Here is a 261,154-nt window from a genome sequence, read left to right on the forward strand (position 1 = left end):
AGCATTGCAATAAACTACTGTAGTTAGCCTATCAATTTGTTAAACTAAATTAAAAATGCCATACTCTCCACACTGCAATTTATCCATCATTTTTTTACTGAATTTGATGTCCGAAAGTAGCGTAGACTTTTTTTAACCTTAGGGTCTTAGGGCTGTAAAATCAGCTGTTTGTTAAGTTTAAAACTTCAATGTAAATACTGTATGTCATAAGTTATAATACAACCAACAAATTACGTAATTTTCGGCATTTGTTACGAAATACGCTGTGACAGTTGTTTTCTTTCTTTTCTTTGCAGACAGAAGTTGGGCCGGAAGTGTTCGACGCACTATTTGTGTTAAACAAGGTCGTCGATGAGGCACGAATCAACAAGGAAAAGCAATCAAAGATAACAGATTTTTTCAATTAATCATTAGAAATTAATGTTCTTTAAGTTTTGTTAGTTTGCCGTATGACATTGTGTGATTAATAAAAAAACTCTTGGTAATTCGAATAGTTTTCGTTTCCTCTCAATAAATCGAAACTCTTGGTAATTCAAAACTCTCACTAATTCGAATTTTTTTGCATGTCCCGCCAATTTCGAATTATCGAAAGTCGACTGTATTGTCTTAAACCATTTCACTCAAAATAATATCCCCATAGCAAAATAAACATAAAAACTATGTTAAACCTCACTTGCCACTTACATTATTGGACTCCGCTCTTGAAAACAATGTAAAAATATTAACTCCACCAAAATGTTAGTCATGTTAAAATGACATTGGAAAATGCCTTAACAACATCCAATGAAGCCATTTTGATTTTGCTTCCCAAAAAATAAAATTTGCAGTCTTCACCAAATTATATTAATATTCACCCGAAATTAAAAAAAAACATGCTTAATATTTTATTGAAATAGTTGTCAAATAGATTTATAAAGATAGTCAGCAATTTAGAATTATCCAACTATACTATTTATTTTTCATAATAAATGGAAATAGTGCTGTTGAGACCCCACCTGCAGTAGAATATACACCTAAAAAGTCTGTGTGTAACACCAGTGAAGTACTATATCATAAACGTTTAAGACTGCCAAGGGAGGTTAATGTGATTATGACATGCTCCAGAGGACATATATTGGCCACAACCTATTTACAATACTAGACTTACAAGTGCACTTCCTGTAATAGATGTGTTAATCTGCTAGGACAGGATGTGATAGATGGCCAAGTGTCATTGTAGTTACAGAAGGAATTTCATTTCCTCTGGTTACACCATCAGTACCTCTTTCACAATTTTGCTTATATATCTCCCGTATAACCTTTGGTTTTGTGTGTATTCCAATCACTTATCTCCACAACTATCTCTATCATCCATGAAATCTTTAACTGATACAACACATTTGCGAACCAAACCACAAATACCTCTACTACCAGTAACAATCACCAATAACAGAACTAGCACAAGGAATTCTAGTACTTGACACTCCATTAATATGGCAGTATGATGTTGGATATTTAGCGAGAAGTTGTGTCAAAGAAAGACCTCTAAAACCATCAGACAAAGGACAGGACGTAACTGCAGCCTTTTTTGTGTGACACCTATCACACTAATCACCGTAGTTAGTTTCTGAATTACTGCTTCAATAATTGCTTCATGATGATCAGTACAGGAACGATCTCAGTAAGCTGCTGATTAAGAAATTTAACACCTTCTTGAGTACCAATTGTTTTCTCCTTAGATATAGGACCTTTTTAGGCGCAAATGTTCAAATTCACCTTAACGCAATCTGTTTTTTGCTGATGAACATCTCGGCCAATCCTGGTAGTAATAGGTGTCTGTTAAAGCATTAACATATAGTAACTATATGAACATGAAGGGAATCAGGTAAGGGTGGGATTAAAATCGTCAGGATGATGTCTAAAGATTGGTACTGTATTTCTCTAAACTACACAATGGATCATTTTGATAAAAGTTAGCATTTTTTTAGTATAGATACAGATTATGGAAAATTTGTAGTTAATACACTAGTTGTCAATGTATTGTTATGAAGATAGTTGAGACTAGTAAGAATACAATTTGCTTATCTCAACGCATTATGGTTTGAATGATATTAAGATGATTTTGACATGCCCTCACTGACTTCAGCACAGTCCATTCCATTCTTGTAATACTGTTTGTGTGGTAACAGCTGCAGAAGTAGGAGGAAAGCCTGCAAATGTTTGTAAATGCTAGACATTTAACGTTACAAAGAACTTTGCTTTGCAGCAATGCAAGCGGAGGAATTTTGAACATTTCTCATAGTCATTATTCCATTTTCCTTATTTTTCAATATGATGAGTTTTTTGTTTGTAAATAAGCAGAAAATAAAATTTTATTTATGTAGCTTTGCGCTTTCCTGCACAAATCATTTTCCAGAAACTTGCAGGCTACAAGTGTATAACAACTTCTAAATTTTCCCAAAATTGGAACATTGATGACAATAAGTTTCCGATAATTTTCACATTTGTAACCTTAATCACCCTGAAAAATGCAGTACTTTTATCGCCCTGTTAAGAGCCTTAGTGACAACACGACCTGGCAAGTTACTGCTCAGCCATAGCCTTCTGTGTTGGCCTACATTCCCTTTTGTAACTAAACCAAACTATTTCATTTTTTTTTTAAACTAATATTCATGGAATTGATAGAATTAGTTTATAGAATTATGTAGATACCAGCCATCAGAGCTAAACTAGTTTATACCTGCAGTATCATGTAATGGAAATAATAAGTATTATATAATTTACTAGCTGTTTCCCACGTCTTCGCACGCTTTTCGTAAGCTTTGCCCGTGTATGTGTACTTGTTTCAAGTGACTCATATTATTTCCAACACCGACGTACAGTTTGCCTTGAGAAAACAAAAATACTTGCCTATTTTTTTAAACCTTTTACTGATGGAAAATAACACTGTTCTTGGAAATTGTAAAAAAGATATCAAATCACGTTTATCAAAAATTTGACATTTGTGACACGTTGTAAATGTCAAAAAATGTTTGTTTACATAGAAACGTCAAAAATATTTATGTTTACTTAGTTACTGTCAAAAATAACAACAATTTTTTGTCGCATTATATATGTTTACAAAGAACAGCTGATTAAAAATTTGAAAAGACTCTTTCACTTAATAACATATGTTTGCTGCAATGCATTTCTTACGGGTATTTCTGTAACCAGTGGGGCGGAATCCTGAATCGGGAAAGGGATAAAAAGTATCCTATAACCTTCTACAGATCAAGATGAACAAATTTTAAAAAAAATTAGGCGAATCCGTCCAGCCGTTTGTGAGTGATGCTGTTACACACGAACAGTTTCATTTTTATATATATAGATTGATACTTTTGTTGAATTACTATCGGTTTTATAGCATTTTATCAATTATTGCCATTTCTAAAGCATTCTTCGCTTGTTATTTATGAGAAGGAAAAATCAAAATGTGTTAGAGTAAATGATACACTTCTTTTATCAATATGAACTTTGTACAAGAACATTTTTTGTTGGATAGGCACCACTAGGTCTTCTTTTTAATGATTCTTTGAATATTTGCACCCTACGTAGAGTTTGAGCCAGCCGAACTGATGTAGTGCTCTTGTACGACTCCAAGTTATAGAATCCACCCCTCGTTTTGTTTCCCTCCAAGTGATTCCTATCAGTGATTTCTTTCACCTGTAACACAAAATATGATTTTAGAAAAACTTGTATACAAAAAAATTATTTGAATTGTAAGATATTCAAACCTCATGTATATCGTTTATGCACAACTAGGAAATGTTGGCATTGACGCTGTAGGCCTACTGTTGAGAGTCAGCCATTATTTGGCCATCTCTCACTAGCAACTGTCCTAGAGCCGATATAATATTGCAGTGAAAATCTCTTTTAGCAGTTGTTTCATTAAGCGATGCCAACCTGCAGCCTAGTGTAACATCAGCTTTAGGGAAATTTGAAGACCTATTTGTAAGTGACATCTTGTATGAGCATTACATTATTGTACAAAGTGTAACAATATTTGGTCATCAGTGGATTCAGCAGAGACCAGTTCAGTCAGACAAAATGTTAAAAAATTATCAGTGATGGACTGCATTTGGTGCAATTTTGTTATACATTGGTACATATCCTTCAGCTGTCATTAAAAGCACCAATAGATGATCTTAGTGAATATAAGTGGTCAGACGAGAAATTTTATCACATTGACTACCAAATGATACAGATGCTAATGTTATGATATACAATGTAACCTGTGGCAACGAGCATGTTAATTCTTGCCTTAATTAAATTGGAGCGCTTAATGGTTGTTAGTTACTGTTGAGTACTGTTATAATATTGACAATTACATGAATTATACATAGTTTCATGTATACGTAAAAGTTTCTTTAAAACCTATTTTTTACTCAGGTAGTCCCAAAATCCTTGAGAGCAAAATTGATTTTTTGGATCATCATTACATCTTATGTGTATGTAGAAGAGAATATAAACAAATTATTATGTTTATAAACAAAATATGTTAATGTTTACAGTAAATTTTCAAATTGATTTTGAGTTACAAAAGCTTTTAGAAAATGATAAAATTATGTATTCTAAAAAGCAGACTGACTGGTATTATTGTAATTATATAAACAGTCCATACCATAGTAATTATCAATACAGTATTAAAATAGTGACTAATCTGCCAAAAAATATGATATACCTCATTAAATCTTGTTAATATCTCTTTTATTTCCTCTTCCTTGTTCTTTAGCAAAATTTCAGTATGTTCCAAATCTTCTTTTGGTGTGTTTTGATCTGCAAGCATCTCTTCGTATTTTCTGCAATGCAAAATTACTAATTATAGTAACTATCATTATTTTCTATCAAGAAAATGTATAAATTTTTCCAACAAAAAATTATAAGTAAAAAGTTGAAGCTGAATAAACTACAAAGAAAACAGATAATGTAGTTGCACAGTTACAAGATAGTTATAGTTAAAGATTTTCACAATTGTTCTTATATTCCCAAGACAAAGTTGGTCTCACCTTTTTTAAGATTTAGCACTTAATAAATACATAATATATATTATTTCATGACTTAATTAAATTAAATTAATTAATAAAATGTTATTTAGCAACATGTTTAAAACATCTTGTGTACGTTATTCAATTAGTCTTAAATTTATTCCATTAAAGTAATTTTTAAAATGAGATTAAAAAATGTTTTATTCACAAATTTGCTTCAATTTGTATCTTGAAATCTAATAAATATTTTAAATAACCTTACTTGTTCAACTCCTCAAATTCCTGTGTGAAACTTATCAATGTATTCTTTAACTCTGCAGCATAATTATCAGCACCCTTGTCTTGCACAAATTCATCCCTGTCTCCCAGAGTGGTCTCGCTGTTATCTGTAGTTCCTCCTCCGAACAACTGACGAAGTACCTTCTTGTAACTAAATGGTTGTTGAGGTATACATGAGCATCGAGGACGAACGTGATTAGGGTCTATGTTAGCTTGTATACACGCCGGATGATCTTCCCATGACTTGATAGCTTCTTCTGCTTCAGTACTTCCCTCAGGGATGTCGTACAAAACCATCACTCACAATCGCTGGGCATTGATGTGTCTTTTTGTTAGTTTTACTTGTCAGCTTTGATGACACCGACAAAGGTCGCTCAATCTCAGACTCATAAACAACATTGTGAACATCAGCAGTTTGAGGAATCTTTTGCTTAATTAATGACAAAGCCTCTTGAATGTTTACCCATAAGTTGTGACTTTTATTTGTTGACTGTCCAATCACGAAAGGCAAGTACTGGTAGTGTCCACTGAGGAATCTCTCCCTACCTTTCCCCCCCCCCACCCCCCCCCCCCCCCACCCCCCCCCCCCCCCACCCCCCCCCCCCCCCACCCCCCCCCCCCCCCACCCCCCCCCCCCCCCACCCCCCCCAAATTCCTATAAAATTATCTATATAATTGAACATTGGTTTATTGTGATATTTAAAGTGGTATAGGATACAAAATAACGTAACCTAAATTTAAATTTTGCCTTCAAATCATCGAAAAAGCTTCGAACGGTCAAAAAGTTATGTTGCATTAGTAACTTGGAATTTGGAATCAGCAGAGCATATTGTTTTGGCGTATAATCTTTCTCAGCTAAGAATCCGTTCTCAAGCTACGATATATGTTATATTCAAAATGAAAATACTTCCAGTTCAATCCCAAAATTAGGATATTCCTCTTCCATCATAATATGAGACACTTTTCTCTTTCTTCGTTCTTTATGAGACAATGTCAGATCTATTATTCAAATATGTATTGTTAATTTCATGTGCTTTACATTTCTTAGATACTGTAGACGCACCCTTATCTAACAACTACCTCTTACACCCTTGATGGAATAATAATATCCGTATCAAATGGAATTGATGTTACATAAGAAACAAACAGACAAACAAACCAGATACACCCCGCCTCTGTATAACTGTGAATGACTGCAAAGCTGCCAGAGAGAACAGACGGCGGCAATAATGGGAGAGAATGAAAATAGAGTAGGTTAAGTTGTCATGGGAGCGACTAATAGACTGCCTTCCGGTGTTCCACGTGCAACATCAAAACAGCTAAATATAGGGAGAGGCTGCTGCTGGCTGGTCATAGTCAGTCTGGCGTTGGAGTCACAGGGAGAGGATAGTCCAGTTTGTGGTAACACTAAAACCTGAACAGGGTTTTTCTTTTTTTTTATTTGTCAGCAACACAGAAACAAACGGAGACACGGCTAAAGAAAGTAAAGAAATTAAGGGGAACAAAAGTAATCGTCGCTTTTACTCCAGCTAAATTAACGAAATTCCAAGACGTGGGTTGGGACGGATGAGTTATTGACATCATAAAGCCCTCAACAGCTACGCCAATAATCAGAATCCACATACAGTAGTTTCAGGGCTGTACTCCTAAGCGCCAGGAAAAGTAAAGCCCAAACTTATAGGAGACACTGAGCTGTTATTCGACCAGACTCCGCTTTGAGTTATGGGCTACATAAATAATTCCACTTCCATAACGAAAGGATTCACCGTAGTCGCATACTGTGCAAAGAAACTTGCTGAGCGTAACACCAATTTAATCAACCGTCTATGAAAGGATCCACCGTGTCGCATACTGTAGATAGAAACCTCAGCTAACATCAATGAAACCACGTCTATAACGAGGGGTTTCACCGTGTCGCATACAGTGCATAGAAAATTTCTGAGCTAACACCAATTAAATCACGTCTATAACGAAAGGATCCACCGTTGTCGCATACTGTAGATAGAAACTTCTCAGCTAACATCAATGAAACCACGTCTATAACGAGGGGTTTTACCGTGTCGCATACAGTGCATAGAAACATTTCTGACATAAACACCAATTAAAATCACGTCTATAACGAAAGGATCCACCGTGTCGCATACTGTAGATAGAAACTTCTCAGCTAACATCAATGAAACCACGTCTATAACGAGGGGTTTCACCGTGTCGCATACAGTGCATAGAAAATTTCTGAGCTAACACCAATTAAATCACGTCTATAACGAAAGGATCCACCGTGTCGCATACTGTAGATAGAAAACTTCTCTGATGCTAACATCAATGAAACCACGTCTATAACGAGGGGTTTCACCGTGTCGCATACAGTGCATAGAAAATTTCTGAGCTAACACCAATTAAATCACGTCTATAACGAAAGGATTTCACCGTGTCGCATACAGTAGATAGAGAAACTTCTGAGCTAACATCAATGAAACCACGTCTATAACGAGGGGTTTCAACCGTGTCGCATACAGTGCATAGAGAACTTCTGAGCTAACATCAATGAAACCACACTTATATAACGAGGGGTTTCACCGTGTCGCATTACAGTGCATAGAGAACTTCTGAGCTAACATCAATGAAACCACGTCTACACGTCTATAACGAGACTTTTCGCCGTGTCGCATACAGTGTGCATAGAGAACTTCTGAGCTAACATCAATGAAACCACGTCTATAACGAGGGGTTTCACCGTGTCGCATACAGTGCATAGAAAACTTCTGAGCTAACATCAATGAAAACCACGTCTATAACGAGGGGTTTCACCGTGTCGCATACAGTGCATAGAGAACTTCTGAGCTAACATCAATGAAACACTTATATATAACGAGGGGTTTCACCGTCGTGTCGCATACAGGTGCATAGAAAACTTCTGAGCTAACATCAATGAAACCACGTCTATAACGAGGAGTTTCACCGTATCGCATGCAGTGCATAGAGAACTTCTGAGCTAACATCAATGAAACCACGTCTATAACGAGGAGTTTCACCGTGTCGCATACAGTGCATAGAGAACATCCGAGCTAACATCAATGAAACCACTTACGAGTATATAACGAGGGGTTTTTCACCGTGTCGCATACAGTGCATAGAAAACTTCTGAGCTAACATCAATGAAACCACGTCTATAACGAGGAGTTTCACCGTATCGCATGCAGTGCATAGAGAACTTCTGAGCTAACATCAATGAAACCACGTCTATAACGAGGAGTTTCACCGTGTCGCATACAGTGCATAGAAAACTTCTGAGCTAACATCAAATCAAATTGTTTATTGCAGTTAACAATATACATTGCATAACAAATGTCAATTTTCATATATATTTTTTTTCATTCATCCCACATAAAGGATACATTCAAACTTACAACATTTAAACATTCACTCCCCATTCATGCCAATTACGCCCACTTTCGGCGTTGGAGTCAGTTTCCTCATCGCGTGGTCTCCCATTTGAATGCCAGAAACTTAACAACACTGTAGTAGAAAGCTTTTGACGCCAGGCAGAGTTTGATACGGGTTTTTAACACCTTGGGCGTTGAGGCATTTTTAATTTTGTTTGGCAATCTGTTTATAAAAGGAACACCTGTCTGCGAAGGTTAAATGTTCATAAGCCACCGTTCGGTGCATTCCCCGAACGATAGTTATCTCTGCCTCTTGTCTCATATTCATGTATGTCTCGTCCTCTGGTTAAGGCACATTTAGACAAACAATATAAAGTTGTTTCTAAGATATAGAGACATGGCAGAGTCAACAGTTGCAAATTTTTAAACGCTGTCCTGCAACAACTCTCTGAAGTTTAAATTAGCGATAATGCGAATTGCTTTTTTTTGTAATTTGAAAACTCTCATAAAATGGTTTGTTTGCACATGCTCCCCACAAAACGATTCCATACGAAAGGTGGGGATACATTAGACCGTAGTACGCCGTAATCAGTACCTACGCAATATTTTGACAAAGATCTTAAGACATAAACAAACATGATCAATGCGATTTTTCCATGTCAACCCTCGATCAAGGTGTATTCCAAGGAACTTTGAAGAATAGACTTCCTCTAACAATTTATCTGCAACCGTAACAGCAGAACCTTTATCAATGCCTATAGAGCGCATTAAAAAGTGTAGGAAATTTGATTTTGATGAGTTTATTTGAAGATTGACGCTATTGAAATGTTGGACACAATTGATAAGGTCAACAAAGGTCTGTATTTCTAATTTTTGTTTTACTTCCTCTAAAACAGAGAGTCGTGTCATCTGCGTACTGCACAAGCTTTCCATGCAGTAATGATGATTCAATGTCATTAACATAGATCAGGAAAAGAATGGGACTGAGTATTGATCCCTGGGGAACGCCATAGCTCAGTGCAGTAGGTTTTGAAATTTGATTCGAAATTTGGACGACCTGTGTTCTATGGTTTAAGAATGAACTAATCCATAAAAGCGGCACGCCTCGAATGCCGTGGGACTCTAATTTGTCTAGCAGTGATTTGTGGTCAACATAGTCAAATGCTTTAGAAAGGTCAAGAAATACACTTAATGTGTGATTATGACCTTCAATTCCCTCTACAATCATATCGACAAGATTCACTATAGCGTCAATTGTCGACTTTCTCTTTCAGAAAACCAAATTGGTCGTCTGAAAGCTGGTTGTGCTTGTTCAAAAAATTTAGCATTCTTGACAAAAAGAGTTTTTCGAATATTTTGCTCAATACAGGCCAAAATAGAGACAGGCCGATAGTTATTTACTGAATTGGGGTTCATCAATGAAACCACTTCTACAACGGGAACTGTCACAGAAATGAAAGAGGAATGAATCTGTCAAGTGAAGCTTGGTCTTCATCACTCTGGCCCATTAACAGTTACTCTTAGCAGAGTATTTATATATTCTTGGCTTGAATTACAATAAAATCGTCTTGCATATTATGGGATGATTGTTATCGTAGCAGTGGAAGAGAGTGGTGAGAGGAACTATAATTCATTTTATTCAAGTATTCTAATAATTATTTTTGTTTATTGATGAAACAGTAGCTTAACATTAATTAAAAACAGATAATTGGATTTTTATGCGAAAATGTACACATTGCACATGATCACATTTAAACCAAAACGTTAATTTTCTATTCAATAAGACAACCATTTGTGAATACTACATTAATAATTGTAAGATTAAGTACAGGGATACAATAATATAATCACAATAGATGTGGTTTTAAAAACTATACAATCTATAGATTATGTTGCTGGGTATATCTGAGCGTTATCTTTAGTTTATTGATCAGCTCAGAGACCCTCAGTCACTGTTTCCATCTGCTATACAAGCTCAGAATTCTAAAACCTATGTTCCGCTTTATCCGGTAGTTTGAAACCTCTCTATTAATCTTCTATAATCGATTATAAACTCACATACGCCAATTTGAGCTCTACAGGTATATTGATCCTAGTGGCCACTGCAATCGTATAGGCCTCGATTGACTATGATAAAACGTAAACCTGGCCAATATTTCTGTATATAAACCTAATTTTTTTCAATATCCCTCATATTCTATCTTGAGACGTTATAAACATACATTACTTTGAAGAAAATGTAATTAAGAAATATATTATTAATCTTATAACTCATCCCCTGGCTTATAAATAACTCATACAGCGAGATTGAGTCCAATTCTTTAGTCATTTCATGTAAATAAGACAATAAACCGAGATATAAGTTTAAGTAGTCAGTTTGCACAAAATCATCTGTGTTTCGATTGTGTGGTGTGGTGTGGTGTGGTGTGGTGTGGTGTGGGTGTGTGTGTGTGTGTGTGTGTGTGTGTGTGTGTGTGTGTGTGTGTGTGTGTGTGTGTGTGTGTGTGTGTGTGTAGTGTTATGTACGCACAGTGACAAACATTGAATAGCCTTGACGATTAATCTTGGACAACTGTAGTAATTGCTACTACACCAACAGCACTCTCGAGATGGTAATCCTCTAACGAGATATCGATGTTATAAATATGTAAATCAAGGAAGGACATGTTATGTACGGATATGACTTGACACCTATTCAATGGTTATCTGATATTGAATCTAGGCTTGATTTATATGCGTGTGGAAGAATCCCTGTGGTGGCACGCTGCTGCTACCCTTGTTATTGCACTTGCTGTCTGTGATTGTATTGCAGACATTACTCACCCCCCCCCCCCCACCAGCCCTCTTCTCGTCTGCTGGTCGGGTGACTCACTCACTGTTGCTCCCTACATTAAAGGTTAACGGCCCTCTGGAGCATTGCAATCACTCCTTAATATTGAGAACTATTATCCAGATTGTTCCAGGCAATATATCGTCTTTCTTACCAAGATAAATGGAGGCGCCACTACGGTAAACCCACGACAAGACTGACATTCCCCCATAATTCAGAGTAAAATACAGAACATTCGCATACAATAAAAACGAGATAAAATAAACGATGTATTACTATTTATTTATTTACAGTGTAAGTACACACACAGTATTAAACAAAGGCAGGAAGATCAACAATATTTTATTGTAACTGTATTAAAGCTATCTTCAAGATATCCGTTCACTGCGGCGATGTCCAGTTTCACTTCCAATAACTTATCTGCCTCGCCCTTGTGTAAAATACTTTTACGGTACTATATTACTGACTAAATATCGTACATTCGTAGCAGTTAATTAAACTTTATTTTTACGAAAATTATTACCGTACCTCTGAAAACACTACTTTAGATGCAGTTGTAAAAGCGTTGAAATGCCAAAAGTGAAATCAAAATTGTTCTCAAATATTAAAGATGCTGCTGTTTGGAAAGAGCGTTAGGAAGGAAACCAAAGCAAGCAATGCATATGAAGCAAATGCAAAGTAAGACAATATAGTAGACACTTTGGTTACATGTTCTTTTTAATTTAATCTGAAGAAATCTAAGGGACTAAGAAACATTTTCGATTCGTGAAAAATATTGTGAACTCTCCAAGAATGAAAAGAATATAACTACTAGTTTATGTTTCTTGTAATTTCAGTCATGAATATTGTGATAATAGAAAATGGGAATTTCAAATGTGAGACATGAACAGAACCAATCACACGGCTTTCAATTAATATTATTTGTTTATTATTTCTTAGAATACCAATGGAGAGTAGAATCTTGGGACTGCTCCTGATGGCTGCATCATTAGACACGATTAGAGTTCTCCGTCAAATAGACAGGTCAGAGAGATACTACCAAAACGGGGATGAAGTCAGGCCCTAATGATGCTTGAAGGTGTTATTGTAATATGTTATTTATCGCAGACAGGTGAGGGTTGAGAGGACAACACAATGGCCGGTGATTGTAGGGCCCACTCACTGACTGACTGTAACTGTCCGCCCTTGATTGTCTCGGGAAATAAGGGTACAATCCGTATGGGGGGAGTGTCTCATGGAAACTTTACTTCAGGTTTATAGTATGTCTTCTGAGGTTTAGTCCATTCTCTAGACAAGGCATGGGCGGCGCTAGAAAATGTTTAGGGGAGCAAGAACTATTTCTGCGGCTATGTAAACGCAATGAAAATGTTAAAAAGAGAGGCTCAGAGAATTTTTTCGCGCATATGGCAATATTTAAATACATTCTCTTCTATGTTAAATTCGCCCATTAATTTGGCTTAACTTTGTGCGTTAAACTACAAATTATGATCGTAAAAAAGCTGCGGGCTCACTATACGAGAGTACTGCTCCAAAATGTGCGTCTTCTTACTGAATCGTATTTACTCACTCTCTAGTAATTACATAATCCAAGCAATAATGGACATGTGATGGTTTTACTGCCCTTCGCGAGTCGAGGGTGTCAGTGCCGTCTCAAGCCATAGTTTTCTTCTCACAGTTATAGTTAAGTAAGATTTACAGTTACTACTCATTTGGAGTAGGATTAGAAGTATCAAACTTGTTAGGTCAACGGTTAAAGTTTAATAAATTTCAATGCTAGCTGTGGCGGTTTCGTTCAAATAGGCCCAAGTTTTTATTTAGTTTCTGTTTCCCAATTTTAGTTTAGTTGAAATAAATGAATGAACATGTCCGATGCTGTAAGTTTTTACCAGTGCTGTCATTCATGGCGTCTTAATGAACCTGCTACTTTTAATTTAACAAACACAAGCAACATTTAATTTATGTTTTACAGGTACACCACATTAACACTTTTTTTGATAACGTTTCACATCAATTTTTAGAAATATAAATTTGATTCCTCGAGTGTTTCGTTTTTCCTTCTTCCAAAAGGGGCCGAGGACCCTCTTGTCCCTACATCGTGGCGCCGATAAGACAAGCGGATTGATTTTGATGTAAATGTTGCATATATATTTAGATCCATAACAAATGTTACTTTCTTTCTTTCCGAAAATGTAACAGTTTAAACACACTTATTAAAAAACCAGAATTATTTCATGCGTTCTGAAACAAACACATATTTCCACGGAGGGTAAACACACACGCCTGCTGGATAACAACAGCGCCACACAAACTACAGCACAACACTCTTATTATTTAGGAATCCATTTCATTTCCTCTCACGTACGGGACTGGTGTTTTTACTGAAAGTGTGCCGCAATATACGGTTTTAGCTGTTGTTTGCCAAATTGTATGATAATGGACTGTGTTTGCTGAATGTTCGTTAACAGCGTAATACAAACCGACGCTAAAGTAGGATTGTTCTACATTGTGTGGCTATGGAGGCCAAGAAGATGTGAGCTTTAAATTGTTACATAACATTTTTGGTGTTCATATAATATGATACTCGTTGTTATGCTTCTTGTAAAATCTGAAAAAATGTAATGATCTTAAGCAAAATTGCCATTTTCATGAGCAGAACTCCGTGTAGAAGACTCAGCTAGCGAAACAACCAGATATCGTAGCCCAGAATGGAACCCCAGATGGAACATAACACACAACCTCATCTGTGTGCGTGCTTTCAATCCTAATATACCGCCATCGATTACTTAACCCTCGAGGAACATCAATCTTCTTTCCTCGGAGGATTCTCTAGGCATATGCTGTTGCAGCAGTTCGCTATTTCAATTTCCATTCCGGCACGATTATAATTAATTATGAACATTAATTCAGATTGGAATCGCCAATCTTGACATGTATTTTATATCTAGATTTGTATATTATATTAATAATTAGCCCGAAATTGGTCGCAAACGAATCGTACGTAGCTGTGAATATTACACTCCTACAGGCAATACCGACATGCAGATAATAAATCAATTTACACTCACCCCTCCCATCATAGGTTTAAAGTATCCTTGGTCGTGGCTATTCGCTCACTCCTAGGACCGATACTTCCAAACATTCTTACCGGCCAGCGAGCGGTCTTTAGCTGTCCGTTCTCAGTGCTCTGCCAAAACCTGGCGTCGTTGCGAGTTTTGTGATATACCTTACGATATATCCAAATTTACGCCCAGCGTAAGGATTGATCCCGCACAAGCAGGGTGGCTAGAATTCCGGCTTTAGGAGGTCATGTCCTCCTTTTTCATGTTTGTCCTCCTATCCTCCAGGTTTTTGAAAATGTTGTAAAATGTTCGGCTTTCTGGCGAATGCCTAATTGTTCCAAAATAGTAACATCACGTTAAAAAATTCTTCCGACTTTACAAAGTCCAAAAGATAGACCATGAAAAATTATTGCAGCGCACACGTAATTAATGCCATGGCATGTGATCTGCTGTTAGATTCAGTTGTATGTTGAATGTTGTCTTTAGTGTCACTGATTCACTGTTGCTTCTATCCGCTCATCTGCACTGGCGCTACTATCCCTTGATTTCCTATTTATGTATTATGAATTATAGGTCAGTTTTGTTATACGTGTAATACAATATATTATTTTTCTGTTTTAATGATAATTTCTTAAGTACGTCTGTAACAATCGCTTATTAATAATGTAATGAATCAATGTAATAAATTAATTCCAATTATTTCATAAAATGTATTTTTAATCTTTCTAGAAATTTTGGGTTAAAAACTCATTATAATTCAGATAAACTTTTAAACATTCGAACAATAAATTATTGTGTCTTATGGTTCATACAAAATAATAACCTTAAAATACTTTTATCCATCAATATACACATTAATAATACAATACTAATTTATAATGTGCGTTTTGGTTGTAATGTATAAATAAATGTTTTCGCAAAGTTTATAAGAATATTTAATACTGCCCTCCTTTTTGCTTCACACCCACATTTCAGGGAATACTTCAAGAGTGATGTCCAGTTTGTCTGATTAAAATTGTTCTTGACGAAATCGGTCGTGCATCATCATCATATTATGTAAGTATTTTTACTTCACACCCACATTTCAGGAATACTTCAAGAGTGATGTCCAGTTTGTCTGATTAAAATTGTTCTTGACGAAATCGGTCGTGCATCATCATCATATGTAAGTATTTTTCCCACTAAATTTCAAATATTACACTATGTAATAAACACCAAGAGGAGCCAGTATCAAATATATAGTAACGTTTTTTATTGAAACTGTATAATATGCTACTCTATAGTATCAGCTTTTATCATGAGGTGTAATTGTGTGGAATATATACAAGTACTGCGCTCACCTTATTGCACAGGTGCTTCTCTGGAGAGCTTCTAACCCATAGTGGGCTAGTTTTATTTTTGTTTAAAAAACGCTTCGGGTTAATTCATTTGACAGCGAACATCCATCCCAAGAATTCGGAGAGAACTCGGGAGAGTTGTACAGTTTTAAATATTTAAAATTTAGAAAAACAAATTTGAAACCGTATACACTTTAAAAATATATTTTACTAATACTCCGTTCATTTTTGAAAGAAGGAATTGTACTATGTTTTAATACTGCATATTCTGTCTAATAGCACAGATATCTGAAGCGCTTAATTTTTTAATTAGCGCACATCGTGTTGTATTTTCTATTTGATATTGTTGAAGTAAAATTAATATATTTAAATGGAACATAAAAAAATATGTATAATATCATCCCTAGAGTAAACGCTAGATATGTAGTTTTAAAATATCACCACGTGTCTTCGGTTAATTTCCTTACTAGTTTTAAGATAACTGAGAAACATCGAATACGATGAAATTATACATTCCATCTAAACACCCTTTTATGAAGACTTAAAAGCGTGTCAAATTGTTGCACGCTAATTACAAGCGGAATTTACACGCTTTTACAAGTAGAATTACAAGCTAGGCTACGCTGTAATTAATAATTTCTTCATAATTACAAGCGTATCAAAAGGTTCTAAAAAACATTAATCTCCATGGTTAATATCTTTAGGCCACGGAAATACAGATGCCGACTTCTAATGAATGAAGGTCCGCTTTCTCTCATCCAAAATCTAACAGAACTATTTATTTATTCTATACTGATTTATTACAGAAGAAATGTAAATAGTACGCTATTCAGTCAGATGTTCCTGATTGCATGCGTTTTATTTTGGTACGCTTCCGCTATTAACACACTGTGTCTATTTATATCGCCTCATTCTGCGACAGGGGTACCAACTCTCCCCCACTAACACCCCAATATAGAGCTAAGACGCCCAAGGGCTCTCTTTTAATAAAGCTATTTACATTTCTGCGATACTTGACGCCCCTCTGTCAACTACTTGGTCGTGTGTACAGAGGGCGCACGGCACGTGAGAGTGATGGAAACGTTATACTGTCTTCAGGGAACGGAGATCAGCGGAATTCGCACGATCCTATCTTTACAAGGTAGTGCACAATTTTTAAACATGTTTCGTGAAGTATGATTTGTTTTTCTTTTTGAAATTCCTTTGTATTCATATATCGGCAGTTCAAACTGTTTGACAACAATGAATGTTTATGAAAAAATTTGAGAAATTGAGCACATTGTAGGACCTAAAATGTATGGATTTTGGTGCAGAATTACTAACTACGAATTTGATTATAATATGTTCATTAAATCTAATTTTGACGGATCGGCCGGTTTTTGTCAATGTTGTTTTGACAATCGATTCATTTTTATTTGTACACTCCACTATTATTAAAGTTTGAATTTGTTTTGTTTAATTACTTTTATTTTTGATTATAAAACCGAGGTTATTAGAAATGTATAGAAGTTTTGAAAGCTAATTGATATCCTTGTTTATAAAATGATTTGTTAATTTGTAGCAATAGTCTGATGTATTTGATAACTCTTTCTTATTTCTTCTTATTTTCTTTTTTTCTGTGGCGCTCCTTATTTCTACATCAATAGTGCTCGGCTTGTATCCATTATTTGGGACAATGTATTTAATAACATTCAATTCTTTATCAAAATCTTCAGTTTTCATTGGAATTTTGTGTACTCTATCAATTATTTATTTCAATGCAGCCAGTTTTTGTGATGTGAGTATTTGGATGAGGAAGGGATAAACTAAATGTGTGTATGTTGGTTTACTGTAAATTTTAAAATTGTGCTTTTTGTTGACGTTGGTTATTTATAGTCAAATCAAGATAGTTTGTTGCATTATTTTCTCATTAGTAACATTTAGATTAGGATGGATTTGGTTTAAGTATTTTTGAACATATCTATTTGTCTTTAATTTCCATTGAATAGACAAATTATATCATCAACGTATGTGTAATAATAAATTATTTGTGTTACATATTTATTTGTATGTTTTTTTTACAAAAGTGTTCAAAGTTTTGTGTATTCTTGTGAGTCACAAAAATCATTGTTCACAACTAAAATGCATTTCATTACAAAGTTGTTATCCCCCTTTCTCCCGTTACTGATAATGCGTTCGCCATCTTTACAATATAATCGGTTACGACAAAAGTTTTAAATTAATCAAACACAAGTTAAATACAAATAACTAATGCAATAAGACGAATAAAGTTAAACCGTAAAATAACCGGACTGAGATGTCGAGTAAATACGGGTATTAAAGTTAACTGTGGAATATCAAAACATAGTTAATTACAAAACTCTGTGAGGCAGCACCACTTCAACTGTAGACGTCAAAACGAGGTTTGTTTCGTCGCTGAGAGTAAAGCAACGGAAATTACATTTCACTGCTACCCTTTCCACCACAGCTACGATATGTGTAGTGTAGACACTCGGTATCGTGCATATATATCGTGTCTAAAACATCGTAGTGCGCTGAATTCTGCACCTGACTAGGCAATGAGAATACCAGTACTCTATCCCCATGGCATATATATTTTAATAATAAACAAACATGGACTAATGTAATACTGTTTTTTTAACTGCATTTTTTACACAATGCAACATTTTCATTTACTTGTGCATGCTCTGTGTAAATAAGTTTCATAATTTTATTTATAATATGTTGTTAGTTGTTCAGTAGTCAATTAACGGGTATTATCTATCTATATATATATATATATATATATATATATATATATATGATGAATGTTTGTGTGTTTGTCCTTTATAGACTCAGAAACTATTTGACCGATCATTATGAAAATTTGTATGTATATATGTATTTTCCCACGTAGAACGTTTATATGCTATGCCCATTGATGTAAATCACCACCAGGAGGCGCTGCAAAATATATAAGTTATCAAAGCGCCTGCACATTGTAAACTACAATTACGAGATAGTTGTGTATAATAACCACACAGTATGTGAAGGCGCTAAGTTTTATGGATATTTGTCTTTCAAATGAATTTCTGTTTGGCCTTATAGCTTGAATGTTTAGACCACTGTTTTATTAAGTACATGTACGTGTACAATGGCTATAAACATACACTTTTGGCAGATTTTCTTGATAGTGTCAACAAGGCGTTGACAATATAATTCACTTGAACCAGAAGTGCTCATACACGAGCAAAGCTTACAAAAAGCGTGCGAAGCCGCGGGGAACAGCTAGTTAATTATATTTTAATAGCGGATCGGATACTACTAGTTATGTCTGTTCGTAACTAACGTATTTGTAAGCCATATATAAAAGATGTTTTCCTGCAAGTAACTGGCGTTCCCACACAAATCCAACATGTCGCATGGTTTACAGCGAGAATTACATGTGTTATGATTGGAAGTTTGAGATTTTAACGTCGTACCCCAAAAAAATCTGTTGTTGAATAATTTAGAGATAAGAGAGTTCAATGTCAAATAGTTGTTCTGGCTTACTTCAATGGTATGCTTACATAGGTAGGCAAAACACTTGTAAAGGCCGTTTCACAGTCATGGTACGGCCAGGCGCGCTCAATAAATATGCCTCTTTTAAACAGCTTCCACTCCGAGTGTACAGTTGTATTTTATTTTAACACACGCGTTTTGCCAAGTTGCCATACTATTAAAACATGAAATAAAACGCAGTGTTTTATCTCGCCCTATGGAGGAATGGCTATTGGCAGCAGCAACATCACAATATTGAGTGCACGAATGAATGATTCATTTAACTCACGGTGCCTTTTTTATATCTAAAGACAGTACAATTCTAGACATCTCATTGTGGTTAGTATTTATGTCCAGTCAACAGATTTCGCTTGTGTAGCTCTAGGTCGTGTCAAATGTAATACTAGGTGTGGTCCGCCGGACAGTGTTGTGGGCGTTTCAGTGAGACTTCTGTTTTTCCTCTTTCTGTGTTTATTCTGCTCGCCGCCCGTGACGATAGGTTTGTGTGACATGTGTCGTGCAAGCCGCCTGCCCACCGCGTAGCGCAAGGTAAAAAATCTGTTAAGTGGATATAATATAAACCAGTGTACCTTAAGTCACTGCGTCATTTTCCACCACGCCGCGCCGCGCCGTGACCAAAGCAGCGTGCACATGTGTATAGAACTGCGACAAATAAAGGGGTGGGATGTGAGCACCCCCTTCCTGGTTCACCACTCCCTACATATACAGGCAGGCCTGTACGGATGTCCTAGAGGCATTATTTATATTTATAAAACATTCCGGTGTGTACTGAATGCTGTAAATTTTCATTCACACGTACTCTGTAATACAATAAATACGAGTATTACAGTCTGTGTATAACACTGGAGTGGTATCACTACAGACATGTCTAATTTACGGAGAACGACGATTGATGGACTCGTGACGATCGTAAGACGGCATGCCGGCCGATGAGGAGACGAGGATGGATAACGATTTGCCGGGAAATCCGCGAGCAAGTGATACAATTAGGTTAGGACGTGCAGTGACTCACCGAACTGTTGCCATGACGACAGGAGGACGAGGTGGCGCCTGCGCACACCTGGTACACACAATCGTTAGCGCGGGCTATTGGACTGTGTGGGCGTCATACCGTGTGGCACGTGCGGCCGGCACTCGTCATCTATCGATAAATTATATCTCAACCAGATATTGTGATTGTATTACTGCAGTCAAAGGTCCTGCATAACACAACATTTCAAAGTTTCAAGAAAGTAAGAGATTTTGTAAACGTTATCAACAATTTCAATATTCCGGTAACTGAATGCGTTAACTATGCCATTTCCATGTAGTACAGAATGCGACTGGAAATCAGATAACAAGAAAGACAGCAATTTCCATACTAAATTATATGACCATATTTTAGAATTAAGAAATGCTACTCCTATGTTACATCATTTATTGGATCCTTTAATTTCTAATAATCGCCTTCCCCTTCCAGGACCTAGAACCGAAATTAGATTAGTGATGGATTAGACTTGCTCAGAGCAGGGTGTAGTCTCATTATACAGCGGAAGGTGCAGAGTAGGAAGTCTCGTGTTTGATAATAATAATTAGGCTAACACGACTCGGAGAGCCCATACTATCCCGCATTCTCACGCATAACGGAACTCTTAGTTATCCTTGTGAAGTACAGAACATATTTTTAGGAAAGGACTATCATTTAATTTACAAACACCGAGTTCACATTAAGCTCAGTATCTTAGCAAATGCTTCTTGTTGGTAGATATTACATCTACATCTTAGTCAATGTGTAGGCTTTTCAGTTACAAATTACATACCTATAAGCAAATTGATCTGGTTAAACATTTCCATTTCTCACTCTTTGAAATGTTTAAAACAATTATTACTATAGTTTCTCTTCGCAATGTTTCTCCCTAGTCCATCGCCATCAATACTTTGTATAAATTAAAGCAGCTTTTTGTGTTGGTCAGTTTGTGTACTGATATTTTCTAAATTATTCAACGGATTTTGATACGGTTCTCAATGTCACGCAGTTATGAACTATGGCAGGTTCCTAAGTATGATACATCAATATTTTAATCATAGAAAGTTGAGAAAACTTATGTAGTGCAAAAATGTATATTTTTAGCGCTTTTATTGTTACTACTGACTAAATCTTACGACTTATACAAAATAATGTAATTCGGAATTGAAAATTTCCAAAAGGCCTTAAAAAGTCCGCGGTGACATATATCTATCTCCAAAGATTAACTCACAATAACCATTCTTTTCTTTTAAGCTTTACAACCTTATTAGCATTTCCGCAATAAACGCTTTTAAATATAAGTTGGATTCCGAAACCCACATATGTATTTATTTTCTTGGTCCATGCAACAACGTAATCCCAACTTTGCAGTGAATGTAATCTGTCGTATCTGACTCTTTTGGACCGCAGTAACATTTCGGTTGACGATGACAATTGCACTTGTCAAATCTTATTTGTTGGTATATATTTTCTTGATTGATGCACACAAGTCAAACTCAACTATGGCACTTAGGTACCTTAGATCGAAAATTAATCTAAACAGGCGGAAGATGACAATTTTTGACCAAATTAGGTTTTTGAAACATCTATATATTTATTCATACAACTAAACGTAGAAAAGAACGTCAAAATTCTATTTACGTTTTGAATCTCTCAACCATGGATACTGAATAATAATGTGTAACTGATATGTCTACTTATTTTTAAACAAATTGTAGGGCTTCATCATATTACATCATAAGTGCTTTCACTAAGAAAGGTCTGGCCTTCGATTTTGAAAATTGCGTGTGAAGCAACGGGTAACTGCTAGCAGTAGTATACTTAAACGGGTTTCCATACTTTCCTTAATAAATTACATATCAGATGGGCTGTATGGAATGGGTTTCCAAACCCGAATAATGTCTTTTGCAACCGAGACAAAGACAAATGTAATTGTATATATATATATATATATATATATATATATATATATATATATATATATTCTATAACCATCCGGTTCTAGGAATATTAGGTTTGAAGAAGGTATTCCTGAATACACGAGAGGTGATATTCAGTGTTACACAACAATTTACTAAGGACCCGACAAAGTTTGTCCGTCAGTCTGTGCGCTAAGTCATGCGGTAACATAGAAAGATCATAGAGACCTGAAACTTGGTGCATAGGTTCCTCTTGCTCCAAGGAAGAAAGAACGAACCTCTTGGAATGACGTCTGTTCGACCACTCTTTCAAACGTTCAGTCGGACTCAGTTGTATCGATATGTTGTGTGTTATAACATTTGAGGCTTAAAGCTCACAAATAAAAACATTTTCGAATTCATTTAAAACTATTTTAATACTTCAAAACCTAGAATTTTGAACTTTCTAGAGATAACTTTACAAAGGATCGGTAACATTAGATTACACATCACGTGCCTCCTCGTGTCACTCAAGTCTCATGCCGATGACATCCGAGACTCGCAGTAGATCTGTTGTGATCAGTCCTGTGGTCGTATCCCATGACTCCATAGTATCCAGTCTCCAGGATAACTATCAACTAACCTGCCGTCAACGCACCAGGGCCTCCACTATTTTCCCGTTCCCTCTGTCGCTCCCCTGTGAGAGCAGTTCCAATTTTCGTGTCATTTTTGCGTCACCCCAGCGGCTGTGAGGGCGAAGTCTTATACTCTTGTAATTACCTAGGCCGGGACGTCTTCCCCCCGGGGCGCGTCTCCCCTCCTCACTTCCACCCACAAATGGGTCAAAAATTGACGGGGAAAATGTAAAACCACCAAACAAAATTTTTTTATACAACTTTATTCCCTATTTAAACATTTCTAGACTTTTGTGGGGATACCCCATTTTAAAGTAACATGAATCGGAAAAAAATATTGGTACATTGCAATTACAGTACACTTGTCAGTTCATACATTCGTTTACGTGCTCACTACTACAAAACCAAAGTTAATAGCGAAACTTCGTTACAAAATGGTTGGCTTTTAAATGGAAACCATAACTATACAGAACATGTAGGAAAACAATTTCAATTACATAACAATAATAATAAGTTAAACAATTCTAAGCATTTAAAGAACTAAACAAATAGTTTGTAAACTTCGGTTTCAATAGAAAGGCAGTGGTTGTACTCGCTTTTTTATAATATTAAACACAATCAAGAGATGTAATTTATTCATAAGGAATAATTTAAGTAGTAACTACTACAATTCGCTTCATTTTTATGTTGCTCAGTATCTATTAGGGCCAAACTCGGTTTCTGGATATTTGACTTTATTTTAATTTACAATCAAATATTTTTTTCTAGCAAAACACCTGTAACAGGACGCAAAACGCATAACGGAGGGTGGGAAGGGTAGATTCACTGTAAATTTTCGGTTTAGCACCAGTTCACCCCCTATTAATGCAGAGTCTGGAATCTGTCATATACTTGAAGTGTATTTCTCTACCTTGATTACAGTATATTTTTTAGACTAGGTGTCTCTGACGTCGAATCAGTGTATAGAGTTCATTCATTCGTCCTGCTTTGAAACTGACAATGTCCGTATATCCCCAATCCAGGCTTGAAACTGACGATGTCCGTATATCCCCAATCCTGCCTTGAAACTGGCAAATTCCGTATATCCCCAATCCTGGCTTGAAACTGACAATGTCCGTATATCCCCAATCCTGGCTTGAAACTGACAATGTCCGTATATCCCCAATCCTGGCTTGAAACTGACAATGTCCGTATATCCCCAATCCGGCCTTGAAACTGGCAAATTCCGTATATCCCCAATCCTGCCTTGAAACTGGCAAATTCCGTATATCCCCAATCCTGGCTTGAAACTGACAATATCCGTATATCCCCAATCCTGGCTTGAAACTGACAATGTCCGTATATCCCCAATCCTGCCTTGAAACTGGCAAATTCCGTATATCCCCAATCCTGGCTTGAAACTGACAATGTCCGTATTTCCCCAATACTGCCTTGAAACTGACAAATGTCCGTATATCCCCAATCCTGGCTTGAAACTGACAATGTCCGTATATCCCCCCCCCCCCCCCACCCCCCCCCCCCCCCACCCCCCCCCCCCCCCACCCCCCCCCCCCCCCACCCCCCCCCCCCCCCACCCCCCCCCCCCCCCACCCCCCCCATACCTGTAGAGCTCAAATTGGCGTATGTGAGTTTATAATCGATTATAGAAGATTAATAGAGAGGTTTCAAACTACCGGATAAAGCGGAACATAGGTTTTAGAATTCTGAGCTTGTATAGCAGATGGAAACAGTGACTGAGGGTCTCTGAGCTGATCAATAAACTAAAGATAACGCTCAGATATACCCAGCAACATAATCTATAGATTGTATAGTTTTTAAAACCACATCTATTGTGATTATATTATTGTATCCCTGTACTTAATCTTACAATTATTAATGTAGTATTCACAAATGGTTGTCTTATTGAATAGAAAATTAACGTTTTGGTTTAAATGTGATCATGTGCAATGTGTACATTTTCGCATAAAAATCCAATTATCTGTTTTTAATTAATGTTAAGCTACTGTTTCATCAATAAACAAAAATAATTATTAGAATACTTGAATAAAATGAATTATAGTTCCTCTCACCACTCTCTTCCACTGCTACGATAACAATCATCCCATAATATGCAAGACGATTTTATTGTAATTCAAGCCAAGAATATATAAATACTCTGCTAAGAGTAACTGTTAATGGGCCAGAGTGATGAAGACCAAGCTTCACTTGACAGATTCATTCCTCTTTCATTTCTGTGACAGTTCCCGTTGTAGAAGTGGTTTCATTGATGAACCCCAATTCAGTAAATAACTATCGGCCTGTCTCTATTTTGCCTGTATTGAGCAAAATATTCGAAAAACTCTTTTTGTCAAGAATGCTAAATTTTTTGAACAAGCACAACCAGCTTTCAGACGACCAATTTGGTTTCTGAAAGAGAAAGTCGACAATTGACACTATAGTGAATCTTGTCGATATGATTGTAGAGGGAATTGAAGGTCATAATCACACATTAAGTGTATTTCTTGACCTTTCTAAAGCATTTGACTATGTTGACCACAAATCACTGCTAGACAAATTAGAGTCCCACGGCATTCGAGGCGTGCCGCTTTTATGGATTAGTTCATTCTTAAACCATAGAACACAGGTCGTCCAAATTTCGAATCAAATTTCAAAACCTACTGCACTGAGCTATGGCGTTCCCCAGGGATCAATACTCAGTCCCATTCTTTTCCTGATCTATGTTAATGACATTGAATCATCATTACTGCATGGAAAGCTTGTGCAGTACGCAGATGACACGACTCTCTGTTTTAGAGGAAGTAAAACAAAAATTAGAAATACAGACCTTTGTTGACCTTATCAATTGTGTCCAACATTTCAATAGCGTCAATCTTCAAATAAACTCATCAAAATCAAATTTCCTACACTTTTTAATGCGCTCTATAGGCATTGATAAAGGTTCTGCTGTTACGGTTGCAGATAAATTGTTAGAGGAAGTCTATTCAAGTCTAAGTTCCTTGGAATACACCTTGATCGAGGGTTGACATGGAAAAATCGCATTGATCATGTTTGTTTATGTCTTAAGATCTTTGTCAAAATATTGCGTAGGTACTGATTACGGCGTACTACGGTCTAATGTATCCCCACCTTTCGTATGGAATCGTTTTGTGGGGAGCATGTGCAAACAACCATTTTATGAGAGTTTTCAAATTACAAAAAAAAGCAATTCGCATTATCGCTAATTTAAACTTCAGAGAGTTGTGCAGGACAGCGTTTAAAAATTTGCAACTGTTGACTCTGCCATGTCTCTATATCTTAGAAACAACTTTATATTGTTTGTCTAAATGTGCCTTAACCAGAGGACGAGACATACATGAATATGAGACAAGAGGCAGAGATAACTATCGTTCGGGAATGCACCGAACGGTGGCTTATGAACATTTACCTTCGCAGACAGGTGTTCCTTTTATAAACAGATTGCCAAACAAAATTAAAAATGCCTCAACGCCCAAGGTGTTAAAAAACCCGTATCAAACTCTGCCTGGCGTCAAAAGCTTTCTACTACAGTGATGTTAAGTTTCTGGCATTCAAATGGGAGACCACGCGATGAGGAAACTGACTCCAACGCCGAAAGTGGGCGTAATTGGCATGAATGGGGAGTGAATGTTTTAAATGTTGTAAGTTTGAATGTATCCTTTATGTGGGATGAATGAAAAAAAATATATATGAAAATTGACATTTGTTATGCAATGTATATTGTTAACTGCAATAAACAATTTGATTTGATGTTAGCTCAGAAGTTTTCTATGCACTGTATGCGACACGGTGAAACTCCTCGTTATAGACGTGGTTTCATTGATGTTAGCTCAGAAGTTCTCTATGCACTGCATGCGATACGGTGAAACTCCTCGTTATAGACGTGGTTTCATTGATGTTAGCTCAGAAGTTTTCTATGCACTGTATGCGACACGGTGAAACCCCTCGTTATATACTCGTAAGTGGTTTCATTGATGTTAGCTCGGATAGTTTTCTATGCACTGTATGCGACACGGTGAAACTCCTCGTTATAGACGTGGTTTCATTGATGTTAGCTCAGAAGTTCTCTATGCACTGCATGCGATACGGTGAAACTCCTCGTTATAGACGTGGTTTCATTGATGTTAGCTCAGAAGTTTTCTATGCACTGTATGCGACACGGTGAAACCCCTCGTTATATACTCGTAAGTGGTTTCATTGATGTTAGCTCGGATATTCTCTATGCACTGTATGCGACACGGTGAAACTCCTCGTTATAGACGTGGTTTCATTGATGTTAGCTCAGAAGTTCTCTATGCACTGCATGCGACACGGTGAAACTCCTCGTTATAGACGTGGTTTCATTGATGTTAGCTCAGAAGTTTCTATGCACTGTATGCGACACGGTGTGAAACCCCTCGTTATAGACGTGGTTTCATTGATGTTAGCTCAGAAGTTTTCTATGCACTGTATGCGACACGGTGAAACCCCTCGTTATAGACGTAGACGTGGTTTCATTGATGTTAGCTCAGAAGTTCTCTATGCACTGTATGCGACACGGTGAAACCCCTCGTTATAGACGTGGTTTCATTGATGTTAGCTCAGAAGTTCTCTATGCACTGTATGCGACACGGTGAAAGTCTCGTTATAGACGTGGTTTCATTGATGTTAGCTCGGAAGTTCTCTATGCACTGTATGCGACACGGTGAAACTCCTCGTTATAGACGTGGTTTCATTGATGTTAGCTCAGAAATTATTCTATGCACTGTATGCGACACGGTGAAACCCCTCGTTATAGACGTGGTTTTCATTGATGTTAGCTCGGATGTTCTCTATGCACTGTATGCGACACGGTGAAACTCCTCGTTATAGACGTGGTTTCGTTGATGTTAGCTCAGAAATATTCTATGCACTGTATGCGACACGGTGAAACCCCTCGTTATAGACGTGGTTTCATTGATGTTAGCTGAGGTTTCTATCTACAGTATGCGATACGGTGAATCCTTTCGTTATGGAAGTGGAATTATTTATGTAGCCCATAACTCAAAGCGGAGTCTGGTCGAATAACAGCTCAGTGTCTCCTATAAGTTTGGGCTTTACTTTTCTGGCGCTTAGGAGTACAGCCCTGAAACTACTGTATGTGGATTCTGATTATTGGCGTAGCTGTTGAGGGCTTTATGATGTCAATAACTCATCCGTCCAACCCACGTCTTGGAATTTCGTTAATTTAGCTGGAGTAAAAGCGACGATTACTTTTGTTCCCCTTAATTTCTTTACTTTCTTTAGCCGTGTCTCCGTTTGTTTCTGTTGCTGACAAATAAAAAAAAGAAAACCCTGTTCAGGTTTTAGTGTTACCACAAACTGGACTATCCTCTCCCTGTGACTCCAACGCCAGACTATGACCAGCCAGCAGCAGCCTCTCCCTATATTTAGCTGTTTGATGTTGCACGTGGAACACCGGAAGGCAGTCTATTAGTCGCTCCCATGACAACTTAACCTACTCTATTTTCATTCTCTCCCATTATGCCGCCGTCTGTTCTCTCTGGCAGCTTTGCAGTCATTCACAGTTATACAGAGGCGGGTGTATCTGTTTGTTTGTCTGTTTGTTTCTTATGTAGACATCAATTCCATTTGATACGGATATTATTACCATCAAGGGTGTAAGAGTTGTTAGATAAGCGTCTACAGTATCTAAGAAATGTAAAGCACATGAAATTAACAATACATATTTGAATAATAGATCTGACATTGTCTCATAAAGAACGAAGAAAGAGAAAAGTGTCTCATATTATGATGGAAGAGGAATATCCTAATTTTGGGATTGAACTGGAAGTATTTTCATTTTGAATATAACATATATCGTAGCTTGAGAACGGATTCTTAGCTGAGAAAGATTATACGCCAAAACAATATGCTCTGCTGATTCCAAATTCCAAGTTACTAATGCAACATAACTTTTTGACCGTTCGAAGCTTTTTCGATGATTTGAAGGCAAAATTTAAATTTAGGTTACGTTATTTTGTATCCTATACCTCTTTAAATATCACAATAAACCAATGTTCAATTATATAGATATTTATAGGAATTGAATAATGTTCCATAATTTTTATAATGGTTGAACATAAGTTGAATATGATCCGGTATAGTGGATTTTAAAATAATGAGAGGATTATATGTATTACACGTATCACCTATCTCGACCGTTTCAAGACAGATCATCCTAGTGAAGATACGATCCTTAGTGGAAACGACCACAAATTAAGACTGCAAGAAAATTTGTTTGTTGAACAATTTAATCTACCCCGTAGCAATAAAAAGTGCTCAGCTGTGTTGATAAAAAGTGTTTTTTTGCAATGGTGCTCAAGAGTCATCCAATATCGTGTTGCAGCATCAACACGTGTTCTCGTCCGAGTTTATGTGACTGCGGCAAGGCGAAAATAGCGCCTCGGGCTCGGCAGCAACGACAACCACAAACGGCACAAATCACTGACGAGACAGCGCAGTGCCGGCGCCACACCGCAGCCAGGCCGTAGAGCGAGTGACGTCATAGAGAAAAACAACTCCAGCCACATTAGATCCGATGACAGCTGTTACTGTTAATAATAATAGTGTGTGGAGTGGCAGAGCTGGCTGGCCTCACGCGACCCGCTAAGCTGTTATTGCTATCGATCCCAGGTAGGACTGTACAGATGTCGATTGGTTACTAGTACAGGCAGTCTATTCACTATTCAGTATAAACTAATACTGTGTTCTTGATTCTTTTCACGGGAGACACAAGAAGAGCATTGAATTCAAGAAATTTGCAACACAGCACTACAAGTGTACATCTTATATCACGAACTGCAAAGACTAAACAGGTCTACCAGGCAGAAGGATCAGTGACTGCCACAGCGGTGAGTGTAAGCTGATTGGCCGCACGTATTGGCGCGACCCCTCTGTGATGAATCTCACATCCGTGGCGGTAACAAGGTTACTCCCCCCATAGCATTTGTCCTTGTCCCGGCCAATTACTGTAGTTACCATCATACTGTGGCCAAACATTGACCGCTCAAGTGAATTAGATTAGTCGTGCCTCACTAATAATTGTATTCACTCTACAGTGATCTGTGTTGCAGGTGGCAGAGTAGGCAGTGTTAAGTGACGGTGGCCCATTGAGATGGCTGCGTGCATCAGGGGACCTCGGTCTGTCCAAAACCCGGTCGACAGCCTTCACAAGTCCAACAATGTTCAATACAAAGCCATCATTCAATAGTTTGTGTTGCAGGTGGCAGAGTAGGCAGTGTTAAGTGACGATGGCCCATTGAGATGGCTGCGTGCATCAGGGGACCTCGGTCTGTCCAAGACCCGGTCGACAGCCTTCACAAGTCCGACAATGTTCAATACAAAGCCATCATTCAATAATTTGTGTTGCAGGTGGCAGAGTAGGCAGTGTTAAGTGACGATGGCCCATTGAGATGGCTGCGTGCATCAGGGGACCTCGGTCTGTCCAAGACCCGGTCGACAGCCTTCACAAGTCCAACAATGTTCAATACAAATCCATCATACAGGTCGGTTCTTACATATAAAAACAGTTTTTGCCTTAATTGTGTGTATTCCTAAATAGAATGCAAGTTCTCCATGAACTTATCCGTCCATTCCATCCTATCAAGCTTTAGTTCTTTTCCTCTCAGGTCTGCGCGTAACTGCTTAATGTTTGTGTGTTCTGAACTTCTTATGTATCTAATCCTCATCTTTTAAATATTGATATAGTTTACATTTTAAATTATAGACTCAGCATCAATCCTTCGGACAGTAGTCATCTTTGTTACTTATGTCCTCTTTCATACGTTGTAACAATGTTTCCAAACAATTTTGAAAAGGGTTTCTCTCCATTTCAGTATTTTGTTTATTTGTGACTTACACTGTCTTACAGAGTGAACGCTAACAACGGCTCTGTTATATGTCAGTCTATTTCGTTCTTTATATAAGAGTATTAGTTAATCTGTTGGTACGTTCGACAGTGTCATATTTTATGTTTCCTGTCTGAGTGGCATACATTAGTAAAGCATTTTGCACGTGTTATAAGATAACAAGTGAGTCTGAAATGTCATTGACTTATGTCATGTGAAAAGTAAAAGGTTGAGGATGAATGCTTGTGGAACTCAACTTAAGTAACTCTTGTCCACTGAAAGAAAATCTGCCCTACACAATCACAGCTTTCTTTCTTGGAGATGATTCCGTCTAGGACAACAAATCTTAAAAAATACATATAATTTTTTATTTGGCTCGAAGAAGATATACATCAATAATATCTTTTACAAATAGAAAAGGGTTAAAATTGTTCGTTGTATTTTGAGCAACGCAAACATGATCTCGTGCTCGTGTATTAATTATAGATAACGTATTTCAGTATTTTATTGATTGGAAATTAAACGTATATGTGCTTTGAACGTTAGAGTTACAGAAAACTTCCAGGCCTAATAGTGACCTATACTCTCTATACTTTTAAAGTACATGCAATATGCTAATATATCTGAGATCATTGGAAATTGGATCTTAAGATTCCACCTGAGCGATAGCGACTGCAGATCTGACACTATCTCGAAATGTAATGTTTATAAACCAGAAAAACCAGATTTCTCAACAAAAAAAAACAAGAACCTATGTTAAAATTGCCTATAGAATCTAGATGTAGATTAAATCTTATTCAAGTGTTAAACTATGGTAGACCTCCAAATACGTGTAAAGAATATTTCAATGATTTATCGAAGACCACTAAAATGTAATATTAAAAGTCTTTAAATATTAATATAAGATCACTACATTGTGGTCAATAGGATAGTTTTTATAATTTTATTGAAATATATAACATCTATCGTTGTGTGTATTGGAACTTACTACTGATTTAATTCATGTCTATAGATTCGATCTGGTTTTAAACTTGGGTGTTGACTTAAAGTTAAAAAATATTATTGCGTTCGTAGATCACACAATAAGTACTTCAATGTAAAGGATATGAGAGTTGGAATAATGTAGTAAAATGATTATTGAAGACATAAAGATAGATGTCGACAGAAATTTCATTAGGCAATAACCTCGAGGCAACCAAGTAATTCCACATTCCTGTCAACATTGGATGGTCTCTTGGCATTTATACAAATAGCACCTGGTTGGGCCATCACCCATCTGGTTGAGTACTTCATGAGTCATACAAGTTCATGGGTCGCTCGCTTCTTGTTTACGTCACTAGTATAGGAGCATGCGTACTGAACAATATTTAGAGTAGCAATAATATATTCTGTAAACATTCAATTACTTATGTTTGTAAATTTTATGTAAGTATCTTTGTACGTATAGATATATATTCCCATATCCAGTAAGGTAGAGGAAACGGGTGTACACGGAAGCTGTTATTCTTGGTCTACTATATACTATATATAATAAATTTGAGTTGTGGCAGTATGCAGCACAAACATACATGTTATCAGAGTTAAACAAAGCAGTCAATATAGTGCCTATGATATGGAAAGGTTCGGTTACACAGGGTTGAAACGAAATTAACTTGTAAAGAAGTAGTTCATTATATGACTCAAATCAAATCAAATCAAAATGCCTTTATTTACAAGCGTTTCTCAGTGCATACACTGTTTTGCAGAACAACTCAAGTCATTTAATGGCCTTAAATACTAAATAACAAAGACTTGTGATTAAAACTAAAAGGAACAACATTGGATTATACTAAATACTAAAACTTATACACTAACAACTTAAATACGTTATTTATCAACACATATGTAGTCCTTAAGTTTTAATTTAAAAGAATTGCAACTGTATTGCTTAAGGCTAAGGGGGAGGTCATTGTACAATTTAGGGCCGAAATACGAAAAACTTTTCCTCCCGACTTCATGCCTGACTTTTCGAAAGTCAAGAAGGTAGCCATGGCGGGTACTGCGTTGCTAGACCCCCTCCCGGAACAACAACCGCTCGCTCAGGTACTGCAGTTCCTGGTGTGATAGGACCTTGTGGACCAATGAGCAAGTCAACATCCTGCAGACGGACTCCACTGGTAGCAGGCTGGCAGCATCTCGAAAGGGGGACACGTGATCAAAACGTTTCAAGTTGAAAATGAAACGCACCGCAGAGTTTTTAAGTCTCTGAATACGTTCTACGTCCCTCCCTCGAGATGCTGTTACCATAGGCTGGATAGCAGTAATAAATGACGGAAAAAACCATCGACTCCATAAGCTGAAGCTTCGCAAATTCCGGCAGTAGAGATCTGAATCTGTATAGACCTCTTAATCTGCCAAGTGCACGTTGTATGACATAAGTGACGTGTTCAGAGAATGTTAGATCGCTATCAAGCATGATGCCGAGCGTTTTCACCCTGTTACACAAGGTCAAAAACTCCCCATCAAGAGCAATCCCCAAATTTGCCTTATGACCACTGTCTGTCAAGGCCTGTATTGTGTTGTGTGGTATAGTATGAAGGACAGTGCACTTGCCTACATTGAGCTTTAACCCATTGTAAATATATATTATATATATATATATATATATATATATTGACTTAATATATTAAAGTTAATTATATAATGTTTTGCACAAAATACATAATACTTCATCAATGCAAGTTTTTAAAAGCTATCGTAGAGTTAAAATTTATATTTTAGCATAATAATGTATATCTAAATTACTCATGAAGTGTAAAATTCAGTATTATATTTTAAAAGTACAACAATCGTGTACATCCTTTAAATACAATCTCCAAAAATTCACATTACTTTCACATAAATAATATACTTTTGTTGGTAGTTATAAAATATATATGATATACATTAATTTTTACATTCTTATTCTTCTACGTCTTGTACAAAAAACTCTAATGATTTAACGATATTTAGTTAGTACAACAAAAACTAATCTATGCTCTAAATATTGAAATAAATAAACAATACATTTTATCTTGACATTGGTACTAAATATTAACAGTAATTAATGTGGCATTATTATCAGTTATCAATGATTTGGATTGAAGAGACATGTTTAAAATTAATGTTCATAGTAATCATAAGTTAAAAATATAAAGACAATTTTAATCTCAATTCTAAGGGTTATCTTCTAAAATTATTCCGTAAATTTATATATTTATTTTTTTTATTTCGTGTTTAACATTACAGTGTCTTGTAGACAGCCACTAATTCTGTAGCTGTAACTTAAACCAGTATCTAAATATCCTGAACTTCTATAGTGGAATATGAGAGGAAAAACAAATTTTCAATCTCAGGAAGACCCTCAACTCGAAAGATAAGGCCAGTGGTTCGACCAAAGGTAAAAAATACTAATTGTAGTTCAGCTTTACTCTGCGGGAGATTTTCACAAGTACCATCCCTACGAATGCAGCAAGGACATTAGCGGTTTTGCTATATTGTGAATGAAAATACTCGGGGAATGTGTACACCATTGAAAACCAAAAATAGCTTAAACTATCGATTTGCACTCTAAGGACAACGCATTGATATGGACCGCTCAGAAACAATGTTAAGGATTTAATAGTAGCTATAAAGCCTGGGGATGTAGCAGTAGAGTGGTAAGAGATTTTAGGCAACATTTTGTCGGATTGCCTGGGAAGAATGGGGTGGGTTTCTTCACAAAACATTGTAGTGGGCCGCCTAGAGAATAGTATGTACAATGGGAGAGTTATCAGGCAACAATGTGTCCGACCGTCTGGGGAATGTTATGTAGAATAGATGGATTGTTTTCACGAAATTGCAGACAATAATGTGACATGGAAAGTAATTAAACATGATTTTGAATAATTTTTTATGTAGTATTATTTTACCATTTAATTTTTTACGTTTTTTACCATTATATTCTTTACAACAAATTCCAAGAATACTATTTTTCAAATACTGTTTACAATAAAATTGTCTCATTAGCGCAAATACACAATAAAAATTAATCATAGGATATAAATTAAAACTTTATTTTGTTTTAGTAAATGTTTAATTAATTGATAGTTTTGTATAATGTGTTTTCTATGCACAACGAACCGTTCTATTATCATAAGATTAAAGATGGAATAATAATCACTTGCAATCATTTAAGACATTATAACATGCATTTTGATAGTTTTGTTTTGAAATTGTTTATAGTACCCTAAGGCAATATTTGTAAACAAAACTTCTTCGTTGTTTGTAAACAAATTTTAATGATTAAGGTATCTAAAAATAGCTTTATTCGGTAGTTTTGCAAAATAGTTTTCAATTTTTTTTGTTGCTGTTATAATTGAAGGACACATACAGCCTTTAAATTTTTCTTTTTCCCACATTCGGTTAACATGTAGATGACGTTTTATTCTTAGCAGTTGTTTATTCAATAACATACAAGTAGAAGAGGTAAACAACAACCGTATTACTCAGTGTTACTTCACTTAAATTCTGAAACAGCTGTTGATCATTGAGAAACAAGGAAAAGGGCAAAATTCAGTTATCAAGTACCTAGAGTGAACTACAAGTTTGATTTTTATTCAATTCCTATCGTATAGCACTCTGTACAGGCTGTCCCACGAATAACCCAACAAACTTTTCAGGTGGTTGGTTTCCTCTCATCAAAATAATGAAAAAGTTCATATTAACATATGTCCGAGCTACGGCTAGCGAAAGATTTCACCCGATTTTCTAGGGAAGGACGGAAATAAACGGAACTGATGTCTTTACTGCGTAAACACATCTAAAAGACATCCCAAGATTGGAGCACCAGAAAAAATTATTTCACCTCAATGTTTAGGTTCGGATCGTGTTTTTTCCTCATCTGAGTATGATTTTGACGGATTCTCCATATTAGAAGCCGAACAGTTACAGTATGCACCAAAATTGTGACTCAGCCCCAGTTTGCAGCACACAGACTGTCTGTAAGGCGAGAGTTTCCTGCCACCTTCACAGGAGAATATCTGTATTACACAGTGGACGTGTTTACTACATCTGAGGGATGGTATTTATTACAATACAGTGAAACTTAGAGCTGATATACACATTAGTCTCCATGCATGATGTAGTAAGCAGGTAGCCTATAGGCTCTTAATAGGTCAACAGGTGATTTTACCTAACACTTTTTAGAAAGATGTGTGTTAAAGATGGAGAGGGGGGATTTTTTGTCTCTTTAAAGCCTCAGCTCCCGGCTATGCTGGCTTGTTTAATACATTGTGGCTGCTATTCCTGTATGATAGGACCTCCCCGGGATTTGAACCCGTGATCTCTCAGTTAGAGAGCCGTGACTATATCCACTAGTCTACGGAGGAGGACAAGGGGAGGAATTTGAAAAGTGCCTGACGGAAGTTTATTGTTGTAGTTTTAGTTTAGGCTATTCTTGCACCAACTGTATTGAATTTTTATTTATCAACATTATCTAGTCTCGTAGGAAGAAGTATAATATGAACGCATTGACAGTGGTGTTAGATAACATAGAAGCACATCTTCAAAATTTCAATAAGTTTTTGAAGGATTACGTTACTTTGATTTAAATAAAAAAGAAAGCAATGTTCCCCTCAGACTGGCATATTCAATGGTTATTAAACAAAACCTAAGGTGTCTGTGTCTCACTTTAAACACAACTTCGATGTGTTTAACCTGATCTCCATTTTTCCACATGTGCTCAGTTTATGTCGTTTTCAGCTAAACCTCCTTTTTAATAATAAAAACAAATATTTATGCATAGAAAAACATAAAGATAAATACTTCAATACACAAAATTATGTTTATAGTCAAGTTTTAGTTTTAAGTTTTTTAAGGTATTCTGTTCTTGTATGTTTTGCTTTGATCACTAATTTTTGTTTAGATTAGTTTTACCAATTACAGGTCTTGTGTTTGTTAGCATTTTTAGTTATTATATTAATGTATTAATTAACAATTTAAACCAGATGTAGCTACACAGTAGGCATGTCCTTTACTCCCGATCCATTTGAGTGATGGGTCAACTTATCTTGACTTCTGTCATTATCAGTCCAGGGCCATTAGCATTATTTCGTCTCTTTCTTGGCCCTAGCAGATGAAAAACCACTCTTTGTTCGAACCAATACAGTCCCTTGTGTCCTACTCATTCCAAAGATTTTAAGGTTTTATCGTTTCTTCTCAGTCATTACTCTATCTTCTTTTCCTGATCCCCAAACGCTCTTAGATTCCAGCAATATATTTGAGCTCCGAACAGAAGCAAAATGGAAAATAACATTGTATGTTTCGTAAGCGATTTTATAAAAATATATCGGTTATAGCCTTCCTTCAAGAGGGATGTTTGATCTCATATTAGACTTTTAAATGTCTTCCTACTGTATAAGCGTTTTGTACGCATAAAATTCGGAATGACAATATTTATTTCCTCATAGAAATACAGATCACACATATAAAAGTAAACAGGAAATGATCTCCTCATGGGCGTAGCGTGAATATATACTAATTAAAAGAATAAATACTGAAAATCTTCGTATGGAAAAATAACGTAATACAAACATGAAATTTACAATATAAATATGTAAAATGAAACGTATATATAATATACTCATAATATAATAAAAAAGAAACAAACAAATACATCGTAGCTACAACAAAGCAAGTGTTAGACAATAAGATGACTACCAGATAACAACGGCAAAAATGATGAATGATTAATAGATAATAAGAACAATATTAACTTAATTTGTCCAAAAGAAAAAGATTATATCTATAACAGTTTATTAGGAGGCTTGAAATAGTGTAAACTCTTCGTATTTTCTAAACTATCCCATAGGATAGTTTAGAATATGATATGATTGCATACTATCATATTTTTCCTACAGTTTTTCCACGTCTGTTTTGCTTGTTTCATGGTGAGGGTGATGGGACATTGTTAAGAGCACACTAGAAGGAGTGGTGTGTTTACCGCCTCACACATCAGTCAGTGTTGTGACTACGAGCCTTGCGGTGACAATGTACGCGTCACTCACAGTCCTGATTTGCCTAACGCTAACCTAACACTAATATAACGGTCCTGTACTGTGAGGAATGCAGTATTAATTAGTAGGCCGGTCGGGAGTGTGGCGCGGCGCGGGCGGACATATTGGCGGCTCGACGTGACAGCTGATAAATTGAAACATTGCCACCGGACTGATGGCGGCCATTCCGCCGTGATGGATGGCAGTGTAGACTTGTAGCTCACATGTAGTCTCACGCACACAATTGTCACCTGTTTGTACTTTTAATAGTGTTTGTATTTTCATTGCGCAAAAGCCTAATGATGGCTACAATGTGTTAGCGAAAAATCGGTTATTCTGGAAAAAGTTGTCTAAAAACATAAAAATGTTTATAATTAATATTGATTGATTTGGTCATCGGGTTCTAGAAGAATTTAAATATAATTTCAAAACTACCAACAGAATTTGATTACGTTGTAAATTACGTAACGTTTGAGCCCCAGACAAGTACGCCATTAAATAGGTCAATAAGTATGGACTTCAATAGGTTTATCACTACGTATAAAAAAAGGCAAAGCTTAGTTTATGTACTGCATTGCTCAGTGTTTAATACTAGGTTGAATCTTCTTATACAACTGGAAACCCGCAATTTAGTACACGTGCAATTTGTTAATACAGTAGTATATACTAGCCTACACGTACAAACTGGTGTGTAATATTTACCTTTCTGAGTTCAGTAAATTCAGAGTCTACGATTTATGGTGTCACACACTTTAGTTGAATCCATATAGGTTCAGTAGGCCTAGTCATGGATTTATTTAATTTTCGAATTATTTTTTTGGCTGTCTAAGATTCTATTTTGACTCATTTTCGGCATTAAAAAAAGTCTCTGACAAGCCCTAAAGTTGCCTAAACTGACATCCAAACAGGCCCGAACAACTACAAACTACCTAAACTACAAGGTCTAAACTGAAACTTTGAGTTTGGCGTTGTTATCTGTAGGCCTGATGGCTTTAATTAACAAGTGACATAGTGAGGATGGTAAAATATATTATCTTAATAAGCCCTTGCTATTTTTTTTCTCATAGACACATTGATAAATACACTTTTAATTCACTTTCTAAAGTCGAAGTTGAAATACAAGACTGTTGTCACTAGGAGTTTATGAATTTCACCCAGAGCAACTACTCTAAAATATTGTGGAATCAGTTAATATAAAATATAAAAGTATTTGCTGAACACTGAAAAAAATACAAATACAAGTCTTCGAAAAACCAATATTTTACTGATGTATCTGTAATGAGCTTGAATAGTTATGCTTCCCAAAGGGTTTTCTTGGTGTTTACACAGTAGTTTTACCTCAGTTGTAAACCCACAAGAATTCAGTTCTAACAGTAGATTGTATTAATTTCTATGATTGACTCTTATTAAATCAATAAATGTAACACTGTAGAGAGGTAAGGCATGTACTTTTATCAAAATATGTGTAACAATTATGCAACAATAGCGCAATAACGCTAACACAATAAACAAAATTTAGAGGGCATAATCTTGCTTTGTAGAGTATACTATCAACATGCGATCCCTCATAAACCCATTATTTTAGTGTCACATTTATTTTAGCCATCACCTGCCATATTATTGGGCATAACAACATATTCGTATTCCCATAGGAATATATGGCCACAATAAAGTTCACTTAAAAAGACTATCGTACCATTTACAAAGTAGTGTTTGTACAAATAATCTCTCTAAAATGTTAAGAGAGCCCAAATAGTTGGTCAAAAATGTTACTTTAAAATGTGCCTCTGAAGATTCGGCCTCTTGATCTAAAAGACATCCAGTCATATTTCTCAGTAAACACTTATTCGGAAAACATTTGCTCAATTTTTGTCAAAACCCATGAATATTAGGACTAAAGTCCTCATATTCATGAGCCTTCGGTCCTCAGTGTCTGCCCGTGGCTTCAAAAAAAACTCTATAGCCAACCTATGGGTACAACATCCGTTATTTAAATCCAAGCATCCACAATACCTGCGGAATAAATTTGTGGAGTAGGTAAACATATTTACTTGTGATAATATTTTATGTAATCATACAATTCTCAACACTTTCTATGGCCACTAACTTATAATCAAGCAAAATGTATGAAACAAACATTAATTTAAATGATATCCTAATAATATTATAAATGCGAAAGTGCCTTTGTTTTTCGTGTAAACTATTCAACAGATTGTACTGAAATTTTTAACTGGACATTCCTAAGGTCCCTAGGATGAACATTTTTGAAAGCATACCACAAAAGTAACATTTTTTATTTCAAAATCGTGACAACAAGGCAAACCAATTTATTTATTCTGGGTCACAATACTCGAGACACTAAATACATCGTATCCATTTCTCACTGATGAAGTATACTACATTGATTAGGTATATAAATGCTGATGTAATTCCTAGACTGGATCGAGGAAATAGTATGATATTCTAATAAATTGTATATGCATTTATAGACAAACTAGCTGTTACCCGCAGCTTTGCACGCAATTTTTAGAACCGAAGCCCTTATAAAAAGCAATTATGATGTAATATGATGGGAGTCCTACAAACATTTTAAAACGTAAGTAGGCATAAATCAGGTAGATATTATTAAGTTCATGGTGATTAGTATCATAGTATAACTTAATTATTATATCATGTTTGTCACGTGTAGGAGCGTTTCTGGTTCTAATCAATTATATACATAACGTCACAGCTGAATCTGCCTTGTAATCCCGATCAAGAAAACACAAATCTCGGATAACACAGGTCTCGGAACTTACTTCGGTCAAAAAGCGTATATTTCCCGTCCTTGTCATATATTTCAGGTCTAAGATATTTCCAGTACCATAGTAGAGTTCGCATTGTTGTTCTGACGAAGAAAAAAAAATATATACTTACATAGGACCGAGATGCCTATTTCGGTTAAAAAGTGCCTACTAAGACCGTTTAAATTCACTTACCTACTATGTCACAGGTTAGCTTGCCATATTGCCTCGATTAAAATACTATATACGTTCGATTATATATAGTTCTCGGAAATCTATTTTGGTCAAAATCGTGTTGGCATAGTTGAATGTGCTAGGACTGAAAAGCCTATTACGACCTAGGGGAAGTCCTACCTACTTCTTATGTACTTCCGGTATAAGGGGGAAATCCTTATTAAGGTTATGCAACATTCCAAAATAATCGTTATTAAAGTTTTGCGTTACACTTGTTTTTTGGACTGTAGCCAGGGAAAGAATGAATCGTTAAGGTATGTTAGTATTCATTTCTCTGTTTTTCCGTAAGCCATTGTTAAAATGTAATATCATAATGTCAAGGAAGCCCACCAGTTTAAAGTAACTTATGTGAAAAACATTCATAACTTTGTTCATTAAGGTTAGTTTTATAACGTTAGTTTTACTGCATTAGATGGTTTTAATTCGTCACTGGCGCAATCTGGAGTAAAATTTATATATTAGTTTTATTTAATATCTGCATTACACTACCGATCAAGCACTGTTTACTTACTATTGATAAAATTTAAATGTAAACAGTTGTTTCAGAAAGTTTGTCGAATTATAGCTGTCAACAGCTGTTTAATGCCAGTTTAATTTGAATTATGAAACGTTATTACGTTTCGTTCTTATCATAACATTCAAATGTAAACAAACTAATTTTTCAATTTGAATTCGACTTTATTTGGTGAAATGAATGTGTTATGGGTGGTAAAAAGCACTCTAAATGTTAATTCAGACCAAAAGCTATACCTGTTCTGTGACATAGTCAGCTGACTATTATTATGTTTTTGTTGTTGTTTACATTCCAATATTTTATTCATTCATTATACAGTCTTCAATAAAGATGTTTTTAACTGTTGCATTTAAACTTAATTATCTTAGTTGGTGTCAGAAGATGTTGAAAGTAAAGCCACCCAAGCCTTTTTCTATATCAGAAGATGGAGATTCCAAAAACTGGGAAATCTGGAAACAAAGCTTTGAGTTCTTTGGCCAAGGCAAACCGGGTTGAAGGAAAAAGAAGGTGAGGTTTAAAGTAGCTACATTCATGACCATATTAGGGTATGAAGCAATACCAGTATTTAACAGTTGCTCACTATCTGGAAAAGCAAAGTCAGATTTAGGAAACAGTAATAAAACATTTTGATGATTATTTTTCTCCTCAGAAGAATATTATTTACATTAGATACATGTTTAATATTGCGTCCAAAATGAAACTGAGAGCGTAGGTGAATTCATCTCACGACTGAGAAACTTAGCTCAGGACTGTGAGTATGGGGTTCTAAAGGACGAACTTATTAGAGATAGGCTGGTAGTTGGACTAAGCGACACCTGCCTAAAAGAAAAAACTGTTGCTAGAACCAAAACTTACTTTAAGCAGGGCAACAGAAATGGCACGACTAGTCGAGCAAACTAAGAAACAATTGGGAGCCTTACAAAATACAACACCAAGTATAGATCAGGTAGCCAGTCAACAGCGTGAACCACTGCATACCATTGCGATTTGTCAAGTTGTCAATAACAGTTTTAAACAGTTTTAAAAGTTAAAACAAGAATAATAGTAATTTAGGTAGAAATCTTATATTCCAATGTAGAAACTGCGGGAAACCAGCATGGTCCACGTCAGTGTCCCGCATTTGGCAAGGAGTGTTTGAAATGTTCTAAGCTCAAACCACTTTGCTAGGTATTGCAGGTCTGAATAAAAAACATCAATGCCAGGAGTTTCTATGGTCGAACAATCTAACAATGCAAGTAGGAAGGATACCACAGAGGAACAATATTTAGGTGTAATGGAAATTGCTCGTAGTGAGGGCGAACGACGATGGGTAGTTACAGTAAACACAAGCAACATAAGCTTCAATGCAAACATTGATTCAGGAGCAGCTTGTAACGTACTGCCAAGAAAAATTGCAGAGCGCCTCAACGTACCTATGTCTTTATCAGCAACTAAACGCCTTGTTTCGTATTAGCAAACATTTCATTGAAGTCTTGAAGTCTTAGGTGAGGTTGAAGTAAACTGTTTTATTGGTAAAAGTCGAGAAGAAACCAAGATCAAGTTTTTAGTTGCAAATAGTGATAATGTATCTCCAATATTAGGAGCTGCAACTAGTGAACAGATTGGACTGATAAAAAGGGTAGAAAGTACAAATAGTATGAAAGAAATGAGTGCAATATAAAGGATTTTAATTTATGATATAGATTTGGTTGAAAATCCAGTTTCAGAATACATGCTGCCAGAAGAATACCATTTGCAATTAGGGACGAGGTGAAGAGTGAGTTAGACAAAAATGGTTAAGTTGGGGGTAATCAAGTCGGTTCAAAAAACCAACCCCAATTGTGTCACCTTTAGTTGTGGTTAAACAAAATGGAAAACTAAGAATTTGTTTGGACCCAACTGATGTCAATAAAAACCTACTCAGAAGACTTTACCCTCTGAAGTCATTGGATGAAATCCTCGCAAAAATTAAAATGGTGCAAAATATTTTACTAAACTAGATGCCGAGAAAGGTTTCTGGCAAATAAGAGTCAGTGAAAGATCTCAAGATTATTTGACATTTGCTACACCTTGGGGAAGATTTTCCTTTATACGATTGCCTTTTGGACTCGCGTCCGCTCCAGAAACTTTCCAAAAAGTTAATTTGCGACATTCTCAAGGATGTGCCAAACACCGAATGTGCTATGGATGACGTAATAATTTATGCAAAAGCTGTTGATGAACTTAGAAACGTAACTGAAATCGTTAAGAAGCGGTTCTCAGAAGCAGGACTGAAACTAAGTGACAAGAAATGCGAATACGAGATGACTAAAATAAAATTTTTAGGTTCATATAATTAGTGGAAATGGAATTCAAAATTGACGAAGAGAAAAATACAAGCCATCGAACAATTGCAGGCCCCTACCAACCTAAAAGAGCTTAGACGACTAATGGGCATGTTAAATTACTTGTCAAGATTCATTCCAAATTACTCTGATCTAGTTCTTCTTCTGAGATCACTTTTGAAGAAAGATCATTACTTCAGTTGAACTGTAGATCAGGAAAAGGCATTTGAAAATGTAAAAAAGCTATTACTACAGCACCTACACTAGGATTTTATGATGTAAAGAAGCCTGTGAGACTGTCAGTTTGATTTCAAGCCAACATTCAATTGGGGCTGTTCTATTACAGGACCGTCCAATTGCCTATGCTACAAGAGCATTATCACCAACAGAACAAGTAATGCCACAAATAGTAAAAGAAGCTCTTGCGGTACCAATTTGGTTGCACAAGATTTCACTGTTTTATTTACGGTAGATCATTGACTATAGAGACTAATCATCAGCCTCTACAAACAATATTTAGAAAAACATTGAATGAGGCACCTGTTCGTCTTCAAAGGATATTTCTAGAGATAATTCCGTACGATTCCGAAAATATTGTACATAAAAGGAACAAATATGCACATTGCAGATGTTTTTAAGTAGGAACTGTAAAACGCGGGCTGAACATACTACTATGCAGGAAAAAGACCTTGAAGTGATATCAATCTTCTCAATACATCCATACAATCAGCTTTTAAGAGTCAAAGAGGAAACACATTGAAAAGTTCCACCTTACAAGAACTAATACAAGTAATACAAAATGGTTGGCCTAAATCAAAAACTGAGTTGCCTAAGAGCTTGCACTTATTTTGGAATTTCAGAGATGAAATGATGGTTGAAGATGGAGTTGTGTTGTCAAAGGAAACCAAAGTTTGTAATTCCAAATGGTATGAAAACGGATATTATCAAAGCTATTCATACTGGACATCAAGGAATTCAATCTTGTTATCAAAGGGCAAGAGAATCCTTGTACTGGCCCAACATGTTTTGAAGATTTGAGTGACTTCATACGATCATGCACAGTATGCCAAAGTCAGAGCAGGGCAGAAATAAAAGAACCCATCAAAAGTAAACAAATTCCAATCAGGCCATGGGAGGTTGCAGCAGCTGATAATTTTAAGTTCAAAGGCAAAAGTTACCTTGTTCTTGGTGACAGCTACTCTGGTTACTTCGAACTCGCTGAAGTGTTGTCAAGTAGTTATGCAACTATCAAAACAGTTGAAGTCATGGTTTGCTGTTCATGGTGTACCAGCTTGTACTGGAATCAGATAACATGCCTTTCAATTCAGCAGAGTTAAAAAACATTTTCAAAACGATTGGGGATTTGAACAGTCCATATCCTCTCCAAACTTCCCAAGAGCAAACGGATTGGCAGAGAGGTTTGTTCAGACAGCGAAAAACTTGGTCAGGCGATGTTATCAAGACGAAACAGACTTATTTGAAGCTCTGTTGAATCATAGAAACACTCCACGATCACCAGATCTAGGTTCTCCAGCACAAAGGCTAATGTCTAGAAGGACACAGACATTGGTTCCAATTGATGATGCGCTTCTATTGCCATCAATAATTGATCCAAAGAAAGTGCATCAACAACTCTCTGAAGCGAGAGAAAAAACAAAACGTGTATGGAGATAGAGGTGCAGTTCCAAAGCCAGAGTTTAAACCTGGAGAGAACGTAAAGCTAAGAAAGGGTCATCTAAGTTGGGTGTTAGACGGAGTAATTAAAGACAAAGTAAACCCCAGGTCTTACATAGTGGAAAGCAAAGGAAAACCTTATCGACGCAACTCACAGCATATTGCCAAGAGATATGGTAAACCCAATTACCTGAAGGATTACACTTACACTTCCTGAGGAAGGGAGATGTGACATAGTCAGCTGACTATTATTTGTTTTTGTTGTTGTTTACATTCCAATATTTATTCATTCATTATACAGTCTTCAATAAAGATGTTTTAACTGTTGCATTTAACTTAATTATCTTAGTTGTTCCAAATTTCAGCACAATCCGTATAGCAGTTTCAGCGTGATTCGAGGACAAACCTCCTAACACCCAAATATCCAAACATTCAAACTTTCGCATTTACAATATTAGTGGGATTCAAGTATTAAGCTTAACTAATTTATAAATTAGTTAAGCTTAATACATCAAGTAATGTTGTATTACATAAGTTCTGTTTTCGACCTAATGAAAATAAAAACACATTGATTTTTCAACATTTTAAGAATGTTTTTGGCAGAACTGAATTGTAATGAAAGTATCAACGAAAGATAATGGTGTATTTCAACTGTGCAGGTGTACACGGACTGGGCCAACCACTACTTGGAGAAGGCACGCTGCAGGAAGATGATCTCAGACCTCCAACAAGACATGCGGGACGGCGTGCTCTTGGCAGACCTCATCGAGGCAGTTAGTGAGTACAATTATTCTTTGTTATGTTGTCTAAGATCTTCTTTTTTGTAAAATATAATTTATCACATAACGCCTTATTTTCTTTCTGGAATCCAGCATACATCCTGTTCAGTAAAAGTGTTCAAATACTTTAGGATTTTGTGTTACACATAAAAAGTTCAAATGAAGGCATTTCCTAAAACCTTTATTTTTCCGTCTATGTGTCTGCATTTGTTTAAAAAATATATATAATAATCTGTAGTTGCGATTTTGAAAAATACTCAAATTTATAAAACTCGACTTATACAACCGTAAAATAGCACCTTCAATACACTCGTATTAGGACGGATACTTAATATGCTAGAATGACTAATACGCAAGAAACAAAAACGAACACAAAAATAATATAATCTGTAAATAAATTAAGGTACCAAGACAAAAAACATATCTATAGCTCTAAATCTTAAAATACAATTTATTAAACTACTTGAATGTTCCCTAGGCAGTAGAACAAATCAAACTTCCATTCTAAGTTGAAAGCAATTTGCGAATGATGTTATCTATTAAAACTTGGATATTTCATTAACTGAAAGATGATTTAGTAATTTCATAGAATACAAATAGAAAATTCGAGATTCCGAATAGAATATGAGAAGTATTTTATATAAATTTAATCCGTGTCAAAAGTTCTGACACTGTAGAAAGATAGAGAAATTAAATAATTAGAAAGGAGAGGGAGAACTAATTAATTATTAGAATGTAGTACGCCATATCCAGAAATTAAGATGCAATTGATTAGTAAACCTACAATTTTATTACAGCAAGATTAAGAAAATGGATCGTGAATACTGAAAACTGAAATTCAATTCAGTAGATACCCGCCAAAGAGTCGGAGAGAGAACTTGTCAAATCTCCTCGAGATCCTCTACTAATTAACTGTGTTATAGGTAAATAACAATCTAAAGGAACTCTCTCACGATCTGGAAGGATTTACTGATTTCGTCTCTCTGAACCACTACAAACCAATCCAGAGAGTGTATATGTGTTTAGCGACTAAGTTTAATGCGTAAATACCTAAAGTATCTTGACGGGTTTTACTGGAATGGATGATTAAGAAAAGCTTAAATTAAAAAAGTGTTTAGCTAAAATTAAAAGCATACAATACTAAGATAATGATGAGTTTCTAGGGAACAAGCCTCAACAAATGGTGTGGGAACGAAAAAATGTAAAATGTTAAAACACTATGAACTTGCCAATTTTTGTGTTAAATCGCTCTTCATATGATTGCTAATTATTGAAATAGATGAAATAATGAAAGAAATAGCAGGATTTGCTGAAATACGCTTTTATTCGACTTACTTAGTAGCTTCTTCTATAACCAACGTAACGTTGTTGAAGGGACAGCAATTAACACCTACAAGCAGCAACCCCGTGCTTAGGGATCTTTGAGAAGAAAGCACTGAAGAAGTAACAAATTGATAACAATGATACAAAACAATTCTGCACCTCTCTGAGGTAGCCTACTGCACCGTCCGAGATGCTGCCCGCCTCTGGTATAGCCTAAATGTTAATTCGCCGTGTTTCGTATCACAATTTAAAAACAGAATTTAAAAAAACAGTGATAAATTGAGATACGAGAGTGAAGACAACGATTAGATTTTTGCCACTGAATAACACATGACAATGGAGATGGTACAATACAACAATGGACAAGTTTATTCCTTGAAATAGGAAAAAAATAAACCTTGTAGTTTACGCTGAACAATTAGACATGCAAAAGGTAGTTGACAATCACTTTTTAAAATATATTGGTTACATAAGTTTTGTCTGCGAGAAAAACTAAATAAACCTTGCAGTTTACGCTGAACAATTAGACATGGAAAAGGTAGTTGACAATAACTTTTTAAAATATATTGGTTACATAAAAAACTTTTATTTTACCGTAACATATGAGTATATATGTATTATCAGTGTAATATAATAGTAATAAAAAGAAGACTAATAATAAAACAAGTAAACCATCGGTTTAAGGGAAATGACACTTTATTCAGGACATTGGTTAAATTATGTTCTTACTTGATGTAAATGTTAGCAAAATCGCGAAATGTTGTGATTAAATTTGTATAAATATTAATTTTATGATAATGATTTTGGTCTAGATCTTGTAAAAAGTGAAAACACAACATTTTATGATGCACACCTTCTGAGATACTCTAATTTCGAACTTAATGGCCTTGTAGTACAAGTTTAATTTAAATAGGTTCATTACCAATCCAAATTCTGCCATTATGTACCTCTTTGGCCCGTCCAATAATACTTAAAGGGGTCTTGCAGAGTTTCAAAGACGTAGCTATATTTTAAGAACGAAGTCATATCCTCTACCTCTTAGTATCGTTTCATAGATAATACAATTTTCTTTCAGAATAGGCATGTTATTGCCAGTGTACAAACAATATGCGCGTATGTTTTTTATTTCTTTTAAATGTATTTTAAAGTAAACTATTTTTAAAATCGCCACTACTCATGATAAAATAGCCTGTTAAGAAAAAAACCCATACATATCTCATATATAAAATATCTATAAAAGGACGTAAATTGTTGGTAAAAATAAAATTAGCGAACATCTGTTTGTATACCGAATATCAGCTGACGTCACACAATCTGCGCAGCAGACGCTCTAAAGTGTATGTATAATAGTGGCCATACAACAAGTAAAATATAATTTGCAAAACTACTCTGATTTTATTAATTTGCTTATCAATATATGAGGTTTATACACAAAATGCGACAGAAAAAAATGTGTGCGATCGGTAGTTTGTGCATAATTTTATTAATAAAACCAAGATAATTTGTTAATTTGGAATGCCAAGAACGACTCAAAGGCTAATAAAATATAAACCTCAGTGTCAGAAGTTATTCAATATCTGACACCGAGATTGAATACTGCAGGCGGTCTTTGATCATCTTTATCCTGGCTAACATTTTCTTTGGATGTTAGATTCCTACATGTGAATACACCTGCTTTTGGCCCATCCTATTTTATTTCTGTATACGTTATAAAAATTTTGTTTTTGTTAATATTAATATCCTTACAGTGTTATAACAACTTTGAAAAATGAGTTTCAACTGCATAAGATTTAATTTACTCAGAGATGGGATTTTTAATTAAAATTTTAAATATCCGGGTGATTATGAATATTGGGTATTTATCCTGTTTAATAATTTTTATAAGCATGAAATGATAAAATATTCATTGTGGCTGTGGTTAAATCTATATTGTGAGATCAGAACGTTAAAATTTTATATGAGTTGGTGAATACGTTGTAATAGTAGTAGCCACACAAAACACCAAAATGCAGAATAATCAACCATAGCAGAATCGCAGTTACAAAACCAAACAAACCATAGAATTCGACGAAGTAAAAGTGACTGTACAACTTCTATCCTAATATCAAAAAATAATTCTACTTAAGAAATAACTAAGGGAAAATTTATCACTGACTATTTTTTATTTAGAAATGTTTCGTGGTAGTTAGAAGCGGCAAATTTCAATGGTATTCGGAGTGATGAGGTTTTGAGCGAGTACCAACCCTCGAGGTACATTTGTTAGATGGCGAGGGAGAAGGCAAACTCTCTGCGTATATGTTTTGTTTTTTGACTTCCAAAATACTCTTCGTTTGATGTTATTCAAGAATTACTCTATTCAACAATACTCTATTTTCGAATAATAAAGAACTATTGCATACATACGAATGGCTAAATACATTGCGTACTTTCCAATAATAATGCTTGACATTTGCGGTAGAGAGGATCACCAATGGAGTGTTGTACATTCTTTACCTTAAACGATTAATTTCATTTATAACTTAACTGAGAGAAATAATGATGTTATTGTGCAGAATAAACAAGGTCCGAAAAAAGCAAAATGTAGATTATCATAACAAAGACCCTTGACCCGCCTCTCTGATAATGTCAAAGCCTACAAGGAAATATTGCTGTTGCGCATTCTATTAATACTATCCATCTAGTGTTATAGAGACATCCTTAATTTGCTTTACAAGTTTGTCTTGCAGGAATAGTTTATGGAATGGAAACACCGGCATTTTCTCAAAGTAGGATTTGAATCTTTACCCTTTAAAATTTAATTTCTATAATATTTTGAACATTAAAAACGCCAGAAGTAATCCTGTAACAGGTTTCTGCTCTTGGGCCTCTATAAAATGACTTCAGGAGCTTTGACGATATTTGATAGTTCAGAACTAAATGTTAAGGAATAATAAAGAGGACTAAAAATTGGCTTCAATAGTTTTGGATTTTGACTAAAACTTCAGACTTGTTAAAAAGTGTAAATATAGATTTTTTAAATTAAATAATCAGAATAGATTAAAGGAATACATTACTCGTATTATAAACAGAACAAGAGTAGTTCATAACAAATATGGTCACATTAGTGAATTGATGATGTATCAATCGTTTACAAATTATGCACACTCTGGATTAAAAGAATTATCTCACACTTAATAGTTTACTCATAATCAGAATATATAATTAAATCCACTTTAGTTGAACCAATCAAGTTTATTGTTAACAATATATTAACTACAATTACATTAAAAGCATATTGAGTAATCACGCAGTAATCATTATCAATACCTACATTCTGTAGTTAGAAATGTAAATTTGTCAATAAAACAACTTGCCGGAGTACGTGAGCCCAATAGCGAGGCACTTGTTGCCAATTTAAGGGCAAAAAGTCATTTTATTTCGAGTGTCAGAGGCTCAAGACTAAATTAGTTCCAAACTAAGGTAATTTAGGTATTATCTGATTTGGTCGCGAGGCCATGAACCTATTCTAGTGCAAACAAATCAAGTGAGCTTCGAATTACGATGGAATCCTGAGCTCGTGTGCCGCCTCTTGATTCATTGTAGATGCAAATGTAAACTCGATTACCTACACATTCACCGTGCAATACGGATTTAAGCTATTTTACACAAACGCACTTACGGGCCATTCGTGAATTTATGTGTAACATTTCAATATTAAAGTTGCAAAATAATTATGTATCTAACAAATTAAAAAGAGATTATCTATTTTTCAGTTATGCTAATGTTTCATATGTGTTGGTGATACAAAGTCTAGTTTTAATCTCCTTGTGCAAAGTAAAAGTAACAAAATAATTGTTCTAAAACTGATGCTGAAATTGTGAATAATGAATAGATACACCCTATACGCAACCATTGCATGATGGTCTAGATCTTCAATATCGTTAAACTTAGGGTTCAAACGATTTTAGATTAATATAATTAAATATATCACAAACCCTTAAATATTTTTGTGTGTGAAAGTTATTTACACTTATAGTGACAAACATTAATACTCTTTGAAGACTCTCGGAGCAATCGAAAATAATTTTAAACTAGTAATTAGTAAAAACATCACATTTTAGTGCAGTCGCCTAACTATAAAACCTGTTAGAAAATAAATAAAAGATAAAATAATATTGGAAAAGTGTTGTTTTAACTAACTACTACTTTTATTCATATGCTTTGGTCGTAAGGGATGATCGAATGTCATCAATGTTATTTTAATCAATAATTTTACCTGATCAGGCTAATTATTTATACTTTGAAATCGCTGTATGATAACAATAATTTATATTAAAATGCTGGTAAATGTATAAATTTATTTATTTTGATCAAATGAACAAGGACGGACAGATAAAATTATTAAACGTTTTAAAAGAAAATAACGTGAGGTAATCTCATTTTCCTGGTTGAATTTCATTGTGTAATATCAGAAATGATAATTTCAAGAATAATTCAATGTATCATAATAGAAATATCTAACTCGTAGGATAGAAAACACAACTAGGAGAGATAAGTTTTAATTTGGTTCCTTGTCAACTTAGACGTGACGAAGCCGTAAAACCTCCTCATTCGTCTACCTTTAGGCCAATCTTTGAATTTCTTACTACAAATGTAATACACGATCTTTTTACTTTTGATCATTTCGATTCACAAAGGCTTTGTGGAGAGTGTCAGCGACAGTTAGTAGTCCTGAAAACACCCATCTTCTTATCATGCTCCTAATCAATGATACTTTATACAAATGATAGTTAAATACATTATAGTCATATCGTAATCCTAATAATATTATAAATGCGAAAGTACCTTTGTTTGTTTGTTTTGCCTTCACGAGTAAATTTTTCATTGACATTCTTACGGTTCCTGGAATGTATATAGGCCTATTATTATTCCGAAAATCTGGAGTACGCCCCACTGGGCTTTAAATTAGCAAAATATCCCACATTGGTCTCTAAAGTTGTCAAATAAATATTAATTAAAAGAGCATAAAATGTAATCAACAAACTGTTCTGTGTAAACAATGTTTATCATTTTTAATTTGTTTACATGTATAGTTAGTACACACTCGAAGAAATAACAAATATTTTAACGCCATTTTAGATTTCAGTGATTAAGTAAGTACTCATATATCTTAAAAAATGCCCTAAAACACATAAGATAGTCATAATTTGACACCGAAGCAGTCAGCAAACACTATGATAGATTTAATTTCGCTGAACTGTGCTGTGCTTTTGAACTAATGCACAGCTGTAAATGTTCTAAAATATTCTAAAAATGTTCTAAATGACTTCCAGAAACAAGGAAAATCAAGTATGGATTAAAACATACTGTACTGAGAAAAAAGTAAATTACAATTGCCATAAATATAAACCTTGACTTATATTCTTGACAGTGGCAATAAGACAAACTCAACATTGGCATCAGAAATAAAATTAACTCGAACCAGCAGTGGTCATACACGTACAACGCCTACTAAATTGCGTGCAAAGTATAAGAGATAATGTAGTATAACTTTTATTTTATATTTAAATACTGTTATGAAGCCTAAATGAGTTGTCTTTTGACGAAAGAAAGCAAACTCAACATTGGCGTCTGAAATATAATTCACTCGAACCAGAATTGCTCATACAGGTGCAAAACTATAAAATTGCGTGTGAAGCCGCGGGTAACTGCTAGTGAAAGTAATATATTTAAAGTATAATTGAAATCTGCATAAGCGCCTTCGTGTGGGCTTCGAGATCAGACGATGCAATCTGCAAGACACTAAACGTGATGTTCCCATCGCATCGTTCCCCGCAGGGACTGTATGAATGACAGTCTCCAATGTAGACCTCTACTGCACGGTGAATGCTGAATCACCTATAGATATCCCTACGTTAGGTGAACTGCAAAATATTTTACAGCATCACTATTGAGCTCTCACTTCTCGCCGTCATATGATGTATGATTAAATCAAGATAAAGTGATTTAAATACGGTGTTTAAGGTACAAGAAGTTTGACTGTACCAGTTAGAGAAATAGGCAATGATTCTCTTAGTTAAAAGGTTGAACAGTATATTTTTGGTGAGATGTTTTCCTAAATCATGAAAATCACTTTTATGGACTGTGGAAATTGTAGATTACTGATGAATGTTACTACTATTCCACGGTCAACCCTACTGTTTGGCTACAGTGCAGACTGCAGAGAATTGTGTATACACATTACATGTAGCCTGTGTTGTGTTGTGTCTGGGGTAAGTGAGTCGTGACAAACGCCAAGTACGTGTCAGGTCAGATGTGCGTCACCCACTGGAGAAGCGAATAATAGCCCAGTAGTCATTTGATCTGACCTTGCGTGTCAATGGTCGAAGCCATATGACACGTCTGCAACAATCTGGTTCTGGTGACTTCAACATTGCTTGTAACAACTTCTAAATGTTTTTCTACAAGCCCCTACTTTCTTTTCACTTCTTTCTTTATTTACTGGAATTTGCACAATTTGGCGCGCACAGAGCTTGCTAAGATCCGTCCCCTATCGATGACTCACATCTATGAAATCTATCTAAAACTCGTACTTTTATAAAATTCAGTTATATTAAAAACAGTAGCAATCCCCGAATATTTATTGAAAATTCAGCCTTCGGAAATAAATGCGAATAAAGTATTTGAGCAATTTAATTTCTAAATAGTATAGTCTTGATGAATATCCTATATGTATAAAACTTATGTTATCAACTTGTGTTAACAATTCAGTCAAATCAATCTATAGATGGCTTGCACACTCTAAATTCAAAAGGGGTAGTCTCACAATGAATAGTTCTACTCCTGTATTCTTTAAAACTAAATAAAACTTAGTTTATGTAGTATATCTTTTCCATTATCATTAATATCGAGAAAATCCTAAATTCCAAGAAAGGATAGGCTACGTGTAGTGTAGGCGGTAATAGTGGCGTAATCTTGCTCCCAGCTACTCTGAAACTATGTAGTTGGAAGATTTAAAGCTGTCTAGAAGTCAACGCATTGTCTCAATTTGAACACTAGAAAAGTGTTGTTTGCTCGTGTTGCCTAACTGGGCATTAGAGTGCGTGAGAATAGACATATAGACAACAGAGTGCGTAGAAATCTGCTAAAGTAATCAGTGATTTGTAGCGCAATTAAATACAATGAAACTAAGGCTTGTAAGGAAATAAGTAGGAAAGTGAAGAAATTATAGTATGAGTGCTGTTGCCAACAATACTGACTAACATACTTAGAGGTTGATGGAACACCCTTTAGACTTGCACATCTTTGGTGGTCATATTATTTCACGTAATGAATTTTAAATTACTGGCTCGCAGAATTTTAGTGATGATTCCCACAATCAGCCTCGACCCAGAACAATAAAAACACTACGCGCCTTAAGTAGAGTGCAGTGTGACCTTAGATGAGGTTACTGCCCTCAATTTTGTACTTCTGAAAAATATCTGACGAACTTTGAAATGCTCTATAATCCAACAATTCTCTTGTACATACTTCTTAATTAGATGGTAGCCTTCCCAAAAAGAAAAAATAAATTCCAAATAATCTGTACCTCAATTTACTCGGTACGTGTTACCGGCGTAAGAGCCAGAGAGAGCGAGTGAAACAAGCTTTGGAGACATCCAAACACCAGACTAGCGCTTTTGTCCACCGTTGCATATGAAAGCGGAAAGAGTCTGCAGGCAAATCCTGTAGAAACCACGTCCATTTTGAAACCGAAGCACGTACTGTCGATGTGAATGAACAGGAATGACTGAATTACTTTACATGGTGAATAAGAATGAATGGGAGATGAATAGTAATAGGGAGTCAGACCTGACTGTAAGAAATTACTTTTGTATTGAAATAAGAACAAATTACAATATAATGTACACAATTCTGTATACTTGTAAAGTAGGAGTTTGTTTCTTTCAGCTCCCTTGATCCCATCTTGATCCTGAATTCCACGCCGAGGCAATCCCTTTTTCTAAATGTAGACAACAATAACCCCTTCTCTGGGAAATAAACACTTTTTTAAAGTGGACGAGAGAGTTGCACGTGTCCTAGTCTTCTTACTCTGTCAGTCAGTCGGGACTAGAGAGATTTTCGTTTGGCTCTATCGAAGGCAAACCACTGCTCTGGCAAAGATTGCTTTACCTTACTCAGATTTGTCTGAAAACATTAATTCGACTAAATATAAGAGTCAGTCGTCAAGAAAAAAATAATAGACTATGGTTCTCTATCTCAAATGTCACAACAGGGAGCATGGCTCTAAAACAGTATTCACAAGAAGTTAAACTAAGTCAACGATAACAGATCGTTTGGTCTAACACGAATTACCTAGGCACTTCAAACACTGTCAAATTCTACTCATAGTCAGGTATTCTGAAACCCCCGTTTGACACTCCGAGATTGGTAGACCATGACTTGGTCAATAAATGAATCCCCATGCTCATCCAAGAGGAGGAATTTCCTTGCGCCTCTCACACTACCTCGCTAATATAACAAGTACCGTGTTCGCAGTTCTATTCACATCATTCGTACAAAGCTTTGGACTCATGTGTCCTCTTATCACCTTAATATTTTTGTTTGTATGAACAATCAGAATTCGTGAAGAACGCATTCTATTCACTCTTTCACGACCCTTTACACTACTGATAACAGGTTGTTGGTTCTTGTATGTATCGTTCAATACGGCATGTGATGGGTGTAGAACTTACATAGCAATCAGGTGACGAAGAGAAGGAAATATCCGGAGGCAGATCTTGGATTCTTGTGTTGCTTATAGAACATATTTGATACCATTAAGTTTATTTAGGATTATATTAATAAGATTTTGGTTACTTAAACACCATCTTGTGTTCTCCACCAAACGTAAGTCAAATATAATCATATCTTCTTAGAACCTTCCTGGGTGAATAACCTGCATTTACTTATTCAGGGTGTGCTTTTCGCCGACGAATACGTATTTACATGATCATCACGTCATAAGGTGGAGATGAACTGAAGAGGAATTTGACGATAGGAACCGGTAGTGAAGACACTCGAATTTCCTGCGAGAATCAGGAAAAGCACCTCCAATTGTTCATGCTCTCTTCACTAAAAAGGGATAACTGGTAGAGAAAGCCTTTAGGAACGGTGTGACAGCTATTCTCTAAAAATAGACAAATTAATGATTTATGAGGCATGCGGAGTCAAATGCCAAAGCCTTCACCTTGACATTCATTTGGTGTGACACTTCGTGGTCACACGTCTTATAAAAGCCTGCAGAATGATCTGATCAAAAGCTGGGATTTTCCGAAAAGTTCTAAACTCTGAATGCCTCTTGAGGCGAAGCAAATAGGTAAAGCCTCCAGAGAGTGGGAACCGGCTCTCCCTCCTGTGACAAGTATCTCTCCGAATTCATATTCTTCATAGAGAGACAGGAAGCTTCTGAAACCAAAAGCCTTCAAAGTCTGAGAGCTAATCACTAGGAGCTTACAGAGATTTACGACATCACAGATTTGAGAGCTCCCAATGACCGAAGTTGCCACAGACATGAAGCTAAAAAACGATAGACTCGAGAGGTGCGGTGGATATAGTTACCAAATTCACCAAGCCGCTTCCCCACAGACAAACATCAAGTTAATATTCAACATACAAGCCCTCCTGGAGGCTTAACCTTGCTAGAATCTGGGTTAAATAATACGAGCTGTATATAACTGTGAGCCGACCATCACGAATCATTTTACAAACTATATCGGAATTTTAAATTCTTTTTGTGCAACAAAAATAAAATTGTGTAATAATCACTGAAAAAACGTTATTAACTATTTAAAAGCCGGCTCACAGATCTACGTTATAAAAACACAACTTTGTCATAAATTAAAATAAACTACACCATATTTTTGGACCAGTTTTGTACCCCCACTTTTTATTTTTGTACCAGTCAAATAATGGCTCGGGACAATATATAAGTTGTTAGTGATAAATTGTTGTTAGTTATTGGTACACATTTTTATTTTTGTGGTACAAAAAAGAGTACAAAATTCTGATATAGTTTTTAACATGATTCGTGATGGTCCGGCTCATGGTTCTATACAGCTAATACGTGGGTTATCCCAATAATGCTTGGTAGGTAATATGTGCCACGTGCTTTAGAAGTTATAATTTCAGAGATATACTGTACAATACAGAGGCTCTCTGGAGCAAGATGAATCAGTTCCAGGAAATAAAACGCAATTAGGGTCTTGGAATTACGACGAAATCTTCTTTGTACTAAGAGGAGCTCCACCGCGCATTTCATCTTGGCTGCAGCCGTGTAAGCAATAATGATATAAGAGCCAGAATTGTTTTAGCTGCTATGAAAATTTATAAAAAATAAGTATACGATGAGTCAATAACAGGCAGTCCAAAAGCGACAACATGAAACCAAATTTAAAATTAAAAATAACAAATTAAACACATATTCAAAGTTTTGGAAAAGAGAAATACAAAGAAAGTGAAGACATTTAGAAGATTGATGTTAATCTCAGATTATTTTATGAAAGTACCTAAAAGATCTATTCAAAAAATCAGATCAGAGGAATTAAAAAAATATCAAATAAAGAAATGAAATTGAACTATAAGGACATATCGAAAGTAATACTGTGATCCACAAATTACCATAATTCTCTGTAATTCGTATGACTTTCAAAAGTAAAATTGACCATGGATTTCAGAGTGATAGTAACACCCTGAGTTACAAATATTTAAAATACTTTCTAGTACTATGCATGATGTACTCACTTTTGACGAAATGAACGTTGATTGCAGGATTTCCCATCACGCTGGGCTAGACATTAGGCCCGTTTTCAAAATTCCAGATTGTTGTGGCTAGAGGACTACAAGCAGTCTATCCATTAACACTGCCTGTTGGATAACACTATACAACTTTAACAAAGCGGAATTCGGAAATAATGTTATTTCCGATTGTGTGGCTGCAGTATTCTTTCGAAAGGCTTTTCAATCTGAGTTGTAACAAAAATTATTTCCATAATACCTTTGATGCAACAGGAAATTGTATTCATTTGCAGATGTGCCACACTATATTAAGCTACTTAAAAACCAGTTTATAAATGAAGGTTTAAAAGGGAACTCTAGTCAGCTGCCGGCCGCGCATTGGAGACTCCACTTTTAACCTGGTGCTACAGTTTACAGCTACGGTATAAATAGGAGCCCGTTTCAAATCACTAAATTTTTCAATTCAGAAGTTTTGATTTTAGTTTCTTAATGCTACTAAATTGTCGAAAATACTATTTTCTGCTAATATTTATCGTATTTTAATCATAAACGATTAATATTAACAGATAATCGTGTTTTAAGAGTTCATTAACATTACACGATAATCTAAGTCTCTGAAGTGAAAAATTTATGGATTTGAGATGAGTTTCTATTTATAACACAGTTTTAAACTTTATCCCCATGTTGCGGAACCTCACTTGCACGCTTAGCAGCTAACCAGCGTACCCTCTTAAGATTGGAAGTCGGAATTTTACTGAATACAGATCTTCTGTTAGAAATTCTCAGTAAGGGCAATAGTTAGATTAAATTTTAGCATCAACTGAAGGCTAAATTTGTAACTTAAAGATAACGCAAGGCAAGATTTTGGGGTAGTAAAAACAATTTTTCTCGCACACTGTTGCGAAAGCAATTCTTTTATTAGTAGGCAATAAAATCCTGCAGGTTGTCTTTGACATGATTGATAAATGTTTACCTTTATGAATTTAAAATCCTATTAAAAGAGACTTTTTAGAGTTTACTATTACCGGTACTGACTTTTAATATTTCCAGGTTATTGACATTTTAGTACTCAGTGTCATACTATAAATATATAATTTTAAAAACAACAGCCGAAATGGAAATACAAAAATTGGTCCAGTAATTACTTTACACATATCAGAATATTACACCGTTGTTTAAATTTAAATCCATCATATTTGGACTGCCGGCTGAAACCGCACGACGCGACAGAGCCTTGTTTGTCTGCAGTCCTGACGATAGTCATTCCTGTGGCCAGCGTGCTGAAGAATCTTGTTACACAATCACTTGTTACAGCAGATGATAGTTTATTGTAGTGTAATTGGAATTTCTTGTTTCAGCCGGACAGAAGGCAGCGGACTTGCACCGCCGACCCAAGACTTCTTCTCAGATGGTGAGTATAATATAAAAATTATTTTTTAATAATTTAAAATTCTGTCTCTAGTTAAAATCAAAGCATTCAAATCCCTTTAACCACAGAAAACAATTTTAAAAAGTTAAGAAAGATCAATAAATTGTAACCGGGGAAGGATTAGTAGTACGAGTAATAAGTAGAAACATTGATTCTTGTTACCTTACGATTTTTCCTACTCATTTTATTTATACATGTCTGCACAACGCCTGCAGCCTTCTTGTTTCACCTAGTAATAGTCATCCCTGAAACACACTGTAGTGACTAATCCTTGCAACAATGACGCAATTACACGTATAATCTAACCATATGAACTTAGCAGGTGTAATATGACAACCGCAACTACTGCAGTTACGGTTGCTCAGGTATAGCCTACTCGTCAATCCGCCATTCCGTTTACAAGAGTAAGAACTTCCACTTCTCCTCCTTTGTCCGTATCCTCTTTTATTTATAGGGTTAGCCCTTTCTCGTTCATCCCTTCCTCGCCATATGATAGAGTTTTAAATTAAATTAAAAGGAACTGTGTTACATTTAAAACGAAAATAATCTTATAAATATAACTGAATCGCTAAATATGTTGCTAAGCGGTAATCTAGAGAAAACCAATTCAGTTAGACCAATTCAGCTAATTTTTTTGTAAAATATTCTTTGAAGTCCGAGGAAGGTTTATATGAAGAGAAAGATAGCAAAGGTTGCCTAGGATATTTTAGAATTAGGAAAAAATGTAAGTATTTATGAAGGAGGAGGAGCTCTTCTTATTGAAAATATCAATTTTCTATTATTTTGTAGAAGAAAACTCACAATTCTCCAATAATTTTTATATTTTAACACGAGGCCTTTCGACATCGAAGATGCCATCATCAGGTGTGAATCAACAATTTAAAACAAATATCAGCTGAGTAAAACTTAATACAAAAAAAGTAAGTATTTATGTTTCATAAACCAAGTTATACAGACACTAAACAGCTGTTGACACTTTCAGTTTGAAGTTCGTCAGACGCTAAAAACATTTTAAATTTTAATTTTAGAACAGTGCTTGATCAGTAATGGTACAGGTAGCAAAGAGAAATTTAATATCTAACCTTTACTCCAGATTGCGTCAGTGATGAATTTAAAACATCTATTGCATTTTAAATACCATTTAATGTTGTTATAAAACCAACCGTAATGATCAAAGATATGAATATTTTCATATACGTTACTCGAAACTGGTGGGCTTCCTTGACATTGTGAAGTGGCATTTCCACAGTGATGGGAAACAGAGAAATGAACATTAACATGTCTCAACGGTCCATTCTTTTCCAGATTACCGCCTGAGAAACAAGACTTCTATAACATAAAACTGAATGAACTTAGGATTTCTCCCTTATACCGGATGTAATTAGGATTTCTTCGTAGACCGCATTTCTCAATCCTACTTATGTATATATATTTTCTTAATCTGAGCAATAAGGCAAACTCAGTTATATCGTCTGAAAGATAATTAATTAGAACCAGAAATGCTCGTACACAATATAAAAGAGTCTGATTACTGTGATCCTCTGAAACAATGTACACCGAAATATGTACCTCATGTATGTCAACTTCATATTACATTATGTGTTTTTACTAATTAGTACGCCTATAAGGACTTCGATTTGGACAATTTCGAGAGCCGCGGGTAACAACTGTTTGCTTGTTAAAATTGAACTATGTGCATTCGTGTTATTTAATAGTAAGACTTTTTGTGTTGCATTAAATAAAAAAAACGTGGACATCAATTATAAAAAACAAAATGAGAGTTAATGACACATACATTTCTCAGAAGTGGCAGACTTTCTCATCAGGATATGCTTATCTGAAGAAAATTCCTGTTTTCTCTTATTAGTAGCAAACATGTAGATAGACAGTTCTGCGGTGTAGGTGGCTGCAGGCCAGGTCACGCCACAATGTCAGTCCAGTTACGAGAGAGACCACGTGACTGTCTACTGTCAGGAGACCAGTACCTGTCAGTTGTCAGTCAGTCGCTCGCTGGGCGCGCTGCTGTCGTTTCTCCCGCGTCCACTGCAGTATCATCCGTGGCGAGTGTGCTGTGTACAAGGAGTGCGATATAATATCATTTTTTATTCGAGAGTTGGTAAGTTGTTTTATGTGAACTATTATGTATTTCACCAGTATTATACAGCCAAAATGTTTGTTCAGAAAATCCTGAAAAATGTTAAATATTATTAATTTATTTAAATTTTTGGTTTGATTTAATATTATTTGCAGTGATTTTTGTAGTGAGCCGATAAAGATTTTTATCAATAAATAATTAGTGTTTTTATATTTCAAGTTTTTAATGTAAAAAAACTTTGTAAAGGTGAAAATGTTACATTAGTTGAAAAAGTAAAAAGTTTCAAACAGTTCGTTGGTTAAAAACGTATGAAATTAAATATTTCATGTAAGTAGTTTTCTCCAATTTACATTGTATAGTTTAACACAAGTTAACCTATGGCAATATTTCAAAGATTTGTCAGCACGAGTACGAACGTAGATATATATCCATGTTACTCGATTCATTATGCGATAAAACTTTAATTATATTTCTTTCAATAAAAAAGTCATTCTTTATTTCCGCTTCGCTATGTTTACTGGTACCTCTAAATTTGCTGAGGTTGGTACGAATTTACTTAAGAAATAAAGAACATGCAATAAATAACAGAAATAATATATGCTTTCATGTTATAATATCGGAAATCCTTATCAAATAAAAAAAAAACTATATTTGTCAATGAGTTGTTCAACGTCCATGGAAAAAACTACAACGATCTTCACATCACAAAACAAAAATATTGCTGTTTCTGCATAGATATTATAATTCCATACATGACACACACACGTTGAATGAACCTCTAAAACAATAGACAATGTGCGGATGTTCTGTACTCTATGTTTGCCGGCGTGTCCAAGGCTATCCATCTGTTTACTCTAGCCTCTGGAGCCTAGAGTTTTCACTGATCACAAAGTTTCTACTCCCGGTTTCTGAAACAGCACTATCCCAGTTATCAACTGTCAAGTGGATATTAGTTTAACAGTGGAGTATCCTGAGCTATGTTTCGAACTGTCTGTGAAAGACTTAACAATTGCGAAAATATTTATGTCAAATATATTACAATATGTGATATTGTAGAAATTTTACAATTTGATGAAAACACACGTAGGCCGCGTAAATTGTAGATTTACATTAAACAATAAGATCACAACTTTCAGAAAATAACAATGTCTCGTTATTTACATATTTCCGCGTGCAAGTAAGACTGGTGAATGCAAAGTGCCAGCTACTATTTGTCATGTAAATGCAAGAACAAAACCAGTACTGTGCCTCTTTCCACTCTTCTGTGGGCTATGTCTATAACGGCAAATCTGTTTGAAATTTGTCTTGACGAACGGCTGCCGAGCGGTACCGCATTGGCTAGCAGCAAGATAGTACAGTCTCGCTAATTGGACTATTATACATGAGCGAATAAGTTTATCATTCTGTAATTGGAGTGTAATATATAAAGACTGTGTACTGGCAATAAATATTAAAAGGTCCCTTTAGGTCTCGACTCTATGAGTCATGTTAACTATAAGATTTACTGATAGAGATTTTTTGCGCTGTTGAATCCAGACTCCACTCTTCTTCATTTTTTACTTTTCCAGTTCACCTCTTGATGGTTTAATTCTACATTTTTAAGGCTTATGCAAACAACATAGTACACTAATGCGTAATCGCAAAATACAAATTATTTGTACCATTATAATGGTAGTCCCACAAGAGTGTCAACATTTTATGTATTAACTGCACCACTTACGAAGTTCTCTTGCGTTTTATACAAGTATGTTATTGACGTTTTAAGGTAAATTAAAAGTAGGTTTATACTCAGCTATACTCGTACACCAGCTTCTACATTTCAGAGATCAAAACAGTGGTCAGTAGACTCCTGAACCTCTACCTGAAGTGTATTATGGTATTTATACATTCTCCAGCCAGTAATACTATTGAATAAAGCCAGCAGACAACTATTTCGTGAATCAACTGTTCTCTGTTGCAATAATATGAGGTGTTCTAAAACGCATTTAAATGTTTGCGACACAATTTTCTATACGGCAAAGTTTGATCCCTAACTCACACCGTGGCTGAGTTGTAACATTTATGTGTTACAACCAACACAAGTGTGTTCGTTGGTCCTTCACACGATAATTTAGAATTATTACTATACTCTAGTATATGTAAAACCATAATTTTAATGTGCGTAAATCAAAGCAGTAATAGAAAAAAAACGATATAATTTTCTGCGTTACAATTTACTGTTGATGTGAGTACCTATATATATATTAAAATTTGAATCGCTAAAATGTATCATTTCACAATTTTTATAGCCCTTGGTTATAGTTTTTCTTTTTCTGCATGTTTTCAATTGAACTAATTATTACTGTAATATACCCAAGTTCATTTTACGTTTTTACTATGTGTACGATAACAAGACCATAGTCACAGTGATAACTAACAGGAGTTCACATATCAAAATAATGTTTTGCAATATGAACTAAGTATTACTGTAATATACCCAAGTTCATTTTACGTTTTTACTATGTGTACGATTACAAGACCATAGTCACAGTGATAACTAACAGGAGTTCACATATCAAAATAATGTTTTGCAATATGAACTAAGTATTACTGTAATATACCCAAGTTCATTTTACGTTTTTACTATGTGTACGATTACAAGACCATAGTCACAGTGATAACTAACAGGAGTTCACATATCAAAATAATGTTTTGCAATATGAACTAAGTACAAACAATACGGAAATAATACTTCTTTAATGTGAATAACAACGCTGCAAAAGATTTGCCTAATTACAAGTTAAAAATGTAGTTATGAGAAGTAAAAAGAATACCCATGTAAAACCTGTATTTACATTTCATCAACTCTTTAAAGAAAGTTTGACTCAAGTGAGTAAATGACGTTCTTGATATTGGAGACAGCCAAAAATGTAATATATATACAAAACTACATTTACAGTAACGCACTAATTGCATTTACTAATATTCCATAGATTATAAAAATTGATGTAGTTCAATACTCTGCTCGGAGTGCGGTGGCCCATGAAGGAAGCGCCTCAGCAGCTCACTCTTAGTCGTAATGATCCGGCTGGCCTGACAATCAGTCCATGTATTCCCAGTGTGCACTTTTGAGTTTTATTAATTTTATTAGGCATTAAATCTTCATGAAATAAAAAAAGTTTTATTAATTTATGAAATACTACAACCAACTTTTAAATGTATACGGCTATAAAAAAATCATCATTCCATTACTTTAAGATATCGCACTTTTAACGTATTTTCCTTAATTTTTATAGAGATAACATATTCAAAATGTATTGTTTAAATACATTAAATACAATACAAATAGTTAACAGCTGTTTGATATTGTATTCGGTGATGACTCAGGGCAGGCAGTAGATGGGTTATGGCGGTCAGCTGTATTAGTGTGAGTGTAGACGCAAAGCGTCTATAATTCTATCATTGACCAACGTTCTGGACAGACTATAGAATTGTTCGAGTACCTACAGATGTACATATCGGTGTGAAGTAAAGATGGCCAAACTGAATCAAGTCGCACAACCTAATTATTGTATGATCCTCTATATCTCGCATACATTGTGTTAATTTAACTTTCTAAAAAATAAAACTGTGCCCATACAGATTATGTCGTAACCTATCTCAAAAATGGAAATAAAGAGTTTTAAAATATGCTTATTACACGTGCTACGTCACGTTTGTCACCTTGTTTCCAAGATAGCTTTTGACACAGACATTGAAGTTTAACTGACCCTGGTCCTTAATTAAATATCAAATGTAACACCATATGTCTCATATTAGCAGTTATTTAAACTTCTTCGCGGAAGAAAGATTCAATGTTCTCGCACTTGCCTTGTGTATCAGTGACGTTTATCGATTCCTCGACTACGATAGTTAATGTGTTAAAGCGATTTAATATAGTGCCTACAGACACGTGTGATCGCCCACTTCACTGTTCTAAATATTGTGTTGTACTGTATTGTGTGAATTACCAGTTCTTCCTTTTTGTTTCAAATGATTAATAAAACCATCACTGTTAATCTAAATTTGTATAAAAGTGCACTCATACTTCGTATGTATACTAAATTGTACGTTAGGTGTTTTCATACAAAAATTTCGTTCTCAACATTTCACTTCAAGAACATAAACATTAAAACTGTTACGTTAAGAGTAGTCCTACATTGTGTGTGCTAAGGAAATTCGTATTCTTTCGCATTTCTAAGGTTCCGTCTTTCTCCCACGTCCTCTTCGCCATCTTATTCAGTTGTAATGTTTGTCTGAGCCTACTAGAGGAGGACACTCGAAAAGACTCGGCTAACTCGAGGACTGAAGGCGACGAGTCTGTATCGGAATTGTATGCAAATGACAGTGGTTGTCGTAGGTGTGAGGCGCGCTGACAGTGTCGGGCCTTGGTCCGCTCCTTTGCCAGCTTAATCATTTGTAATTTTTATTTGAGCCACCAAGAGAAGGGCACGCGACAAGGCTTGGCTACCTATAAGACTGATGGCGAGGAGTCTGTCTCGGAATTGTATGCAAATGACAGTGGCTGTCGTAGGTGTGAGGCGCGCTGACAGTGTCGGAGCTTGGTCCACTACTTCGCCAGCTTAATCAGTTGTAATTTTTATTTGAGCCACCAAGAGAAGGGCACGCGACAAGGCTTGGCTACCTATAAGACTGAAGGCGAGGAGTCTGTCTCGGAATTGTATGCAAATGACAGTGGCTGTCGTAGGTGTGAGGCGCGCTGACTGTGTCGGGGCTTGGCCCACTCCTTGATGAACACGTCAGAAATATTCCGAAAGTATTTTGTGTGGCATTAGTACGTGTTTGTTCTGGTTTCAGCCACTCGAGGGAGGAATGCAGACGGAGGACGTCGCTATTTACAGAGAACTCAGGACGATAGCGGCGTGGCGCGGCGCGGTGAAGAGAGGGAGAGGGTGAGGTTAACATCTCCTCTCTGAGAGCCCTTATCTCAACAGCCTCTCGTGTCTGTTTGTTACTTGTCACTCGGTCTCTAACTGTTGACAATTGGCTCCCTGACGTGTCCGGAGGCTAATTCCGGATTGATCTCACCGACAGTTCAGCCAAAGGACGAAAAAACTTCTCGTAGGTTTTGAACCGACAACCTACCGAAGTTTTTATATTCTGTGTTGAATCTTTTACGTAAAATACACTGGTATTAACTTACAATTATTTAAATCTAGATTGAATATACAGTTAATTTAGGGAATGCATCATGGTACAATGAGGCATGGAAATCGCTATGCATAGTGTTTAGATTGTTCTATCGATATTACGAGTTTGTAACTTCTCTGCTAACTAAAAATAATACTTATTTGTGATATATTTATTTATGGTTTTTTACATGTCATTAGAGCCCTATGTTTAGTTATAATAAATATAAATTTATATATTTCGGTGTTTTATTAGCTGAGCGTTAGCGAAGTATATAACTATTTTGTCTGTCTGTCTATCCTCACGATATTTCGAGAACGAATCGACATTTTGCTCGAAGCTTCATTTTTATATACTGATCATCAAGTTCGAAATTAGTGCATGTTCCACCTTGGGTTTTGGCTGAGTGCTATCGAAGATTAACTGTCCTTAGAATATATCGGAAACGTTTGAATTGTCTATTGGAATTGCATATTTTACAACACACTAAGGGGGCTGCCATCATTCCTTTCTGGCTATGTTTCTGTACGCTGTCCGCAGATTATTTCCAGAACCAATTGAGCTATGGTTGCATCTTGCATGTAATTTTATTTCTACCTAGGAAAGATCGAGTTCGATTACTCTGCATACCCTTTAATGAGATTTGGTTGCGCGTTAACGAAATCTATCACTGAGAGTTGTTTCAAGAATGACGTTTCTTCTATGGATTTGAAATTTGGATGAAACTTCATTTCTGCGTAGTCAAGATCAAGTTCGATGATGGTACATATCCCCTCAGTGAATGTCTCTCATCTGGCCAGGATGTCGTCAAGGAGACGCTTATTGCCAATAAACAGCGGGTGGTCCAGAGGGATCCAGGCATGATAACTCGCCATTTTAAATATTTTTTGTCTTATTGTGATCAAGACTTCTTATCGGACTATTGGAAGTGCCACATACCACCAGAAAGTCGTTGAGAAAACAATTCGACTTTCATTGTACCCTCGTAATTGAAGAGCTGGGTGGAATAAGGGCATCTTTTTGCAAACTAGTATTTTAAGGAAAAAGTAATCTGAAGGTTTGTCATTAGTTGAAAATTATTAGCTATGATTACTTACTCGTACACATTAATTCATTTTTCTCGAATCATTTCATTCAGTACCATAAATTTTTAATAGTGATTACATCTATAATCATTAATATAATATGAATTAAAAATTCCCCCTTTTTACTACGAGGTAAAATTAATGATAGCCTTTTAAAATGCGGACTAAACACCTTTATTAACAATTTTCGTTTTAAATTATTAAACATAAAAGTAAAACTATTTAAGATTGATAACTACTATTAAAAATATAATAACATTAGCAAACTGAACTGAACAAGATATTTTGTTATCTTTTAAAGTCTCAAATAATTTCTTTCAAACCAATCTTGCTTAGTTGCATCTAAAAACGGGATTAACGCTTCCAAGTTGTTCACGATCATATCAGGATTATCATAGTATATTGGCTGGAATTAGAGGATGGAATGGAGGCTCAGCGCTCTTCGTTCACTTTCCAAACCATGTTCATACTTTTATCTGGCATGTTGCTGTTTACCTCTCATATCTTTTTCAGTAAAATTCTCTGAATTTTTCAGCAATCTCTTGTCCTCCATTTAATTTTTGCTGAAAAGTATGGATGCGCATAGGGGAAAATATGTAACAAATTTAGGAAAAGGTTCTTCCATTCGTCAAAAGAAGTTCACTCGAAACTTATTTTATATTTTCAGTTAGAGATAGTCACTGTTTTTCTCGTAACTGTTGAAGGTTCTAACGAATGACAGCAGATAGTAGAGAAATGCTTTATTTAAAGAAACTTTACAATACTGTTAAACATTCCAATAGCTCACAGAGCTCGCGCGGAAATGAACTTCAATGTGGTCTTGAGTATCTTTACTACCAATATCCCAGAATGGTCGAAAAACTTGCTCTGATCCAGCTTTGATACATTGTTAATTTTGATATGGATTTACATCTGTTCTTTCTATTACAAAGTTATTTTATTAATAGGACTCACCCTTGTGTTTTCTCATCTCGGTAACATTTCTCTTGCATTAAAACTTGTTAGTTCATTTATGATAACCTTTTTGTTTGCTTCTATCAAATACAGACCAGACACTTTAGTTACACTTGTACAACGATTGTCATTATCACAGCTTGTACTAATGTCAGTAGCTCATGATTTCAGTAACCATCAGTTTTAAATGCATATAAAACAAACACTCTTATTATGAATCACATCATAGTTTGGTTTAACTACATGTACTCGCATGATCCACAAACAACATAACGTCAGACGTGCGACACTTGAAAAGAGCACTTTAGTTGTTTCCGAAAAAGGCGCACAGAGCAGCTGATTTTTAAATTATTGATGTGGTTCCTCCAGTACACGATAGATAGCACCAACAATTATATATATATATATATATATATATATATATATATATATATATAAAACAACAAAGATCCGTAAAGGGATCCTTGTGACACTCATTGTGTTTGTTCAGTTCATCATAAATTCATTTGACAGATAGAAGCAGTGTCTTACTGGCTTGTCATTTATAGTTTCCTAATTTGCTTAATATCGGTGACATCCCGCGAGCGTCCCCACCAATCGCAAACTTTGTTATGCGACTTGTAGTCTGGCGTACCTACATTGTAAGTGATCGCAACAAACCAATACGGTGAATAACATTTTATTCGCCTAAAGTAAAATATAAAAGTTATACGAAATTCAAATATTTGTACTTTCATTGGAAATCAATTCTCGTTGTCAAACATCACGTGTAATTCAACATTTTTAAATTATAGTGGTTAAATCTAAAAAAAAACTAAAACATTATAGCATAGTTAAAATTAGTTGTTCAACATGCAAGGAATAAGTTGGATAATTTGTATTTTATTGTTACTGAATACTGAATGAACCATAAAGTGGTTTGTAGCGATCTGCCTACAGTAGCCACATCTTTGTTTACAGTATACTCTGACTGTTTACAACATAGCCCCTCAGTGATATGTAATAACAAATAAGGACAGAAAGCAGTTCTGTAAGATGTTAATAATGGCTCTAATGGCAAAGGAACGGCCGTTAAGAGTGTCGTAACAGTTGTGACGTCACGAATCGACACGGTGGGCGGCCACGGCGCGGCGCTGCTGTCCCAATGACTCAGTCAGCTGTTGTGTGTTGTAGCTGCGGTCAGCTGTTCTCGGAATCTGGATTATTCACCGCTCCCAACTAGTATGATAGAACGCTAAAGAACAACGTTATTTTTATTCTATTGTGTAATAGGGATTCCTCAAATCAGATCGTATATTGTGAGCATCTTATTAAAAAATGAAAATGCTAATGGTTTAATATCAACTACGGCGACGCGTTCACATGACATTAAAATTGGAAAATTCAATGCCAATGTTTAGATGATTCTATAATCCGATGGTGGCCATTGGCGTAGAGAACAGCTCCTTTATTTATTAGTAATATTAATACAATATTAAAATACAACAATACAAACAATATTGGGTCTTTTGGTGGAATTCAGTACCTACACACTTTCATTATTCAAATACTTTCATTATCAAGGTAATCGATCACGAAAAGAGCTTTCGGATTTCATCGAGATAAAAGTGAGATTCAGAGATTACTTCTTTGTTTGAAGTTTATTTTTGACGATGGAAGGATTGTGAAGGAAACGGGATTTTCTGGACATTTGCCATTGTTCAGTGAAACAAAAAATCAGGAACACTACTTTCGAGATCTGCAATCTGACTTTATCTTCAGGTAAATAACTAACCTAATACATAATTACAAGTTTGTAATTTTATAACCTAGTTAGGTTAAAATAAACAAATCATACCTGAGCGTTTGTGGCACGCCTGTCAGGAATCACAACCACCATGCTTTTGTCAACTTCACTAACTCTAAAACAGACACTTAATAAAAAACTATACACAACACTAATCATTATCAATAATTAAATAAATATAATGATTAGTGTTGTGTATAATTTTTTATTAAGTGCATGTTTTAGAGTTAGTGCAGTTGACACACAACAAGGTGGTTGTGTGTGATTCCTGACAGGCGTGTCACAACGCTCTGGTATGATTTTTTTATTTTAACCTAGTGTGTGATTATGTATTAGGTTAGTTATTTACCCGAAGAAGAGATAAAATTAAAAATTGAAACGCAGATCTTGAAACGTAGTTTTGCTGATTTTTTGTTTCACTGAACGATGGCAACACACGTGTTTACACATATTCAGTACGTTATTCGTAATAAACCACTTTGCAAAGGTGAAGAATCTGATGACGCTTATAACCTTCAGCCCTAATACAGAAAAACACACCTCTGTATAGAATTCTTAGCATGACTTCACTAAGGACCGCCTCGCGTGCTTCAGACCACTAACACGTCTTATCTCCTTCGCCAGCTCACTAACACTAACAGCCTTCAAGTGTTTCGGTATAATCTAATAAGTTATAATCTTTCCTTAACAAGCGTCCTTGCTAGTGGGTAAGTTATTGTACTCATTTAGCAACAGCTTTGTTAAGAACGCCCGCTGCCGACTTTATTATCCCATTACACGTAAACTTCACGGATTAATCGTCAAACAAAACTAAACAGATGAAGGGATTTACTTTTCCTAACAGTATAGAAATTGGGATGTGAAAGTTTGTGCTTTTAGCTTTAAATTTTTACCTATTTTTCGATGATATTGAAATTTAACAGTGTCTGTTGGTAAATAAAACAGTATTATTATTATTACTGTTGGTAAATAATAATTGTAAAATCTCTGGACAATGGATGGCATAGTACAATACTATGAGCTATCTTGTAGAAAAAGTAACAGTCTACAATTTTAATTTGTATATATATTTTTGTAAATTTCAAACTTTTATATACTTTTTGTAAAGTAAATTCTGACAATACTAGTTGTTGTTTATAGTGTGATGAAATGATTCATTATATTATCTTTGAACAGACCGTTAAAATAATGAGTACCGGTACCAATTAAAAGAAAATGCCTATCGTTGAAAACGGAATTTCATTACGATAGCCTACTAATTATTGCCGTTTCTAAGAAAGAAATCGCAATGGACTATCACAAGGTTAGGTAATTAGCCCCGTGATATGCATGTGTGTGTATGTGCACAAGCGTGTGAGATTGTATCAATGTTTGTGTTCCATCGATCCCCCACCCATTCATGCCACCCCAGTAAACAAACTGATGAGGTCGAGGGTTGCACAGGGGTGATTATGAATGAATAATTCGAACACCAAAGTTATAAATTAATTTTACAGTCAAAAACTCTCACCAATTCACTCTGAATTTCAGGTTCTATTGAATATACACAATTGTGTTAGTTAAATTAATTAAACGGAGCTGATTAATTAGTTCGTAATGAAACGTGAATTTTCATGGTGGCTGGTTGAATGTATGAAGTCAAACTCAACTCTGATTATTTTTACAAGAGTAGTCTTTTCAGTTTAAAAAGTATTGTTTATTTTACCGTGTACCATGTTCTAAATAAACTGTATTCAAACTGGGAAATTTGTATTGCATCAACTAGAGTTGTAAAAGCGCGTCATTCCATACAATTCCAAACATTTTTCAGATCTTCGATTTTGGAAAAAAGACAGGGAAAGAATTAGTCCTCCCCAGTGTGCAAGGATTCCTAAAATATCTACCCAACGCGTTTAAATTTTAACTTTATTATAATATCAAAAGAAACTCTTATAGTTTGGAATTGAATAGTTTACGTTTGCCACAATGGAAATCATCAAAATACGAGTATATTTCAATTGGGATAGATATTGTCCATTTGACACATATGGCTTATTACTCAATAACCCACACGGTTCAGAGATCATTTCTGAATCTGGTAACCGACGCGACGGGGGAAAGATTATATTATAAGAAATGGATGGTATTAAGTATGGATGTATAGCTACAAACCCAATCCTTAACAAATAATTCGATTCAACCACGTGGAATGGGTGGACGAATACCATACATATCGCAGTTTCTGCTGAAGTTTCAATTTAGTATACTTAATAAAATTCATATGAATACTCGCGTCTTGGAAAATCACAGACTTTATTACTTTTCACAGAAGTGATGTGAGGCCAAATTCACTAAAAGGATGTTTCGTCAGCATTTTCAGTCTTCACTGCCGGTCTACTGAGTGAATATGATACGTATTGTCACGACAGGAAGCGCACTAGGGCGCCTGCCGCAATCAAAATTGTTAAAGGGTGTTTTGCTTGGAACGTCCAGAGTGGACATTACTCTAAAAACTTGCGTCCACGTTACTGAATTGGAAATTGAAAGTAGTTTGAACGTCTTCTACAACACTCAACGCCTCCAGCGTCACGTGTGTAGGACCCACTTTGGAGGCGTGGACGCTGGCGACTGTGTGGTGTTAACCTATCGACATCTTTGGAGAGGATATTGGGTGTATCACACATTTAAGTTCTACCAGTACGTACATTAATTAGCATTGCAATTTTCTTCTTAACCAGTGTTGTGACCTCCAGTGTAAAACGGACTTGCTCAAATTGTAGCAAACAGAGCCAATGGTTCGTTGAATTATTATTAGTTAATATTTATTTGTCTTTTCACCTAGTGATTGTGCGAAAATGCGAGAATACAATATTATTATTGCCAACATTATACTTTTGAGAAAGAACATTAAATTGTAGCCTATGAGTCCTTGATTCTTCTGTCTTGGCCTGATAAAACCCAGTCTGTCTATACAGTAATAAAAATTAACTTCGGTTATTACGTAATATTCTCTTGTAAATTGTAAGCATGTATTCATTCGTTATTTATCGTATAAAAAGATTTTAGAGTCTAAGAAAAACCAATGTCACAGAAAAAAGTGATCAACGAGCAATTCAAGTAAAGGGGTCGCTATTGCACTGCGGATTGGGTTGACCCAGACCTACATCGCAATAATTGTGGCTCGGGGCTCGGCGACAGTTATTCTGCAAGAGTGCAGAGATATCGTATTGTGTAACAGTGACCGGGCCAGAACAAAGCTCTCATTCTGATGCAACGCGTGTCGATCTGGTGCGTCGACCCTGCGTCCGCCACCTTGACCGGTGATGTAAGGTCAGGTCGCTGCAGTATTTGCACCCATATCGGGCCGTGGAGGTGATGTGACCCACTTGGGAACTGGTTCCCGAGCCGGCCCAGTCAGTGTCAGTAGTCCAGCCTCCCCGGTGCCTCCTGTGTAGTGTTGTGTCTCGCGTTACTGGAGGATATACGACACCGCCGCGCCGCGCCGTCCCACGCTGCCAGCGCATCCACTTTTTATTATTTCTGGTAAGTATTGTTTTCTTCTAGAAGTGGAGCTTGAAAGTTGATCGCCTTGAGAATAGTTTGTCAATAAACCAGAGTGCTTAATGTGGGGGGAAGTAAACAGCACAACAACATTACAGATGAATTTGAAAAGTTATATGCATAAGAACACGGCAGGGCCTTGTTAAAATCGTACAGTCGCCTATCAGTCCATAATACAACTCTTGATAGCAGGATTCTAGAAACTTGACACTTGGTACCTGTGTTCATTCCTCTTGATCCAAGTAACGACTGTATTGATTTTGGGGTAAAACATTCAAAATTAGAGGTAAAACTAAATTTCTAAAATGTTTACATTGGTCTTATGATTAATTATAATGGAAAAGAGAAAATTGCAGAGTATCAGTCTAAGTAGGTCTCGCATCATGTAAGGTAGTAACACAATGTGATGATACTTTGTTGGATTGCATTGTTAAGTTTTTCGTACTTTCTGTTCAGTCCGTCGACACTCCGTTGTGTCGGTTTATTTAGGGCTAATACAGCTTTATTTCCCTTATCTCGGTTAAATGTAGCCCACAACAGTACCTCGAATTTGCAAGTATTTCCGTTTGCGATTACCCACACATTTCAATTGTTATATTAATCTGTGCACTTAATTTTTTTAATACCAATAAGTGTAGTTGTATTGTGATTGCCTAGTGAAATTCTTTGGGATCTAGCCTTACTTACCTCTTGGTTCATCTAAATAGATACCTAATCCAACCGAATGGTGGTGTTGAATTATAGAAATATAACTACTATACTACGCGATAGTCTTGTAACAGGTAGTTACGACATGTACGTTACTGTAAAATACTTTGTTTGTTAATATATATAATATATATATATATATATATATATATATATATATATATATATATATATATATATATACTAGCTGTTTCCCGCGGCTTCGCACGCTTTTCGTAAGTTTTGCCCGCGTATGAGCATTTCTGGTTGAAGTAAATTATATTTCCAACCCCGATGTAGATTTTACCTTGATGTCACGATCAAGAAAATATGTCAAAAATGTATTGTACATGCATAATGTATTTTATTACAAAGTGGTCTACCACTCAACCTTTAAGTTCAACCAAAAATTTAGTTTAGACAATTATACATCATAAGTTAGCGCCTTCAAATAGTGTTTCACTCTTTAATATACGTATCTATCTCGTAATTGCAGGTTATAATGTGCAGGCGCTTTGAAAACTTTTCTTAATTTTATTCGTTTATATTCACGACATAAGCGAATAATTCAGATAATAACTATCCTATCTTCTAAGTTAGACTAAATTACGGATACATGTGAAATTTAATTGAAATTGGTTCAGTCGTTTTGGAGTTTATTGGCAACATACATCGTGACTCAAGATTTTTATATATATAAGATATATATCCAATAATTTTCGTATAATGGTGATTGGAACTACATAATTTAATTTTGTATGTTAATTATCAATATATTTAGCTCTATAATAGATTTTAATAATATTTTAGTTATTTAACTAATTTTAATAGTGTTTACAGTGTTTTTTAATAAGTATTAAATGTTTATATTATTAATAACGCTTTTTTATGTTTGAAAAAACATACACACGTATTTTACTTAGATTTGTGTTATATTGTAAATTCTTTTTATTGAATATTTTTATCGTTTCTTGGATTTAAACAAATATAAAGCACCATAATATATTTATTTGTATAAAATATTTAGTTTTTTTACTTGTATTTTGTCTGCTTTTTAATTCTTAAAATTTGGCTTAATTTTATGTAGTATAACTATTTTCACCTGTTTCCAAATTGTTCACCTAATATTAGATGGTCAATCAACCTTATAATTAAATTTTTTTTTTAAATACATTTATCAATAATGAACTGGCAAAATACTTAACACTAACATAAACACAGTGTTATTATGGAGCCTACACCCTAAGATTAAATTAGGAGAGTTTCATTTTTTATCTTCAAGACACTAACACCTGATCAAGCCTATTTTATTCTTTACTATAAGGTCAAAAGCTTCTGGTCAACTCTTTCTAAAATGTAACCATCCATCATCACCTATCTATTTGCACACACGTTATAAAAAAGAATACCTACATCAATATGTACGGTTTTCTGTCTAGTGAATGGTATCGATAAATGTATGATATACAAATATAACACGTTACGTGGTAAGTTTTCAAATATTTTCTCAAGAATATCCCTGCATGAGTAAAACACCTGACTACTGCCGTTGCAGTATTTGTGTAAGTACGATAAACAAGTTACCGAGCTGTTTCATGTACAAAATTGCAAATTGACTCCGACAAATTGACTTGAAATTTCTAAGTTCCATTTAAATAGAACTACGTGCATGGAGTGCGCGCCCACGTGAGGTGTAACATCCCTAACACCTGCCCCGTAACTCAGATACGAGAATACAAATCGGCATACATGGTGACCTTCTCCGATCAAGGACATTTCTTTCGTGGAAATTGGTCAGTGGAAATTTCCTGAGCTAATTGAAGCAGATGTATGATAGTAGCTTCGACTTCATGGCCTTGCAACTAGTTGTACTTGTTTTGTTGTTTTCTGTTGAATCTGTGTGGTTACGTTTTGCACGTGAGTAAATTGGTATGATTTTCGAGGAATACTTTCGTATTAAAGATCCGTTTTTATCCCTTTTTGGATTTGTTCTGGCAATTAGCAAATTTGAACGGTATGTGAAAATGACGTATAAGCTAAGACTGTGTGACGCACTCTCACACGCAGTCTGTTTTAAGTAAACTTAAATTTGTCATAAGTGATACTTGCTTTAGTTCCAAAGCTGTTTTAGTAATTCGAGTTTCATATAATTCTAATTGTAATTCTAATTTCACTCGTTAGGGAGTGAAAACATTGGTGAGGTATAAGTGTAAGTGGAAACCTACAAACTCCCCCTAGAAAATTGAAAATAGGTTAACATGACATCAAGTGCAAAGTGAACACATGATATACTCGATTTCTCCAAAGATTTTATATAAACTATCAAAACAGTAATTATTACTGTAAAAATATATTTCATATATTTATGTATGAGTACCCATCTATGTGGCAAAAGGTGTTTGGATCGTTAATAATGCGTCTACAAACACATCACACACAAAAAATGACGTGATTAACAAAGAGAAGAAAAACGTTGGACTTAGAGTTTAACCTTGAGCAAAACTACCGGAAACGATTGTGCAAGAAGAGAAACGATTGTTGGAAAACAATCAGCGTAATTAGTTTAATGCCTTACAGAAAGAACCTGCACCACGCAAATTGATTCTACTTCGCAGTCCATAGAACTTTATCTTCTGAAGAAGTATAATATTGTAGCATATATACAGTTAAAGCTCTGGGGATATCACATATCTAAGTGTGTTACCATCATTATGTGGTAAATTGATTACGTATAAATCTAAACGAGACATTGGGCCGTTAGCACAAAAAACCCTAATTACTATAATTATTAGTAATTTGTACTATACAGTTTGTAGTACCCTCGTTCTCAGTTTGGCAGTCAAAAATTTCAATATAGATTATATTTTGTTGCATGGTAATTTGTGTGGTCAAGATATATCTATATGATGTATCTGGAGATATCTCCTCAGTTACATGCTAGTAACATTTCGCCCAAGGCCTTCTGGACAGATATATAGATTTCATGTGATGAGCGGAATTGTAACTTTAAGACCGAATTCGTCAAAATAACTCGGTGGAATGTTGCCTTTCTTGGCGGGAATAGTCTTTAATTAAGTGCTTCCGCTCTGGCGGTGGCCGATGCAGTTAAAATGAGGACAGAACATCGCCGTTGTGATTATGGAGCGGCCTCTCAAACAATGAGCCACATCGTTTCACGGTCATACTCTGCGGTCCATATCGGTTCCATCTATTGGCTCGAGAAATTGGACTTGACTTGCAGACGGCAAGTAATTTATCACTTGTATCCTGCTGTATGGTTTTAAAAGTATACACGTGACGATTGACATTGAGCCTTCCTGCTCTTGCAAGGAACCAGGCCACCCGGCCATTGCTGGATGTTTGGAAGCCACTTTAAGCCATGCGTTAAGTGAGAGGTTCCTCAACCCTGCCTTAATCTGGGCTCATTTAACTGTAAATAAGGTCTCACTTACAGACCGGCACTGGTCTGACCTTGGCGCTTATATGTACTGTGACGGGGTTGCATGGCTCCACTAATGTTCCGTGAGCAGATTCGCGTGTCTGACCTGACGATGCCGCTGTTGATCCGCCTACGTCGTGGGGAACAAAAATTATGGAGTTTATTTTATAGCTATATAATTATTTATATATGTAATTATTTTGTTTTTTTCTATTGTTGTTTAGTTTAATTTCTTAAGTTATGAATTTAAACTTTATATAGTAGTGGTTCAAGTTCAATATAAAGGCTTGTATCGATGAAATAGTTTGTTGTTGTTTCTTTTATTAAGCATAGTGAGGCCGAAATATATTAAGATTTAAATTATGTTAGCAATGTTACTACGCGGTGTGAAAAGGGGACTTATGGTAGTCATACATACAGGAGTTGTTTCCTTTTTTTCATAATTAACTTTTACATGTTAACTTGTGAATGTACCATACGTTTTCAACAGTTTAAATTAGGTACGTATCGAATACGTGCTGTGTATTCTTTTTTATAGTAATTGGCATATACGTTTTACTAGGATTAAAGCTACACCAATACACAATACACAGCTATGGTGGGAAGAATTGGTTCATTGCGAATGTTGATATAAGTTCTATTTCACCTATATCACAAGGTATATTTTAGTATGAAATTTTAGAATTATATCAAAAAGTAGTTATTAATTTACCACATTAACTTGTATTCCTTACCGTATGGTTGAAATATCTGCATTGGTCTCGTTATGGAACTCTTTAACTCGTTATTTTTAACACAAAACAAACACTGTCTGGGCAGACTGACGGTTTGCGCATTCGATCGAGCAAGCGCTGGACGCAGTATATACAAATACCTGCTCAATTAAATCTGTTTAAAATTAAATGTATTAAATAGTGGTTTACAAAATAACACAACAAGATAAAAGTTAAATTCATACATTGAATAACAATGATTTTTTATGTAATTCTAAAATGTTACACTAAAAATTAGTCCATTTTTACCTAACTCGTATAAAGAATACGTTCTTAATTTGCTCATAAGTCTCCGAGTTATCAATTTTCAAAGTTTCAGTTTGGTTGGAAATTACCAAAAACCGGTACTCTTTTTCGTTGATATTGACATACAAATTAATTATATTCTTTTAATGTCGAAACGTGAAAGTAAAAAGCTAAACTTTTTAGGTTACTACCGTTATTGTAGGTCTACTAGTTCGTTTGTGTTTAGCTTTCAAATTCATCTTTGAATTTTGACCGAGAGTAAGTACGATTGCCATGGTACTCTACTCTTTGGTACTGATTTTACAGAACCCTTTTAGACTGAAGTGGATTCTAGATTCTAGGAACCAAATATTTTACAGAGTTAGATCTTAGACACTACACCAAGGTGAAATGGATCTAAACTTTGCATCGCTACACATATACACTTTGTACTTTAGTGTGTTTTACGACTGTTGTGTTGTCTTCTGGATTTATTCCCATTTATGTGTCATGGTAATAATCTACTCCAAGCGAGCCAGTGTGTTGTTGTTGCCGTAGTGATGGCGGGGTCAACAGGCACGGATGTCCACGTGATGGCCCGCAGGCATCGCGCTGACCGACATAATCGTCGCTACCTGCCCCGGCACATCCGTGATGACATTGTGTCGACCAATATCTACCTGCCCCGGCACATCCGTGATGACATTGTGTCGACCAATATCTACCTGCCCCGGCACATCCGTGATGACATTGTGTCGGCCAATCTACCTGCCCCGGCACATCCGTGATGACATTGTGTCGACCAATATCTACCTGCCCCGGCACATCCGTGATGACATTGTGTCGACCAATATCTACCTGCCCCGGCACATCCGTGATGACGTCGACCAATATCTACCTGCCCCGGCACATCCGTGATGACATTGTGTCGACCAATATCTACCTGCCCCGGCACATCCGTGATGACATTGTGTCGACCAATATCTACCTGCCCCGGCACATCCCGCGACCAATATCTACCTGCCCCGGCACATCCGTGATGACATTGTGTCGACCAGTACCTACATCGTTCTACATGGCAGTCGATCTAACCTGATTGTTAATGTAGTCACTAACTGTCCACTTCCTGTATTACTCTAGTAGCTTACGTGCCCGCTCGGCTGATGATAACGTTTTATTAAGCCGTTAATATGCAATCTCACTAACCACTTTGCGTGTATCAAAAAATTAGTCAAATTTGTTATTAAACAATGTTTTCAATCACGTGACGGTATCCATTTTACTGCAGTTCAACTGTTTAATCTTTAGAAGACTTTTAATATTGACCAAGTAAGATACACTGTGTTATATAATTTACTCCATGTAAACATAACTAGATCATCTGTTATTTTTAAAGAAGATATTAAGTAATTGTTTATACATTCTGATTGAATATTTAAGGTTATCTAGTTGAATTTTGTTGATTAAAGCCTTAGTTTGTAAAAAGGTTTTCTTAGTTTCATTACAATTTAATCAACAATTTTGCTATACTAACTTCAATACTATGTAATGGAAAAACTACTGAAACCTAAGAAATTTGCATGCAGCCCTGAAACAATAAATGCTTCTAAACAATGGAAACATTGGTTTCAAACGTTCAATACATTCATAGAAAATGCTAAAGTTAAAGAAGATAAGAAACTTGGAGTACTAGTGAACTTTCTAACCTATGAAAACTATGAAATTATCAGTGAGTGTAAAGATTACAACAATGCTATACAAACTTTAGAAACATTATTCATACCTAAGAAAAATGTACTTTTTGCTAGACACTTGCTTGCTAATCATAAACAACAAGAAGGAGAATCAATAAATCACTATTTGCAAACGCTTAAATCTCTTAGTAAGGAGTGTGATTTCGTAAATGTCGATGCTAAAACCTATAGTGATGAGTCTATCAGAGATGCCTTTATTAGTGGTTTAAATTCTTCTCAAATCAGACAACGTATTCTGGAACATAACGTTTTAACCTTGGAAAAAGTTGAAGAAATAGCTCTTTCGTTAGAGTCAGCTCAGAAACATGCGGACGCTTATTCCATGACTTCAGGTGTACCTCAATCATATCGTCACAACGTTGATACGAGTAGTAATTTAAAGATTCCTTCAGACAAACTAAAACTCAGGAAGACAATTCTACTGCTGCTGCTGTATCAGCACACGGACTCCGACAGAAATGTTATTTTTGTGGAAGAGCAAGACATATTTCAAGAGATGACTGCGCTGCAAAAGATGCTATTTGTAAAGGTTGCTCGAAAACTGGTCATTTTCTCAGAGTTTGTTTATCTAAGAATCTTAAAAAAGGTAAGATAAATTCAGCCTCTTTAACAACATGTCCCGTAATAACTTCAGCAGTAACACCCAAAGTATTATCTAAAGCAATTGTATCCGGAAATGTAAACGGAATTTCTGCTAAGTTTTTAGTTGATACTGGAAGTTCTGATAGTTTTATTGATAGTAGTTTTGTAAAGGCTAACAACCTTAAAACATTTCCAGAAGTCAAACAGGTGTCGATGGCATCTACGTCACTCGTTTCACCAATTAAAATGGGTATGTTAGGGTAGATCTGTATGTACAAGACAATGCTTACAAACAAATCAAAATGCTTGTAATTGAAAGGTTATGTACTGATTTACTGATAGGACATGATATCATGAAACTACATACAAATGTTACTGTAGACTTTAGGGGACCAAGATCATCTTTCTCCGTTTGTAACGTTGCCTGTGCTAATGTGGAACCACCATCATTATTTCAGCACATGACTAAAGATTGTCGACCTGTTGTGACTAAGACAAGGCGGTTTTTTGGGGAAGATGAAAAATTTATACAATGTGAAATACAGTCTCTTCTGAAAGATGGTGTTATCAAGGAAAGTGTTTCTCCATGGCGAGCTCAAGTGCGCATTACCAAAAATGAAAACCACAAGAAACGACTTGTAATAGACTATTCTCAGACAGTAAATAAATTTACATTATTGGATGCTTATCCTTTGCCAGATATCGAATCACTTGTGTTAAAAATTTCTAAATTTGATACTTTCAGTTCATTGTATTTGTCTAGTGCTTATCATCAGATACCAATTCCAGAGCATGAAAAACAACTTACCGCTTTTGAAGCTAATGGGCAGTTGTATCAGTTCAAACGCATTCCTTTTGGAGTAACCAACGGCGTGTCCGCTTTCCAAAGGACTATAAATAAGATTATTTCAGAAGAAGGACTGGAAGGTACTTTCGCATATATTGATGATGTTACAATAGGAGGAATGGGTAAACAAGATCATGATAAAAATTTAGAAAAGTTTATGGCTGTGGCTAAGAAATACAATCTAACATTGAACCTGAAGAAATGTAAATTTGCTCAAGATACTATATCTATCCTTGGTTATCAAATCAGAAATAGAACTATACGTCCCGACCCAGAGAGATTACAACCACTTTTGGACATGCCTCTGCCTCATGATGCTGCTTCTCTTAAACGAACACTTGGATTGTTATCATACTACTCCAAATGGATACCAAGGTTTTCTGACAAGATTAGAAGTTTAGTAAGCTGTAAGAATTTTCCTATTGAACCAACCTCCATTGCCGCTAGTGATTTTCAAAACATTAAGAAGGATATAGAAAGATCATTTCTTGTGACTGTTGAACCGGAAAATCAATTGATAGTCGAAACTGATGCTTCAGGAGTTGCAATAGCTGCTACACTGAGCCAAAATGGACATCCTGTTGCCTTCTTTTCTAGGACTTTGTCTGAAAGTGAAAAACAACACTCAACAGTAGAAAGAGAAGCACAGGCCATCGTAGAATCTATTAAGAAATGGAGACATTTTTTGTTAGGGAGACGATTTATTCTCTTAACTGATCAAAAAGCTTTGTCATTTATTTTTGACCAAAAAACATTCTAGCAGAATTAAAAACGACAAAATCATGCGCTGGCGACTAGAGCTTTCTCCTTTCTCGTACGACATTCAATATCGACCTGGTAAAGAAAACGTTTCTGCAGACGCACTCTCTCGGATCTGTAATGCCTCTACGACTGACAACAAACTTTTTGAAATGCACCAGGCTCTTTGTCATCCAGGAATAACGCGTTTCTATCACTGGGTACGCAGCAAGAATTTGCCATATTCTTTGAATGAGATCAAATCAATGACTTTATCTTGTCCTATTTGTTCAGAGGTCAAACCTAGATTCCACAAACAAACCAACACATTGATAAAGGCCACTTCACCTTTTGAAAGACTCAATATTGATTTTAAAGGACCACTACCATCGTCAAGTAGAAATCGTTATATGTTAAATATTGTTGACGAGTACTCTCGCTTCCCATTCTCTTACCCCTGCAAAGAGATGACTTCGAGTACTGTGATAGAATGTTTGGAAAACTTGTTCTCTGTTTATGGGAGGCAAATCATTTTTGTCTGATGAAATAACATATCTTCATCAAAAGGGGATTGCTACAAGTTTAACCAGTCCATACAATCCTGCAGGAAATGGACAAATTGAGAGGTATAATGAAATTATATGGAAGACCGTTACACTGTCACTAAAATCCAAAGGACTGGACCAACGGTACTGGGAGTCTGTACTTCCAGAGTCTCTACATTCGATACGCTCTTTACTATGCACAGCAACAAACTGCACTCCACACGAGAGAATGTTCATAAATCCACGCCGATCAACTAAAGGTACTTCACTACCAGCATGGTTACTGCAACCTGGTCCAGTACTAACTAGGCGAAATGTAAGAAGCAGCAAATACGAACCACTAGTTGATGAAGTTGAATTAGTAGAAGCAAATCCACAGTACGCACTAATTCCTTACCCCAATGGAAGAGAATCTACTGTTTCACTAAAACACTTAGCTCCCCGAGGTGATAAAAGTCTAATGGTGACAGACTTATCCAATTGGTCGGAAGAACAGGAGGTGGAGGATGAACATGAAGATGCATCACAAGGAAATAAGGAAGATTCTTCAAGAGACACTGATGTTGAATCTGAACAGTTCAATCAAGAAAATAAAATAGTTTCTCCTCGAAGAGGATCAAGAATAAGAAGGATCCCTGAACGTTTCAATGACTACCTCCTAAATTTAGTGGGGGAGAATGTTATATAATTTACTCCATGTAAACATAACTAGATCATCTGTTATTTTTAAAGAAGATATTAAGTAATTGTTTATACATTCTGATTGAATATTTAAGGTTATCTAGTTGAATTTTGTTGATTAAAGCCTTAGTTTGTAAAAAGGTTTTCTTAGTTTCATTACGCACTGTGATGTTTTTTATAAATTAAAACATGAAATTAATAAAATGAACGACACGGCCTTTTGTCATTCCGAAATTGGACAATATTCTGATATGTACTGACTATTTCTCGTTTAAAATTTTCAAAAATGTAACCTTTATTATAAAACAATTTACAAACTAGTCTAAATTCGTCTGAACTTATGAATGTTGGCAAATTCTTGTCAGATTTGACTTTTGTGTTACTTTCGCTTACATTAAAAAGGTTTCTTTCATTTGCCAGAAACAGGAAATGAGTATTATTTCTCACTGAAAATGAATATGATTTTATTAACATCAGATATAAATAAAAGCGCAACGTTTTATTAGCTGTGTATTCCATCAGCACACTAACAATCTCGTAATCAATCCCATCCATCATAACATCCATATCACCCTACACTGCTCTCCTGATAATTTAAAAACTTCAGTAATTTTGTTTGAAAGCAAAAATTATCAACCAGATTTATGCCTCCTTATCCTCCTTAGGAATACAACACAAGGAACGTAAGGAAACACGCTGGAGCATGTTTCCATATGTTCCAGCGTGTAGGAACTGTATGATTTACCCACCCAAATTAAGCTGGAAACCACTTGAGTGTAGGTCTTGCTAATTTCTTAGTTTATTCACGTTTCACAATTTCATCATTGTGCTCTCCTAATTGTTATAATCGTTACGTACGCGTCTCAATACTCCCCACTCTGAACCGTTCTCAACACACTGTCAGGAATCATTGACCCTGTCCAAGTTCAACTCCACCTAGTCCTATCGCTCGTCCGATCTTCACGTATCTGGCTGGAATACTTCATCCCACTAAATACCTTTCGAGCTCATTGTTCTTATGCCTCTTTTCACTTCTATCTGATTCACGTTTATCTCCGTGCATTAAGTTACCTCTACTTGCACTGAATACCTCAGTCACTATAAATTATTAAGGTAGCTCCTTCCTTTCACAATGTTGTTCCTGTCATCTAATATTAATTAGCTACTAGAAGTTAAATTATATCAGACATAGATTAATACTTTTAGCCGACAACCACTTTCTTACATACTTCCATACCAAGCCATCATGTTTTAATTAACTATTTCACTATTAGTTTTTCATAGACTATTGCACATTTACCATACAAACCACATATAACTAAATTCACTAGGTCTGGGTAGAATAGTCATAAACAATATAATATGTAATATGACAGCAAATTTTTCTTCCTGTCAACTGTTATAAATTATTGTTTGTATTTTGATTTGGAAGCAAGACATTCAAGTTTAGGTTATATTAGTCCATATTGTCTTTACTTCCTTGGCTCGGACCAGATCAGGGAATTGTGTCATCAAATTCAAATTGTTTCAAAATATATATATATATATATATATATATATATATATATATATATATATATATATATATATATATCGTATGGGGGACAAAGGCAGCTATCCATAAATAAATAAATTAAAAATTACAATTATTAAAAAGTACGTAAGAACAAAGTTCTTGAGTCATAAATTAAAAATAATATTAAAATCTCCCGTCACAAAGCTAAATCCAAATTACTGAGCCAGTTTAGAGACCCATCCTCTAAACCACTCAGACCAGCCAGACCACCAGAAAACAATCGCAAAGGGCAGTCGTTTACAATGTGCTCAATTGTCTGAGAGTTTGCGCCACAATCTCTCCACAAGCTAAATCCAAATCCTAATTGTTTCAAAATGTCAGTGAAAGTGATAAAGCAGTGAACTTAGTTTGTTTCGGGATATTAGTGATCCAGATGATCCTGAATATGTCATTTCCAGTGAGAGTAGTGATAGTGAATTGGATCGTAGTTCTGCGAAGAGGAAACGTATAAGTGTTATCATAACCAAGCAAGACGTCATAATTTTGATCAACAACCTACCACAACCCAACCTGTGCCACCAAAGGCTACCGAAGTGCATGTGCTTGATGATACACGCGACTCAGCTCCCACAACCCTTCATGTTGGAGCTCGTAGAAGATTACCAGATCAGTTGAATGTTTTGTGGAATGGTGTATCAGGTAATATAATCAAATTTCCTTATACTATTTCTGGTGGCGTAAACGTTCACATTTTCGAACAGCTGCAGGGAACCCCAAGTGAGCTCGACTGCTACAATATGTTTTTGTAGCTGATTCAGTTATTGAACTTATAGTTTTAGAGACAAACCTATTTGCTGATCAATGAATTGTAAAGGTTACTTTAGAGGAATTCGTTAGTCGACATCAAGACTGGAAGCTTGGAAAAACACATATATGGAGAAAATATGTAAATTTCCAGGGTTTAATCGTGTGGTTTGGATAGGAAAAAACATCATTTCAAAAGAAATGGTCGAGAAACCCGTTGTATGAGAATAAAATTAGTAAAGCTATGCCCCGAAATCCTTTTGAGCTGCTGCTACGTTTGCTGAAGTTGTACAAAATTCAGGTTCTTTTTGAACAATACATTTCAAAATGCATACATTCCCCATGAGAGTGTTTGTATCCATGAAGCAATGATAACATACCGAGGTAGATTGGGGCTTAGACAACATATTCCTGGCAAAAAACATAAATTTGGTTTAAAATTGTTCACGCCTTCCTTACAAAGTGTGTATGTGGAATGTGAAACTGTATGCTGGCTAGAAAACTACTTCAGAGAAACTGTGTACTAATGTTTTCATGAAACTAATAGTACCATTGCTTATCTCGGGAAGAACTCTTGTAACTTATAACTTTTATACAAGTGTAGAATTGACTCACCAGCTAAATTAAAAAGAAACTCACCTTACAGGTACTTTGAACAAAAAAGGAATACAACCCTCAACCGATTGTGTTCGCTAAGCTCTCGAGAGAAGAAATGGTTACACTGCAGCGTGATAAGAAATGTATTGTAGGCAAATGGAAAGATAAGAGATGTGCTATTTCCTTCAACAAAGGCTGTCCCTGTCTTGATTGAAGTACCATCTCAACGGGGAACCATCAAGAAACCATCAACAATGTCGGAGTACAACACTGTCAAGTCTTGCATGGATTTATCAGATCAATTAGCGTGCTATGCCACAACAGTTCGCAAGGTGTGAAGTGGTATCGAAAAGCGGCAATGAAGCTGCTTACTAATAAACAGTAGTAAATACTTATGTGTTTTATAAAACAATAACTAACAAATCTAAATTTCAAACCACCGAACTTCGCGTGAAGTTAGCAACATCGATGGTTTTTCGGAGAGTCACTACAAAGTAAGTAATAATACTCCAAGAAATAGCAATGTTCGTAAGCATGGGTTAATGGAACTTGAAGGATATAAAACAGGTCCGGGTACTTTGTGTTACACTAAACTGATGGAATGTTATTGCAGAGCAACTGCAGATAAACAAACTAAACAAGTGTATACTAAGTGTGGTGATTGATTGTCCTGGCATTAACTTTATGTGTTTTGCATGTTTCTGTGATAAATATACATCGTATCTGAAAATCTATGATCCATTGAAAACACGTGACAAGTGTACAACATAATTATCAGGATACTTCAGAGTGACATTCTCAATATTACTTTTTGAAACTTATTATTTAGTTCCTAACAAGTATTTCCTACAGAACTTTTTATACAAAATGTTATTTTAACATTACTAGTTATTACACATTATAATTTTTACAACCTGATAATATAATTATTTTATTATCCAAACTAATAATTAGCACTTCTTTTTGTTCCTTCCATTTCCTTACAATTTTTAATCTTGTACTGTAATCTTTAATGTGTATCACATTTATACACATTGTATAATTAACCTATTTATACAGGTTGAGCCAACTTTTCAGCTATGTAATAAACTAGAAGGGATTTTCAAAAGTGTTATTCATAAGAACAATAATAGCCTGGTGTGATGTACACAGCAGTTAACATTGCTGGAAGGAAATTTTTTTATCAGACTATTACACATTGCCTGAGAAGAAAGCGTTGTGTGTACATGTTAATACACATGGCAGTTAGAGTGATTCACGTTTATATCCATGCTTTAAGTTACCTCTACTTGCAAACCTTACCTCAGTCACTATAGTAAAATCTTAAAAATGTTCTTTCAAAATGTTGTTCCTGTCATCCAATAATAGTTAGATGCTAGAAGTAATTTACTCGTATATCAAGGATAGTTTAAAGTAGTGTCTTATTGTAGATGCTCTGAATATTACGCCAATATATTTAGTGAATCATAAATGTAATAGATTATGAATTGTTTGTGCGTTTCTTCTAATTCAAGTTGAATAAACGTGCCCCTCTTCGTTTCATTAATTTCCCCACCCAAACATTAACAGATGTAGAAATAATGTGTTTATGGAACATACTACCTCAAGAACATTATAATGTCAAGAAAATTTAGACGTAATTTAAGTTAGAACTGTTACCTTATAGAGTACAAATATTAACTGTGTTAACTATCAGGATTCAGAGCAAAAATATTTTATTATAAGCGGTGCCTTTTTAACTTTTTACTGATTTGTTTTTTTGTATATTACAGAAGCTCGACGAAAGTATCCGACATGAAGTTCGTGATTGAATTACTAAACGTACTAAACTAAGAATTTTTTTATAAAAACTTTCGAAAATGATGACTGTGTATGCTATGATGAGAATGCTGTGGCTGCGCTTCAGTGGTGATTGCTTTCCCAGTTTCTTAATCAACTCGTATCCTTGTTGCAGACGGAGAACGTGAAGGCTTGCCTGACGCTGCTCAGTCGCCTGGGGGTGGCGCTGGACGGCATCACCGCCAAGGACGTTCGCGATGGCAACCTGAAAGCGATCCTGGGCCTTTTCTTCGCTCTCTCCAAGCACAAGCAGCAGCAGAAGCAGCAGACTCAGCAGCAGCTAGTTGAGCGTGACAAGCAACAGAAGCTGATCGGTCAAAACATGAACTCCAGGTAAGACGTGGTCATATCTATTGACTGAAGTGTTGTTCCAGATTTCATAGTAAATATATTCGAAGAATTCCGATTACGCAATAATGTTCAAATATACCTTTGTGTGCCTTTTTTGTATATAAAGCATAATTGAGTACGTTTCTTGATTGATTTCTTTTTAATTGTAATTATTCAGTGCAATTGTAATGCCTTCCAGATTGTATCTTTGTTTCCATCTATTCTTTTCCTTGAATATTATGGTTCAGCTGGTACCACTTCTATGTAAATAAAGTAAAGGCTAACTTATTTCGACTAAGAGATAATACTATCATAGACTTGATGTAATCTTCGGGATTCTCTTAGAGCATCTTGGACATGGAAACGAATAATTAAAAGTTTGCTTTCTGCAAATAATATTATTTTGTATCATGCAAATGAAAGCGAAACGGGAAGTCATGAAACTACTTGTATTATAAGATGTGAGGTTTTTAAGTGTTACATGAGGATTCGCCTATGGTGTCTTATGTTTAATCTATTTAAGTCATAAACATTAATATGCCTGTTACATTTATAAATTTTCTCTCAGCATGGTTACATTTTGGAACAGGAGGTGGAACTGCCGACTGTATTTCAGGAATTGCACTTTCTTCTCATTGACAATAAATTAATCATAATCACTCGTAAGTCACAATCACAAATATAAGTTTCAGTGTACACATTATCAAAATTTTAAACATAATTTATCTATTCAATGATTTTATTTTCTATAATTATTTGAAGATGGATCAATTTTGTTATTGTTTTTAAACTTTGCTTATTGCTTGAGTATTTTCAATGCTGACATGAGTGCTCTTATCGGGAAAGTGTACAGGGATACTGAGAACTTTTGAAAAGTGTTTTGCTTGAAGCATCGACTACTGTAGATAAAGTATCATCACCATGTACACTTTGAGGTATTGTGGTATTTATTCAGCTACATCTCAGGTGGGATTTTCTCAGATTATTAGGAATGTAGTTAGGGGTAGAGGGTAGATTTTCGGAAACCTCGCTATAGCGCAGGTGCATCTTTCTTTGTGTGGGCTCATTCTGTAGGCTTCAGCTGATCAAGATCCGGTTTTATTGTGAGGTCGGATTACACGTATCACTACAGTATGACATTGTAATACTATTATTATTACGCTAGAAAATAATTATTGTTCATTTGATATCAGAAAATGCTTCAATTTGATGCATTGAAGATAAATTTAAATGGGCTCGTTAAATACATTTGTTGTAGTTACTTCTACAGATTCTAATATGGTCAGTTATTATTAGTGTAATACTGTTCTACTTAACTGGTTTACTATTTGGGATATTTTAATTTGTGTTAATAATAACGAAAAATCAACGTTCAAATATACTGTAATACAGCGTACTCATTGTCCTAGTCCTACAATTTTATAGTGTTCTTAAATTTTCTCCACCATGACTTTAAAATTACCATTATTTCTTCAAACAATAACTTCAAATAGTACCAACGAAAACTAACAAACACATTTACAAGCTTTAAAGGCAATGACATACGTTTTCCTATTATTTTGTATTCAACACGTCATTATAACTTCCTCCAAATAAAACCCACATTTAAATAAATCTAACATCTAAATTCGGTTCTGATTTTATTTCGATTTGGTTTTGTTCTGTTCCAGTAGCAACGATTCTTTAAGCATTTATAATAAATCAATTAATGCAGTACACTCACACAGATCAGTTTCACTTACCAGACATTTCTAAGTTCGAAATTAAACCTATTTTATCGAGCATAGCCTATTTCACTCTGGATTTGAAAAGTGTTTGAAGAGATTGATTCACAAAATGCAAACGAGTCTTTGAGCTGGTGTCGACTCCCTAAACTACGTTTGTGACTCACGGCTTTAGTAAAGACGAAGTAATTTAGTATTACGAGTATAATGATACCCATATTAGTAAGTGCAAAGTAACTTACAAATTCCAAAATTACACACAATTTTACAGTACAAATTCTTTTAATTAGTATATATATTCATGCTGCTAATTGCGTCTCGATATCAACACGCAGTCTACGGCCATGTGGAGATCATTTCCTGTCTTCGTATATATGTGTGTGATCTGTATTTCTACGAGGAAATAAATATTCATTCATTCATTACTCATTGAAACATTAAGTTTAATAGTAGGATAAAGCTATGAATAACTAGGTGGTGAGTGAACACTCAGTACATTAAATCATCGACCAATCTGAAAAGAAAATTAGACAAAATGTAAGTGTGAATAAGATAGTATGAAGACTAGTTTTGTCTAAAGAGAAAGCAATTCCAGAGAAGAATTCATGTAGGCACTATCAATACGAACCTTCTCTTATTTCCTTAAACTTTACATTTATCCCCATTTCTCACTGATGTTAACTAATATCTCTATCACGTGTTTACAGTATATCAAAAATATATTGTCTTACAAAGTTTATTCTGTACTAGCTGCAATGTGGAATGAGAAAAATGGTTTTACAATAATGATATAAATAGTCTTCGCGATTTAAAACCAGCCATGAAGTGTAATTAATTTAAAGGCTAAATTTTCTATATCAATATCGGTTTCATTTAACGAACTTGATCATGAATTTTTGAATAAGACATCCTGATAATATCATAAACGCGAAAGTGCCTTTATTTGTTTATTTTGTTTTCACGCGTAAACTACCCAACTGATTATACTTAAATTTTACGTAAACATTCTTAGGGTTCCTGGGATGAACATAGGCCTGTTCTTATTTAGAAAATCCCTCTGGGCTAATATTGTCGGGACAATAAAGTAAACTCAAATGTCACAACATAAATACATTAGACCGTTAATGAAAATAGCCTGGAGTAGACGCTTTTTGGTTTTAGGCCGAAGTAGGCTTCTTAGTTCTACGTGTTTACATATATTTATCAGAACAACATGGGGAATTCCAATTTCCTTGGCATAAATTTATTTATTTACAATCTGAGCAATTAGAGAAGAACAATAAGTAAATATTATATACAGAAACAACATTAACAATTATAATTGAATTAGATGTTAACCATTGTTAACACTACCGTAAGGACCTATAGGGTAGTTCCAGATACGTCTTTAGAATTATCAAGTAGGTGTACCGCAAGGTGTTTTGGGTGATCTAATCTTGAAAGATAATTGCGCCTGAATTTGATAATTTTTTCTTTGACTCTTGGGTTGTTCAAAACTTGATGTAACGTTTTATTGGATACATACCAAAGTGCTTTTGACATTTTTCTTAATACTTTTGAGATTTATACAGTTGAAATGATTATTCTTATATGGCACTGGAAGTGTGTGTGTGTGTGTGTGTGTGTGTGTGTGTGTGTGTGTGTGTGTGTGTGTGTGTGTGTGTGTGTGTGTGTGTGTGTGTGTGTGTGTGTGTGTGTGTGTGTGTGTGTGTGCGCGCGCGCGCGCGCGCTATGTAAATACATTAGACTAGTAGTGAATCAAAACAATCGGAAACAGACACTTTATTAGCGAAGTAGGCTTCTTAGTCCTAAATAGGTAAATATATTTTCTTCGTCGGGACAATGAGGCTGAACTCATCTATGGCGCTGAAAATATTATGGTCTCGTATGAGACCGGAAGAAGATCACAATAGCTGGAAATAAGGGGTTTTTTTATCTGAAGTATTTTTTTCAGATTTCGTGATGGGGGCAACGAGGCAAATTTAGTTGTGATATAGGAAATATAAGTAACTTGAACCAGAATTGCTCATATACACGCCAAACTTTATATAAGAGTTAGTTCCTCGATATCTGATCGCCTAACCATGAACACTGAAATAATATGAACCTGATCATATGCCTACTTACGTTTGAAACATATCATAGAGAACCATCATATTACATCATTACGTCAAGTGCTTTGACACAGTAGGCTAAGGATTCTGATTTTGTTTAAACCCCGTGAGAAGCCGCGGGTAACAGCTAGTTCTATACAATCTATACCAATCCTCTATCTTGATCATCCTATCTTTGATCATCTTGATTATCTCTATCACGTCGTTTAACGAACTTGATCATGAATTTCTGAATTACTATGAATTCTGTCGTAGAACTGTCCAGTTGTACAACAATCACCTTTCTCTCTCACAGCGGAAGCCTTAGAGAGAGTAATCTGCACTTCAAGACTCTATCCTCTTTGTTTTTAAATCAAAGACGTTTGAAAAATACTAAAATTTAATAGAATAATTATTTGTTTAATGTTTATAATAATTGATGATAGGTGGTTTGAAACGATAAGAGGTTTTCAAAATGAAAACAAGGCATGTTTTTATATTTGCTATGACAGCTACAAACATTATCGATTTACAAAAGGTAAACAAATATTTTAGCTATGGGTATTAGGGAACAACGGATAAGCATTTGACATTGAGTCGTTTGGTCACGCAGATGTAATCGTTTCCTGTGAGAGAACGAAGAATTTGCACGAAACGTTCATTTCCGCAATTATCTTTATGCTTATTTTTCATTCTCCTTTTCATATTTAAGACTGCCAGTATAATTGTAACGCTGTATGTATTTCACAGTACAGTACCAAACTGACCAACCTTATCGGCGAGTAGGTCTCGCCTCCTTGATCATGGTTAGTTAGTAGGTCTCTTTTTAGAGGGATTGAAGTGTAAGCAGTGTTCAGTGAATGATGCCAATCAACCCCGTTTTAACCTTAATGCGGGAACTATAAAAAAAACTACAAATACTATATTGATACAGTATTGATATCTGTATACGGATCAATGTGCAGATACAAATCTGATCCGTAAAATAATGCCGCTTCATTATAATTTACAAGGCCAGAACACTGACAGGAAGTAGCACGAGATCCGGGGGGTGTTACATTACATCAGTTGTGCGGATAACTGGTACCGTGGGGAGACATAACAACCCCCCCTCCACCCGTCAACCACTTCACCTCCTGCCTACACGTCACGGCCACTCGTACCGTACCACCACTACACCACGTACAGCGTTCACACAATTATTGTTAATTTTAAATGTGTTTTCATATATATCACTTAATGGGTCACTTCACATTTAAAAATGTTGAGTCGTCCTCCTTGAAATGGAAAAGTTGTAACAGTGACTAAAATATTCACTTCTATTCCCTATAAAGCTGTTCCAAGTTCCTTCCCTCCATCTTTATCCATCAAAAACTAAACAGAGTATATCCAGACTTTTAACTCACACTATATATTAGACTAAAATAATTCTTAATATATACCACACAGGTATTTAGAGGATACTGTCCCTTGTTTAAAATGTATTAATGATTATGCTTTATATGAAATAATAACAAGATTTCAGACATTTACTTTCAATAAATGTTAGAGCACTACGTCTCTAGGACGGAATCATTCCTTTTTCAGGTGTCAAAAACTCAATATACTCGTACACTGTGGTGTGTATGTTTTTGTGTAATGCAACTGTATTTTGAAGTCTTGCGGTTAGTGATTTTTCATACAGCTATGCGCCTAAAGCTATGCCTGAATATGTTCAACGTTCAACTACTTCTGTTGCCAAGGTTTTGACTTTGCGAGTCCATCGTTATATGGTTTGTTTTTGCTTTCATATGTATTCAGTTTTTGTTTTTGATACCTAAAAAAGAGGATAGATTCCAATTCTCTATATTCTGTTTTGTAACACTTAAAGATCGGAAATGTCTGGAATCTTTTCAAAATAAAATTGTTGAATAATTGAAATGTAAAATTATTATTTGAGTTATTAATTAACTGATTATTTAATTTAACGTCCGCTTTTTATCATCAGGTTTACGTTTTGATAGAAAAATGTTTATAATGAAGGATAATCATGCAGGAAAAATGTTAAACTAGAAACAACATCGAATTCTACAGAAAGCACATTATTATCAATTATATACACAGTTTTTTAAATGTAAATATTGAATATACTGCACGAATAGAAACAAGCTACGTTCAGAATGTGCACTTAATCAGACCCCAATCACAATAATTACACTGCTATGCTGTCAACGTCCTAAATATTGAATATACTGCACGAATAGAAACAAGCTACGTTCAGAATGTGCACTTAATCAGACCCCAATCACAATAATTACACTGCTACGCTGTCAACGTCCTAAATATTGAAATATACTGCACGAATAGAAACAAGCTACGTTCAAAATGTGCACTTAATCAGACCCCAATCACAATAATTACACTGCTACGCTGTCAACGTCCTAAATATTGAATATACTGCACGAATAGAAACAAGCTACGTTCAGAATGTGCACTTAATCAGACCCCAATCACAATAATTACACTGCTACGCTGTCAACGTCCTAAATATTGAATATACTGCACGAATAGAAACAAGCTACGTTCAGAATGTGCACTTAATCAGACCCCAATCACAATAATTACACTGCTACGCTGTCAACGTCCTAAATATTGAATATACTGCACGAATAGAAACAAGCTACGTTCAGAATGTGCACTTAATCAGACTCCAATCACAATAATTACACTGTTACGCTGTCGTCAACGTCCTAAATATTGAATATACTGCACGAATAGAAACAAGCTACGTTCAGAATGTGCACTTAATCAGACCCCAATCACAATAATTACACTGCTATGCTGTCAAACGTCCTAAATATTGAATATACTGCACGAATAGAAACAAGCTACGTTCAAAATGTGCACTTAATCAGACCCCAATCACAATAATTACACTGCTACGCTGTCAACGTCCTAAATATTGAATATACTGCACGAATAGAAACAAGCTACGTTCAGAATGTGCACTTAATCAGACCCCAATCACAATAATTACACTGCTATGCTGTCAACGTCCTAAATATTGAATATACTGCACGAATAGAAACAAGCTACGTTCAGAATGTGCACTTAATCAGACCCCAATCACAATAATTACACTGCTATGCTGTCAACGTCCTAAATATTGAATATACTGCACGAATAGAAACAAGCTACGTTCAGAATGTGCACTTAATCAGACCCCAATCACAATAATTACACTGCTATGCTGTCAACGTCCTAAATATTGAATATACTGCACGAATAGAAACAAGCTACGTTCAGAATGTGCACTTAATCAGACCCCAATCACAATAATTACACTGCTATGCTGTCAACGTCCTAAATATTGAATATACTGCACGAATAGAAACAAGCTACGTTCAGAATGTGCACTTAATCAGACCCCAATCACAATAATTACACTGCTATGCTGTCAACGTGTTACGGTTGACGCCTGAAGCAATAGTAACATTCTGTTGACATTTGCCGACAGCCGTGGTTAATACTAATTGTAGAGTCACTGTATTGATTGTTGTGCACCATAATTACTGGTACATCCACTTTTTCGTGTACACATGGTATTGTGTAGCCTGTGTATTGCCATTGTATAGCATGACATGGTGTTGTATATGCCTTATAAAAGAATGTACAAAGTATTACAACGCTACCAACACTATAAAATAATGTTTTCAAACAACTTTACCATACTTGAATTAACAATACGGGCGGCAAGGTTTCCACTTGTTAATTCACCTCAAATTAATATCAGGTCAGAATTTTCTATCCTTATCACACATAGGAGACATGCGTACTGTCTTTTACCTGTATTATTAGAGTTCATTTTGTACGAATTTGACTCAGGTTATCTAGCTTAAACACAACAGATATTTGCTGCGTTCACAATCCGTTTTTCTCACCTAGTAGAATTACCTCACATGTGTCTCTAATCAAATCATAATTATTTGTACATAAGTTATACACATCACGAAAAGAAAACCACGTAAACCTTAACATCGGCCTGAACGTTCCAGAAATGCAGTTTCTTTGTTCACCCACTCTCTTGTCCTATCGTTTAGAGGTTTGAATAACACTGAATTGAGTTTATAAGTAGTATAAAAGCAATGTAGTATTTGGCGTGTTGAAAGTTTCTTTTTGTAAAGCAGACTACAAATCTATTATCTACATTAGTTCTATTTGGTTAAAATTGATTTTTATTATAGAGCGCTATTCAAAATAATGGTGCATACATAAGGTTAATGTGTTTACAGACGATTTATTTAATCGTGAAAACTCCATAACCAAATTAATGTACATTACAACAATTTTAATACGCGCTACAGAGGGAAGTTAGTGGCCCTGCAACTATCCAGACGATATTCCACCTCTGCCCCAAACGCTACAACATGTTCTGTGTTAAAGAGGGCTTTTTCCGTTTTGCGCTGTCTTGAGCCTTGCAGGTTTTGAGACAAGGACGATACACTTTGTCTTTGACGAACATTGGTTCGTGTGTATGTTTTTTTTTGTAGTGCAACTGTATTTTGAAGTCTTGCGGGTAGTGATTTTTCATACAGCTATGCGCCTTCTATGCTTGAATATGTTCAACGTTTCCTTGTATTGACAAGAAAAAAATGCAAGGAGTTACGTCAGACGATCGTGGCGGCCAGCGCAACAGAGGTCTGATCGTATTTCCAGAGTGGCCAATTCAAAGGGCCTAGCAATGTAATATTTAAAAACGGTTTAGCATCAGTCAGTCAATCAAACAACCAAATTAAAAGTCACAAATTTATAAATATGCCCTTCCTTTCCATTGTTGCAATAATCAACTATACCGGGTGTCTTAAAAGTCCCCCCCGCGCCATACTAACTTTTTTATGAATAAAGATGGAGTGATTTACCTTAGGGGTTGTTTATATGACCAACTGAAGAGTTTTTTGACGTATGAAAATGTTTGACTCTACCCAAAATGGATTATTTTTGGGTTAAGGCAAAATTTTAAAATAGGAACACCTAGCAAGTGACACCTTATTTTAAAGGTATTATAAATAGAAGAATAATGATGCAAACTAGAGGTCTCTAATCTATTTTATAAAATTTGGTGGTCAATAAAAGTTTGAATTTTTTTTTAAACCCCCACAGCCATGGTTGTTGATGTTTGTTGATTCTTGTAATAACTTGTTAAGTTATTTTATGAATTTGTGTCTCAAGTTCTCAAAATAACTAGCTAATGAATGTTTTATCTGCCTTACAATAACTTTAAATGTAACATAAAATGTTTCACTGCAGCAAATACGATGCTAGTAGCAGTGCGTGTGCGTGCGCGCGCGCGCGCGCGTGTGTGTGTGTACGCAGTAGGCGACCCATGTCAGTGGCAATGTGGATCGTGTGCTTGACAGTCAACACCCTCACCGTCTCTCCTGCCCGATTCTGTTTTTAGTGTACTTTCATCGTTGACGATAAACTGAGGTCGAACATCGAACACATGTACACGTGCCGCGCTGTGCCATCGTCTCCTTCTCACTGGACTGAAAACGGTGACCAAGACATGGGTGACTCAGGTCACTTCAGTATCTCTATCTCGTTTGCTGACGCTCATTTACCTTTTATTTGCATATATTGCAATGTGTTTGAAGCGTATCAAGTAAATAAAACCAACAATAACAAAAAACTTAAAATGTGTACATTACCATGTAGTATTCCCTTTCTCTGGGGAAGGTTTCCATCTCGATTCCCACCAATGCTAGCTTTACTGACCATCGCTTTCTTCCATAAGAGCTGTACTTACGCTCGTCTTGATTTTATCCCTATAAGAACGGTAGAACACTTTTACGCTAATATTTTAATAGTGAAATTATGGGAGATGTTCCATTTTATAGATATGATTATTATCTAAAATAATAAATTCATGTTGTATACGCATCCAAAGTTTTTCTGGTACTATTATTGTTTACTCAGTTAACAATCTCAGTTTACGCATTCCATCATTTAAATATTTTAAAGGTGGAACGCCTTACAAGAAAAACTAAAAGGTGGATGTGCGTTATTCATACTTTAAAATGAACCGTATTTATTATCCGATCTAAAATAAGAATGTTAACGTGATTGAAGTGTAAGATTGTGGCTAAAACGAAAATAGCCGCCAGTACAACAGACCCTAAAGGGGGCCACTTAAATTCCTGTGTCCGGGAAAAGTAGGTTTGTTTTATATTGGTACATAGCTGTCCGAGTTAGAACAAAAATGTTTGTTCTAATTCGTGTTAATTTGTTTTAAACTAATTAAATTATTAACGGTCCCCACATTGAAATGTCTCATCGGATTTCACTGTTTTACAATACCAATCGCATTATTATTACCAATTAACTTATCGTTTTGAAAATGTTAGTCCTCTTACTCGTAAAATTAGGGAAAGTGTAAGAGGAAGTGAGCTCAGTGCACGATGACTCTATGGACCAACAATGCACGAGCGGACACAGTATGGGGTCACTGGCTATGCTAATAAATTGGCAGGCCCACAACCAGTAATTCCATTGTACGCTAGATTGAGGTAATCTGCTATTTTAAGCTCGCGCTGATGGTGTGATGACTGCAATTGTGTGTACATCGTCCGGATCGTTAATACAGCACAAATCAAGTCAGCCTTGAACACTTGGCGGCACATCCTGCGTTCCACTAACTATTCCGCACAGTTCATACGTTACTTCTGTCAAACTTCTATTGTTTATTATTAAAGTTATTATGTTCGGTACTTATTTATGTTCAAAGAGTAAATTTTATTAGGATTCCAGGACAGAACCAATCTAGGACGACTTTTTTTAAATATTTACTACAAACGCTACGTTTGTGGCAACTATCTATGACTCTACTCGCATTATCTAGATTTTATGGAAATAACTCGTTTGCACAGTGCAGTCTTCCTCGTGACATAATATTTTAAAATGTTTGCAGTCCTAGTCGATCGAGACCTAGAAATTCCAAATCCATAACGTAGTTCAGTATTGTGGTGGACCAGTCATAGCCACAAATTTGTATCGAGTATCTTCAAATCTAAGGATCTTAAATCCTATTGTAGTATAAGAATAACGCACCTATATAAAATTGTTGCATGGTCGTGAAATCCACCATTAAAGAAAATGTCCTATTGGATAATCCATATTTTTAAACAACCGAATAAATAATTCACAAACGACTAGTGTGAGGAACCGCCATACTGAAACCAAATTGCATAAATAGATCTTATAATACCACTAAGCACATAATGAGTACAATCATGTGTTATTAGAATGTTCGCTCATTTGTATTGCTGCTATTCATAGTTTGTATACTTTTCATATCTCTGACCGACTGTCATCTCGAAATCCTATCAAATATCAAGGTAAAAATGTACATAAATAGTTTCTTATAGATGATTTACTTTTGGCATAAATTGGGCACTAGCCGAGATATACATTTTTCACAATTGCAAAACATCACCGATTTTCAAAATTATTACTGAATGCAGCTAGCAGGCTAAAGAACTTATCTGACCCTGTTTTATAACCTTGTAGAACGAAAATCAGCGTGACTATACGATTTATTTCTTACTTGGAGAAAATTTCCCAATCAATATCAAGACAAACTAGGTTGTGTTCTTATCCAATGTAAATACTGAACTCGTAAACTTTCGTCTTCTAGATTAATATAAGCCAAGCAGTAAACCACCATCGCTGAATAATTAAACTCTCATATGGTCCCTAACTAGGATCGGGGACTTTTGTATAACAAATATAGTCTTATAAACTAGTGAAAGAGTTGTGCTAGATTATTAAAATCTAACCTGTTAAAAATTAATTGTACGATATCAAGCAGGTGCTTGCGGTAAGACTATTCGCAATGCTTTGTGTATTGATAAATTTCGCACGGAACAATCAACACATCAATTAGAACAGCGACTCAACATTTTATACAAGTGTACAATGTGATGGAACATTTCAGCAGCCGTGTGGTAATGTCCACAAAATATCAATTTAGCTTCAGGCTTCAACTCAAACATAGCGAAACTTTATATTAATTGTGATCCATGTTCTGATTGATGACTTCTACGAGGCATACAACAAAGCCTTTGTCTACATCAACGGGGGATATTATAGTAGAACACACAACAATAAGTATAGTGACTCGACATTTGATACAAGTGTACAATGTGATAGAACATGTCAGGAGCTGTGCCGTGCCGTGAAATGTCAACAAAATGTCACAATTGCTACAGGCTTCAACTCAAACATAGCGAAATTCTATAATTAATTGCGATCCATGTTCAGATTGATGACTTCTACGAGGCATACAACAAAGCCTTTGTCTACATCAACAGGGGATGTTAAAATAGAACACACAACAATAAGTATAGTGACTCGACATTTGATACAAGTGTACAATGTGATAGAACATGTCAGGAGCCGTGCCGTGCCGTGAAATGTCAACAAAATGTCACAATTGCTACAGGCTTCAACTCAAACATAGCGAAATTCTATAATTAATTGCTATCCATGTTCAGATTGATGACTTCTACGAGACATACAACAAAGCCTTTGTCTACATCAACGGGGGATGTTAAAGTAGAACACACAACAATCAGTATAGTGACTCGACATTTGATACAAGTGTACAATGTGATAGAACATGTCAGGAGCCGTGCCGTGCCGTGAAATGTCAACAAAATGTCACAATTGCTACAGGCTTCAACTCAAACATAGCGAAATTCTATAATTAATTGCTATCCATGTCCAGATTGATGACTTCTACGAGACATACAACAAAGCCTTTGTCTACATCAACGGGGGATGTTAAAGTAGAACACACAACAATAAGTATAGTGACTCGACATTTGATACAAGTGTACAATGTGATAGAACATGTCAGGAGCCGTGCCGTGCCGTGAAATGTCAACAAAATGTCACAATTGCTACAGGCTTCAACTCAAACGTAGCGAAATTCTATAATTAATTGCTATCCATGTCCAGATTGATGACTTCTACGAGGCATACAACAAAGCCTTTGTCTACATCAACAGGGGATGTTAAAGTAGAACACACAACAATAAGTATAGTGACTCGACATTTGATACAAGTGTACAATGTGATAGAACATGTCAGGAGCCGTGCCGTGCCGTGAAATGTCAACAAAATGTCACAATTGCTACAGGCTTCAACTCAAACGTAGCGAAATTCTATAATTAATTGCGATCCATGTCCAGATTGATGACTTCTACGAGGCATACAACAAAGCCTTTGTCTACATCAACGGGGGATGTTAAAGTAGAACACACAACAATAAGTATAGTGACTCGACATTTGATACAAGTGTACAATGTGATAGAACATGTCAGCAGCCGTGCCGTGCCGTGAAATGTCAACAAAATGTCACAATTGCTACAGGCTTCAACTCAAACATAGCGAAATTCTATAATTAATTGCTATCCATGTCCAGATTGATGACTTCTACGAGACATACAACAAAGCCTTTGTCTACATCAACGGGGGATGTTAAAGTAGAACACACAACAATAAGTATAGTGACTCGACATTTGATACAAGTGTACAATGTGATAGAACATGTCAGCAGCCGTGCCGTGCCGTGAAATGTCAACAAAATGTCACTATTCATTCAAGCATCAACTCGAACACCGTTAATTCCTAATAGAGATTACAATTTTATAAACACAGAATCTTTCTTTTCTAAATACTTCATTGACGCCTGCAAAATTGAGAACGATGCAATCTAGTTGCAGAACAGTAATAACAGTTCTCGCTCCTCTAAAGCAGGCGCTCTGTAGATTTTACTTTTACTTTGTTTTAAAACATTGCGCTCACCAGCGGATATCTGCTAACCGGGTTTTGGTATCGAACAGCAGTGTACATATCATGTTAGTGTACCATATAACGAGCAATAGTGGATATCTGATCATGGACTATTTTTGCACAGCATAGGATATCTGATAATTAATTAATTATTTACCGCACAGCAGTGGATATCTGATAATGGATTATTTACCGTACAGCAGTGGATATCTGATAGTGGAATTATTTACCGCACAGCAGTGGATATCTGATAATGAATTATTTACCGCACAGCAGTGGATATCTGATTAGTGGATTATTTACCGCACAGCAGTGGATATCTGATAATGAATTATTTACCGCACAGCAGTGGATATCTGATAGTGATTATTTACCGCACAGCAGTGGATATCTGATAATGAATTATTTACCGCACAGCAGTGGATGTCTGATAATGAATTATTTACCGCACAGCAGTGGATATCTGATAATGAATTATTTACCGCACAGCAGTGGATGTCTGATAATGAATTATTTACCGCACAGCAGTGGATATCTGATAGTGGAATTATTTACGCACAGCAGTGGATATCTGATAATGAATTATTTACCGCACAGCAGTGGATATCTGATAATGGAATTATTTACCGCACAGCAGTGGATATCTGATAATGAATTATTTACCGCACAGCAGTGGATATCTGATAGTGGAATTATTTACCGCACAGCAGTGGATATCTGATAATGAATTATTTACCGCACAGCAGTGGATATCTGATAATGGAATATTTACCGCACAGCAGTGGATATCTGATAATGAATTATTTACCGTACAGCAGTGGATGTCTGATAATGGACTATTTACCGCACAGCAGTGGATATCTGATAATGAATTATTTACCGCACAGCAGTGGATGTCTGATAATGAATTATTTACCGCACAGCAGTGGATATCTGATAATGAATTATTTACCGCACAGCAGTGGGTATATGATAGTGGACTATTTACCGCACAGCAGTGGATATCTGATAATGGATTATTTACCACAAAGCAGTGGGTATCTGATAATGCACAATTTACCGCACAGCAGTGGATATTATTGATAATGGACTATTATTTACCGCACAGCGGTGGAAGTCTGGCAATGTACAATATAGCATGCTGATATGATAAAGCTGATATAAAATCTGTATAATAGTACATTTTATATAATTCCTAGATTAGTTCTTATTTCTGTGGTTATAGTTACGATATTAGAATTATAGTGTAAACAATCCACACGCAGGGTGTTTGTAAATCCCTGTTATTTTAAGACATCGTTTCTTGACTTTAGATTATAGAGTATGGTTTAGGTAAATGGTTTATTTAATAAAATTATTAAAAGTTGGTTGTGTTCTTCAGATGTAATAAAGGTATTTAAGTTGTATTTATATCGATTGTATTAAACATAAGTATTTGAAAGAAGACTTTATTTTACAAAAATGTGTAAATAATACAGTTTTTAGTACTATTGTATTGGAAATTACATTTTTTATAAATAAAAAAATATTAAGCTGTCTTCTTTATAGAAAAAATAGTATTGTAAAAATGTAATTATCCTAATCTTCAGGAGTTTTTTTAGTAAGCCTTATTTATTATACATATATTACACACGTGGAACGAATGAAAGAATTGTGTTTCTGTTTTCAAACAAAGAGGTTAAAAGGAGAGGTAATCAAAGTACTATAGCTAATACATTGGTTTACATGTTTTAAATTAACTCAACCGGACACTCCACTACATAAAGCATTCGTGGCGTCTTTCAAATATGTTAATGTAAATACATTTAAAACTTAGTCAATCCCCTATTTCTAGCTCCATACAAATCTGTATAGTAATCGTTTGATCGCTATTAATGCTGTTATACAATTATTAACATTTGCTATTCTGCGATAATATTTAAAAATACGTATTTAGAAATGTCAGTTTGTATGGCAGTATTATGTAAGTCATTCGTTAGTGATTCTTTAATTAATCAATGGTGAGTGAATAATTGCTTTATGTAACAACAATTACACAGTTGAAACACTAACAAGGCCAACAATACTAATTATAATTGTCTATTAGTTAAACTGGTTATCCGGTGCTCAAAATTGAGCACTTGAACTTGGTTTTGAATTAAAACTATTTAATTCATACTCTTAACTCTTTATAACTTTTCTTTTATCAAACAAATACATAATATTGTACTTTCCACTGTGTAATAAAAAAAAATCCGACTGTAAAAATAGTTGAAAATTCTTGTCTTACAAATGCAAACTGGAATGAATTAACACACTTTCGGTACGTAGTTGTTTGACTTTTATCTTGAGTTATCCATAAAAACCAATCCTAATCCTGATGAGAAAACAGAGTATATGTTATTGGATCCAAACATAAACAATGATGTGCTATTTCGTTCCAGTACTTCAATTTTAGGATAAATTGTAACTTTTAGATTATGCGAGGACAGCATTTCTCAGCTTTAAATACAACGTTATCAGTTGTTGGTGAACGTCTTTGCTTCTGTCACAATAAATAACCATGAAGACAGACACTCTGATAATATTTAAGTGAAGTTTTCCTTAGAACCTGTCTCACATGAGCGCATGAATCTGTCTACTCTAATATATGTAAAATATGGAATATATAATGTCAGAATAATATCTAATATATAATGTCAGAATGTATAATTCTGACATTCACTTTCAAGAAATTTTTATTATTTTTTACAAACAATGCTTTGTTGCATGTTCTGTTATAAGCGTTAATTAGATGACAGCAGTAAATGTTGTAATACATCGTCAACATTTGGAGTTACTCCTATTTTGTGATGAACTTGACCATTGTCCACATATGTATATACTTGAAGTATGCATCTTGTATTCGGCCTAATATTTGTACTGTCACTTACCACTGCAAACACATGTTATCATTTCGTCTTTTATACTTGACTGAAAGATTTTTGCTAATAAATCATTTCCAATTATTACGACTTTAATTACATTGTTTGTTAAAAAAAATGGCAGTCCTTTTTTATTTTGGTAGTTTTTGTTGTTGTGCAACCAGAACAATTACCACGTCCTTGTCAAGCTTTTGTATGGGTTTTTAACCTCTCCAGGGATAAATGGGAGGTTAAATTTGTTTGGTTGGTTTCACAGAAATTAGACATTGAAAGACATGTTTTAGAAAAAATATTGTCACATTCACACAACTTTTATAAACACTGGTCGTGGTAACCTCCCAAAAGGGGTTTTTTGGATGTAGTCATCATGAACTTTTAATGACGTCTTCCATGCGTACACATTTGTACAGGTTTGTTTTTGTGGAGCTAGTACAAGTATTTGTTGGTGTGTAAAAATTATTGATTGATTTTCTATAAAATAGACACCAAAACGTTTATGAAAAAATTGTCAAAATCAAGCCATTTTCATCGGGGATGGGGGTATTGTACCATCTACCGTAAGGAAAGGTAGTTTGGAGAGGGGGGTTGTAAAATGTACACGATATATTTGCTATTACTATAGTATTTATTTGATTTACTATAGTAATACATCTGTAAATACCAAAATAATTGGATTTTGGGATTTTGTTAATATCCAGAGTCTGGGAATCACCAGAATAGGTGATATCCTAAAATATGTTTAAAAAGTAACATATAAACACGATAAATAAACTATTATAAGATATTTGCAAATAAGGTTTTGGTATCAAAATATATATATAAACACAAATTACGTAACTATATACCTCCATAAAAGATTCATTAAAATATAAAACATACAGTTAACCTAAAATATAATATTATAACTTTGAAAATAGAAAATCGTAAGCAATACCAGCTTCATTTATTTGCCTCCATTTAGGTTTAATTAAATAGCGCCTTTTTTCCGAAGCTCAATAATTCTTAACTTTGTTTCATTACAGTGTATAACAACGTATTTATAGTAAATGTAAATAGTAAATACAACAGTTTTGTGTGCTCATTTATTAACATTATCATTAAATTTAAATCGGCTGAAATATTAAGTAATATAATTTTACTGTATATTTGGTTCCTATATGTGAATGAAAATAGTAGTACTAATTTGTCAAAAAAACATGAGCAGTTTTAATAACTCTTTATCAAAACAGAAACATAGAAACACAATCAAAATCTTGTATAACTCTTATTACCAGAAATAAACATAGAAAGTTACGTAGTTAATTTCTAAATAGCATCCTTTATTAAATTATATAAGTGTTAATACATTTTCATAATTTCAGTTAAAATTAAAGTTGCAATTTAATGTTAAATTTAAGTAATTGAAAAAGTTCTGCGATTAGTCAATTTTTTTAGCCGTTTGAATTACAAATATAGCACAGAAAAATTTGTAGAAAATTCAATTAACGCATCATTTGAATATACAAAATATCTTATATAAGATAAGTTACTTAGTCGTTATTTTCATTTCATTTCTTCACAGCGAATTAATTCAGCCTTTTCTTGTATACACATTAAATAAAATCAATTAAACATGTGTACACACTTCCTCTAATGATATTAAAAAAGTAAGCTTTCAAAGATGGCGATAGACTTTTATTTGTAATCTCTATGGTGACGCTAACTTCAACTAATACTGACAATGGCTAGGTTATTTAGTAAAGCAACAAGCTTCATCATTGTTTTTTCAGGCTTATAAAGCTTTGTTTGAAGATTGTGCAACAAGTAATTCTCTTTCCTCTTTCCTTCTTGTTGCTACGAAATCTATCTCCCTTTCTTGTTCTAGTAGAACACTTTTTTAAATTGATTCCATTGTCTACCACAATAGTCCAGAACTACGTTCGAAATCACATAATGAATTTGCTTGCAGAAAAACTCTTTTCGTCTAAGCTTTAAATATTTCATAAGTTAAATATTATTTCGCAAGTTTATTGTATTGTAGAGCCACTATTCCATTGTTATGTAAACTTTACGTAAACAAGTGAATACTAGACACATTTTGCAAACATGACAATTGCACATGAAATTTACTTACATTGAAGCAGTAAGTCACTTGTATATATATTATGGCGATCGCCATTTACCATTGACCTCTGGTCAGTTCTTTGTGAGAGGTCGGTGAGTGCAAACCTATTGTGACTTGTATTCTTTAGTTTAATTATAATAACTAGTGTTTTGTTATTATTAATTCCACACTTTGTTTAAAGTTTGTGACGATATATAACGATAAAAAATGTTCTAAATAAAGTGCATTTTTTAGGGTTCGTCTATATTGAGTTAACACACAACATAGTTCTGATTCTGACTTATGCGTGTCACAATGCTCTAGCATGACTTTTTTTTATTTTAACCTAGATTATAATTATGTGTTAGGTTCGTTATTCACCTGACATTACATTGCGGATCTCGGAGCACAGTGTAGATGTTTTATATCACTGAACCGTGAGAAATCTTCGTAAAAATCCTGTTTTCTGCGCAATCCTTTCATCGGGAAAATACTTCAAACAAATGACACTTGTATAAATAACGGTTTTTAGAATACTTATTTATAACACAAACGATTTCCTAACATCAAATCCGCAACTTTGTATGTCACTACACGGTACACCAATTAGTAGGTAATAATTCGTAGGTAAGACAACAATAGCAAAGATAACTTAGTAGTTAGGTGATACTTGACAGAATTTATGTATGAAAATGTATATACAGATATAATATACTCTATGCATTTATACGGAGCGCCTGCTTTTTCTTGCACGTTCGTTGTGCACTGCGCAGCAACAAAATTGCATCGGCCTCTATATGCAGGAGCTAACGATGACTCCATAAAGTTGAAGATTCGGTTTGTTTATAATACTATCGTATTCATCGTTTTTTTGACATTTCATAAAAAAATATTAAATGGTGTAAGACAGGCTGAAGTAATAATTCCTTCGTAATAATGTATTCATGTTTGCAATATACTTATTTTACGATCGAAAATAGGTAGGTTATAACATTAATATTATCGCATTATGTATAAATGTTTGAACATATGACACATCGGATAAACAAGATTGGATAGTAATAGTATAGTAAATGTTACTAAATCCATAAAAACTATTGTTTATTAATTTACTTATATTGATAAAGGCGTAAAAGCTTTAGCGTAAATTTTTATGTTCCGTTTACTAAGTAACTTAATCCTAATAAATATGCAAATCTGAGAAGGTTATTTTTAGGTTAATCTTTTTGTACTTTAGAAAGAAAAGAAAGTTGTGTGTGATTAGTTTAATCTTTAATTTACAGCATTATTATATTTTGTAAATGAGAAGCGTAGCGATTTACATTATTTTATTTTAGAATTGAACTTTGATTTGAATGTCAAACATAACTTAGAATGCAACATATTCGAATATTTAACAATACAGTTGAATCAACAAATTGTTTAACTAATGTTAAATATAATATTTATGAAAATTCGATGGTATTAATTATTTGAATCCGTCTATAAATGAAACATTACTGCTGGTAAAACGCTTTCATTTAGACTATGTATAATTATGGATGTACAGTTTGGGGACGAAATAATCGATAACCGACTGACTACCCCAGTGATCGATCGGCAGACAACACGGACATGAGGCTGCATCACTCAGTTCCATCAGAATTAGTTGTGTCGTTCTCTATGTGTTACACGCACAGTCGACTTTTGATTCATTGTTCGGACTGCTATAGAATGGATTAATAAAACACCAGGTGTCGTATGACTGGGCGGGGGATGGTGATGTGAGGGTAGGGGAGGTCTTGCCTCAGTCATGGGCAACGCGTCGAGCCGTCGCCGAGCCCGCAGCCTCCCTGCCACCCCGCACAGCAAGAGGTAGGCTACAACACGACTGTACCGTAACTTTGTTTTGTCGTTTCTATGTGAAAATAACACTCGCTGTCTATCCTTCACTTGTAGTTACTTCAATAACAGTACCATACAAACGTACAGTAGTTCAATTAGTAAAATATGTGATAAACTTTCCTGTTGAATGTTCTCAGTTTGTTTACGATTATTTATATTACCACAGATTTGGTTGAACTCCAGTTTTACATTACAGCGCTACCTGTGTGCTGTGCCAATATAATTAATGCGAGTTGTTGTAATTGTCAATATAACTTTGAAACTAATAATCACCAAGAGTATAATTTTTTAAGTGTACTAATGGTATAAATCAAGTTTAAGTTTAAAAACCTACTACCATTAACTAAGTGTGTAGAATTATTTTAAGTTGTTAGACAGTATTTGCAAATTTCTAAAGCCGTCCCTGATACCAGTAATATCAGCTTTATAACTGTGTCTTTCATAGTCGCGTTTACAGGGATAAAATAAGTTCTCCCTTTAAAATTTCAGACGTGTAAACTTCATCTTAATTCATAATCAAAGTGAATATTCGAGTGACTTTTATGTCTGTTTAAGATAAAACGTTAAATTAATAATTATTAAATCGTTTGAAACGCTACATCGGAACACATCTGTGAAAGCTAAAAAAAGCGCAATACATGGTGTTTGTTTTTAATTAGGTCTCTATACATATTGTATAAATATACATATTCGTATCATCAGTAGCAGACGATATTGGGATCGGTGGATTATGCAAGCTCACGGTCGAGTGGGGGATATCCCAGAGTAAGGGAAGGGTGGGGAGGGGAGATATAAACAGTTCTGAGAGAATAATGACCCGATCCATGACGTCATCCTTCTCAATAACTGCTGGAGAATGTAGTCACAATACTCTCTTCTTCACCAATCCGCAAGTCATTATTATGCCCTTATTGTAAACATTGCTATTATTGTTATGAATTTCCTACAATGAATCAATATAATCGTACAAGAAAAAACGAATATTTACGACATAAAATACTTTTTTATCATACTGCAAATATAACAGCTGTTTTTTTATACTTAAGTTGGTCCAAGAAATCTGCAAAATCAGTTTCAATGCAGTGCGGTAACCCCAAACTCAGCTGTTATTGTTTCAGTAGAATTAAACGCTCAAAACAGCTGTTTAGGTAGTAAACGTTTTAGTATAGTATTATTATGTTCAGTTATTATGTAGTAAAAATCAAATAAAACGGTAAATTATAGTTTTGTTTCCATGACAAAAAAACCATAATACTCTCGCACAATGTAACATTCCGATCGGACTAAAAATGCCCTAAGCCTCCTCCGAAACAAAACCACATTGTACTCCGACCAAGGCTGTGGAGGAAAGGCATTAAACAATTTAATTGCAGAGTAATACGTATATTTTCCACAAAAATGTAGCGTTGTGCTTTACTATAACATACTAAAGATTTAGAGTTTCGAACATTGTATCTGATAGTGTAGGTTGAAATATGTTCTTATGTTTCAAGTAAAGAGTTAGGGTGTTAAGAATGTACATACCAAAAAATGTCAAAATACTATGAGTAGAAAAAACCCCTCTAGTGCAGTCATTGAAGCGAAAAATACGGTCTTACCTCCGAATTTTTTTACTGTGAACCGATTTGCATGAAATTTTGGAATTAGGCTCATCTTACCCTTAACTTCAAAAGTGAAATGATCTGAACTCCGCCTATTAATTTTTAAGGGGTGTAAACAACCCCTTAATGGAAAAAATCGACATTGAGCCATTTTATCGCTAGAAAAACATGTTTAATAGTAAGTGGTGAAATTTTAAAGTGTTTTCTAACACAATTACCTCATATTAAAATCATTTTCAACCCCTTGAACATCTTAAAACACTTGCAAACAACCCCTAAATTGAAACAAATCACAAAAAATACTTTGGTATGATATAAAAAGATGTAAGTATAGAGTTAGTAATATTTTATATTTTCTATAATAATTATGACATTTTTAACCCCCTTTCAACCCTTGAAAACTACCCCTTGATAAAAAAATTGTTAACATTTTTTTTTATATAAAATGAAAAGAATTTAAATATTATTCTACACTCTCGAAAATGGATTATGATATTCTTAAGCTTTTCTACCCTTAAAACTACCCCTAAATTAAAACAGTAAATATATATGATTACATATTATTTAAAAATAATTTAATTTAGAGTAAAAAATTGCCATTTATTGGATAAAATATTTACAAATTGTACAAAAATCACTCAAATGTGTTTATATATACATATAAGAAAGTTGGTATGTATTCATGCCTACGTTTCCAAAATACATGAGCCATATTATGTATATATATACACATTACAATAGTTTTGGGTCTCTATTATACTGCGTACTTTCACATTGCTCCAAATATTCACAGTCCGAAATTTTCAGTTGCTAAGTAGAAAAACATATAATAAGTTTTTTGACCATAAACTACTTCAATTTTCATGCTATCACAATTTATAAAAAAACCATTGTAAAGATAATTAAGAGAGCTACAACATCCTTCATTGCAATATATAGTAAAAAAACCTTTTTCTTCAATTGGTGAAGGGTTTTAAAGCGCTTAAGAGAGGCTGTGATTGCACTGCCACGCGCTCTTTAAACAATCATATTTCCGTAAATTTTTGTTTTACAGAAAAATCAAAAAATCCAAATTGTTTGTCAGAAATATACCCACATTTTTCATACCTACACTTTTATTCGTATATGTCGTCATTTTTGAGATATTATGAAAAAAGGTAGTTTTTAAAAAGTTTGAATTTTTTTTTTAATCGTGACTTTTTTGAAAAATATGTGCCCTGAAGCAGCCAAACTGATACAATCTATTAAACTCTTCATAATAAAGTTGATTCTAGGCGGAATACGATTAATTTTAATTTTGGTGGAAATGGCACTTATGAAACCCATTGATTTAAAAGAAAAAACATTAGATGCTCCTCTTATTTGCAATACAGCTCACTCATTTTACGTGCAATAGACTTTTAATAGTGCTCATTTTAAATCTTATTTCAAGCACTATACAACTCTTTTTTATTAGAATGCCTAAAATGCATCTGCTCGCCGCTAGATGGCATTGACCACATTCGATTAAAATTTCAGACAAAATAAAAAAACGGCTTTGATTTTTAATATCTAGCTTAATATTGCACTTAGAATACTTTATAAAAAACAAAATTGTTCATTGTTTTACCTGCTACAATTGTGTTCCTTTATAAAATTTTCGATAAAACGTATATTTTTTGAGATATTTGCAAAAAACCGATGAAAAACGTGAAAAAATTGCGAATTTTCAATTGCCAATAACTTGAAAAATATTGGATTTTTTCGAAAAACGTTATAGATGATTTTTTGCTTAAAAGTAGGCCTTCTATCGATATCTGAGAGGTTATTTTGAAAAAAAAAAAAAATAAATTCACTCCCGAGAAGGGGTGGCAACCACCCCCAGGGTGGTTGCGGAGTTCAAATCATTTTCACTTTTGAATTTAAGGGTAAGATGAACCTAATTCCAAAATTTTATGCAATTCGGTTCACAGTAAAAAAAATTCGGACCAACAATGCTTCAATGACTGCACTACTCTACCCTCGACCATGACGAGAATGATTGCTAACATTTAACAATCAAGTGTCGTCAGCAAACAAACATAATCTGTCATCTTCTTTCAACATCCAGTTCTTCATCTGATGTGAGCTTTTCTTGGGAATTGTTTCTTTAATTACATCCCAAACAGCTTTTTGATTGTTATTTGAGTCTTCAATGTGAGAGGGGATGTTCCTAGCTCTGACTGCTTTCCAAAACTTATAGATGGAAGTTGTCTCGCAGGATGAGGGCCAGATCTTTTGTAGCAAAATACATATCAATTAGATCATCACAAAGCTTAGATAAGGAATGTTCGAACTTTATCCGGGCGAAGTAATTTTCTGACGAATATTACATTTCTTATATGGAAAGGCTCTGAACAGACATATCAATTTGTGAGGAACTGTGAATATTAAATTCCCCAATTACAGTACTTCTTTGGTTGGGTTTCGCAAATGACCCGAGACAATCTTTAACAGATTCAATACATATATCCACACTATCAACAGAGTTACATGGAGGTCTTTTAGACGATAATTAGAAAATATGCAATAATGTACCAAACTATAACTAATAGCTTGGAAGATTATTGTTATAGTCATATTGTTATTGTCACAAACGCTCTCAGAACAAGTTTCCTAAATCAATAATCTTGAACGCTTAGCCATCTTCAATACGTACACCTCCTTTAGAGAAAGAAGTGCGACATAACCTAGAAGCTGTTGTTAATCCAGGGAGACAGAGACAATACAGTTTTATTTCGGCTTCACAAAAGAAATGCTCGGACAGGGAATGTCAGGTGAAATAAGCTCAATAAATACTTCAAAAATACTGAGCTTAGCTAAGATGCCTTGAGAATTCTGATGTGCAATCCTCAGTGTATTGAGTGTAATATTCCCGGAGGTGTCATCCAAAATTGCCAGAGCCTCTTCCTGAAGTTTATTCGTAAAATATTTCTTTGGACGTGTGTTTTATGATATCTCGTATCATTATATGCATGCTAAAGAGGTGTACCATTGTAAGATGCGAAAATGTAAACTGGAGTGTGGTATAAGTTCGGAATCAGTCGTGGGCCCGAAGGAGTCAAAGAACATATCAGCAATCCGCCTCTTCCCAAAAATATTAAAGCCACTGAACACATTTACGGAATACATATTGTTAATGTTGAAAACATTGATTTATAGTTTTGGCATGTAGATATATTATACGCGTCATGAAACCACGTGGCTAGATCTCTGTTGATTACAAATATCACGTGTAAGGTACACAAGGTAAGCTATCGAAGAGTAATGAGATTGTTATTGCACTGTATAATTCAGTAGGCCTATTGGAGAGCTCAATTATAGACCAAGCCTAAACCTTAGGCCACTTTGGAAAAGGTTTTAGGTTTTAAAAAGTTTATTGTGTTCTTATTAATATTTTAATCTACTGAATTTATTAAAATGTGCTTAGTTTATAATGTATTGTTCATTAAAGTCCTTCAATTTGAATAAATGGTTGTTATCATAGTTGTGTGTTAAAACAACATAAAATACGTTTCTTGTTCTTTTCTTCAGGAGGCAATCAAGATCAAGTATGTGTGTAGCAACTATTACACGTTAATAGTGTTTTCTGTCTCAAACATATGATGGAAGGTCTATTATTGTTTATATTGTATGAGTAAAAATTGATACTTTTTACAACAAAAAATGCTTTTTGGATTGTGGTGTATCGTAGATTTAGTGAATAAAGATACTTCAAAATGTGTATGTTAAGTTTGCTCCGGCCCACCTTCCTATTAGTGCAGCATTTGAAATCTGGCGCTGTTCAGACTTTTGACGATGAGATTTTAAATGTTGCACTAAGAGGAAGTTGAACTGGAACAAACAACATTCACATTGAACCAAACCTTCCCACAATACAGGTAGCTACGTTAGACCTAAAATGCTAAAATATCATATCTGTTCTGTTTATGTACCGTATATTCAGTGAGTGAGTAGGTTATTGATGGATTGCTAGGGTTTTCAAAATTTAGATACAGTTTATACTCTCTGTTTCCTTCAAAAAGAACGGTAGGCTGGATACCAAATCTGGTTTATAAACTCAGAGGAATAAATGAAAAAGCTCTAAAACTGGTATATTATATTAAACATAAATCACTGATGTGTGCTTTGTACAAAGACTAAGTTAGGTAAGGTAGATGTAGACTTTTTTTCATTTGTCCTTTTTTAGGTTACCATCACCGTTCCACGGGGGTGCAGGGTCGGGGGCGGGAGGAACGCCCACCAGCATCCCTACACCAGTGCTTCGGCCTCCTGCTGCTGTCCCAGGTAAGTACTGGAGAGATCATACTTAGTCCCTATATTTAAAGCTAAAATATAACGCTTCTGTCTCTGGAGTTCTTGATTAGCCGCACCTCTTCCATAATTAGTCCACTCTGAATATTAATTCGTATTATATCAAAATAAAACAAAAATTAAATAGTTGACGCATACTTTACTATTACTCAGTGAGTGTCAGAATTATAAAAAAATACTTGTCAGTTGTAGAGTCTGAATTTATTCTAATAATAATTCTTAATGATATTGGAATGTGGTTAAATAATATGTTTATTAATATAAGCTCTAAAAACTGCTGCTGAAGAACTCACTTAGAAACTTGTGGCCAAATTGAATTTGTTTTAAATAGCCAAATCAATATAATGACTTAAACTTTAAGAGCTCTATAACGTGGCAATGCCCTCCAGAGTCAGCCGGTTTACGCTCAAACAAGAAGGCGCCGGCCGCGGTAAACTAACAAACCTGCGTAATTAAACTTCAGTACAAAATTAAATGTTTTAAGTAGTGGTTTAACAGATTATACGACTAAGATTACTTTAAATGCGCCATAACGAGACCACTGCCGAAATTTATGGATCGCCCGGATAAGAATAAAAGTTCAGATGTTAATTTATTAAGAACTTTGGTCGTATACTTCCACAATTCTAAAGTTTTACACTCCTAAACATTACATTCATAGCTATCTCGTATATAAAATTGGCCTTAATTCGATCACTAGTTTTTTTTAAAGTAACCATTAGATGCGTATGTATTACAATAAACAAATATTTCTTATACATTATATATTTGTATACAAATATTATATGCAATGCGGGTGTATTATATTTTTATACAAATGGAAATGTTTATATACTTATGTTATTCAACTACCTTACTTTCCTTTTATTTTGTTGTTAGTTATGTGATTAGATTGACAGCTATAGTGTAAAGCGTAAAAGGTTAAAAACAATTAATGTAATACGGTTTACACCATAAAAATCACCTCTTTTTAGTATTTTTGAAACAAAATAGGCTTTAGTAGCAAATTCTGAGCGATTTACGTATCTAGGTTTGAGAATCTTATTGTAAAAACATTGACCAGTTATTATTATTTACTTCTCTAAATAATGATACGTGGGCAGAATAAAATACATAGTACCGGTAACTGTGTTTTGTATTTCGCTCATGCTTCAAAGGCGTGGACGTTATAGGCTATACCGCCTATAACGATAGTTAAATTATTTATAGACATAAAATACAACTATAATAAATTAGTATTTTTAGGGCAAATAACAAGCCCGTGGGGAGGTTTCATAGTTTACAGGGTTTTTGTGTTATACCCTAAAGTATAACTACAATTTATTCATTTTTAAGCATCCGAGATTGACAGAGGAATAATGAACCAAACGTTTACGGTACCTTTACAATAGTGTCTCGCCCAATAGTCTGTTATTATAAACCCATTACCAATATCGTTTTACTTGATATTCCATAAAGTTTAAGTAGGTGTTACCACGGTTTCGATGTCTAGACACCTTTTTAGGTACTGTTTGATGGAATACAAGGAATGTTAACCTTGTGTTTTAATTAACAATAAGTTGCTGTGACTATTATGCAAAGCTTATTTTATGTGACTTGATCAACGAACCCACTTTAATCCTTTATTATTTTTATATTGCATACATTTGCTTTTCTTGGAGAAACAGGAGAGGGACGCCCAGCAGAACAAGTATTGATAGAAAAAACTAATCTTATTAAACGTAAACAAATCTTGTCTTAAATTACGAACATTAATTATTTACAAGGCACAAGTAAGCCAATAGTCGAACGATTGAACGAAATCGAAATTTGGCAGTTAGAACTCGTGTGGTGGTAGAATAGAAGTTTGTGTTGATTGTTTTTGTTTATGTTTTGTTTGTTCATGTTTTGGTCATTGGTCTTGAAGCCTTAATTCATAAAAGACTAGTACAACGTCGACAAGATATTTCTCAATTATTTAATACATTAGTAATCGTGGTTCAAGAATTCTAAAATCTGGATAAAATATAAATTGAAGGACTATTTTAACAGTCAACAAGTAGATAGGTTAGTTTAACAGCCTAGTTCTAGTATATTGTTGCTTATTCAATTTATTTCTTTAACTGAACACTTTTTAAATATAGTCTATATTTTAAATTTACTTACTAGCCGAATTGAACAAAAGATAATTCTTGGTATTATTTGTAGAACTGCATTAGGTTTAACTTTGCTTGTACTTGTTTATTATTCTTTACTAGTAGCCCATGTAAATAATTCAATTGTAGTTGCTGGTATGTTAAGTTAAATGTGCCTAACTGATGGACTGGAACCAGATTAGATAAATGTTTAAAAGTCTCACTTTGTATGATTTGTTCATTTTTCAACTTGAATTAGTGTAGGCTAATACAAATTTAATTACATTCGTCATACATTTGTTTTGAAGTCTTATGGGGAGACTTTAATAAGCGGCCTACACTCATTATTCAATTGCTATTATCGAATGGTTCGATTGTTCTTATCCGTAGGAATAATTCGATATTAGAATCGATTTAACTTAGCATATGATTTGAACTTATTAGTTAAAGTAATTATAATTTAAACAATAAACAGCAAGAAGTACTGTAACTAAAATTTGTAAACTTTGAAAATAGCTATGAATATGAAGAAATTATGTGAGATATGTCTTACAAGTGACTGTTAAGTGGCTTCAACATCTGGATTTGACTCCTGGTACCCATGGGGAGAATTTTTTCCTCCATTTCACAAAAGCGGTTACTCGTTGATATCAAGCAGGGTAAGTTGTAATACTGTAAGATTTCTTTGATATCTAAGTCTAGGCCATAGCTAGTTTTGTTGTTTTATTGTTAAAATTAATTGTTAAATTTATGTTTTTAAAATTGCAATGTACAAGATTCTTCTTGTTACGGTTTTTTATAACTTATTGTAACTTATGTGATTTTTACATATCTAAGTGGGATAGTATATCGAATTGTTGTATAACAGCAATCAAATAACGAGTAGGTGTTATTCGATTGCTATTATCGAACAGTTCAATATACTATCCCACTTCGATATGTAAAAATCACATACAATAAGCGTTATAAATAACCGTAACAAGAAGAATCCCGTACATTACAATTTAAAAACATCAATTTACAATAACATTACAAAACAACAAAACCAACTGTGGCCTAGCCTTAGATATCAAAGAAACCTTACAATATTACATCTTGCCCAGTAACCGCTTTTGTGAACTGGAGGAAAGAATTCTTCCTATGGTTTACCAGGAACCAAACCCACATGTTGAAGCCACTTAAACAAATCTCGGCATTTGTGAGAAATATCTTATAGGCTATATTTTCCTCATATTTGTCGCCATTTCTAAAGCATCAAAATTTTAGTTACTTCTTGCTGTTTATTGTTTCTTTACATTAAAATTACTATAACTAATAAGTTGAAATCATATGCTAAGTTAAATCAATTGTATTATTGAATTATTCCTTTGGATAAAAACAATCGAACCATTCAATGAAAACAACTGAATAATGAATGTAGGCAGCTTATTAAAGTCTACCCGGTCATATTTGGGTCTTGTAATTTTAATTAGGCTGTGGGAAATACAAAAATAAAATAGACGAAGTTTTAATGCAGTATATAATAAAATTTTATCATTTGAAATATTAACCTACATATATTTATTTATTAGATACAGTATTTACGAATATGCCTGCCTCACACACACAATTAGAAGTCTATTTAAATCACAATAACCGAAATTTAAAATCTGGATTTATCAAGGAAACGGTTAAGTGTAGGGCTTAGGATATTGAACTTGTTCTGTTTGTTTAGACTATTTATTATCATTATTATTGCTTGGTTTTTTCTGATGTTAGGTTTAGGTCAGTAGCCTATCTAGGGAGAGTATGATAAGCAGATCCAGTTTTTAATATTAATATTGCATAATTAAATCCATCAACATAATAAATCTATACTAATTAATTAATTGAATACTTAACTTAACTTTGGTAATCTGTAACAAATTAAATACATTTTTAGATTGTAAACACAATATTTGATAAGTGACTTCATTTAAATAAAAATGTAGTTAACATTAGAAAACCAATTCAAATAGTATTGAAAGACCTGTGTTTTTCTCGGTTTGTATATTATCGTTTTGTTATGATTTCCTTATTATTTTGAATGAGATCATTACTATTACTGTACGTATTTTAATTGTTTGTTTGATGGTTATGGTCCCTTTATTATGTATGATGATTTGTTCTTTTACATATTAAATTAATCCAGTTTCATTTCAAACTGTGTATGACTGTGAGTTTTTAGATACGTTGATGTCAATTTACAGTCAGTTCTATTACTTGATATATGAAGTATCAATGATAATACTAAGCTGATATAAAAACTGGTTCCGCTTATTGTATTCTGCCCAGTGAATCATTTCTGCAAAATTAGAGGTACTTTGTTATTATACAGAGGCCATTATTTTTGGAAGTATTTTATACCGGGGACATGAAAAACTACATTATTATAAAGAACAACTTTATTTTACTTTCTTTGAAAATTACATGTTATTATGATGACCAGTTTTTGTTTTTCTTCCTTTCAAAAGGAAGCCGATGTCAGTGATAAGGAGGCCATTCTGTTCCTATTCTACTGTTTGTTATTAGCCTATATAGCCTAAGTAGGTAAATAAAATATAAAAAGTTAACGGGCGCTCACGTTTTCTGAGCTGGAATTTAGATATTACTAGCTGTTCCCCGCGGCTTCGCACGCTTTTTGTAAGCTTTGCTGGTGTATGAGCAATTCTGGTTCAAGTGAATTATATTGTCAACGCCGATGTAGAGTTTACCTTGTTGACACTATCAAGAAAATCTGCCAAAAGTGTATGTTTATAGCCATTGTACATGTACATGTACTTAATAATAAAGTGGTCTAACATTCAAGCTATAAGGCCAAACAGAAATTCATTTGAAAGACAAATATCCATAAAAACTTAGCACCTTCACATAGTGTGTGGTTATTATACACAACTATCTCGCAATTGTAGTTTACAATGTCCAGGCGCTTTGATAACTTATATATTTTGCAGCGCTTCCTGGTGGTGAGTTACATCAATGGGCATAGCATATAAACCTTCTATGTGGAAAAATACATATACATACAAATTTTCATAATGATCCGTCAAATAGTTTCTGAGTCTATAAAGGACAAACACACAAACATTCATTTTTATATATATATATAGATGTCGAAGGATGTTATTCTTTTTTCTAAAGAAATGAAGGGTGGCTCCGAAAGCACCACTAAAGTCCACACCTATGGTCAGGGGCATTTGTGATCAGTACTTTCCCAACCTCAGATCAAGTGATTTGACATTGGAAAAGTTAAATTTTTGATTAAATATCTTTTTGTTTTAAAATAGATCTATACCAATAACGGCAAACAAATTATTTTTTATGTACTTTGATAACCGAATTCTAGATAATCGTGTCTGTTGTATATTCAGGACTTCATGCCATTCTAGAATTGGCTGCCCTCCTTCCCATCTCCAGCACATACACTAGTTACAGTTAAACTCAAGTAACAAGACCCTTCTCCAAGCGTGAATCCTCACTGTAGAGTGGAGGGGTGGGGGAGCAGTAGAGAGTGAAAACATTCCCACCCTAAAATAACTTATGACAATTCAAACAAACGAGTCCATTAGTTTTTTTGGCATGATGTTACAGGTACCTTTTTTTAAAATCTTGCACATGAATGCCAATCAAATCCTAAAAAATAGCTAAACAAACCTAATGAAACGATTTTGGCTTATTTTAGTCTTTAGGTGGTTCTGGTGTGAAATTAGCAGAACACACTCTTTGTTTTAGGGATAGAACATAACATAAAATACAAACATAAAATAAATGCCATATATTTAGCAAAGCAAATGATTAGAATATGTTTAAGTATATTTTGAAAGGGCTGCCACCAGCTTCACATCACTGTATGAGTTCTGAGTCGCAGAATGTGGCAGGTTTTAATGGTTTTGTACACGGGTAATACAACGCGCAAAGTTTGAGTGTTTGTTGACACTATCAAACCTCCTAGAAGTTTATATCATAACTTACAACATGTGAAATATAGGTACAAGTCACCTATGCCATCCCCGTATACTACATGTTGCGCACAGGTTCCGCTACATGCTGTAATATTTTAGCAGTAATGATCAGTGGCTTGCTACATACTATTGTAGTGTCAGTTGTTGCTAAATCCAAAATTTCTGCCTTGTAAATCTGCTACCATAGATACCAGCATCTATTTGGCTATATTAAACATACGGCACAGTGTGTGCTACAATAAATTGTTGTTCCTTGATTGACACTATTTCTTTACTTAATGCTCTTATACTTAATGTGTTGATACAGGAGAGAACAAATTAGAAGATTGTATAGTTGCATATTAAGTAAGTTAGTATTAACTGTTCTTATTATGTAAAATATGATTTGTTTCTTTTAATCTTTGTAGGCACTTACAGTAGGCTACCGCTTTTACAAACAGTTCCAAACATGATCTAAAACTATTAACATTAATTCTATATAACATTTTTTAAAGTTTAATTAGTTTTAAGATGGTTGATTTGTTTGCAGTTGGAGGAAGTCCCTTGAAGTGTACTTCAGCTAGCAGTTCACGGTCAACAAGTCCATCCCATTCATTCATTCCAACTCCTCGATCTCGGTCTTCTCTTAATGATAAGCAGCATACAAGGTAAGTTTACAAAATAATGGACCAAGTAAAAATATATCTCTCACACAAAAACAGTGTGAATTCCAATAACTTTTAGCTATCTCAAATAATACTATCATTAAAGTGTTATCAATTATTATATGTAGATGTAATAATTTTGAGAGGTATACTTCAAAGGTGGATATAAAATTAACGGAACCAGAGCCCATTTAATATGTTGAAATTATTTTTAGGCTTACATTGTTAATAATTAAGAACTTTGACTTTTTTCATGTAGTTCTTACTCAAACATTATTTAAAGTGATAAAATGTTCTCATTTATAAGTATTCATTTAATGAATGAAATTTTTTTAACCAATAACATAAATTACAAAATGTGTAGCAGGCACATATTATATCAGTTCAACATTTTAATTTATTTTGAGACTGTGCAAATGTTGGTTAAGGTTGTAGTTTTAATAAATTTGCACGAAATGACTGAAATAAATTTCTAATTCTTGTTAATTATAAATTAGTAATATTGTTTTATAGTGTGTAAAGTGAGGTTCTCTTGTTTGTGGTGTATGTCACTTATCAAGGGTTCTAACCAAAATAAAATTTGTTTCTAGTGGTGGCCACACTGCAGTGGTTCGTGTATCAGGTTCTGTTGGGAGTCCATATGCATCCTCATCCAACAAGAATTCTAATCTAGATAAAATAAAGCTTTACAATCCAAGTGATAAAATCAAGCCAGGTGAGTGTTACCTTGTTAGAAAAAGTAAAAGATAATCATTCACAAATTTGTATTAAATCAGATTTAGATGTGAAAGATTTATTAGTATTACTTTTGATAGGTAGGAAAGAGGATTTTATAGTAACCTTTTGAAACTAAAATATACTTCAATAATTATAATTTTTATTAAGATTTGGCAAAGATCCAAAAACAGGTTTGGTCAGCAAGTCTTGACATTCACCTGCTGATATAGTCAAGGGCAATGTGTGGGAGAACTGGCACAGATCAGCGAAGTAACAAATAACATATAAAGGCTAGCTAGTTGTGGTAGTTCTAGTCACAGTTGTTCAGTCACAGTTAATCTATATATGTACTTGTTTGTATGATTCTCTGCTAACTGGTTTTTCCATATATTTAAGCTTTTCCAATTGGGTAAGGAACAATTGTTTTTCTTATTATTGACAAAGGTCTTTTAAGTTCCTGGTTTTTTTATTACGATTACAGTAGTTGGAACACTTGAAATTCAATTAACATTTTGATTACGATAGAGGATTAGACACTCACAAAAAGTTCAAAATAAAAGTTAATATGAAATGATGTGTATACAAATATTGCGTATAAAGCACTTGCTCCCCTGTGTGTCTGAGATTTTAAGGTTTTTAGATTAATGTATGCTGAGAATCCCAATATCACTGCATCTTCTACAAGTGTGCAATCTCTGAGATATGAGATTCTGTGTTTCACGGGTTCTCAAATGGGGAATGTTATCATTATCCTTTGTGTGTGGAAGGGCAAGGCACTTGTCTTGCCTATTGAGACGACATTTGTTGTAGTGGAATATTTTCACTCAAAATAAAATTAAGATGTTTTTATAAGACCAGTAGTACAATATCCTATTTGAATATTAGCCGAGGTTATGTTTGTTGTGTCAACACACAGTAAATGTGTCACACAGTCAGCCGATGAGCGTTCTTCATTTCCTAGTCCTAGTAGTTTGTCTGCAATAAATCTTGTAGATATTGTACCATATGAAATGTGTCAACACATTTCCTTAACCATTTTAGTTTACTTCTTTGACAGAAAAAATCTAGCTCTATACATACCTTTTACGCTGTTTGGCTCACTAGTTTTTATAAATATATTATCAGTAATTTATAATGGAGTTTTCAAATTTATTTAAAATGCTTTTTTTAGATAAATTTTTATTTAGTTTTTAAAACATTACAGTTATATTAATATTTTATTTATTTAAAACTATTCTCTTAGCATTCAATTGTTTTTATCAGTAAGCCAATTTGGGTTTTTCATTAATATTAATTGCCTTATGTATATAGTGGCCTTACCAGTCCAAATTTTTTTTTACTGGAGCAATCAATTTCACCCTGTAAGGCATATTAAATTGTAATTTTTCTTGGCATATTATTCATCAATATACTGTTCAATCACTGATCATATTAATAGAGTTGTCATGAAAAGCTAATATATAAATACTTGCAAATAAATACGCAGTCACATTTATTACACATACTTTCTCTCATAGTCAAAAATTACATAGTCCACTTTAGTTGTTTTTACAACAAAATATATCACTGCTATAACAAAAAATTTGAATCATTACAGCAAGCTTAAAATTAAATTATCAATACCTAATCCAGATATAAACAATAATTTGAATTTGTACTCAACTGCTTTTTTTATGTTTAGTTGAATACTTATACATCACATTTTGAAATTAAAATGTTTTACTTTCAGCACTGGGAAACACAAAGCGAACTTCTAGCTCTAGTGGATTTAGTTCAGCTCGTTCAGAGCGAAGTGATTCTTCTACCAGTCTGTACAATGACATCAAGTCTAGGTCAGTATAACTTACAGACAAATTTTGTTGTTTCATTTATTAATATAATATAGTACATTGAATATATTACAAGTTATATTTAACAGTGATTACTTTTCCTCATTCTGATTTAGTTTAAAAATAAACTAACTCCCTAAACCATCAAGTTTTCAGTCATCTTCTACTTCTCTAACACCCAGTATACAGAAAATACTATGAATTCCATTAATATTAATACATACAAGGTATTAATAACTTCTTTATATAATATCAAATTTAATGCCTTAAAAATACTCATGGATACAAAAAAAACTTAAATTTTTTCTCTTAATTCTTAGTTGACATACATTGTGATTGGATTGTATTCATAAAGAAAATCATATGCTTATACTTGCATAATCTCATGAATATCCTTTAGTTTTTAGTCATAATAATTTAAATCAGAACCTTATACTTGTAGTAGAGTAGAAGCATATCCTTTTACTGTTGAAAAAAGTAATTGGGTATTCATGAACTTTCCCTTTTACTTCAACTAAAAAGCATATCCCTCAGAAAAACTGAGGTTGGTCAGTGATTTTTAGACCGATGGAAGATGTTGTGAATGTGTGGGATGTGAAACATTACAAGCTCTGTTTAAGTACACTTGATCGAGATTTCAACATGTTATTCCGTATTGAAGAAGAACATGCAGACATATTTTTAGGTATAAATGAAACTCGGGGTGGTGCGTTGTCCTCTGTTCATAAAATGAAGGTGTGCTTATCGTTATCTTAGCGATCCTGACTAAAAAGGCATCGGTCAAGAACTTGGTGTAAACCAAGATAGGGTGTCTCAAACTGTCATTGCAGTAGTTGACAATATAATTGTGCAATAAAATCAATGGATAAAGTTTCAAACTACCAACCCTTAAGTAACAGAATCAAAACAGTTATGGCAATGTAAATACAAGTTTCCAACAGGTATTGGTATGGTTGATTGTACCCATATAGAGATACTAAAACCAAAACTCCACAGAGATGAATTCATTAACCAAAAAGGTAAACCTTCTTTGAATGTTCAAGCCACTTGTGTTGTGAGAGAAATGTTCACTAGTGCCTACATTAGCTGGCCTGCTCCAGGATATGGAAAAATTAACAAGTTTCATTACAACTGAGAAATAGAAGCAATCTTGTGCTACTTGGTGATGACAGATATGGATTAAGAACCATACCTCATGACTCCGTTTAGAAATCCTACTGCTGATGCAGAGTTAAATTATAACGAGCTTTGGAAAAAAAGAGTAGTAATTGAACAATGTTTTGGCCAACTGAAATACCAGTTCCCTATTTTATAAAACGTTTGTCATGGAAAATTGGAAAATGTACCAAAAATAATTGTTGCCTACGTTGTGCTCCTTAACGTTGCAAAAACTATGGGTGATCCTGATTTAGAACCAACTGTAGATGCGCCAGAAGATAAGGAAAATCTAGAAATTAATGATAATGACAAGTACCTTTTTACCGTCAAGGACAAGAAATCAGGAAAAACTTGAGTATTGCAATAAACAATTTTAATCATGAATTTTGTAAAAAGTATAAATGAAATAAGTAAAAAGTTGTGTTTTATATGTTCAACCATACTACACATTTTTGGAATAAATTGTTTATATATGTAAATATTTTAACAAATTTTTTAAACTCAAACAACTTTTGGCCAGTTTTTTATAAACTGAAATTGCATGTCGCTCAGATCTCAAACGGGAATTGTTTTGCATAGGATATTATATGAATATTAACACCCACATACTTTAAATGATCCACCTTACTTTTTTCACCGACACCATGACTGAAAACTACGCTAAACCTCAGAATTTCATATTAGTCTCTGCTCTTTCTAAGATACTTAAAACAGCCCATAAAAGGTAAAAATTAAACCTTAGACCAACCGAGAGTTTCATAAATCTGTGACTGCCTAATCCCTGCACATGTAACGACACCCTCTGACTCGCAAAGCAAAATGGTGGACTCTAGAGTTTAGCTGATGCTGTAAATCCCTGGAGTTTAGTTAAACACCAGAGGTTAGTTAAACTACCATACATGAGATTCATCCTCATTCCATCACGTTTTTTATCAGTAACTCCAATCAACATAGCACCTAAAAAAACCCTTCAAACTGTTTAGCTTGTTATGAAAATACAATTTAAGGTAAAGCTTTGCATGAAACCAACCGATCCAATAAAGTAACTTCATCATACGTGATGGTAAGTTACTAGAAAATTCATATGATTATCACAATGTCAACAAAACCGTTTTACTAATTTGTTTATTTAGTGTTTTTCTCATTGGCAACATGGTTACCTGAGACCAATTTAACCCTTTCCGGGCCAGGCGGCAATATATTGCCGCCATAGATTGTGTTTGTAAAGCGCCAGGCGGCAAAATATTGTCTCCTTGATATTCGTTGTTTTCTTAAATAAATACGACGTCAAATGATTAAAGTTTTATGTTTTTTTATTCCCTAGTATATTTGTACGTAATTAATATGAATATCATTTTTATTTTGAAGGTCTATGCATTTGTATTTCGTATTTGTCACGTGACATCAGCTGACTCGATCTTTCGTTGTTAATTCTTTATGCTTTAGTGTAATCGTATTATTGTATGCTAGATTCTTCTTAATTATTTTATTTTGTGGTTGTAAATATTAGTAGTTTTAGTTGTTACGTGCTTTGCTATTGTGTGTAGTAGTTACAATGACTGACAATTTGCGATCTCACAGGATTGAAATTGTAAATAGCACATTTGTAAATAGAAAAAGTGTAAATAAATTTCAAATAAAATTGTGTAAATATTTCTTGGTAAATAGTGTTTTTTAACTGTATTGAAACTGTTTGTCGATTCTACAATCATCTGTTTACCGGTACATCTCTAATGTGAATATTTATTTTAAGTTTCTTGCAATGTAGGAGTCAGTTGCTTTAACACTTATAAAATGTTGCGAAGTACAATTATGCGTATTTATACAAAATGTGTCATAAAAAATTTATTTATGATAGAAATAACACAAAATTGTATATGGTTGTTCCTTTTTAAATGTATAATATAATAAAGTAATTTCCCACGTTAAAATTATTTTTCCTTTTTTAGTTATTTGCAAAAATAAATAAAAACGTAATGTTTTTATGTAATCTATTAAAACATTTTTTGTTTGTTTTAATTTTAAATTACTTGAAACTACATCTATATATTTTTTGTTGATAGTATATATCTATACGAGTAATTTGGTGCAACTTTTAGGTCATTCTCCAATTTTTATGAAAACTTATAAATTTTAATCTAAGAGACTGCAAAATCGCCAATTTTAGCCTGGCACTTTTGACTAGTCACAAGGGGATATGAGATGTGACAAATGTTGCAACATCTCATATTTGCTCCTGGCCCTGAAAGGGTTAACCAATGAAACTTTTTGGCAGACAAAAATTGAGTCTCCCAATTGAACGTTCAAATTTTCAGTACCGCCATAAAGTTTCACAGCATATTCAACCATATGACAGTTATTGTGTGTACTGAATGACATAATTCACATTTCATTCACCATCTACTGGCGGGAGAGGTTTCAGTAAAGTTCAGCTAAAAATACGTTAGAGTGTCTACATTAGATTGAAGATTTGTAAATTGTAGTACTAATAGTTTTATTTTGTAATTTATTAATCTATTTGTAATTTCTTAGTGTTCCAGAGAAAAAGGATCTAGGTCAGAATGATTTGAGTTTAAAGCCTGGATTAAGAAAGAAAGTAATAAAAGTCAGTGGTGATAGTAAAGTGACCCGAGTTCCAAACAAACCTTCAATGACAAAGTTAGTACAACCAGTAGTGAGAACTGTTAGTGAAATTCAACCTGCCATCCCAGAGACCCAAGATGACAACTCTCAGGTAATTTATATTAAAGTATTTCAGTAAAAATGTTGTTAGTGGCAAATGTGACCAACTGTACTATGTATCGTAACAAGTACAGACCACTCATTATACTTTATACTTTACAGGACAGGATCAAAGATATGATATGAGTATTAATAGCTGGAATGTGTGTAAGTTCTAATAGAGTTATGGCCATTAAAACAGGAAAGAATTTTTCATTTTAAAATGAATTTGTTCTTTAGTTGAGTATTTTTAACATATTTAAAGATTTAAATATCAGAAACCTAAGAATTTTTGAAATAAAAAGGTTTTAGGAGTGAAGGGAAAATGATATGAACTACACCCAATGAAGTCACCAAATACCATACAAATAATCTTAGACAGAAAAATAACAAATTTTGTTTTCTTGTTCCTCAGAATGTGAGGACAAAAGAACACATTTTGGTCTGTAGATATAAAAAACATCAACAATCAAATAAAATTTTAAGAGGATTCTATGACATTACATATCATAAATATTTAATTTATTATAGATCTAATGTAAATTATACATAGTAATTTTCGTACTTTGACAGTACAACCACTATATTGTTCATTTTCTTTTAATCAAATACTCATTTATTATATCATTTCCTTATTTATAATTATCAAAACCACATAAACCATTAGACATGTTTAATATTCTTGATTCTTCTCTCCTAAAATCTATAAAAGTTGTTCTAAAACAAATTTAATATTTTTTATTTTTTTATTCCATATAGATGCGTTATGTGTAACTAAACACCAAAGGAAACCTCATAAATTAAAGACATTCTTGAGTGTTTCCTATGTTTTCTCTTTCCTGTTTCTGTTTCCTTAACTCACCAGGGCTGGTTAAACTAACTGCTGGGTTAACAGTTTTAAACTTTGGTCACTGTCCTAAATGTTTTAATTTCCCATTAAATTAAGTGTTTGAGTACGAAAGCTCACTTTAATAAGGTGCAAGTGCCGCAGAGACAGATATACCTCTTTAAAATCCATTTCTCAAACTAAAATCTGTGGTGAAAATTGAATATTGAGGAGACCTTAAAATTCTCTATCTTCAAATTAGGATAATTTTAATTAAAATACACTTTGACAATTTCACAATTAAATAAAAAAATTCCCTAGTAAATATCAGTAAAAAAGTAATTCAGAAAACATATTTCGATATTTCTTCGTTATATTATTCTCCTTCTTTTTTTATGCCTTCGCACGCTATTTTCAAAACCAAAGGACGTCACATTTTTAGTGAAAGCTTTTATGATGGAGCTCTATGATAGTTTTCTAACAGAAGTATGCATATATCTGGTACTTATTTCAGTGCCCGGGGATAAGAGATTTAAATGTAAAAATAACATACATCCCTGGTTCTAATCAATTGTAATTCTGATGCCACAGTCGAATTTGCCTGTCTCAATGCTTCAATCAAGAAAAACAATCAGGGAAACCTAAAAGAAGGGGAGAGGGAGAGGTCTTTATTTCGAAATTGTCAAGAATTGAAATGGCGTTATAACAATCAATAAAAGATAAAATCATGAATAAGAACATTATGTCTGTATACCGTTCTAATGGCTGAAATCGTTTCAATTATAAAATTTATTTTCTCTGGCCTATATTAATTATTATGTTGTGTGAAAATTTTGTCCCGATTTTTTAAACAATTGTATTGATAATATTATAATAATATAATTCTCTTTTTTTAAATCTATTTCTTTGTTAAAAAATTACTAGAATAAAATAAAAGATTTTAGTACTTAATGATGAAAAAAAAATAAACGTACTGTGTATTTATTTCTTAGCATTTACGTATTTAGTGTAAGTTCATAATAAACATTTTTTATATATTAAATTTTACTTTTAACAATAAATGTCTTCAGGATACCTTGTTTCAGTTTTTAAGAAATTTTAAAGGAATATTGAGAGACTCCTTCCAGTTAAAATATTGCGTTAAAATTAAAAATTGCTATGTCTAAAATGTGTAAACACCACATACATAAATCTCCTGATACTACGTATTAATTCTCCAGAGACTAATCATGTCAAAAAATGTTTGTATGGACAGCTCTGGATACACATTATACCGGACCACAATAAACATTACTTTTTTCACAATAAATACCTATTTGAGGAAAAAAATCACATTTACATGATTAACAGAATAAGAGTTTTTACATCAATTGAGGAAGAAAAAATAGAGTAAATGAGTAAATTCAAGTAAGATTATTAAATTATAAAATGAGACGGATCAATGTCTATTCTGCTATCCTCTGTATCATCACATTCTTCAGTAATAAAAATGATTGAATCGTATAAAAATACTTTATCAGGGAGTTATGCAACAAAGAAAATATTTTAATGAGATATGAACATAAAGTTGAAAGCTTTAAGTTGAGTTTTTATCTCAAAACCTGAAGGACTAAAACATGAAAGGGTAAATAATACAGTGAAATGGTGACTTTCATGTACTGTATGTAGTAATGTTGGCATAAGCATTTACAAATTATTTTACAATTTAAAAAAAATACACACACAGGTTAATACATAGCAGTGTAAAATATCTGATTTATGTGTTATTCTACTAAAAAGAGTTTTTACATCTAATACTTTATCTCTTATCTTGAAAAAGATGGACATATAGGATATGGAGAACAATTGAATAAATCAATATAAAAAGTCAAGATCAATTGTACTTAGCTAGAAATGCCAGATGTAATACAAACATCAGCAAGAATGAAATGAAACTTTATAACGAACAACGTTATTTTATTATTCATCTTTGAGGCAAGCTTACTCAGTGAACTTTGCTGCTCTCGATCGATTATTTGAGGAACCTCTGTGAGAGTCTAATGTAGTGTTGTTTGGGGCAGGAAGCAGAGGACAAGATGAAGGCCCCTGAGCCACCTAAATCCAGCCCTACTGGTGGTAGCGGGATACCAAAGCCAATGGCAGCAGTCAAGGGCACAGCCAAGCCCACCCACAGTGTGGCTCCCATGCCTCAAATCACTGCTGATAAGGTCAGAATGTTACTTTAACATTTCTTCTGTCACTTACTAAAATACCTTTTTCCATTATTAACTTAAAATTATTGTCAATTTATTTTACATTATTAAAATAATGAATGAGAGAGTAGGTTTTAAAAGTGCTCCGATCTGATTCAGGCAACAAAATGCAATAACCTGTGTCAGCTAATCTGACTATGGATTATATAAAAAAACCCTGACTTCTGAAATTGAAAAGAATATTTCCTTGAAAGAAAAGGTACAATGTTATTAGGGTATTTTTTATAAAAAAATTCGACAGTTCAAAAATCACTAGTTATCAAAATAATGTTTTTATGAAGGCAGTTGAAATATGAAATTTTGAGACATTTCTGGAAAATTGTATCAATATTTGGAATTGATTTTAAGCGACCTTATACAGAATTTAAGTATGCTGTTATTTTATAATGGTTGAAAAAATGTTGGATTTAAATGAAGTGCAGGCTATTATGGATGTTTTCTATCGTTCAGTTATACAAAAAGTACATATGTGATGTTCCATTATCTGTGATCTGAAATCTTAGATGAAAAATTGAATCGATGATGTCACTCAGATCTGTATGTACATTCTACAAAAACCATAAAGTAAAAATATCACAAAATAAAATAAAAATCATAGCAGATATCAGCTATGAAAATGAAAATGAAGCTCTCACGAACATCGTGAATGTAATGGTAGCTAACAATGATTTTATTAGTAATTTTACAATGTTATTATTTTACCTTCTGTCAATAACTGATTAGGACAATGTGAAGGACAACATTCAGCCACATTAGTACTAGCGGGAAACTCAGGATTAAGGGGCAGAAAGGAGCAAATTCCTTTTGATTCACTTATATAGATCTGATCACATTTAGTGAATTGTGTGATCAGGAGAATCCAGAGGTGAACCATGTGAAGCAGCAGTCTGTAGGAGAGGAGGAGGAGAACACAGAAACAGTGAAGCCTATGCAACCTCTCCTTCGTGGCTACAAGAGTAACATTGCACTAACACCCAGGCCTCTACCTGTTGATCATTCAGGTCAGTCAGTTTTTTATATTAGCAATTTATTTTATTGCACTTGTTTGGTTATAGATCTTTATTCTTAAAGATGTATCAATGAAATAATAAAACTAAAACCCATTTTACATGCTGATTTAGATTATATTCACATCCAAATCTTCAAAAGCTTTTGATTCAATCTTGTACCTTAATACAGTGCACTGACAAATATTAACAAAATATTTTACACAGCCTTTCTTCACTTGTATGCTATACATCCCAGAGATCAGGTGTTCTCGGACCATTCCTGTAAATGATATGGTAGTGATAACATGCAGAAGTTATTTCACATTTCGTTGTAATTCAGTTTATTATTAAAACTATGTTTATTAGGTTTATTTACTAAATATGTTTATTAGCGTGAACTTGGTTTTATTTAAAACATTTTGGTTTGAAATTGTTTTCATTTTAAACATCTATTGTATTACTTCTGAGTATAGAATATACGTGTTTGATAGTAGTTTTATCCTGCAGGGTGGAGGACTGTTACACAGTCGCCAGCAGACCGAGGACCTGGAGATGGCGACTATGTCACAACATATAGTTCATCTGGTGAGTATTTACCATTCAATATGATAGACTTGTGAACAGTAAAATACTTTTGTAACAGCTAAGAGTTTTTAATTTTTACTCTACACACTTTGTCTTTAACCCTGGAACTGGCAATCATGTTTTCCTCATATGACAGGCCATTTTTGTGTTTTTTTACCTGTACTTTAAACATTTTGTAAAAATATAAATTTTTATTATAAACCTATATGATAATATGATATTTAATACATAATTTTTTCATGAGAATGTGGAGATAATTATGGTATAAAAACAATATGCATAATCCATTTAAATAATATGACTGTAATGAAAACATTTTTTTTAGTGGTGTGATTGCACCTGGCAAAGTTATAATATAATATAGATAATATAATAAATAAAATAAAATAAAGTTTACAAGTAATATAATTCTTATACTAAATGATTCCAAAGTATAGAGATTTATATGTACTACAAAACAATAAATTATAAATTAATAACCAATTTCCAAATGCGTTTTCTTTTTAAAATTGTTGAAACGTACCTAAATTTCTTACTATAGGCAAATTGTTTTCAAAATAAAATAGAAATAGTACATTTTTATTTGGAAATATTAATTTATTATATTAATTTTACAGTAATTAAATAAATAAATACTAATGTTGAACTTTTGTTGAAATATTGGTTTAGTTTGGGGTTCCAGAATACATAAAGGGAACCGTAGGTGTCACTGTCAAGATGTTGACATCACTGTTACCAAAATGGCAAAATAAATTTCACCATTTAAATAAGCAATTCTTTCTGTATAAAATAGTATATAAAGTAGTGTTGGTAGTCTTGTCCTATGTACTATATAGACTGTCAAAACAGGTGCGCGTAAGATCGACATTATAATGTTGATTGCCAGTTCCAGGATTAAAATAACGAGACTGGATCTGTAAAAAGAGGTTATTGATCCAATCGGTCCAATGTTGTAATATCTTCAAAATTATCTCCTTGGGCTTCAATTTACTACTGCGTACGTGATTCCCACAAGGGAAAGTTTTCCTGGAAGTCAACTGCAATAACCTTTTTCAGAGATTTGTGACATCCCATTGTATGGTGGTATTATCTTTGAAACTGTATCCTTTAGACGTATTTTGAGATGTGGGAACAGGAAAAGTCAGCCATACTCATAGTTCTACAGTGGTTACTACTAGTACCAACCCCTATACCGACTAGGTCAGCGGTCACAACGAAAGTGGTGGGACTGAAGCATTGTTATGGTGGAGCTTCATGCCATCTCTAGTTGTCTCCTTAACCCTCCGTGCGCTTTTTGTCGTGGCCGCGACTAATTAATGCCTATTATGACGGCCAAAGTCGTGCCCGCGACTATATAACAGCGCTTTGTATTATATTCATATTAAAATGACAGGAAAATAGTCAAATTTGGTATCATTTGAAAGATGTTATAGTACATATAATCGCAACAATGCATAATTGTGGAGGCAGTGCATTACGTCATACTTTGTTTTGACGATACGTTACAACTGCATACCGCTGACAGCTGACTGCGGTGTTGCGTGATTTTACAAACATGGATCGTGATACTTTGGAACATTCTAGTGAAATTCGGGATGTTTTAGATGAATATATATATCTAGTGAAAACGATGCAAGTGACATTGAAGCTCCTGATATACCTTCAGACATTTCACTTCTTGATTTTTCAAGTGGCAGTGGTGAAGAGTACGAACCGGACCCTAATGAACTTTCAAGCTAGGGTCAAATTACTCCGGTGCACAGTTTGCTAAAGCAAAAAAAAAGATCGAAGCAGAGTTTGGTGCCCTGCTGGCTGTAATACAAGTGTGCACAGGAAATGTTTCCACTTATTAGAACATTTCTGGAGACCCCTTAGGCCTGAAAGAAAAAGAAAGGCATCGCAAAGCAGTGACTCAGAGTAAACACGGGGAAAACATTGTGTATATACTTGTGATTTTTTCAATGTTATAGTTTGGTTTTTAATTTAAATATAAACAAAGTGTCTATATTTGTAAAACTTATTAAATTTGGAATAATATGGATATTTTGAAACTGTGTTTTTGTGTACATGTGAAATCTTAAGTAGTGGATGTTAGGACATGACAAAATTTTGAAACTTTTTTTTACTTCGGAGGGCTACATACCTGAGCAGACAAAGGGCAAATACAATACTCTTATACTTCTTTTATTCCTTTTTGTTTTGTGAATACATTGATAATATATAACATGAACAATTTAATTACAAAATTGTATTTTATATGGTTTTTTAAAAAGAGAACTGTAAAAGCGCCAAAAAAGCTGTGGCACTAAGGGAGTGGGTATGTGGCACTCGGAGGGTTAAGGCAAATCTGTTCATGTGCACAAGGATTTCTTTGTAGAAGTGGCGTTGATGGTTTATGTGGCAATTAATATTTTAGTAGGTTCTATTCCTATCTTTATGATGAAAACGGTATGTTAAAATCAGCCACCTCAAACAATTTTAATCAAATGGCAACAGTAAATTCAAATACAACAATTATAAAATCGAGCACCAGACGGATCTATTTTAAGCCACCTTATGTTATTAGTTTATCTTCCAGCCTTGCTATCAATTATCAAGCAACCAAATACAATGTTTACGAGTGCTGATGGAAATCTGAAAATTAAATACTTGAAAGTGTGATAAATAGTTTAGACATTTTATTTTGTATCACCATTAATAATGTTGCTCATATGTTCTAATCCCATAAAAACAAATTATACTCACTTTTTATCATCAATGAGTACAATACAGAAATTATTAGTTTGAAGTTTATTTTTGACGATGGAAGAATTGTGTAGGACCTAGGATTTTAACCTAGTTTTTAATTATGTGTTAGGTTAGTTATTTACCTGAAGAAGAGATCAGATTGCATATCTCGAAACGTAGTGTTACTGATTTTGTGTATTAGTGAACGATGACAAATGTCCAAAAAAATCCTGTTTCCTTCAGAAATTAATAGTGTTTTATGGATGAGCACGCATTAGAGCAGACAACATTTTTATGACGTAATGATGAATATTTAAATTGTGATAGTCATGTCAAAGTCATCTTAAGTAAAATTTGCTCTGGCCTTTATGCTCTAAGAAATATGGACAAGAAATACAAAATTGGTTGCAATAATGTTATACACATTAATTTATTATATTTTTATAGAATCACACATTTCTTATGGCTTATGTTTGTATGGCTGTACATCAGATATAAATTTGTAACAGCATACAAATTCAACAAAGCATCTTTAACAATCAAAAGATTTTATCAAAAGTACTAGAGGCCATATTTTTGAATCATAGATGCTAAATAACAAGAATATACAACACGTACAGTATAACGCCAATTATCTGAACTCCAATCATTTGAACCACCAGTTATCTGGTACACTGAATGCAGACAATTCATTTTTATATTAGATATTAGCAATGTTAGATAAACTCCATCCTCAGGGTCTGGAGTCATCTACAACTAAATTAGTGAAATGGTTCTAGATCGGGATATAATGCAATCTTCAAAGCTTTCATCACTATCACTGTCATTTGAATTATACTCACAATCACTGTACAACACTATCAACTTCAGAATCACACAAGTTTTCACACTCCATCATTAAACATAATATAAACAAACAGTCAGAGAACACAATTTACAAGATGAACTATCAGCTGATCAGCAGCGAAACAGACACAAAATATTTTAAAAATCAGGTTATCCACAGTATGAAAACAAAATTATTTATTTGTTTGTGGTATCTAACATTTAGTAAGTGGAAATACGGTGAACTACGTGAACAGTGTAGTGTCAAATGCCGACCACGTAACCAGCGCGTGACTCGGCAATTGGTCCCGGCCGAGCACCACGTAACCAGCGTGTGTGTCTACCTCAATGGGTTAAACTGCTCTTTCTTTATCACAAAACTTTCAAAACATATCTTTTAAATTTCATAAAGTTTAATTTTTGAAATTGAGCTTAGATATTACAAATTTTGTGCTAAATGGGTTCAAAAATCCTTACAAAGACCACAAAAATCTAAGGCTTTCTGCATCGCTGAATTTTCTTGAAGACTATGATACATCTTAATGAACTTCTCAATCATATCGTAACTATTGATGAAACATGTTAAGAACGTTAATTGTGAGACGAAAAGGAAGTCTATGGAATGGGAACATTGTATCCTCTCAATAAACCAAGAAAATGTTTCCAAACTCTGTCAGCCAGAAATATCATTGTGTCTGTTTCTGGGACAATAAGGGTGTGATTCTGGTTCATTTCCTTAAAAAAAGGTTAACAGTTGCTGCAGAAAGGTATTGTGAAATACTGCAGAAATTACAGTGGGTGCTACAATACAAAACAAGTGGCATGGAACACAGCACAGAAATATAGTTTTTTTTTTAAATTATAATGCAAGTTTACACACTACCAATCGTACCTGACAGCTCTTTTATAATTTTGAATTGGAAATATTTGACCATCCTCCATACAAAACCCAGATCTAGCAACAAGTGACTACCACCTCTTTCCAGTAATGAAGACCTGGCTTGTAACACAGCGCTTCGATAGTGACACAAACTTCACATCGGCATTAATTAGTGGTTACGATCTCAGGGGGCGAATCTTTTCAAAGTTGGAATTGTAAAACTTGTGTCATGCTATTTATAAGTGCCTCAACTTGAATAGTGATTACGTTAAATAATAGCCTAAATGTAATTTTCAAATGTTTATTTATAATAAAATATTTTTATTATTTTGTTCATTTTAGATTTTAAAATTTTTTACTTTTTGGTTAGCCCCTGTAATAGGTTTAAGCAGACTTGATAAATAAAAAATTAAAGAAAATGCACAAGACATTTTAGAACCATGTGCAGAGTTCTTAAACCATTCCTCAGATAAAAAGTACAAGGTGTGTGTACTCAATAACTTGATTCTGAAAGCATGTGACAGAGTTAAACTATTTTTTATAATAATATAAATCTGTCTCTTATATTTTAGGTATAAATATACTTGGAAAGAAACTAGGAATCCAATCAGAAGTCATTAGAAAATTCACTGCATTAGTGCTTATTTTTTCACTGCATTGTCTGATTTAAGCGTGTTACTACAGGTTACAAACCTGATGGTGATATCCTGAATAGAACTTAACATCAGCAATCAAGTTAATAAGTGTTTATCAGGGACTCAGTACACCTAGAAAAACTCAATGTCAGTTTGTTATTTTCAAATGCTTGTTCCAGGCTACATGTCTGATGGTGATATCCTGAATAGAACATCAGCAATTGAAGTCAATGATGGATATATATCAGAAGGTGGTGCCCATAGAGCTCAAGAACGGTGAGTTTATCATGTTTTAAATTATATTATTCCTTCTATTATTATAAATAAAATATTGTTTTGTTTAAATTGGTGAAATGATTCATTTCAGTATCAAGTAAGATGTTCATTCAATATCTATTTATAGGTCCATAATACCAATTGTGTCCTAATAAAGTCCTGAGACTTGATGTTCGAGGATAATATTTTAAAAATTCAATGTCATAACTACAAGAGAACAAATTTAAAAAATTTGATTGTAATTTGACAAATTATTTTAAATTTATTGGATTTCATTGTATCTTTACTAAAAATAAAGAAACTGTAGTAAGTCTACAAAATATATCCAATTTGGAAACTTTCTAGTAATTCAGTACTATGAACTTGAAAACTAACTTTATACAACAAATTCAGAATAAAGCTTTATTGAATAGAGAAGAGTAATGGTCAAATCTTAAATTTTGGGTGCTAATAGCTTTTATTAGGCCAGAAGTTTAATTTGACGAACTAACCAATTTCTACCACCATTCTTAAACCTAATAACACAAGAATTAATCCAAGAATATCACCTTATAGATTGCAGAGGTTCAAATAAATGTCTAAATTTAACACTTCTTTGTAACTAACATACAAAATTGTGCTAATATATATATATATATATATATATATATATATATATATATATATATCGCCCACCATTTCTTAATGGGAATATTAGCATATATTCACATAGTTATTATTTTAACATTATTTTGTGAATGGAAATACAAATAACACATTTTATTAAACATTTTTTGCCATACTAGAGTAGCCGTTTGTGTGTGGAACACTTGCCGTCCCATACTGTAATACTTTGTTCTTTATTTATTTACTCAGAAGCTAAATATGTGTTCACTTTTTTGGTTAAATTTTCATCTTTCGGTTGATATTAGTTAAATATTTTATAAATTATACATACAAACTTCTGATTTTTTGGTTTATATAAACATTTCTTGTTGCAATGCTTTTTGGTTTGGTGTATAAATAAATTCCATCAGTAATTACTTTGCTGCTTTAATTGATATGTACTTAATATATTCCCTTTATAAAGGAAGTTTGAAAATGTATTTTATCTTATCTTAATTATGATATTTTAAATCAAATTGATCCAAGGCTATAGAAATATTTAACTGGACAAACTGTATGATTGACTGGGTCAATCAACCACAAAAAAAAACCACTAAAAAATGGTATCTTTTTTTGGTAATATTTAGTTGCCTACAAGAAAACTTAAATTAAAAATAATCAACATAGTAATAAGTTTGCTAGACACGTTCTAGCCAGAGCAGCTGGGTCTGTATAGTACTGCTACTTACGGGGGTATTAGTCAAATACCACCAACACCTAGGCGTTAATGAAAAACACATATGTTACAAAACTTCAGGAGTATAGGCCTACTAGAATAAAAGAAAATTATAGTTCATTGTTTTATAAAGGGTGAGGCATGAAAGGATCCAACCCATACGTAATCTTTCAAAAAAGCAATATGTCGTTACCTGTGCATAAAAAAAAACATTTATTTACAGAATAATATTCACATGATCTTACCATACTTTAGAAAATTAATGTTTGAAAACAACATCCTGACAGGTGACAATACCGTTTTCGAGCGATTGCACTTTACAAGCCGTTCTTTAGAAGTTGGCTTAAACCTACTCTTTCTAACATTGCCCTGCCAATTTGTTCGACTTCCACACGAATTGCTTCCTTTATTCTTGAAGTGTACGTGAAGTCCATATGCTGGTAAACCCAGACGTGACTTGATGAAAGTCAAGAGCACACAAGAAGTAGTCGCACATGGTAAATCAAAGTCAGTATTTCCTGGGGAACCAGGAGGCCAATCAATGTCACCAAACCGAGAATGATGCGACCACGAGGAGTAAACAGCTTCCGAATTGCTTCCATTTTGTTTCTTGCTGTGTGAGCTGTCCCCCGTCCTGCTGAAACCATACTTGCCGGATAGGAATACGTTTTCTTCTTAGTTCAAGTAGGAAGAATTCAGTGAACATCTGTCTATAACGTTAACCGAGGTTACAGTTACAGTGGTCCCGTTGTCGTCTTCAAAAAAGTATGGACCAAGTGCAACACAGTGTTTGCATTTCAAATAACTAAATGCACAGAATTTCACCAAACTGTCACCTATGGGACTGTGTAATGGTGTCTCATGGATTAATTTTGGATTTTCATCTGACCAGATAACGAAAAATCTGCTGATTAACGGTACCATTCAAATGAATAATGTGCTTCATCTAAAAGTTTAAATATAACAAATGATGTAGGCTTTTCATTTTGGTCAAGTACTTGATGGCTTTCATTTCTCGAGCAAAATTAATTAAAGCCGCTTTACATAATCGCCAGGATTCAATTGTTGAACCATGGCAATAAATATAAATTAGGGATGAAATCCTAGATCGTTATGTAACAAATACGCCTTAAAAACTGACCGATTACTGATGTTCAGTCTAACAGAAGAATGTCTCCTAGCAGATCGACCAGGACTACGGAGTATGGCTTTGCCGACACTCCCTTAGGCTCCACATTTTCTGGAGTCAGCACTGTACAGTGCGATGAGCCCCTGGCGGTCGTTTATTCATCACTGTTCCTACTGGAACGAAATGACTTGAACCCAACGTAAAATGGTGTTACGAGTGGGTACACTGTTATTTTCTCAGACAAGATTGAAATGACGACGAAACTCGCGCTGAAACTGCAACAATACTCATTATTACGAACAAAACTGAAAATTGTAAGTAAAAACACACGCAGATTGCGAGAGGTGCCTAACTCCGACACACTCTCCGACTCCATGATGACGACTCAACAATGACTAGCTAACACAAATGGTGATGTTCCCGACACACATGGCAACTGTGTTCAGTACAAGGCCCCCACTCCCACTACCCAGCAAACACAGAATACTATCTGTAAAATCCCGACACAAATACATCCATCCTTTCTGCCTCACCCTTTACAGAGTTTGGACATGTATGTTATTACACCTTGTCGTAGGTGGTGAGTAAATGTATATACATATAGTTAAGGACTTGACAGCTGAAGTTCAAAATATATATTGGAAAAGAATGCCTAACCCCATCACAAAAACAGAATACTCAGAACTTTAAACCATATCTAAAATAATATAATTTAATCCATAGTACCATAAACCCAATAAAACACCATCAAAGAGGGGAAAGAAGAACAAAAAGTGCAACACAGTGTTTCATTTCAAATTACTAAATGCACAGAATTTCAAAAACCACATCCTATGACTACACAAGGACTGAGGGATATTTGTTTGTTTATTTCAACAGTTTCTCGTTACACAGACTAGATACAATATTTGAGGTAAATAAACGTAATATAGTAGTTAACGACAATACAAAAGTTTAAATATAACAAAACGTGTAGGCTTAATTTAGTTAAAACTACCTGATGGAAAAAAAAGATTAAAATGAGTGTAATAAATTAATTAAAGAACAGCAAAAGTATTCTAAGAACGAAAAATAATAACAAAAATGGGAAAAAATAAATATAAATCGGGTAATAACAACAACAAAATAGACAAAAACAGGTAAAAAGTCAGTATTGAATATGTTTCTCACTCTAACAGAAGAGAGAATAATTTGCAACTAAACGAAGGAAAGAGAAAAAAGAAAGTTAAGGCTTCAGGTGGCGTCTGAGACACTCCTGTGTAGGCTCCCATCTACGTGCCGAAAATGTGAGCACTGCTCGTTGGCGTCATTGAGAAGACAAGGAATACATCCGTAAGTAGTGGGCTGGCAATGTATTGCAAAGAGTCTCATGGATCGAGGACAATAAAATAAGTGTCAAAGCCAATAATTATTTACCTATTACAGACAAATAAGAAAAAATCTCAGGCATCAATTATCTGCAGACTGTACAGCAAATGCTGAAACAAATCAAAGCCTTGTGGCAAGTTATAAACATTGAGAAACAAAGCAAGACTTCAGAACCAACTCAAGTTGGGAGACAGATAATCACAAACCAGATCAAATTTCCAATTATTTTAACCACATTTTTACCACCATAGCAGAAAATACTCCCAACTCACAACCAAGAACCCAAAGTAAACTATATTTCTTTTACCTGCTTCAAACCATATAGTAATTCAGCTATCTTTCACTAATAAACAAGACATTAAAGCCATAATAATTGAAACCAAAAACCTCAACCGGGCTCGATGAGATTTCAGCAAAAATGCTAAACTTCTGTAGCAAAGCCCAAATTCCACTTCGTCATTATAACAAATTTATCCCTCACCCGAGGACATTTCCCGTCAGACTTAAAACTCAGCAAATTATGCCTCAAACTGAAGGATGAAAACCATATACTAACAAGTACTTTTAGGCCTATATATAATTCTAACATTCTCCAAGGTAATTGAGGACCATTGTGAATTTCACAATCAGTATATCTACATGGCTATATCAAACGAAGATCAAAACATTGGCCATGATCAAACTCACTAATTTCATCATCAATGTCTAGTAGAATGCAAATATGGTTCCTGGTATTTTAATGAATTTCAGCAAAGTTGTTGAAATGCAATACACGCAAAAGGACATAACTCCAAAAACAAAAGAACAAAGCCTCTTCCGATCAACAGAGGAGTACTACTGGGAGTACTGGAACCAGTCCTTTTCATGCTGCTGACAAATGCCATACCACAATATTTAGGCACTCACTGCTTCCTATTGATTTATTCTGACAATACAACACCAAAGAAAACTAAGATTTTTCAGGACATTTGCCATTGTTCATTGATGCAATACAATCAGTAACACTATGTTTCGTGATCTGCAATCTGAACAATGGCAAATGTCCAGAAATATCCTGTTTCCTTCACTATCCTTATAATGTCAAAAACAAACTTCAAACAATGGATACAACACTTTTAGTGTCTGAATCATCCTCTAAAACCCTAGCCATAAACTCTTGCATCGCATTACACATAGCTATGTCATAGCTTACATATACTGTTATGAAAATAATTTAGTATTAAACCCTAGAAAAACCAAGGAACTTGTTTTTGGAAAAAAGAAAAAATAAAGCTCCAACACCCAGATGTACAACTAGAAAGTCGTACCAAGTTTCTTTCGATAACAATAGACAACAATCTACAATGGAATTATCACATTGATACTCTCTAGGAAACTGAATTCATGCTTGTATGTTTTAAAAAGAATCAAGCATATCAGTAATGAAGACACAACAAAATTAGCCTACAATACACTATTTGAGTCAAACCTAAGGTATGGCCTCATACTTTAGGGGAGGGGGGACTACGGTTGGAGACCTCAACCAAATGCTGCTGCTTTAAAAAATAACCATCAGAATAATGTCAATCCTAAACCCTAGAGAGAGCTGCAGAGATTTTTCCAAGCCTGACAATTCTAACAATAGTTGGCTTATAAAGTAAAGAAGTAATCATGTATGCTGACAAGGAACTCCTACAATGAGGGTACAATATACAATGTAGAGAAACAAAAACTAAAAATGTATCTCTTCAAACAAATATTTTATGATATTTTCCCTTAACTATTACATTTTGAGTGAAATTGGCTGAGGCTCTTTGATATGACAGTAAACCAGAGACTGCAATGCTAAAATGGTTATTGCCAAATTATAAGAAATTATTCACAATTTCTTCAATTCTTTGTTAAAAAACTTTTAGCAAACCCAACTTCCAAATGTGTATTAAATTAAAAATGTAATTAAAATTTCGTAAAAATTGTAGATAGATAATCAAATTATTGTGGTTTTAAAAAATATATATATATATATATATTCTACAGTTGGTTCTCCAATATCTGTGTTGGTGAATTGCGTTTAATGTAATATGTAATGCACTGATGTCAACTGCTCAGAGTTGAACGAAAGACAATCACTATAACTCGTTTTGTTGTATCATAAATATAATTTATGTATATAACAACAGTTATTGAATATAATGGTCTTGTAAACAATAGTTAGCTTTCACTTTGTATTTCTTATCTCTATTCATGCATCTCTTACGACTTTACGTGGAACAAAAATGATTGGAGTTAAATCAATAAAATTGTTAAAACAATTTTTGCCATTCTTAACATATAAAAAATTGTATATCGATAACCACAGCAACAATATTGTAGCCTTCAAAGTAGATATATTTACCTTCCAGTTAATACTGCTTGCCTATGTTTGTGCATCGCACGTGTTCTCTGTGTCTATGCATGGACTTTAGCTCTCCTCAGCGTTAAACAAAACGTATGATTGCCAGTTTTTATCTAACAATATAATAATTTGAGTCGTTGTGTATATTGGGTATAGCTATATAATATATTCAAGGCCTGTTCAGAAATTAAGTTACTTTAGTATATAATAAAATTACACAAAACTGTTACAAGTTCTTTATTATACAGGGTGAGGCAGACCACCCGTACAGTACGTATAGCGGCCAAACCAAACAAGGTAGATTATTCGTAACAACTTAAACCCCCCTATTTCCACCCCAAAGAATTTGGAGAAATTATATTTTGAAATCTTTAAAACTCCCCAAAAGGGTAGTTTTTGGGGGGTTGGGGTGGGTTTTGGAAAATTTTCAAATGTAAAGGTATGTTGAGTTATACCTCATTTTAAAGGTATTTCTTCACTGATTATTTTGATGCAAAAATTTAGAATCTATCTTGCCGCTTATGTACAGGGTACACCAAAACGTTAAAAAATCAGGGGTTTGTGGGTAAATTTATTGCAACTACCTGCACAAATGTTGAGAGACGATATTATTAAAAAATCTATTTTTGTACTACAGTTTTGAAACCATTGGAGATAGAGACAAACCTTAAATGTAGAAAATGTTTATTTTTTAAAGACCTTTCTAATTATGTACAACAAAACCTAGGTTGCTATTTGATTTTTTTTAGATTGGGGCTGTTAAGTATTTCAAAATTCTATGTATTTTTAAAATGTGTAAATTTTGAGGTAGGGTGGCTTTTGATGATATATTTTAATAAGCCGTCTCATCATTAGTTTTGAATAAAAATATCGTCTCTCTACATTTGTGCAGGTAGTTGCAATAAATTTACCCACAAACCCCTGATTTTTTAACGTTTTGGTATACCCTGTACATAAGCGGCAAGATAGGTTCAAACTTTTTGCATCAAAATAATCAGTGAAGGAATACCTTTAAAATGAGATATAACTCAACATACCTTTACGTTTGAAAATTTTCCAAAACCACCCCCACCCCCTAAAAACTACCCTTTTGGGGAGTTTTAAAGATTTCAAAATAATTTCTCCAAATTCTTTGGGGTGGAAATAGGGGGGTTTAAGTTGTTACGAATAATCTACCTCGTTTGGTTTGGCCGCTATACGTACTGTACGGGTGGTCTGCCTCACCCTGTATATGTTTGAAAGAAAAACATGTTGACTGCAGCAGACGCACTAATGCGAAGTAGCCTCTTGACACAAGACAAGAACACTCAGTATAGAGCCACAGTGAAGGTTAAACTATTTTTTAACATAGGTAACATTTATGTTTAAATACTTTTATAGGCTTTTTAATACCTATGAATAAAATTTTACAACAAAACCCATTGAAGTGATTATTGCGGCCGAGTAAACCATTGATTGGTTTTTTTGCTAAACATTGACTATGTGGTTTAAATTTGTCATATTTATGTAACAATAAGAAATTTTAGAGCTGATCCAGTTCTCTTTGTTTTGAGTTCAGTGAAGAGTTTTGGTATCCATCGAGTACAAAATTTACAATATCCAAGTATTTTGATGTAATTTCATTATTCTGCACTGTTAAAATTTAAAGATTTTTGAAACTTTTTGAGGGGTTAAACATTTTTTTACATTCATGTTCAGACTTTTACTGGTGGTTACATGGCAAAACTCACAGCATGCCAATTTTCAAGTTTTTAGCACTTCTAGAAATATGTTATAATTTGTACATTTACCTCAGTCAGTTACACACGCAGGCTGTATAGTATATTAGATTACTCAAATATTTATAAATACGAGACAAAAAAGTCAAATAAAAGTTTAAGAAAAGTTTGTCATGTTAAAATGTTGTGTTCTATCTGTAATTTATTAACATATAACTATTTATTAATTTTTAACTAAACAATAAATGAACAAAAATAAATATATACAATTTTTTTACGATAAATTTTAATTACATTTTTTAATAAAGCTTTTTATCTCACATTGCTCTTTAATGGGAAAGCAATGGTAGAGAGTTGAAATATAACAGTCCTTTATTCTCAGGACCCAATTGTGAACTGGGAAATTTCAAAATCTGTAGTAAATCCTCTTCATTTATTTTTATTTGTATGTAAAATCATGATAAAATTATATCAATGAGGTAACATCATAAAACGATTTATAAAATAACATACACACTGAATGCAAATTTCTTCAATTCACATACAAATATGAAGCACATGGCTCCTAATTAGATAAAAATCCAAAATATTTCAGCACAGCCTGACAGTAATATCTTAAACATTTCCAGATTATAACACCCAAATTAATAATACAGCTGTCATTATGAAAGAAACATAGCTAATTAAAAACAAAACTGTTTTGGTATAGTGTCCGAGCAAGATATGACCAAATGTGAATTGTTGTAATATAAATGAAGTACCATGGGTGTGACAGTTCTGCTGCAATCTAGTATTGTGCGATTGGATATAGTGCGGTGCGTGGTGATTGGTAGTATTACTAACATTGCAAAATATGTCCAGAGTGTGGCGGTTAAAGAGTTAAATAGACAGTGACCAGTCAACAGATTAGAAAATAATCTAATGTCCTGTTTTCTAAGTCCAATAGTTCGCTGTAGATCGATAAGGGATCTATCACAGCTTTTGCCTGTGTCAGATCTGGGGGTGTCTTTTCTAGTTAAGAGAAGCTTCTACAGCAACCCATTTCTGTGATGGCATTTTAAGTTTACATTTAGCCAAGCTAAATAAGGTTTCTATGAGATGTGACAGATGAAGACAGACATGATAAATAATTTACAGTACACATACATGGTAGGTCTACTCCACCTACACAATCACGGATCCGAACTGGGCAGTTAGCAGCACAAGAGGTTAAAGGTTTGGTCACTCCTCTTCCCCTACTTCCTGGTTCATTTTTATCAACTAGAATCACATCAGCTGTTAATAAAGTACTATTGTAACTGAGCATTGTATTAAACATTTAGTAGGAACTGAACTAAAGTTTTTCTTTTGGTGTTAAAAAACTTGGGTCTTTATTTCACCAAAGACCATTTCTTTTGTTCTCTTAGAACAAGAAGCTTAGATATTGCACATAGTCCTAAAATGACCATTGCACTGCTTCTGGAGTGACAGGATATTGTGGGGTATGGTTTGGGGGTAGGGGCTGCTTCCTGCCAAGATCCATGAGAAAGAATTTAGGGTATTAATCTCAGTCATGTCTCCTTGGAAGAAGGGGAAGCTACTTTCCGAATCAACCTCTCCAGTCAAAGCAGGCAGGGGGTGGCACACCCTTGTGTCTAGCCTAGCAAGAACCTTTGACACTTAGGAAGCTCTTCCAACTCCATCAGTTGTCTTCGAACTTGGCAAGCTTTTCAAAAACTCTGCCAAGACAAATGATTTTACACTTCATTATAAATCAAATGAGAATGACAATCCTGCTCTGACTAAAACCTTTATGCCCCCACAGAGTGAGGTAGCAGTAAGATTAAAATCCTTACAAGGATTCAATTTACAATATGACACTATTTTCAGTGCCCTTGAAGATCTCAGCACTAAAGATTCTTTTGCATGTGGCTTGCTATCAATTTTTTAACTAGCATACTGTTTCACTTGAAACTCGCAGTCTTGATTTTCAGAATAAATGACAAGCTTTGCTAAGAATCTGCAGATAAGTTTTGTCAGCATATCTTATTACTTGGCCAAAGTTAATTGTGTGATATCTCATTTAACAGATGAAAAGTTTCACAAACTTAGAAGCAAAGTGAATAAATTAACAGAAGATTTGGATTTACTTCCTGGAACCCTTCCCCATGTATGAGTACCTGCTAAGCAGTTAGAACAAAAAATGTTGCCATCCCCACCTTTAACATTCCCCGGGCTAGAACCATATCAGAGAAAATATTACTCTGTTATTATCGTGTCAGACATTAATTATCGATATCAACCTGCATACATGTGATGTAACATGTGATATTGTGTGATCTTAAGCCAACTATCTCTATAACCAGAGCTAGCAAAAGACAAGAATGTTGGAAGTTCTGTGGCCTGACTGCAGTCATAAACCCATAAAAGTATGCAAGTTACTTTTGGTCGTACCAGCATCGCCAGCAACAGCTGAAAGATGTTTTTCTTGTCTTTGTTGCTTTAAGACATGGTTGCAGACAACAACGACTAAGAGGAGATTGAATTATCTTGTCCCATACATAAAGACATTCCCAAAAGTATATATGATCAGTCAATTGCAACAGAGTTTGTCACTAGTGTTGAAACTCGTAACTAGTTTTTGGTACCTACAAAGAATTAATATTGTTTTGTGTCTTACATGCCTTCCTCTACAAGGCAACATGTTTTTGTTATCGATTTTGGTTTTTTTCATAGTCAGCTGTAAGTTGCTGTATTATTTAATATGTTTGGATTTGAAAAAATAAACTTCTTAAAATTCCAAATCTTGTACAAATTTTGTGGGTGATATTCACCCTTATTTCAAACTATTAAAACAAGGCGTTATTACCACTAAAAGGTGTTTTAACCCATCAGACTTTAAAAATTTTGGGAGGAACCGGATCCGCCGCTATGTTTCTCGCCCTCCAAGAAAACCTTTGTTACGCCGCCCCCTTACCAGAGTTTATGGATCAGACAGTGCACTGCTGTGTTCAGGAAGAGGCCTTTAGTATATTCCATGTCCACTATAGTAGAGTGTGATGTTTTTTAAGAGGACATGGTGCAAAATATCCACTATGTCCAGTGTGATATTTTGCTGTGTGTGAGAGTTGTGCTGAAAACGCTGATCTTTTTAACTGTCTGAACGAATAGAAATCTATACTGGAGGAAAAATCTAGAGTTTTAAGCAACAGCAAAACTATTGTGATAGCACGAGGTTAAATTCTAATCAGCATTGACCCTAAAGTAAAATAAAATTAAAATTGTAAACAGTCGTTTTTAGTCTCTGTACAAAATAAAAACATGGTCCATCAGCTGAAAGCAAAATGCTCATTATAACTACCTATAAACGAAATATAAAATATATAGCCCAAAATAAATAACTAAATAAAACAAAAAGAAGCAACTTGCTATATGCCTGTTCCCTATTTTAGACATATTATAAGAGGGGATAGCCACGTTTGGAAGGAAACTGACCGGCTCTGCGATCCTAGTTGGCGCCGGACTGCTTGCTGTCTTGAACCCGAGCCAAATATCACCTCAGCCGGAATCCGCTGTGCGGTGCTGATAGCTGGTACCAATTATCTGGCGGAGGCAATCAGCGCAGTGTCTAGTCGTCACTTGGAGACTTACATCGCGGTCAGACCGAAAATCACCGAGATCGTTTTAGCCACTCTCCTACATCGTCACGACCGCGCCTACATTGACGGGCTGGTTAATCGAAATAATATCAGTCATACACTTCAGTGTGAAGGCCGGATGCATTTTTACCAAATAATATGTCATATTTAAGCACTAATCTTATCATTATTTTATAATATTTAAATATCACAATTGTATAGTGGTAATTGATTTATGTAATAAATTGTTTCTACATCCAGTAATAGTATCAACAGAATAAAAAGATCAATAGAATATAACAACATGACGGATCTATTTAATTTATAGAGAGTTGTAATTCAAACATAGAAATATTTCGTTATATGTGTGTTTCAATAATCGTCCTAAAACAATCGTCGTTATGTATAAAAATGTTATACAAATTTGTCACAAACTATATGGATTTTGTAACACAATATACGAATATTTTACTCAAATGAAGAAGCGTTGCAATTCGACTTAAGAAACTAACTGACCTGACAGATGTCTGTCCAAATTTCAAAAATGTGTGATTGGCTTATGCTTTTATGGAAATTTGTTCGAACAATTTAGAAAATGATAAAAATACGTATTTCTAGATGATCGTGGTATGTATTTATTAACGATTTGGACTTTGATATAAAATTTGAGTAGTAAATTCAGAATAACGACGATTGAAAATTAAATTTTTATTTGATGTACATTCCATCGGCAATAGAACGCGGAAATGCTCGAAATGTGTACTATGCCTGGAATGCAATCAGTAATAGACTTGGAACCTCGGTTTTTGATTCAAAATGTAAGTCACAATTAATTGAATTAAATCAGAATTTAGATTGAAATAGTTAAAAAAGAAATACTTTATTTTGAGTTGTTTCCTGTAACTTACTCTTTCCTTCATCGCGATATTTATGGTACACGATTTTAGTTTGTTTTACTGTTTAGTGAATAACAAACGCCACTGAATAGTTCGCCGACACGGGAACAGGCGACATACGCCGACCACGCTAGAAACGTGCATTTCTGTTATTAATGTCGCAAACATGTAATGGATGTTTATAGTCATTGTATATGCTAGCTGGCAGGAAAATTTAATATCAAGTCAAATATATGAATGGAAACGGATTTATTGTAATGAATTGGTATTAGAACGTGTTTTCCTGCTTACTTTTCTCTAAGAAATGTCCCTTAGTTGGCATTGTTCCTTTACTTTATTTAGCAAGACGTGTGCCGTTACAAAGTCATAGTCTTTTGATATTTCTCAACATTATGATTACCGATCAGACTATTAACTGCAGATTGTAAAGCAGCAGTCTTGAGTAATTCCAGCGCGGACGGAAGTGGTCAGCACTCAAATTTGCTGATGAATATGCAAATCAATGAAACTCCGACACGGAAAGTTTCGTTCAAACAAAAGTACGACTGCCAAAGTTTTTCTGCAAATTGTGAAATTGATAGTTTGGGATGAATATACGAAGGCGGGTAAAAGAACTTTGGAATGTTAGACTGAACGATATACGAAACAATTACAACCGGTTCGGTGGACTGGTGCAGTGGTTCTGTTGGCAGGTGATTTCGCCAAACACTGTCAGTGATTCCACGGTCAACAGCAGCCGACCAACCGAATGCATGTTTTATGTCATCTGTTTCGTGGAAACACATTAAGACATTCAGATTAAGTTGAGCCATGCGTATCGAGTTGCAGAACGACCGATCTGGATATATATTTTCACATCAGTTACTGGATATCGGTAATTTCAAAATCCAAGTTGACATTTTGACTGGTATCATTACAGTCCTCGCAGATCGTTACCACTTTATCGACCCAAAGACCGAACAGTCATATAAGTATTCCCAAACTACGGTCAAGATTTTCCAAATTCATGATTGATTGACCGAACGTGCTATACTGGCTGCAAAAACATTGATGTTGGCTAAATTTTAAAATTGAAAACGGAATTCCTGGTGAAGTGATGACGTACACATTGGTATATTTCGTTACTGGCCAACCAAGATGAGCAGTAGGCCTATACAAATGATTTGTTAACGTGTTACGTGCTGTTTGTTAACTACACTCGTTCTTATCGTATAAATTAGCGATAATCAAAAACATCGATTTTCCAATGGGTACCAAGTCATTTGTCAAAAATCAGTGTTGCTATCGAGAATGGAACCGTCTCAAGTTCGGAATGAAAATACACGTTATACCAAAGTAAATGTTTTGTAAAATTGAAAGTGTCTGAAAAACTTGTTAATTTAGTATAAAAAATAATTATCGGATTGTTTATTAATACGCGGGGTAATAAAGACTTCTCTGAAGGCCATCATCAATTGAAATATAACCGTTATTCTGAAGTAAAGTCCATATAACTTAAATTAAGCAATGCAACTTAACTCGTACTTAAATTTCGTGACTGCCATGTCAAAAACTATTTATTGTATGAGCAGACCACACGTACATTACGAAAAAGGTTTTATAGTATTAACGCTATGAAGGGTCAATTGGTTTCCAATTTGGAATTCTATTAGTGTTTGACATTGAGCACAGATTTTAAATAAATATCAAAATTACATTATTTCTTTATTGTACATGTAGGCTGCGCATTGTATAGGATATAGGGGAACTCAGATGATGGGCCTGTAACAGTGAAGGTGTAACGGCCAAAGACGATATTTTTAGATTTTCAATTCATGTAACGGCTTGAATATTTGATTTTAAATTTACTCGTAAAACGCACAGAGGATACAAATAATCTATTTAAGTTTATTTTAGTATTTAAATGTAACATTTTAAGAAATATACAAATTTTCAGGTACAATAATAGTGCAGAGTGAAGAGTTAACGACAGAGCAGAATCGGAGAGTTTACAAGCTGTGTGTGACCAGTCACGGCTGGGAGTTGATGTTTGTTTGGCGTTTTATTGATTTCCCTTTACTTTTAATTAATGGCCTGGTCACGAACAGTGGTGCTTGTTTGGGTTTCTCCGTTTTTTTGGCTTTATGGGATGCTGTTCAGGTTATGATGTAATGAAACATATTGTGTTTTAATCGGTCGTAATTAAATTTTATATATATATATATATATATATATATATATATATATTAAATGTGTATAAATGGCAATAGCCGAATTTTATTTCAATGAACATTGAATCACAAAAAGTACTTACTCCGCCGGGACTCGAACCCGGATCTCTCACTTGCCGGGTGAATGTGCTACCATTACTGTACACCACAGAGCCCTTACTTTTTACGATTCAATTATTTTGTACTTGGCCGTATCTGTCACATATGTGTTTAAATTAAATAACCAAACTAACATATGATCGGAAGACCAAATACCTGTCAAACTACTTTTATTTACATTCATGAAATTTGTATAAATGACAATAGCCGAATTTATTCTCAATAAACATTGAATCACAAACATTGCATAAGACCATAAGCCGGGAGCAGCAAACATTTTGCCTTTTGCAGACATCAGCTGTTGTACATAGGTTATACAAATTTTAAGATACTAAATATTTTTCAATTTTTGTACCGATTCCAACGGTACTTTTACCAACAAAATCAGTCAACATATAAGCAAGCATGACCACTTTTTAAAGGTACGCTTGCACAAACCGGGAGCGCCAAACGTGTCACAGTTGAGAGGTATCAGTTGCTCCTGGCTTATTGTGCAAGCGTATATTTAAAGTGATCGTGCTCGCTTATGCATTGACGGGTTTCGTTGAAACAAGTACCGTTGGAATTGTAATCAAATTGCTCAAATAGTAGGTGTCAGTTATGTCAAGTTTTTATAAATATTATGGTTTTTTGTTACTTGACTTTAAAATTCAATATACGCCATTTTAATAATATTACAGAAAATAAGACAATTATGTGTTTTATTTTCCACTTATATATTCAAACTTATGCGCCAAATTTGGTTTATTATTTAGCTTAACTAGTTCTACAGATATTAATTTTTTTATAAAAGTAACATTTTTCGAATTATATTTATAGGTCATTATTTGCTTGAAATGATAAATACTACCACCCACAGAAGTTTGACACCTTCTTGTGAACACTCTGTATATATTAATACATACGTGAGACTGAGAAGCCTATTACGGTCAAAGAGGGCCTACTTTGGGTAGGCTATAAGGGGAAATCTCCTCAATGAATGTTATTCATGTAACATTATTAGAAATAATCGTTTATAATAGGTTTTACTGATAGGAGTCTTATTTTCGGACTGTAGTCTGGTAAAAAACTGCTCGTTAAGGTATGGTAGTGTTCATCCCTATAGTTTTCTTTGAGGTATTGTAAAAATGCCAAATCACAGTTTCCAGCACTTTATGTGCAAACATTTATAGGTTTGTTTATTAAGGTGTGTTTTATAACAGTGTTTTAAAAATTATTTTGAATAATTTAAATGGTTTAAATTCGTCATTAGCGTAATCTGTAATACAAGTGGATAACTTTGTTTTGGTGTCTTCATTACACTACTGAACAATAACTGTATACTTAATATTCTCTAAAGTTTAAATTCGTCATTAGCGTAATCTGTAATACAAGTGGATAACTTTGTTTTGGTGTCTTCCTTACACTACTGAACAATAACTGTATACTTAATATTCTCTAAAGTTTAAATTCGTCATTAGCGTAATCTGTAATACAAGTGGATAACTTTGTTTTGATGTCTTCCTTACACTACTGAACAATAACTGTATACTTAATATTCTCTAAAGTTTAAATTCGTCATTAGCGTAATCTGTAATACAAGTGGATAACTTTGTTTTGGTGTCTTCATTACACTACTGAACAATAACTGTATACTTAATATTCTCTAAAGTTTAAATTCGTCATTAGCGTAATCTGTAATACAAGTGGATAACTTTGTTTTGGTGTCTTCATTACACTACTGAACAATAACTGTATACTTAATATTCTCTAAAGTTTAAATTCGTCATTAGCGTAATCTGTAATACAAGTGGATAACTTTGTTTTGGTGTCTTCATTACACTACTGAACAATAACTGTATACTTAATATTCTCTAAAGTTTAAATTCGTCATTAGCGTAATCTGTAATACAAGTGGATAACTTTGTTTTGGTGTCTTCATTACACTACTGAACAATAACTGTATACTTAATATTCTCTAAAGTTTAAATTCGTCATTAGCGTAATCTGTAATACAAGTGGATAACTTTGTTTTGGTGTCTTCATTACACTACTGAACAATAACTGTATACTTAATATTCTCTAAAGTTTAAATTCGTCATTAGCGTAATCTGTAATACAAGTGGATAACTTTGTTTTGGTGTCTTCATTACACTACTGAACAATAACTGTATACTTAATATTCTCTAAAGTTTAAATTCGTCATTAGCGTAATCTGTAATACAAGTGGATAACTTTGTTTTGATGTCTTCATTACACTACTGAACAATAACTGTATACTTAATATTCTCTAAAGTTTAAATTCGTCATTAGCGTAATCTGTAATACAAGTGGATAACTTTGTTTTGGTGTCTTCATTACACTACTGAACAATAACTGTATACTTAATATTCTCTAAAGTTTAAATTCGTCATTAGCGTAATCTGTAATACAAGTGGATAACTTTGTTTTGGTGTCTTCATTACACTACTGAACAATAACTGTATACTTAATATTCTCTAAAGTTTAAATTATATATATATATATATATATATATATATATATATATATATATATATATATATATATCTCATCTCATCGTATCTGCCTTCAGGGCACATCAGACTCGCTGCTACCTCGAGCGTTTTCTCAGGCCTAAAAAACTTGCATTTTGTGTTGGGCGCATTGCTTTGCCATTCCATGTACATTTCGATTTCAATTCGCTTTGCATTAGGTCGCGACAGTCCCAAACAGCACGGCATTTGTGTTCATTACATTTAGGAAGACCTATATTCCCTTCGTTTATGAATTTCGTCTGAGATGTCAAACTTATTATTAGATTGCCCTATTTATACTTTACATCTCTTCGTAAATTATTCTGCAATTAGAGTAATTATTTCATTACATAAATGGTTACCTTTTCGGCACAGTTGGCTCACGCCGGCCGCGCTGTATATCTTGACCCTGTCTGTAATTAATACAAAGCACAGTGTAAACAGTTTCAATTTACAGATTTTCGAAGAGTCATTTACGATTATATAATTTAAATTGGTTTATATGTTTTATAAATATAGTAAATAAAAAAAACATCGACGTATTGCATTAAATCTAATTTAATGTTAATGCAATAGTGATAGGGATATTCGATCTAAATTTAGAAGAAGTATATAGCGTATGAAGGTGGTAACAGATGAGTAAGGTTTCAGGGGGTGGGTGGGTGGGTGTGGTCGATTGGTACCCCTGGCGACCGTCATTGATTGAGTCGCGCCCTGCTTGCCGCCGCCGCGCCACCGCACCACCACTGTCACCGTCTCCGGTCTGCTTTGTTTACCCTGTGTGACTCACGCACTACTTGTACACTACACCACACCATTACTACTAGCTGTAGTAAGTATTAGCGTCACCTTCACACACATCCTCACCATACTTCACCTCCGCCGCGTCATCATCATCCTTATCTGTACGCGTCTCTCCAACTCGGCCCTTCACCAGACGCTGGAGTCTCTATCTCCAGTTCGTTGTCTCACAGTGTACATCGGTGTATAGTTGGTGTATTCAGTATTGATGCGCGTCGATGTGTGTATCTAAAATTTCTTCCAATTGTTTTTCATCTTACATTTTTCCCAAAAAAGTTAAAATAGGTTTCTGTTTACAAGCTTTTTGGATGAATTGGTGTTGAGATACATTTATATCAGTGAACCGGACACAGTGTATGTATCCTATAAGATTAGTTGGCATAAATTAATTTATTTTTATTTTTAAATATTTAACACTTTATGGTGATAAGGTGTATTGCTTTTTTACTGATTGACACATATTTCTGGCTTTCTCCTCCCTTACAAAACACATTTGTATTCAGTTTATGACATATCTACACTTTTCTATCCATCATGCAAGTCCATCATTCAAAACTGGATTACAATGAAGTTTTATTTTGAATTAACCCCTGCTTACTATCAATTGTGTTACAATTAAAAACGTTGTATGCCTGGTTTTTGAGAGTGTATTAACTACTATTTGATTTGTACCCAGATCTGTTATTCTTTTATATTTTCAATATTTATAGTATTACCCTATGGGAGTCTTTTATTATTCTTTAGTAAACATACTTTTGGTTAAAATTGTAAGCCCAAATATCAATAGAGCTTGTATAACCCACACATTCAAATGTGAATACTAATAAATAAAAACACTCATAAAGCCACATCCAAACTACACATGTCAGGTTTATTCGGCCACATATAAACACCAATGCATTGTCATTCTAAGGGATGCATATCGAATATAATAATACAAGACACTATTGTAGGCTAACACTGTAAACCTGCACCAGCTGATGTTGGGTTCATTAAACAGCAAAATTGTTTTGTTTCAGTCCATTCTGAGAGAGCATCTGTAAAACATACAATTGTTGTCTGTTCCACATATCACAAGTATCCAGATATTATTGTGATATGTTGAACTTAACCCACAGGCTAAATTGGTTAACCAATTTGATTTGATTGAACATTATGATATTTGACACATAATCTTTTGAGGTATTTTGAGATTACGTCTTATATATTCTGTTACTTTTACAGGTGATTTACAACACAAGTATGCCTATCTAAATACAAGCCACATTGCAACAGTAATTACTAGGCCTTGCCTCTGAAGTATGATGTCTTCCAAATTTTCCTGTTTTGCACAAAACCCACTTTTGGAGACATTTTTGAATTATTTATTGCAAGGATGTGCTTCATTGAACAGAAATAATATTTGTGAAAATATGTGCTACTCTTTAGATCTCCAAATAACACCTTGTCACACTATTTCAATTGTACCATATGGACCCATAACTTTCTTTGTTTTTAATTTTAGGGACGTGTTTTTGTTAATAATAACAGTTAAATGTTTAGAAGATTACAAATCATATTTGTGTCAATTGATTCTACTTCCTGGGACTTTTATACATTCTTAAAATTGTCAGAAAACTTAATAATTTCACAGTTATGCTTAGTCAAGTAAAGTAAAATCTGTATTGGACATGAATAAGTTTACAGTTACTCTAATCCTATTGTGTCACTACATTTAAAAATTATTCTCCTGTTTGGTTTTGTAGACACTTAAAAATTGTAAGATATTAAAAAAAATATTTATTACAAGGTTATGTTTCAATGAATTAAACTCAAATGCTTGGCAATTACCATTTTGTAACCTACTTCATGTAGGCCTACTACCTGTTTTCACAATATAGAATTTTTCTTTACTTTTACATGAGCATACCATAGGCCTACTCTTTCTTTAAAAACATAATAATAAATGGTGGACTTACTTAATGTAATTAATTTACATGTATGATCATTGATTGTACTTTAGAATATCATAATTTAAAAGATATTGTAACATAATTTACACTTGTTATTTTATGCCATTCCTGTTGTAACACACAATTCTTAAAGTACAATGTAGGAGTACACCACACCATATGTTGTGTAACAGGCTTTGCTAAGGTTGCTTGCAGAATTTCAAATATAAATCTTATTTCATTCTCAATATGTCCTGCTGACAGACAATCTTACAGAAAAGAAATTTTTACAACTCTCTGATAGACAAAAGAGAAATTGTGTCAACCTTCAATGACCCTCAGCCAAATTCCATGGTTGGACGACCAATGTAGATCTCATTCTTGTCTAAGTAGAAATGAAGTTTCATGCAAAATTTAAAGTCTACAGACGAAATCTTTCTCGAAAATCTTACCACTTGATAAATTCACATTTTTGTTCATTAAGATAAGTTTCATAGCAGAGTTAAAATAATAAAGAGTGCTCTGAAATCAAGTCTTCAAACCAACTTTGAACATTCACTTTCTTCTAGGTTATTTTTTATCTTTACTCTATGAGTACAATTTTTATTATATGACTGTATTAAGATTTTTTTTGTACTGAGGGAAAAGGATGGTTTGTCCCTGCGCTTAGTCCTAAAAGGACCTTTGCGCCTCCCTTACTTAAATTTGTGTCCTCAAAGTCCGAGTAGTAGTGTAGTAAGGAGAGATAAACATTTTGGATAGTCTTAATCCTGAGGCTCTACTCCAATTAATGTTTCTTATCCTCTTTTCTCAATCTTTAACAAGAGCTTTGCTGTTGGAGAAAGCTATCCCGCAACCTGGCTTAGACCCCACCATTATGGACTCCACTCCCTTTTTGGCGAGGATGCCTGCTTTTTCATTTCCATGAATGCCCTCATGACCCGGCACCCAACCGAGTATTACTCTGTTATTCATTGCCAGTTCAGCTAGAACATTCTTACATTCCCAGACTGCTTTCGAGTCAAACGAACAGGTATCAAGTGCCTTTAGTGTAGCCTGACTATCAGAAAGTATCAAGTATTTTAATCCTTTTGTCCTCATTTGTATGAGTCTTCTGGAGCATGAGTCTATTGCCATGACTTCCGCTTAAAAGACCGTAGCATGTTTTCCCAGGAGCACTGCCATGTTAACTCCTGGTCCGTATATTCCGTATCCTGCCCTAGAGTGAAGGCGTGAACCATCTGTGTAAAACTTTAGGACTCCTTTTGTAGAGTAGGCCTCCTTTTTAATCAATTTCTCCCTTCCATCAAAGAAAAGACAGAGAGATAGAGACAGTATATGGGTTTTCAAAGAAGTATTTCTTAACCATTGCACCTGACACATTGGTTAGCATTTCAGCCTCAGAAAATTCCTGCATAAGATTTGTTTACAAATTTATTTATTTAGCTATTTTCTCGTTTTCATCATGGTTACCCATAAGACCAATGTAAAAATAGTTGCTAATGCTCAGCCAAATCCCATGGGGTGACATGCACCATCATGGAACTCAGTGTTGGTAACATATAAGCGAAGCTTCATGTAAAATTTCAAGTCTAGAGGTCAGTTCTTTTTCAAGATATTGTGTGGACAGACAGAAATAAAATCTTTTCAACCCCACAGATGATAGGCTTCGCTAATGCTCAGCCAATTACTTTGCTGCTACATTCCCATGGTAACATACCATTTTATACTAATGTACACCAACACAGACTACAATTGTGAATATCTTCCTTGTGATGTTTAAAACAACAACAGTCTGTTGGCTGCAATAAAAGAAAAAGTAATATTTTATGTGGTTATGCCAAACTGAAATGTATGATGGATTAGATTAAGAATATTTCATATCCTATTGCTACTCTAGTATAAAACAGTACAACTTATTGCTTAATCAAAAGTTACATGTTGAGACTGTCCCTTCTCATCATTAATGTGATGCTGCTATTTCTGATAGTTAATACTTGTCATAGCATGCTAATGGATTAACTGCGTAAATAAATGTGTGATCAAGTTAGAGTGTGAGTAAAATAAAATAATATTTTTCAAATAGGGGTTTCTAAAAATTACTATAAATGTTTTTGTGTTAGGAATGGTTATAACTAAAAGTACAATCAGATATCTGGTTTAAGTTCTTTAAATTACAACTACACTTATTTAATTTTCAGCCTGTTTTATATAATTGTCACGTAAAGGTATATTATTTTATGGTATCTTCGAGTGGTTTTATTTTAGTGAGGATAAATCTTTATTGAATTAGAAACCACCCCAGATTTGTACCTCTAATTGTTTAGTACAAGAGATAACATCTTTTACATAGCTTCAAAATTGTGTGTAAATGTTACAGCTGACAACAATTCTAACCCTCAGCCCTAGAGAATCTTTGTATATAGAGAAATACGATGCAAATTTACTAACAGACTCTGACAGTGTTGTCAACATAACCAATTGATTGAAATGAGTGTAATCTTTGTTTCATCAAAGTGATCCCACTTGTCTGGAGCCAAGAGAAGGAGTTAAACTCTGCACTGTGGCTCTGTTGTATAAACTACAGTCCCACTGTTTAGCCAGCAATTTAGATACTAAAATTTGCCTTGTTTTCGCCTGTAATTTAGGATTGTTTTTATAAAATTTTACTCATATTAACTGTTTGGTGTATGTTTCTAATGAAACCTTCACATTTACAATCAATAGAGTGCTTCCACCCTATTGGAGTAAGGCTGTAAAGTATTTAGAAAGACTTTTACAAAAATTAAATTTGCTCCAATCAAAAGCTGGGTACAACATTAAAATCACTATCTTCTATCCTTTTAAAAGTTCTGAAAATTCAGACAAAATTATGTTATTTACTTGCTTAAGTAAACTACAACTACCAGTTGTTAAAAAATTAAACAACCACATTCTGCAAATCATTATTTTGAAAATTTAATAATTCATATGAAGTTAAACCAAATTATAGAGAAAACATTAAGTAAGTTGAGTGTAGTGGTACCCATTGTAATGGTGACATAACTTGTTAAAATTGCATTAAGTCCACATCATTGTTGGTCAAGCTTGTTAGGTGCAAGTGGCATGTGCCAACAGTGACTCAATTTGGTTTTTTTTTTTTTTTTCGATAATCTATACTGCCTTGTTGAGTTGGGTATTTTACTAGATGACAAGATATTACTCAAGCTGTTACGTACTGACATGTTAGAGGTGAACTGATGAGGAACTCCCTTAGGGCATGGCTCAGTGTTTCTTGATTTCGGTGTCCTGCAGTATTATGCTTTTTGTCTTATTTATTCCAAAATTTATTTTAAAACTTTTATTATTTCACTCTCTACTGGCAGATTAACATGTAAATTGCCAACTCTATAAATTCTGTTATAGCAGCTGAGTGCCAAAATTTGTTTAAGGTGGCGCTCAACTATTGGTTTTTCTGTTCACTGGAACTGCTAACTAAGATTTGATAGTTTATTTGTTGTTATTGTTAGTAAAGCATCTTGTACATTGGATGGACACCAATATTTACAAATAAAGATACTACTAAAAGATGTATCTGTCAGCCCAATAATACACAACTCCTCATAGCTACTGTACTGTTGCTCTAAAGCTTTGTTGACATCTTTTATACTGGAAATACATGCTCTCCACATTCTGTAGGCCTGAGAGTATGTCATGCTTGACACAAAAAAGTTGATGAGCCACAAATATCAAAGCTCTTAATTGCCATTGACTACAATTAAGCAAAAGTTGGATTGATCTTTCAATTCAGTTGTATCTTTATGGCTCTGCTGTAGAAAAAAATGCAATGGTTTCACAAAATACGAGAACTTCTTCATGGATCTTCAGTAGTTATCAGTTATTAGCCCCAACACCCAGTGTTCAGAAAGAGAAACATTGTTTCTATTACTAAGTTTACAACAGGAATTGGTTCATTCACTGATGGGCATGCAAAAAATAGTATCCATTGTGTTTATTTGGATATCAACAGTGAATGAGTAAAATTCAAATGGCATAAAATAGACATTAAGATTGATCGAAATTAAATGTTTCAAATAATTACTGCATGGATTTATAGGAAGGTAATTAATACTTATAGTTCGGTGTATATAATGATTCGCTTATTCAATTTAATCGTAATTTAAAAATTATTATAAACATATTAATGTATGTTTACTGTACATTCTTAAATCTTTTAGCCAAGATATTAATACTCCCATTACTGGTTTGAATAAACCATTTAACTTTTAACTGTAGCCTTTTTAGTTGTTGAAAATCAAATTAAAAACTATTGTCTGTGCTTTTACCATTTTTGTGTGTTTCAGGCTGCATAGAGGCCCACCTCTACCCGTGGAGCTGAACCGCAGTGCCAAGCCTCTTGCCAGGCTACAGTAAGTTACATCAGCATGTAATATTTCATTTTTACCTGCGTACAAAAATATACAGGGTTAATGAAAAAACTGGAGACCCCCTGTTAATATTGTAACAGATTACACTAGACAAATTAAACTCTGCACACCTTTATGTCATGTTATAAAGTATTTTTGGGCATAATTGCTACGCCTTAACAAACTCAAAATGGGGGGTTTTGGGGGCAACTAAAAAATTTCAAATGATAAGCTCAATCGAGTAACCTCTCGTTTTAATGGTCAGGAGGGTTAATCTACTTTTTAGTATTTAACAAAAAATGATAAAATTAACATTTTATTATTATTTGTTATACACACATGTACATTACATCTAATTGTATACACATTACAATTAATACAATTATTACAATACAACTAATACACATTAATATAATATAGTTTATTAATACTATAACATGTATAATTCACTATGCAGTTTATTAATATAAACTATGATTGGGAAAAATTTAACAGCATTTAAGTAATCCAGAAAATTTCTTTTAACAGCAGTATTGTTAATAATGGAGAAAAAACAGTGTAATACTGCACATCCCATGTTGTATTCAGTATTACTGTCATTTGGAGATTCAGAATCTCCTAGGCACTAGTTTATGATAAAGTCTCAAACATCAGTGTAGTTAAGAACATGGATTAGAAATGGGAGCTACCACTAATGGAAATAAGACTATAAGTCAAAATATCTTAGAAGATAATAATTGAATGATAAGTCGACTAATTGTTAGAATAATAAACAAGAGTTGATCATTGACCTCTTTATTTCTAAGATACGTCAGGAATGGTGTAGTCATTTTGGCTTTGGTCTCTATTTTCATTAAATGTAAAGCAGAATTAAAAAATTAATAAAATATTAACCTAAAATTAAAAAAGTTAAATGTGCAGTTTTGCAGACTAAAGCATTTATGCAGGATGAAAACAAAAGTGGTAGGCCGGGTTACACGTGTGTGTATGGGGGCTAATGGTCGCCTTATCTTCTAGAGCTCTTGACACTCCAGATAAAATTCTAAGTTGGTGTTCTATTCAATCATGTTTTGAAACATTTCTACTCTTTCAAAAATATTAAGTATGTTTTTGGGTTTTTGAGTTCTGGTTAGTGGTGAAAGCAAAGTTCTGCTTGTACATACCTAAGTGCATCAGCAGGATAGGAAATACTTAGTCATCCATGCTGGTCAGAGAAATTCAGTTGTTTGTTACTAATTTCTACTGCTAAATTGTAAGTTAAGGCATATATAGTCAGAAGCAGAGTCATCCATGCTGGTCAGAGAAATTCAGTTGTTTGCTACTAATTTCTACTGCTAATTGTTAGTTAAGGAATATATAATATTGTATTGATATAAAGAATACTAAAGTTTACCCAACTCTGGCTCACAATGAAGTGCTATATAACAAGTCCATATACCATTGAAGAAATGGATTTTTATGTGATTTAGCAATCCTCTCACAAAAAGTTATCTGTTTTACAATAATTTCAAGTAAGTCACTTTTAATTGAAAAAGTAAATGAACCCACATTATCTTAAAATAAACTTCATTTTACATTAAAAAGAAACAAAAAATAATAACAACTTCTCAAAACTAATCAGCTTTCATTTTAGGTAACAATCTTTGGTTATCGTTATTACTTTATTATACTCAACAAAATTGTACATATTATAACCATTCACTTTTTACTGGTTACTCGAATCTGATGCTCATAGTGTTAAACATTATAGGTTTTGTGTGAATAAGTAGATAGTGCTAATGAATATTTTTGTATCTGTCAAACAAAATCAAGTTTTTTTGAAACAATACTATTACTTTGTAAAAGAAAAAATTAATCTGAGATGGGTTGTGGTTGGCCTAATTGCATTTTGGAAATAATGGATAATCTGACCTTTTCATAGTGTAAGTATCTAATTGTTATTAGAAATTTATGTACACAAAGATAAAAAGTACTCTTTCTTGATGATTTTCTTACAACTGATAACTATTTACAGAAAGCAGGTTAAATAAATCAAAATTAGATCATAAATTAGATTATAGTCCTACTGATTTGTAACTTTAATTCATTTAATTATATATTTATCTAATTCCTACAATAATATTCTTTATTCTTCCAACAATAATAAATAATAAATATTGCAGTCCATTATCAAGTACACTGTTATGACCTTAAGTCATAATACCTTGTGGACTCCATACTATTGTACCAATTATTATACTACATGGGTAGTACAAGCTATCAATGTCTGTATTACTTTTTTCATGCTGTAGCTGTTTGTATTATAGGAGAGAAGGAAAGACTGAGGGAGCAAGGAGTGATGAATTAAAAATCCTGTCGACAGACGAAGTTCATCACTATAAGGTATAGTATTTTTTTAACAGTTTTTAGGTAATTGTTAACATATTTTAAACTTAAATATAAAAAATGTTAACAGTTTTTTGTTAAGTACAATGTCTTGTTTAGGCTACAGCCTAGTCATCCAGTTAATACTCTCTAAGAAGTGGGAAACGTAAATAATTTATTATAAATATTTATTATTTACTCCTTTCTTTTTTGATATATTTTAAAGTTATAATGGAAAACCTTCATCATTACGTTTTATATCAAAGACAATAATTTGTTTTATCACGTATGTAAATTAAATATCAAAGACATTGTATTATTATTATTGCGCTTATATTTATTGGGCAGATTGTTTTGTTAATCAAATACTTATTTTGAAAAGAACAATAATTACTGGAATAAATATCAATAAAGGCCACCACATACATAGCTTAGTGTTCATAGGATTTTATAAAAGTTAAATCACAGTGATTTGGAATTAATAAAACTATTACAGTTAGTTTTGGTTTAGTGTCAATACTTACAAGTAGTTTTGGATGAAAAGCCAGTAGAAAAGCAAGTAGTTGTTGAATAGACAGGAAAAGTTGTGGCCACATTTAAATTTATACTACTAAGGATTTTTCTGATTCATTACCTGAATCATGGAGCAAGAATAACATTCCCTTGTTTATAAGACGAATTGTTAACTAAATATCATCATGCTGTTGAAAACTATGAGTTCTGAAAATTTTACATTTTATCACAAAAAAGTAGTTTTTTACTAAATGTACAACTGCACATTGTTAGTGGAATCAGTATTTACCTGTTTCCATTATTGTGCCATTATTACCTTAAACATAAAGTAGATAAATGTCATACAATTTGTTTAGTGAAATAAAAGTTGTAATGCTTCAGAAAAATAATGTATTCAATATTTTGTTCCCTTTAACAGGAATATTCCTCTTATTAGGATAAATTGATGAAACTGTGTTATTGTACATAGCGAGGGAGTGCCCCGGGCCCTGAGGGGAGCGGGCGGGGGGAGGGGTTTGACCCCCCTCTCAGCCCCCCTGAACCGCAGCCCGTTGTCTACAGAGTGGTTGGTTCCCGGTCGCACATCAAGAAAGCTGACAGCAGCCAACAAACTGAAAATAGTGCCTTTAGGTAAAGAAAATTTTGAAATTTCATAAAGTTAAATAGTTTATTTGAAGAAAATATATAATGCTTTTTTTTTATAAATAACATTTAAAGCTAAGATGAATAAAATGATGGATGTTGTAGACAAGTGTCCTCGAGCCAATGGAAGAAGTATGTAGAGGGTGTCCCAGAGCTGAGTCGACACGATGTGGGCCGCAAGCAAAAACAGCAGCCTTACAATGGTCTTCAGCGCAAACCTGACAAAAAGAGGATTTCTGGTGTGTGCCCTCATTATATTATTTACTTTTATATGCCTATAACTTTTAGTTTCCCCCAGTCTTAGGTACTACTTTCCTCATTGTCCTACATACAATTGTCTAATGAATGTCTTAAATACCAATATAACAACTCAATATATGAAGATATACAGGGTGGCCCAAAAGTCAGTTGTCAGAAATGAAAATACAAAGTTACCAGAAAGTACAAATACTTTATTTGTACAAAGTATTGTATTATTAATGTAATTATTATTATTTATTCTTAATTATTAATTTAAAGAGTATCTAACCTACAATAGGTGCTCAAAGTGGCTTCCACGTTGTTCTATACAAACATAGTCTTAAAAAATTGCAAGTGACAACTGACTTATGGGTCACCCTGTATAATTATAGTAACCCTGTGTCAGTTATACAACATCAAAACATTACTACAATTCAAATGCTCAGATACTATGTTTAAATACTTTACCAATTAAAATTCAAGTTCAGATGGTCTAAAATAATATAGCTCCTCTGAATACTGGGCTAGGGTCTCATGTTTCTGGAGGACTGCCTTTGTCACCTTCATTACCAGTTTGTAATGTTCCTATGGCATATTATATAAAAGTTTTACTATAAAAATCATCCTTACAAAGGGCATGCCCCTCATATAGGGTGCATTACACTTTTAATGCATGGCCCTTACCCCATAAAACATCATTTTTACTCTATGACAGTGATGTTTTCATATATAATGAAATGCAAACACAGGCCTTCAGACTCAGTCACTATACATAACATAACCTGTAAAGTGCAGTATACAGTAATATCTATATTTTATTCTTTTAGTTTATTGTGTACATTACAAGTCACGAAAGTGTTGAGAATGTATACTAATGAGTAAATGTATTGATTTATGATAAGCAAACTAGAATGTGTGATGCAGCAAAAATAAGTCAACCAGTACTATTTTATTGTTTCATTTCACAATGCATGGTGTAACATTTTAATATATGCGAATTGTTTTCTTTCATCAGATTTAGGATTAAAAAAATGAATTGTTACCACAGATTCATATCCTTTTTAATCCAGCTGTGATGTGACTGGACAGGTTCATGTTGAGGTTCATCATTACTCTCACTCCAGCTACCATACCACTGTTTGATACATCAAAATCATCATCAGTGTCTGACTAAACACCCTACATTGCTGCCATAACCTAAAACTATAACAACACAATTATGCACACAAAATGGATTGCAAAATTTCCATTCACAATTGGTTTCAATTTGATTTTATGTACTTCACAACCACTACATATTAAATATGAAACGTACTAATGACTTGAAAACAACTATGATAAATTATATTTAATAAATTGAGCACATCAAGTGAAGAACTATTTGTGTATGTGGTTGAAATTGTGAGTACAATTTATGAGTATAAATCTGTAAAATAATATCTACATCTGTGCAATGTTTTCATAATGGCGATATATCAAAATTTTCAAAGGATTTAGCTTACAATTTAACAATTTTTGTTTTTGAGCCTTGTTAGCCAATTGGTGAGAGAGATTCTTTAACTTAGGTAAACTGTTATCTTTTAGTTGTAAATTGTTTTGTTAGGATAAAAGACTAATGTATAAACTTAATATTATGTTGTTTACACATGTGATGAAGTTAATTTTGGAATAAGTTGATTTAATAAAAGGCTTGGTTAAAATCATATTGTAACCTGTAATTTAGACTTCATACAAAGTAAAATAAAACAACACCAAAGCAAAGCTCAGTCGCTTAGTGTTCTTTGTAATTCACTATTCACGTTAACTTTTAGAATGGGTTACTGGGCTCCAGAAATTAAATTACCTTATACTTCATACAAGGAAAACTCTTAATTTCATATTATAGGTTGGTCAGTTCTAATAAGAGCTAATTCTGCAAAATGTATCATGAAATCCGATGAAACCTTTTTGCCTAAACTTTAATTAGAGAGTTTACTAGCATAGGTTATTGAACCTGGTATGTAGTAATAGTCAAAATATTTGTAGTAAAAAGTGTAAAAGAAAAAGTTGTAATATTTAAATTGTTATTTCTAGGATCAAAAGAAGAGCTAGCACCAGAAGAGTACACCAATGGTGATCGAAAAGGTAGAGAGAGTAAAAGTAAAGTCCGAGGAGTTCCTCCCAATTTCGGCTATATAAAACGATCGATAAATGGAAATGGGAAAGGAGAACCTCGAACTGCTCAAGTATCTGCTGTTCCTAGAACCAAGGTAAGGTAGTATTCCTCTTCTGGAATATTATGCAAAAGAATTATTGTAGATTCATACTTAAGATTAGGAATAGCAGAGGAAGGTGGTATTCTGTCGTAGTTTTTGATTCTTGTACACAATTGAAAACTCTTTATCATAAATAACAGAATATAAAAATAAAGTGCAATACGTTTTCATCATCAACAAATAGGACCTAGAAAGTTAACAAATTTAAAATGAAAGTGTTGGCTAAAATGTATGAATAATAGCCAAGTTAACATTTTGGCTCCTAAGAAGCACAGTGTACATACCAGTCTTATTAAAGTAAAATCTGAGTGTAAACACTTGGAACCAATGTTTTAATTGGCTGAGCATTAGTGAAGCCTATCACTCAGCTGGAAAAATTTCTTTTTGACTGTCTGTCTGCAGAACATCTATAAAGCAACCTGACCTATAGATTTGGTGCATGAAGGTTCGCTACTATATGAGGAAAACTGAGTTAGATTAGAGTGTATGTCACTCCATTGAATTTGGCTGAGCATTAGCAAATATTTTTACACTTGTCTTGTGGATAACCTTAATGGCAACGAGAAAATAGTAAAATAAGTAAATTTTTAAACAATCTCAGTATACTCACAAGAGATTTTAAGAAGTAACATATTAACACATGCAGCATGATTATTCAAAAAAATCCAACATAGTTTTATGTTTACTCTTTATTATTTAAAACATTGATATGAATAATTTAATGCACAAAAAATTGCATGTGTCATGTGGCAAGATATCTCGAGAAAAATGTTATCTATAGATTCAAATTGTGCATGAAACTTCATTTCAACATAGACAAAAATGGATTCTTTGATTTTGCACGTCCATCCATGAAATTTGTCAGAGCGTCTTTGAAGCCTATCACTCAGAAGGCTGAGACAATTTCCCTTTGTTTGCCGGAGATGTAACAATTTCCTTATTGTATGATTGTCTGTTGTTCTATCTGCCAATAATGAAATGAGCTAAAGACTTGAAATTTGGCATTGAACCTCAGTGAAGCCTCACACATGTGTGGCATATTCTTACCTTGTTAAGTAATTATTTTCTATATTAGTGTAGAAAGTATGTAACAGTTTATATCAATATTGAAATATAATATTTACAATGTATTGCTGTTTTCTACTGTAACCTATCTTGATAGATTAAATCTAATTCTGATGTCAAAATTATGAAATTATATATCATTCCTAAATTAAACTCCAATCTTTTGATATTTTTAATTAGTGCTTTTCAACTTGTTGAATTGTTGACTTTTCAATAAAATTTTTTCAAGTACAATTTATTCCAAATTTTCCGTTGACTTCGGCAGACGTGCTAGTGCAACATACACTGCTAGGGGAATCAGTACAACTGAGTGTAGAGCCGCAGTAAAGGTGTTGAAACTACAGCACAATCTGCACATTGCAGTAGGCTGTGGCTGAAGTATTGTTAATTTAGTAAACACTTTAACAATGGTTGTCATTTGTTGGTGTGAGCGAGAAGGGGGTTTTGAGTCATTGTCAGTTTGTTGAGTTAAGAGCTTTTAGATTAATTTTATTTTTCAGGTTAATATAATTTAGGATATTTTTGTGGACCAGTAGTGTCTGCTTTTAAAAGATTTTTTAATGTTTTCATTATATTCAATTTGAAGTAAAATGAATAAATCAAGGATTTAATAAACATTTGTAAGCTTTTCTTTAGAAAAGGAAACACATTTTAATGTTCTAAAAGTGGAAATAAGGTTGTAATTATACATACTAAGTTTCATTTGTGCAAACAGTAATTGTAGTAGCTTTGGTGCCGTGCTAGAGGGCATGATTCATTAAGGAAGTATTTATTGACGTCTCTGTAGTACAGTAGCAGCAATTAAATTGGGCAAAAATGCAACACTGGTTAAAGATTTCCTAAACAAAAGTCAAAAGATAGAGTATTCATTTTTACCAATGTCATAATTAATTGTAAAATACTCATTGAATATACTAAATACTATATTTGTAATCAAATTATTAGTTTTAAGACATTTTTAATTTTGTACATATTTATATATATTTTTAAAAAGAGACATTTTAAATATTTTTTAGTTATTTTCTACCTAACTTTAACATACTTTACCTAAGATGTGACAATGTTGTATGAGCGTGGAAATAATTACATCTTCCACACTTCCATCACTATCACTGATAACAGAGTTGCTCTAGTAATCACTTATTACAGAGCAACAACATAATCCCGTAGGTTTTACACCCAATTACGATCAATTGCACAACTAAACATTTAATCTTGCATGTAGCACTTAATAAACGAAAACAATGACAAAACATTCCAACAAATAGTTGGTCAATTCCATGCTGCCAGTAACAAAACGAAATGAAATGTATTATCTTCTTGGTAAATGAACCAGTAAAGACCAAGGCAACGATATCTGTAGAATATTTTCAGAACTAAGACGGCTCATAACAATAGAAAATGGCTAAACATACACAATGTAACCAGCACGTGACTCAGCATTCAGTCTGAGATCGCTCAGCACATAACCAGCAAATGTGTTTTCCTCAATGGGTTAAAATCAACATGGTCCACATAAAATCATCCTTTAGCTATTACAAATTAAAAATTTTCAAGATGCAATGGAGGGATAACGAAGCTATTCTTTATTAATTTAGAAATAACTGTAAGTATATACATCACAAAGTGATTCCAAAACTGTTTTTCAATTGTAGTCCATGAATGTACAGGTGAAGGTGTCTGGGGGCACACAGACAGATCTGAAGGCGTACAGTGTGGGTGGCACGTCAGGAGCCCAGTTGTCAGCCAGCGTGAGAGAGAGACTGTTGCAGGGTTCCCAAAGTCTGCCCAAGGCCCGTACAGATACCGGCTCTCTATCAGATTCTAACTACACAGAGTTGAGTCCCTACAGTGCCATGTACAGACACACCACTGCTGCCGCCTATACTGCTTCACTACCCGCACGTGTTACTGCAGGTCAGTGCAGACGGAGACAGATTATCGGTGTTTAATGTATCTGGTAGAGCTAAACATTCAAAAAGAACAAAATAAATTAAACATTTTAATTACAAAATGAAAAGGCAGATTAACACAACAATTATATGCTTCTAGTTTTCCTGCCTGTAATGAATTACCTTTCACTCTGCATATTTTATTAAGTAGAATATGAAATTAATGTAATCTAATATAAAAGATTTATATTAGATTAGCTTCATCACCGTGCCAGTCTCAGTCACCCTTGCTTCATGTCTGTATTGTATTATTTACAGCTGGTCTGATAGAGGCGGACAGTATAGAGTCTTTTCCTTCCCAGCTTCATCACCGTGCAAGTCTCACTCACCCTTGCTTCATGTCTGTATTGTATTATTTACAGCTGGTCTGATAGAGGCAGACAGTATAGAGTCTTTTCCTGCCCAGCTTCATCACCGTGCAAGTCTCACTCACCCTCGCTTCATGTCTGTATTGTATTATTTACAGCTGGTCTGATAGAGGCAGACAGTATAGAGTCTTTGCCTGCCCAGCTTCATCACCGTGCAAGTCTCACTCACCCTTGCTTCATGTCTGTATTGTATTATTTACAGCTGGTCTGATAGAGGCAGACAGTATAGAGTCTTTCCTGCCCAGCTTCATCACCGTGCAAGTCTCACTCACCCTTGCCTCATGTCTGTATTGTATTATTTACAGCTGGTCTGATAGAGGCGGACAGTATAGAGTCTATTCCTGCCCAGCTTCATCACCGTGCCAGTCTCAGTCACCCTCGCTTCATGTCTGTATTGTATTATTTACAGCTGGTCTGATAGAGGCAGACAGTATAGAGTCTTTTCCTGCCCAGCTTCATCACCGTGCAAGTCTCACTCACCCTTGCTTCATGTCTGTATTGTATTATTTACAGCTGGTCTGATAGAGGCGGACAGTATAGAGTCTATTCCTGCCCAGCTTCATCACCGTGCCAGTCTCACTCACCCTTGCCTCATGTCTGTATTGTATTATTTACAGCTGGTCTGATAGAGGCGGACAGTATAGGGTCTTTGCCTGCCCAGCTTCATCACCGTGCCAGTCTCACTCACCCTTGCCTCATGTCTGTATTGTATTATTTACAGCTGGTCTGATAGAGGCGGACAGTATAGAGTCTTTGCCTGCCCAGCTTCATCACCGTGCAAGTCTCACTCACCCTCGCCTCATGTCTCCCTCCCCTTCACCCTCTGCCAGCAACCGCCTCAGTCGCAGCAACAGCATCAGGTACAATACATACATGTCACTCAGAATAGTCGACAGAAAATATTAGTACAATATAATACAATGTAAATACATGAGCAGTTAGGTATTTTAGCTGTGTATAATGAAAGTCCTGATTCTCCTCTATGAGATTATATTTATGGATTCGCATATGCTCTTTTTATATTATTACACTATTACAAAATTACTAACAGGTTATCTACACAAAACTTTTTTTATTTGTCTGATAATGAAGTTTCTTAGTAGTTTAGATTGCTTTACTGTATTTTACAAAGACATAGGTCAAATTTAAATTAATTTTGATATATACAAAATAAAAGTTATTTCCTTATCATACATTGGAGAATAATAACGTTCGACTTAGAAAAAAAAACCACCAATTAGTGGGATAAGAAAATGTTCTTTTAATAAACAATGTCCTAACATGGACCACCAAATAAAACAGAAAAAATAAATTAATACTTCTTACAATTTTGTATATATTTGATATATTTTCTTGAAGAAAGTTATCTTATGAGCACATATATAACAATATAAATTCATTGTAAGCCATTTTATGTTAAATCACCATGCCAGTTGTGAGAAGAATACATCATCAAAATGACACATGGATTCATAGACCAAAGAGAAAGAAAAAAATACATTTCCATAGAACATATTGAATGTTAGAAATAGGAATACTAAACACTTTTTAACATGTACATATACATTAAACATGTTTATGTACATTTAACAGTTCAATATTAAATACTACTTGTTAACATAGGTGATATGGCACTCATGCATGTTTTATACCATCAACGTAGTCAACACCATAGCACTCAAGAGTTAATACCAAGGGTGGGCCTTAGCGCTGGATTTAGAAACAACAAATTCATGAACAACCCAATTATTCAATAATTTTACCAAGTTTTGCAGTAAGTTAAATAAAACAGAAATCATCATGAAAATAAAAGTTTTGCACAAGTTAAACATAAGGATCTACTTTAAAACATATGTTAAAGGAACTTCCAAAAATTTACTATGAAAGTATAATTTTAGAACACACTGTACAACAGTATTTGTTGTAGTCCTAATTATTTAGCTGATTGAATTTGATTTCAAAATATTTTAAAACCATTACTGAAAAATATATGTTACAGAAGTCTTTCTATTAAAACTCTTGAGATTCCCAAATCAACTTTCAATTTAAAAAATGTAGTCCTTTCAAGGAATTAACTAAATAGCAAAAGTGTATATTCTAGTACTCAATCAAGTATTAGGTTCACAGTCAGTGTTAGGTCTACAATCATACATTGGGTATAGTTTTTAATTGTGCATTTTATTATTCTGACTTTCAGAATAAAACACATAGTTATATCATTTGAAGAACTGTTACAAAACTACAGATTACTCTGTTTTTCAGCTACCTACGAGAGCGGACTTTTCCAAGGTAGATGACTTGTGTGATTGCCCTCTGTTCTACGAGACATTGTCAATGATAAATGCCTACCTGTGTGCTAAATATGTATATGATATATAAGGACAGCCTAACAGCCAATTAGTACTGTATACTAAGAACAAACAGGAAAGTTATAAATAGATTATTGATGATTAAAAGTGAACAGAAATTAACTCAAACTATAAATTTAAAATAAATCAGACTTTTTTCTTCCTTCAAATTGTTGAGTATTCAGTTACAATATAAAAACATTAAGCATTAAGGTTTTTATGAAATAATCTTTTTAATATAACTCTAGAATTTTAAAGGATGTAAAAAGAGTAATAAATGTAGAAAAATAAAAATTTCACCCAAATATAAATAACACACAAATTAATACATTTTAAATTGAAAGAAGAAAGGTAGAAAGGATAACTGAAGGAGCGGTAGATTCATTATTGATTTATTTTTGTCCCTTTCCAGCTTGTTCTCAATACTAAGATAAAACTTACATAAACGTTTAAAAAGGGATTGTAGTTTGTGGGAGATATAATATGGTATTCTTTATATTATGGATGCCTGTCAATGCACAACATCATTTTGTGTCATTGCTGTATTTAATCATCACTGGGTGACTTAATATACTGATACCAGAAATCTTTTTAGAGTAAAATCTCTTCTTTTAAATGCTTTTTTGTAATAGGCGTATTTACTTTACATGAAAGCTAGTATAAAAAAATATACTACAAACTCAATCAATCAATCTCTTTATTGCATTTTGACAATGGACATTGTATTGCAAAAGTCAGAAGTAAGTAAGATAAACCACAGGCTTAGGCGTTCAAAACACATTCATACTTACAATTCATGCATTCACTCAAACACATTCAAACTGACTTCAGATCCAAGTTAAATTTAGACATCCCAGCGGCTGACCATGAATTCATCGACAGAATAAAACGCTTTGGACACCAAAAGGCGTTTAAGACGAGTTTTGAATTGATGTTGATTGGCGGAATGTTTGACACTTTCAGGGAGCTTGTTGATTAGTCTGACACCAACTTGTTGAGGGAGATGTTGTGATAATGTCAGTCTGTATTGCCGAGTTCGGAAGTTGTCCCTGCCTCTTGTTTCATAGTGGTGAACGTCACCGCCACGAACCAAATCACACTTTGATCCGCAGTACGTGATCACCTCCAGAATATAAAGGCAGGGCAAAGTCAGCAATTCTAACTCCCTGAAAGATTCCCTACTAACAACAACACATCATATAACACACACATCATATAACATACATCATATGTAGTTATATTTCTTATAACTATATTCTGTCATGACAATTAAATGTTTAGGAGTTTCCTTGATATATAATATATAATATACAATAACTTGAATATAAAGATGCAGAAGAAATATTGGTGTTCTACAGGACTTACTGATGTAGTGGAAGCTTTTAAGAGATTTTTCGCTCCATGTGGTTCTTGCTTTCCCAAAACTCAAGAGAAAGTATAAACTAAATATTTTACCCAAACTACAACACTGTTGATAAATTTACAATAGATAGTAAAATTAGAAGGAATGACATAATGTAGTTTACATCCATTACGGTAAGACCAACTAGGAACATATATTCATTGCAGTCATTATATATTTGGCACACAGGGAGGTTGCTTAGCATGTACTTCAACACCAATGCTTCTAAGCTAATGTATTTTATGCTTTTGTACGAGTGTGCGCGTGCTTCACAACCTGTATTTTGTTAACTGTCACCAACAGATTATTGAGCAATTAATTGGAATCATTGAGAAATTTAATAGTATACTATAAGTAATAATTATTAAAGAGTGTTACCATTACTTTAGTTATTAGTTAAGTAAAGATGCAGAGAATACGATGTAATTGTTAAATTTTGTTGCCATTTGTTTTATATTGTTACCCTTATATTTCCACCTCAGTTCAGTAACTATGTTGGTGGAATTTAGTTTACACCACACTCTACGTGGTGCTGAAGTGTGCAATACTATAGTACAGTTACTGTTACCATCAACCTGATGTCAGATTATGGAGCCATTGTGTTCCTTTCTTTGTATCCTGCACGAACATGTCCTCGATATTATGTGCGAACCCCGAACATACATCCTTTGTTGTTTTTCATTCTAAGAGCTACCCTAAAAAGTGTTTAATGTTGTGTGGGGAGATTAAACATTTTAAAAGAATTTGATTATATGTATTTTTTTTGTAGGTATTTTATGATTAGAATATATATATATATATATTGAAGTCAGGTAGTAAAAATTATGTTCTTAGAGGATAATTTTAATTTAAGATGGCTTAACCATGAAAATATTGGTATTAACATATTTTATTGTCAGAAGCACAACTGTTTTACACTTCGATCACTGCCTTTGATTGCTGGATTTTGAATGATTTGAAAAATCATTAGTCAGAAACTAGTTAAGCTATATATTTCAAAAATATAGGTGAAATCCTTTTGTTTTCATTTGTATTGTGACGTGGAAATCAATATTTCTTTTTTCATTTCCATGCAAAACAATGATATATATTTTTGAAAAATATAACACATTCATTAGCAAATTTTTTATACAAAGTAAGCAAATCATTTTACACACGGAATAGAATAGTGACAAATAAGTACAATTTTATTGAGGTTAAAAATTGCACACAACATGATTTTGGCAGACGAAATTAAACAAACAGTGCAAGCTGCCAGCTGTTACTCTGTAAAGAAGCTAATGTATGTGTGTTTAGTGTGTGCGTTCTATTAGAGATTTGTGTTACTAACATCATAAGAGACGTCTCAGAATAAGTGAAGCCCATAAAAGTAGCAATTAAATAATATAATAAAAATTAAAATCTGTAAAATTTTGTGATCCACATTTTTATGAGCTCTAGCATACTATAAAATTACTGGATCCGCACTTAAACTGCTACCTTATATACTTTATGTTAATTCAGGTGTGAGTATTTTTATATTTAAACATTGTGCTATATAATGTATAGTAAAATAATAAGTATAAAGTACAATATGAATGTTTCAGATCTACAAAGTCAGAGAAGTTGTATCCATCGATGCTTCAGAGATCTGAGGAGATGGACCCATACTATAGTATCCCGTACAGTATGGGACCCGGCAGTCAGCACTCTTCCCAACCTACCAGCCCTACCCCCAGTCAGATGTCTCAGGGTACCCTCTCCAGGTATGTCACCTGTTTATCAGTGTTTGATGTTCTATGTCAAGAGGTTTCTTGTAATGGTAGACATAAATGTTGATAGTTCAAAAATATACAAGGATAACCTAATGCTAAATGACACCTTAAGCAGTCACAACATCAAAAGATTATCACTCCCTCCAACACTAAAATGTCTCCAAAGATATGAGCTTTAGGAAAACAAGCAAATAAAATTGAAATGAACCAAGCAAAAACAGACTATGATATCAGGCTTAAAAACAAACAGGCACCAAGCATCTGTAAATTACATAGCTAATGCTGAAAACAAATCAAAAGTCTTGTGGTAAGTAATAAATAGTGAGAGGAAAAATAAATGCTTAGAATCATATACCCAACCAACACTAAACATAGAAGAAACTATCATCAATCCCTACACAGTATCAAATCACTTAAATACATTTTTTACAAATATAGTAGAATATACCCTTGGCATTCAGCCAAATACAAAACAACAGAATATTGTTCAACCGCAAACCACAAATCATGATCTAAGCTATCTAACCCCTACCAATGAAAATGAAATTCAAGCAATAATTAAAAGCCTGAAACCTACAACATCTGCAGGACTAGACGAAATTTCATTGAAAATGTTAAATCACTGTAGCAAAGCATTAATTCAACCCCTTGTTAAAATAACAAACCTGTCTCTTGTTCAAGGACACTTTACATCTGCTCTCAAACAAAGTAAAATATATCCTAAGTTTAAACGCAGGAGCCATACAGAACCTATAATTATAGACCTATATCTTTGCTTCCAACCTTTTCTAAAATCATTGAGAAAATAGTCTTGAAAAGATTAGTGAGCCACTTTGAAGTCCATAGCCTTTTAACAGAAGACCAACACAGATTCATGAAAGAGAGGACCACAATAACAGCCATTATTTGATTTGCCAAATTCATTATTGACAACCTGGAAGGAAAACATTTTGTCACAAGCATTGTGCCAGATTTCAGCAAAGCTTTTGACTGTTTGGGGCATTAATTACTCCTCTGCAAACTTGAACAGTTAGGAGTTAAAGGAACAGTAAAACAATGGTTCAGAAGTTATCTGAAGGGAAGAAACCAGACTACTGTTTAAATTCTACATACTCAAAAAGTCTTTTTAAAAACAACAAGATCAGACCTTCTGCCTATAAACAGGGGTGCACACCAGGGTTCTGTACTGGGACCAGTCCTTTTTATCCTCCTGACAAATGACATGCTACAGTACTTAGGCTGACACCGTACTCCTTTGATGTATGGAGATGACACAACACTCGTAGTGAAATATCATCCAACAACTTGGTTGTTTACTCCTACATTTTGCTAAATATGGTCTACTAATATTGTCATGACAATGACTTAGTTATCAACACAGCTTAATCTAAACAAATAGCTTTTGGAAGAAGGCAAGAAAACGCTCCAGGATTAACTGATGTATCAATGGAAAGCCAGATGAAATTCCTTGGAATTACTATAGATAACTTTTCCTGGAATAATCATATTGACTAACTCTCCAAGAAATTGAACTCATGCTTATACATCTTAAAAAGGATAATGCAAGTCAGTGATACTGTGACTACAATAACAGTCTACTACACATTAATCGAGTCCCAGTAATCGGGCCTAGTAATCTGGGAGAGTACAACAGCAGGAAACTTATGAAAAATCTTACTATTTTCTGTAACAGTAAAGAGCGGTCAAGATAATGTCAAACCTCAGTCCAAGAGAGAGATGTAGGAGTGCATTTCCTTGCCAGTGTGTGCTAACAATTATTGGCTTGTATATCAGAGAAGTCATAGTCCATGCAGACAGAGAACAACTACTATGAGGCCACAACATTCACTCATACAATAACCTCCATGCATCAAACTTCCACCTTCCATTACATCATACTGCACTCATTGAGAAGAAACCTTACGCTGGTAGAAAAACTTTTAACCTCCTTCCTAAAGAACTCAAAGTACTGCAAGAAAAAGGACTGAAGTCCACCTTGACCTGATAGCTTACAAAATGGCCGTTTTACTTGCTATATTAGTTCTTAAATCAGAGGAGTGGAGAAGAGAATTGACTTAATAGTTACTTGATTGTAAAACCTACCAATTAGAAGATTTAAACATATAGTACATGAGAACTATTCATTTACCAGATGTATCAGTTAACTTTGAAACAAATTGAAAATCTTAATGTATTGTGATACCCTTCTGATCTCTAAGATAACGAATAAAGAATTTTGCCTATTGTCTATAAATATCATTTGTTCATATGATTTTAAAAATTGCATGCAATTTACAGTTGAAATTTCCTATTGATTCTTCATGGTTTATCCTTCGGAGGACGTGGCACAGATGGTGTAAAAGTTAGCTTTAGGAACTAAGTTGATGGGGAGGGTTTTATTATTTTTAATTTGATACACTAAAAAGTTATTACAACGTGCCTGTCATTTCTTCTTAGCACAACTGTATATTAAAGTTGTGTTATAGCAGTAAACAGTATTTGAACAGATACATTGAAAATGGATATAATTTTATAAATGTTCTGCATATATTAAATTACTTACAAAAACTCAGAAATTCTAGTTAAAAGTTAATTTTATATTAAACAACCATTTGCCATACATTCTTATAATAATTTTTGTTGTTATTTTCCAGGTTCAATTATCCTATATCACCAATAAGTGCATCTCCCTCCAGTCACATGATAAGCAGGACTTATCCCTACTCTGGTCTCATGTCAAAAATGAACTCCAAAGATGATGATGGTAAATAACATTTGTTTTATCTACCAAATTATCCTATAATGCTATGATTTTAAAGGTTATCTTAAAATGTCATAGCATCTATGAAGTAAACTGTAGAGTTCAAATTTTTAACTGCTTTATCATTTAAATTGTATTTTAAATCTTTAACATACACAAGAACATTTTATTCTACTCCAACAAAACCATCACAATCACAATTTCAGATTTTAAAAATGTGTCGTACTTTTAAGTTGCCAAACTTTTATTTAATTTTTTCTTTTATCTGAATAAAATAAGTATGCACTTAAGAATTAATAAATTTATAGAATAAAACACATTTTTTAAATCTCTTGTAATGGAATAAAACATGCACTTAAAATTAAAAATTGATTATGAAAAATTGAATGATTTTCAATATAGGAACTTCTTTATGATAATTCAATTGTGTCAAGTTTCCTTTCTCTACTTTTTACGATTTCAAATATAGTGTGTAGAATGTCTTCATTTTGTTTTTGGTTTAGAAACACAATGGTGTGCTGCTGTTTTCTGGTTGAATTCCAAAGAGGCTGTACTTTTCTGTAGGATTTATTATGTTATAAGTAATACAAATATATTCCTGTGTATGTTTTAAAGCAAAAATCATAGATATTCTAGATGCCAATTCCATAATCAAGAAATGTAATGCAATATGGCATTGAACTGTTTCGGTTTTTATATTGTATAGTTGCCCCATGTGATGCTGCTCAGATTTTGAATTGGTTGTGGCATATGCTCCGGTTCAGTTAAAGTGTAGTGCCTCACGTTGGTTACAGGATGTGTCATGGGTCGAAGTCACACTGTAGATCAAATGTATTAGGGTTGGTGTCGTGGTTTGTGATCTAAATATCTAAATTATTGTAATCTCAGGGTCCAAGTAGGCTAAATCCTTGTGTAGATCAAACACTCACTGTACGACTTTGTCTTTACACATAAACTTTTCAATTCATCTCAGAATTGTTCAAATTGACTAATCTATTTAACTCTTTTACTGCCAGCCATTTTTTTATTGTACCAGCCAAGATTGCCAAGGAGGAAAATCGCTGTCGTGCATTCATTTACAAAAAATGCTGTATCTTTTTTATTTTTCATTAGATTTGCATGAATTTTTATTTTATTTACTCGTATTTAAATGCTGTTTTTTAAATAATAAAAAGACATTTTAATTTGAAACAAACTCATTATTTTATTTTAAAAATGATATAAATAAAAAAATAAAAATTGTGTTTGGCATGTGATAATTTATTTTTAAAATTAAACTAAAATTATGAGCATGATATCATTATAAACTAGAGCAATTGCTTAGAACAAATACCAAATTTGAAGGTGTTACCTTGAAACATAGCTGCACTATCAGGATTTTCCCAAAACTCAACACTCCTCAAATTCTGGACATTGGATGTACACTGCGATGTTTCACACGAAAACACTTTTTCTTATACTTCTGTTCATTCATTAGTTTATAAAAAGCAATAACACATATGTAGCAATAACAAATAAAAAAGTACACAAAACCTAAACCTAATTTCTACATATTTACAATATTTAAACGTGTACTGTCCAAAGCAGGTGGCATGCACACCTCTTTTGCATGCCACACAAATGGTCCTTGATTTTTTTCTTGACCCACCACTAGCACTGTCTGTGCTTATTTTGCTACAAACAGAGCAGTTCCTTTCCTTTTGATCTGGCAGAGTTTCCATTCCAAATTGCTGGGGCCCATCTCCACCTCCAACATTTGCTGCTAGACGTAATGGCACATCTACATTTTTTGCTTTTAGCCACTCTGCTGCTAGATCTTCAATTATAGAAGTAGTAAATTGCAGTCTCGTCATTTCTTTACCAGTGCAGTTATGTTTGTACAATATATATGCATTTAGGATAATCCGAGAAAAAATGTTGAACACTACTTTCTTCCAAAACTTAACGGTACGTCGTTCATCTAAGTAAGCATACAACATTTGATCCGACGTGTCTATTCCTCCCATGAACATGTTATAAGAGTTAATAATTTCTGGCTTGGATTGTACTGTTTCAACATTTTGGTGTACTTTTCGTTTTTGAATGGACAGTGCGACTGATTTTGTAGAAAGCAAAATAACCGGATTTTTTTGAGATGCTTTTTCTCTGTGTCCAAGAAATAGCATGTTGCCATTTCTCAGGTACTTCTTTTCTCCAATTTTAAATTTTTCCTTCAATTGAGTTGGTATACCTTTTCTGTTTCTCCTCACTATGCCAGTTACAAAGGTGTCTTTACTGTATAAGAATTGGGCCAAGGGAATACTCATAAAAAAATTGTCGACAAAGAGGTGGTAGCCTTTGTTGAGATACTGACCAAGTTCAAGAAGTTTTTTGACAACATTGAATGCTAGGCCTACCTCTTTGTTACCATCATTAGCTTTAGAGCCTTTGTAGCAATAAAAACCCTGACAATAGTTACTAACTGAGTCACAAATCATCCACATTTTAACCCCCCATTTGTGGTGGTGCTTGTTCGGGAGATACTGTAATAATTGTGACCGGCATTTAGTTCCTACAAGACTTTCATCTATAGAAATTTCTTTGTGAGGTGTATAGTATGTTCTAAAAATTCTGTTGACGTGGATTAAATTTGGAGCAGGGGTCATAATCTGGTTGGCCACGTTGAGGTAGGGTGCTATTATCGACTATATGAAAAAATTGTAAGAAGGTTTCAAAACGATTACGGCTAAACAATTTGCCGAACCAAGGCACAAAGTGGGAGTCTGAAGTTGTCCAATAGCTAGCTATTGTTGGTTTTCTGATTATCCCCATATTCAGGATGACAGCAATGAACCCTTTAATTTCAGTGAAGGTGGTGTTTTTCCACTGATTAGCTCGAGATCCAGGGGAAAAAGTGTTCTGGTGGGCCCTCATGTACTGGTCAGCATACTGATTTGTTCTAAGAACAAATAGGTTCAGCAAGGTTGTAGTGAAAAAAAGATAGAAATAAGCTATTGGCTTAGAGTCAGAGGGTGGACAGTGCTTAGGACCTGGTTGCTCAGTAAAATAAAAATTGTGATTATGTCCGGGGTCATTTGTTTCATTTTCTGGGGTCCATACTACATCACTTAGAGCTTGTTCTGCATTTAGATTACTAGGCCTAGGCCTGTGACTATCACGAGAAGATAAACCATCATTTATGTTATCACTAGGACAGCCTATTAGGTTATTCCTTCTAGGCCTACCAGTGGAAGTTGAAGGTAAACTTATCTGTGCCACATCCTCCTCACTATCTAATAACTCCTCATTATCTGATGGTAAGATAAAGTCAGGATCGTCATCAGTGTCACCCACATCACTTTGATTGTCATCACTAGCCCTAACACTAATATCAGATTCGTTCTCGGCATCTGAATCTGACAAATTCTGAAGGAAATCGTCACTCAGTTCGTCTTTAATCGATGGTGGTGTACAAGTGGAAGACGAACTGAGTGACGATTTCCTTACAATAATTAACAGTTTAATCGATGGTGGTGTACAAGTGCAACTGTTAATTATTGTTCCCTCACTCACAGGAGAGTTAGATCTAACTCTTTTACTCATTTTATCCTTAATCAACAAAAGTAACACTTCAAAAAACTTTCGATAACATTGTAAACAACAACAACAATGAACGAAGATTTCAGTAACATAACCCGATCAACTGGTTTTGACAGCTGTCTAGGTAGTTCGTCAATTCTAGTCAAAGACGACGAAAATAGAAATCCAAAGTTCTTCAAATGGCTTCTTTCATTATCCTTTGCTCCTAAACAACCAAAATACGGAATATTTCGGCATTTGAACATAACAGTAGCCAGTAACAATAAAAAATACCGACGTCCGACATATCGGACGTTGGCGTTTTCGGCAAAAATGCCGACGTCCGACATATCGGACGTCGGCAGTAATAGGGTTAAAAGGTTTTAAATTTTTTGAGTCTATTAATGTTTCCTGGCTATGACTTATATTAACACTTACCAATTTTCTCGGCAGATGGGATAGATATTAAGTAAAGAAACTGACTTTGTTATTTATACTTATTTGCACACCATTTAATACATAATTTTACTGATTTTGCTGTGTTTTCATGTAAATTTATTTAATTTATAAACACTATATCCTACTGCCCTGCAGTATGATTTTACTTTAAACAAACAATTTGACTACATCACTGTGAGGAGCATCTCTCCTACATCTGCTTCGTTTGAGATTTCTCGCAAAAAGAAGGAATACCAGATTGCTGTGTAGTGTCTAGGACAATGCCCTTCTCCACTCTTGTTCAAATCAGCATCTTCAAGCTTTAATTTAATCTAATTCATTGTTAGTAAATATGGAACTCCATTACGTCCACTATAATTTGTCAATTTAAGTCTAAATCTTTTCTATTTGCCCTAATTATTTATCTTTCAATTTTGTATTTAAATTTTCATAACATGTGCTTTCTGAGGTTATTGTCCTTCAACACTCAATTTGTCTCAACCCCCTCAAATTAGCTTGTTTGCCTCATTATATTTAGTAATTTTAAGAAAAAAATGAATTTTACTTGTGTTTGATCCCGTGAATTCATTTGAATTTGTTCCCGTGTAAAGTTAATTTATTTTTCTACTATTAATTAAATAAAGCACAACTCCGACAACACATGTTTTTTTTTTTCAGTTTACCGTTTGCCAATTCCCCGCGAATATTTGAATATCGTAATTTGATCTGTCACAACATTCACAATTTTACAACTATCAATATCGTGTGAACACACTGCTCGTCAATAATATTTACAGAAAGATGTATAAAATACTATACATATATTAATTTACAATAGTGCTATTAGTAGCCATATAATACATACAATTAGAACAAACAAACAATTTACATATAAAATATTTAAAACATAACGTTTGATAGTCTCAAATTTCAAATTTCAAACTAGGTGACATGAGCTACAGATAATTCTGCAAGAACTCTGATATTCCATAATAAGCTTTGCTTATAGTAAACTTTAATTGCATTTCAAGAATTTTGTAGCTGTTTCTCATGAACAGTAAGCTTATCATAAAATTGAGTCCAATAACTTTGCGGACTTCAAATAATGTTAATTTGTACGAAGGAACCTTCAGTTTATCTTTAAAACAAGTGTTATAACTGTGTTAATGGTGATTTATGTGTTATGAATTAAAGTGACTACGATTAAAAATGTAATAACTATAAGTATACAGTCATGGTATGGTTAAAATTTCTAATTCTTAAAAAATTCTTTAGAGGAAGTTTATTTTATTTAAAAACAGCATGATTCTTCCATATCTCTTTTGAACTTAAAAAAAAGAAAGAATACAAGAATTACTTCCTCAGATTTGCATACATATTGTGCTTATGAGTAGAAACCAGAATAATAAACCATAAGTCTAGTCTTAAGATTAACTAGCTTTTTCAAAGTGTACATTTAATATGAAGCTGAGCTGTTTTATGACAGTTAAATTTTCCAATCACAATAGATGTTATATTAAAATTACTTAGCCTTCCTAAACATTCAAATAAATTAATAAACAAAAGCTTGAAAATAGGTGTTGAAAACATATTGTCCCAAAGATACTTTTTGCTTATAACAGTGATAACAAAAGTTCATCGCTGTCACACTTAAAAGATTTTTAGATTAATACTCATTTTAAAAAGTTGGTTTTTCTTATTATTAATAATGCTGCAATATGTTTGTTGTAGTACATGGGTCGGCAGTGAGCCTGGTTTCAACTGCCTCGTCACTATACAGCACGCCAGAAGAGAAACAGGCCCATGAAATGCGCAAGCTGCGCCGAGAGCTGGGAGAGGCTCAGGAGAAGGTCCATACTCTCACTAACCAACTCTCCACCAATGTGAGTGTTTGTTTTATATTTTATATACTTATTAATTTTACCCTGTTAAAGAGGTTTGCTTTTATAACCTCCCACTAAATTTAGTTCATCTATACATATGAGGGAGTTTTTTGTGTATATTTATTACAGGGGCCATGGTTATTTTTGTAAAAATTTAAACAATTTGTATGGAAACTGATTTTTGGTGTGGAAGGCGGTATTTTGGAAAATTACATAAAGTGTAAATCATATTGAAAGTGTAGTAGTATGTAATTTAAAAGTATTTTTACTTCCATATGGAAGAAAGTATTTTTTTAGTTAATAAAAGTTTGTTTATATTAAATGGGATAACATCTTTAAATTTTCCCCCTGCAAATTTTCTCGAAACAGCTGTGCTGGGGAACACAAGGCTCCTTCCTTTTATAAGGACTTGTATGACATATTACATTTTAAAGGCAGTTTTATACTACAGTTGTTTTCAAAACGTACATTTTTTAATTATTAGTGATTTTTAATTTTGTGAGAAACACAAAAGGTGAATTTAGTGGAATCTTTTATGGGTATTGATTAACGAAATACTAAAATATTATGGATAGTTTAGATTTGTTGATGGTACTTCACTATTTTGTGTAAAACCAAGTTTAAGTGTTATTTTTTTTTGTACTGTAATAAATTTAAAGTTTTTGGAGACGAAGGAAGTATCATAATAACAAAGGTTGATCATTGTGACTGGGAGAAACATCTGTTATACAATGATCAAGCCATATGGTCGAGTACCGATTCATGCTAACTGTAAAGTAATAAATAAACAAAATAGGAAAATTAATCAATAACTATTATTGAAAAAATCTACTCTCATATGAATAGATTTGGCACCTTGGAAATTGATAATATTGGACATAACACTAAGGTGGACAAATTAATAAATAAAAAAAACAAAATACTACTCAGTAATAAAACGGAAAATGTGAAACAGGACAAGAAGTACATATGTGTTAAATATAGCCTGACAATATAGCACTCCACTAAAAAGAAACCTTAGATCCCATGTTGTAGGCCTTGTCTTCAAGACAACAAACCACACTAGGAACATTTTGAGATGTAAATGTAAGAGACAAAAACGCTTAAACTTCCAACTATAAACTAACCTGTTCTGATTGCATATTTTTTATATCAACATTTGATGGGCAAGAATCACATAATAAATGGAACTAATGAAAATCTGGAAGTTTTGCATCAATTTTGCAAAGGCAGCAAATTAAGCATGCTTGAATAATACGAAATTTATAAACATTTTAAAAGGAATTCATTAGGTGAACTCATGTTAAATGAGAAGCTACAATTCAGTTTCCATTATTGTTTCAACACAATATTCCATCGTAACAGCACCTCGACAACTGACCAATCAGCTGATAACGTTGATGCACCAGGAACTGAAATCAGGTGTCCTGTCTTCTGCTGGCCGTGATGTTATATCATATTAGTATTCATTTATGATAGGCCTATCAAATGTATTGTTTTTGTTATTATTTATGTATTCATTTTGTTTTGTGTTTTTTGTAAATTTTAAACTATGACAACTCCCAAGAGATAATCCTTGCTTTTAATATTTATTGATGCCGGCACCATAAGATGGATTACTAGAATTTGAAACTACTGTATAGTAGTATTATGACTACAGTTAGACAAAGATACGTGTTATTTTTATTAGTATGAAAAATCAAGTTTAGAGTTCAAAGCATTCAAATTCTAATCTTTTATTAACGTAAACAATATACATTATATGGTTAAAGTCAGTCATTTAATATAAAATTTTGCAATCATACCACAGTGTCACATTCACACATAAAATTTTGCACTTATTTACTCCAGTCACTCGCATATTTCTGATGTTAGTCCTGAAATTTGTAGTAACAAGCTTAATTTAAATTTGAATAATTTTTTAGCCCATACATAATGATAACATACAGGGTGTCAATTAAGCCTGGAACCTCTTTTTTAATTTTTACACCACAATAGAAAGAAATACCAAAGTTCACATGTGCTTACTGGTGATAGTAACGCACACATCTGCCCAATTACCGACCGGATAATCCCTTTTGGGGACGGTCCACAAGGAGTCAGACAAAATTCTTAAATAGCAGCATAGGTCAAGTTTGGTATCACATTAAAGGTCTTACTTAGCAGAGTACAATGCCGCAAACCGGACTTCAAAAGGTGGATTCATTCAGTAGTTATAGCTATTTGAATTTTAAAACAATTGAACAATGTAAATTATTAAGTATTACAAGTAAACACCAATTTTTAAGTACCTGTGATCAAAGTAAGTGTTCAAAATGTTCCCCTCCCATCATCTGACAATGTAGTAATCGAAGCCAGGAATCAATAATTATTACCAATAACACAACTACTGTTAGAATGTGAAAGTGGCAGATAGTGTCATACACAGCATCCACAGAAACTTAACGTTTGGGCAGGTATTACAGGAAATCAAATTATGGGCCCATTATTTATCACTGGTAATTTAAATGGTGACTCGTATCTAGCAATGCTCCAAAATGAGATAATTCCTGCACTACAAGCTGCTCTTGGTCGACAATTTCAAAGATTTTATTTCCAACAAGATGGCGCGCTACCACACTTTGCTCTCCTTGTTAGAGAATACTTGGATACAATATTCCTTCGCAGATGGATTGGAAGACATGGTGCAGTAGAGTGGCCTGCTCGTTCCCCTGATTTATCTGGATTTTTTTCTTAGGGGATACCTCAAAGATAAAGTTTATCGTACTAAGCCTCGAGATTTGGCGCACCTAAGAAATCTCATAGTCCAAGAAGCTCAAGATATTCCTTGTGACTACCTTCAAAATGCAGTGGATGGCTTTTACAACCGCCTAGGACATTGCCTGACGATGGGAGGGGAACATTTTGAACACTTACTTTGATCACAGGTACTTAAAAATTGGTGTTTACTTGTAATACTTAATAATTTACATTGTTCAATTGTTTTAAAATTCAAATAGCTATAACTACTGAATGAATCCACCTTTTGAAGTCCGGTTTGCGGCATTGTACTCTGCTAAGTAAGACCTTTAATGTGATACCAAACTTGACCTATGCTGCTATTTAAGAATTTTGTCTGACTCCTTGTGGACCGTCCCCAAAAGGGATTATCCGGTCGGTAATTGGGCAGATATGTGCGTTACTATCACCAGTAAGCACGTGTGAACTATGGTATTTTTTTATATTGTGGTTTAAAAATTAAAAAAGAGGTTCCAGACTTAATTGACACCCTGTATATTTCAACAGTGCTAATAGATTATATTTTGTTTTTCCTTTCTTACAAACACTTCACCTGGTATGTTTAGCTTCTGTGGATATGGTGTGATAGCTTCCAAACTTTTAATCTATCCTACATTGTACATGGGTGAAGTAGTATCACAGCCTATAACGAGATCGGCAAATAACAGGAGGTGTTGAATATGTTTCTTCTAAATAACACATTTGTCTATGTTGTATTAGGTCCTGGATGGATCCCATCCACATAAAATTTCAATGGTTATTTGTCAGGAACTCAACATTTTTATACCATTGTGGGCTGCTGCATTGTCCTAGTGCAAAAGCCAATGTTGATTCCACCTAAGTTTGAGTTGAGTCAGTCGCACTTTTTCCCTTAAGCCTCTAAAGCATCACATCATTCTTCGTCATTGATAGTAGAGATGACTGTTTTATCTTGGGGCTATAGGGTGTAAATAAAGTCTTATTACCTGTTATGATTTTAGAAATGAAGGTTGTATGCTCACTGGTTATTTGAAGGAGCTTGCTTTGACAATTATGCACTTTTTATTGTTTTTGAGCATCGTTCAGTAGCCGTGGAATCGATTTTACACATATGTGTTGCATGTCCAGATTATCTCTCAACATTTACTGCCATTGTCTATAACCAATGTTAATTTCCTCACATGTCACCTGAATTGACTGTTGGCCATCTTCTGAAATAATAAAGAAAATGTTTTCCACATTTTCTAGTGTTGTGTTTGTATTACGACATCCTGATCGCACATCACATTCAACGGTCTTGGCTGGCTTTATAGTGGGCATGACTCTCAGAGACAATAGTGCAGCTTAAAAAATCTTCACCAACCATGCTTAATGATATTAAAATTTCATTGCCCGATTTTCCGAGTTGTACATAAAACTACACAAATCTGTTGTTCAGTTTTGGAATCTATTTTAAAAATCAAAAAAGTACCTCAAAACTCTTGTTTATAACACACACTCTAGATCAACTTGGTAGTCACTGATCAAAATTATGGTCCACATTGATTACAATAATACAAATAGATAATCACCAATCGGTTATCTTGATCCCTGCATCTATCTGTGATAGTGTTATTATACAACCTTGTTAGTATGCATTAAAATTTAAATGTAAACAAACTTTCACCTCTGGCAATGATAAAATGATACAAAGTTATAAGACATTTATTCTCATATAGAACATATTTATACTATTAAAAATCACAAAACAAACAAAAATTAACAATTGTCTGTTTATCACCAAGTAGTTTTGATTATGTCTGTACATAAATGCAGCGGATGTGCGGCAATATGTAAATCTTAATAATGAAAATAGATACTGCTGGTGTACACTGCGTAAGGTAATTCATTGTCTATCTAGCTCTGTCCCATAAGACGTGTGCTGCAGTCAACAGGGATTTGTTCCTTCCCCTTTCATAAATCATGGAAAATAAGGGATAGCATAAATAGTACTACATAACTGACAAAATATTTATCCAATTTATTATGCAATATAAAATAATATTCCTGGGAATGTTATGGCATTTCACATATTCACCATATAAATCAACATTTTTAATTGTCATGTCCTTATTGCCAACCTCAATAACCTCAATGTTATCATTACACTAGCTTTTCAAAGAAGTCATTTGTATATTGTCAACATAATGCTAATATTGGAAATATACCAGCTTTATCAACAAATCACTTTTAGTCTATTTGCTGCATTGGAAATTACATTGACACAAATTAATGTTAAATATTATTTTGTGTCAATGTATTTTCCAATGCAGCAAATAGACTGATGAAAGAGATTATACCAAATAGTACAACAATTTATCATTGTTAATTTGATATAAATATCATGGAAGTTATTTATAAGCCGAACAGTTAGTAATAACATACAATAATATTATATTCTGAGTTTTCTTTTTTCTTCATAAAGTGTGGCGGTGGTCTTACGGTGGGCGTGTACGCTGTTTTACACACACTCAATAACAGTTTATAGGAACATGGCCAATGTTTCTCGTGAAAGCAACGCATGCAGTTCAACTAAGTACGGGCTATTCTGGCCATTTTCCTTCACATTTTGAAGATATTTGACATAATTTAATTTAATGTCTGCCGTAAAGAAAATTTGCGTTCAAGTACATAATGAACATTTTAAGGTTTTAATTATGTTCCCATAAAAACATATACATCTTTAAAAGGTATAAATAAAATAAAAAAGTGGCAAAGTCTGAATTTTCCTGTTTGTTGAATTTAAAATCTATCTAGATTAATCATTATTTGAGTTTTACATTTTTATCTTATTTGTAATCACTTCATCTTATTTTATTCAATCATATGATTCAAACAATCATTTTTCAATCAGTATATCTCCTGAATAAAATTATGCCTATATATGCCAAAATAAAGTTTATTGATACCAGAGTTTCAAGATTAATTACAAATTAACCATTACAAAACGTATACTGCATTATAATTAAATATAGTAACATTACAATTCGCTTGATTAATTCTGAATTTATACTGTATGTATTAGAATTAAATTTTTGGAATCAAAGATATTTTTTACAATAAACATATAAATGGAGTGAGTTTTATAGTATTTTCCAAATTGCTTTTTTAAAAAAGCTCTCAAATCTTTTTACAAAAAATCTGTACTCTTAGTCATTTTCGTATAAAGTAATAATTATAGTCATAAAAATGCAAGTCTTATAAACTAAGATACAAAGAAGCTGAATTTAAATTGTAAGTCTTGTTATCATAATGTTTTTGGTTATAATTAATCTTCTAATGTGAGTATCGTTAAGTTGTATTTAAACAATAGCTTTATTGTAGTGTATATAAACAATGCAAACAAGTACTGAACACAACTTTTGTATATTTCATTGTACATTTTTATAGAGCACTTGTTACTTTTGTTCTATAGTTATTCTTTATATAGTTTATAAAAGTAAAGTAACATGTAGTAATCTGCTGTTATTGAATATTTTAGTGTACAAATTAAGTGTAAAAGTAATTACTTAATTTGACTACTGTATTGAAGCTACTCGTGTTGTAGCCATGCAAGGAGTTGTGATAGAATTGGACTATAAATCATGTGTAGAGCAGAGCTGGTGTGAGTTGATGGACTGGAATTAATTAATGACCTCTCTTTTATCTCTCTCTCCCCCCCCCCCACCATCTCATCATCTGTACTACAATACATATACATCTCTGTGTGGTCATTGCTTCTTATCAACTTTATATACATTTTTCATTGCTAAAGAAATGCAATTTGATTAAATCTTTACATAAATTAGTTAGCAAAAGCTAGAACCCTCTTTATATAAAAATTAAACATCTCTAGGGAGTATTTGTTTACTCAGTGCTTACTAAATAATTAGAAAACATTTCAATCTTAATAACAACATTTAAAATTATGATCTCATTTAGTGTGAGATTTAAGAAACTGATTAGGCTAATAGAATAATGTATCTCATTAAAATAAAAATGAGGTTTATTTTCATTGTGAATGTATAAGTTATTTTCACATTCAAGGTAGATAAATAAAGATTGTATATCATTATGAATAAAATGAATGTTTAATAATTTTATTAATAATGTTGTGACATGTCTTTAAAAGGATATATAACAAAAACCTGTCCGGAAACCAGGAGGGAAGAATGTTTATTTTTTTAATTGGTAATATATAAACTTTTTCTAAATTAATAACTATTATAATTATTGGACTATCATTGTTTGTTGATTCTCGTTCATGACATTACATCATTTTCAAATATGTATTCATTACATTTTTATAAGGGCAATAGCCTAATTTTATTTTAATAAAGATATATTCGCAAAAAGTACTTGCTCTACCAGGACTTGTACCTGGATCTCTCACTTATCAAGTAACATGGAGCAGAGTCCCGATAAAGCCAGTTCTGTTTGTGAATCAATTGTTATAAATATTATATATAGCACATTCACCCGGCAAGTGAGAGATCCGGGTTCGAGTCCTGGCAGAGCAAGTACTTTTTGTAATTCAATGTTTATTGAAAAAATTATATATATATATATATGCGATAGAAGGTATGTGGATGATGGAGAGGAAGAGTAGAAGTACAGAGAAAGGAGAAGAGGAGTGGGAGATTGAGAAAGAAGGATAGAAGTAATATAAAGGGTGATTTCATTTCAGGTGATTAAAATATTAAGTAATCCTCTAGAGTACATTTCGTCTTTATTCACAATATATAACTTCAGTTTTGAAATATCTGTTTTTATTGTCAGATCTAAATCATTTTACAGGTATAGTTTTGTTGAAATAGTGAGGTTAATTATTTGAAAAAAAAAAAATACATAAAACGGTAGATTTAGTCTTCCTGTTACAAAACCCATGTACACCTTAACATTAATTTTACTATTGTACCTTTCTAGTGCTAGATTTAAAAAAAATGTATAACATGTATTACAATTTATTAAAAGTAATTTAAATTATAATACATTTACATTTTGTATTTGTAGCAAAATGCGGAACATTACATAGTGCTGTTGTAGTGTTACAAAAATTGGATTATAATATTTCTGTTTCACATTGAGAAACATTTAAAAGTTGTGCGATATAAACTTCAATTTTAAGAATAAAATCCTACAGTCCCTAAATATTGGTGATAAAATATCTTAACCTATATTGGTGACAATATTGTATTCCCTAATTATGGTTTTTTGGCTTTCCAATTAAAAAATCATTACTGTCTGAGCCATACAGTGGAAATTATATTTGGTGTGGTTATATTTTCTTTATTGTGTAATGTGTCAAATATTATAGGATAAATTTTCCTTGTTATTGTACAACATTACTGTGTAGGAAAAAAACAATTTAATCATAATGTGCACTTTACAGGGATAAATAACATAGATAACAATATATTTTCATAGTATTAAAAATTACGTAATAAATACCAAAAATGTAATATTAAAGTTTATTGTAAACATTTTGTATTCATAAAATTTCCAAATTGAGATTTTTTACCCTCATTAGTAACTGATTACTTAATGTTTTTATGTAGTTTATCAATGATAACTTCTTATAGCATATGCTTTAAATTATATGAAATTAGATTAAAAACTAACTTGCTGGTTTTCTATCTATAGATGTAAACTTTGCTTCATTCATTTTTTATTTTGCCCTTTTTTAAATACAAGTACTGGTGAAGATGATGTGTAAAGAGATGCCCAATAGAAGCACATTAAAAATATCAGTGTATGTGCACAATTACTTGAATTATAATTTGTTCTCTAAAACTCTCCAAATTTGTGAAAAACATATTGAAATTCATGTATAACCTGTATGGTTTCACCTAGAACTTCAATTTTTCAGTGCAGTAGAAGAGTTAATGTGAATCATGAAAAATTAAGTGTTGTCAAGAAACATTTAGATATTCATGGGCCATTCAAATATTCAGGGAACCTAGGGTATTATTTGGATGGATTTCTGTGTAGTATCAATTTTTGCCTAAATATCTTAATAACTAATCCAATATCTTATAGAAAACTGACTGAAATATACAAAAATAATCCTCGATAGCTATGGGATAATTATACTTTAAAGCTTTAGTACTTAAAAATAATAAAGTTGTGATATTTAAAATATAGAATAATGATTTGTAAATATTATAGCATTAATATAATAACACAACTACACAAACGTGTGTTTATTCTAAATTTTGTAAAGGAAAAATAATAAGAGGAACTGGGGCTGTATTGGGCATGTATTGGCTTTGATTTTTAAACTTAATTATTTCGTATTGCTTACAGTATTTTTTGTATAGTGAAAATTATCTGGTATAGTAGCAGTACACATTCTGTGAAAACGACAAGTTTGAAGGGCAGGTTTTTAAGTTAAATGTATACTAATCCTAAAATACACTTTCTGCACCTGTCTAATGCTAAAGTATAATATAATACAAGCACATAAGAGTATATTATGAACCCGGTTACTCTGTAAACAGTTCAGCCATCCCTTGAGAGGTGTATTTATAGATAGCGTTTTTATGAGCGGGCAGTACTACGCTACAAAAACAGAGGGAGGGAAGAGGAGGCCAGTCAAGTGGTGGCGGGCGGCGGCGTGCGCGGCGCAGCTGTGATGTGTCAGTAGTGAGTAGTGAGTAGTGAGTGGTGAGTGGTGAGTAGTGTGACCGTGACATGCAGCACGGCATGGTGGTGCACGACGGGTTCGCGACGGTCCGCAGTGCAAGGTGTGCGCGCCGAGATCTCGAGCCCCTACTGGAGGATGAACTACCCCTCACCTTGCGGCCTCGGCCGGACGTACCTTGGTGGGAACTGGCTATTAGACGATCGCGACACCGTAGCTTCTCTTCCGACCATCCTCAGGTAGCGAGGAAATATATTTCGTCAACCTCACCTCTTCCCAAGTCAACTTTACAGATATGGAGACCGCTAAGTAAAAATAAACTATATGAATTACTGATTACGTTGTTTAGAAAACTTTTTATTAACAGATGTGTGGTTTGTTAAATTTGTAATTTACTGCACTTTATAAAATAGCATATATTTAGGAACAATAGTAAAACCAATTTCTTCATATTTTCTAACTATTTACGTGTAGAAAGTAAATTTGTGTGTTCTCATTTTAATTAGGAATTCAGATTAGGCCTTTATGATAACAGAATATTGAGTATGTGACAGCAAAAGTCAACCGCAAAGGTATTTTGCAATGTTTGAGTTTGATTTGTTCAGTTTAACAATTAGTAATGTTCTGCAGTTGAGTATAGTGAGGAATATACAGAGTCGAGTGACAATCAGTCACGTGATGCCAGTCAACGCTGAGATACACCGCCTGTGTATAGGTTGATAGGTATATCTGCGCATACAAACGTTAGGAACGGAGAGGACTGAAACCATGTGTTGGACCTCAGAGAGCGGTTGTGTTTGTTATTGTTTTCCCTGACACCGGCCAAATTGGGAGGGCGGCACTCGTCTACTACTGCAGTACACACCACTGAGTACCGCACAGCGGCGTTCAGTACACACAGTATCAGTGTCCCACAACACTGCGTATTTTGAGCTGTGTCCAAGCCAGAGGTTCCCCTATGTTTTGTTACTTCCATTCACTGGAAGTCAATTATTTTCTGAAAGCCGCGTTTTATGTAATAGTTATTTTTTAAATAAGCTTTTAAATTTTAAAAACGAATTCTTTGAAATAATTTATCTATAATCAATCAGCTGATATAAGTATGCGCGTTTAATTACTATTGTGGTTTTTGTCAATGCAGTAAACTGATAAGTTTTTATAGTAGACGTGTTTATCTATTTGCTGTTGTGTTTGAAGGTATTATTGAATATAATAATATAATGGAATGCCATAATACAAAGCAATACAGTATTATTAACCTGGACAGTGGGATAATTATTCAACAACACCTTCACTGCTGATTCAGTGACATCGAACTCATGCCCCAGCCTCTGCACCGCAATAAACTTTTTAATACGAGTAATTAACGAATTATTAAAGGTATAGGAATAAATATGCTCGAAGTTAACTTTAAATAAATATTTATTTGTTTTACAATCTGAATACCACCACTTCTATATTCAGTATTTATGGGAGTTTTGCTAACTTAATACTTTTAATTGCGCTAAAGATCCACCTACCTTTATTGCACTATTTAGGTTTTATTTTACTCAATTTACTTCAACTAGTTGAATTTGAATTTCTGACACGAGGCGTGTTCAGAAAGTAAGTACCGTTAAAAAAACAAGTAAAACAATTCTTTCAACACAATTTTATTTCTACATGAAATCCCAACCTTAAACTATTTTTCGGCATAGTTTCCACAGATGTTCAAACTCTTGTCGTGGCGGGTGATCAATTTGTCTATATCCTCTTCGTAGAAGGTTCCCGCCAACGAGTGTTGCCACGACTCCACGGTAGTTTTCACTTCATAGTTGGTTTCAAAGCGATGGCCGCCTAGTTCGCGCTTCATACTGCTCTCAACGAAATTGTAGAACCAATCTTTGAGTGTCACCAGCAGTACGATAGGGCTGAGCATTGTCATGGAGCAACATAATTCTGTTCCTTAGCATTCCTCTGCGTTTGTGAATTACACGCCTTAGTTTTCTTAAGGTTTCGCAATACCATGCTGCATTAATGGTTTCACCTCACCTGGGAGAAAATCAATCAGCAAAACACCTTTCCAATCCCAAAAGACAGTGCACATTATTTTTTGTGCAGACATTGCGGTCTTGCATTTTTGTTTCTTCGGGGATTGCGTATGTCGCCATTCCATTGATTGCTGTTTGGATTCCGGTGTGACATGAAGGACCCAAGTTTCATCACCTGTCACAATTTTGTTTAAAAATCCTCACCATCATTATTACTTCACCGTGTGAGAAAAGTCAAGGCACTTTCGAGTCTCTTGGTTTTGTGCACGTCAGTAAGCATTGTTGGAACCCATCGGGAACACAGCTTGAGATAAGCTAAGCGGTTCGTAACAATTTCGTACAAGAAAGTGCGTGAAATTTGTTGGAAATCGTCAGATAGCGTTGTCACAGTGAAACGGCTGTCTTGGATTTTTTCAACCGCCCTTACCAGATCATCGGTAATGAGAGAAGGCCGATCGCTGCGATTCTCATCATGCACATTTATTCGACCGCATGGAACATTCTAACCCACTTTCCCACCATTCCTTCACTCATCACGTCTTCCCCGTAAACACCTCGAAGTTGACGATAAATTTCAGCTGGTTTCAAATGTCTTGCGTTCAAAAATCTCAGTACAGAACTAATCTCACGATTGGCGGGATCACTAACCGTGTTAAACATTTTAAACCTTCAGATAAAACTGAAAATACAACGTAGAATAATCTAAAATTGCGTGAGTCGATAGCTAATGAACAAGCACTACTAGTGCGCATGCGCGGAACACCGACTGCAGCGCTACGGCGGCAGTAGCGGTAAACGATACTTACTTTCTGAATACGCCTCGTAACTAAATTTTTCTAATCGAGGTTATTGTTCCAAAATACTTGTGCTTTCAATATTGTGAGCGAAACCTCTTAAATGGCCTCTACATTGAAATGGATAAGTATAAAATTATATTTTTTTTCTGCATTTTTAATATATTTGATTAACATTAAAATCCATTTAAGATTTTATTTATGTATACTTAAGCGTTGTATAACCAACTTTTATCAATAAAAAGACAGAGAGAATACAAAAAACGTTTAACTAAAGTTTATATAACTTGGGTTTACTTAACCATAGTTATTTTTTTTTCAAATTACCATATTTACGTAACCTTAACTTAGAGTTATTTACGCGGGTCAAGCGCTTAAATAGATAGGCCTACTGTATGTAAAGTTACTTCCAATCGAGTAGTAATCCTCGTAGAGATTAAGCGGTAGAAATCACGTGATGTGATGAAGTACCACTCCCTTCACGGAAATCCTCTTCTTGACTGGATCACTGCCGACTCACAGATGTGGTGGGGCGCTGGAGAAGGGAGAAATCGGAGCACGTGCCCGCGGGAACCACGCCGATCTGGGATTGTGAAATGTGTATTTTTTATATGTAAGGTATTGTAATGTGTACAAACTGCCAAGAGGTCCTGGAAATGATTGAATTATACATTAACGTGTATTTTCTCTGCCCTTAAAACTCGTGCAATCATATTTTGGTCTGAAGGTGTCTTTTTCCTGCCGTTTAAATTAATTTACGGTACCATGGTTGAGTTTGCCTTGTTGCCCCGATCAACAAAATATATACGCGTATAGCTTACGGAAACCTACTTCGAGAAAAAAGTGTCTACTTCCGGCTCTTGTAATATATTTTCGGTCCAAGATAATTCCAATGCCATAGCGAGTTTGCCTTGTTGTGTCCCGATCAACAAAATATATACGCGTATAGCTTACGGAAACCTACTTCGAGAAAAAAGTGTCTACTTCCGGCTCTTGTAATATATTTTCGGTCCAAGATAATTCCAATGCCATAGCGAGTTTGCCTTGTTGTCCCGATCAACAAAATATATACGCGTATAGCTTACGGAAACCTACTTCGAGAAAAAAGTGTCTACTTCCGGCTCTTGTAATATATTTTCGGTCCAAGATAATTCCAATGCCATAGCGAGTTTGCCTTGTTGTCCCGATCAACAAAATATATACGCGTATAGCTTACGGAAACCTACTTCGAGAAAAAAGTGTCTACTTCCGGCTCTTGTAATATATTTTCGGTCCAAGATAATTCCAATGCCATAGTGAGTTTGCCTTGTTGTCCCGATAAAGAAAATATACATACATACGTAGGACTAATAAGCCTACTATGGTCAAAATACCTCTACTCCCGGTATCCTTTTATAACAGGGTTTTAGCTCCAGAAGCTGTTTTTAGACTGTAATCTGGGAAAGAATAACTCGTTGAGGAATGTTAGTTAGTATTCATTTCTCTATTTTTCCTTACGTCGCTGTAAAAATGCCACCTCACAAAGTCAATGAAGCCAACATGTGCAAGGTGTGTTTAAGTACCTCGTGTGTAAACATTCACAGCTTTGCTCATTAAGATGGGGTTTATAACAGTGTTTTAATACTAATTCCAAAAACAAACTGTAAAAAAGTATTGCCAATGCATACATTGTTTTTATGTTTTTAATTCATCACTGGCTCAATTTGGAATAACATTTATAGGGTAACTTTGTCATTGTTATCGGGATTACACTACTGATCAAACACTGTGTACGTATTCTTAATATTTCATAACATTACAATGTGTCAGTCTCTTTAAAGAACTTCAGCTGGTAAATTAAAGAAAGTTTAAAAGAGTCAACAGGTGTTTAGTGTCGGTTAAATTTTGATTATGAAACATAAATATTATCATTATTTTTCCAACCTCTAAAGTGTTCGGAGAGCTTTTCCAATCTTTCTGTTCACATAAACCTCTCTTATACTGCATCGAACATTACTAAAAAAGAATTAGCCAAATTGGTCCAGCCGTTCTCGAGATTAGCGCTTAGCAACATATTAGCGATTGAGTTTTATTTATAAGAAGATTAAAAGTAGGTAATGAATATAAAATTATGGGTATTAACCATAGATCGTTACAGTCTTGTGTAGTGGGTTGCAAATGTATATAACCTACTCTTACTGAATTACCTGGTAATAACCGAATCAACAGTAAATGTGCGGAAGTGGCCAGTTAAGTGTACTTGACCAGCACTTTACTCCCTGGCAGCTCGACCCGTGTAAATTGACTTTTAGACTGGCAATACACTACTGGAAGTGTTTTCTCTGACGTTTTAAACTTTTACTAATTGAAGAATCTGAATTGAATTCAAATTTACTACTGTATATAAATTCAAATTTACTACTGTATATTCCTTATATATAAATAAAAATCCCTTGGAGTACCACAGCGGCTCTAAAATCGATTTTTTGTCTTATAAGTATTATAAGACAATGTAAAATAGATCGGCCTAATTATTGTTAACTCTAACCAACAATGCAATCCCTGATTCGCCCTTGTATAGCACTAAATAACTTATAATTGGTTATCTCACTTAAAAATTCAATTTTATCTGATAGCAATATGTATTATAAAGTGGCACGTGAATATGTATATACATTTAAAGTTTGGGTGAGAATTTCAATAGGGTTTCTTTAATACGAACTGAACGTTGAAGTGTTTGTTGTTCATTGTATTGTTGATGGGTCGGTGGGGGGGGGGAGGTCGCAGAAAGTGAAGCTGATGTCATCTGTGTGGTTCGGAACTAGCTGATGACGTCATCCTCACATGTTGCCTCTATATTCACACGTTCCAAATGTTCCTTTCAAGGCAGCTTATAGTTTATATTTGGAAGTACGCATCAATCAATTGAAAATACAATAACTAATGGATGAAAGTTTATTGTTACATCAGCTATATATAGCGCTGTTGAATTTATCATGTTCGTTGTCATAGGTTACTGTAGCTGATTATGCTATACCTTGGACAATAACCACGGTAAGATGTATTTACTACTGTGCAGTAGTGGTCCAGATTCCTCTACCTCATCCTGCCTCGTAAATATCGTAGTTCCTCCAAGGAGACCAGAGAACGAATTGTTGGCAATCCTACTGATACTTGACACGTTGGTAGGTATGCAACTACTACTTACAGTCGATCTACGCGCGTTGTTCACCACATCGCCCTCGCGGCGCGGCGGTTTGTTGCATGCTTCCCTGGAAATGAGTTAGTAGCAGCTGCGGACTTGCGGAACTCTCATCCAACTTAGTACTCAGCGTTTCTGGCCTGGAGAGTAAACAATACATGGCAGGTTTAACGTGTATGTAAAACATGTGAATGTCGCAATCATACATTAAACATTGTTCTAGTTTTAGAAGGATAAAGACGGCATAAAATAGGAAGGAATGCACGGAAACTTTTCAAATTGCCAAAAATCTAATTGATCCGACTAAACTATACGAAACGTTATTGCATAACTTTACTCAATTTTAGCCACGAAACACCAAAAAGCCCTCAATTTAAATTTCAGTCTTAATTTGAGGGGGTTTATTGATTTGAATGGTTAAATAGATCAAAACTTCCAAGATATCTTCTAAGCTATGAAGAACACTACCGAAGTAGATTTTGTTACCTATTTTGAAACCATACATTAAATTTTCATTAGCTTCTAAATGTGTATTATATTACTGACAAATCTGTTTTAACAATTTGAAACTTAATCCAGATTAATGAAACGAAGACAAACTAGATCCTCCTGAATAAAATTATAAATGGCAATGAAATGTTTCAAAGAACTATTCTCTACAAGCAACGTACGTGTTTCACCGCGGTGTGAGAGGGAACTGGTTGAGACGAACTGCGCAATTAAATAAACAAGACTAATTTTGTCCAAATTTCCAGCAGATATGTTTGCGATTATATGTATACATATGTGTATATGTATACCGAAACACGTGTTGGTAAATAAAGAATATATTTAAAGGGTATTGTTTTCGTGATTTTAATTATTATAGTAGTCCTACTTAGTGAATTATGAATTTATATATATATATATATATATATATATATATATATATATATATATATATATATATATATGTATACACACACACACACACACACACAAATTTTACATGAAAAATATAAATGGTAATACAAGTTCATCGTATATAAATTCAATTAGATTGTTTGAGATTTACTTCTTTTTACTTTGGTTCACTAAAATTATATTTTAATCCTTATTTTGTTAATATTGGTTTCATATTCCGTTGTAGGTTTTGTTAACAATGTCGTGAGTTGTTCAATAGTTAGCGTCCACGGTAAAAGGTAGGGCGTTGCCGACGACACACCCTTCCCTGGGGACTGACCCTTGCGTGCTGTTCAAATACTCTTGTCCAGGCATTGACATATGTCGCGTGCAGGGGGCACAAAAAAGGTTTTGTCTTTGTATTATTCGGTATTCAACAGTAATAAAGTATTCCAACAATATATCGATTTTTTGAATTTGATATTTTAAATTCAAAGTTTAATTGTATGCTATATAACTTAAGTATGTTGATATTAGTAATATACGTTCCCATAAAAAAAATACTTGGCTAACACAACAAATTTAACTACAAACTGTCTTATTAGTCATGTTTGGGTTTGACCGCCTTCTCCAAATGGTGCAGTCCAATATTAAATATTTCTTCACTCGCATTAAGTGTACTTTTCCCAATCGCTGAGTTCAAAATAAAACTGTTGCTGAGCACCAGGGACAGCAGTTAATTAAGTCAACTGAATGCATTGCGCCTCAGGCCCGTGGTACAACATATACAGTACAATACAATTTCACTAGACAACTGTTTGTTAAAGTGCAATTATTATCAGAATCAATAAAAACATAAATTTGTCTCACTGATCTTAGTAATTAGAATTAATACTTCAACAGGAATCGCGAATGTGCGGTTCCAACAAGACTTCTTTTTATTTATCTTTTCTATGATACATGTAATAGTAAATTTCGCAGATATTACTTATGTAATTAGGCGCAATCAGAACTTCCACACTACAGTTTGTCCAGAGCTGTAGAGGATTAAGCATTTTTATACGTACCTATGCATTTGTGTGTGTGCGCGCGCGAGCGCGCGTGTGTGTTTATACACATTTATAATAAAATGAATTTAGATAATCTATTAATCTATGACCAAGCAGACTACTTTATTTTCCAGCCAACTAATCTTTTCCGCTTTCGTAGAGTTATACGAGTGTGTCGGATTCTTCTTTTCGGCTTTTGAAAGGGAGTGAGTGTACGGATAGTTAAAGAATGTAAGCAGTGGCGTGATCATTTCCCCTGATAATTCTATTTTTGGCTGTTGGGTAGCAAAACAGATCCACGACGCGATGTTTAGAAATATCTGAATGGCTATTCATAATTAATCAATGTTGGCCAAGCTATGTTAGGCACGTCATAGCCATTTCCTGTTTGGATTTTCATAAGATAAAAAGCAACATTAAAAAAATACCAAACTAAAATGAAAAGGTAAAAATAACAGTTTTGTAGACTGTCGAGAGTCCCAGTATATCGAAGTAACAATGACGGCAGGTAGGCCGGGCTGCGCGTGTGACGGTGTGCGAGGGTTGCGAGGGTTGGCCAATCATCTGGAACTGGACAAACTACAGATTAACATGAACGTTTTTTGTGAATGCAAGTAGTGTAAACTAAAATAAAACGTCAAGCATTATCGTACGCACTATAATGTTTTTTCATATATTCAGCTAATTTTGCATTAATGTAACAAATAATGACAATGAAATAACGTTATCTGAGGAAGTCACTGGGACGCTGCCTTAGCACTTCCTTCTAGACGCAGTATTGTTAGCTGTAGTACACAGTCAGTCACATGGATCTAAATAACATACTAATCCGTGCAGCTTACTTGACTAAGCTAATAAATACTTTATCTGTGATTGTATCTACATACAGGTAAATAGAAATAAAATTTGGCTCGTTGGTAAGAATGGCTTGACCGATGTGGCTATTTATTATTATTATTATTATTATTTGTTTATTTTGTAATCTTCGCAGTAGTCCAAATTAATTTGTTAATGGGGGAAATGGAAAATATGTATAGATCATAGAGTTTCCAATGAAACATATAATTCCAAGAGTTTCGGGAGATAGTAGTTTACTGTACACAGCAATGACAATGTATAATAATATATAACTTCTAGTATATATGTGCCATTTAATGTATTATGGATAATATTTAAACTTTGCTATAAAATTCAATGTAATGAACAAAATATTGAATGTGCACACGGTATGTTGACGTAAGGTACCCATTATTGGGGTTCATAGACATTTTTGCATGGAATATTTACAGTACCTGAAGGAATAAAAAAAAGTGATCGGGCACTAACACGGTTCAACTAGCCATTTGCTCTGTCACTGCATTTCAGGAATAAGCGAGCACAAAGAGCTCGTGATCATTGCAGATAAGAGTCGAAATATGCTTATTCAGGGTATGGATACAGCAACTGCGTCAATTTATCACCTTTATTCAATTTGACATCACGATCGAGGTGGTGATATGTCCAGGGGGTGCCAAGTCGGGAGCACCAAAGCCACTTGTAGCTCAGACAATATTGATAATTGTAGGCGGTAATACGGTATCTGCTATAATAACGCCAGACGTTATCACTAAGAACTCATTTATTGCTAGAACTAGCCGCATGAAGATCGCAGCTTGACAATACTCTCCCATTCCTCCTTCGTCGTTAATATGAGTTGTATCCACTTGTAATTGAGACAATTATTTATTGTTGGTATTGTTAACATGTCCTTGTACATATCCTACTTCCGTTATGGTGGAGGAATTCATACTCAGAGTATCATAATTATTTTACTTATAACTAGCTTTCAGGTCCAAGCTTGGGTAAAAATGAATCCTCCCACGTCGAGGTCCGTCCTGTAGTCTGGTAGCGATACAGATGAGATTTTAAGACTTCTATTATAGCACGTGCCCAGTATAAGAGCTTGTACTGTTCAGGCCCCCTACACGTGTCTTTTCAAGTGGCCCATTAAGCCGGCTACCGTCTTCCTACTTGAGCCTACTTGTAGATAATAGTATAATGATGTCGATCGGTGTGTATATCAGTATCTACTTTGTTATATAAATCCTTACACAAATATGATCATATTAATGATGCTTCGAAAAAATCCAACTTTTAATCGATCATTCTGAGCACAATTTTTTACTAGTTAAAATGCCCATAAGATGTAGCGCATTCAAAGACTTAGGGCCAGAGAAGTCATTAGGGGAAATAGTTCAATGATTACATTATCATAATAACGCTTTCATCGTTGTTACTGCCACCGACCAGAGCGAGAGTAGCGGAGTGAGAGATTAACATCAACGTGAAGGCTCAAATCCTTGGTACCAAATAAAGCTGCGATTTTACGCTGCGGGATTCGGCACCAACTCAAAACACAGGAATAGGTGCAGTCGTTTTTCTAGCAGCCGAGTTCAGCAGAGAGCCGGATCAGCCTACGAGACATGGGACTGCCACTCCCGTACTCCTCCGCAGGTTCAGTTTTAAAATCATCTTCCACAAAACTCAGTAGCATATCAAGCAATTTCCGCGTAAATCGTAAATGCGCCTTGAATTTTGTTTTATCCTCAAAAAAGTGCTCGGTAATTAACACCTTGAACACACCATCCTTCTCCCGAGTGGTAAATGCATTAATTGTGTTTTTTACACCAAGAAAAGTTAAAGTTCGATAACAAATTCAATTCCCACGTCCAAGTCTTCGACAGTCAGAGACAACAAAACAGTACAAATCATTCTTCGGATCTTGTTTATTAAAAAGATGCATGTTTTTTTTACCGAGGGAGATATATAATACTATAACTTTTGGTTATTATTGCTGGGTGTCTGCTTTGTTGTACGGTCAAGTAGCACTGTTGAAGGTCGCCGCCAGACGTAAGCAGATAATACAAAGCCAGTTTAGATCAGATAAAGCCGATAATTCTCTTAGCTGCCAGTAGTAGCCCGATTACGACATCGCTTCCGCTGTAGTCGTGTCGCTTGCTACAATTTATTTCTGCATTCTCATTTCCTTTGATTCCAGTAATCTAAAATTTGATAATTTAACGTTTACGAGCGCTTACGGGATCTGCGCTCGAATTAAATCTCAAGAGATGACTTTTTCGTATGCGCCACTGAAGCGCGCACTTTATGGCGAAAAAGTAACATCCTTTGAGATAGCACCCAACGTCAAGCTCAGAGCACGCAAGCGCTACCACACAACAATGCAGGCACTCATCTATAATTAAAACTAAAAGTATATTGTTTCCTCGGTAAAAAACACCATACATAATTTTAAATAGGAAAATACCTTTTCTTGTTATAAACTTACTTAGTGCCATTGCGACAGAAATCAAGCCCTGTAATACTAAATTACTTGATAAGTTTGCACTTTCTCCTCACTTGAATATCACAATTCTGGGAAAACACTCTGGCTGAAAAACGCAGGCACAAGATTATCATGCAACATTACATAAATCTACACTTAAATTTGATAGCATCACTCAGTATCTAGAAAGTTTAAGAGAACTAAATATTTGTTGGTCATCAAATTATCAGTTGTTAGTGAATTGACGTTCATAAATAAATTAGGACATTCACACACTATGGGACAGTGTTTGTTTCATAAGAGGTCTCCATTTTCTTTATGTAACTATAATGGCATGGTTTACACTTGTTGGTTTGTGCTTCTAAACTTTGCTAATCCTTTTCTAATGGCCAATAAATATATTTAAAATAATCTTTTCCTCTCAGGTTCTGTACCTCATCTGTACTACACAGCATGTTTTTTGTTTTGTTTTTTGTTATAGGCTCATGTAGTGTCAGCTTTTGAACAGTCTCTGTCCAACATGACCCAGCGGCTCCAGCAGCTCACTGCAACTGCTGAGAAAAAGGTAATTTTTAATATGATTTGTAAAGTTTTAAGCTGTTTTAATAACTAAAAGTTACGAAGATTTAGTTACTAAAATGCATTTTATAATAAAATTTACCTTCTGTATTGGTTATTTTATTGGTGTTAGAATTTGCTTTGAAGAAATGTAGTGCAATTTATAAACTATTACTATTAAGACATCTTTTAATTGTAAATCATACTTGTTTAGTCTGTTGTGAGTGTATTGTATTTTACACAGTCTAGAGTGAAATACAGTAGTGAGTTGTAGTAGTCCAGTAATATTTTTTTATATTTTTTATGTATTCTAAATTGTATATTTATAATTTTATATTTTTCTGGAAAAATTGTGTTTTTTGTAGAAAGCACGAACAACAGTTTAATTTTATTATTAATTTATAGTCTGTTAATTATTTTTAAAAATACACAAACTACGTTTTCAAAAATATTTGTATACAGAATATTACTATAAACTGTAATATTTTAATTTTGACAAAAAATACAAGGATTTAAATTTGTATTTAAAATATGTCACACAGTAGAAACATAGCATATATTCTTGAGTATGCTATAAATAGATAAATGTTATAAAAACGTATTTGTGTTTGTGTGTGTTTTAATTATTATAAGAATTGTTTGGAAAATTTACATCAAATATATATAATAGTTCAATATTGAGGCAGAGGGGAACTCTGAAATGTCAGTAGCTAGTAAAGTCCTCTAGGCCTTGGGTCTCTGTTAAATCAAAATGATAAGAAAATAAAACACTAAAGAAAACCTAAACTAAATAACACAGACTGAACAATATAATTTTATGGAATATGAACTTCGGTCACTTAGGGGTTAAAAAACTAATAATGCAGTAGTGAACAAAAAGATATCTTGTAAGAAATAAAAGGTGTAGTTTTTTATTTTAATTTGTTTATCTTACACCATGCTGGATGAATGAACTGCTATTACTCATGAACGGTTTCAACTTGACTGCCACTATGTGGATTATTGAGCGTAATTTTATAATATACGTTTCTTATTGCAAGATGATTTATTGTTAACTCAAGGATAGATCACCTAGCAACCTTGTCCTAGGAACAGAGATTTGAAAAATTCTAAACAGATACTTGAATCATGTGATAGAATCCAGGGAAATGTTGAGGGATAAGGGTTCGACGAACTTCCAGCGGGTATGTGGGTCACCGGGTCAGCACTCTCTGCATCCCCAGGAGTCCAACACCCTGGCAGTGGCAGCCATCTTGCGAGCTATGCTTGATGAGGTGGCCAGTATCTCACCAGAACCCTCTGTAGTGGAGGTGTTCAGGAGAGAGACACGCAGTACGTCCTCCTCCTCACCCTCTCTAGCTTCAGACACCATTGATATCATTGAACACTCAGACACTAAGATACTTCCTAAATATTCCAAAGGCAAAAAGGAAACAAATTACATTTTTAGAAAATTATAACACATCATTTTAAAACACATATATGATTGTTCATACTTGGATTATAAAATAAACACCAAGTGTATAAATAATTATTTTATTTATTTTGAAAAACTAATTCAGTTGTAATGTATGTAAGTTTAGCAGTGAGTTATGGAAAGGCTAAATTCTGTACAATAATACAAAACTATTGATAGTATTTTTCTATTGATTTCAATAGAATATATTGTTGAAATCATTGATATTAACAATAATGGCTATAAAGAAAATAATGGTGTCAATAAGAAATTTCTATCTCATCCCTTGTGGTTGGTCTTGGATAACCTATATACTGAGGGAATATTCTATACCCTTATGACTCCATTCTCTCTCCTCTTACTTCCACTCGTAAAGTTTACTTTCTAAAACCATTCATGGAATAGATTACACCTCAGTTCTAGAGGGAGTTAAGAAATGTGCATGGAATATCCTACCATTTTATCTTATTGGCTACAATGTACTACTGACAGAGTATTTTTATTCACACAGCTAGCACTGACATTAATCAAAAGAAGTAATGTTGAAAATGTGGGGCAAAAATATTAAACATTGTAAAAGCTTTAATAGTATGTAAAGGCATTTAGGTGCTTTTTACGAGTATAATCTTTTATTGATTGATATTTTTTTTCATACACAATAAAACCTCAGCTACCGAACTCAGTTCAACAGAAACCTGGGTCTACAGAAAGGTTCCATGTATGATAACATGGAATATACATAACAGAACAAAATAGTTAATATGTGTACGTGACACTTCGTTGTATCAACTGATTGGGTAAATAACATGTCCTTGAGCTGATTCACCCTGCTCTTCCCTCACCAATCGCCAGTACGCTGCGCCATGTTGTATCAGCACCTGTCTTTGCAATGCGGTATGCTAAAGCCTGCCGCAATGCCATTCAACTCACGCTGCTATTAGTCATCTTCCCCGCTCCTGCCACCATTCCTAAAAAATAACTTACAGAAATAATTTTTTACGTAATTCATTTCCCCAAAACACCCAATCTAATAGGTTATATTTAGATTTTATTGGTTTTTCAGTTAACTCCCTCCCCTGTTTTTCAGTTAACTGGGATTTTAATTTAATTAATATTTCAGCTTTCCTGCTTATATTGAATATGGTCATCTTTAAAAATGTTTCTAAAAAATAAAAAAGCTATTGAAAGCTTTCTCAAATGATGTAAAGTATACTATAATAGTAACATTAATTGTGTCACTGATAAACAGGATTCCGAGTTGCTGGAGCTGCGACAGACAATTGAGTTACTACGAAAGCAGAGTGTGGAGGCCGGGCTGACATCACAGAACTTGTCTCCGTCTCTGGCTCGCAGACACACAATTAACACTGCCACCGACTCTGCAGCAGGTCAGTCCGTACTCATCGACATACCTTAGATATAAGCTCAAGGGAAAGTGTTATGTAGACAGTATGGACTTATATGCGTCATAAACTTACAGGAAGCAACATTGCGAGACAGCTGTCAACAGACTCAGTCTCCAGCCTAAATTCTCTGTCATCCGCCTGCAGTCTGTCCAGTGCTGCTCACACCACTGATGCTGACAAGAAAAAGAAACGTGGATGGGTAAACAAGACTTAAATTACGATTAATAAGCTGCAGATTAATTTTACTATAACTCAGTATACAGTTCCACGCTAATCTTGAGAGTTAAAATGGATGTTCCATTAATTACAATATACAGAACAGTACTGTCTATAACGTAGACATGGTGATTTGACCTCTCAGATCTGTAGCTGTACATGTAGATAAAATTACCATACTTGCAAGGTTAACCCATGACCAAACGATAATGCATCTCATTGGTCACTTAAAAATTGACTCTTGTTTTTACAACTACTGTTACTGTACTGGGGATTAGACACAATGACATTGATCTACACATTTAGAGATAATGAATTATTGTACACTTCAAGTGTATAATAATATAATAGACTAAGGAGTTTATGAAATATTATATACAAGGTATTTTAAATATTGTGGGTGCTCTAGTTGAACATTATTGGTGTCTTAGGATTTATGAAATCGCTTGAGAAATTGAAATAGTACGTCATGTGGACAGAGAAATTACATTGTTACAAAACATGTGAGTTTGTTAAAGACTGTATAGGTGTCATTACCCTTGCTTGAAAAATAACAATGGCATGCCAGAATAGACACATTTCCCAAATCCTAAATTGATTATTACAAAATAGAAATTATTTTTTCTGATTTTTGGTGATTATAGATGGTTCATCATTAACTAAGTCTTTTAACAGTTACTATACAAAAGTTTCTCTTGTACATCTTTCAACAGCAGTAGGGCACTAGGTAGTTGGTAGCATGTTATTTAGTTTTAACGATCTCTTAGATGGCATAGCTATAAAAAATTAAAAAATTCTGTATGTAACGAAATGAAGTTCACACATAAAGTTTATAAAAAAGTACATTTTTTGTTGTCATATTTGTGCTATTTTTACAAAACATTAAAAAAAAAACAAACGGTTTTCCCAATTTTCAACTGTAATAAGATGTCAAATCTCAAGTGTTTTGTCTAATAACATAAGATGATGGAAATGTATGAAATCATTATTGTACAAAAATTCTAATTGATCAAATGCAGTTTAACACTAGAATTTTAAGCGTATGCCATTTGGTTTAAATAACTTGGCTCATGAATACTTCTATTGTGACCTTTTTTGTTGTGTAGCTTCGCAGCTCATTCAACAAGGCATTTTCGAGAACGAAAAAGAACAGAACAGGCTCAGTATCTGATGCAGAGGACAGCAAAGGTATGAGCTCAGACCTCTCAGCCCCTTCATCCCCACTGCTCGGCACAGCTCACCACATCAACGGAGATGAACATGGCAACCTGGATTCTCAGCCTTCTTCAGTGTAAGTATTAAGTATGTAACATACAAATGGTGGAAAAGACAATTTAGTTTAAAATGTTCTGCATTTGTCTATCTTCATTATAAATACAAATTGACAACCGTGTACAGGGGCTATGACCGAGATGCAGTTGTAGATGAACTAAGGAAACAGCTGAGAGAGAAGGACCTGGTATTGACTGATATCAGGCTGGAGGCTCTGAGTTCAGCCCACCAGCTCGAATCACTCAAGGACACAGTCATTAAGATGAGGGTAAGTTTTGTAGATTAATTTGTAGTTTTGTAGTTTGCATTGGTTGTAGATGAGGATTTTTAATACCTCAACCTAGGATTAATCCCATCTATAAATTTAGACTAAAAAATAACTATGTGGCCTTTACATACCTTAGCTCCACCCTACTTGCATTCTTTAAAACATGCATAATAGGTGCCCAAAAGAAATAAAGTAATCCAGCTCCTTACTTTTGATATTGTTAGGCCAAATTTCAATTTTCAATTTGTTATGAGAGTGAAGACTTCCATGTTCTTTTCTAATAAATTAGTGAAAGAAATAAAATTTTTAATTATTAAGAAACTAAACTAAACTATAAATTGTGTAATTTCCAAGTGTTGTAATAAAAATTGTAATGTGACATGGGTTGGTATTTGTGTCATGGTTTTACTGTAAGGTTTTTCCTTTTGAAAACATTCTATTATGACAAATTTTCATCATATCTATATTTGTGTTCAGAACGAGATGTTAAACCTGAAGCAGGACAATGAGAGGCTACAGAGGATTGTGACCAGCAAATCTCTCACTTCATCTCAGAGCTCACTACCTCTCAACGAGGTAGAGCGCAGGTTCAGCATGGGAGATGCAATCACGCCTGGTACCGGTACATACTGCTCTATTTAACATTATTTTTATTTCTATTGGCTTAAATATAGCATTTTAATATATTATGTAAAAATCGCACTACAGTATCAATGCCTAAAGTTTAATTACATACATGTACGCCATACTGTAGTAAACCAGAAATATCTTATAAATTAAAAACAAACACTCCAATGATAATGTGTTCCTTGAGCATGAAATGCCTCACAGGAATAAAAAATATATTATTTGTGTGTTTGTTTTTAAATTTTTAAATAATTCCAATAAGAAAAGAGCTTCTAGAATAAAGAAATATCTTGTATACCTATATACTCTAAGTATAACTGAATTGTTTTATATAATTTTGAAACAAAAAATAATAACATATTTTCCTTGCATAATAGATACACAAAACAGACTTTGCTACATGGTTATGATAGAAACACTTTCCTGGTCAATACTAATATGTTTAGTAAATTATTTAATTGGGTCTTTAAAATTGTTATGTACTGATTTAATAGTTTTGTAAAATTATTTTTTATTTCCATTTTATAAATAACTGAAAGCCTGCTATGTTTTAATGCATTTAAAATAAAATAATATATTTATTACAGTGGACAGTTTTTACACTATATGAAATGAACAATTCTTTATTTATGCAGGCAAAGTTAGGGCCGCATGGCCCTTTCTTACACTTAACCTGAGATAACATAAAATAAAATAAATTAATTAAATATTACCTTAAGAATAAAAATTAAAGAAATAATTACATTTCAACAATGTGGAGAAATTAATATAATATTTTAAGACGTACAAATAAAAATTTAATAAATTAACTACTTTTGTAATTCTTAAAACATATAAAATAAAACTATACTTTTAATATACAAATACAACTAAAGTATTTATTATAACTAGTTATTGCTAATAAGCAAAGTAATATATATTTCTGTCACACTTCTCAAAACAATGTACAGTACTGTTAAAATACTGTATAATCAGTAATTTGTAGACAATAGTTTTAATTTATGCACAATTCATACACATAAGTTTCATTTACCTCTTTCAAACTAAGTATATCAAGCAACAGAGATACATAAACTTATTACTCCCAGCGGTTAGCCAAGAACTCTTCCTGAGAGTAAAAGGCATTAGACACCCACCTGACTCCAACTTGAGATGGCAGTTTTTGTTGTTAAATTCTTAAGTTATCCATTTCTTTAGTATCATACCCATGGACATTCCTGTTCAGAGTTTATATCACATTTCAATTGCAATCTTGATAATGTGGAGACTTTGCTACTCGGGCATTGTCAGTAATCTAGATTTTTAAACATCATTACATGACTCTTTAAACTTCATGTTTGTAATTATTCTGTTTTCATTTGAAGTCTGAAGACTCTTTCAAATCTTCATTTTGTGCAACTTTCTCACAGCCTTATTCCACAAGAAAAATATATGTAAATTAGCACAAAACACGTTTTGAAAACTTTTACGGAATTTATTTCTGTAACTGTTGAACAAATTTCATCAACATGATTATAATAGGCCAGCACTCTGTCAAGTTAAATTTCCAACGATTTTGTCGATTTAACCTTTTCCAATAAGATACCATCCACCAATCATTGGTTTTATATTATTATTTATGGTCCAAGCTATTTTTATAAATTTTAAGTTTCAACCACTTTATAATTAATTATGTTATTAACTTTTTATTCTCTGTACTATACTTTTAAATTTTAATTGTTAGTCTATCTATAAATTGAGTGATTAGAATTTGAAATTTTCACTTGTACAAGAATTCTACAGGTGATCCATACATTTCGTTGAACACGTTTTCGAAGATTCAAATGTCAAGAGATGTCACGCATTACTCATGTGGATCATAAAGCGCTAGTTGAAAAAACTAAATTGTTCATCAGATAATTCTGCGGCATCCAAAAATTTTCAAGTTTCTACTAAACTGCCATTTAGCTGGATAATGATACAGGGCTGAAAAGCAATAATTCTTTTAATTAATAAGTTTTTTTCTTTTGGGAAAATGTAGTGATAAATATTGCATTTATTTAGATGAGAGGACAAGTCTGTTTGCGGAGGACCCTGATGGCAAACGGGTGCTAGTGTCAGTGTATCTGGGTTCTCATGGTAGTTACCACAAATATGTAGAAGAGGGGGCGGCCACCTGTCCCATCGCAGCCATCTCCGTCAGTGGCAAGACCAAGTGGGACATGCTTGATGCCATGGTTCGCAGAGCATTTAAGGTAATTTACTGTTACTTTTAGTTATGTATTAAGTAACACCTCCAATGCCCTAAAGTAGTTTGGATGGGACATAATTTAATAAACTTAAAAGCAATGAATCAGTTTATGAATTCGGTTGAGGAATAAGTCACCATACCTTAGAGCAAGTTTGCCTCTAGAGATTTATACTTATTAAAATCCTTTTCTGGTCCCTTTTTAGTTGGGGAAAGATCCACAAGCCACATGGTGGTAAATCTAGGAGATTGCTTTATAACCAAGTGCTCCACTTTGTTAGTTGGCTGTAATTGGATTAAATTGATATAATCTGGTTTTTAGCTTCCCCACAGTATCTCACATTGGATATTTGAATTGATGGTTTGAATATGTGGTAAGTACTCTGCCATAATCACATCTTGTGATTCTCAAAAAAAGGATGAGAACAACCTTTCTGGTACTACATTTGAATTATGGTAACGTAAAGTGTGGGTTCATTGTGTGCCGAGAATGCTTACTCCTGAAATGAAAGCTCAGCTTCTTGAAAGTTGCTGAACAAATATTGCCAACGTTAAGATGAAGGATATGCGTTCCTGTGTAACATCACAACTGAAGATGAAACCTAGAATTCATTACAGCAATCCTAAAGAAAAAAAGCAAGAGGCAATTAGGCATGTAAGGTGACCCCCTCCACAAATTGTATTTCATATTTATGTTTTTATTTATAATTGAATTAGATGTCATGTTTAATCTGAACACTCACAATCTTAACATTTGTGCAGACTTACAGACAGGCATGGCACAACTCATGCCTAATATACCAGGTCATTTACATGTAGGAAGGTTTCTTTAATTTTGAATCTCAACCTGATGGTTTACTTAAATTTCCAAAATATTGGGATGAGAAAACAGCCATATAATCTCCTAATATTTTCAGTATTTTGTTTGTTAAAAAATTTTCAAGTTTAAAAATTGTTATTAAAAAAAGCATGGATAGCAATCACTATGTTTATCGAGTAACATGGTCTATTAGAAAAGTTACTTCTTTTTTTAAAACTTAGGTGGGCTCTCATCAAATGGGTTGTTTTGGGAGGGATAGTATGGGAAAATGTTTATTTTAGCCACTTGCATATTATCTATAATTGTCATTATATCCTGTATACTGCAGCAGTATATTTCTGTGTGCAGGATTACTGTGAGAGATTAGACCCTCTGAGCAGTCTAGGGGGTCTAGGAGTCGACTGTATCTGGAGCTACCATATCGGTGAGGTGGTGCGCTATAAGGACAGCAATCTGCCAGACCTGTTGCCCTGCGGCTACCTGGTCGGCGAAACCTGCAACATCACAGTCTGCCTTAAGGGTGCCTTACACAACGGTAGTGTCGACGCACTCGTCTTTGAAACTCTCATACCAAAGTCCATTGTACAGAGATACATATCACTGCTCAATGACCATCGCCGCATCATCCTCTGTGGCCCAAGTGGTACGGGCAAGTCATACCTAGCCAACAAGTTGGCGGAGTTCCTGGTTTTGAGGGCGGGCAAAGATTCTACCGCCGAAGCTATCGCCACTTTCAAGTAAGTATTTGTGTTTAATTTGAAGGATCTTACTCTTAACTAGTACAATCAAAATTAGTTTCACCTATAGTTTAATTCATATAACCCTTTCAATTTCAATGTCCATTTATATACTGGCAAAATATCTATATAAAATCCTGGTTTCTTCTTCTTATACAATTGTCACAGAATGTTTGTTGTACTAGACAAATGTAACTAAATTTTCTTTGCATTATATCAAATTGTTAGCAAAGAGTCATTATTCCAAAAATCATCTAAGTGTCATCAGGTAGCTGCTCTGGACAATGTTTTGGGCATATTACTTTACTTGTAATTGACAATCAACATCTGTTGTTTCTGTTTATGGTTTACTATAGCACTGTATAGTAATTTATGTTTTTCTTAATGCATTGTTTGTAATACAATAGCATGTGTTTTTAGTGTCAGTGAGTAAACTAGAGCAATTAATTTTTTTTAGCCTTTCATGGTTGTAGATTTTATTGATGACAGTGAATTAAAAGGTTTTATACTTGGCCGTGAGCACTATCTAACACTGATAGTAATGACTATAATGTCCGAGTATTTGATGATATGAGATGGCAATTATCAGGAGTCAACTTTTATGCTGACCTTGCTTTAAGATGTTCCCTACTAGGTACATAGTGATATTTGCACATCACTGTAAATCATTATTGTAAATAATGTTTATTCATATTTTATTACTCATATGTAGCAAACTTAGAAATTCCAAATGAAAGTAAAATTTTTGTCTTATATGGTACGAGCCAAAATACAAATTGTACACTTATAAATGTTATTTTGCAATTTAGTGTGTATTATAACAAGAATTAAGAAATAAAACTCATCTAACAAGTTAATAGCTTTCGAAGGCCAACTTGTTTTTGGTGAAGATTGGCTCACAATTCCAATACTTTTAAAAATCATGTACATTTTTTTATTTTTTTAATAAAAATTATAAGCATATAGTTACGAGTTGTTCCATTTTAGCTGGTAGAATTGTATGTGAAAATGGATTGTTATTGTTTAGTGTGGATCACAAGAGTAACAAGGAGTTGCGAGGCTACCTGACACACGTGGCAGAGCAGTGCGAGCACAACGCCAGCGAGTTGCCATCAGTCATCATCCTGGACGGGTTACAGCACGCAGCTGAGGTGTTCACCGGGCTACTGAGCGCTAAGCACGCAACCTGCCCATACATCATCGGTACTATGAACCAGGCAACTTGCGCCACAACCAACCTACAGCTGCACCACAACTTCCGCTGGGTACTGTGTGCTAACCATATGGAGCCGGTGAAGGGGCTGCTAGCTCGCTGCCTCACTCGGCGACTCGTGGAGACAGAGTGTCGAGCTGGTATGCGGGACTCGGACCTCATGCGTGTGGTCGACTGGCTACCTCGAGTCTGGCACCATCTCAATCAGTTCCTCGAGACTCACAGCTCGTCTGATGTTACTATTGGTGAGCAGTGTAATCATCATCCTATTACACAGCAATAAACTATAATAAATAAAAACACTTGATAATTGTTTGTGAAATGTAAAAATTTTGTTTTTGAAAAACAGTGGGTCATTAACATGAATTTGTGATTTTACACAAATATAAGGTAATATGTTGCAATCTAAGAAGGTCTTTAACCCTTCCAACGCGGCTAACGCCTAAAGACGCGGAACTGCCGATGCTTTAAACGCGGATTACGTCTACAAACGCAAAAGCTTTACTTATGAAATGGCGAAGAATTAGTTGTTAAAACTTCCGTAAGAGAGCAGATCGATGTTCCTTTCGACTGTCGGGACTAGACAAAACGCTTTGTCACCGTTGGTGGACTTTGTAACGGTATATCTACTCGGGTTGAAAGCAATTGCCGCCATTTTTTGTATGGCCTGTGACGCGGCATACGCCTACAGACGCGTTCGTTTTCATTCAGCTGTTTAACTACGTGTGTGTTGGTCGTATGTTGGTTATATTGTTGAACAAAGTGTTTTGAATCAGTCGGTTGTAATTCTTATACAATTCTTATAAAATTGTTTTTACTAACATTTAGTATAATTTTTTTGTTATAATGGCTAATCCAGATGATCCAAGTTTTGACAAATGAGCGCATTTTTGGTATATTATGTGTAATATTTTTTTCAATTATTTGTTTTGTATTTGATACCAGTTTCACCATACAAGTCCAGTTTATTTATTCTAAATAAATAAGGTTTATAAGTACAATATTTGTTTCATTTCCCTTGTAGGCTATCTATAAATAAGTTTGTATTGAATTTCACATTATTACATTTCAAAATCTTATACTGAACTTATTTATTTTATGTACTAATTATACAGGAACTTCAGTTACAATTTACTCATTATAAATAACCTGTATAAATGTAATGTAATCTGTCAAATAGTGTTGCTATGTACACTATCCTGCAATGCAGTTTATTCAAAATTTCAAATATTTTCGTGCGTATAAAATTTTCAAAAATATGTAATATTACATGTTTATTATTTTTTCTTATTAAGGTAATACCAAGGTATATGAAACAAAAATTAGCATTGGGAAATAAAAAAAAAAATATTTTTTTATGTCTTAGCGTTTGACAGTAATTTAGATTAGCGCTTTAAGGGTTAATTGTCTGTTCTCTTTCAAAGTAAGAAGATAATAACCATTACTTTTACATTGTTTATATGCTTTGTTGACATTTCATTACTGTTGCTTACAAGAAAAGAGTTTTTAAATTATGTTAAAAAGCAATAAAAATGAAATTGCAAATTTCCATAAATGCACCATGTTTATATTTTTACTAGTTGGCTATTTCTTCAAATGTGCAGCTCCTGTGCATAAAATAAGTTATAAATAATTTTTAGGGACTGTTCTCGTTCTGTAAATTATTAGCAAAGTATATAAAACAGTAGTGCTGTAAATTAATAGTAGTTAATAATAAAAAATTAAGAGTTGTACAAACATTTTTCCAATTACCACAAGGAAGCATTATAACAAATTCCTTTTTAGTAATTTTAAGTTTTTGTTTAGTTTTTGGGGTTAGTAGAGTATTTCATCTAGAAAACAAACTATCAAAATGAATAATATTTTTTAAATAACTTTCTATATCAGTCTTTCAACATTTACAGATATACCTTGATAGAGGAGCATCAACCAACAATAAATTCTAAAATGCTTTTGTCTAAATTACCTTTCCTGTAAAATATTTTTATTTACATCACTGTTCTATTTTTGTAACAATGAAATAAACACTAAATATATATTATTTATTCACTTTGTGAGATTTAGGGAGGTATGAGGAAAGATATAATAGATAACTCAGTGCCGATTTGCTATAAGCTCTCTGTTACCAATCTCATAATCGTTGTTATACAATACATCAATCCATTTTATTTGCAAGCTGATAAAAAAATTGTTAAGGTGATAGTTCAATAAATGTATTATGTAGTAAAAGTACATGTACAGGTATTTGTATTTTTTTTTAATTTTTATATATTTAAAATCTTAATAAGTAAAAGAAAAAATTAATTAAAGATCTAGTTTTGTAGTGATCTACTGTCCTGCTGTCTATATATGTATAACTGTGTGTAGGACCAAGGCTGTTCCTGGCTTGCCCAATGGATGTAGCAGGCTCCCAAGTGTGGTTTACGGACCTGTGGAACTACTCAGTGGTGCCGTACCTGCTAGAAGCTGTGAGAGAGGGCCTACAGTTGTACGGATGTAGAGCACCTTGGGATGATCCCACCATCTACATCTGTCAGACCTATCCGTGGATTGGTGAGGCAGTGCACGGTGGCTCTGATGCTCTCATCAGGTATCAATAAATGATTTCTTCATGTAGATAATTAAGTATCATGAAAATTTCAAACAATTAAAGTTTTTAAATATTCAATTCTATGTTTACAGTGCAAAATTGCCAATTCATCAGTAGTTTCATTATCTCTAATTACAGCATGGCCTGGGACCTAACATAAAGTGAGGTTGTTGAGTCTTCAAATTATGCCTTCACTAACCGCAAATGTTGATATTCTGGGGTTCAAGGGTAGTTTGATATGTCTAGTGTACTGCGGGAAAAGAGTGTTAGAGTTGGTGGGGTTCCCAAAGAGTCAAAGGTTGTTGCTAGCCTAGACATAAGGACGTGCCACCCCTTGCCAGTTTTGACTGGAGAGGCTGGTTCAGAGCTGGCTTTTCCTTTTTCCAAGGGGGCATGACTAAGATTAATCCCCTAAATTCTTCCTCGTGAATCTCCACAGGAGGCGGCCCCTACTCCTACTCTTACCCATGTAGACTATTCTGTCACTCCAGAAGCAGCACAAAGGTCCTTTTAGTGCTAGGTGCAGTTTCTAAGCTTCTTGTCCTAAGAAAAAAAGAAGAAAAACAAAGCTTTTTGTTGTCTTAGCGATTCAAAGTTTTTACATTGAGCAATTGACCATTAGTTTGGATGTAATTTATAGAAATTAATGCAGTGTTTTAACTATGATACTTTTTGGTTGTTCTGCAGGTTGGCTTTATTTAGTGACTCATAACCAAATTCTAAACAATGCTGTTGTAGTTTGAAATCAAACAATTTCGAAACAAATTTTTTACCATATTTTTTAAACCCAAAATGTCTGGAAAACGTGACCCAGTTGATATGGCTACTTCTCTGATAGTGATTCAGCGATGATACCATAACCACGTCTTTCATTTTTCACATTTTTATCGGTGTTGACGTGAAGGTGCATCTAGGCACTCATCCTTAATGTCTTCATGACCTCCCTGGAATAACTTTTATCGCTCAAAAAAAAAATTTTTAAGTGTCTTCACACTTATTAAAATCTAATAAAAATTCACTTACATAATTTTTTAAACAGATTCAAAATTAGCAATTGTACCAAAACACATAACCATCTGGTTATTATACATCTTGACCAGCCCAACAGTGAAGAAGCACGGAAATCAGGCTATCTCCAAAAACATTCCTGATACTTTTTAGAGAAATCTCATATAAACCAGATAGTCAGTCAAAGTCAGAACAGTAGAAGGTAGACAATACTGATAACAAGTGCAGTGGCCACAGAATTTGAATCTGTGCTACCTGTTGTCAAATCCACAGTCTGATGTCTTAGATCGTGAGACCACTGGCTGTCCCTATTCCTTTTAGACATATGAATTTGAAGCCCAGATAGCCATTGGATTTAAACATTGGAAATATTAGAATTTTGTTAACTCTTTTATCTGTTTAGCTCCAACATTCTTATTGTAGCTATTACAATGATTTAGATTTTGCTCTAGCCTTTAGTGGATTGTCCTAGTTTAGACATTCCCTCTGATGTAGTTACCACATAACTTCTAGACTAAAGAACAAATTGTTTGAATGAAGTATAATCCTCTGAAATGTTTTCAATATTAATTAAATGTGTTTCAGGTTGAGGCCAGAAGATGTGGGCTATGATACGACTGAACGAGATGGTGGTGGAGTTGGCAGCAGTATAAAATCTCTCAGTTCGACTCAAAGTGATACAGATGCTGATCCACTGGTGAGTTTCATGTAAAATATATTTATATAAATAAAACAATATCAATATAAACAGTAAGAATGAAGCAGATTGTTTTCATTACATGCAGTTTGCACAGTATAGTTAAAGTGAGTTATTATATGATAAAATTATCTGTTATGTATCAGGATTATTGCCTTAATGAACAAAAAACACAGTTAACTATGCTAATGTGACTCCAAGAGACTACTCAGATCCACACACACATCAGTGAACTCCCATACTTAGATGATCGAGGCATCATTGATCATATGAAATTAAAAATGCAATCTACATTCTCACATGAACTGTTCTCTTATGTTGCAGCTAAACATGCTAATGCGACTGCAAGAGGCTGCCAACTACTCGAGTCCCCACGGTACCGAACCCTCGCGCTCTGATGACCCAGGCATCGAATCGACCATATGAAACCAAAGATTATTTCATCAAAATTTCTCACTATTGTATGAGTTTCAGTTTTCTTCTTCTAGATATTTGAATTTCAAAAACATAAATAGATGCTCAAGTTATTTGATAATTATAACAGATCAAGAGTTTTAACTACCTTTTGATTAGAGTCTTTATATTATTGTTATTGAACATACTTGTCTAGTATTATTTAGTATAGATATATTTCTTATACCAATTACCAAAGCAGATACAGTCTACTTATTTGTAAGGAAATAATACTATAAAAGTTGTATTGTAACTTTTGTATATCCATATGATAATTTTGCCAAACTGACAGTATTATTGTGAATATTGTTGTATATTAACTAGAGAAACGTGTACAAAATATGCTTCTTTTTTACCAAAGGGCCCAGTCATTACTAAATGTACATAGGTGTATAATTTTTAATGCTATAAATATTTTATTTTTACTAAAATGAAGCTTTAACTGCCTTTTTTATATGAATGTTATCATAAATGTTTAGTCATTTTAGCATTTTAGAGTATTTTCAGTTGCCTAGTTAAATATATTTCTGAACATTAATATTTCTGCCAATGGCAGGATTCTGTCTGATATAGTGTTATCACGCTTGACCAAGTTTCTAAATTATTATTAAACTTTAATACATTTGTTATTGGTGAACATCTTTATAAAATATGTTTAATTGAGGTTTAAAATTTATCAGAATGAATTACCTAAAATATATCCTCTTGTATAAATTTAGCAATAAAAAATAGTACATTTAAAATAAATGTTCAAAAAGGTTCTGATACCCCAGTCAGCCATTTACATTCCATGTTTTATGTGTTTCCACAAAGCCATTGCCTTTAAAATTGTAATATAAAAACATTTAATTTGTAAATAAAAAAATATAATAAAATCAGTCTATATGAAAATCGATTTAACTTTTGTTTGCGTTAATTTATGCTTAATTAAAAAAAAGAAAAAATGCTTTTATCCCTCCAGAGTGAAGAGGGCTGTCTAGATATTTCACATATCACTGTTTTTGTTAATTTACAAATTTTTTGTTAAAATTAACAAAACAAAAATCCTTGTACAAATGACAATAAAATTTATTGCTGCCATTGAGCCAATTTTAGGTTTTTGATTTTAATTCTCTGTTAGAGAGATTTTTTGCCATAATGACTTATATTACTTATATTCTATACAGGATTCATATTTGTTTACATTTAAAATAAATCAATTGAATATACATATACAAGGGCTGTCCAGAAAGTATGCAATATTTTTATATTACTGAAAAAGTACCGTACCAATTGCAACCAAACTTTACTTTCCATTGGATTGCTCTTTTTGATCTTCGGTGAGTAACTTTGGGACTAATTTTGCAACCACTTGCCTCAAGCTTAAATTCTTGTTCATAATTTCAAAAACAATGATTTTGTTATGTCTAAATCTTCTTATTAACTCATGGACTGATAAGCGATTGTATGCATTGATTGTTATCTGCACATATTTGATGTTTTCGGAGATTCATGTTGATGAAGGCCAACCAGAACATGGATCACTTACAATCGTATCGCAGCTGTTTTAAAAACAAGTTAAACTACAAATTCACGGAAGTCAGGGACTGGTTTTCACTTGAAAGATTTGCTAGATCATTTGAGTTTTCTCCACATTCCGTCATTTTTTGGGGAAAAATCCAACAAAGGCTTGAGAGACGTGAACTAAACACTGACTGACAGCTAACTTATTGAAGGTATGAATGAGAGCTGTTCTCAGTAGAAGGGTACAGAGTAAATTAATTTAATTTTAATTGCACACTGAATCTGATAACAGAAACTGCCTCATAGATAAGGATTAATCATTGCATATAAAATACTTTGTGCACAGCCTCTGTATTTATATATAAATAGTTCCAAATTAACCCATTTATTTAGTGTTACATTTACAATATTGTGTAAAATATAATATATTTCTGGCTGAAATGAAACAAACCATAATATTTGTTCTACTGTATTATTCCAAAGTCTCCAAAGTAATCAATGGACAATATAATTTTATCTGACAATTTTATTAAGTAATTGATTGACAATGTAATTTTATCTAAGAAGAATCATATTTCAAATCTGCATAGACATAAATATAAACCCACTTAAAAAATAGGTTGTTTTAACTCAAATTTTATAATATACAACTCAAAACGTTTGAAATGTGTGTTAGACTAAAGTAGTATAGTCAACTAAAATCAAGTAATGTTCTTTAGATTACAAGCCAAACATTCTTGACAATAATGTATGTTATGTTTGATTTTTAACACTAAAACATAAAAATATATTTGTACAAATAAAATCAAAAGTTATTCATTAATTTAATATATTAGCTATGCATAAAACATAATTTTACCGTAAAGTACTGTTGATATTTATAATGTGTAATATGCTTAGACTCAAAATTTCAGCAAAGAAACATTAACTAACCTATCCAAACATTCACTACTCAGTGCCTACTCCTACCTAGTAAGCTTGTACTCTACTACCACTGACAATGTTATCCTTTTATACAAATTTTTTACTTTTTTTTACAATGTGCATTGCTACTTTGGTTTTTACAATGTTCTTATTGTACTAAAATATACATCTTAGCTTTTGCTGTAACGAATCTTGTATGAATGTTTATATTGATTTTTTTATAGCTATTGTATTGTAATGTTATGAGGAATTGTAAATGTTTGTAATAGCAAAATGAGAGTGATGACCGCAGTTTGTTGACAATACAATAAATGTTATTAATTTGTCATAACAATTTTGTTTTACTGTAAATCCACTAGACCTACTCTACTCTACTAAAAATAGAATATCAGTGTTTCAACCAAGTATAAATAAGTCAATTTATTTTACAAAAAATTGTATTAGTGGTAAAAAATTTACCTGGATTAAAACTTTGTATTTGGATACATCTTTATTGATATTTTCTTGATACGTCCATGAGCAGTCAACGACATTTCATATAGTGTTTAGAACTATGCACAACATGCAGTAAAACATTGCTTAAATAGTATATTAATTCCGTATACGTTAGGACCAGTGTATAATGTTTTGTGTTAAAATGTTAAGACAAATTTTACAAAAATCTCTGTATTTCAATCATACTCATATCATAATTTTCAGGAGGTTTTTACGAATATGATATTATGACTCCTTGATCTGAAAACCACTACCTATTTAAGACTTATAGATCTAACTAGCAGTTACCTAGCAGCTGAAAGTGTTAACAGCTTACTACTTAACAGCTGTTAAATATCAGTTCACTTTCTATTACGTGTCGTAGTACAGTCTGCCAGATCCATTGTAAAACATTCCAAAATCAACAACAGTTTATAAATAAAAAATAATTAAATAAACAATTTAAATTGGACTGAATTGTAAATAAACCATTCTCAAATCAATTTTAAAACACACAAAACATTTCATTAAAATCTGTCCAGCCGTTTAGGAGGAGTTCAGTGATATACACACGCACCAAAGAATTATGAAGATATGGGCTTATGCATTATGTATAACATGAACTTGTGAAACCTAAATTTCAATTGGAAGTAGAAATTAAACATTCCTTGTGTAAGTTCGTTAATCAGCCTCAACCATTAAATAGTTTCAAGACAGATCCATACACATTTGTGCCAAATTTATATATCGGCTATTACAAAATAAGTCTAGAAATGAAACATTTTTTATGAAATTTACACAATTTTACACATCTTGACAACTTTTATGCTGACACACTTCTATAACCCTTAAAACACATAAGAAAATTTTGTCTCGGTTCAATTAGTGTGCATTTATAGATACAATCCAAAATTCTGTCTCCCAAAGGTAAATTTATTTTCTATTTCTTGGAAGAAAAAATAACAAACAAATTTTTTTTTAAAGCTGTACCGGTTTTACATGTAGATGTTGATGTTGTACAGTATACATGGATGCGCCGTACGGTTATATACGCATACGACACGAAAAGTCGGTAAAGGAATAGTACAGTTTTCCACGTGATGAGCAATCCCATTTGCTTCTTGATGGTCATTAATCAATACATTTATGCATTCTTACACATTTGCAGCATTTTTGTGAATTAAAATGTACACAATACAGATAGTTCTGTATGACAAATTTAGTGCAATTTCTATTGTTTGAAACATATACAGTAATATAATAATAAAAATTACTACTATAATTAATCCTTTGCACTCAGGAGGTTTCACCCTTTTACTGGCAGACCCATCTTTCATGGTGTTGGAAGTACCATGTTATAGTGCAGATGTCTTTCTCAAAATTTAAGCTTTAATTTCAATAAATTTTCATCAGAAACAAATCAATTTGGTCTCTTTTTGCTTATAAAGGTGTTTTAACTATAACACTGTATATCTTAAATATATACAAAATAATTCTATGTGACACACTTTTTTATTTATTTTTTATTTTGGAGTATAACAATATACTTACCCAGAATATTAATCCATTATCTTTATTTTATTTTATTACTGTAGCATATTAGTACACTAGCTACCACTCAAAATTTAAAGTACTTATCTTGGTAAATGTAGAAGTTATAATTTTTCCAAAATAGTGTAAGCGCAAAAGAAATTTCACATTCTACATGTAAGAAAATATACACCATAACTTTTAACTTTGTTCTGGATAAAACACTTTGAAGAAATCTATATATATAAAAATGAATGTTTGTATGTTTGTCCTTTATGGAATCGTGAACTATTGGACCGATCATGATGAAAATTTGTACGTATATGTATTTTTCCACGGAGAAGGTTTATAAGCTATGCCCATCCCTTTCCCGATTCAGGATTCCGCCCCACTGGTTACAGAAATACCCATAAGAAATGCATTGCAGCAAACATATGTTAACGTCTTTTCAAATTTTTAATCAGCTGTTCTTTGTAAACATATATTACACTTATAGTTTTAAAGCATAGAGTAAGCTTAAGAGAAACGACAAATTTTGTTTAAACTGTTTTTGCAATCACTGTTAAACATAGACTTTACTATCCAGATAATACAATTCAAATTTGACGTAAAAATTCACCTTTAACTGCAATATTTATTTAATATAAACCATGCTCATGCTTGATCAGAAGAGTAATGCAGATATCATAATTACTATCTTACGTTGGCTACAAATATAAAGAATGTTATAAAATCAACCTTAGTTGTTTTTTTTGACAGAAGTATGGTTCTCAAAACTCCGTGTGTACATATTCTCTCGATCGAGACAACAAAGCAAGCTCAATCGTGGCATCGGAGATATAACTAATTTAATCTAAAATTTATTATAGTAAAAAAAAAAATTTACTAAGTAATATAAGGACTTCGGTTCTTAAGATTTGCGTGCGAAGCCGTGAGTAACAGCTAGATAGAGGCAGGAATATGGTACATACCTTCATAATACGCCCAAGAGGCTCACGATGGAACGACTATCAATTATCTCAGCAATGTTTAGAATGTGATAGAAAAAGAATAAGTGAATATAGTGTACTGTTTTCAACGGGAAATTGCGTGCGAAGCCGCGGGCAACTTTTGCAAAAAATTATTGAAATGCGCAGCAAAGCGCGCCGGGCCCGCTAGTAATAGTATAAATAAACAATGCTATTCTTTATCAGGATTTGTGCTCCCCAAAACATGTGGGATTGCTGCAGTTCTTGCTAGAAAGTCACCCTTCTCTTAATGGTGACCCTTTTCTTTTTACTCATTGTCAATATTGACAACAACAAAATCATGTATTACATCACTCACATCAATTGTAACTGCAACATAGTAGGACACAGCTGCTAAAAGTATAAACAATATGCATAGTTCAGAAAATAAATGTGTAGAATAAATACTACTTTACCATGTGTTCTCGATATTACTAAAAACTAATTACTTAAATTTCAACATATTTGGTAAATGTTGCAGGCCAATAGACAAATATCTTATGTGTGTAATTGCGCACAACAAGGTTGAGAAATATCTCAGGTTTATGTCCAGCATTTCTGCCGATTGATATTTCTGTGTCAGCTCGGTAGTTGCACTTAACCAAATTATCCTGTCAGGTCAGTTGGCCAGCACTATAGGCTATTTTTTTACATTTTCCAAACAACAACATAGAATATACTCGTAAATAACATATTTTTTTAGTGGCCAGCTGTGCTGGACATCCAACCTCACTGGACAAAGTAAATTACTAAATGAATTGGTTATAGCTATTGGGCATTTCTTTGTTTAAAGTTTGTTATTTGCGATGGAAGGTTTGAAAGGATGACAGGATTTCGGACATTTGCCATCGTTATATGTTACAAAAGGTATAACACCTTTTTAACAGTATTAGGCAGTGTAGAGCAAAGCATTTTTTTTTTAACCTCTGATCTCACGCCATGACGGCAAGACACTTGCCAGGTCAACGATGTATTAGTCGATTTGCACATCTACAATATTTGTCACTTTCAGAATAGTGCAGCAGGAATCCTTTGTGTTTATGGAAAAACTATTATAAGTGATGGTGTTGTGCATGAATCGCGTCAAAAGCTTAAAGATGACCGAATGTCAGATTCAAGAAAAGTCAAAGCTGAAGCCATTCGGCGATTTTTGTGCATATCTCCGATGGATTTCTTTTGCGCTATTCTCTTTTGCTTGCAGGAAACAAGCAAGATTCCTTAATTCACATTTGGCAGGAAAACTAAGAGAGGCGGCCATGTTTATGTGACTGCAGCTAAGCGCAAACCAGCTACTTGAACTCAGCAGTGACAAATATTGTAGTGGGAAATGAGCATGATCGCCCCACACTGCAAACCTGCCACATGTCTGGCCATAATGGCATGAGATGGAAGTTGGAAAATAACAGTTGTTGTTTTTTAAAGTTATCACATACATACAACTTTTGTTCCTACAAGTTTTAAAAAATATCTTAACCATTAAACCAATTATTGGTTGATTCAAAAGTAACTGGGATCTGCCAAGCAACCACTTATTAGTCATGGCTAAAATAATTATTTTACCCCCATTAAAAACTATTTATATTGAAAAACCACATGTGCTATTGTATAGCTGAGATTCTGGTGTTATAATTATATACAGTATTGATATTTTCAATAGGATAAAAAGTGTGCAAAATTGTGTAACGTAATATTCAGAGAATTATAAAATGTTATGTCAGAATACTATTTAAAGTGCCTTAGAGCAGTTTCATCATTTTTGCTTTTGGCTTGCATTTCAGAGTGGCTTTATAGTTATTTGATGAAACATTAAAATAACATAAAATACAATTTAATTAACAAAATTATGAAAGTGTGCACATAAGGTATGAGAAATTGGCTTCCTTTAACATTGTGGGTCAGTATATTTCCAGTTGTTAAAGGAATATAAACTGAGAGACCAGGCACTATTTTTAGACTAGAGACTCAAAGAACTCTCTACTCTGTAACAGTTAGAAGAAACAAGTGATAGCGAACACCACGTGGTCATTGCAAAATGGAATCACAAAGCAATACGCACAAATTTTATGACAACAGATAAAACTAAGAAGACAGCGGGTCTGTTTTGCCTTGATGATGGATACAGTACTAATTAGGTAGGTATTCAAACTTATATAATTCCTTAACTGAACAAAGGAAATAGGATAATATAGCGAACACTATATTTTATAAGATTTAAAAACACTTATATTTTGTAAGAATGAATTCTGAAGGTTCAAACAAAGACAGTGAGTTGGGTGGCCTGTGAATCATGCGTATGTGCACTTTCATGAAAACTAAATTGTAAATATTATTTATGTATCTTTTTTTGTGCTTCTGTTTTGCAAAAGCTACTATGTACTATTGTGTTTTCATTTTTTCATGAATACTGAAATAATGAGTACCTCAAATATACCTACTTCCACTTCAAAATTGTCATGAGTATATTATATCACAAGTGATCTCACTAAAAAAAGCTACAGATACCGACTAAGATTCTTTCCCATTAGTCTAGATTGTTTGTGTTACTGAAGTCGTTTAAGCAATCCAATTAAGTATCATTATATGTCGCATATAAATCCAACTTATACGATGAAGGGTCACTCCCTTCCTCAGAATGTGACAAAAGACGATTGTTGCAGGGGTGAGTGTTGGGTTCTGTTTTATTTATTCTATATAACAGTGATTTCAGTAAAATGCTCAAAAATTTTTGTCACCCTTTGTCATATGTAGTTCCAATCTATAGCAGTAAAACAGCAAATTCACTAAATAGAATTACTAGTTTACTAACTGTTATGAAACAGAATTTATATTTTCATAGTATCAATATTTAACACATTCACTATTAAAAATACAAATATAATACCAAATGTGAGAGTGTAATGATTCATATTTTGTAAATATATTATGTGTACAGATGTAAAAGTGTAAACAATGGCACCAATAATGAATGGTATCTAATCCTAAGATGTCCCAAAGGACAGAATTTATCGCTTTCTTGTTTCAAGCAATGTAAAAGCGACTGATTATATTTATATTAGCTGGGAAGAAATTCATAAACATAAATAAAATTTCTTTATTGAGACTACAGTAGTCTAATGGTAAGCGTTAGACCCAATATATGTATGTCCAGTCCCTTCTCCCTGTTGTGTGGAATCTTCTCTGTCTGTAGATTCTGGATCCTGTAGGTTCAGGCAGATTGAACTTCCTTCTCCAATGTCTGTGGTAAATACATATCTCCCTGAGCCACACCAGTACCAATAACCAGCAGTTAACTGTTGCTGTTTGTTGTCTGTGGAGGGATATACTTCTGCCTTACTCGCTGTTACCTCACTATTTACTGTTCCACGTGAGCCATCAATTTCTTTTTGAACTTCTGGAAATTGTTCATGTAAATTAGAAATTTCTTTATTTCCAACAAAGGAAACAGATTTATCTTCTAACTGCTTTTCTAGAAAAGTTTTATTTATATTTATTTGTCTTTTCCTTAAAATTTTATGTTCTATTTCTTTCTCAACAGTTATGTTTTCTATGTTATTATTCTTTAAAATGATACTTTTATTTCTTATTTTAATGTGTAACAAATAGTTTAAAATCTGCTTATATATTATCTTATTAATTTCCCACTCAACTTTTTCCTGTTTTGGTATATTCCCTACTCTATTTTCCTCATTACTACTCTTATTCCCAATAGTTTTATTTCCCTGCAATGTTGTCTTCTGTAACATTTCCTCACCTAGAACTTGACTTGTCACGCTATTAGGTTCAGGAACCTTTTCATAAATAGGTCGCCAGACACCTGCATATTCTGAGTTACAATCCACTTCTTTAATCTTTCTGCAGGTCACCGTGTGTACATCGAACTTTTGCCAAGGAAAGCAAATTCCAGTACGTAAAACTTCATTTTTACATCTGTAATAAAACTTACAATCCTCATTTGTTGCATAAAATAATCCATCTTCATGTGGACAAGTATATGTCTTCGAGGTTGTGTTTACCGCCATTATTATATTCCATACAAGCAGCAATATTGCTGGAACAGAGAAAACAGTTATTGTGACTTTTTAATGTTTCATTTTATGTTTTGATATCATAGATAGATTATGATATAGATAATATCATATCATATCATAGATCATGATACGATCTTAGAAAATTACATTATCGTATAGTAAAATACATAATACATTGTTTCAATTTCAATGAAAATAACTATATTTCTCTGGTTCTGGGATGTGTAATTGTAAAAAGAATGACCAATAACACATGTTTAGTAATTGTAAAAAGAATTACCACTCAAACTATGTTTAATAATATTTCTCATTGTGTGAATATCAGTTGAGAAGTTAAACATTAGATATTTTTCAATCACATGACATCGTTTAGAAGACTTTATAGTATAGGAGCTAGCAACGTTTTCGAGAGAGAATTTCAGGTCAGCTGAAATTTTGATATGCTGTCTTTCTTGCTCTTTCGGTTGGAGTCCGGGCTATCTGGCTGGCGGTAGTGGTTGCGTTTATTAATGCGCATCTTACCTGCACAGGTAAAAATCCTGGAGCGCTTCGGCAAATGGACAACATGGCGTCAGTCTAAAGTCACATGTTTGTTTTGTGTTTGTGTTATTTGTGATGTTTATTTATTAATTTTGATACAATCGCAAGTGGTAAAATGAAATGTGTTTCTGTAAAGGACATAAAGATAAAATCATTCTTTTCGTGGTTGATAAACTGAAGAAGTGCCAGGAAGTTTTGAATATACGTTTAAAATATAAATTAAAGTACCGTGACATTGAACTGCCTTCTGAAATAAATGAGACAGGTGATTGGAGAGAGACAGTTTGAAGTGCTTTTTTTTAATTACACAAAACAAACATGTGACTTTAGACTGACGCCATGTTGTCCATTTGCCGAAGCGCTCCAGGATTTTTACCTGTGCAGGTAAGATGCGCATTAATAAACGCAACCACTACCGCCAGCCAGATAGCCCGGACTCCAACCGAAAGAGCAAGAAAAACAGCATATCAAAATTTCAGCTGACCTGAAATTCTTGTTTTAGAAACGTTGCTAGCTCCCGTACTATTAGATTCCCCTTCCCTACCAAATATCCAGGTATACTCGTACACAGTAAGTAGTAATAACTTCTGAAATAATAACAACAGAAACAAACTGAAAGAAATGGGTTACTTTTTCCATTAAGTAAATATTTAAAGTAAAGTGAGTTCTTCATATCTTTAAATCTATAAATCCATGTTTATAATAACCATGAAACGGTAGTTAATTTAAATATGTGGTGTTATACCTTGTCAACAGTTCCAAAATTTGTTGTTGTTGAATTATTACTGCATATTTTGAGACTAATGTCCTATCACCACGTTTATAATGTAAGTGTGGTGTAAGTAAACATGTAAAATAACATTTAAAAAAACACAGATTCAATAAGACAGACACAGTTGGATATGTAGCTGTCCAAGTGCAGTAGGCCTACCATTTATGTGTATGAACATTATTACTTTGTCTATGTCTTATTTATTAAATCTGTGTGAGTTTTAGTAAATGTTACTTTACATTTACATACTTTTAACTTCCGTTGACTTTCATGTTTTTAATACACATGATGTAGGAATTTTGTTCCGAAATGTTTAGTGATAATTAAAAAAAAAAAAAAAAAAAAAAAAATAGGTTTTGGAGCTGTTTACATGGTAAGGTACCATTTTATATTTATTTTTTAAATATAAATCTTTTATGACCTACTGATACTCAAAATTCATTATTGTAAATTCAAATGATAATGTTATGCCACTTGTTCTAGGTGTAGTTTAAAAGTGTAATCTGTACACAATGTACATATTAAGGAGAATATATTCACAAAGCTATTCTATCATTAACAGACTTATACAAAATATTACACACTTGGAAAACAAACTTTGCATTTTGTATTAAATGATTTGTCACATTGAAACATTAAAAAAATAAATATTGATTCATTCATTATTAGAGGAAATTGAATAAAACACTGTGTGGCTCACCCTCTTATGATCAATTATTTCTAATTTCAACAACACATTGAACAAATTTATACTCATATAATTTTTGAATCACAAAGAACTCACTACCAGTTTTATCTTTACTGAAAAATAAAAAAAATGTACTATAAATTCAAACATAAAGCACAAGAATGGAATGAGAGCATATCAACAACACATTGTTAAAATTTAAAACAAGTACAAACATAATAACTAAATGTTTAAAAGAGCTAATAACCATGCATTGTACAAATGCTATAATGATGAACAGAAATTTAAACTTATTTAATTTATAGATTTAGTTCTTGGATAGTTTTTAAACTGATAAATCATCAATATCAAAAACTAAAACAAAAACAGCTTTATATAATAATGAACTTATTAAAAAGATTAAGGTTTATTCATTTAAAAATAATGAGTGAAATGTTTTCTAAGATAATAAACAAAATAAGGGTCCCAGTCATCAAAAAACATAAATAAGCTATCGTAATATTGTTAAAGAAATTATTACTGCCTGCACATTCTACCACTTTGTACTTTGCCTACCACTTGTTTTGTGGCATTGTATTTTACTAATAAAGACTAATTTAAAAATTATTGGAGAATTGTGTATTTCTTTAAGGAAAATAATTAACAACTTTGTTTGTTTAGGTGCATTTATATCAGTGTTTAAATAGTATTTCCTGTGTACTAGATGTTATTAATTAATTTCTGGCACAATATGTAGTAAAGACTAGATAATAACTTTGTCTTTGCAATTTGCGTTACACTGATGATCATATTTTGTCAGAAAATTTACTTAAATGTCAACAAATGTTTCAGCATCTTTGGCAAACTTCAGCTGGTTTCAACAATTGTTTAGTACCCAGTTAAATTTGGATTATGTTTCCTAAAATCATTATTATTTTTCTAAATTTTATAACATTCTAGAAAACTTTTTAAGTACTTTTCATATCAAAAACATTCCCCAGACTTCAATGTTTATGTTACAAAAAGAATTAGCCGCATTGGTCCAGCCGCTATCAAGATTGGCACTTAGTAACACATTTAGTGATTTGTTTTTATTGTATAGATACAACTGAAATATAACATGCTTTATTGCATAGATATTCATGCAACTGGATTATAACATGTTTTGGAAAGTTTTTATCATAGCAACAAATTCTGTAATCATAAAAGTAGCTAGATTGTATTCCAAACATTAAAAGCTTTATAAAATGTATGAATATTCTTATTTTTGTTCTAGTATAATTAATATAAGTATAGAACAGAGTTATACTCACTGGGAACCATTTCTTCATAGTTCAGAGTTGTGTTTTAAACAACACTCTCGCATTTAACAAATAAACTTCAAATTACTAAACCGTGTCCTCGCCGTTATCCTATTAGTTATTACAAGTTGCTCAGTCCCGGTCTTATCAGCTCTCAAGGTGCCTGCACATTATCCTGTTTCAGCTGTTATCAGAAGGTTATAGGCACTATTTACACTGCTATGTAGTGAATACTGTGGTACTACAGTAAACAAATTATGAAGTAGTAGGTCTGTTGTATATAATATTAATCTTTATTAGCCAGTATAAATGAACAAAATACTTTGTACTTTTCGTTGTGAAGTAGTGTCAAGATTTAAAATTTAAAATTAAAGATCAATAATAAGATTGATATGATGGAGTAGGAAGCTCTCCTTTCTGTTAAGATTAAAACTATATCTTACAAAACAACAAGGGGGTGATAAATTATGTAAATTAATTTTGAGATAAATTACAGTTAACGTAAAAATAACTACTTGAGCATTTCAGTAAAAAGTGATTAGGTGATTATAGTATCTTTAGTGTTTAAAAACCCTTCTTATTACTTTACTTTACAAAACATAATTTCAACCTGATTCCTAGAGCACTCCTGAGTATAACAATAGTGATAGCAGTTGCATTTTAAATAGAATATTAAAACTTGCAAGAAAAATAAAATAGGTATCATCTCAAACATAAATGTAGAACAGGGCGTTTTCAAACCCTGTCAGACACAGGTGTGAATTGTTGCTTACAAATTGAGATAACAAAAATATAGTAACAATTTAATCTAGAAATTTTAAAGAGTTTTAAACTTACATATTGTTTAAGTTACAGCTTTACAATTTGGTATGGTTATTTGTCTTATGAAGATTTAACTTTGGGTTGAAATATAAAAAATAGATTGGTGAATATTGGTTAATTTTTAAGATTGGTGAAGGTTTAAAAATTCAATACCGGTACCACAGATTCCATAACAAAAAAAGGTGTTAGCACAAAAGCAGTAAGATTTAATAAATGATATCTTTAAACATAATGAGCTAATTATTTAAAGTAATTGGTAAATTGTAAGTATTTTGTTTTCATCTTACAATGTGCTCAGAATGACCCACATGTTCTCTTTTAAACATTATTTTAATTAACAAAATCTAATTTTTTAAGTTTTTAGTGAATAAACGGTTTTAAAAATTGATTCAGTAATAATTTAATTTACATTTGCATAACAGTTTTACATCATTAGCAAATTGTAAGTAAATTTTGAAATTTAGTTAAATTTGTTGCAATTTTAAATTCTAAAAACATGGAAGTAATAACTGAAATTTTGGCTGATACGTACTTAGAATGGGTAAAATTTACGAATACTCTACCTAACAAATGCATTATCATGGCTATAATTTGTACTAAATGTTTTTTCCTTATTATTTTTAAGTAATATAATGTTATTATACAACTTAATATTATATTACTACAATACAATTATAAAACTCTATGCTTTGTAGTGGGTTAGTATAAAGCAAAGAGTTTTGTAGAAGAGATTCCATATTTTATGCATTATTTATACATATTTGTTAGTAACAAGTAAAAAATTGATTATGTTTTAACTATCAAAAATAAGTTTATTTTATGTACAATTGTATGCTCTTGTAAAATATTAGCTCAGAGTAAAAATACTAAATAATATGTCAAATTTAATAAACTGTTTTATTTATAATTTATTTATGATCAAAAGTTCTACAAACCACTATGTGTAATGTAATAGTAATTACTGTCTGTAACAAGGTAAACATGTGTAACATTTGCAGATTTTCTAAAAATGATGTATAAATCTACCTTCAAATAAAATGTGCTCATGAATAAAATATATTTTTTGTATAATCGTTTTTGGGGTCATAATGAAACTGAAAATTGCATACAATTTTTATTGTAAGTACTATTCATCAAAAATGTTTGCGAGATGAACAGCACTGTCCAGGAGCAGCACATCACTAACCACAAACAGTCAAGATAACTTGATACACAAGGCTAACTTGATCAATAGATCTAGTTTACTATTGTACAGGATGATTTTTGCAGTGGGTTGGGGAGTCTTAATTAAAAAGGGTTTTGCTGCTCTGAATATGAGGAAGAACTGTCCACAGCCCACTTTAACTTCAAAGGGGCTGGAACAGGAAATGCCTCCTTTTTCCCAAGGTGACATTACTGAATATATCATCCTGTTACTCTATGACCTGTGGTGAAGTCTTTATTCAATGATTAAAGTGCAAGGTTTCCTCAGCTTTTTGTCCTAAACACAAAGATATCTGATCATGTTCCTCTTTGACCACTGATGGAGTCTGGTAGAATGACTGAAGCTGGGATATAGAAGTTAGTGTTCCGATTGATGAATGTATAGTACCTCACATTGACCTGCTCACTAAGTGTCTAGCTTGTTTATTCTACAATAATTCTTCATGTTATTTCATTCATAGGGAGTTGGAAAGTGGGTAGGTATTGTTTTATTTATGTGAGGGAAAAGAGATTTATAGAATATTGGGTTAAAGTTTTGTATATTATTAACAATAGTACTGGTATTAATATCAGTTTTATTACAATTAAGCACTGAGTAGAACAAAATTACTGTTCTATGATAGAGAATACTAGGATACAACATGTAAACTAGCTATATGTACAAGTTTTACATCATAGTACTTCAAAACAAATTGAAACAAAAACTAAATTATGCAGGCGTACATCATAATTTAGTAAAAACATGTTAGTTTGTTACTATTATTTAATAGCCTCTTTAGAAAATTATCTGATATACAAGCTTTGGGTATTTTTAACTGTTTGTTATCAAACATTGAGAATTGCCATAAAAAATACAGTAATTTAAACACTACTATTACAATCCATTACTTTCTGGTCTTCTCATATATTTATGGTAAACTAATTTAAGTGCATTGTGTTATTATTGCACATAATTGTCTAAAAACATTATTTTTTATGTTAAAATAGAAATGTGTAAATATCAGAATCATTTCAAACTTGATTTACTGTAAAATATATATTGAACAGTTTTATCTTGACTTGTAATTAAATCACTGTAAAAATGTACACATTAACCGCTTTCATTATATTACTCATCATATCTAATGAAATATTGTAAAGTCTGGGGGGGATCGGTAAAAAACAAGGTATATTTTAAGCAAAACGATTGATAGATATTTTGATGAAACTGATTACTTACAGTTTAGTGTCTACATTCTGTTATTAGTTTCTAATCTATTTATTATAATCTATAATAGTTAGTTAATAATAATCCAACTGTTTTTAAATTTTTAAATTTGAATATTATGACTGAATGCATAAAATATAATGCTAATCTCTTGGTTACTTGATCATTGTTACTCTAATCACAGCTACAAAGTTAAAAAAACCAGTTAAACTATGCTATAATATTTTTTTCATAGGCTCTTTTTGAAAATCTCTTGGATTACACAAACAAATTTCTACCTATGTTTTGTCACAAAGTGTAAAAAATAGGGATCTCTGGTCGACAATATATATCAGTGATAAACTCAGTGGTATTGTACAGTTTAAGTACAAAAATGAAGTACGGTATGTAAAGATCATAATTATTAAGTCAACGTGGATTATTTCAGCTCAAACAAAAAATGGTTTATCATCACAAATTAAATACAATACCAAAAAGCATATGATATTCGTCCTATAGTGTTAGACAATCTAAATATGTAGCTGATAATGATTTTGAGAATGGTTACTAATGGTAAGCATTATTATTGTAACAACAAATAATCATAAGGTAATTCAATTTTAATGTTAAAGGTATGGTTACAATTATTTGCCATTATTATACATATTTTATGTTATACGTGATAAAAACGTTATTTTTGACAAAATTATGCAAATTTTGTTTAACTTCTTGAGTGACAATATTATCATATCAGATACCATCTTATTTTATGTGTCCACCTTATTTTATCATCTTACTTTATAATAAAACATTACATAAAATCAGAATAATGTATGATATACATTATCTGCGTAAAAATTTGTAAAACGTTACTCACACTCTTGACACTATTAACTGGAAATATGTCTGTCTGAAATATTTTTAACCAAGTATCTTCTTGGTTAATTAACGTGAGTAATCTCCACACTTATAACACTTGCACTCTGCAGGTTCTCGCAACTTGATGTCCATAGAAGCTTGGTTCTGTGAGGTCAGTCTCATGCCATCTGGGTCATAGCAATGAGTCAAAGTGATCACTCGTTCTCGTAGGAAACTCTCTCTGCAGCAGTAGCACTCCTAGAAATAAATCAAAAAACAATTCTCATTAAATATCTTCAATTGTTAAGCATAAACACCTTCCTACATGTCCCTTCAGTCCATAGCCAACTGTGTTAGGATAGCCAATTGAATATATGGTTTTACAGTCATCACTTATAATAAAAGGAGTCTTATTTGTGTAAGTTTTAACCTGTCTGACCAAATTCATTTTATTTTAAATTGAATAGGATTTAAGGTAACATAAAGTTTATTTTTATTTTATACTTCAAATTCAACAGTATTAAGTTACAATAGATATTTCCCAACCAATCTTAGACATTTTACACCCCTGTAATTCTTTAAAAATGTTGTAAATTCAAAAGAATAATTTGTTGACTCCATGTCTACAGTTTTGTCAGTTGACATGTCCATAGACTTTTCAACAATAGTTTGTTTTCAGAAACAAATAAATTAGTTTGTAGTTTAACATCTAGTTTATTTTGCTAACCATCAATATTTTGTATCCACTGATGGAGAAATTGAACTAACTAAATGAATAATAATCATCTAGATGTAATCAGTTACAGCATAAACCCCAGGATGATAAATAAATAATAGTTTTATAACCATCAGACAACAGGATAAAGAAAGTCACCACTCTAAGGCCAATTACTCGGTCTGCAAATGGTTAGTTGACGCTCAATTAAAATAAATTTATGTGTCTGATGGTTGGTGTCTAAAAAAATATTATATTTTATGAAAATAATATCATTTCATATTTTTTAACCCTTATGATACTCTTCCATTTCAATGCCCACCAAAAATAGCACAGCTGACAATAAACTACTTTCTTAGGAGAAACCCGCTATCAATTAAAAAAAACCAGATTGTAGAGTCTCAATGCAATGCAAGGCCCTCGGTTCTTGGACTATAATGCAAGGTTGACATATTTATCTCAGTACATTTGACATATTTATCTCAGTACATGTGACATAGTCCTATGAGTGGAAACAGACCAGTAATGAGATACTATTTTAGGTGGATTTGGTATACAAATGTCCCCATTTTAGTTGGCCAGCTTGGTACACCATTTAGTTTGAATATAGCGACTGTTAAAACTTTTAAATAGTTCAGAACTCTGTTATTTATGAATCTATAGAATGAACAAAAAATGTTCTAGAATGCTTATAACATTTACTAAACATTTTGAGATATTGAGTACATATAAAATTCCATGAGAATATATCAATAATATTTTGGTTGTCACAAAATCAATCTGCTTCTTCCGACAGAGTCGGAAAAACTATTTTAAACGTAGCATGCTGTAAATACCTTGAGAAAGCCAGTTGGAGTGATGACACTGGGTTGCACCTGAGAGTTGCACGCTCCCTCGCACTTGTTCACTGCTACGTCTCCATTGCATGTCCTCTGTAGTCTGCCCAGCTCATCAAACTCCTCTATATAAGTCACACAACTGGTAAATCTACTTACTAAATCTCCTTCAGATAATTTACACTCTGATCTAAACATATATAATACATAGTTATAAAAGAAACATGAAATTTCCTATTCAGTAAAAACCCTTTAGTTACCTGTATTACTAATTACTATAAAAATAACATAAGTCAATACTGCAAGTTTTTAATACATTTAATAAATATCCAAACCATTTGTAAATTTGTACTATATTTTTGTTTTTGTAATCTAACTGATATCAATAGAGGTTTCAATTGGAAATTAATTACATAATAATCTAAATGCATTACTAACTTTGTAGTATAACAATTACAGCAACTCTGCAAACACCTAGGTTGAGTACTCTTGTGTGCAAGGGAATTCACTATTCCTCAGTCTTTGGTTAGGAACATGTTAGAAGTGCTAGTAGGTGGTGGCTAGTCAGAAAAGCTTAAGTGTTTCAAAATTTATTTTTATAGTTCAACATATCTCATACTAAGTTCCATTATAATCATTCAAATGTTATTAATTCATCATCAATCTTTTAAATAGGAGAGTACACTACAAAGAAGAGTGATTGTCTGGTGTAGACAACTATAAGCAATATAGCCTACATACCATTTTCAGTTTGTATGGAAATTTTGTAAAAAAATGCATAATGATGTACATTTTAAATTTATCAGTCATATTTAATGATGAATGGACATTCTACTTAAGTGATGCATTTGGTGGAAGTTGTTCTAGATTGTATCTAAGGCTAAACAGACAGTTTTGTGAGTTTGAGACAGAACTAGACCTCATTCAAATGTTGCCTGCTCAAGTATGGTGCATCATACTCTAGAGCAGACAAATTAAAATTGAACAAATAACTTAGTAAAGAGTTAAACGTTTTCACTAATTGTACATGAATCCATTTCTATTAAAAAAACTTTTGATTATATATATTATTAGAATCATGTTAGAAGTATTTGGGAAATAATATGACATATATTTGGGCTAAATAATAGAACAGTATTTGGTGATTTTATTGAACATCGTGATAGCATTAGAGATATAATAACAGATTTCAGGGAATACAATCAGGGTCTGAAACCAGTTCTAAGTGGAGAAACATATAATATACATCAGCCAGTGTTATACACAATACAGTATACAGTATGTATTTAAGATGACATTTGCATCTGTTTTGTATCGCATTATTGTGATGAGACAATGTTATGTTCAATAAATTTTATTCTACTCTATTCTATTTCTATAGTGTATAACTTCTTGGCTACATAAAAGGAAGTAAAATAGAATAAAATATCATTAGTTCTTTTGTTAAGAACAAATATGACATTGTATTAAATGATTTCTTTAATAAAAATTTGAGTTACAATTGTATTGTAGGTGGCAGTGGGGTTGATAATGGTTAAAAATTATTTGCATTCAGGCACCTAACATTTTAGGAAACAAGCACTGCTAACATGTAATAAATGTTACCTTTAATGATGTGTATCTCTGACGGCAGGGTCTCACAGGCCTCCTCCCCTTCTCCTCGAGCCACTGCCAACACAACGCCCAGCAGGATTACTAACTTCACTACATCCATCTGAAACATGAAAAAATTGTTTATTATAAATAGATAAAAAAGATTAGTAAAAGGGATCTGAAAAGTTTTTAAATATATATCAAATATTTGATGTGAGAAAAATCTGCCATTTAAATTCAAATTTTATGTATCCACACAAATGTGGAGGTCACTCGAAAATACAAATGTTTATTTCTCAGATTAAACAGTCATCATACCATAGTACCAGTTATTCCCTGCGTTGCACAATTTCATTTAGAAAAACAGGGACACCATTGTTTTTAAATGGTCTTTTAAACAATCCTGAGATAAAGCATAGTGACTGAAAGATATTCCAATCTCTTTATCCATTTTAGATTTAAGTTTAAAGATGGGGCCCTGAAGTTGGAGAGTGAAACTTATTTTTATCAGTGCCTCAAATTTCTCAAATTCCTCTCCAATATTTCATGAAATTTGATCAAACAGCTCCAATGATTTCAGTAAGTATTTTAGGCCAGTGTAGAGAAATCCTAAGCCTAAGGGGACTAAGGTTGAAGTCATTATCTTGTCAGTTAACACACTTATTTCATAGTCTCTGATGTAATAAATAATGGAATTTTACTGTTGTAGATTAAATTGTTTAAGGATAGTGGGGAGGCGCCCTGTAGCCCATAACCCTTATTAAAGTGAACTAAATTATTGAATGCACATATTTAAATTAAATTCAAGTAATATTAATTTGGGTTTTATATTTATCCAAGAATGAAATAAATTTATTTGTCTTTTATACTCTGTATTAATCACTCAAAAAGTTTATAAACAAGTTTTTCATTGAAAATATAACACTTGCGCATGAAAAGAAAGAATTCAAAACCCGGTCTAAAAATTAAATTTTAAATAAAAATAAAATTTGTTGCCACACATGTTATTTATAGATATTACTAAAAATGATTTACTTAATGATTTATTTCCCTTTAAAAAGAAAAACTGAAAAAATAAACTTTAATGCTTCAAACAAAGTAACTAAAACCGTTCTTCCAAACTTCAAAACATTAACCTGAAACAACATTTATTAATTCACAAACTGTTTGAAAGTCTTTAATATTTCATATATAATATATATTAAGAATATTATATCTTAAGAAATTTGTCACATTTTATGACAAAACTTTTAACCATCAGTCTTTAATTTTATAAATTTTTAAATTACTTATAAATCATTTATATCAGTCCAAATCTGAAAACAAGAGCATACAAGTTAGATACCAGAAAACCAATATTTACAGAAGAAATATTTAACTTCAATTTTTGCCATTAGGCTTACATTTTATATTGAATAAAAATCCACAAATGGTTTATAAACAGGAGAGAGCATAAAGTACATGTAACAATTGTATTTCTACAATGCAGACATCCGAATTAGCTGTTCTGTCCCTAATCTAGCTCGGGCCCACACGGAAGACCAAGGCCATGACTTGTTTGTCTCTATAACTGCACTAAATCCAAGAAATCTGTTCAATCACTATTAATGAAATCTAATACATTTTTCTTTGAAATAAACTTAATTTTAAATCCTCCTCTTGACTTCCTACTTTCAGTAAAAAAAGAAGCCTAATTAATGCCTCTGTCATTATGGTTATACTGGATTGAGAGAGTACTCCTTAAATACTCTCTCAATCCAGTACAAAATCACCTATGGTATAAGCTTTTATATTTTAAGTTTAATATATATTTCAGTACATTATTAGAGGTACATATAATCACCACACTTCATAAATATATTAATTTTCATAATAAGAAATAACTAAATATTAATAAACAAGTTCTATTTAAACCGTCTTCAATAAATAAAATAAAATATATAATATTTTGTTGAACAGTTAATAGCATCAAACCATTCTCAAGAAGGGCTAGACAAAAATTAAAAAGTTTTGAAACCAAAAGTTTAAAAATGAATACAAAAGTATAATTAAACATTTTAATTATCAATAAGAAAAATTCTCAAATTTACTAAACATTATGCAAATTAATATTAAAATCCTATATTAGAACAAATATATATCCTAAAAGAAAAGCTCACATTAGATCTTACCCACTGAACCCCATAGTTTAATCCAACATGTATTTTTTTATTTGTTTATTATATTTTGAGATTATTACTACTACTGTGATCAATCAAAAAAAAAATATATATATATATAGCTTATTTATATATATATATATATATATATATATATATATATATATATATATATATATATATAGCTTACAAAATTAAAAATCAAATATTGGCAAACTTTTTATGGATTTTTGTAGGTCTTATTAGAATAATTATTCAGACAAAAATAAATTACAAATATTTCAAAATATATAATTATTAAAATAACAAAAACAACAATAAACAAGTAGTACACTATACTACTATATACTTCAAGCCATTCAATGCAGTTATGAAAAACGCAAAATGTCTATACAGATAATATCCATTGTTAATCCAATAAAACTATAACATTTATATCATAAATATTTTAGAAAGAAATTTATTAGAAGAAATCCAGACCTTTTCTCTGTATACAGTAGTGTAGAGAGCTGGGAGTGATGTGGGCAAATGACTGCCTTTACTCTGACAAGAACAGTTCTTATAGCCTCCCTCTCCACCCTCCACAATCGAGGGCTACAAGTACACTGTAATTTCATGGCACCACTAAACCTATAACATCCAATATACACATATTCCTACACCAAACAATACATTTCTAAAATAATAGGACACATCTTTTGAAATTACTGACTATGTAATATGTAAGAAACAGATCAGTCAGACGTTTGTGTAGCCAAAAATTTAAAAACAAATATTTCAAATTGATATTTATTTAGTATTTTGTAACTAATTATATACAAAATAATTATTGGTGTTCTCTTGTTAGAATTTCCATTGTGAATTTCATGAAATGCATTCCAAAATCAAGTCAGTGTAGCAAGAAATTTTAAGCAATTAGTTTCTATGCATCAGCTAATCCAAATAAAGTACTGTACTATGATAAATTTCACTATTTACAATTTTAAAAAAATTGATAACAATTTGTTATAATATAATATATGATAAAATTTAAATAAATTAAATGTGGAAGTATGAACAATGTATTTTGCATTAAAAATTGATAAGCTGATAACATAATTTATTTCTCAAATATAACAATTTTTATTGATTAATTTGTTTAATGAATTGAAAATTATTATTTTTGTACACCTATTTTATATATATTGTGCCATATTATTTTACTTATAATGCTTATATTTTACAAAATCTAAAATGATACAAATAAAATTACTATATAAAAAACAGTCGGTAAGCAAAATATTTACCAATCTAAGTCAGCACAGTGTATCTAGTTTTATTTTTAACCAATATATACTTAATTGTATTAAAGAATATGATTTAGTGTCATGATAGATGCTAGAAACTAGTACAGGTAAACTTGGGCTCAAGAGAGACATGTAGAAATGCTTTAGATCTTGCTTTTCAAACTGTTACTGCAATTTGTATCCTTCAATCTATCATCCACTAAGGATATTAAGATGGATAATGGATTGAGAATAACTGCTACTCATATTTTAATAATCAGCTATACAAATTCTTTCATTAAGATTAACATTAAAACTTGATAAGTCTGTTGGGCATAGCTCTATGTATTTCAAATTCACTAAATGCGCATCTAGGGTGTAAATCTTTCGATTAATACCAAATATTAATACAAAAAAATAGTTTTGTATACCTAAGATCGATGTACAAAAATCAAGAAATTATATTTTTTTAAATATAGATAGATAGATGTTATTTTAAACATTTTTAATGTTAGTACTTATAAATAATAATATTTAGCTTAAACATCAAGTGTTTGTTAAAAATATCTAAAATATTATCATAACTTTGATTTCATTTCCATGATTGTAACAATATGTTCAATTGAAAACTCTCTAAACATTTGCATTAAAAAGTTATGAAATACCGGATTTAATTTTAAGTAAAATGCAGTTCAAAACACAGAGAAAACCGTAAAGATAATCTATTTTTTATGAAATTCAAGATACTAATAGTTAAGAATATATTTAAAATAAGTCTAAAATTTTAAAATGAGGTGTGTATAATTTTTTTTTATGTTGAATACTAGGAGGGAGTTTTTTAAGACATGAATACAAAGGTTACGATGAGTACCGTAATTGAAATAATGTGTTACTATGAATTAATAAAAAATACATTCTTGTTATAAAATCTTAACAGCTGGAAAGGTAAAAATATATGAAGATCTTCAAACTATGGGTTGGTTAGTTGATAGTACAAGCCATTCTAGATTGAGAAGGAAATTTTCTCAAGCACTATGTCTATTTTCAATTATTAAAATATCTTAAGTTAAATCAACTCTTTGGCAAAGAACATGTCTTCAGACCTGGAGAATGAATAATCACAGCTAGTGTAGACTTTGTCCAAAGTATAATAGACTCTGTAGACAAAGGCGAAAATGTTGCAGGTATTTTTCTTAATTTTTCTCATGGTGTGTCTCACAAATTGCTAATAAATAAACAGAATAGTAGTATGTGGAAGGAAGCTAGCTTGGTTTACCTTTAAGCTAATTACCTAAACAGAAGGCAGCAGTATATAAAATAGATATTTTAGAGGAAAATGTTTATAGGAATTATTTAAGAAAATTTCTCTCTCAGTTATAGTTTGTAGAACATGGATTATGATGATCTATCCTGGGTTCCATGTAGTTTTTATGTTATGTTCAGGGATTACTTAAATACATAAACAAAAGTGAAGTGTGCATGTATGCTGATAATACTAATGTACTGGTAAAAGGTATGAAAGTATGAGGTATGTACTGGTAATGTACCCATGGAAATTTAGAAATCTATCTTATCTTGATCTTGCACAAATTATTTGCTCCTGAATTCAAACAAATCTAACTTTATATATTCTTCAACAAGGAATTAAAAAAAAAAAAAAAACATTTCAATATTAACATTTTAATTGATGACTTCTTAAATGAAAATGACAGTACTACTTTTTAGTCTATATAATTAATAAAAATCTTATCTTGTGATGAACATGCCACTCACAGTGTCAATATATTATCATTTGGCATATATGCATGTAGGTAAATGTCTAGTATATGTGATGTAGAAACCTTATTGACCACTTATTATGCAATGATTCACTCACATCTCGCTTACAGTAAAAGTATATATAATGGAACCAATACACAGAATTTACACAAACAATGGCATTGACATTAATTTCTAAATTAAAACAAAGAGATTCTGTGAAGCATATTTTCCTCAACATAATATTTTAACAGAAATATAGACTGTATGTTTTTGAATGTGTAAAATAAGCTAAGGACTGCCAAAGTGATTTAATAGCAATTATAATCACTACACTACTAGACATAATAATACTTTTGATCGACATATTCTATGCTTTCATAAGAAAAGAATTAGTAATATAGGAATTAAGTTTTAAAACCGTTTACCCAGATATATTAAAATGAAGAGAGCTATTTAAAGTCCAAAACAAAACTTAAAATCCCTAATCAATACGGCATATTCAATACACCATTTTTTCCAATAGACATAGCATGTACATGCTGTACACAATAGTATGTAAATAGTTATAAAAATAAATTATTTATATTCTATGTTTATGAACTTTAAATCTTATGACGCTATTCAAAAACATGTAATAACAATTATTCTACTGAGTAAATAGCATTCTGATTCTGAGTAAATTTATTTGTTGCAGGTAGTGTCACTTCTCTGGCATCAACCAGAAAGTCCAGATAAAGTACCAGCCCAAAGGATGACCCAGAGGTTCCAGCAGCGATGATGATGTACCAAAGGAGCCATCTCATGTACTAATCTTCAAGTGGGGTGAAGACCCTACCTCAGCTGGTCAAGTGCAGGCCAAGGAACTTGGTCACATTTTTCACTCCGTGTATCCAAGTAGACATGTCAGTGGTGAGTGCCAGATTGGGAGCTACTGAGACTACACTGTACATTCCACCATAACCTCAATATCTACACATCATATGATATCGCAGCATTCGCCAAGGGGATACTCGCACTGGAGGGGGAACTCACCCCGAATTAGTGTAGATGGTGAAGAATGCTGACACCAACAATCTACTAGACAATAATTGTGACCCTAGCAAGCACCGGAACATGGCCAATTCTTGAGCTAAACTCAGAATTCAATTGAATCAACCCTTCCTACCATAGCTACGTTATATGTAGAAAACTCGGTTGCTCACCGTGCTTAGAGATCATGTCGATCACATCGTAGTGCACTCAATTGTGTACTTGATGAGACAATGAGACTACCACTTCACCTATTTATAGGTGTCTCTGATGTTGAAACAATGTAAATGGTTCGTTTTGAGCTTTTTTGTCATCGGCTCTCTTTGGATCTCTTCAGACGAACATGACTCCAGATTCCAGAGTCACGTCTGAGACAGTGTCAGATACCAGACGCTGCAATAAAAGGAAGGTTCACATTCGGGTTGGCACGGATGATTACTATTTTTCTTAACAATAACAGGCATGATCTGCAGTTCCATCTGATGTATCAACTATCTGAGCCAACTCTGAATAAAAAGGTTTTATACGTTTTGAAAAGTATTAGTCAGTGGTCCCTTTTTATATAGGGCTTCAGCAGACTGAGCATATCAGCAGGCACAATAACAAGGTTCAACACTTAGAACAAAATTTGTTATCTCAGAATTTTGAACCTAAAAAATCACTCTTGCCACTCCTTCAGCATCAACACTACCATGGACTATATCAAGAAACCTGTTAAATGTTGCAATAGAGTACAACACCTCATCCAGCAACTCATGAACATTAGATGCACCAAGGAAGTTGTGGCGAGACATGAATCTGATGATGCATCAACAGAGATCAATTGAGAAGAGTTTTGCACAAAGAACAAAACGTTTCTTTGATTATCTCCAAGATTCCTGACATTTATGACTGTATCAAGTATGATCTACAAAAACTAACAAACTCTGCAGTTTGACTATGCTGAGTAGCTGTACATGAATCATAAGAATTTGGTAGACATGAAAAAAGAAGAAACAGCAGGAGTTTTCTAGACATTTTATATTGATCAGTTATACGATTAATCACTGTAAATGTAATTTGTTTAAATTTTTGAAAAGTTTATAAAAAATTTAATTCAGTTTGATTAACATAATTAAACTGAAATATCTCTTCTGAATAAGAATTTTCACAATATTCATTAGAGAAAAATTTTCTTAAATTTTGAAGGAAATTTGCCAAAACTCTTAGTAGTTCTGAATTGAAAATAGTCCTAATATGAACCGTCAAGGTGAGTAAAGTTTAGATCTCACCAGTGTTAAAATTAACTTCACCATAGGTTTATAAATTGAATATGGGCTTTAAAATGGATGTTGTGTGTGATACTTGCAGCCTATTAAACAATTGAGCTGTTGGTGCTTATAAACTTGACTTAATCAAGGATTAAGTAATTTGGGATAATTCCCAAAAATTACATCTTAACAGCTACTAAGGCAAAAGGATGGTAAGCGTAAATAAACAGTCGATGCTCGTTAATGTTAAGTCCACAGACTTCTATGTCATAATGTCATTTTGGTGGTTATTCCTAAATCATTATATAGAATGAAGAAATTAATTTTTCTTTTGCTTTATTTATTTATTAACTCGTTCTTTGCCCTTGCTTAACTAGCTGTTGATATAAACAAATAAACGTTTGATTTACAATTATTATTGAGTTTATTTGTCACATGTATGATACAGGGTTTCGTGAATTATACTGCCATGGGCACATAAAAAAAATTATATCCAAAATAGAAAAGGTTGTGGTGCATGTTAGGTTTGAATTTATACAAAAAATTAGGTTTGAATTTTGAAAGATTTGGAATCATAAATTAGGTAGATCTTACTTGAGTTCAAGTCCAGTTTTACTTTGTGTGTCCCATTGACATTTATTCATCTTCCAATCATCCTTGTTGGTTTAGTGTGGATTTAATACTGGTAGTAGTAATCCTTGAAGATCTGAGAGTTCTGGTTGCCATCCAATATTAAAGTGGTCATCATCTAGTAAATGTCTATTCTGTTCTTTTACAAAAATCGAGATTCACCAATTTAACACAAATAATAAAATGTATGACTGTATTTAATAACTCAAATGTTGATTAACTTTGTGTTTTTTTAATAAATTTCTTGACGAAAAAGGTTCTTGTCATTCTCATATTAAGTCATCATTCAAGAGAATAAATTCCATTATTCTTAAGTCACCAGCTGATCTAAATTCACTTTATAACTCCAAGTGTTGTAAACTTACTTTGCATAACAATCTCCTTGTTTTTGATATTAAGATTTAATGTATTCTGTGGTATTTGGTCTAAAGAATTTACTTTATTTTGTCTGATGATTCAGTTTTACAATAGTTTATGTACGAGTATTTCTATCTTACTTGTATGATAATTTGTTTTATGTCAATGTTAACTCTAAAATAAGTTGCTAGTTTATCTTAATTTTAAAATTTATTGACTTATATTATATATATATATATATATATATATATATGTTTATTGTAAGTTATCAAAATTGTATGGGTGTATATTCTTCTTCTTTTGTATGGATTCCTGTGTGTGTGTGTGTGTGTGTGTGTGTGTGTGTGTGTGTGTGTGTGTGTGTGTGTGTGTGTGTGTGTGTGTGTGTGTGTTTATAAATCTTTTATATAAACAAACATAAAATAATATGAACTATTAACTTTTCAAAAAAATGTGTAATAGCTTGAAAATAAAGATAGTAAATAATTGTGTTTAGAGCAACTTTTATAAATATTTTATGGGGGAATTCAAGATTGTTAAATATATTTATAGTAAGTTACTTTTAAGGGTTTTAACCTAAAACTGTCAATAGTGAAACCTCAATATTTGTAAGATGGGCTTGGTGTCTTTGTAAGCTTGTTCTATAATTCATCAAAATCATAGTTTTCACACTTACCCTACCATGTTGTGTAATTTTTCTTATTTACAATAATATGCTACTCCATATTATTTCATAATCATAATTTTTGTAACCGTTTAGGGACATTTCATATGTGTAGAGTGGAAACATGTTTGTTGTTGAACTAAAATTCCAAGGTTAGCCCTTTCAACAAAAAATTTAACAAATTTTTTTTATGTAAAATTATTAGCAAAAACTTACATTGATAAGAATTACAAATAAAATGTATGCAGTTTTATGTAATAAAAGTAACATTTCAAAATTAATAAAAGGTTACCAAATCACCAAAAAGTAACCATTTCCTTGCGAAATTCAAACATAAATTATTGTTATCATTATTATTTATACATTGCAATTTGAAGAAAATGAGTTGGTCCCCAGGAATTGTGGTAGTTTTACTGAATGAATGATGGTTTATGGGAAAAAATTACAATCAAAACAATATTATAGTTTGTCTAAAAAATCTAATTTATTGAACACACAATAAAAAGCTAGCCACATTTATAAGGATTAAAAATATATGCAGTTTAGCTGAAATACAAGCTCTCAACTTGCATAAAATTATAAATTACAACTCAAAAATTATACAAATGACATTACATAACAAATATAAACAAACACTAAACTATCAGATTATAATGTTGTCTAATGCAAAACGTTTTCTAATTTTACATAACAGAAAAATTTTACACAACTTCAACAGAAAAATTATTTTTCTTATGAACAATGAAAAATTTCGTAAACTCGTACACGAGTCTTTTGCCACAACAGACACGCCATACAATAAAATCTGTATTTTGAATGACAAAGCACAAGCAGCAGAAAACGGGCGACTAGATTGTAGCCTTAGGTATGCAGAAGACAGTGGTACCAACATCAAACTTCAGAAAAAATTTTCAATTTCAATAATAAAGCCAGAAAATGGTTGCCATGACAATTGATTTTGAGTTTTTTCTAAAGTTTGTTTGTTTATGTAACCCTCAAGTATTTCATATCACAATACTTAGCATATCTTTCTGAGCATAATTGTAAATTAAGCTGTATTTGGATACCTTATTAACAGACCTTCTTCAATAAACTCGCCGTAAGTCTTTTGCCAGTGGGAGAACACATACAAAGGACTCACCGTGAGTCTTAGTTCTAGGGTTAAATAATTTATAAATGGATTTAATGATGTAAATAATAAACTAAGGTCAACATGTAGAATTAATTAGCAAGTACATTAATTTAAAGGAAGAACATTATTTTAATTAACCTCTATTATGATTATATGATATGATTATATGACCATATATGATATGACCTACACATTATAAACTTATGATTGATGAAAGATCATATAACTTTTCATGATAATACTTTTATCTACAGTATTTGTTTAAGATTTTTAACCCAAAAAAACTTTAATTTTAATTATATTAGTCTAAGAGCCCGCGACGCCCAGGCATTCGTTATTTCATAAAAGCTGACAACTTGTCAGTATACGAGTACTATACAGGTATAAACGTACCTTGAGTATGTATACGTATCAGCTGTATATATAATATTATTATACGCATAACCATTCACACTAATATGTATTGAAACAAACGTTCGGAGTATAAGACAGCTGATGCGCAGTAAAAGATCGCAGTAGACATTATGTACTATCTCACTCGCACCCGCTTGTATGTATATCTCTCGCGCTCGCACCTAGAGTAACTTTTGAGGTGCCTGGCTGCATGAAGGAACCATAGAAAGTGTCTGGGAACTGAGAAAACATCTTTTTATAGTTCCCCTAATAACATATACAAATATCAGGTTTTATAATATGACGAAAGTACTATTTTTATTAATCGTACTTTAGGGGTGCCTGGCAGGGGGTTGAAACTATACTAAGTGTCCGGCATCGCACATGCAGCTTTCTATCGTTGTTTAATGTTGAAATGTATAAAAACTGAGCTTTACACTATTACGAATTTAAACTGATTTCACTCACATTTACTACCTGTTACCTGCCGAAGCCACCGCGACCCAGGCTCCATATTCAAGGTACGTTTATACCTGTATAGTACTCGTATACTGACAAGTTGTTAGCTTTTATGAAATAACGAATGTCTGGGCGTCGCAGGCTCTTGCTCTATATGTTTATGAAATGACACAAACCAAATATTCATACAAATTACATTTCAGAATAAAACAATTAATATCAACAGGTAACGATATGTTTAACAATCCATTAATCATTGGGACACTACAATCTAAGTTTCTGAAGGGAAACATTTACAGATTTGAGCAAGTTTCTATTTAAGTTTTAAACGTGTTAAAAGCGGAGCCAGCAGCTGACTAGTGTTCCATCTTAATTTTGATTTTCTATTAAATAAGAATTATAGTAAATTTTGGGAGAATTATGTCACATCTTAATTTAATGATCTTTTTGAAAACATTACAAATGTAAAATCTAGTTCTACATTTCCTAATATATCTTCTTTCTGTAAAAACTTGTTTTTATGTTATATATCATGTTATATATATATATATATATATATATATATATATATATATATATATATATATATAGGTTAAGTTATATTATGATATTCCTGAATATCATTAAGTATGTTTTTCTTGGAGTTATTTTATAACTAAATGTTTCTAAACAAACAACAAAATACACTTTGAACATAATGAATTTGATTGTTTCAAAAGTTAAATTTGAAAGAAGAGTTCTTGGAACTTCAAATGAATTCATTAACTGAATTCACCCCACACATACGAGTATATGATGAGCACTTTTATATCAGTAAGTGTTGTTTTTATGCCGTAATCATTTATTTCAAATTACGATACACCCAAAGTTATCAAGTTATCACACATATTTTTAATAAAAGATAGGTAAAAATTCAAATAAAAAATTAATTTTAAAATATAACAGGAAAATTGTATGACTAACTTTGTATACTTTAGTAAATTTGTTTTCATTCAAGAAATAGAATTTGTGATTGATTTCATGTGATATTTTTCTGTTTACATTATTATATATTTTATGGTTTAAATACAAGTGTTGAAGTTAGACAGAGTTGAGGTTGACCAAAACACATTGGTTCTCCCCAGGAGACTCCATTATCATCAAGAGCTATGTGCTGTAACACTGCTGGGGGTGGCAGTGTTGTAAACATACACTATGGGCTTACATCATAATTATGTAAATATTAAACTGCCAACTAATAATTTTTTATCGTAAAAACTAAAAGATTAATGATCGCAAAAGCTAGAATTTATGTATGTTTGGTTGGGAGAAATGTTTAAAATAAAAATTCATGCACTCTTTCTATATTATTAACCTTCCAGATTACAGGGTCTTCTTGTAATATTAATAATAACTAATATATAAAGTATTTTGTATAATTTTGTTTCACAATAAACTATGCTTTCAGACTGTGTAATTATAAAATTTTAGTAAAGTTCTTGTTTTATAAAAAAAAGAAATTGTGATACAAGTAGTATCGACATATTTTTTAGGTAATTCATACGTCTACAATTAGGAATAGCCAAATTGCATGAAATTTTGTTCCGAAAACAAATATATAATGTTGTAAAGTTTGTATTGGTAAATTGTTTTTGATGTTTCCTTACTTGTGGTAGTTATATACTTTCTTATAACAAATCAGATAATTAGAATACATTAGCATTTACTTTATAATTTTTGTTATGTATCTAAGTGACAATGAACGATGCAACAACAGCTGTGCGCATTTTGCTGGGAACAACAGCTGATGCAAATGGTCTAAAATAATGTTCAGTACTGACCAAGAGAATCACAAGACAAAAAAACACTGGATTTCAAAGAATGTAGGTATAATGTGATTTGATTAGTAATAGCGCCAGTACAATGGATTTAAGGAATGAATATTTATCGTCAAAGATTTTTACAGTTGTAGTTATCTGTGTATCAAATATATTGACGATGGGTGCTTTAAGGTTTAAAAGATTTTTTTTATTTTTGTACGGATATTTTAGTCATCTAAAACTATATTTTATTTACTTATTTGGTATCAATTGAAAGCTTTTAGTCTTTTGCGGATATGAAATACATCTATCCGACTATAGAGCTCTACACCCATAGACTTCCAAGTTCCAGTGTTACAAGAGTATTTTTGTTTAGTTTAAAACAGCTGATTACTAAAACATGTATTGCCCATTCTCTATCCAATAACCAACTTCATACCAAATGTTAATTTTGGTTACTGTAACCGCAAATATAACTGTTATCATCAGAGTGTGGTAACAATGTGTATACTCTTAAGTACACAAACTGTTATTGAAGCGAGCTTTTAAAAGACCGGCCAATATTAATTTGGGTACATCTCATCATGAAGATGGTAAACTTATTACCTATGTATATGTATGATACAATTATGTGTATGATTTTAGAAACATTAATTTGAAAATTAAAATTAGTCTCTACTATATAAGCAGATGTAGAAGAAGTAGAATGTATTTATTTCCTAAAAGTACAATAAATAAATATACGTAATTCATTTTACAAAAGCAAAATATAATATTCATAACAAGATCTCATTACACATTTCTCGTAAAAAATAAAAGTATTTCAATATATTGTTTTAAATTTCTTTAACACGTTCATGATGCCGGCTTTTTTACCAGACTTTTTTATTACCCATAGAATTTTTCACTACTAATGACAAGAAACTGTAATCGTTTTATTTTACATTAAACATGTAAGTATAACAATAAATATATATGTATATAGGCTTTACAATTTTGTACAAAAAATATTTAAATATGTTTTTTCAATTTTTCTTCGTGTACCCCAAGGAGTACCTAAAGAATTCATTTACCTTAAAAACTATGCAATCATGCACCTGACGAAGTACACAATAGTCTAAGTATTTATTTAAGCACGGGATCATATTTAACAAGCCTCCAAAACAGGCAACCAATAAAAACGCAATAAGGAATGCACAGCAATATGTATATACCCCATCAGGCACACAACACGCTTTACGAAAGGCTGGTGTGTACCAGATCGGGTACATGAAGGAAGATTGCATGTACCTGATGGTGTACACGTCGTCATGAACGTGTTAACTTATTAATATGAATTTTCTGATTGATTCTTTCGCCAAGATGAATTACTAACTATTTAATGCATTCCGCTCTATCTACAACAAACCCATTCTATCTACACATTTACCCATTCCACAAAATCCCTGTTAAATAAGACAATCAGCCCAGTTATATTCCAGATTATTATCAAAAATAACTTTTTTCTTCAAATTAAAATTTATATACTTTTCTGCACTCAAAAGCATATTATTATTGATAAACTGCCATTGAATTGCCTTAAGATCGTTTTGCATTGCTGACTGAACCAGATCCCAACTTCTACAAACATAGTAAAGTGCCATGTCATCGACAAACTATGTAACTTTACCTTGAAATTTAGCATTATATTGATCATTTACATACATTATGAACAGTGTTTGTTTCTACCACAGAACCTTGAGGAACCCCTTGTTTTATTACACCCATTTCATTGAAGCACGAATTTACTTTTACACATTGTTTCCTTTCCAGTAAATATAGCTACAAAATCCCTTGACCACTTTTATAGTTTGTGTAATAAAATACCATGATCAAAGGTGTTTAACGATTTTCTTATATTTAAAAATTAACACTGACACAGGCTTTATATTATTTATTAGATAATATGTTAAAAAATTACAATTTGTGTATTTTTATACATCCAGTAAATCTATAATTGAGTGGCCAAGACGCAGAATGGCCTAACCACAAAAAATGGGATTTGAGATATTCAAAGGTAAAATTAAAAAATTTCTAATTTTTTCTGTTGAGAGGAAGGTTGATTTTTTGTTGCATTATTCCTATAAAGATTGTAGAAATGTTGCAGGAGGATCTGATGGTGAAATATGTTACCGAAATAGGCCTACTCTAAAAATAAAAATTGAAATGAGTAGTCCATTCTGATTTTTCATTGTTGTGTGTTATTCCATTTTGTTATTTATGTTAATCAATTCTGCTTTTATACAACATTGGGTAAGTCCGTTTAAGTATGTAGCTTAGTCTGGTCTGCTTTTAATGTATAATCCATCAAGACTTTAAATTTAAAAAAAATAATAAATGAATAAGCTTGCACTGTTACTTAAACACTTATTTTACTATGTGAGAGTTTACAAGTAAAATACTCATAAATACACTGTAACTTTTAGAAAGGTTTGTTGAGTAAAATTACTCATCATCCTCCTCTTCCTCAACTCTAGGAGAGGTATGCTTTTTTGGACTATGAAAACTGATGTTAAAGTGTTTACTAAAAGTGTCAGTAAAAACAAAGGGTGATACTGTTTTTTTGGATTCTTTACCGTACTTACTCCTATATACAATATTGCATTTATCAACCCAGGAGGAAAGACTCTTTGTTTGGATTATGTATTCTTGTGTAATATCTAGGAATTTTGTTAATTAACTCAGTTATATTATAAAAATCATCTTCTGACCTTTTGTTTCTTGGAAACAGTTTTCCTCTGGCTTCTAGCTTGCTTGATAACACCTTTTTCTGAACTTTCTTTTAAAGCACAATCTAAATGATCAGCAGACACCTGTAATAGATTTTGGAAGTGGTTTTTATAGTCCCACGCATTGATACTTGATCTTCCAAGTAACAATTACAAGACATTGTTATGGTTACAAAAGGTATAACACCTTAAGTTCGTTATACCTTTTGTAACCATACGATGGTAAATGTCCGAAATCCTGTTATCCTGTCAAACCTTCCATTGTCAACAACAAACTTTAAACAAAGAACAATGACATGTTTTTTCTCTCCTTGATGAGCCATGTACATAAGCATTTTTTTTCATTCCAAGTTGTGAGAGTTTTATAAAAATGTTCAAATATTTGCAGGTGTCGTTCATCGGAAATGTTCTGATAATATTTAAAAAGGCAGGAACAATTGCTTACATTTCATTGTTTTACTTTTAATTTGTGGATAAATACTCTTCACAGCTGATGCATGCTCTTTTTGCTTTATTATGCTTCTATTGGTCTGGGCCAGCTAAAACAACTATATTATTTTTTACAACCCCAGACTGGGAATCCACACTGATGTCTAAAGTTTTAGCTGCTTCGGTTGTTACACCAGGTAAGTTGGGTGTAATCCCAGACTGGGCATCTACACCTTCAATTTTTGCCATTTTAGTAGCATTAGTGCTGGTAATAGGTAAATTGGGAGTATGACATAAGCCAGCTTTAGTAGTACCAGGAGCCATAAATTGGGTATCAGAAATTGGCTGAGCTATTAACTGGTGCAGTTGTTTAAAACTTTCAAAAATGTGTTACATTTAGGCCTATTGAAACAATCATGTACATAAAAATTGGGATCTTCATCCATATCATCAGTTGCACTTTCCTCAGATGTGCTCATTTTTAGTTCTTGCCTAATAAGGTCACTATCACAGTTAATCAATACATTTTTACTGTGGTTGCCCATTTTACACAACACTATTTCCACACAAACTAAACAGTACAATCACAGGTAAACATATCCAGCTGGTATAAACTCACAGTTTCATAGTCAGGAAACAGCTGATTTCTCAAATCTCAACAAACACCTTAAAACTATTGAAGTGACAGAAAAAAGTAAAATAAAAAGAAACTGAAGTCATAGGTTGGTTATATAAAAAACTGAACAATAATTCATTGGTTTTTAATGTACTAAATAACTGGACAATATTGAAACTGAGGGGTACTAATTCAGTGCCTTGACCATGTCCAAGCGCTCAATAAGCACTCCCTAGGTGTGATGTCAGAACTCAGGGAGGTGCTTATTCCAAGGGGTATGAAGGTAGCGTCCCCTCCTTAGCTTGATGCTCTAGAACTATAGCTATTTCCTCAATTAGAAGAGGATGAACCACCAAAATTCATTTGGCAGGAAGATGGTGCACCACCTCACTGGCATAACTCAGTACATGATTTGTTGAACGTCACTGTACCAGACCGCTAGATTGGCCACAAGGGGCTAATGATAGAGCTTGTTTAGCATAGCCTCCATGTTCACCCGACCTGATGCCATGTGTTTTCTACCTTTAGGGATTTTTAGAGGATTGTGTGTATGTACCTCCACTACCAGCTGACCTAACCAACTTAAGAAACAGGATTGAAGCAATTTTTGCAATAATCACTCCAAACATGTTGATCAGTGTTTGGGAAGTACTGGGCTATTGACTTGATGTGTGCTGTGTGACGAATGAAACTCAAATAGTAAGCTTGTAGCTATAACTATTTGAGTTGCTCTGTAATTTAATATATTAATTATACGTTTTGTATAATAAATATAAAAAACATAAATCTACGATATTTATTTATGAACACCTGGTATTATGCCTGTTATTACCTTTGATTGGCACTCACAAAGAAATCCCAAAAAAAGTTAATAACCTTTGAAAACAAAATACTAAGAAGAATTTTTGGACCAGTTCAAGAAGGAGACATATGGCGGATCAGGAAGAACAGAGAATTAAGAGAAATATACCAAGATCCCGATGTGATTGCACTGATCAGGAGTAATAGAATGAGATGGATGGGCAATGTTGCCCGTA

General features: G+C 33.4%; 4 protein-coding genes across 6 annotated transcripts; 1 reads left to right on the plus strand and 3 right to left on the minus strand.

The window, feature by feature from the left end:
- Positions 1-3,454: 3,454 nt before the first annotated feature.
- LOC124361506 lies at positions 3,455-5,825 on the minus strand. Its single transcript, XM_046815563.1, has 3 exons — positions 5,266-5,825; positions 4,700-4,817; positions 3,455-3,681 (listed from the first exon to the last, which is right to left on the minus strand). The coding sequence occupies exons 1-3, from the start codon at positions 5,577-5,579 to the stop codon at positions 3,481-3,483; spliced, it is 633 nt and encodes a 210-aa protein (XP_046671519.1). The 5' UTR covers positions 5,580-5,825; the 3' UTR covers positions 3,455-3,480.
- A 24,558-nt stretch (positions 5,826-30,383) lies between these two features.
- LOC124360389 (protein sickie) lies at positions 30,384-226,205 on the plus strand. 3 transcript variants are annotated; one of them, XM_046813988.1, is made up of 36 exons: positions 30,384-30,511; positions 46,073-46,190; positions 59,629-59,681; positions 89,471-89,688; positions 116,015-116,112; positions 122,763-122,880; positions 123,468-123,592; positions 125,324-125,426; positions 129,114-129,315; positions 132,189-132,335; positions 133,234-133,381; positions 133,877-133,954; positions 139,201-139,297; positions 163,618-163,683; positions 165,987-166,062; positions 167,027-167,187; positions 167,305-167,438; positions 169,513-169,688; positions 172,430-172,676; positions 173,801-173,939; positions 175,342-175,368; positions 178,416-178,574; positions 181,238-181,347; positions 187,072-187,223; positions 208,381-208,464; positions 211,163-211,301; positions 211,394-211,518; positions 212,642-212,826; positions 212,934-213,075; positions 213,553-213,697; positions 215,746-215,936; positions 217,098-217,486; positions 218,514-218,944; positions 221,067-221,289; positions 222,883-222,994; positions 223,319-226,205. In XM_046813988.1, the coding sequence occupies exons 1-36, from the start codon at positions 30,419-30,421 to the stop codon at positions 223,418-223,420; spliced, it is 5,313 nt and encodes a 1,770-aa protein (XP_046669944.1). In that variant the 5' UTR covers positions 30,384-30,418; the 3' UTR covers positions 223,421-226,205. The 3 variants fall into 3 exon arrangements, with proteins under 3 accessions (XP_046669944.1, XP_046669945.1, XP_046669946.1); XM_046813989.1 differs by having other exon boundaries at positions 213,553-213,691; XM_046813990.1 differs by lacking the exon at positions 175,342-175,368.
- Positions 226,206-231,962: 5,757 nt separating this feature from the next.
- On the minus strand, positions 231,963-236,411 carry LOC124361507. Its single transcript, XM_046815564.1, has 2 exons — positions 236,206-236,411; positions 231,963-232,933 (listed from the first exon to the last, which is right to left on the minus strand). Exons 1-2 carry the CDS (start codon positions 236,213-236,215, stop codon positions 231,996-231,998), a joined length of 948 nt encoding a protein of 315 aa, XP_046671520.1. The 5' UTR covers positions 236,216-236,411; the 3' UTR covers positions 231,963-231,995.
- Positions 236,412-239,311: 2,900 nt separating this feature from the next.
- LOC124361508 (partner of bursicon) lies at positions 239,312-246,296 on the minus strand. Its single transcript, XM_046815565.1, has 4 exons — positions 246,046-246,296; positions 243,419-243,527; positions 241,814-241,938; positions 239,312-240,520 (listed from the first exon to the last, which is right to left on the minus strand). Exons 2-4 carry the CDS (start codon positions 243,525-243,527, stop codon positions 240,350-240,352), a joined length of 405 nt encoding a protein of 134 aa, XP_046671521.1. The 5' UTR covers positions 246,046-246,296; the 3' UTR covers positions 239,312-240,349.
- Between the last annotated feature and the right edge of the window lie 14,858 nt (positions 246,297-261,154).

This window comes from Homalodisca vitripennis, chromosome 4, assembly GCF_021130785.1.
Source record: "Homalodisca vitripennis isolate AUS2020 chromosome 4, UT_GWSS_2.1, whole genome shotgun sequence".
NCBI lineage: Eukaryota > Metazoa > Arthropoda > Insecta > Hemiptera > Cicadellidae > Homalodisca > Homalodisca vitripennis.

Coding starts and splice junctions, on each gene's coding strand:
- LOC124361506 (XM_046815563.1), bottom strand. CDS start 5,579: ATGGTTTTGTACGACATCCCTGAGGGAAGTACTGAAGCAGAAGAAGCT. Junction 4,818..5,265: donor GAATTTGAGGAGTTGAACAA/GTAAGGTTATTT, acceptor TTTGCATTGCAG/AAAATACGAAGAGATGCTTG. Junction 3,682..4,699: donor TATTAACAAGATTTAATGAG/GTATATCATATT, acceptor TTTGTGTTACAG/GTGAAAGAAATCACTGATAG.
- LOC124360389 (XM_046813988.1), top strand. CDS start 30,419: ATGGCTGCGTGCATCAGGGGACCTCGGTCTGTCCAAGACCCGGTCGAC. Junction 122,881..123,467: donor AATGATAAGCAGCATACAAG/GTAAGTTTACAA, acceptor ATTTGTTTCTAG/TGGTGGCCACACTGCAGTGG. Junction 178,575..181,237: donor TCTCAGGGTACCCTCTCCAG/GTATGTCACCTG, acceptor GTTATTTTCCAG/GTTCAATTATCCTATATCAC.
- LOC124361508 (XM_046815565.1), bottom strand. CDS start 243,527: ATGGATGTAGTGAAGTTAGTAATCCTGCTGGGCGTTGTGTTGGCAGTG. Junction 241,939..243,418: donor AGAGATACACATCATTAAAG/GTAACATTTATT, acceptor TGACTTATATAG/AGGAGTTTGATGAGCTGGGC. Junction 240,521..241,813: donor CTCCAACTGGCTTTCTCAAG/GTATTTACAGCA, acceptor ATTTATTTCTAG/GAGTGCTACTGCTGCAGAGA.